Source organism: Condylostylus longicornis, unplaced genomic scaffold (genome assembly GCF_029603195.1).
Source record: "Condylostylus longicornis isolate FDR11 unplaced genomic scaffold, ASM2960319v2 ptg000072l, whole genome shotgun sequence".
Lineage (NCBI taxonomy): Eukaryota > Metazoa > Arthropoda > Insecta > Diptera > Dolichopodidae > Condylostylus > Condylostylus longicornis.
This window is the reverse complement of record NW_026578040.1, coordinates 2,587,924-2,876,281: the sequence shown is the minus strand read 5'-3', so window position 1 is coordinate 2,876,281 and position 288,358 is coordinate 2,587,924. Positions and strand designations below refer to the sequence as shown.

The 288,358-nt window shown below is 26.5% G+C and overlaps 18 protein-coding genes across 31 annotated transcripts in view; 7 read left to right on the top strand and 11 right to left on the bottom strand.

Moving 5' to 3' along the window:
• The window catches only part of LOC129612390 (LIM/homeobox protein Lhx3), an 84,566-nt gene extending 29,618 nt beyond the window's left edge, over window positions 1-54,948 (top strand). For 2 of the 4 annotated variants that reach the window (XM_055525951.1, XM_055525950.1), the window contains 6 exons: window positions 51,826-52,000; window positions 52,406-52,608; window positions 52,689-52,881; window positions 53,007-53,161; window positions 53,301-53,492; window positions 53,638-54,948. In XM_055525951.1, coding sequence (XP_055381926.1) covers window positions 51,826-52,000; window positions 52,406-52,608; window positions 52,689-52,881; window positions 53,007-53,161; window positions 53,301-53,492; window positions 53,638-53,936 — 1,217 coding nt within the window. In that variant the 3' untranslated portion in view covers window positions 53,937-54,948. Of the gene's footprint in view, window positions 1-48,494; window positions 49,715-51,825; window positions 52,001-52,405; window positions 52,609-52,688; window positions 52,882-53,006; window positions 53,162-53,300; window positions 53,493-53,637 lie in introns of those variants that run through there. The other 2 variants (XM_055525953.1, XM_055525952.1) reach the window with 2 other exon arrangements.
• Window positions 54,949-56,730: 1,782 nt separating this feature from the next.
• LOC129612418 (protein phosphatase PHLPP-like protein) lies at window positions 56,731-74,038 on the bottom strand. 2 transcript variants are annotated; one of them, XM_055526000.1, is made up of 5 exons: window positions 72,923-74,038; window positions 64,559-64,860; window positions 59,634-59,985; window positions 59,412-59,565; window positions 56,731-59,344 (listed from the first exon to the last, which is right to left on the bottom strand). In XM_055526000.1, exons 1-5 carry the CDS (start codon window positions 74,030-74,032, stop codon window positions 56,841-56,843), a joined length of 4,422 nt encoding a protein of 1,473 aa, XP_055381975.1. In that variant the 5' UTR covers window positions 74,033-74,038; the 3' UTR covers window positions 56,731-56,840. The 2 variants fall into 2 exon arrangements, with proteins under 2 accessions (XP_055381975.1, XP_055381976.1); XM_055526001.1 differs by lacking the exon at window positions 72,923-74,038 and adding an exon at window positions 66,137-66,521.
• A 6,400-nt stretch (window positions 74,039-80,438) lies between these two features.
• Window positions 80,439-89,351, bottom strand: LOC129612485 (cysteine-rich secretory protein 2-like). Its single transcript, XM_055526101.1, has 7 exons — window positions 89,267-89,351; window positions 83,750-83,837; window positions 83,238-83,374; window positions 81,245-81,390; window positions 81,060-81,178; window positions 80,873-80,951; window positions 80,439-80,814 (listed from the first exon to the last, which is right to left on the bottom strand). Exons 1-7 carry the CDS (start codon window positions 89,270-89,272, stop codon window positions 80,559-80,561), a joined length of 831 nt encoding a protein of 276 aa, XP_055382076.1. The 5' UTR covers window positions 89,273-89,351; the 3' UTR covers window positions 80,439-80,558.
• A 5,968-nt stretch (window positions 89,352-95,319) lies between these two features.
• On the top strand, window positions 95,320-97,777 carry LOC129612479 (dynein axonemal assembly factor 6). Of its 2 annotated transcripts, XM_055526095.1 has the most exons (4): window positions 95,320-95,345; window positions 97,012-97,101; window positions 97,204-97,442; window positions 97,514-97,777. In XM_055526095.1, exons 1-4 carry the CDS (start codon window positions 95,342-95,344, stop codon window positions 97,775-97,777), a joined length of 597 nt encoding a protein of 198 aa, XP_055382070.1. In that variant the 5' UTR covers window positions 95,320-95,341. The 2 variants fall into 2 exon arrangements, with proteins under 2 accessions (XP_055382070.1, XP_055382069.1); XM_055526094.1 differs by lacking the exon at window positions 95,320-95,345 and having other exon boundaries at window positions 96,945-97,101.
• A 4,593-nt stretch (window positions 97,778-102,370) lies between these two features.
• Window positions 102,371-107,529, bottom strand: LOC129612403 (probable serine/threonine-protein kinase DDB_G0267686). The gene is made up of 4 exons (XM_055525970.1): window positions 105,793-107,529; window positions 105,559-105,729; window positions 105,159-105,470; window positions 102,371-104,620 (listed from the first exon to the last, which is right to left on the bottom strand). Exons 1-4 carry the CDS (start codon window positions 106,468-106,470, stop codon window positions 102,899-102,901), a joined length of 2,883 nt encoding a protein of 960 aa, XP_055381945.1. The 5' UTR covers window positions 106,471-107,529; the 3' UTR covers window positions 102,371-102,898.
• Window positions 107,530-114,453: 6,924 nt separating this feature from the next.
• Window positions 114,454-116,296, bottom strand: LOC129612401 (probable 26S proteasome non-ATPase regulatory subunit 3). The gene is made up of 2 exons (XM_055525968.1): window positions 116,044-116,296; window positions 114,454-115,960 (listed from the first exon to the last, which is right to left on the bottom strand). The coding sequence occupies exons 1-2, from the start codon at window positions 116,205-116,207 to the stop codon at window positions 114,643-114,645; spliced, it is 1,482 nt and encodes a 493-aa protein (XP_055381943.1). The 5' UTR covers window positions 116,208-116,296; the 3' UTR covers window positions 114,454-114,642.
• A 15,183-nt stretch (window positions 116,297-131,479) lies between these two features.
• Window positions 131,480-135,261, bottom strand: LOC129612368 (uncharacterized). Its single transcript, XM_055525927.1, has 11 exons — window positions 135,220-135,261; window positions 134,787-135,153; window positions 134,622-134,715; window positions 134,537-134,570; window positions 133,454-133,654; window positions 132,889-133,078; window positions 132,491-132,666; window positions 132,304-132,442; window positions 132,104-132,234; window positions 131,652-132,023; window positions 131,480-131,503 (listed from the first exon to the last, which is right to left on the bottom strand). The coding sequence occupies exons 1-11, from the start codon at window positions 135,259-135,261 to the stop codon at window positions 131,480-131,482; spliced, it is 1,770 nt and encodes a 589-aa protein (XP_055381902.1).
• Window positions 135,262-138,513: 3,252 nt separating this feature from the next.
• Window positions 138,514-144,717, top strand: LOC129612450 (serine/arginine repetitive matrix protein 2-like). Of its 3 annotated transcripts, XM_055526047.1 has the most exons (5): window positions 138,514-138,851; window positions 138,916-141,319; window positions 141,379-141,474; window positions 141,746-142,008; window positions 144,089-144,717. In XM_055526047.1, exons 1-5 carry the CDS (start codon window positions 138,834-138,836, stop codon window positions 144,092-144,094), a joined length of 2,787 nt encoding a protein of 928 aa, XP_055382022.1. In that variant the 5' UTR covers window positions 138,514-138,833; the 3' UTR covers window positions 144,095-144,717. The 3 variants fall into 3 exon arrangements, with proteins under 3 accessions (XP_055382022.1, XP_055382021.1, XP_055382023.1); XM_055526046.1 differs by lacking the exon at window positions 144,089-144,717 and having other exon boundaries at window positions 141,746-143,250; XM_055526048.1 differs by lacking the exon at window positions 144,089-144,717 and having other exon boundaries at window positions 141,687-141,889.
• Window positions 144,718-148,897: 4,180 nt separating this feature from the next.
• Window positions 148,898-152,898, top strand: LOC129612419 (DNA-(apurinic or apyrimidinic site) endonuclease). Its single transcript, XM_055526002.1, has 4 exons — window positions 148,898-149,039; window positions 149,546-150,260; window positions 151,327-151,547; window positions 151,619-152,898. The coding sequence occupies exons 2-4, from the start codon at window positions 149,549-149,551 to the stop codon at window positions 152,273-152,275; spliced, it is 1,590 nt and encodes a 529-aa protein (XP_055381977.1). The 5' UTR covers window positions 148,898-149,039; window positions 149,546-149,548; the 3' UTR covers window positions 152,276-152,898.
• A 1,707-nt stretch (window positions 152,899-154,605) lies between these two features.
• On the bottom strand, window positions 154,606-161,553 carry LOC129612447 (transmembrane protein 53-A). The gene is made up of 7 exons (XM_055526040.1): window positions 160,910-161,553; window positions 160,761-160,842; window positions 159,580-159,745; window positions 159,342-159,428; window positions 159,146-159,262; window positions 158,944-159,087; window positions 154,606-158,814 (listed from the first exon to the last, which is right to left on the bottom strand). Exons 1-7 carry the CDS (start codon window positions 161,199-161,201, stop codon window positions 158,629-158,631), a joined length of 1,074 nt encoding a protein of 357 aa, XP_055382015.1. The 5' UTR covers window positions 161,202-161,553; the 3' UTR covers window positions 154,606-158,628.
• Window positions 161,554-162,970: 1,417 nt separating this feature from the next.
• On the bottom strand, window positions 162,971-166,907 carry LOC129612422 (cullin-2). Of its 2 annotated transcripts, none has more exons than XM_055526008.1 (12): window positions 166,773-166,907; window positions 166,318-166,500; window positions 165,925-166,259; window positions 165,525-165,876; window positions 164,922-165,476; window positions 164,803-164,863; window positions 164,729-164,752; window positions 164,579-164,672; window positions 164,410-164,519; window positions 163,542-163,910; window positions 163,377-163,490; window positions 162,971-163,324 (listed from the first exon to the last, which is right to left on the bottom strand). In XM_055526008.1, exons 2-12 carry the CDS (start codon window positions 166,434-166,436, stop codon window positions 163,193-163,195), a joined length of 2,265 nt encoding a protein of 754 aa, XP_055381983.1. In that variant the 5' UTR covers window positions 166,437-166,500; window positions 166,773-166,907; the 3' UTR covers window positions 162,971-163,192. The 2 variants fall into 2 exon arrangements, with proteins under 2 accessions (XP_055381983.1, XP_055381981.1); XM_055526006.1 differs by having other exon boundaries at window positions 166,318-166,442.
• Window positions 166,908-169,087: 2,180 nt separating this feature from the next.
• LOC129612473 (THAP domain-containing protein 2-like) lies at window positions 169,088-170,342 on the top strand. Of its 2 annotated transcripts, XM_055526081.1 has the most exons (4): window positions 169,088-169,268; window positions 169,352-169,761; window positions 169,882-169,959; window positions 170,027-170,342. In XM_055526081.1, the coding sequence occupies exons 2-4, from the start codon at window positions 169,388-169,390 to the stop codon at window positions 170,250-170,252; spliced, it is 678 nt and encodes a 225-aa protein (XP_055382056.1). In that variant the 5' UTR covers window positions 169,088-169,268; window positions 169,352-169,387; the 3' UTR covers window positions 170,253-170,342. The 2 variants fall into 2 exon arrangements, with proteins under 2 accessions (XP_055382056.1, XP_055382055.1); XM_055526080.1 differs by having other exon boundaries at window positions 169,088-169,761.
• Window positions 170,343-175,115: 4,773 nt separating this feature from the next.
• On the bottom strand, window positions 175,116-205,547 carry LOC129612439 (putative 1-acyl-sn-glycerol-3-phosphate acyltransferase acl-2). Its single transcript, XM_055526028.1, has 4 exons — window positions 204,138-205,547; window positions 176,186-176,365; window positions 175,957-176,090; window positions 175,116-175,814 (listed from the first exon to the last, which is right to left on the bottom strand). Exons 2-4 carry the CDS (start codon window positions 176,359-176,361, stop codon window positions 175,306-175,308), a joined length of 819 nt encoding a protein of 272 aa, XP_055382003.1. The 5' UTR covers window positions 176,362-176,365; window positions 204,138-205,547; the 3' UTR covers window positions 175,116-175,305.
• LOC129612367 (putative 1-acyl-sn-glycerol-3-phosphate acyltransferase acl-1) lies at window positions 195,500-210,548 on the top strand. The gene is made up of 3 exons (XM_055525926.1): window positions 195,500-195,519; window positions 209,849-209,982; window positions 210,049-210,548. The coding sequence occupies exons 1-3, from the start codon at window positions 195,500-195,502 to the stop codon at window positions 210,546-210,548; spliced, it is 654 nt and encodes a 217-aa protein (XP_055381901.1).
• LOC129612469 (putative 1-acyl-sn-glycerol-3-phosphate acyltransferase acl-2) lies at window positions 210,527-212,639 on the bottom strand. 2 transcript variants are annotated; one of them, XM_055526075.1, is made up of 3 exons: window positions 212,250-212,639; window positions 211,156-211,292; window positions 210,527-211,082 (listed from the first exon to the last, which is right to left on the bottom strand). In XM_055526075.1, exons 1-3 carry the CDS (start codon window positions 212,429-212,431, stop codon window positions 210,586-210,588), a joined length of 816 nt encoding a protein of 271 aa, XP_055382050.1. In that variant the 5' UTR covers window positions 212,432-212,639; the 3' UTR covers window positions 210,527-210,585. The 2 variants fall into 2 exon arrangements, with proteins under 2 accessions (XP_055382050.1, XP_055382051.1); XM_055526076.1 differs by lacking the exon at window positions 212,250-212,639 and adding an exon at window positions 211,431-211,791.
• Window positions 212,640-214,864: 2,225 nt separating this feature from the next.
• Window positions 214,865-223,448, top strand: LOC129612409 (1-acyl-sn-glycerol-3-phosphate acyltransferase-like). 4 transcript variants are annotated; one of them, XM_055525990.1, is made up of 5 exons: window positions 214,865-215,154; window positions 216,212-216,522; window positions 221,556-221,733; window positions 221,808-221,941; window positions 222,131-223,448. In XM_055525990.1, exons 3-5 carry the CDS (start codon window positions 221,558-221,560, stop codon window positions 222,655-222,657), a joined length of 837 nt encoding a protein of 278 aa, XP_055381965.1. In that variant the 5' UTR covers window positions 214,865-215,154; window positions 216,212-216,522; window positions 221,556-221,557; the 3' UTR covers window positions 222,658-223,448. The 4 variants fall into 4 exon arrangements, with proteins under 4 accessions (XP_055381965.1, XP_055381963.1, XP_055381962.1 ...); XM_055525988.1 differs by having other exon boundaries at window positions 214,865-215,225; XM_055525987.1 differs by having other exon boundaries at window positions 214,865-215,238.
• LOC129612410 (trypsin-7-like) lies at window positions 217,529-218,350 on the bottom strand. Its single transcript, XM_055525991.1, has one exon. It carries the CDS (start codon window positions 218,342-218,344, stop codon window positions 217,637-217,639), a length of 708 nt encoding a protein of 235 aa, XP_055381966.1. The 5' UTR covers window positions 218,345-218,350; the 3' UTR covers window positions 217,529-217,636.
• Window positions 223,449-224,882: 1,434 nt separating the features above from the next.
• LOC129612366 (uncharacterized) lies at window positions 224,883-282,751 on the bottom strand. Its single transcript, XM_055525925.1, has 6 exons — window positions 282,665-282,751; window positions 229,865-229,906; window positions 226,126-229,224; window positions 225,921-226,058; window positions 225,264-225,471; window positions 224,883-225,190 (listed from the first exon to the last, which is right to left on the bottom strand). The coding sequence occupies exons 1-6, from the start codon at window positions 282,749-282,751 to the stop codon at window positions 224,883-224,885; spliced, it is 3,882 nt and encodes a 1,293-aa protein (XP_055381900.1).
• Between the last annotated feature and the right edge of the window lie 5,607 nt (window positions 282,752-288,358).

Below are 288,358 nucleotides of genomic sequence, written 5' to 3'. Positions count from 1 at the left end.
TTCAAAAATTATTATTAGAACTTGTCCTACATTACATTATGAAAATCGAGTATAGACGAATTATATGCATTGAAAGCACTCATAAAGGACAATATATATGTATGAGAAATTAATATATGTACAAGTATTTCAGGTACAATATTAAAGCAGTTTTTTTTATCTGTTTCATCCATCAAGTTAAGCTAAAAAAAGAAGAAAAAAAATTGAATATGACAGCGAAATTTGTTGAATTTTTTTCATTCTTTTGATTTGATTTTAATACTTCTTATATGTATTTGGCTTTCTGACAATTTTATTGAAAATTTCAGAGTGAGTGAAATTAGTGAAATTACTTGAAATTGCTATTTTTCTATAAGTATTTAACTTTTAATTATTAACGGTTCCAATTTATGAACGGTTTATATTTTTTATGATGAAGAATGAACGGTATATCATTTTTGGTGATAGACATACAAGACAAATTCAAGATTTCAAATTTTGTATAGTCTTGAAACTATAGAAGTTGGTCAGCAGTTTTTTTTAATATTTGTTAAAAAATGAAATGTTCTAATTAACTGTTCTAATTTAAGAAGTCGGTTTAGTTTTGATTATTATAAGAAAACTACTTTGCTATTACTTTATTTTACAGATCCGAGTTCTTTTGATGGTTTGGGCACCCAATTTAGTTCTTAAATATGTGGAGAGAAACTTTGAGTCAGATTATTTTGGGCTTTCCGAATTAGACTAATTAACCTTGTTACTGCTGAATCATTCTTCCCCTTTTATTGGATCTTTCTTGAACTTTTCAATAAACAATTATCTTGTTCGGCATGTACATTCATTAAGTAACTTATTCTGCGAAAGTAACAAGTTAAAAAAAGCGAAATCCAGAAATCTCTACTTCTAACTTTGTTAGTTATTGTTTTCATTCTCTACTTGTCATGGCAGTTTCTGCAGAGATCGTTTGCTCACAGCTCATTTTACTGGCTCGTTTGTCGCTTGGACAAGCTTTAATTAAATTTCTGCAAAAATTAAATGCAAAATTCAAATTTCTTTAAGCTTAATTTCAATTGTTATAACTTTATGTATTTACTTATATTCTGACAAAATTTATTTTTTATTTGATTGGTTTACCTTCATTCCTCCTTTGTTTAAAATTAGCTTTTACCAGTTTTTCTATAAAATAACAGATTTATTATAAAATTTACATTTTATGCATCCTACTGCACTACAATTATGAAAAATTAAAGATTCAAATCATAAATACTACATTTTATATTACTTAACAATTTATAAATGAGATGCAACTTAAGAACAATATGCAATAAATGTTAAAATAAGAAAAGTAAAATTATATTGGAATTTTCGAATGTTACAAATTTCTCTCATATAAGGATTCATTTATAATAAACCTACATTTACTTTATATTTTCTTCCATATATTTTATTTATTCACAAAATCCCCTAAGGATGTACGAGTTTATAGACGTCTAATATGTGGCATAACTTATAAATTAAATAAAATTCGTTGACTAAACATGCGTAACAAGAGTACTAATATTCTACCCTCTTCATAAACAAGCAGTTTTTTTTTTTGCACAATGAATACTTATATATTTTTATATAGTATAGCTTGGTAATATGGTATCAACCCCCTTTTTCAATTTTATTCTAAGGGATGGATTTTACTCAAATGTTTCTATAAGTGAATTTACCAAACATTTTTAATATGATCTATCTTTGCTGTAGCATTTATAGACGGAATAGTTGTTTTGATACTTACATTTCTATAATATTAAACATATGAATCAATTACATAAAAATTTATTCAAGAAAAAAAAAATCAGCAAGTTGTTTTCCTGAATAAAAGATCTTTTTTTTTGAATTTTGTATACTTAACTTGTTTCATGTGTTTTCTCTTTTTGGTTATTTATATTACGTAAATAGACCAGAACAAGAAAAATATTTACATAAAACGAGTATAATAGCATCAAATAAGTGTTTATTAAGCAATTTAAGAGTTGGAAACCAATGAAAATTACAGATTAAGTGCGGATTTCTTTAAATTTAATGTTGAATGCAAAAAATTTTAAGTCAAACCCACGATATATACATATTTTCTCTCTAATTCATAATTGTAATCGGTCGCTTAAATTTCTTAAAGTTGCCATAGAGCCAAATTTCTCTTTCGCATTTTTTGTGTTCTCTTTAATATCTCGATATTAACAATTATTAAAATTCAATTAAATAAAAGAATATTCACTGCATACAAATAGTTAATGACAAATTTCAACTAGACAAATCTTGCGGATAAGTAAACAAGGAAAAATTTAAATGTCATGACAATTAAAATTATTGCAAAAGTAAAGGTGTAATACAAAAATTTGAGCAAAAGCAGTATACTTTTAGAAATGATACAAAAAACTGTGAGCCCGGTAGTTTTGTTAGAACCTAATTAAATATTTTTCATTAATGTACTGCTATGAAAAACCAAATTTAAATTTCAATGTGATTTCCAGCTTGAAAATCAAAAAAATAATTTAAACACTTATAATCTTAATTTAAACAGATTATCAATAGATTTTGATATTTCAAAGGAAAATTAAATAAAATCATTATCCTTTTTAAGGATATGTAAACAAAAACATATAGTAAATAATGAAATTGGAAAAATGGAAAAAATCAAAATTGACTCGTTGCTTTTTTTTTCAAACTCTCAATTATTGTTTGAGTAAATATGAGTATGATTTTTTCAGTTTGCTTTCCAAGGGTTAATCTTAGTAATAATTTTAAGAAAATCTTATTTTATAATTTCGAAATTTCCAAATTTTCAGAATTTTTACAATCACATTTCAAAAATTAAATAATCGAATATTTAATTATTCTGTCTATCTTAAAAATAAAATTTAATGAATTGAAAGTTATATTACTGGATTCTTTGCTGCTCTTCTTTCATCTGGTTTTTTTATTTTCCTTGGTTAGTTCATTTCGATTGCCTTGAGTTGAGGACATAACATTAAAAATTTGCTGTGAGATACACTGTTATCTACTCTTTATATAGAACATTCTCTTTGAATAATTGGCATAGATTCAGTAAAGGTACAATAAATTGAAATAGTATAACGTAACTTGCTGCTTATGGTTCACTAATATTTTTATGAGATTTTTTTCAAATTTTAGGTTTAGTTTTATTCTGAGCTTCATATCAACAAAATACGTTTAAAAATTTTACAAGTTTTTATAAATCTTAACTATTTAATTTTATTACTCCCTTACCTATTAAATTGTCCACATTAGTTAATTTATTATTGAACGGATTTTCGCTGGATTCATAAAGGATTATGTTTGGAAACAAAAAGAGCATTTTTGTTTACAAATAACTCAGTACTAGAGTTAATGCATGTGTGTATGTGGATCCATTTACGCACGTAATTTATTATAGTGTGTATTAAATAAAGTGAAAAATTTAATCATGTACAAAAAGTTAAAAAGGATCTCATATATAAATTGATTTTATTGAAGGTTTTGTCACACTTACTATAATTTTCACATAATGTAGAAAGCATAAATATAAATTTGAATTCGAACCATATGTCGAATATTTTGTGCAAATTTCTAAATGAAATTTTCTAAATTCACTTTTATGTAGTCGTGTCATGACAAATCGCAAATCGGATTAACATTTTTTTTTTATAACTATTTAAAATGTCATGTTTTTGGAAAAGTTATGGTTATTCTTTGTTTTACATATAGGGCACCGTTTAAACGTACTTTAAATCAAAATAACTACATTCAATCAAAATCAACTCAATCTATCATCCTCTCAATCCTTAAGAGGATTATTATTGGTTCTTAACTTAAATGGCGAAAATTTTTGATTTTTTTTCGGTTATCTGATTTGAAGCTCATCACAATACACACATGGTTTTCATGTGTGGAAACTGGAAGTTACAGTCATGTTTTTACCGACTGCAATGTTTATACATAATAGGTAGGTTAAGTGATGGAAACAAATTTTGCATATCGAGATTTCGTTGGGAACGCACTTCTCCATGGTAGGGAAGTATAAATAAACTATTTTTAACAACCTGTCGGTCTGTGTGTGCACAAATTTTATAAGTGGCCTGTTTTACATTTTGGATCATTTTGAAGAAAATGTTCAACAGATCTACTTGAAATTTCATATATAAGCTTCGCTCGACCGTCCGCGAAACCTGCTAACTTTAATTGGAAGAAATCAGGCGTTAGCAACTCGAAGTTTACTACGGGCCAAATATACATTTTTGCGTATATAAAGAGAAATAATCAACCGATTTCATTGAAATTTAATATTTGGATTCGAGTTGTTAAAGCAATGAATCTATAAATTTTTTGGAAAGATCAGTAACAGTTTCACTTAACTAGACAATACATATTACGGTCGGTTACACGCTGATCACATCAAATTTTTTATATATGTAGCACAGTAACAAACAGTAATGTTTTCAAAACTAGGGCTCTGTAAATTCTTTGTTCGAGTCGAACTAACTGTAATTATCTGCTAGCTAGCTAATCTAGCCTTATACTTATTCATACTGTTTTTTTGACTAGCTTAATAACATTAAATTTAAGTGTAACTCAATAAGTGTTATTTAAACCGTATGCTTTATTTATTATTTTTTTTTTTAATTTAAATAAAATTCGAGGGAATAAGGGGAAACACATTTTTTGGGCGAATTTTGGTATTTGCACTAAAAACGAGCTTGAAAGTTTTTTCGGAAAAATTTACAAAATATTCATGAAAATAATTTCTTTTGCATCATTTGTAAAGAAATATTTATGATGAAAGGAAAAATGGCAGCAAAAAAATCAAGAACAAAGTAATTTTCGATGTTAAACCAAATAATAAGCAAATTGAAAGCAACAAGTGTAAATGCGTTATTTTTAAAAATTTACCAAATTTGAAAAATTTGTAAAATTTGAAATTAAAAGAAAAGTAACGCATATTTTTACACTTACTCCTCTTCTTTTTCACTCTTCATGCTTTTTACCAACCACATTGCATACAATAAGGGAGGTTATGTGGTAACATCAAATTTCGGATGTCGAATTTTTGGCGAAACGCACTCTTCTATGGTAGAGAAACGTAAATAAACTACTTTTATAGAGATATCACGAATTGACCATTTTTGGAGGTGTATCTCACAAACTGGACCTTTTTGTGAGTCGATTTTATATTTTATAAAGATAAATAACCAACCGGGCACATATATATATAAACAATTTACCGATTGCTTCAAATTTCTATATTTAAATTCGGTTTGTTAAAACAATAAACCTATAATTTTTTTGGAAAGATCAGAGCCAGACAATATCTTCGGAAATAGTTGATGAAATTTCTTGAAAATTATAAAATTGAAATTGTGGTTAAAATTATAAAATTGAAATTTTCAGGGAATTCGGATGGCACAAAGCGAAACTCTACTAAGTTTAACAAAATTTACATTTTTCTAGGTATATTAAGTAAAACTTCCTTAAAATTGAAAAAAAGTATTTTAAAGGAATTTTCATAATTATCTGCAACACTTTCACTAAACCGGACACTACATACTGCGTTCGGTTATATGCTGATCGCGTCAGATCTTTTTTAAACAAAACTATATCCGTGCACATTTCCAAAAATTTGTTTGATTTTTGGGCAATAAGACAGACTTATTCAAGTCCAAAAAGTCTATTTATAGTTGCAAGAGATCTTAAGAAAATAAATATTTTGTAAGTTTTGCTTACAATTATGCCGTAATTCATCTATGTTACATGGACAATTCCATTACTATACTAATTTAGCATTAAAATTTTTTATTAATTTTGCAAAACATATTATATACAATATTGTATAAGCATAGTACTTAATCATATCTACTCCCGTACTCTTACTTAATCTAATTCTTCCAAAATGAACTTATGTTTCCTTATTTATGAGTAAATACAAAATACAAAAGGTGCTTATACACAACCTACGCCTAAATCTCCTAAAACACAATAATATAGCAAGTATTTTTGAAAATTTTAATAATTCATGAACGTGTGAAAAAGATTAAGAAAACTGAAAAAAAAATTTTATATATTTAATTTTGAATAATTGAAGTGATTTAAGAATATTTCAGTTCAATTCAATGTACTTAAATTTACATTTAAATGCGTGAAACTGGTAAGTTATCATGACGACTAGATCATTTAAAATAAATAAATATTTTAATCCGATCATAAAACTTTGCTACTGGAGTTCAATTTGTTTTTTTTCTGTATTCTGTTTTTGACTTGAAATATTATATGCCTAATATTTTAACTTAATCTAATATTGAAAACGCCTCCACTTCATCATTATTTATTTATTTTTAGACAGATTGTATATGTATAGAAGACATGAAGTTTGTAATCTCTTCTTAAATCTCTATATGTGCTTGGTATTATTATTTATAGAAAATTATTTGAAGTTATTTCAAGCTGCTTATTATTTGCATTAACAACGAAAATCAAGTATGCAAATAAGTAATAACAATAATTTCATTTTTTATTTAATTCCTTAAAAACAAGTTGAGTTTTATAGATCTCTGGAATATTATTGAAATGAGGCAAAATTACTTAAAAGCAAAAGCAATGAAGTGAAATCTCTGATGACGAATAGTTTTGTGTTTTTTTTATCGATCCCGCAAACAAATGAGTTGTTTCCTGTATTAAATGGGTTTCTTTTGATTCATTAACGCGTTATTTTATTTATAAGGGAGTGAATACAGGTATAATTGGAATACTTTGAGCTGACTTGTTTTCAATTCATAAATATGAAAATACATTATAAAAATTCAAAATTAAAAGAAAAAAATAATAATCGGGTTCGGCACACCTTTAATTACAAATTTTTTTTGTTCTCTTGTTCTCTACTGTTTTTTTAGCTTCGCGTAGTTTAAGTATTTGTACTGTATTCAGAGTATTTAGACAATTTTTCAAATAAGGGGTTGCATATTTTTTGTGTTATACTTTTTTAAAAAGAAGATTTAGAATAATAAAAAATCCCAACATATGGCCACATCGCGATTAAGTGATTGATTACTTTTTTGCTTTGTATTTGATTTTTATTTTGTTTCTTTATTTTCTTTATTAACGTGTTGATGGTGCAAATGATAGCAAATTTATTTTTAAATACAAAACAATTAAGTAATTTTAAAAGATTTTATTTGTTCGTCTACAAATCATCTTAAAAAATAAGTTATTTTTGAAATTTCCTAGATTGTAATCATAAAATTGCTAACAAATTTGTTTTCCGAAAATCGAAGAATTTTGAAATTCTATGATTTATTAGGTAATCTTTAGTTTTTAAGCAATAAGAAATAAAAGAGGGCCTTCAAAATTAATTTTGGAAAATGATGAATCAGTAATGTTTGTTTTAGCTTTCTTATCCTCTTCTAAGGAGACTTTTATTGCATAATTGATATTTTCAATTGTTGACCTCTTATACAAATAGGAGTGGGCACACAGAGTAAAATTGCAGTACTCTAAGTAAAATTGAAACCAATATGGGTGTACAATATCACCTTTTTGGGGTTTCGAAGATTTTTTAAGCATCTTTAATAAATTGTTTCTTTTGTTATATAGGCAAAAACTAAAGAATTTTTTTAATATATTGAGTTACTTTATTTATGGGCAACTCGTCACTTTTTTTTTGTCTCACTATCGGCACTTTGATTATTTGCGTTCGGCGATATACAAAATAAAGTGTGCATACTTATATGTTTTGCTATTTACGAGTATACACTTCTCATACTTCGCTTGCTATTAGACATTTGGGAACATCATCTACATGGTCTATTTTTTAAAACCCTTTTTAAAAAAACACACCCAAAATTCAATAAATTGTAATTGGTTTTATGAGCGGTTCTTTAAAACTATGCTCATGAAATACATTTAATGCGATAATCTACGACCGTACTTAAAATATTGTGGAATGCCAGATGCCTTGATTTTCATGCAGAAAAATGACTTGTCGTTTCGCTTTGTTTTCTATGATTTCGTTCCTATTCCTATATCACTATTCATTTTAGATCACATTAAAAAAACTTGTGTGATATTTTAATCACTGATTTTACGGGAATGAGAGGGCTGATGGTCTCGCCAGGGAGGGAGCGACGACTCCTTTCATTGGGCCGGCACCAGCTTTATGGGGCCAAGGACCTGCGTGCTCTGAGCGGCTAGGACAAGCGGACCAGGGTGGACACCCTTTGAAACTAGAGGAACGGAAGTTGGCTATGTTTGATTGTCCAGATTTTAATCTATTAGAGGGTGTTCTCACTGGACACTGCCTCACGATGGTCCATCAAAAAAGGATAGGCAGGGTAGGGAACGTTTGTGCCTGGAGGAGGAGAACGAAGCGATGCCGCACTTATGGCGCGAATGCGACGTGGTTGCTCGTCTGCCACTTAAATACTCAGTGTCTTAAGGGCCTAGGTCTCCGAGGTGGAAAAAAAATTTTTTTATTTGAATGTTAAAATCAGAAATATATTCCTTTTATTTATTTTTGGTCATTTATTTAATTTGTATGCTTAACCTTATTGAAATTTTAGGTTATTTTGTTTTTCTTCTCTTATAATACTTCGCTATGTCCTGATTGTGTTGAATATCTGGCAAGCCTACAATATAGTATTCAAACCATAGATAAAGTAACATTAGAACATTATGTCCGTGCATTATTATTACAATATCCTTGATAAATATTTCGGTCTTATCAACATATAACGATCATTTAGGGTTTTTAATCGTGTAATTTTATATCCGTGGAAACAATATTCAAATTAAAGTGCATATAATTTTTTTTTATGGTAAATAACGGTAATAACTTTTTTTTATATATATGTAACATCTAGACATATAAAACATATTGATTACAAAAAATATTCAATAATTTAAAATAGTCATACATATATTGCTCCGATTTCCCGAAAAAGTAGGAAAATAAATAAGAATGACGAATGAAAACCTTGGGTGAATCGCAAGAGACAGCCTAATTTAATTGCCAAATACGTAAGATTTTTTATATTACCGACAAAAAGACAAGCAACCTTTATTCTTAGTATTATTCTTAGTATTTAAATAAGTTGGTTTCGTTTGATATCTTATTGAAAATTTGATTGACAGTTTTCACATCCTTATACTATTACATCTCTTTTTTGTCGTATCCTTTTTTTCCCAATGAGGCTATCTTTGTACTAAATCTTAGTTAAAATAAGTCAAGCGAATAATTGTATTATAGGGGTAATACACGACCACTAGTTTTAGTTTTTATATTGGAAAAATATTTCAAATTTCCGGAAGATATTATAAAATTTTATGGGATTATTAAGACGTAGCTAGTAAATAAGAATCTTGTTTTCAAAAAATATTAAGAATGTCACGAAAAAATATTAAAATTTTGAAATTAGAAGATTAAAATGACCGCCTTATATTAAAAAAGGAAAATAGAATTTTTCATGAATAAATTTTAAAAATCTGCACAACTCGGTAATATTTTCTATTAAGATTAAGAAGATTGTTGTAAACTTCTTCAGAATCCCTAAATTTTAAAATTATTGAACCGGTAGCGTATTTACTAAGCTTGAGAGAGGAAAAAACTTAAAAAATTGGGAAAAATTTAATCCTTTTAAGGAAAAATAAGAACTCTACCAAAAACCAATGACCAATACTCTCTTGTATGCATTAATTAATACGTGAAAAGATAAAAAATATATTGATCTGACATTACGGAAGACTCATTTTTCATCTAACATCTTTATTACATGATTTGTGTAACGCGGCAAAAATGAAAACCTCATATGTAACGTATGTGTAATAAGTATTTATTCTTTATTTATTATCTAATTCAACAATGAAATAGGTTTTACAATTACTGATCCAAAATTAGGAGCTCTCATATTGATTGTTCTCTAATGATCCTTAATTTTAGCCAGAAGCAGAATTAAACAAATAATATTTAAAATAATTTCCTAGTATAATACTTTGTTCATGTTCAAAACACATAAACATTTTGTATTTAAATTTTCGTTTTTTAATAAAGTTCATCTATAATATTTAGTAAACATTTTGTATATGTGAATGTAATTTAATCGAACGTGACATACTGAATTACTCATCCTTAACACTTCTATACACATGTGTCAGGTATGTGTATATATTTATTACCCTAAAGTAGTATAAGATAACACAATGCGCATAATATTGCATGCATCAGGCGAATTCGCGTGTCAAAAGTTTTCAAGAGTAGCATAAGTTCTACTTGTGTTTTATGATTTTTTTTTTTTGGTAAATTATAACCTTTTTTTTTAAATGGATATTTTGTTTCGGGAAATATCAAAATACACGACAAAAACACGTTTAAAATTTTTACTCGTCATTACTAACTAAAAGACCTTTTAATAAATTGGCTCGCATGCTTTTTATATACAAGAAAAACAATGAAAAATTTCCATTTTATACCTGTGTTCGCAAAAAAACCAAAAAATATAAAAATTTTATTCTATCCTTAAAAAGTCAATTCAAATGATCCCATCTGTTTTGTTTTGTTCTTGTTTTCTTTTTCGCTCTATACCCGTATACTTTTTAGTTCCCTCTTTTTTGTTTATTATTTTTTGAGTTGTGAACTAATTAAGGAAGTCAAGGATACAAAATCATACAACATTGAGTTTAGTAATTCACTAAGTAATTATATGAAACTTAAACCATTTAAGTTGAAATTAATAGCAACGTATAAAAATAAAAAAAGAAGAAAAGAAAAAGGAATCAAGTCAACATGAACAGATCGACCAGTCAACCAACTTCTATACTTAACATTTTAATACAAGACTAAAAAAGTTTTATTTTTTTGAAAGAAAGGTGTGCTATAAGATTTCATTTTATGAATATTACACTTAAGAATTAAGGATAATTTTTGTTGTTTTTTACCTAAATACATTTAAAATGCTTTGCATATTTAATAAGGATATTAAGAATAAATAATAAGCCTTGGCCTTGATTTTATGCGTCTCCCATTAAGGGTACTTAAGTGCGTTCTTCATTTTACTTTCTTCTTGTTTTGATATTTGAGAAATGTAATAAAAAGTTATGTGCTTTTTTAAGGCAACATTATTAAATGTAAGAGGGCGGGGGAGAAAGAAACCCTATTATAGTTGAAATTCTATCAACTCTACCAGCTAAAATTATTCTGTTTCTTTTCTGCTTTTTAATTTGAGTTTTAAACTAAGTGCATAGACAATTTAGTAAGGGTTATTTTTGAGGTTATTCTTATTGACATTTTAAACCGCTGAATGTTAAATGGCAATTTTAAGGTTTTTATATTTAATGAATTATTTTTACACATTAAAAATGAATTTTTTATTTTAAAAAAAAAATTATTTATTCTGAAATTCCAAATTTTTTAAATTCTGTTTTATATAAATAAAAGAAAATAATTTAAATCCAATTGGTATGAAAATTCATACTTTGAAAAGAAGAAGGTTTTATGCATTATGGAAAATAGCGTATTTTAGTGTCAACAAACATTTTAGTTTACACGCTTTCCGGTAAGCAAAAATTAAATTTTGAATAAGTAGTACGGTTCCAAAAATATTTGAGTAGTTTGTAAAACATCTTTTACTCAAAACTTGGCTTTTCTATTGTAGATTTCAACTGTTCTAATAAATTCAGTATTTTCCAAATTAAAGTCTGTATTTAATCAAAATCTGATTGAGCTCCATTACTCATTTAGTCCAATCATTTTAAATAAAAGTAAAAAAAAATTCAATTTAAAAAAGAAATCGAAATTCAACTTTAACGTTCTAAAATCAATTTAGAAAATTTTTGCCAAACAATTAAATTAGCATTTTTTATAATTTAATCTATTCGAACACACAGGTAGATTAAAACTATGCCACATCACATTAGAACTATACCAGCATTATTAATTTATCCACCTGATTGAAACCATGTATACCAGTTTTAACTACGAGTATAAAAATACAAAAGCTAAAATTTTCTTAAAAATTAAATCTTAACTTCAAACTAAACCAACTAATTCTAACTTGCTTTTCCCTTAAATTAAGCTAAATAAATATACTAGCCTAGTTTAGAATACTACAATTTCATAACAGTTTAGAATATTACAATTTCACAACAACATTACACTGAGAAAAATTTTAACTAAATTAGATATTTTTCATACAGAAAATAGACACAAACTATGTTCGAAATCACGACAACCACACTTTGTATCTAATTTTCACATAAATAATTTCACATATTTTATTTTTATTTTCCAAATTAGTTTATTCATACATGTATGTATGTATATCAAAATTGGATTATCTACGAAATTGTTATACACTATATTGATTTTAGTCTTATTTTATCCATATAATTGGAATAATTTTAGCACACTTTACTCTAAGAAGTGTAATGAAATATGTTTATGTTATATGAAGATAAGAGTTATTTCTACTTTGAGTAAAAAAGTTACGAGTTATTAAATATTTTACTTAGAAAGCAGAAATATGATCTTCGAAATAATTTGTGACCACTTTAAATATACATATGTTTTTTTTAGTGTGTGAAATCTCAAAGTTTACGTTTTGACGCTTTATTACACAAACGCTATTTGCGCCATTTGTGTATCACACTTGAACTTCCATTGTAATACACTTTAATTTTTCGAAAACTTTTCCAAAGTTAACAAGTTTACTTAAATTCCAAAGCAAACATAATATTTAAGTTCCTATACAGAACTTAAATTTTCAAAATCTGCAAATGGCCGCGGAATCTCCTAAATTCTATCTCATATACTGCCAAACTTTTCTGCTACGCTTCTGTTACCCTTGAACTGAAAATTATATTAATATTTGCACACCAAACCTCTTTTTATATTATACACTTCATTTATAAAATTCATTTAAAGGGTTTTATGGCTCTACCCAATATTGATCTGATTGCTTTCTATTTATTTAAACAGATTTCGCTTCAACAGAAATCCATAACAGGTTTTGTTATAATAAAAACTAAAAAAAAATTTCAATTACTCTTTAATTTTAAAATTCATCCCCCAAAACATTTTCTTATGTGAATAAGGACATAAAATAAGACATCTAAATTATCAATGGATTTGTTTTTTACATTTTAAATAATTTACATGCTGACAAATTTTCAAGTAAAATGTGTGTACTGAAACATTATCAAAATGTTTATAGTAAAAAATTCGATGGTTTGGTAAGAGTAAAGGAAACTCTCTAAAAAAATTTACCGATTTCTTATATTTTATTATATTAATTGAGTTTTAGATACTGGATGTATTCAGAGCAACACCTTTGAATTTATTTTCGAATAGTAAATTACGATACAATTTACTACTTTTTGAGGAGTGTAAAAATATACCAACCACGTTTTTTGTTAAAGAACTACAAGTATCCTCATAGAATATTTTTAACAGTCACCAAATAGTAGTAAATCAAATTAATGATTTATTTGAAATAAGAAAAGTAAGGAGAACTCAAATGGATTTTTTCTATTAATAAATAGGGTTCAAACACTCTTGCATAAAAAAAAAATGTTACAGGAACCATAAATAGAGCAAACATAATACAAAACGATTTTCCTATAAATTTAAATTATAATAATAATTTTCTTTCTAAATATTCCAGAAAGAATTCAATCCATTAAAATAAACCAGTTTAACTAAAAGAGATGACGACCTTCCAATAAAAATTATATGGACATTTTGTAAATTATTTTTTATGCGTTCCATTTAAAATATTTCTCATTAGGATTAAATTCTTCGCTTTAACTTTATTATATGCACATTCAATTTAACCATATTTAATAGTGTGCCCAAAAATATAATAGTCAACAAAAACCTGATTTAAACGAATCTGCATAAAAAAGAAAAAGAAAAAAAATTCAAGAAATTTTTATTTGAATTTTGTACAGATTTATCCTTCATAGTTTCAATACTCACATATATACAATAACCAAAAAGGATTCTTTCCTCCTTCTCATATGTTATTGTTTTTGGGGTGACAAATTTTTTTTCGAAAAATCATCTATATAGGAAAGAAAACCAAACATAAAAAAAATTAAACCATTGTCACAAAACCCATATAAAATATCCTTAATAGTTTTCCTTTCCATTTTAATTCCTTTTTTTTTCTCTATCTATATATGAAACCGAAGTCCTGTGTGCTCTATGTACTTATATAAGGATGATGAAAACCGATTAAATTGTGAACATATGAAAAAGATGTTATTTATCAACATTATGATGAAGATTATGAGAAGAAGGGAATTTCGTTTTTGCTAAATAGATCAGATTATTTTCACTTTGTTAGCACTAATGTAAGTAATTGAGTGCAAAAATGGTATGGAAACAAGTATATCTAAATAAAACCCATATATATGCATGATAGTTGCGTGTGTGTATGTATTTAAATGTTATATGTCTTAAAAATTATTACCATTAATAGCCAGAACCAATTTGATTTTATGTTTATACTATGTTGGGCTGACAATATTAAAAGATTACAACAAAGTCAGTATGCGAGGATTTTTTCATTTTTTTGTTTTTTTCGGGATCAATTCAAGTCAATTGTTATAATTTAATTTTATTTATTAAAAGAAATTTCAACCAAAGAATTCTTCCTCCCCTGTCTCTGTCTCTCTGCATCTCATTTTGTAATGTATTTAGTAATTATTGATAAAAAAAAAAAACTACCAAATAATTTTTATTAGGGCATTAGTAATTTTTTTAATGTTTAAATGCATCAAGGGATTACTTTTTGAATGAATAATTTTTTCTAAGTAAGGTTAATAAGTTAAGTGTTGTTATGCTAATTATAAAATATTGAATATCATTAATGCACGTACAGTTATTGTTTGGAATATGATCAGAAATGAGAAGTGTGTGGAAATTGCTACAAAAATTAATAACAAAAAATAGTGAGCCAATTAAATTTATTTTTTAAGATTTGGACCTATCTCTACTTCATCGTTTCCTTATTGTATCTTACTCCCGTATGTTATTTCGTAATAAATAACACAACTTTCATGTTAGAAGAATCAGACAAAATTTCAGTCAATTTCTTTTGGAAGGTAAGAAATTTTGTCAGCATGTTTTTTTTAATTTTTACAAGAAATATTGAGAAGAAATAAGAAAATCATATAATTAGAATTCAAATCAATAGATAGAGAATAAGGTTCTTAGTTTCCCAACTATTCAGCATTTTTCATATATTTAAATATCAAGTATGCACTTCTTATACATATTATAAAATTGAAACATTTAAAGAATATTATATTCAGTTTGTCTAACTTGCTTTTTTATAAACAATCAACTCTAAATTTCATTCTTTCTCCCCGAAAAACATTTTTTATGTAAAAAAAGTTTTTAATGTAATCGTCTGGAAGGCTATCATATATAGCCAAATGAGTGTTAAATATGCAAGTTTCTTACAATTTTGAAGGCGGACAAACACATTTTTATCTAGAAACTATAGCCAAAACTTACATAAATAGATTCATCCAACATTTTATTGATTTTCTAGGAAAAATTTTTTTTATCACAAATTCACAAATCCTGAATTACTAAAATATAAATAAAAAAAACTTTTGCGGAAAAATCCAAAAAAAAACTTTTTTTTTTTTAAAGAGTCTTAATTCCAAACGCAACTTTACATCCCCTGAGGGTGTTAAATGTAAAATGCCAGTTAAAAAAACATTTTTTTACAACATTCAAATTTGTGGTTCTTATGTTTTTGTTATTATTTTTTAAAGCATTGTATTCGCGACATATGACATTTCTAAACTTAGCTTTTAGTTTAAAAAAGTAGCAACAATACTCCGTGAATGTGGGTACAAGAATCAACAAAAAAACATGACGGTGAATAGAGAATTGAGAACAATAGACAATAAGTTTATGTGCGGTCTACTATCTAAACATTATTGTTAGAATGGAAAATATTCTTAAAACGACATGAAGCAAAAAAAGTTGAAAAATATGAATGAATAGTAAAACAAAACGATTATAAGAAGAACAAAAAACAAACAAAAAAAAGTTTAAAAATAAAAGTTTTACAATTTCCACGTTTTTTTCTGTTTCTTTTCATTTTCCTACACAAACACAAAAAGGATAATTTTTTTTTACTATAATTTTTTTTTTCTATATAGTTTAGAAAAGTGCCACCAGTTTTTATTTCTAAAAACTGCCACGAGAAGTTGTAAATTGCCATTGTCAATTGAATAAAAATCAGAATAGTGGGTTTATTATTTTATAAAAAAGGAAAAGAAAGAAAAAAAACAATAAAAATATGAAATTAAAAAAACCTACCATTTTTTCTTGAACAAATTACTCTGGAACATGTGGATACACAGGACATAATGAATTGTGGATTTGAAGATTCCCGTTCTTCATAATTACAGGCGCACAAAGGACACATATAAAGGACACCAAAAAAACTATTTTTAATAAACTCAAATGTAGGTTCATAATTATTTGGTTTGCATTTTTTATTCATTTAAATTCTCTTTTTTGTGTTTTTTTCTTTTTTCATTTTTCTGAATTAATTTTAATCAAAATGTGAATCTACAAGTTGTTTAATTAATAAAAGGACCTAAAAAAGAATTTCATAAAATCTATTTGAAAAGAAATGCAAAGAAACAAGACCTTTTGATTTTAATAAATTACTCACTTTTTTATTCACTTAATGAAAAAAAGTGTTGCAATTCAAAATAAAGAAAAATTGTATAGCTTTTTTTAATATAATTTTGTTTAATTCTAAGGCAAGGTTTAGGAAATTTCCTCAAATAATATCTTTTGCTTAGGCTCAATTTAGATGTCTTTTTATTTTTTAGATCAAAGCAATTACACACGTTAACTTTTTTTTAAATAGCAATTTGAATGAAAAAGAAAACAGCATGAAAAATGTTTGATTGTTTAATTCAAGATTCTGTATCGTTTCCATTCCAAATATCCTTGCCTTTACTGCTTATTTTGATGTCTTTAATCAACGTAATTTGTTCGTTATTACCGGCCGCTTTACATACGGAGGTTATGTGAAGGCACCAATTTAGGGTGTCGAGTTCTCATCAGGAAAGTACTTTGCCATGGTGGGGAAGCGTAAATAAAATATTTTTAAAAGTATTTCGGTCTGTCCGTCTGTCTGTGTTTGCACACGTGTATCACAAGTTCGGCTGACCCGATTTTGATGAACTTTTCAGTGAATTGTGTTGCTATCTACCACTTGTTGGTATGTTAACTGAAATCTCACTACGTTCTTTAAAATTGGAAAGAAGTGTTTAAAAAACATTTTCATAATCTTCTGTTACACCTTCGCCAAAATACACATTGCGGTCGGTTATGTACTGAACGCGTCATTGCTTGTCATCAATTTCTTTTCAGATGTATGTCTTACTTATTATTGTTTAGGGTAACCAAACTAAGTTAATTGACATTTGTTGCTGCCATATAGTAATTAGAGAAAAATCTGAAAGGGCTAGAGTAATTAATTAGTTTTCTAATAATATTGTTTCCAGTATTTTATTCTTGAATTTTATTCATGATTTTATATTTGAAGTTGTGCGTTGTCCATAAAATTTAGCGAAATTGGATTATGTAAGTTTCAATACATAATTATATTTAAGAAAGTTATTTCTATGTTTATATAAAAATTAAAAAAAAATGAATAAAATAGATTCTATATAATTGCTACTTCAATATTAAGATCTTACAAAACTTTTGCTTTAAAATTTATTTAGATTGCTAACAACCATATAATGCTTTATAATTTATGAAACAAATAAAAATTAATTCTAAGCTTAATGACATTCTAATTATAAATTTTCCTTGTATTTTTTGATCTTTTTTTGTTCTTCTTTAAAGAGCCAAAATTTAAAGACTGTAACTATATTATTAACCCAAGACCGAGTTACCTGCTCGATATAAAACTGGTGTGCAAAAAAGTAAAAAGCCTTATAATATAGTTGGGTCAGACCAATGCTTTGTAAAGTAGCTCTTTTCTCTTCAACATTATTTAAATTATTTATTTATATATTTATATAACATTGTACAATAAATTGTTATAATATTAAGAACATCATCGGCTGCAAATATTTAAATTAGTTTCATTGATATACCAAGTTATATATAAGACTAATGCATACATTTAGAATGAGTAAAAGAAAAAAAGTGAAAGGATCGCTAACATAAGTTAGTTAGTTAAGATAAATAATTTTGCTCATTGATATAGAAATTTGGAAAAGCTTGCAACTCTCGGAAATATGAGGTGTTGAAACTTGAAATTTTAGAAATTTTGCGATACTATTACTTGGGTGGGGATAGAGGAGGAAACCAATTTTCCTCTAACGAAATGAACTATTCATTAGTGTCTTACAATCGCTAAAATTTTGGACCCCTACAACTTGCAGTCTAGATGGAAAACGATATCAAAAATTAAAAAAAACGTGTTCCATAAAATATGGACCATTTTGTCTTTTTAGCACTTTTCCAAAAGTTTTTTGAAAAAAGTGCTGATTAGTTTTACTCTGTCCGTCCGTCCCGAATCAAGATAGAAAGCTGAAATTTTATATGTACATAAATCTTTACTAAAAATTTATTTCCGTAGAACAAATTTTTTACCTATCTTACCCCCTCTAAAAATTATTTCCCCCCCAAAACTCTAAAAATGGCCTTTTTAACTATTTGTTGCATTGAAACCATAAGCATTTTTCAAATTTTGCAAACGCAGAAAGGCAGTGGCCTGCTTCTCGTGGCATTCTATAGTTAAACTTTGAAAAAAAAAATGGCCGTTCAAATTTACCTTTATTTAAAATCTGTTTTTTCCAAATTTGTGATGTCGTTTTTCTTCTAGAAATTTTAGCAGCTTTTAGATACTAATAAATAGTTTAATTCGTTAGAAGAAAATTTTTTTCCATCTCCACCCCCTCTTAACTTATCGCCTCTTCAAATTTGTAAAATTTGAATTTTTGACGCCTTATATTTCCGAAACCGCAAGCTTTTTCAAATTTATATAAACGCAAAAAGCTAATGGCTAAAAACAAAAAATGTTTTTGGTTTCGTCACAATAAATAATTAAAAAATGACATTTTTTGGACTTTAATGGACAAAGGGGGGAGATAGCAAAAAAAAATTTCTACAGTTTTTTCCAATTTATTTAAAAAATTTTGCTTAAAACTGATAGAAATTACTGAATTTAAATAGAAAGACTGCATAGCCTTGGTAACCAATCATTCTTGCCGTCATTCTAGATTTATGAATGTCCATGAGATCCTCCACTATGTTAAATTCTTATTAGACTTGTAAAGTACTGAAACAATTAATTGCTATATTAAAAGAATTTTACATTTTTACGTCTTTGGGTTATTGCAATTTCATTTATTTTTATTTTAGTTTAAATGTGTTTTCCGTACCCAGTATCTTAAAAACCAAAAAAAAGAAAATTTTCTCCTATACATTAAATGATGGCATCACTAAAATAAGCACTGGAAATTATTATGTATGTATTTATATTTTATAAGTTGAAGTGAAAATTAAACAAAAATTTGTCAGCCGAATAATAGGAAAAAAAAAACAAAAAATTCAATTCACCTAAATAACTAAAAAAATATCATAAAAATTTCAAATGTTTTCAGTTTTTCTCATATTTTTATGAAAGCACAAAAAACCATAACTATAAAAACATTTCAGCAACAAAAGAATATAAAAATGCTTATACAAGTGAAAATAAACCCCGATAGATGGGTCTAAAATCCATTTTTATTTTCACAATAAAGAAAGTAAAAAAAAATAAACAAAAAAGGTTTGGTCAAGTGGAAAATTCTCGTTTTTTTCTCTTTGTTTTTTTATTCTTTTGTTCTGCTTCTTTTTCTTCTTTTTTTGTTATTTTTTGTTTTTGTTCATTTGTTCTCGTTGTTTTTCATTTTCCTCTTGTTTTTTTTTTTTTTGTGTGCTCTGCTAGTAGCAAATTTTTCTTGTTTTATTTTTCTATTTTTCATTTTCTTTGTTCTGAAAATATTGGTGCTTTACTTTTGTGTTTTGAACCGGAAATCCATTGATTACGGTGATATGCGCCTGTGCAATTTTTGGAATTATTTGTATTTTTCTTCCCTCATTTTTGCTTTTTATTTTACTTTTTTTTATCATAGAATTGTTCTCTTTTGTTTCAAATGATATTCTTTTATAAAAACGGAAACAAATAAAGTTGGGTCAAACCAATGGTTTGTATTGTAGCACTTTTCCCTTCAACAAGTGAAAATTCTGTAACAGTCTACGAGTATGTATACCTATCACACTATTAAAATTATTTTCATTCATATACAAAACTATTTCAAGGATTGCATATATTTAGGATGATGCATACATGCAGTCTTTGAAATAAAGCAAAAATTAATATAAAGTGGGGTTAACATAATGCTCGATTTTAAGGATTAATTGTGTGAGTTAAGAAAAATAATTATATTTTTTAATGTTATGGAATTTACCGTTAGCTTTTCGTGTTTATAGAAATTTGAAAACGTTTGCGGTTTCGGAAATATAAGGCGCCAAAAATTCAAATTTTACAAATTTCAAGAGGCGATAACTTGAGAGGGGGTGGAGATGGAAAAAAATTTTCTTCTAACGAAATAAACTATTTGTTAATGTCTATAAGCCACTAAAATTTCAAGCTTCTACAGGCTGGGGTCTAGAAGAAAAATGACATCAAAAATTTGGAAAAAAAGGACTTTAGATAACGGTAAATTTGAACGGCCATTTTGTTTTTCTAAATTTTGACTATAGTATACCGCGCTAGGGGAAGTAAGGCACTGCCTTTCTGCGTTTGCAAAATTTCAAAAATGCTTATGGTTTCATTGCAACAAATAGTTAAAATAGGCCATTTTTAGTGCTTTGGGGGGTATAACTTCTAGAAGGGGGGAGATAGGTAAAAATTTTGTTCTACAAAAATAAGTTTCTAGTAAAAATCTATGTACGTACAAAATTTCAGCTTTCTATCTTCAAGGCTGTAGAAGTTTTGTAAACAGACACACGGACAGACGGACGGACGGACGGACGGACGGACGGACGGACGGTCGGACGGACGGACGGACGGATTTTTTTCAGAATTTTTTTGGAAAAGTGCTAAAAATACGATAATATATTAGAGAAAAATAAGAATAAAACTTTAAATCGAACTTTGTGACGATGAAAATCTCGACATACAAACAAACTATATGTATAAGGTAAAGAAGAAAAAATAAAAGACTGGAGGTGGAGGAGAGAATAGGGATGGAGGGAGGGCAGAGGTTGAGGAACATAGGGTAGAAGAAAAACATATTTTTCAAAAGTTTTTCAGTTTCATAAAAATGGAAACTTTTTTATTATCAAGTTTTTTTTATTTTATTTTGTTCTTATATTTTTTATGGAGAATCCATTAAGCCGTTTTTGGATAAATTTTTTTTTATTCAATTTTTTTTTATTTAATTTTTTTTTATTTTATTTTGTTTTTACAGAAGGTTATTCAGTATTTTTGTTAAGTCGCCTTTTTGTTTTTTCATTGAAAAAGTTTAAATAATAAAAACAAAATGGGGACATGGAACCTTCATTTTTGCAATTTTTTTTCATTCCTTATCTTTCCTTTCAATTCTTTTATTCTATTTCCATATATAAAAAATCATTTGGTCCCTATTTATGTATACAATTCACATGCATGCATATATATGTGTCTGTATTTCTTGTTAGGAATAGAGAGTGTATAACAATTATTGTACTGAACTGAAAATTTATAGTATAAAATTTTTCAATTTTTCAATTTTTTATTTAAGAAAGGATATTTTCTTCTCATTGGAAATTTTAAATACACACACCCTTATACCTAGATACTTATGTAAACACTGACATACATAAGAATATAATCTTCTCTTTAATTATAGAAAACCCAAGGAATCGTAAAAATGAAAATATTCAAATTATATACATACATACATACGGGTGCAAACTATACCTTGCACATTATTATTTTATTTAAATTTGTACAAAATTGGAAAAAAAAAATAAATTATTAATCTACCAAAATTAACCTTATTGGCTTGAACGCAAGATTCCGAGAAGGGTTAAATTCAATACAATTCGAAATTAGGGAAATTAGAAATATTTCTAGACATTTTATGAATTATCGATATTGTTCAATACTAAGAATTATGAATTATATTAATATAAAAAAACTTTTTTATTATCAGTGGTTAATTATCAACTTTATAAATTATTTTAATTTTTTAAACGCATACAAAACCAATTGCGTAATTAATCTCTCCTCATAGCCTTTTAAATTAATAATATAAATCGATCGAAGAGTTTAATTAAATTGATAGAAACGCTATATACGAGTATATACAATTTATTTAAGTCTTTTATAGGTCCCCATTAGGCCTTCATTTAATACGATATTATGTGAATCATGTTGATTTATTATGAATTTTTATTATTAAAATGTTATATGTAGAATATTTTCACTTGAAATATTAGAATTAAATAATTTATTTTCTAAAGTAGAATTAGGTATAAACTTGACAAAAATAAATAACATTTGAAAAATGTAGAAATACATGATTAATCTGTAATGTAGATTTTTAGTTTGAACACAATTTTATATCAACTTTTCTATGCACAAAGAAGTTTAGAACATAACAAAAATTGTGAAATGGCTCTTGTCTATATCAAATGTTGAGTCTTGTCTATGAAATGACAAATTGGACATTTACGAGCCAATTCCAACTCTATTTTATTTTCTAATTTTTTTATATCTTTTATATTTGTCTCTCACTCGTAAAATACGTGATTGGATTACTGTTATATGTGGCAATCTAATTCCAAAATTTCTATACAAATTTCGTTTTCAACAAACAGATTTCTTAATAATTGAATTATTTTTTTACAATTTTAAAATATAATTAGTATAGGCTATTTCACAGTAATTGTTGTATATTAATAACTAACCTTTACCTTAATTACTTCTCAGGCTTATACAATTCGAATATAATAAAATTATTATTTTCTCATCTCCAATACCTTAAATAAATAAATAAACACCATTATAATTAAAATAAGTAAATAACTTTCACCTAAATAAACACAAATTCGGTGACCCAAAAAGAAAAAAAAGATGAAAATTAAATAGAAAAAATCGTCAATTTTCCTCAACATATTCTATTTACTTTAATTTACATATGCATGTTTAATAGAATTAAAAGGACTCTTTCAAAATCACCATCATCTTATCATAAAAAATTCATAAAATTTCAATATTATGACATGCATACATACCCAACAACATAAGCACACATACCCAAATACAACTCATGAGAACTTATTAAATTTTCAATAATCAATAAAGTGTAATTGCGGTATGAGCCAAAAATATCTATATGTATATACAACGAACTGTTCAATTAAAAAAGAAAAAAACACAATAAAAAAATACAAGAAAACGGGAAAATAAGCCAAAATACGTCGACCCTTTTATAAATCGAAATTATAATTTTTGTATATTATTTTCCATTACAATTTTTGACACGAAATTTATTCGCTAGTTCGTCCAGTTGGATGTTGGATTCGAAAAAGTATGCCGGATCAAGTTATTAAAACATGCAAATAAATCTTAATGTGATGAATTCGTACTAAAACATGTTTTAACTGCAATTTATAATTTAAAATTAAACAAGTGACACAAAATAAAATCGTGAAAAAGGTATACCGTGTATGTATCATTTTCTTGCAATATTTGTTAGCGAAATTTCGTGACTCTATTCTAAATAACAATTCTTCCGTGATCTGCCAAATAACAATTCTTTTTAAAAAATGCGTCATAAAGATTATTATTTTTTATTATTTAAAGAAAGCTACATTTTTGAGCTTCAACTTGAACTTAAAACTTAATATTCTGCGGCAATCTCATTGTAAACGCAAATACATTTCACAAATACTTTTCCTTTATATGTTATTAGAACAATTATATATTTACCTTTCCAAAAATATCATTAAAAAACGTATATTTTGGGTACATCACATGTATGTAAAAATGTCACTAATTTCATTGTCAATTTATTATTCTGATTATTTCAGAACTATTTATTTATTTATTTATTTTTTTATGTTTAGCTCAAACATTTCACATAACTTAAAATTAAAGAAAGAATACACAAATACATATTTTTTAGGCAGAACAAATTTTTGACTTAAAAATTAAATTTAAAAATTATCCAAAATAAAACTTATTAGTAATAATATTCCACTTAATATGAATATAGACAATGAAAAGCTAAAACAAGAATTTGTTAAAATAATTAGCAAAGGGTTATACTTAACTATAAGTAAATAGAAGCTTTTTCATCGTGTCTTTCTTCAGTGAAAAGTCAAGTCTGTGTTTGTGTTTGTTGCATAAACGCAGCATTCTGCTGACAGGTTAACATGTTTCCCATAATTGGTGTTATGAAAAGAAACCATGAAAAGATCCGGGGAACGAGACCTAAGGTTGAAATTAATCACAATTTTATTTAAAATGTCGGGGGAGATTAAGTCAGTTTTCATAAGCTGAAAAATGAATAACAAATCTGCGACGTCACGTCTTTTACCCAGTGTGTGTAGGTCAATTAATTTGAGTCTGTGCTCGTAAGGTGGAAGAATGATGGGGTCCTCCCAAGGAAGATATGCTCACTATTTGTCTAATAAATAATTTTTTATCAATTGTACGACCTCAAAATACAATTTTATCATATTTTGAACTTATAGAGGGCTAAAAGAAAATTTCCTGGTCAAAATTCTAATGCAAATAATGGGGAGTCCAATAACTATAGTTGCCTAACCTAAATATATGTGTATATGAATTTTATTGGAAAAATTTTAAAATGATTTTTGTGAACTCCTTCCGTTCAAAACGTATGCGTAACTTATTGCTTAGGACTCCCTTTTAGGGCTATCGTGAATATTTTGTATATTTTGTTTTTGGCTCAAACCACTTTAATTTTCATATAATAAATAGCAAAACTGAAAAATGGGTCTATTTTATTGTCTTTATTGTCAAAAATGTTCGTTTTAACCGAAAAAACTGAACGGTAAAGACTATTTAGAAAAATTATTTTTAAAATGGTAAATTTTATCGGATTGAAAAATGTGGAAAAACTTTTTCGGTTGGGACCTAAATAAGGTTAACCTAAATAGGGTTATCTAAAGTGTAAGCTATCTCCTAATCTTGGTTTTTAAGTAAGAGGCTATAACAAACTTTTGAAATCGAAAATTTATGACAAATTTACATTTTAATAATTTTAAAGTAAAAAAATGCTTCACCTTCATATGAAAATTTTATAACAATTACCCATAAATTTTCAATTTTTTAAATTGCATAACAACAATAATATGAGAATAGCAGTAAAAAAATAACATGTTATTTTAATAGCAATAATCATAATAATCGAAAATTTTTAATGCACATATATATGTACATGTATACATACAAGTGTATGTTCGTATATGCATATGTACATATCTGCATAAATTTAAAGTTATGTGTTATCCTTTTAATGTCCATAAATATTAAAATGTGTTAAAGTCTCCTGCGATGTCCTTCCTCAAGGAGGAGATCTTAATGTATATATTAAAATTCAGTATATGTAAACATGTATAAACATATAATTATATATATATATATATATAATACTCGCACATGTGGCATTTGTACAGAGTTCTTAATATATCATAAACGTTAATGTGATTCAACAGAAATGCTTTTAGACCTCCTCAAAAGTTAATATTGTAAAGTAATTTTTGTTTTGTTTTTTTTTTGGTATTTTGACTGTTTTATTTTTTTTTGGGCGTTTGTTCCTCTTTTAAATTTTTTGTTTTTCTTTTTATTCCCGTTCCCCAGTAACTTAACTTGTTTCATAATAATTTCAATTCTATTAAAATATTTTGTGTGTATGTATATTCGAGTACATTATATTACTTTGCACATTTAACCGTTTTGTCCTTTTATTTTTATGATTTGTTTCTGAACACATTAAAAAAGAGGATATTATATAAATGCTTACATACAGGTCTTTGGTCATATTCAAATATTTATATCATGACATATATGAATTTATTTCATGATATAAATTTATTATGTCATTTATTTATACTTATATCTGCATACGTGTATATTATGATGGTAAGGCAACAACAATAAAACAAACCGCACTTAATATTATGCAATTTTGTTAATGGGTTTATTCATGAATAAATAATAAATGTCATTTTTCTCCAATATGTTCTCTCATACTATACATACTGATATTTAAGAAGGTTATATATGTACATACATGTAGAGAATATTTCTATATATGCGTTCATTTGTATCAAGTATGTATAAGTATGCAGATAAAGTCCACCGATGCTCAAGAGAGGCCCAATTTTTCCTTACCTGTATTTTTATTCTGTTTATTTTTGAAATCATTTTATATAATATATTTTAAAAGTTTTTCTAAAACTTCTTCGAGAATATTTCAAGTAGAGACTATAATAGAGACTCTTATAGAGGGTATTCAAGTAAGGCTATAATGCCTCAAAAAGGAACGTGTCAATGTTACACACTCATTTTTTATGTATGCTCTAGAATTCGTGACTTCCAATGCCATATTTTACGTTTATGTTTCATAATATTAAAATTATTGTTTTTGCCAATAAATTTGAGAATTAATGAATTCTAGTTATCACAAAATTTCATTAACGGTTAAGAATTTTTGTGTAATGTGAACAATTTTATGTTTATTTTAGTGGTCATCAGTGAATAAGCTTAACTTAAAATTATATAATTAAGATCTAAGACGTATTAAAAAAAATAAGTTAAAATTTAAAATCTCTCATGAAGATTTCGGCATATCGAGTTTAATTCATTTGAAATCGCTAAATTCTTGTAAACTTGTGTTGACAAAACTTTTGCTTCAATTAACACTTAAACATGTTATAACAAATTGTTAATGCGAGTAATATTTCATGTAGGTGCTAAAAGGCAAGCAATCTAAAAGCAATGTTACAATTACAAGAAAAAATGGCACTTAGAAAGTTTAAGTACTATGTCCTATATTCCATTATGAATATTTATTTATAGAACTCATATTTATAAATTTTAAATTTAATTAAATTGAACTTTCTATTTAGAATTCCTATACTTAAGTATATTGAAAGCTAAATAAACAAACATGCATTTGATATTCACACAGAACAGTTTGGTATTCGATCTAATATAAATTGTATTTTTTTTTTAAGTGAAATTGTATACCAATTACGATGGAAAATGTAAATTATTGAAAAGGTTTCAGTTATTATCCTTGTTGTTATTTCGTTAATAACTAATATTTTCGATTGCTGCTACTTATCGTAACTACTATGAAATCATTATAATTATTTAAATGGTTTTGTTCACATATATGTAGGTACACAAATTATTAAATTGTTATTATGGTTGTTGTATATGCATATTGTATTTATAGGTTTGTATACATATGTTGTTAAAATCAATAGGGCTAAAGCATATTCATTAATTTATGACTTTTAATATTTAATAAAGATTTTACTGTAATATTTACAATATACTTAATGTGACACTTAAGTATTTTTATCTATACCTACATATATATATATACATAAACGTGTAGATGCGATATGGAGCGGGTAAAAGTAATTATGTTAAGAGGAACTTGCGGTCTTCATATTTCTTTAAAAAATTAAATTTTTAGATAATATTTTTTATATTATGAAATAAGCAAATATTGCATATATGTAAATATGTATGCCAAAAATAATTACTAACCTTAATTGATATATTTACAATAAACATGCAAATCATGCACTTTATAGCAATCAATAAGCACATGCATAATCACATACACTATCATTAATACATGCATATATTAATGATAGTGTATGTGATTATAAAAATAGTTTAATTCGAAGGTTAAAGAAAAAAGCATTTAATTTAAGCCACTAACTATTTCATACCTGTTCAATTACAAATTTCTTATAACAATTAGATAGGAACTACAGAAATCTATCGTTATAAATTTACAACTCTTGCTGACTAAATTTCAAAACCTAATTACTAATCCATCATCTTTATTGCAAGAAAACAAATAAGTAATTAATCTAACATTCTGAATCATTAAAATAATCTAATTGTTCTGGAGAAATGAAAAATTTTTAAAAATTATAGTGATGATGCTGTTTCCAATTATAATTGAATATTTGTACAAGCAGATTTTTTAACTTTTTGGAACATCCTTTTCAATATATGTTATCAATCCTTTTCAATAATTATGTTTAAGACTCACACTAACTAGTTAATTTTAGTATATTCAAACTTGAAAACAAAAAATTTTCTAAAAATCCAAATCCTGTGGATGGCTAATTTACATTTAATGTTATACTTTTAAAATTTAATGACCATATTGTTTCGAAAATAATTGAATTAAAAATCTTTTGATTTTCAAATATTTAGGAACTTTTTTTTTTTATTTTTTACAACGCAATAATCCTGCGGTTTTTATGTATTAATTATTTTTGTTGTTTGTTAATCCAATGTCATGATTATAAAATTACATATGTTAATTCTCAATTTTTACAGCAGAGACGAATCTAGTAATGTACAACTAGTATATTTTAGAAAGGGGAGCATAGATTTGGCCGTGTCAACTCTGTTGCATCCGTACGAATCAACGATCAATCAAGATTTCTGTAATATTGGTACACTGCTTTTTGTTGTTTTATATAGTAAATTTCGACTTGTATTTTCAATATTTGCTTGTTGAAAGCGTAAACTCATGCAACTTCAAATAGGCTCATAAGGTCACAAAGAATTTTGCGATTTTAATGACTTTTATCAAACATAATAGTTCTAATGGTATATATGGTTATATAAAATTTCAATTCAACAGTTTTAATAGTTTTCTAAATAGCCACATCCATCTTGAAACTGTATGGCACGTTCTCAAACCACTGCTTCGATCACATTAAATTTATACAGAGTTCTATTACTACATTAAACTGTTTTTAAAAATTTCGGGATCATAACTTGATTAATTTCATGCCGTTCGGACAGGCCTGACTAAATCACCTCAAAATTTGACGCTGATGAAAAGCATATGCTTTCCTCTATATCTTAAACCGTTATTTCGTAGTATTACAAATGTAATGAAATATGTATAATATTCTTCGAACATACGTTCGGAAGTGTATATTGAATTTAAACGGGAAACATTTCATCCATTACAAAATTAACCAATTTATTTTAAAAGGTTTGAGATAAAAACAATATATTAATCCTGTTATTTAATAATAAATTTAGCACATGTGTAATAACGTACAAAGCCCAGTAAATCCAATTTTTCGAAATTTCTTTAATAGATAAAATTAGAAGGGTTATTCAAAACTTAATCCAGCACTGCCTAATTTACCAATAAATTTTTATAATCATGAATATTTTATTAAAGAATAAAATAAGCTCAACTATATAGTTGGACAAATTCAAATAAAACAAAAAATTTAATTTGTGTTTCCAAGGTTTCGGGAATTTCATTCAATATTTTGAAATATTTCTACATCAATGGTTTATCCTTAAAACCAATAACAACTGTGTTTCTTATTTCGTAAAATAAAAGTAATATTACCAACCACTTTTAATTTGTGTTAAGTCACCCGAATATTCAAATTCAATCATAACATTACGTAGCTATTTTTGTTTAAATGTCAATAAAAACTACTATATTTTATAATATTGCTATGATCTGTGGAACAACTAGCCACCTGTTATGAAAAACTATAAACAATGGAACAAAAACAAAGAACGTTTGTTTTTGAACCCACCTAGGTGGAATATAAATCACAAAAAAAAAACAATCCGTTTTGAGCATTATTATTTTTTTTCTTCCTAGAAATTCCAAAAAATTTTCACCCTCTTCTATAAAATAATCTCTGAAACTTTATTAGATGATTTGCTTATTTCAAAAATTTAATTCAATATTCACATTACCCATATTCCTTGAATTATTTCTTTTATAAATGTTCATCCTTGCAATGAAAATTTTATGGTTATGATATGACTTATGATTTCAACATATGTACATATGCATTTACATGCGAAAGAGAGTATTTACAATGGATGTGTAGAGAATATTTGATGTATAGATGATAGGGAAGTTCAAAAAATAAAATAAAATTTATAAATACACGTATACCTTACCGGTACATTGTTTTATTACAACTCTTCAGTTAAATGTTAGCATATTATACGGTTTAGACCGCTGCATGTCCTGTAAATAAAGAGAGCGCCCTCACTCTTACATTACAATGTGTAGCGTATTGAAGTAAATATGAAAATACACAGAGGGGTTTTGAATGAAAAATTAAAAATAGAAACAGCAAGACAACACAAAATATTTAACAATAGGGCCTCTAACAAAAAAAGTAAACAAAAAAGCATGGATAATAGTAATAATAAAATTAAATAAAAGTGCAAGAAAGCAAAAAATAAAAATAATTATGACAATTATTTACAAACAGAACTTAACTTAATATGAAAAAACAACGTAAAAAGAATAAAAGATGAAACTCGTAAAAATCAAATTATTCGCATTGCTTTTGTTGGCTTTTTGACAGCATTAAGCTTTAATTTTTAACTGCATTAGAATAAAAAAGGTGCAGTGTGTTCAACAAGAACATACTTGCCGGTATTGGAGTACTTGCTCATATTAAATTTGGGAACGAAACAACTCTCTCTCTATCTAAGCCCTTCTGTATTTTGATTTCTTAATAAATGAAAATTTGGTTTGATATTAACAAGTAAGTGTTAGGTGTTTAGTTGAATATGCATTTTTGGTTCAATGTTAATTTAAATTTTCTTGTAAATTTTAGACTCATCCGCTTTTAGGTTTCCTTTTTCAATCGATACAGTCATATAGATTTCTTTGGTTTATAGAGTTGAAAAGCGTCATTTAAAGTTTTACGAATAGTTGAAATCCTTTGGGATTTATCTTTATCGTAATAGTTTTTTCTCCTTCGAAAGTCAAAATCCTTGTCCTTTTCGCAAGTAAATTCGATGTTCCTATGCAACTTATGTCGCATTTTGTCTTTTAGCATCAAATATTTCTCATCCACCATTTTTTCTATAATTAATACATAATCATATTAATCATATTTAAATGATTTTGGTAAATTTATAATGATTTAAGGCCATTGCTCTTCTTCCTTTCTCCATTTTTTTAAAATTTCAAACGATAAGAGCACAAGGTTGTTAAAAGTTTGAAAAGTTTAAGATTGCTGAACTAATCAGTTCCCGATTAATTTTTCTTCAAAAACGAAATTAAATATAATCTTATTAGTTAATCTCTTATTTACCTCGAAACGTATTACTAGTGTACTATACCAAATTCTTGTGACGAATATTTCCTTTGAACAGCATATGATTATAATAACATTAACAGCTACCATGAACGAATAGGACTAAAATCATGTATTAATTTTCTTCAAAATTTTAATGAGGACTTTTCTTCAAAAAGTTTTTAAGTGTTATGCAAGCAAGTACTTTAATTTGTAATATGAACTAGTTGAGTTTGTTATTTAAAGTTATAAAATTTAACAGAACGAAAGAATTCAAAACTAAAAGACTTTAAAATTACTTTACAGTCCAAAGTTGTAATGTAGAATCTGATGAAAATCAATGAAAGGAAAGATGTTAGCAATGCAAACAGAAATAATGTTGTTAAATATTTTCAAAATATTAGGGGTTTTTGTTTATTCATGACATGAATAGATAAAAAATATAGCAAAAATCCTTTGTTTGGATTACAAGTCAAATTCACTTTTTCTTTCAAATTTGTATACACGATTTGATTTTGAAAGATCACTCCGCCAGTCAAAGCAAAATATAAAAGATTGTTACAATTTTTAATTTATCATCTCTCAATCGATCGTATACGAAGATCGTCCAAATTTTTAAATTTTATTGTATTGTAATAGAATATCTTTACCTCAAAGCACCTAATATGATTTGCTTTTTTTCTTCCTCTATAAATTATTAGAATGTCGTTTGCTATGTCGTCATGGTCTTTATGTTTAAATAGAAATAAACGTAGTCATTTTAAATTCAAATATTTAAAAAATATTTAAGTATCGTTTTGGAACTTTCTCGACTTTGTTAAAGTGTTCCCAATTATGACAAAGTTTCATCTGTGTTATTTGAAATATTTAATTTCAATATCATAACGGCTCACATTATGATAAAGAGAGCGTTAAGCCAAACTAAGCGCTTTAAAATTATTAAAGTACTTCAAGCAATGTTCTACTGAACGCGTATTTTTTTAATCGCTTAACTTAAGCAATTTAAAAATATGGAGGCAAAAAAAAGTATGCTCATTATGCCAGGGTTTAAATATGACATTTGAATGTCATATATGTTTATGTAAGACTCTAAAAATATAGTTAACATTTTTAAATTTTGATATGCATATCCTTCATAATCCATTGAAACAAGTAAAAATTCATCGTGTAAGTTTGATCGAAATACATTTGAATCTGATGTTTTAAAATAAACAGGACTACAAAAATATTCTTAAGAAAATTTATACCCGATTACTTAAATTCCCTTTTACATCGAGAACTTAAAAAAATGCTTACAACTCAACTATTATTCATGTAAACTTCTTCATAATTTTAACATTTTAAATACTTTTTAACTATTATTTCACCAATAGTTTTATTTTTAAATTTTTACAATCAGAAAATTTTACATATCATCGTGATAATAATAATGCCACACCACAAGGATCTTTAGTAATATTAATTCTATATACCTATATAGGATTATTTTCTAAAAAATAAAAACGGAAAATAAAAATCCGCGTGATGACACAGTCGTCAATATGAGTCGCTTTTTTCCATACTCCTGCTTAGTACCTTTTATTAAGGGAACCATTCTCTAAACAAAAAAGTATAGAAAAAAAGGCTCTTTGTTTTTCTTTTCTTGTGTTTCTTCAAAAGAATATAAATGTAAAGTCAAAACAGCAAAAACGTAAGGATGAAACAAGTTGTGTTAGCGAGCTCAGTTTTGACTTTCACAATTTTTTAATTTTATGTTCGTTCCTCTAAAAGGAATCAAGGTAAAAAGTGATGAGTGAACATTAAACGAGAAAAAAAAATATTATAGAAGGAAATAAATGAAAAACATTAAAACAAAGGCAAAATATAAAAAATGAAAAGTGCAATTTGAACAAAATGTAGGAATCACATCTGTTTAAAGCACATTAAAAAAATTCACGCTTGAAGATTTTTTGTATTCAAAAAGGTTTTAAGCAAAAGACAACTTCTATACTTGGTAAAATGCCAGAATTTCATTCTGTATTTCTAAAAATTTCTCTAATTTGTATTTAATAGAATTGGCGAAATTTGAAGCTAAAATTATATAAAAGACACGACCTCATTTAAAATTCCTATAAACGACATGCTCATTCAACCTAATTGAAAAGAATCTTATCCTAGTTTGCTATTTGCAGTTGACTAAATTGAAAACAATTAAAACTCGGGGAAAAAAAGCGAGAAAAAGTCATATTATATTTGCAAAGTATCGGAAGCGAATGCTGAACAAATTGAATCTAGACCAACTTTGTGTGAGGCTTTTGAAATAGACCAGGAATATATTTTTTTTAATACACTGTTTAATGTTTTATGTTTTGTTAAATTTTTTTTATTTTTTCCTTTTTTTTACAATTTAACTGTAATGGCTTAGTCTTTCAATCTTTTTTACATGGTTGGAACTTGAACATAAAATTTTTGTTTTGAATCCCCCATTTGTATACATCACTTTTCGCATAGCACTTTTTGCAACAAAAAAAAAAACAAAATATGCAAAAATTGCGGGGGCGATATGGTACGTTCTTTTGTATGACTTTTTAAATAAAATTTAAAAATAAAGTGAACAGAAAACAAAAACGCCATTTTACAAAAAAAAAAGAAAGAAGAACGAAATGAAAAGAAAAAACAAGAGAAAAATCATTTTAAATGAATTTTCAATAGAAGAATTGATGCTTTTCTTCTTTTATGATTTTTTTCTTGTTTTTGTTTTGAATCATTAATGAAAAAGGACGAAAACATTGTTTTGTTTTGTATTTTATTTAATTCAAAGTTTTTTTTTATTATTATTGTTATTTTAAAAATTTTTATTTAATCGTAGGAAAAATTCCATTGTATTTGTTGCATCTGTTATAATTATAGTTTTGTATTTTGCAAGTCCTGATGACGGTGGTTGGATATAGAAAGACTTCGATTTTAAATAATAAGACGATCTGTAATATTTAAGGAAGATTAAAAAAAATGGATGTAATTAAAAGTTTTTTTCCATTTTTTTGTCGAAGAAACTATCAGACAGGAAACATTGGTTTTTCATATTTTTCTTTTTGTCTTTTTTTGGGATGAAAGTACCGTTATCGACAAATTTTAAACGTTTTTTGGGCACGTACAACTGATCGAATGTACAACTGAAAATTAATTTTTATGGAAAAAACTGAATACAATTCGATGGGTTTTTGGAGGAATTGAAGCAGTAAATGGGTTTTGAAAGAAAACAGACGATTATTTGGTGCAAGAAAGGTTAAAACTGCAAAAAGAAATAACCATATTTTTGAGGATGTTATATTTTATATTCAAAATAGTAAAAGGGTAGTGACTAAGTTGAACCAAAAACTGCGCATACTATTGTCGTTTATGCGCACCTACACGAAATCTTTCAAAAAACAGTACCCCGAAAATCACACTCTCATCCGCTTTATTTTGAGCCTATCTGCATAATTTTTGTACAATATTTCTGAATTCAGAATTAATTTATTTACCAATTATGTGAAACAACATTGTTTAGTTAAAAAAAAAGCCATAACTCGTTATAAAAACGCTACCTCACTTTGAGTAACTGCAATTCTTCTTTCGATTCAATAAAATATCAATATTTTGAACATAGTTGTCAAAATTTATGACACTATATATCTCTGAAACTTGTTGCTAGCCTGTGCTTGTTTCTGCTTTCATTTGGCTTAAACAAATTCTAAATCTACATTTTTTAAATTTATTTCAATGAATTTTATATGAAAATTTTTCATCTGCTGCTGCTCATGGTTATTGTGATTACTTGCTTGTCAATAGGATATTTTGCATATACGTTTTCTGATATCGTAAAAATATTTACAAACTTTCAAACAAAAAATTTGGTTAGTATTATGGCAGTTTTATTCTATAGGTGTGACATTGTTCTTGCATTGCACGAAGCATAATATTTTATTAATTTATCTTGTTCAACACAACCTTGAAACATAATATTCAAGCCTTAAAAATGTTAATCTATAATGTTAAAACTTATATATTTATATTGGGTATAAATATATAAAACGTTATTATTTTTATTTTATATGAATTAAAAAATTACAAATATAATAGACAGTTTTCTACTGAACGTTATATAAAAATTTGTATATTAATTTATAAATATGCGTATAACGTGCACAGTATACCTGATTACCTAACCCATTCATTCTGTTTTTTTCATATTTGCTCTATTTATTCTATGAAAAATTTTTTAAACACATGTACTCATTCTGAATCAACCACTCCTTATTCTAGTGTGATAAAAAAATATTCTGAAAACCATGCTACGTATATGAAACATCTAATTTTTACCGACCGCGTTGCATACAATAAGGGAGGCTATATGATAGCACCAAATATTGCAAATCAAGTCTTTAGTTGTAGGAAAACTTGAAACTTCTTTATGGTAGGACAGCGTAAAAAAACTGTTTTGGAAAGCTATCGATCTACCGGCTTATGAATGCACAAATGCATCTCAAGTTCGGCTGAACCTATAATTATGGCATATTATATGTGAGTTTATTTTGGTTATGTCACGGATTGATCAGTTTTTGGCTCAATTTTAAATTTTTTAAAGTGCTGTATTTACAGTTTTTTAGGTGCGTTAACTAAAAATTTACAAATTTCCTTAAAATTTGGAAAATTTGTTTTAAAGGCATTTCCATAATTTTGTGCAACGTTAAATTATACAATACACGCTGTGGCCCGCTATGTGTTGACCACATCAGAGTTTTCTTTATTTTAATTTGAATAGTATAAAAACGTAATCGTTATATGGATGTAACAACATGTACGTAGCATAAAATTCATAAAATGCAAACAAATGAAACGAAAGAAATAAAAATCTCCGATTTCTTTATATTTTGCCAACTAAAAACATAAAAAATCCACAATTATTGGTCTGCATATGTTTTAAATTATCCAATCAATGTTGGGATATTTGGTCGAGTAAATTGGGCAAAATACAATGTCATTTTAGGCCAAACTTCAAACTACCTACTTGAATCTGTAGCTAGTTTGAATCTGTCAAGCAATTCCACCAAAACTTCAGAAGTATACATATATGACCGGGAATTGGATACACGACTGCCGAGTTTCATAAATCTAACTTTAATATTTTTCCAAATATTTAAAATTTTCTTTTCAAGTTGGCAGTTACCCGAACTTGTCAAGTCATTTCAGCAAAACTTCAGAAATATATCTGATCTGAAATTGGGCACACGTTTGTCGAGTTTAATGAATCTACCTTTGTATTTTTCCAAATATCTAAAATTAACTATCGGAATTGTACGGCAGCTACCCAAAATTTGATATTAATACCTCTGCTAGGGTATAAAAAGCGATATTTATTATATTTAACTTACAATCTTATTTTATATATGAAATTAAATTAAAACATTTTTATGCTTAATATTCGAAAAGAGCCATAATAAATTTACAGAATTCGAAATAACGGCGATTGTTGGTTAAAGCAGATGTTATGCATGAAAAATGACAACTTTAGAACTTCTGGATTTCGTAGCACATTTTACTATAATAATGACAACACAGTGATAAAATTTATGGAGTTCTCTTTAATACCTATAGAATCTAGAAAATTCTATGGATCGGATTCTGAGAAAGTTGAATGGGAAAATATTAGAAACTTTGTTACAACTCACATTAATTTAATAAAAATGAAATAAAATTTAAAAAAAAAATTAAATTGCCAAAATTTTAGATTGCTAAATCAGGCTAAATATAACACTCAATCGTAATTATATAGATCATTATCTATAATTACAATAGGGTGATAATTGTGTCCTAGTACTAAAATATTTCCTACACTTCGCAATAAGTTTTACATAAAATGTTTAAAATAAATCTACAATACATTTATATAACATAAATACTTTATTTTTATAACTGGAATTATATGAAGTTCACAAAAAGAAATTCATGACTTTGAAATCCTACAATAGATCCCACTGTATAAAATTAATCTAAAATCTAAGCGTGTTGCTATTTTATAATCCAAAAGAAAAATAATAATTTTCTTATATAGATTTGATTTAATCATTATGATAATATTCAATTACATTTAACACAACAACAATGTGGTATACTTGAAATGCATAAAATTTTGACTAAAAATCACATCAAATTTGTCTGAATGTTATAAGGATAATTTTTGAATAATTTCAAATATTCTTAACTCTATAGGATGATGATGATAATCATTATTACAATTATTATTATATATTAATATAAGGCATAACCAGTGTAATAAACTTCTAGAATTATTATCCTTGCTCAAAAATATTTTATTTTCATTGTGTTATATTCTTGCCTTCATCATTGCCAACATTTTACTTCAACCATGCATTTTGATTTTTTGCTTTCATCCTTTTGGTTCATGTTGTATTTTCTTATAAATTTCAAAAAAAAAAAATATGATTGCACGTGACCACTACTTGTCGAGGGAATTTACCTTATGCCGCAAAGCACCACAAGTGCATTAGTTTAGTATTCTTTTGTGCATAACTGTATATCTGGAGTAGTTGTACATTTTTGTCTTAGATTTTCATAAAGAAGATATAAATTTTTTAAAATTTGAAAGAGCTTAAATAATAATTATATGATGGTTTTTCCTCAAGTACATAAAATGTGATAGAAGTTGTAGAGAAAAACCGGAGAAACGTGTTCAGTTCATAAATTTTTTTGAAATTTTTAAAATGTCATTTATTTCAAAATAGTTTTCAGAATGCATCTTTAATGATGGTCGGATCGGCTTAGATTTTCATTTCAATTCTTAATTTGAAAAAACCATGTACATATAAAAGGATTTTCTGAACTAAAATTATCATTATAATCATTCATTTTACAAGGATGAAAAAATCAACACGTGTTTGGTAATTTAATAAAAATTTTATTTACGACAAATAAAATAATTTTGTATATTTACTCTTAAAATCATGGTGATTTTAAATATGGATAAGGTATAGCTCGCTTATAAAATTAATATTTATAACAAATATATGTATGTATACGAGTATCTAAAAATATCATTTATTTGGTGATAGCATTAAAAATGAGAGAAAATTATTTTGAAATTTTGTCAATAATTTTAAAATTACAGATTTAGTAATGATTTTTAATTACAAACCTCTTCAATTACGAATAGAATTTACTTATACAAATATTATAAATATTTATATTATTATAGAACTTACTTATTTATTGTATTTTATTTACTTTATTTGTATTCTTTAATGGCAGTATTGGAACATTAAATGTTTTTATTAAAAAGCTATTCTGAGCTAAAATAATGTTGAAATTTTATCAGTTATAAAACTTTTCAAATATATGTACATATTCAGGTGAATAAAGCAGTATGAAAGTAGTTTTTAATATTGTGTTTTCAAATATCATCACACTAATTGTTGTGCTAGAGTTTTCTCACAAATAAAATGAAATGATATTGTCGAAATTACCTACCTAAATGATTTCGTAGGTCTAAAAATGTTCAACGTTATATTAGTCGGTCTCTGCCGTTATTTACTTATTTCTAAAAATTTAATACCTCAGTACTGTTTACTAACGGAACTAACTGACGAGAAGTGGATTGCATAATATGAACCTCAACTAAGAACCAAATTAACATTTTTTAATTTACATTAATTGAATACGTCTTTGAAAATTTAAAGAAGTTTTTAAAAGACACTTTCAGGATCTGTCTTTGACCAAATCAAAAAACACATTTGGCGGTATATTATGTCAGATTGTCACCATTCATTTTTGTTGTCTACGAAATGAACAACTCATTTTAATAATTTTATAGATTTTGATATCAAGTATGGTGCCATTGTTTCATTTTATTTTCCAACCACTTTAATTTTATTTTTAAAGGAGTAAAACACAGCATCATTATTCAAGCAACAAGTTTCACTTTATAGTTCTATTTTCCATTCCAGTCTCACTCCTTTCTAAAAACTAATATTAATGAAGAAAAAATGAAACAAAAAAAAATTATCTTCCTTTTTTCATAGTGGCTCACTTAATCCTAGAACAAAGACTTTCTTTTCTGAACTTTTAAGTCTTTAATCCAAATTATTATAAGGTTGTCATTCATTTATAAAACACGTGTATATGTACAAAAATATTTTCCATTCTTATAACAAAGACCATTTATTAAGCTGAATTAAATATTGATTTTCCTCTATACATACATACATACTTACTTATTGTTGTGTATATAATGTATTTATAATATTTCTTTTTGCAATAACCGGTAAATTTTAATCCTTAGTTAATCTTTATTATCATTAAATAGACAAAATTTAGCGATCGTTCTATAATAAATACCTTTTTTTTCTTAATATCCAAAATTCATTAAATAAAATTTCTTACCTATTCACCCACAAACAAACATACAAGCATATATACTTATATGGATTATGTATTTGAATTAAAAATTTATTGTGCAGAAAATGCATGTCTTCCTTTTTTACTGCTATGTAAATGAAATGCGATACTAACAGCTATGTAGTATGTAAGTATAGATAATACCATCAACTGTTTAAAACGGTTAAATGTTATCGTTATTGTCTTTATCAGCTTAAATAGGAATTAAAAATTTAGTGAAATTAATACCGTACGTATATGGAATAAGAAAATTTTAACACCTTGTTCACAATTTCTCTATTGTTCAAATGTTATAATAATATTTTCGTTTAAATACATTGTGTACAATATACTTATACATCCTATGAATATAATCTTTCTAATATGAACAGACCTATCGCGTAAATAATTATATATATGTAAGTATCACCTATATCGATTACTGAAAATAATCTTGAACAAAGACTGCTTGCTGCTTCTTCTAAGCATACCAAAATATTTATAAAGTACATGTGTATATAGTAAAAGAATATATGTAATAGCGCAATAGTTGTAAATAAAAGAAAAGGTAAGAAAATTTTCTTTCAAAGTTTTAGGTTTCCTTTAGGTAATTTTGTTTTGCTTCTTTAACTACACGCATGGTTCGCTAACATCTTTAAAGTCATTTTTGAATTATTCTTTGTTTTCAATTTAAAAATTATTGTTGTTGCAGGTTGATTTCTTAAGCGATGTTGTGGATGGTTTATCCTTTAACTGTACATTTACATAATATGTTTATATTTAATATATAAGGTTAATTAACCTAATTTCGAATTGAGTAACTTACGTAAATAAAAGTTTTTCACTTTGTATCAAACAAAGGAAATCTAAGGAACTATAATTTTGCAATTTTGTATAATGCAAACTAACAATATTTTTATTCGTTAGTACGGATTTATAAATATGTAAATTTCATTTACATATTAATTTTCAATATTAAACATACTTACAAAATTTATTTAGAATTTATGTTTCAGATTTCAAAATTAAGAGAAATACTTTCTTTATAATTTTTAAATCCTAAATATTTTTACTTTTAAAAATCATAAAGAGATAATCGATGCTAAGTATAAAATAGATTTTATTTTCTTTTTGGTCGCAACACTAAATGATGATAAGTAAAAATTGAAAGAGAAAAATTTAAAATACCGCAATTTCTTTTAATGCCCCCCACTGTGTTAAGCATTAAAGTGAAAGATGAAGTTGCAATAAAAAGGTTTCATCCTCTTTTCGTATTGTATTTTTAAATTTTGACATATAAAGATTAAATAATGATGCATCCAAATTACAAATTTTTTTTTGTATAAACCTAATAATCATGTAATTTGGATCAATTTCCAATATGTCGGTTTAAACATTGCTTTTGAAATTCGTTATAATGCAAGATACAAATTAAAATTTTAATGTTTTATAAATTATAAAAATTTAAATTTTAAATTACCGAAACTGCTTCTTTAAGGGATCTAAGATCCAAGATGGATCTAAGATCTATATTGCAAAATGAAATATGAAATCAATTAATTGATTTATTGAATAAAGTAACAGACCCAAATATTAATTAACCGGATATTAACTTCTGCCTTTTGCTTATAGTTCTTAACATTTTGTTGTATAAGAATATTCAATATTGAACGCTAATCCTCGAAAATATATAAAATTATTGTCAAAATATTTGATTACACTGTTGAAAATATGGAAATATTACCAAATCATTTTAATTTTTAATAATTGTCTAACGTCGTAAAGAAATAATTGAAAATTACGGGAAGTCCTTCCAACCTGAATTTGAAATAATTAATTCTTATTCTAATAAGGTTTTTTACTTGTACTACAAACAATGCCAATCTTCTAATTTTATAGATATCTGAAACAACCTAAACGTTTATTAAACATGCTTTTATAGTAATTTCTTTTTATTTCATTTTTTGTCCCACTATACCCAATAAAATATAATGTTATAAAGTATGTACTCGTACATATGTGGCCAAAAAATATAAACATTAGAGATATAAAAAAAAATTGGACACTGAAAAGGTGTCACATTATTGCGGCCTTCTTCAATTCATTATTCTAAGGGCTTTGTATACCTACATAACATATTTTTATTTTCTTATTTTCTATTAATTTAGAATTTATTTTTTTGACACAACAACAATATTTTTCCTTTTCATTTAGCAACAAAATAGTATATAGAACACAATACAAACCTTTTTATATAAAAAAAAATCGTCGTTCTTGCGAGGAAAAACATGGAAGGAAAATGAATAAAACAATAAAAACTTTTAAAAAGAAAAAGATATGGTTCAGGTATAAACTCTTAACGGTAAATTATGTGGGGCAGGATTTAATTTCGAAGATTGTTTTTTTTTTCTTATTTTGGGTTTTTTTTGCTTTTCTGTTTTCTTTGTTTTTTTTTTTCAGATTTTTTGCAAAAACAATAAATTTTATGCATAAGATAAAACGTTGGGGGATGTTTTCATTTTAATGTTTCTTATGAGTGCCCGTAAATTAATTTTTAAAATTAATTCAAAAAACTTATCAAATTTTTATGGCTTTGATTTAATTTTTAAATGTTTTTGAAATTTTTTAGGAATTCTTACGTAAGTGAGCTCTTATTTATCGAAAATGTGATAAAAAATTGCGATATACATAGATAAAAAATCTAATACTAAATCATAAATATTACTAAATCATAAATACTCGAATTAAACAAAATTTATTCAGTTGTAACGAAGGTTACACCATGTTTCTAAAAATATTTTTATATAAATAAATTTTGAAGTTTTATTTTGATGTTTGCAAAAAAAACTGCCAAAAAACGGAAGTTCGCATTCAAAATAAATTTTATTAAAAATATATTCCCTAAAATTTATAGAAAATCAATCGACATAAACCCTCCTAATTGCCATTCAAAAGATACTGAGTTAAATTATGAAAGAAAAATTAATATAAATTTTAATAATGCCTTATATATCTATCAGGCAAAAAATAAATTCCAAATTTTTATTGAGTTTAAATGGAAGGCGTTTCGGAAATTATTTATGTGAAGGAAATTGATTAATATTTTTAGTTCTACTGATTCTACATACTTTCTTAAATTTAAAATTTAAATTTCAAAAAAATCCGATTCAAAATTTCGAAAAATAAATAGGGTAACTAGGGTAAATTCACCAAACTCTAAGCATATTTTCTTTTAATTTACTAAACTTGACTGATAACATCCAAAATCCAAAAAAATATTGGGTATTTTGAATAATCAGTGAGTGCTAACTCAGAATTAATACAAAATATCTTCTGAATTTCATGAATTCTGAATCTTATGAATTTTATTCGCTCTTATGACAAAATATCCAAATGAAATTCATATCGCAATTTAGTTAGCAACAAAATGGATCCAATAGAATTTTGAGCAAGATAAAATATTTTTAATAATTTAACTTAATTTACTCCTATATTATTATATCGCACAATTAAAGATCATCTTAAACGAAATTCTTAAAAATGTTTAAAATACAAAATTTAAAAATTTTTAAAATACATTATAAATATTTTATACGAAAATCCTAAAGACAATTCTCAGAAAAATCTAAAAATTAAAATAATACACAATGCATAAGTTGAGTTGCTGTATAAATATTAAAGCTCACCTGTAAGGGAGATTCTTTTAATACAAATTCATACTTATGTGGGTGTTTTTATGTATATAAATTATATTATGCTATCCTTACATTCTATGTGATTCATGTACTTTGTGTGTACCTACATGTAAGTATTCATGTTCAAGCTTAAACCCTCGTATGTATATAAATACCTACATTACACGTTTTATTTTCTTTCAAATTTTAAATTCAATAAACTAAGTTATAGTCCTTTTTATTTTAAAAGAAATAAAGTTGGGTCAAACCAATGGTTTATAATATAGCACTTTTCCCCTAAACAAGTTAAAATACTGCGTTTAAAAGCAATTTATATAGTTGCTACAGTATCAAAATTACTTTGATTCATACAGGAATACATTTCAAAGATTGCATACATTTAGAATGAGCATTGCAAGCAATCTTTGAAATTAAACAAAGAAAAAGACGTAACATAGTGCTTGAATTTAAGGATTATTTTCGTTAGTTAAGAAAAATAAATATATTTTTTAGCGTATTTTTTAGTATATTCATTTAGCGTGCCAAAATTTCGAATTTTACACAATTCGAGGGATAACTTGAGTGGCGATAATTAGAGCCTATTTATTAGTGTCTAAAAGCTGCCAAAATTTCAGACTGCTACTACCTGCCGTCTACTACGATATCAAAAATTTGGAAGTAACGGATTTTAGATTACGGTAAATTTTAACTTCACATTTTTATTTTAATGGAACATTTTGTCTTTTTAAAGTTTGGGTGTGGTATGTCGTTTATTAAATTTAATTTCTAGTAAAGATCTATGTACATATATGTAATTGTACCAGATTTCTATCTTCAAGGATGTAGAAGTTTTGTAAACATGTTCACGGACGGACGAACATACGGACGGGCTGACCGAGTGAAACTAATAAGCACTTTTTATTAAAAAATGTTTAGAAAAGTACTAGAAAATAATCTCTATGTTTTGGGTAAAGTAGAAGACGTATGTGCGTATACTTATCATTTATAAAAACATTCCACATATATGTATGTATTTACCTTGCATATGTATATAATGTATAAAAATACATATTCTTCTTTTTACAAAAAATAGGATCATTTACTTTTCCCTTAAGTTTCCAAAAATTAAAGTGATAACTAAATACGCAAGCACATAACATACATATATTCACGTGCGTACGTACATATATTCATAATATGTTATTGTATTATACAGTAGATTAAGTATACACAATCAACTTTTATATTTGTTACGTAAATATTACGTTCAAATACGTCGTACGAGTACATATGTATTTAATTAGACATATGTATGCATATTTATAAAAATGTAAGAAAATTTCAGATAAATTGTAAGAATATATATATTCTTATGTAAATATGATGCACGTATCTTTACACTCATAAATATGGAGTACTTAAAAGATTTCAACTTCTTTTTTTTTGGTTTAAGTTGTCATATTTCGAACACTATAAAAACAAAAAAAATTACATTTAAAAAAATGAAAGAACACATTCATATACATACAATATGCAAATTTTAAGGAGCAAGGATAAATCAATATACCACATAAACATTTCACAAGTTATTTTTTATATCCAGCACACGAATATTTATACATCTGTACATACGTATAGATGTATGTAATATATATGTATATTGACATTATTGTTTAAACTGAAACAGTTGTTATACTTTTTATTTTTGTACCACGCCCAAAAAGTATTTTTGCTACCTGTTTTCAAAAAATATATGCATGTATGTGTACGTGTGTAAGAATCAGTAATTTAAAATGAGAGTAAATTTGTTTAGAAAAAAAAATGAGTAGAAATGAATATTGTGAGACTTGAGTTTTGATTGTGGAATAGAGAGATAGTAAAATTTTAAAAAATATATTTAGTGAAGAAGACTTTAGTTATAGAGTAAAAATTAGAAAAAATGGGGGTCTTTTTCATCTGAATATTATGTATATACTTAAGGCAGATGAACAAGTCCATATAAATATGTATGTATACTATGTTACATGACATACCCTTATGAAGCTTAAAAATTTTTTATGGAAAAATTTAAAACTTATAGCGGTATAAAAATATATTTCAGGCTATAATAATATGCATAAAATTTTTATTAAAGAAAGTTTTGAAAGTCCCAAAACTTTTTCCAAATTTGAACTGCGATCGTAATATTTCTGCATTCTTTTATTTTTGAATATTACACAACTTGTAATATTGAATCTTTAATATTGTTTAGTAATATTTTTATATGTAAAAGATAAAATCATAATGGAAACAATCAATGCCAAAATCATTAATGAAAAAAATCATTTGAAAAAGGCTTTCCTCTTTTATCCACTACTGTACATTTGCATACAGTGGAGATCTTACAATATAGCATGAAAATTTTAAAAATACATTTCAACACAGATTTCTGTCAGCTACCGTTTCCCGTATGGTCTGAATAAGCCCAATCCACCTTTCAAAAAGTTTAAACAACATGGTAATTATCAAATATTCACAGATTATAGTTAATTTAATTTGAGAGAAATCAAGGACAGTAACAAATGTATATGTATGTATATGTATAATAACATGTATGTAAATAAATATAAGATAATTTTTGGGGATAATTTTTCAATATTTTTTCAATAATTTTTTAAACTGAACTTAATATAATTTAAATAATATAAAAATTTTGATGTAACACAATATTTTATTAATTATTTGTACACTTATTAATTTTTAACTAATATGTTATAGGTATGTAAATATAAACTAAGCATTTATCTTTACTACTCATACTTATCTTAAATTTTTAAAACATAAAAAAATAGCAAGTGCAAAAAAAGAAAAACTTAGGCCACTCCCAATCAAAATAAATAACACATGCACATTTTTTAAGATATACGATGAGTATAAATAAAAATTGTACTCAAAATTACAAAAATCAAAAAAACACTCAATATTTTTGTACGACATGCAACACAATAATAAATACTAAGAAACACTCATTTTTTATACACTTGATTTTTTTTGAGCGTTTCATATTTCTCAACACTAATGTATAAATATAAAATGGAAAATGACTGCATGTATGCGTTGTGATAAATATAAAAAAAAACAAAACTACAACCTCAAACCACACACCAATCCCAAAAAGTATTTAAATCTTAAACAATGAATTTTCAGTGAAAACAAAAAATTATTTGCAAAAATAAAACGTATGTATGTATGTATATACATAGATATTAATGTATGCGTTGAAATATATATGTGTATGTTCATAAATGCTTATATTCATAAATATATGTATATATATAAATGTGTATTTATAAATCATAGGAAGCGCAAACCACAAAAAAAAACAAAAAAGAAAAAAAATCCTAATCAGGATCACATGCACATCCTACCTTCAACATTTACAATTCTCCATTCTCAACTTTACGTACTTTCCTGAATATTTTCTCCTTTTCTATACTTTACATTTTCCCTTACAATTCAACTCAAAAGATGCTCATAATGAAAAACAAAAAAAAAGAACAAGCAAACAGAAATATAACGAAACAGTATATTCGATATATAACGGTAGTTTGTTGTGTAGTTAGAATCCAGTCGGCGTCGAATAAAGATCGGAAATATCTGTGTCAATTTTTCAATTTTTATTTTTCTCATATTATTCTTTTAATTTTCTACACATTATTTTTTTATAACAATAACAACAACAAAATTGTGTACATATTTTGTACATGTATATGAAGTAAAAAATATTTTAGTTCTAACAAAAAAAAGATATCAATTAATAACACATTAAAAATTAAAAAATAAAAAATTAAATAAAAAATACTCGTAGAAAAGTATACGAAAAATTCTCATTGTCTAATCAAATCATATGAACAGTGAATTGCAATAATTTAGTATTTAAAAAAACAAATACAAAAATACTAAAATAATATTGTAACAAATCATTCTGCAATAAAATCAAAAATAAAGTCTAAACCAGTAAATTACCCTTGGGATTTAATATAAAAACAAAAATAAACGAAACAAAAGAATTATTGGTGTAGGTACTTAAAAATTACAGTTAAAGAAAAAAATTGTGTGCTTGTATTTAAAAAAAAATTTAACGCCTATTGTTATGCAATTTCGAAAGATAAAATATAAACAAAAATTGCATTCATTTAAAAATAAAAACAATAACAATGCATTATTGTATTCATTCTTCATTTAAAAAAGCAAAAATAAAATTTATAATTTGAAAAGGAAAATTTTATGATTTTAAACAAAAGAATTGTTGTACAATTGTGTCCTTCCTAACAAAAAACAGAAAAGAAATAGAATAAACGGAAGGTACTATCGTCATAAAATATTTATGATTATACAATATACATACAAAAAAAATAATAGAATAATATAATAAAAAAAGACATTACACAATCTTCTTCAAATACATAAATAATTGCGCACATACACAAATTGAATGGATAATGTAAAAGAAGACTATATAATGGTACCTTCTACCGTTTACACAAATTGTATATTGCATATTATAACTTAATGCACATAAATTGCACCAAACGAAATACAATAACAAATAAATGCAAGTCAATTTAATTCAACAGTTTCAATATTTTTTGTTTAATTCAACCCAAAAAAAAAGTAATAAAGAATAAAAATTAAAGGAACGAACCATTGTCCTTTTTTGTGATTCAAAAAATTTTTACTATTTTTTATTTTTTTTTTATTTACCATAATTTTCTTTTAAATGTATATTTTCTGTGTACATAATATAAAAGCATACTGTCATCAAACTGTCTGCCATAAGTTTACAATTAAACTTTTATAATAAAAAATTCTTTTTAAGTCTGTGATAACCGGTTGGTTTTCGACTTTATCTTTTAAAATCGTTAACAACAGTATATAAAGTACTTATGTATGTGCTTTCATTATTATTCATTATTTAAATTCTATACACGAGATAATGGACAAGCATTTAAGAACAAAAATAAAAAAAATTTATAAAAAAAAAATGTTTTAAAAATTTTTATGTAATCGTCGTACTTACGTGTGTAAGTATATGTACATATGTGTATATTATATAAAAAAAAGAACAAAAAATGAATATTTTATGATCTACCACACATTTAAATTGAAAAGCGACGGGAACATTTGGAAAATTATAAAAATAAGAAGCAAAAGTTATAAAATCCTTTTAGTTTTTTTTCCTTCTAAAATTTTCTTGTTGTGTACTCTTTCATTTTATTGTGATCGGTAAAAGTAAAATGTCTCAAGTCTAGTCAAATTGATTTTATGCAATAATAACTGTAAAATAAAAATAAAAGCAGAAATAAATAAAAGTAAGAGCCGTAAAAATAATAACGATTTTAAATTTAATATTATGAGTGCATGAATCTACGGAAACTTAAAAGAAATAAGAAATTTAAACGAAATAAAAAATAACTGCGATTGAAAATAAAAGAATTTTTTTCTTCAATATACTCGTAATAACGACGTCGGAAAAATCAACATACGCGAAAATATTATTATGTGAATGAACTTGAAAAAATTTATTTTATTCCCCGTAAAAATAACAATAAATTTTCATTAAACAAAATATCATCGAAGGAACGTACGAGTATATAAAAAGCATCGCGATCAAATTATTTTATATACCTACCTAAAATTTGCAGTTCATTTTAAACTCCCATATGTACGGATGTTTGCTCCAGTTATAAAATGAAATTTTATGAGAAAATTTTTATTATATAAGGAAAATGTAAAAGAATTTGTTATAAAACAAAATACTCAAGTAACTGTTATTTTTTCAATGAGATTTTAGAAAATTTTATGAAATAATTTGTAAATAAAACGATTTGATTTTGATTTCAATCTCTGTTTTACATTCACATGTACATACTATATGGACGTAAATTTTAAACATAACATTATTTTTAATAAAATATGCAGATAGAAAGAAATGGATGCTCGGCCAAAGTACCCAATATAATTTTCAATAATCTTTGAATATTGTATTCAAATCAAATAAAAAATAATTGCTATTTTATAATGGAACTTTTAAAACTAATGATGTATAAAAATGATTTTTTAAATAATAGTGAAAATAATAATAATAATAATAGTCTTTATAATAATAACAACATGAAATTAGAAGAAGATAATCGTGTGCCACCAATTCATCTTGATAATTTACCAGCTTTTTTAATTTGTAAGTATATTGGGACGTTGTTTTATTGAAAATCCATAGTTCTTCTCATATCCTGAGAATCTGGCTATTTGATTACAAAAAAAAAATTGAATTCAAATTATTGCAAAAGTAATAAAGCTAATAATGATAATCGGAATAAATACTTGGCATTTGTAGAATTATCCTAATATGTGGTTTATATGCAAAAAATATTACAAATGTTAAAAATTTAATTAACTTTTACCGACGGCATTAAATTCTGAAATAGCAAGTTAGACTTTAAATAAATTACTCAAACCGAGTAGTTACTAATTTAAGCCTATATACGTTAATAATAAAAATTAACTACAAATTATCAATTTTTTACTGTTTCAAAATTTTATTTTGCTTGCCTTGTTTTTTATGTACTTTTTATATATTTACTTAATATGTAATTTAATTTTATCTAATTTATGATTTTCCTTCAAAATTTTTTAAATGTTTTTTGTTTTATGGCATAATATAATGGTTTTAAAAGTTTTAAAATATCTTTATACATATATGATTTAAATCTTGTGTTGTTATACAAAGATTTATATATAAGTATATTTTAAAACAAAGAATTGAAGTGAATTGAACATCAAAACCCGATGAAGCTAACTTGAAAATTTTTTATTGCAAAAAACATGAGTGCCCAATAAGGCAAAGTTAAGAAAATCATGAAGACAGTATACTTTTTATGGTTCATTAGTTGTAATAATTATAATTTTTTTTTCTGAAAATTTTAACATTATATACTGTTCTAAATTTTCGAACGCTCTAATCAAAAATCGTTTCAAAATCTGATTTGAATTATATTGAACACGATTGTATATGCGAGATTTCGGTATGGTGAATACAAGTAACAAATTTCATTAATCAGTAGTACAAAAATTTGCCCTTCATGATTCCAAAATATCGGGGACCGCATATTCCTTAATTACACAAAATTTTTGAAAATTGGAATCCTTAGTTTGATTTTTATTTTTACCTTCGCGTACGAACTTCATACTTGAACTTTTATTTTCATACTTGTTTATATTCATACTTTAACTTTTTATTTAAAGGCTTATTTTAGGTTATAAAGGGTAAAGCAATCTTTCTAATTTATAAGCAAATACAAAAACCGTGTACAGATTCAAAATAATCTCACACTTTTGCCTTAACCAAAAAAATAGCTCTCTCAAAATTTCTTAAGAAACTTTTTACCTTTTGAAAAATACCACAAGATTACTATTGAGGAATGGAGACATGAGGTACATAAAATAATAATAATACTGAAATTTTTTCAAAATGGAAAATAATAATAGATTACATGCAATTCAATAATTAAAATTTTGCTTGATTCAATAATTAATTTTTTGATTTCGGGTGTACGATTTACTGACCAATCAATTCAAGTTAAAACTAAAATCGATCAATGAAACTAATTTAAATTAAAATTTATTTCATTGGAATTGGAGAATTAATGGTGCTTTACTTAAAGCAACTGTGAAATAAACTTTATTTTTGCAAATTTGAGAAAAAATTTTGAAAGTTTTATAACTTACTGAAAAATTCATAAACTTAAACTGAATATTTTCGATAACTTTATTAGAAACGTAAAAATGTTCGTTTAGAAATTTGGAAAAAAAACTTTAAAACTTTTCAATTTTGTTTTTATTTTATGTTGTCAACTTTAATTTAATTTTTTATTTTTAAACTCACTGACTTTTTTTTCAATATAAATTAATCAAAACCATTACTAAGGAAACTTCAAAAGAAATATCAAAAGAATTATTTTAACATCTTTTAAGCCCCCCAAACACAAATGAAAACCGAATGAAGAAAAATATTTATCAGTTTTTTTTTTCTTTGTAATTTTGGAATCATTAATCTTTTAAATTTTCCAGTACTTCGTCGTTCATTTACTTTCTTTTCGATATTAAATCATTTGTACTATATATACTCGTACTTACTTTATATAAAAACAAGAAAAATAAAATAAGAAAATAAATAACGTAAAATCATTATTTTATATAAGAACGGTCTAACTAAAATCTAATCATAATATTCTTTATTTCTATAACTTCTTGTACACCTTTATATAAGAATTTTCTAATTTTCTATTACAGCAACCATACCAAAATGCGGTGGATGCCATGAAATGATTTTGGATCGTTTTATATTAAAAGTTCTTGAAAGAACATGGCATGCCAAATGCCTTAAATGTAGTGAATGTCATGCTCAATTAAATGATAAATGCTTTGCACGTAATGGTCAACTCTATTGCAAGGACGATTTCTTTAAGTAAGTATAAACTTTAATGGCGTCCAATTAAAGATAATTATATATAAATATATATGTACATAACACTTATGTATTGAAAATACTATTTATGTATATTCATGAAAAAATACATACAAATATCATTGAAGTTTTGTAAGGATATTGTATTTTATGGAATAATTCTGGATTCTGGTTTTTAATGTTCATATACATTTGGAAAATTTTGAATATGTTATTCACTATGCGCAGATTATATTTTAAATACACATACACACAATTCAAATATTGTTCTACATAATTTAATATAAGAACGTTGAATACAATGCCTGAGAAAATAAATATAAGACTTTATACAATATAATCAATAGTTAAGATCACGTTTTGATAATAATGATTAATCTCATTTCACGTTTTCGGGTCATGCAGGCGATATGGCACTAAATGTTCAGCATGTGATTTAGGTATACCCCCAACTCAAGTCGTTAGAAGGGCCCAAGATAATGTGTATCATCTTCAATGCTTTGTATGTGTTATGTGTCAAAGGACACTAAATACTGGAGATGAATTTTATTTAATGGAAGATAGAAAATTAGTATGCAAGCCAGATTATGAACAAGCAAAAGCTAAAGGTATAGTATTTAAAACAATGAAATGATCATAGACGACTAATTATTATTATTTAATTTGGATATGAATTTTCATAAAATAGGACTGTATTTGGATGGTTCTTTGGATGGTGATCAACCAAATAAAAGGCCAAGAACAACGATCACAGCAAAACAACTCGAAACACTTAAGACTGCTTATAACAATAGCCCAAAACCAGCAAGACATGTAAGAGAACAATTATCACAGGATACTGGTTTGGATATGAGAGTAGTACAAGTATGGTTTCAAAATAGGTAAGTTTTTATAAAATTAGTCGCTAATAAATTATAAAACTATTAAAATCTAATACGTTTTTATTATTTATTTATTTATCTCTTAATTCAATAATTTCATAATGAATTTCCCCCTATTGATTTAGACGAGCTAAGGAGAAACGACTGAAAAAGGACGCTGGTCGTACCAGATGGAGTCAATATTTCCGTTCAATGAAAGGTGGCAGTTCACCATCACATCACGACAAATACCTTGATAAAGATGAATTAAAAATAGATTACGATAGTTTTAGTCATAATGGTAAGAAAAACGTTGCATGATTTTATGAAGTCTTAAATATTTAAGTAAATATAAAATTACTACTACGATAATTATTTGTTTTTTAAAACTTATTAAAAAATAATTTCTAATTTAATTATTAAATTTTTCATGTAAATAGATTTAAGTAATGATAGTTATAGTACAGTCAATTTGGGTTTAGAAGATGGAGCTTCACCGCATAGCGTACGTGGTTCATATATGCATGGTAGTAATAGTCCTCCTCCATATCCATCTAGTCATTCACCCCCACCTTTAGGTCAAGGACATTCATTTGGTTCATATCCTGATAATATAGTTTACACACCGTTAGGTGAATATAAAAACATTTTTATTATACTATTTTTAATATTATTTTCATTAGGATTAGTTAATTAGCATAAAAATTTAACAAAACAAATATTAATTTTACCAAATTTCATTACAAATTTTTATTTTTCTCCTTTTTGTTTTTTAAGGTCACTCAGTCAATTCTATGATGCATAGCTCAAATAATGCACATCATCATCATCTTGGAAGTGGTGTATCTGATTCAAATGATTCTAGCCCAGTACATGGTTATCCAGATTTTCCACCAAGTCCAGAGTCATGGCTAGGTGATTCGGGTAGTACAACAGCAACAACAGCAAACAATAATAATAACAATCATAACAATAGTAACAATACTAATAACAATAGTACGAATAATAATAACAATAACAATAGTAATAATAACAACCCAACTCAAAATAATACAACACCAAATGTGCATTACTGATATTCAAAATTGTTAGCATGACATGCAAAACACTATAAAGATGCTATAAATGCATCTTTAAATTTAATAACATCACCATTAACATCTTCAACAACAATAGACAAATCTTCAGCATTAAATGTTCAAAATAATTCATTTTTTAATCAAACAAATAATTTATTATTATTACAACAGGCACATAATTCATTTTTAAAATCCGTAATTGGAAAAAGTTAAAATATTATTTTTAAAAAAAAAAGGCATAACGTTAGGCGGATCATTAATCGAAATGACAATGAATAGAATTTTTTTTTGTACACATTGTTTTTCTTTCAATACCTGAAAGCTTCTTCAGTATATTTTTTTCTGAATTAGTAAAATTGGTTTTTTTTTTGTTCAAGAGGAGTCTTAATTATAAAAAAATAATTTTATAAGTACAAAATTGCTGCTATTACCAGAGAGAATTTACAAAAATGCACATACACTAATCGGAAATTTACATTATTCAATTAAAATTGTATTGCTCAGTCGGCCAAATTAACATAAGATATGCGGTTTGGTAGACATCCAAAGATTCTTCTTGATTTTCTATTATAGTTTCTTTTATTAAACGAATGACGAAAAATAAGACAAAATCTATCAATGAAAAGTGTACAAGAAGCAAACAAAAACTTACCTATATTATTCAAAACATGAGTAATTTAAAATAATTAGATTTTAATTTAGATACACATATGACAGTTCCGAAGCTACTATACAAATTATTCTAAATTCAAATTATAGTTTTATTAATTTTACAATTGACTTAAATACTGAATTTATTTTTAAATTCAAAAGATTTGCAAAATTTGCTGTCTACTTGTGCACTAACATACTTTGATAAATACAAATACATTGAACGAAGCTTTCAATCTGAAAAATCTAATTTTATTTGTAATCCATATTGTAAATCATCCATATTGTAAATATTTTCATGTTTGAAGTATTTGACTTTTATTTTTTCAATATGTAGAAGTGAATTTATTAGTATAGTATTATTATTCCAATTTTTATTGTAAAAAAAAGGAAAAACCAAAAAAACTTTTGAATAATTAACAATTATTATTAAATATATAATTATTAATTGACATTGTAAATATTGTAAAACAATTAGAATAATATATTGAGAATTATAAGGAAAATAATTATATAATTAAATAGAAAATTGAAAAGTAGAACAGGCAAGAAAAAGAAAACAATTATTAATACTAAAATTACCTACTAAATACATAAAGTATAATTATACTTAATATATATATTAATTAACTTTAATTAAATTAAATGAAAAATAAGTATTCGAATTCGATAAAATATAAATGTGTCCATATAATGAAAGAAAAAAATATTAAAAAAAAAAGTAAAAATATTTAAAAAAAAAATATTGCTATTTGTTTGCCTTTTCTTTTTCAAATTATAGTATAAGTACGTGGTTTTGCAAAAAGATGGCCTTTAGAATATTGTCGTTTTTATGTAGAACTGGCAATCTCAGCAAAAAAGAACTTCGTTTCTTCTTATTTATGCGTTCTAGTACATGATTATACTAAAATTTAGTTTATTTTAAGATTTCCGGGGAGCCTACAAAGCATAGCGAAATCGCGAGTTGCCACATGGTGAATTACTTCTTAAACCAAATAAAACCCACTAAATATCAAATTATTTACAAAATATATGTATTGTGCATAGAACCACATTCAAAGTTTTTCTAAATCCTTCTTTCAGGAGTTACTGGCCTGCTTTTCACAAAAATCACAAAGAAAAATGTTGTAAATAGACGAGACCTTTCCAAAAATATGATTACATTTGGCACGCAACATAACCACATTTTTAGACATCAAATTTTATTATAGCAGAATTCGGAATTTTTGTTATTATTAACCGGCATAATTTGTTTATAGGAACTAACTCGTAATTTTTTTAAAGAACTTTCCCAGATTTCATGGTTGATTAGATTAGATCCATACGGACAGACACACGCATATTCATTTTTTTTATGCTTATGCATATAATTTCATGAGAAAAGATCTAAAACTGGTGCTGGTAAAACTATAATTGCTGGTAAACTTGTTAGTTATATCATTTGTAATCCCTTTTTGTGAATGCCTCATTTTCATTGTATTCTTAACGCAGAAAATTTTTTCTGGGTTAATATGTACGTACATACAATATGTATAACTTTCATACAAGTTCTGAAAAAGATTACTAAATTAAGTTGAAAATACAGACTATAATTTAATTATTTTACAACTAAATATATGAGCTTAAAACAAATTTAAAAGCATACATTTTATATTTAAATATAAGAGCAGATTCAATAATTCAAACTACTATTTGCTCAATTTTATTTGCAAAAGTTCACGTATGTGCCCAATTAAAAGATTTTGGAATTTTCACCTTAATTTTTTTTTCTGAACTAAAGAATCTTTATATTTTTTATTTGATGAGTAACTTAAACCTTTATATTTTGTTTTTAGCACCCAGTATTCTCTGTATGTAAAATTTCTCTTATTGTTTAAGTACAACGAAATATAATATAAGCCAGTGGGTGTTTTCCAAGGAGTTTTAAGGAAATCGTAGAATTTAAGGTCTGATATCACTTTAATTTAAAACAGCTAAATAAGAGTTCCGTTATGAAATTTAACAAACTCATTTTGAGCCCATATTCTATTCATATATTGCATATATTGTGTTTGGTTGTTTAATATATATATAGACACTTTCCATTTATGTACGAAAATTTACTATTTAAAATAAGAAGAAGGAATATAACTCATAGTATAAAGATAGAACTTATATTTAAATCAAATTCAGAAAAGCATTATAATTTTCTTAAACGTTACGTATAATAAAATGAAAATTATTTTATTTTATAACGAAATAAAAATAATCTTATAATTCAGTTGTGGCAACACCCCAATATTGACGCATTCTATTTTCATGATCAAGATCTTCTTCAGAGTGCCTTTCATGCATTGCAGCAAAATCGTATTCTAAATTATAAGGCATCAGTCTTTGTAATGACCCAAAATATGCGGCATTTGCACCGGCACCAATTGGTGGTAAACGTCCAGATGTTAAACCTTTAGATGATTTAAAAAATGTTGGTGGTGGAGGTTGAAATGATCTCGCGCTGCCAAAATGTTTTGATAAAAATGAATTACTATTATACTGATATGGAACCGAACCAGTTATCAATTTTGGATCATTATATAAAAGTTGTGGAGAACTAGCTGAAAGAACTTTGTTACTACTTGCTTTAGACAAATTCGATTGACTACCATTATTTAAATTTATTATACTTGAACTTTTATCATAACTTCGATTTTTAGTTAAACCTTTTGATATTGTGTTCAATTCTTTATCAAATAATATATGTGTGTTTTGTTCTAACATATATTCCCAACATTTAAATTGTTCCTCAGATAAGGCTGAATCATTATCATCCATTTCATGTTCTTCTTCAATTCTGGCCCTCACAGCTCTTGCTATTCCATTTTTAATATTTCGATTTGGGTTATTTGTTTTATTTGTTTTTGTTGAAATTGTATCGAACTTTGATTTTGGCATATTTGAAATCAATTCACTTCCTGCTTGGTCGCTTTGACCACTAGGCGATGATCGATCACTTCTACCAGAAAATTGTCTAATAAACTGGACGCTTCCAGGTGAATGACAGCAACTATTGTTAGGTTCACAACAACAACCACATTTGCAAAAATTCGACATTATTCCTGTGGACTTTTTTCGAACAGTTTGCCTTAATTCTCGTATCAAAAAATCTACATCTGTTCCTAAATTATTAAATTTTACAAGAATTAAACTAAGATTTTCTTCAGCACCAAAACTTTGCGCGATATCTTGTATACGCTTTGCAGCTAATATTACATTTTCTTCACATTTAATTTCTTTAATAGCAATTTCAATTTCAACAATTTCCCACAGTTTTTTATTTGCTATTATTAGGTAATCATCTTGATCTCCGAGAGTCACTTCTGATATTTCAGGATCCGGGACTATAACCGGAAAACTAGCACTGCTCCCAATTTTTCTTTTTGAATTTCCTGGCGTTAATTTAACATAACCATTTTTTCGTATTAAGTACGCAGACGCTTCTCCTACACTAGCTATCCTTAACACAAATTTTCGTCCTTGAACAGCGCTACTTACGCAATCGTTATTTGTCTTATCTCTAGATATATGGCATAATGTAGCACATACGCCATATTTTTGTCCATGATGCTTTAGTTCCCGATGAGCTGAAAGCAATGTGTATTTCATATATTCTCCAGCAGTTTCCTTGACTGTTCTTTCTTCTAGAAGAAGTTTTGGAATACATTTAACCAGTAAACTTGGTACCGTATTATTTACTTCCCCATCAAACATTCCAAAAAGTCCTTCAATATTGCAAAAATTTGGTAACCTAAGCTGTGATATGTACAATTTTGATGAATTTCCCGCAGCTTCAGAAAACCCTACCTTCCAAGGTGGTTCATAATCCATATTTTCATTTAACGAATCGGGTGATGTCGGGAGACTTGAACGATTTTTGCCTGATACATCAATTAAACTCATTGGCCTTTGAGATCTACATACTTGCAACTGTTTAGGGTCAACTTGCAACTGAACGTTGCAAGATAAATCTAAAAACTGTAATTTCTTTGGTACTAAAGCTACTAAATTAATTTTGTCCAATTGATTATGAGCCAAATCAAGAACACGAAGCGTCGATGTTTTCGATAAAGCTGGAGTTGTTTGTAAACGATTTGAATGTACTCGCAAAACTTTTAAATGTGTTAGATATGATAAGAAATCTGGTAAATGTTGTAGATTATTACCAGATAAGACAAGTTCTTCTAATTCAGCCCAATTGCGAACACACTCATCGGGTAAAGTTGTAAGTTTATTATACGCGGCATGGAAAATTCTTAAATTTTTGAAACAAACCAACGTATCCCATATACGATCAGTTAAATCATTTTTCGTTGCATACAATCGTTCTAACTGAGCAGCCGTATTGTCGGTAATCGGAAACGAGCTTAATTTATTACTGGAAACATTTAAAAGAACTAAATTTTCGCACGCAAAAAAAAAGTTATCAGATAGTTCAAGAAGTTCATTACACTGAAGAAACAGTTCTTGTAGTTGAAGCTTTCGTCTTGGCATTGCTGGTATTGTTTGAAGATTATTATAACTTAATTGTAACGTATGCAAAGTATTTAATTCACTACAAAATAAATGATCAGGAAGCACTCTTAGTTGATTATTGTTTGCGAACAGTGTTCTTAATTGGTTACATCCATTCAACCATTGCGGTAATTCAACTAAACTGTTAAAACTCACATCAAGATGTCTCAATTTTGATGGAACTGGGACAATTGAGAGTTTTTTCAATTCTAAAAAAAAGAACAAAAAAAAATTTTTATTTTTTAAAACAACATTTCTATTATGAGAAATTCATACCATTATTTCCAGCAATCAATGAAGTTAAATGACTTCCATTTACAATTAACTCGGTTAATTTATTTCGACAACATTGTAAAGATTCCAATTGTCCAAGAGCACATAAATCTAAAATCTCAATTTCATTTTCACTAACATCAAGTTGTGTTAAATTCTACAATTTTTACACAAAAACTTAAACTTGTTTTTACTTACAATATGCAGTTAAAAAAAATAACTTACACCATAATTTCCTAAAATAATGTTGCCTCTTAAATGATTTGCTCTCAAACTAACTTTTGTTAACGGTGGACTTGATTGGGTTCTATTGTCTTGATGAAACTTTTGTTGCTGATTCTGTTGTTGTTGTTGATTGTTCAGATTTTGTTTACTGCTATTACTATCCGTCAATTTATTACAAGGTGGTTTAGGAGCATACATATCAACAAGGCCCATTGTTTTCATTCTAATCATAAATTGTGGTAACCTTCTTAATTGATTTTGCGATGCTTGTAACGATTTTAAATTACGCAAATATCTTAGATTATTTGGAAGTTCAGTAACTACATTTCGATCTATTCTAAGTTCTTGTAGACTGAAATTTAAATCATTACAATTAATTAAAAATCTTTCTAAGGTGTTAATTTTTTAAATGAAAACCTATGAGGGTTTCATTTTATTATTTTATTTGTTCTTTTTATTAATTATAAAACCAATATGTCAAATTATGTCAAATTTAAAAAAAAATTAATTTTAGCACGTAAATTTCATTTGTTCTTGTTTTTTACAACAACTTAAGGAATTTTTAAAAACTTTATTTATTAATTTATTAAAGTCTACATTTTTCCAACTTTTAATCGTATCAAATTTTCTGAAAAAGTTTATATTTTTTACTATTAAAATTTAATTCAATCATAATAAAATAATTTAAATTATATATTTGCATTATTAAATTGAATTTTTTGACAACTATCTAAACGTCATTTCTTTCGCATAACCTCAAATATTTTTGGAGTCGATGACCGATTTCATTTACAATTCAATTATAAAGAAGAGAAAAGTGTTCACTTAATTATCACAATAATTACTATAAGTTTCAATACATTTGCATTCAAAAAATTCTTCAAAAATGGTTATTCCCTCCTCAAAATTTGAATCGTAATTTCCAAAGAATTAAAATTATTGATTAATACTGCAAAATTTAAGTTCATTTTTTTCTTTTAAATTAAGAAATACTCGAACACAATTTGAACAGTACGAAAGCGATCTGTATGGTTAAACCGATATTTCAAAACTAGAAAATCACAACCGAACCAATAAATGGTTGGTGATTTACTTTTTCGTATACTTCTATACTATATAAAAGTGTTTATGGTATTGCTCATAAAGTCCGAATAAATTTTTTCTTTTTAAATTTTTTGTGTTTTTTTTTTTCCTTTTTTTTTTTGATTTTCTAAGTGGAAACATACACATCCGACAGTCAATTTTCCTTTTTTTTTCTTTGGTTTCGTTATCGCTATTTATTTTTTTTTTTTTTTCAAAATGTATTTACAATCTAGTAAACACTTTACAACATAGATGGAGTTACGATGGAAATAAATATTGAATATGCAATACTTTATAGAATAATGTAAGTTTGCATGTATGTAAGTACATGGGTATGTTTGTAGGATGGTAATGGTTGATAAAATTTAAAAAAATGTTAATTTTTTCTTTTAATAAAAATTTTAAAATCTTCTTTTTTTTTATTTTTCTCCTTCTATTTTTGTTTTATAAAAAGAGTTTTTGAAAGAATGTGTAGTGCATTAAAGCTTTAACCACCTGCCATAATTGTTAATGAGTTTGTAAGAAACTTTATTAAGTACAGGATGTTATAAATTATTTTTTACTTAAAAGTTAATTGATTTGAATGGGTTACAAAATTTTTAAAAATTTTAATGGGAATCACTAAATAACGAAACCAACCCATTTGAAATGAACAGTTACAAAAAAATGTTTTTTAAGTTAATTAAATTTATTATTATTTTATAAAAGGATATTTTCATTATTGCCTACAAGGAATATTTAAATTAATATCAATATCAATATTATTAATATATTTTTAATGAATCTTAATGTTTTGGACAATTAAATTGAAAGTTTTTTCTTTTTACAACATATTGAAACAACATATTTTACAACATATTTTAATCCGTGTATTATCTGGTTCTAAGTTTATGAGGAAATATTCCCGGAGATATTAATTTGAAAAATTGAGGAACTGAACCAATATTAGAAAAGTCCTTTCCTAAATATTTATCATGGAATGCTGGGCAGAAAAAACGATTTGTGCGAACTACATCTTGTTTCTGAACTCTCATGTCTGCGCAAATAGGAATCTCATTTATGTAGTCAATTCAATCTAATAATATGCCCAGAAGTGAAGATCTTTTACGAAATTGCACTCAGAACAGTATCGTACAAACAAGTAAATCCAAACCGTTTTTAAGATGAATACTTTATGCAATCTAAACAATTTATTCAAACATTAATTTTTCAATACTTGCATATACTAAAAGTAAAAATATTTATGTCATCAAATAAACACTCTGTACCTATATACACTAAATGAATATTGTATTACACGAATAACGCATTTAAAAGTAAATTTAGAAAATTATTTTTTATTCCCATTTTTTTACTAATAAACATGTTTTTTCATTCCTAAATATATATACAGCTATTATACTTAATATTCGAAAACAAAAATGAAAATATAAAAAGAACTCAAATGAAAAAAGATCTAGATTTAGACGGTATTACGAGTATGGCTTAAACTTCAAGCAATTTTTGTATAATGATCAAAGAAGCGTAAAATTTTCATATAAGTATATTTTTTTACATCATCATCACTACTTATTATAACAACAATCTTCACTATTCTACAACAGATATACTGATAAGTATGTACATATTTAGTATATAGTATATAGTATATACATAACTATTCAATAACACTATACATACTTAATGGAATGGAGATGGATAGTGTTGATTTGAAACACTTTTTAAAAAATAAATTGTATAGCTAAAATTAAATAAAACATCTGGTCAATACAACGGTATAATGTCAAACTATTTGCTAACTCTAAGGTACTTTCAATGTAACCACTTAAATTTTTTCGAAATTGATACATCGAACATCTGAAGCTCTTTTTCTAATACGAAATTTTTTTAAAATCTTAATTTTAGACATTTGCAAGTATAATTGTTTAATTTTTTTGCTAATAAAAAATTTTAAATATAAAATTTTAACATTATTTCAAAACAAATGGTAGTTCGAGAAGCAAACAATAATCTGTTTCTTAAGACACCACAAAAATACCAAAACCGGCTTATAGAAAATCACAAACTCTCTCAAACCGACCGCAAGTAGTATTCTCTAATTTAGAAAAAGTGCTGCACGTGATAATAAAAATGCTCCTTTCTAATTTTAAGGATTCTACTAGTTTTTTAGTTAACATGCTTCCAAAAATGTGAGTTTGGCTTTTATTAGAGGTCAACCTTTTACACCATCCGAATTTCTTAAAAAGTTCGGTATTTAGTTTGCGATAGCAAACAGAACTCAAATAATAAATTTCAAGAAATTACAAAAATTAGTTTTTCAGAAATAGACTAAAAAATCTAAATTCGGACACTAGTTTGGCTTCCGGACCTTGATGTTCCCAAAAAATTTATAAGTTCAATCTTGTAATTTATAAGTCAATGCCGTAAAAAAAGTGATCAATCTTTGATTAATTAACGTTTCCCTATCATAGAAATGTGCGTTTAATTTGAAACTCGGTATGCGAAATTTGGTGCCATTACATAACGCCTTATTATATGTAGAAATTTATCACAGTATGAATTTTTGACATATACTTAGAAAAAACAAAATATTAATTTTTAATCACCTTTTAAATTTTGTTAAATGTTAAAAACGAAAAATTACTTCTACGTGCTATTTATGAAACTTCAATTGGCAAAATGTAATAGTAAGTGTAACAGAATAAGATAAGCTAATTTTATATTTTATTTTGTTATAATTGGGGTGACTTGTTACTCAAGTTATTCTCATTAAAAAACGTAAAAATATTGCGTTGCTTTGTGCGGGTATAGTGTAATAGAAAACAAATAAACACTTTTAGTGTATTGAACTAAAACATTCACAAAATTGAAAAAATTATTGGTAAATTTAGATTTGTGTTAAGCGAATACAAAGCTTTAGAACGTATACTATGTATATGAATAGCTTATACGGCGTGAAAAAAAAATTATCTTGGAAATCGAATATCAGAATATCGTGCATATTTGAATTTTAATATATAGTCTAAATTGTGAAACTTTAGCATTTTTTATCTTGTCATGCATTCATGGCTTATGCATGGGTTTCGTATATGCTTATACCTTATATATATGTACGTATATAAGAACATAAAATTTTGTTTTTAATATTCGAAGTGAATAACTTCTTCTTTGAAAATATTACTGATTCACTAATATGCCTACCTGTGCGTAATAAAATGAACTATGGTATTGTTTTAAAATCTAAGAATTGCTAATAAAAAGTTAAGTTTCTCATTTTTTGTTTCTTTTTGTTTTTCTTTTAATTAATATATAATTAACGTACCGTAACACTTTGGATATGGTAACATTAAAATTGAATATAAGATTCACTTTTGGCATATTACACAAGACAAGGGGTATATATGTATATAGATATGTATGACTCTATATACCAACTGTTATTTAAAAGTACATTTGTATATACATATGTACAAATGTATACCTTATTCTTTATCAATATGTTTATGTATTTATAAATTTCAACTGCAAATTTCCATAGAAATTCATATTGCTATATTTTGTTTTGATTTTTGTTTTTCAATTTCAATATTTATGTAACATGAAAATTGCGTAATTCTTGAAACTATTAGATCATAACAATTGAATTGCATTCAACATAATATAGTAAATCAACAGCAATAATAATTATAACTTCATTAAAAAAAATCACTTCATAGTATTTTGTTATTTATGTAGGTAAAATGTCTGCCTATATAAATAGCATAAATCCGAAATAATCCACATAAATATATGTAACTAAATAAAATTATATATACATATATTAGAAGCGTACACATACTTACTTTATTAACTGTGATATTTCATCAGGTAGTTTATCAATTGAATTATCAGCTAAATCTAAAACTGTCAAACTAGTTATTGACAACAATGATAATGGAAATGATGAGAATCCATTTCCTGGCAAACGTAATATTTGTAATTGAGAAAATTGTGCTAAAGCTTGTAAACCAATCTCCTGTAATTTATTTTGTCCTGCAAGTAATTCTTCGACATCCTCAATTGATTGCAATACAACTTCTGGGATTGTTCTTAAACCAGAATTTCCAATATCAAGTCGTTTAGAATCATTTGTTTCTGATGTAGCCTACAAAAAAGAAACATTAAACTGAAATGTCATATGCATACGTATTTGCGTATATTTATTCAAAGCTAATAAATGTTTACAATTAAAATTACCTTATATAATAAAGTAATTTTTTTATATTATAAAGTAATTTGATAATAGACCAAATTAAAATCATGAAATGAATTTTCATAGTGACACTAAAATACCATACATATATGTACGTTTCCGTACAAAATGACGTAAATGTCAAACTATACACAGTAAACGTCAAGATAAAACATAATACAAAGTAAGGCCAAAGTTAGGTAAGGACCTTTGTAAGGCACGCACACCAAGCAACTTATTTAAAAATAGTTTTTTTCACCAAAAATAAAGATTTTCACAAAGAAGTCGAAGAAACCGTTAAAACGAATATGAAATTCATATTTTTTGACTTTTTTGTACGAAAAAAATTTTGGCCAATGTACATACATATATATAAATTTAGGCGTTTTTACTTAAAGTCTTTTTTTTTTAAATTGAAATTGTTAGCTTGAATCTATAACGACATCAAATATTTTACAGAACAGAAGCGCAGAAAAAAAATGTTCATAAAATTTTTAATAAAATCAAAAAAACTAAAAGAATTTGTTTTAATAACTTATTTATCATTTTTAAGTAAAAAGCAAAAAATCCTCAAGGTCATTCCCATTTTATTCAAAATAAGAAATTTAAGATATTGCCTACAAAAAATCAAAATTTGGTAGATCCTCGAATCAAAGAGGTGAAAGCGAAATTTAATTTAATAATTTACAAGAATTTTGGTAGAGTTTGAAAGATGTGTTTAAAATCTGTTTACTATATTGTGTAAGAGCTTTGTGTTGTTTACCATATTTTCAATCAAAACCAAAGCAAAAAGTAGACCGGATGTCACAAGTGTAGAGTAGTTCCATCCAATACTGAACCCAGATTTATAAGTAATGAGTAGCAGCAAAATATTTCCTCACTCCTTAGAAACTTTTATATTTCCTCAGATGTCTTACTTAGAAGAGCTAAGTGGTTTAAAATTTAATATGAAATTTAGAAATTTTCTTTTTAAAGGGAGGCGAACAGGAAAAGTGAGCGTTTAAGTTTATATTTCAGAGAGAAAAACAAGAAAAAAGGCTGAGAAATAATGATCTGACTATAAATATGTACATTCAAACATATTCATTCAATACAAAGTGAAAAAAAAAATTAGTTTTTAAATTTAAATCACAATTTAATTGGCAATTATTACAAAATTTTTTAGTACTCTACAAAAAAGTACTCTTACATTTTTATTATAATCTGATCGACTATTACAAACATTTTTATAATTGCTTGTATTCCATTCATAATTTTCATCACTTGAATCCTCTTCCAAAGAATCGGCATCAAATGTATCCGAAAATGAAAACGTAACTTTTGTTTTATGACCTACTATCGATGATTTTCCAGAATTATTTAAACTACTTTTGTTATAATTTCTACTACGATTATTCATATTTCGTTTACAATCATTTTTACTGTGATTATTATTATTTTTATTACTATTATTATTACTGTTATGATTACTATTCAACTGGTGTGAATAATTCCAACCATTGGTATGATTCACTGAAACCATTTTCACTTTTTAAAATTTTGATAGAAAACGTTTTCACCAAATTTAATGAAAATATTTTTCAGTTTAAAAAAAATTGTGAAAAACTTCACATTTTTTTGAAGTTCCTTTATAAATTTTTAAAATTAATTCACTTTAGTTAAATTCGTAGTATGCCTTGCATTAGTGATAATTTTCAAAATATAAAATTTGTATTTGCATTTCTTTACTTCACTAGAATGCAATAACCGATGAAGCAAAGCAATAAAAATTATAAATTAGTACCTAACACATTTTTTTTAGAAAATTTAGCCTTAATATTAAAATAAAATTTAAAATAATTTACTAAAAATCCATGTTTGTTGATCAAGAGAATGTCGCAAACTGAGCATAATCTATGCGTAATCATAAATCACAACTTGAAAAATCTTTAAACACTCAAACTTATCATCGTTATTATTTCTCATTTTGTTTTCTTTTTACATAATATAAAGATATTATGTACATTTTTATATATACACCTATGTAAGAGCAAATATGACTACCTACATACATATGTACGTTATGCTTTCCATATCACAAAAATCTCAAAGGCACGCGCGAATATATGGGCAAATGTGACATTTATTAAGAAAATCATCGTAAACAAAAACGTATGTTATTTTAACGGTTTTGTTTTTCTCTTAAACGATTTTTACTATTATAACACAAACAAATTCATTTTTTCTTGTTTGTTTATTTGCTTTTTTAATTTTTTTATTTCTGTTTGATTCCAGAGTCGGATTATTGAAGTGGTTTGTTTGAGCGTCAAAATATCTATTTAAATATTTTTACACCTGCAAAATTTACATTAGTTTTGAGTGAGATGAAATTATAATTCAAGGGCAAAGATTTACTCGTATATTTTAATGTATTTTAAATTCAGGGGCTTATAAATAAACTAGTTGCTTCGCTGTTTAGCAATTATACGCTTTGATAAACATAATTGTATAATTTTCTGTTACAAACTTAAAGGAGACATAAATTATAAAAAAACAGTATGCACATATTTATAAACACATATTCTTGAATGTACATATACACCCGTACATTTGGATACAAAGATTTGTGTGACTAATCTAAAATAGTAGTTTATAATGCAGATGAAATTCATAGAAACATATAGATTTATACTTGAAAAGTAAGTCGTTATAAAAATCGAAACGCATGAAATAAAATTATACATAGCTATTTCAACAAAGATGGAAGACATAAGTTGAAAAACAAAAACAATTAATAAATGTTTCTATTTAAAAACGAGAAAAAAATAGAGTTGATTTTGTCAACTCTGTGCGAATAAATATGCGATAGCTGACTATGAAACAGACTATGACTTTAAGTTGCCGTATTACCATATTAATTTATGCAAAATTTCAGTATTATGTGTTTTCCAAAATACTATTTGTGCCAAAACTACTATTGAAGTTGTATAGCAGCTACCAGAAATTTTAACAAATTTTATCAAGCACATCGGCCCAAATATTATATTCGTTTGTCTGAAATCTCAATACCATAGCTTTTATAGTTTCTGAGATATAGCCAAATAACTTTTGAAGTTGTATGACAGGTACCTGAAGGAGCCGAGCAATTTCAACGACTTTTATCAAGCACATCGGCCCTACTAATATATTCACTTGTGTGAAATTTCAATACCATAGCTTTTATAGTTTCTGAGATATAGCCAAATAACTTTTGAAGTTGTATGGCAGGTACCAGAAGGAGCCAAGCAATTTCAACGATTTTTATCAAGCACATCGGCCCTACTTATATATTTTTTGTGTGAAATTTCAATACCACAGCTTTTACAGTTTCTGAGATATAGCCAAATAAATTTTGAAGTTGTATGGCAGCTACCCGAACCAGTACTCCGATCATGTCCAATTTAAATAGGGTTCTGGCACTTACTACAATAAATCATTTGTGAAAATTTGGTGAAGTTAGCTCAATTAGTTTTTGAGTTATCGCTGGTACGGACGGACAGACAAAGCTAAATCAACTCAGAATTCGCCGCTGATCAAAAACATACACTTGAGTCTATATCTAACACCGTTATTTCTTAGCGTTATTCCCTTCGAACATACTTTCGTACGGGTATAAATATGAAAATGAATACAAAGCACAAATTCTTATGTAAAAAATGGTAAAAATATAGGGTTCTACACAGAAAGAAAAAATCACTTTAGCATATAAACGAAAAATTTTTTTTCAAAGCAAGCGAAGCTATTTTTAAATGAAATTCTTCAACATTTTTCTCTATTGATAACTTTGAAACGGGCTCACTTGCATTCCAAAAATTATTTGTTGTAAGGTACAAAGCATCTTTGTTTTCCATGAATCCCCTTAATAAAATCTTCTTGTTTTGAAGTGATTGGAAATCGATACTTTTTGGTTGAACATAATCAGCTAAGTAAAAATTTCGTCAATTAAATTTTGCATAGTCCATTAATACCTATAAATTTTTAACTCCATAAACTTTCAAATAGTTGAGCTTATATTTTTATACCCTGCACTTCGTGAAGGGTATATTAACTTTGGTATGGAGTTTGTAACTACTTGAAGGAGTCATCTGCGGTATGGACATATATATATATTCTTGCTCAGCGTAAAATTCTGCGTCGATTTAGACATGTCCGTCCGTCCGTCCGTCCGTCCGATCGCACGATAACTCAAAAACGAATAATGCAATCGACACCGAACTTTCACAAGTTGCTTCTTTTGTGCCAAGGACGAACCCTATTGTTATTGGACCAATTCGGACAACGGGTTCGGGTAGCTGCCATACAACTCAAAGAGTTTATTTTAAATATTTCAAAAACTAATAAAGGTACAAATATAAAATTTTGTATACATGTGTCCAATTATATTCTACATATGCTCTAAAAATTTTAATGGAATAGCTGCACCGGTTCGGGTGGCTGCCATACAACTCTAAAAGCAAATTTTTTATATTCGGCAAAATAATAAAGTCAGATTCATGAAACTTGGCAGTCATGTGTCCAATTATAGGTCAGATATATTTCTGAAGTTTTAGTAGAATTGCTTGACAGGTTCGAGTGGCTCCCATACAAGCCCAAAAGCTTATTTTAAATATTTGGAAAAATAATAAAGTCAGATTCATGAAACTTGGCAGTTGTGTGTCCAGTTATAGGTCAGACATATCCGTGAAGTTTCTATAGAATGATTTCACAGGTTTGAGTAATTGCCATACAACAACGAAAGGTGCAGGGTATAATTCAATCGGTTTATACCGACTGAAACGTTTTTACTTGTTCCTAATATAAAAGATTCAATTTCAGTCAATAACTTCCAAGCTTGTTTGATAAAAGACTTTTTTTTTATAAAAATTGGCATGATTGCATCAAAAAACGATAAATTTCTTTCTGTGTAATCTGCACAGATTATAAGACCCTACAGTTGAGAAAATACATATATACACACATGGGTAAAATTATTTTAGATAAAAAATCATTGTAATCTGGGATGGTTGCAAATATTTAGTTTTAAAGGAGATAAGTATTTATTGGAGGACATATTTGTAAGTTGTATTTGTAAGTTGTGTATTCGTAACTTACAATTTTGTATAATTTCACTAATTATTCAAACTATAGGATGAATATAACAAATTGAACCGAATGTTTATAATACTGAACATTATTTTAACTGGTCACGAAGAAATACTGCCTAAAATATATGTAATTAAATTTCGACAAATGGTAAACTAATGTTTTAATGAAAAATTGATCATTATTTTTAAAAACTAATCTTCTTCTTAAAATATTCTCATTAATGTACCAAAATTATATTGAATATAGAATAATTAATTATTACATATTTTCAGGATGACAACAAAAGTCAAAAGAAAGTGTAAAAACAATGGTTGAATCAAACGGTTATTTTGAAGACAAATTATTTAGGTTAAGTCAAGTTAACAAATCGACTTTCGAAATCCAAATTTCGAAGAATTGAAGAAAATATTGAACCGATTTACTTGAAATTTCATATACAAGCTTCGCTCGACCGTCCGCGAAAACTCCTAACTTTTGGAAGAAATCAGGCATCAGGAACTGGACTTTTACTACGGACCAAATATACACTTTTGCGTATATAAAGAGAAATAATCAACCGATTTCATTGAAATTTAATATTTAAATTCTTCGTATTAAAACAATGAACATATAAACTGATCGAAAACTGATCTGCGGGCCGATTTTACATTTTTCACCATATCTACGGAACGAATTGATGGAATTTCTTGAAATTTGATTTTTGAGTTCTGGTTATTACCGAAATTAATTGGCGAGCATTTCAGGGAATTCGGGTAGCACAAAGCGAAACTCTTCTAAGAGCCAAATTTAAATTTTTCTAGATATGTTGACTATAAGCTTACTTAATTAACTTACTTAATATCTTAAAAATTAGAAAGAAAGAAGTATTTAACAAACATTTTTATAATATTCTGCAACACTTTTACTAATCTAGACAATACACATTGCGGCCGGTTATGTGCTGACCACATCAGATTTTATTTTTATGCTAGGGCATTTAAAATTTGAAAAATGGCAAAGTTTCAGAAAATTTGACAAAAATAAGCACATTTTTATAATTACAACTAATAAATATTTTGATGAATTTGACTTGGAAGCACATTTTTTTAACATTGTTGAAGAGGTACTAAAAATGGAATCAAAATTATACTTTGTGCCACAACATTATTGACTGCATTTAAAAAAATTAAGTTATTTTAAGATAAATTATTTTTTGAAAGCAACAATTCATAATATTTCATAAAAAAGCTTAGATCTATTTACTAGATTGTAAAATTTTTATTCAATATTTCAGAAAATTTCTTATACTTTTGATATTTAATAATTTTAAAGCACAAACTGAATCACATCCCTATGTTCATATATTAAAAATCCAAAGCACGGAAGTTATGAATTTAGAAATATGCTAACAACCGTTTGAAGATTTAATTTATTTTCTAAATGTGTGTGTAAGCCTCAATAATATTAAAAGTAAAAATATTATCACAACACTGACTACATTTTAAAAACCCTTATAGTGTATTCATAAAAAAGATTGTGTTGAATTTATTTTTATAATTTCCATTTCTATTATGAATTATCAATAATAATATATAATTTTGCTAATAAACCGTCCATTAACTTTGATGAGTATTCACATACATTCAGAATTTTACCGAATTCAAGCCTTCTAGCTGTAATTTAGTATAGTGTATAAGATCAGCCAAAAAAAAAATTGATTGTAACTAATTAGTTCTAAAATGTAAGAGTTAAAATAATTTTTCTTAATTATATTTAATTAAATTTTGTATCAATTGAAGTAACATTTTTGCAAGCATTGAATTTATTTGCCTGAATATCCTTGAAAAGCGATTATAGCTATGAATTTCAAAACAAAGTATTGAAAACTTTGCAGCCTTTTTTAAGTATATTTGAGTTAATCAGTTTGGTAGCTCTGCCGAAATTATTTGCTGAAGCAACAAAATGAAAAACGAATGTCGATATTGTGTATTGGAAGGTTTCTTGATAATTTAATGATCTGCTATAAGATATTGAAATTTGTATGTATTAAATTCACTTAGATAACAAATGTTAAGCAATCTCCATCAAACAAATTATATCAAAAACACCATATTTGACTTACTTAAAAATTTGAAAATTTTTTTAAGGTTTCAATTTGTTTTAATTTTTGTATTGTAGACTGGACATGAATAGGACATTAATTTATTAAAATAAGAATTCACTACGTTCACAAGTCTATTTTTCCTTAACAATTCAAAAATGGATGTGCACATAATTTTTTGTCATGCCCTACCGGTTCTTTGCACAATTCCCTAAGAATTTAGCTTAATTTTAAAAGTTTCTGTTTTACAAGACCATATAGATAAAAAGATATTCAACTTAGTTATTCAAACACAGCAATAAATTCAATTATAATTCAAACATTAATTTGAAGACTCAACTACTTCTTCATTTTATTGTAAACCGCAAACCGTTTAAGCTCTATTTGTTTTTTTCGTGTAATTTTTATTCACGGTGCACACAAAAAACTAAAAAAAACTCAAGGTTAAAAGTTAATTTTAATATTAAATGTACTTGCATCCATATGTTTTAAAATTAATTTTTTCAGGTTTTGTTTTCATGAATTACTCAATTTAATTTTTAATCCAATTACATGATGCATAAAATTTATTAAAGCTTAACTTATTGTTTGAAGCATGTAACAATGATCTTCTAAGTATTAATTTTCAAGTACAAAATTTAAAAATATAAAACAAATACTTATTTACTTAAGTTATTTATGTAATAGAATCAATTTACAATATTGGTCCTAAAAACCCATTTTCAAAATGCACGATTTTTTGAAATAATCTGAGTAGCATATAATTGAGAAAAAACAGTAAATCTAAATTACCTCAAGTAACCATCCGCTCCATAGATCACGTTCCCATGATTCCTCAAATCCTAAAAATAGTACCTTTTCACGCTCTGAATTTGAGTTAATACTACTGTTACTTATATTGAGAGCACTTGAAATTGAAGAGAGTTTATTATTATAATTGTTACTACTAATATTAACGTTATTTTTATTATTACTGTAATTTTTATTTAAATTTTCTGTTGCGTTACTACTACTACTACTAATACTATTTTGTAAAACGTTTAAGGTTTTTAAGCTTAATTTATGATTATCCTTCATATAAAAATTTGTATTATCAAAACATTTAATTTTTGGTATTATTTTTAATATTAAACGTTCATAATATGGTGATTGCTCAAAGACATCAGCACCTGCCAAATCAAATATTTCTGCATTCATATGATTTGGTTGATTTGGCCACAAAAATAATAAATTTCCAATGATTGCTATACAACGTTTTTTCCATTGTGGAAATACAAATCCTTTAAGTATATCAACAATACCAGATTTTAAAACACCACGGCATACATTAATTTCACTTGGTCCAATAAAAAATCTTAATAAATGTTTTATATCAGGATCAATACTTAAACGATAACGCCGGTTAGAGTCTGTATATCCAATTTTTTTAAAAAATTCCTCTTGAATTTCATATGGTTTATCAGTTTCTAGAAGACGTTGTGAAACTGAACCACCAATTTGCATCCATAAACAAAACTCAACTGGTATATTTAATTCTCTTGCTATCTCTTTTGCGGTTGTCGTTTTTAAATCACAATATATAATACGACTAGGTTCCATTGATGTTAATTCATTCCGATCTGGGCCACAATGAACACGTATCCAACCGTTTAGTTCATTTGCTGTAGGATCAGGTGTTACATTTTCTTCATTATGATTATTTTTTATTTTATATAAAACATCAGAGTTGGCTGTATTGATAGAATCCAGATGAAAATTGCGATTTGAATCTTCCTCATTTCTCTCTAGTATTGGTTTACATTGTTGTTGTCTTCTTGGACTATTACCAACTTTTCTAATATTACCATAATATCGTGTACGATTTGAAAAATCCTGACAGGCTACACCAGCTATAACGCCCATTTTTTAATTCAAATCATACAATTAAACACATCTAACAATCTCTGACTTTTTGTTTAATTCTTAAAAAAATATTTTTTCATAATTCGTGTGAATGAATAAAACACGCGCATTCAATGAAATCGAAAACAGAACTAAAAGCATTTATTTTAAGTCAACATCAACGATGCGCATCACCTGAACTTCTACTATCTATGAAACCCCATGAAAGAAATATACGTTGGTGTGTATACTTCATGCATTTATTTTTTCTGTAATGTTTTGATGTTTTTTATTAATCGTATGTATAGTAATGCTGTACTGACCACCACTTCTTCGCAATACCCTTACAATAATAGTATGTAATGTTGAAATGAAAAGCAAAAAGCAAAAAAATACATAATAATTAATAAAAATATGAGAAGCAAAGCAATTCTGGCTCAGTTTTAAAGCAGTTTTACTTTTAGGGGATCATGAAAAACGAAAATACAATTGTATGGGTATTTTGGAATTAAAATGTGTATTCGTCGTTAAAGATATGCTACGGTTCATATGTAGTTACAATATTATAGTTTTTGAAATTTGAGTATTATATTTAATTGAAGTAAACTTCAGGTACCATGAATTCATGAATCATCACCACATATTTTAACATTAGGTTAACGTGGTTGGAGTTGTAGTTAAAGGTGGAAAATTTCAAATGATGTACGTTAATATACGTTAAGTGACATTGAAAATTTTATCAACCTTTATTAAGTGGGGTAAGACGAATACTTGAAGTATAATATTATCTGCATATTTAAATTTGGATTATATAAAGGGTTATTCTGTGCTATAAGAGAGACTGATTTCTATAAGTTTTTGTATATGCTATTGGGCAACAGAAAAGAATATTAGAAAACAGTTAAGACGTGTTGTGTTGTATTTGGTGCTTTTGCATTTTACTCACCTTTTAAATTCTGCATTGCAAAATTGTGTTTAAAACAAGTAACAACGTTTCAGTCGGTATGAACCGATTGAATTATACCCTGCACCTTTCGTTGTTGTATAGCAATTACTCAAACCTGTGAAACCATTCTATAGAAACTTCACGGATATGTCTAACCTATAACTGGACACACAACTGCCAAGTTTCATGAATCTGACTTTATTATTTTTCCAAATATTTAAAATTAGCTTTTGGAGTTGTATGCCAGATATTCGAACCCGTCAAGCAATTCCACTAAAACTTTGCAAATATATCTGAACTATAATTGGACACACAACTGCCAAGTTTAATGAATCTAACTTTATTATTTTTCCAAATATTTAAAATAAGCTTTTGGACTTGTATGGGAGCTACTCGAACCTGTCAAGCAATTCCACCAATACGTCAGAAATATCTTTGACCTATAATTGGCCACACGACTGCCAGGTTTCATGAATCTGACTTTATTATTTTGGCGAATATAAAAAATTTGCTTTTGGAGTTGTATGGCAGCCACCCGAACCGATGCAGCTATCTCATTAAAATTTTTAGAACATATGTAGAATATAATTGGACGCATGTATACAAAATTTTATATTCGTATCTTTATTAGTTTTTGAAATAATTAAAATAAACTCTTTGAGTTGTATGGCAACTAGCCGAACCCGTTGTCCTAATTGGTCCAATAACAATAGGGTTCGTCCTTGGCACAAAAGAAACAACTTGTGAAAGTTTGGTGTCGATTACATTTTTCGTTTTTGAGTTATCGTGCGATCGGACGGACGGACGGACATGTCTAAATCAAAGCAGAATTTTACGCTGAGCAAGAATATATATATATATCCAAACCGCAGATGACTCCTTCAAGTAGTTACAAACTCCATACGAAAGTTAATATACCCTTCACGACTTCGCAGGGTATAAAAAGGCCCCCAATAACATTTATTTATTCTTTTTACAAATATTTTTTGTTTAATTTTTAATTATTTAATTTAAATTTAATAGGAAAAATAAATTATCTAATTTATTTAATATATAATTTATTTAAACTACGTACTTTTATTTTAATTCATCATATTATCAGCAACAACTCTTTCAATACATTTTAAAAATCACAATACCGCGTGAGAAGATTTACCGATCTATTATATGGGAGTTTGAAAATCCAAAGTTTAGATAGTGTTAAAGACCTTAATACGCTTTTAATCGTTTCTTAATATTGAAATTGATCGTCTTTACTTTTTATTCCCTAATATTTTTTCTCTAGAATAACTCAAAAAGGTAAACATGAAAAATTTAAAAATATTCACTTGTCTGTTATTAAATTTCGTTATACTACACAATTTACCTGCAGATATTTTTTTTATCACAAAAAATTTAATTTAAATAGTTTGGCAATCGTCTTCCCCACATTTTGTTAAAAAATCATCGAACGGTGAAGAGCGCAAAACAAAATAAAAATTACATAAAAATACAATCAAAATATTCCAAAGATAGTCTATAAAATTATATGCATACAGTGATACGTAGTATAAATAACGTTGCATTGCCATGTAGCCCAAATAATCTTCAATTTGTTAAAATTTAAAACAAAATGTAATGTGTGTTAGACAAGAATAACTGTTTTATTCTTGTTAACTGATACATATTATATCATATATGTTTCTTGCTCTGTATGTATAAGGTTGCATATCACTCAAAAAATATTAGCAGGTGTATTTAATCGCTTATTACAAATACATACCTATACAAACTAATTACTCACATTTATTCTTCAAATCTCTAATAGAAACCTCAAATCTCTAATAGAAACCTCAAATCTCTAATAGAAAGGTCAAATTAATAGAGATATGGAAATTCAATATCGTAAAAATCACAAAAACTTTCATATAAAATAGAATTTTACAAAACAGCATTGAATTCAGGAAATACTCCCAGCAAATCCGGAATGGTTTGGACTTGTTGGCAGTATTTCAAGTCAAAGCAGTGTATACATACGTGTTAAGTTACAGTTTATAGATATGTTCTTATACATAAAATTAAGAGTTCGTTTGATGACAGAATTTGAGGTCAATACTTACATCACTTAAAATATCTCAAATTTAATGTTCTAAATCTTACGCCATAAGAACTGTATTGTATAAAAATTAAAAAACATTAAATAGTGAATAAAAATAATTTAATATTTCTTTTGAGTATTACCGGAGTGAAAAGCTTTAACAGCCATTTGAATTTACCTCTTAATTTATTGAAGTACTGAAACTATATGCATAAACTAATTTCTTTATCATTCTCACTAAATTTAATCGAAATTGTATAAATTTTTATTATAGCTCCCTTATAATACAGGTTATATTGAAACATAACACATTTCATAAACAAAGCCAAATTGTTTAGAAAATCTACAATTGAAATGGATGGTCAAAGAGCTGCATGGAAACAGAACATTTACATTTTTCTAATGAACAGTTATAAAAATATTTCTACTTGAATCATTCATTTTTCTTTTCAAGTTATTTTATACTATTTATATTATTTTATAGGTTTTGTAGATATACGCGTGCGTGGACAAGTGAAAACAATTTTAAGTACATTTTTTCCAATTTCGTGAAAAAGTGGTAAAAATGAATTTCTTACAAAATTAGAAAAATACGAAAAAATTTTTATCACAAATAAGAAATGTTTTAAATTCAAATTTAAAACATTTATCTAACTGTAAATTAAGTTATATGTCATTGCACTTTTCCAATATTTATATGCAGAAACGAGACTGTGCCCAAGTGTAAAACGACTTACACATGTACGTAAGTATGTGTATGTAACTGTTATGGAATTTCTGATTTCGGAAAATTTTGTTGTATTTGGTATTAAAGACTTCTAACGGATTATCAAAAGCCAATGTTATTTATTTACTTTTACACAATTATAAAGAAAAAAAACAAAATTTTGTAAACAAATGTTTAAAGTTTATTAAGATTTTACCCAACATCGAAATTATATTATACATTATTATTGTATGTATAATTATAGAATCATTAAATATGTATTTGCATGTATAAATTCATTATTTCTGAAAACCATTCCAATTAACTATCTTGTAGTGAAACTTTTAACGAATAGATTCAAACCATGCAAAAAACATTGCATGGTAACTTGTATAATATGAAAACCGAAAATATCTTGTAATAAAAAATTTTAATTTTTAATATTCTCGTAATTATTAATGAATTTATATCATTGGAACCCAATAAGAGTGGAAATATTTTTCACATAATTGCTATACGTATAAGAATTGAAGGTATATTATACAGGGTGATTCACCAACAAGTAATTTCGCAAAATTTTCTTAAAATCCCTGTAGCTCAGAAACGGTGGCGATTTAACACTATGTTCCGAACAAAATTCTTACTCATTTTCGACCTTCCACCTATTGGCATACAACTCCTAGCTTATTGGTAAATCACCCTGAATATATAAGTATGTATATATACTCTAGTAAAATATTCCATCATCTTTCAATTTTTCTAATTCTTTGTAAATGCAGAATAAATTAATTTTTAATAAGAAAAATTATTCTCCATTTTAGTATTTTAATGGAGGGAATTAATTGAATAGTCACAATTCTTAGTTTTTGATAATCATTGCAGCAAAATACAAAATAATCTATCAATATTCAAACTATGTTTTGGTAGACAAATTTTTTTGCAAATATTTAAATTTAAATTTGTTTGTATTTACATTGTTTGAATAATTTTGCTTTTTTCTTCATTAAGCTTAATCTTAAAAACTAAGATGTACCAACAACATAAATTTCTACTTAAAAAATCAATTGCAGAATATCACACATTGGCGAAACTAAAGTATATTTCTAGTCTATTTTGTTACTACCGCTCTCTTTCCTTTCTCATTCCTGAACAATTTTTTACTTCTGTTTGTTTCACTTTTTTTGTTTTATTTTGGTATTTGTGCATACGGGATGTTTCGCAAAAGGTGGCAAATAATTTCAGGAATGATTCTTTGATCAATTTTCCAAAGATTGTATGAGTGGAGGAAGGGAGTACAACTCGTTTTTAAACTACATACTGTTGCAAAAAAAGGTACCTTACTTTTCCTGTATGTAAATAAGTGCTTAAAAATTCGGAACTATACACATAGAATTGTTCTTTATTTTTGGTCTTGCAGTTAATTTGATTTGAGCCATAGTTTTCGTGATACAACTCTTCAAATTCAGAGTTTTTATTTTTTTTACAAAACTCGAAATTTCTCGAAAATTTTTGTTACTATTTTTTTTTTGGTTTTTTCGATGCGCTACGATGAGATGTAAAAGTTAACCCATATAACATTTTCCTCTATCTCTCATAGTTTTTTTCAGTAAACTGTGTTAAATGTATTTAAAAACATGCGAAAAATTAATTTTCCATACATTTTTCAATTAGCGTTAAATCGAATTAAAATTAAGTTAAAATTAATTATACTAAAAATAAAATCCTGAATTATACTTTTTGTATTTTTCTAAAGGGATTGTATATTTTCTTCCTAAAAATTAAAAAGAAAAAATTCCTTTATTACCCAAGGTTAATACAACTCAAAACCTTAAAAAAATAAATTTATTATAAGTTCATAATATTGTTTAAATGCCTACCTATGATTAAATTTATTTATTATCAAAAATAAAATTACAGTATTTTAGACTTGCTATATATAATAAGTTAATAATATTTCGCATTTCAAAGAAAAAAATATTGAGCTACTTAAATCTCAAATATTTCTTGTACTTCAACTCCCTATTGCACTTTCGAAGTATATATAGTGCACGCAAAAAAGTACAATTATTGTAGAGTATTTACCAGCCGTGGTTCAATATTTCGAAGAATTTTTTTTTAAATTATAAGATCATCACGTTATTATAATATTAACTGAAATTCTAGATTTTCTATAAGGGAAAGAGAAAAATCCAAACCTAAAAAAATGTCAATTTATCGTTTTACAATAAAATTTAGTTAAAATTTATATTTGCTTTTGATTATATAACAATTAATTAGGTTTTTACTCTTATATTTGATATTGTTTTTAATTAGCAAAAGTTCTAAATTTAAAAAAATTGCAAAAGAAACACAACGTTTAATACTTTATAAAAATGAACCAAAAATAATTATCAAAAACATACATAGGTACATATAAATGTGTAAATATTATGTACATATATATTAAGTGTAAATCAAGCGAAACCATATAAAATAAAATTTACACATTAAATAACCTTTAGTTAAATTCTAACATAAAATTTTTTTATTTCTAATTTTGCTTTTAGACTAGGTATACAAATAATTTGTTAAGAAATCTAAAACTTTAATGCTTTTCAAATATTTAAATACTAATCACAAAGAAAATTTCATTTCTTCGGTATATGAAAAAGAAAAGTAATTTTCCACAATTTTTTATAAATAGACAGAGAGACCACTATCTTCAGTTTTTCATATGTAAAATTATACATATGTATATGTATATATATATGCTTGCGGAATACATGTATACATTAAAAATGTTTAATTAAATAAATAATTTCCGAAAATATAATAGTCTCTACATTCCATCATATATTTTGCCTTTGCAGCCACATGTTGCAGCACATTTCTTTCGTCTGTCTAAACCTTCTGCTGTTGCCGTATGGCATAACCAACTACGGAATGTTTTAAATAATTCACCACAATTTGACCATAAATCAACAGTTTGACAGCTATTTGTACATAATTTTCCATTTTTATGGCAGTGATTACGGCATGATGCACATGGTCTACCAATTTTATATGGAAACCAGAATTTATCTAAATAATTTCCACTAAAATGAAAAAACAATATTAAAATACAAATCGAAGCATAAATCCAAATTAACTTACGTTGGGCAATAATTGCAGACATAATTATAAAATGTTCTACCATTCGGTCCATTCTTACATTTTGCTAATCCACATCCAACTATTTAAGAATTAATAATTTCGAATTTATTTATTTTAAAATTATTTTATTTAATATCTAAATTTATTTCAAAAAATGAATCTAACAGATAAAAAAGACAAATATTACCTTTATGACTTGTTGCCCATACCATTTGCGTGTAGTGTCCGATTTCGCCCAAACTGTTATTTGGGCTACCAAATGTAAAATTTTTTCTTTCGATAAACCATGATTTCATAACAAACATCCTTAATTCATAGAAAAATTATTGCATACATATTAAGAAATAAATCATTCATTTTTTATTTTCATACCATGGTACTTTATGTGTAGATACAAATATATTCTGTCCACATGTTCCAAAATTTTTTTGATGCCGTCCTTTTATACTATCATGAATCAAAAATTTACATGCTGTCGCCCATTTTTGTGCCGTTTTGGCTGCTCCATTATGCCATTTCTGATTATAATAATTAAATTTACATAAAACAGAAAAGAATATTCGATTATTTTTTTATTATATAAACTTTTCTCATTCCAAAAATATAAACTCAATATACATTTAATTACTTAATCTACCTAGTAAATATTTAATTAGACGGATTTATGTCTTTTTAATTTAATCATTAAGATTACAAGAATACCTAGAACAAGTAGAAAATACAAATTCAGTTTTACGATCATTCCAAATCAAAATGTAATGCCTAATTTTATGGCAATAATTACTATTTTCGGAAAAATTTTTTTTAGCACTAATAAAGTATTTTGACATGATGTTTTGAATAGCAAGGTGTTCGAATTTACCATAAAATTTTGTCACTTATTAATAACTTGAACAATCAAAAATATCAAAGAATAAAAGTGAAATAATTAAAACAAAAAACGATACGAAATAAAATTTTACACCCACTATTGCTTTGTAAAAGTTTTGATTTGGAAAAAAAATTAATTAAATTTTTACTAATTTTCAATGAAATGAAATTTTCAAAGATTTTCTTTTAAAAATAATTAAAACTACTTTAAATTTAAAAATTATAGTTAAAATGGTTCTTTACTAATGAAATATTGCCTACCGTATTATGACAAAAACATAAATCCCAAATAATATCCAAGGGCGATTTTATTTTTTAGGTAAAATATTAAATCTTATTATTTCAAATCGATAGAGTTCATGCTGTCATTTAATGACTTTTCAGGTTACTCTTGAACTATATAAGTATATACAAAAAATTTGAAATTTTATATTGAACACATATAAAATAAAAAATTAATACTGATTTTTTTTGACACATCTGCGTCTCCTCTAAGGTAAAAAACCGAATTCCCCAAGACACATTAGTGGTGGGCTTGCATCGGTGAAAGGATTTCATTTATAGTCTGTACTATTGACGACACACTAAAATTTTAAATTTTAATTTCTAAAAAACTCTTTATTCGATAATATGCCTGTGTATTTTATACGATATGCATTATATGCAAATTTTCATATAAAATTTTTAATATATAATTTTGCTAAAAGGGCTTTATGAATAACGTCGGTAGTATTTTAATAACTTATTAATAACTTTCAGATTTTAAAATGATCGCTTTAAGGTTTTAGAAGTCACACTTCTTGAAAAAACTCTTTATGTTGTAGTTTATATCTGGAATTTAAAGTTCTTCGGAAGCCGTAATACATACATATTTATTTTTGTTTTTGTTTCCGAATAGGTAAAAGCCGTCAAAATTTCAGTTAACGTCGCATGTAAGAATGCCACATGTTCACAAATTTTTGTTTCCGTTAAGGAATTGATTTGCCAATTTGTCAAATTAAATCAAGCAACGTCTTTGATTATCAACTATATGATCGAACCAATTGCCTTAATAAATTCCTACAATCGGTGAGGATGCATGTTTCTGCCAGCTGAATTTAATATTCTTATAAGTTTTTTATATCCCACACGCCGTTAATATTAAATAAATAAATTTTATTAATATAAAAAATCATATGGATTTGAAATAATCTTGATTATTTTTTAAACGATAATCGATCAATTGAAAATCCATCAAAAAGCAAACAGCGGTAGAAAAAAACACTAAAAAATCAAGGTTAAAAATTCTAAACATGGCTATCTCTTCTGCCAGTACGTCCAATATTATAAATAAATGAAATGGGTGGAATTAATGATTTTTAAATACACAACTTACTATTATAAGTAAATATAATATATAAATAAAAGAATACTTATATATATATAAGTAAACATAATATATAAATAAAAAAAATTATTATTTAAAATATAAAAAAAAATATTAATAAATATTTACCATATTTAACATATTCGATGCGGGTGGTATAACTTTTGTTCGAAAATAGTCATGCAATATAACCAATTTTCGTTGGACATTTTTTAAATCTGGTGACAACATTTGATCTGGTACTTTATCTCCAAATACTCGGGGTCCTGCAAGTAATAAAATACGATATATTATTTGGAAATAAAAATGCCAATATAACAAACAATTCACATAACATTAAAATAAACTTGTGCTAAGCTTTCATATATGAAAACAAAAAATAAAATTAAATAAAAAAAATTTCGGAAGCACTCCTATAATCTTGTAATTTATTATTTTTTATTGTCAAATGAATTTCGTCCAAATTTTGATTTATTATTATTGGATTTGGATAAATCATTGTGGACAAGTTTTTTGATACACATGGTTGAAAACCGTAAAATATTGAGTAGACATTTCTTATTAAGTTAATATTGAAAATATCTAGATTTATAATTTAGTTTATTTAATTTATTTATATATATATATATGTGCATACTTACTACGATCAGTTCGCCAATTTTCTGTTAAATTAATTAAATTAAATAAAATTATGGCAATGCAGAACATTTTTAAGAATCTAGGTGATGGCTGAAAAATTGAAAATATATAAATTGTAAGATTAAAACTGGTATATAATAATATGGAAAAAATTATTTTATCTTCTTTTAACATTAAAATCAAATATTGATAATTGTTTCTTTAAGTAATCTTGAGATAATTAAGTTTTAAAACACTTTGAGTAAAACGTTACATATATGTATATGTACATATTTGAATTTGTAGTTCAATGTCCTATATGGTAAATTGTAAAAATCTATAATAAAATTAAAATTTATTTATACATATAAAAATGACTTTCATTAACTTTTTATAGATAATTTACAATATTTACAACTTTTAAAGTCACATAAAATTAAAACGATATTTTAGCGGAAGCTTATAACTTTTTCATGATTTGCCTTTTTTAAAATTTGAATGGAATGTATTTCAAGTTTAACCATACAGCAACTTTAATTATTTATATATATGTACACAAGTAGTGTGGTTGATTCTGTCAACATATTACCCATTTATATTATGATCATACGATGTGGTATGTATATTATTGGCAACTCTATTTTTATTACGGTTTAAGAAAGAATTAAGAAATTAACAATTAAACTTTTTTTTGTTCAATTGTATAAAAACTTATAGGCTCAATATTTTAAACAAAGTACTTTCCATTCTCGAAATTTGAATAAAAAAACCCAAAGTTTAATAACGTATGTGTAAACGCTCTTGTCCTAAAAATATATTAGGAAATTTATAATAGGTACTTATCGTACATTAGTTTTTGAGTTAGTTCTATAATAAAAATTTTATGCTTCTTATATAAATCCAAATTCCTCTAATTTTTCATCACTTATGATGATCCAAAAATATTTTTAAAATACTTTATTTTTCTTTATGAAATAAAGAAAAGTAATAGGAAAAAAATATTTTAATGAATATTTTATTAATTCCCAGGTAGCAATACTTTAAAATAAAATTCTCTTTTTTCGAGTTAAAAAATCAATGATTCAGTTGGCACATCAACTAAAATAAACCAAAAAAGAAAACATATTTAATATTAAATTTCAAGATTCCATCAGATAACATGTGACCAAAATTTTATTTAAACAGAATGGGGATTGATTTTTTTTCAACTGAATTAAGCAGAAGTTATTGTGGAGATTTTAACTTTACAACAATTTTATCGATAAAAATTCCAATAAACATAATTATGTATTTTGTATATTACACTTTTGACGAAACTGTAAAGTGTTCTGATATCGTTCTTTAGTTTTTAACGACCAACGTTTTTTATACCCTACACTTTAGTGGAATCATATAAGTATGGAGTAGTGGACATAGCACATAAATTTGTAACTATATCGAAGACAATTCCACATCGAAGGAGCTAGCTGCAGTATGAATAGGTATGTATGTATATTTCTGCTCAGCGTAAAATTCCTTTTGGATTAGAAATTTTGGAATAGAGATTAGAGATTTAAAAAGGAAAAAGCAAACACCATGAAACTCTTAAGAATTGTTTCTTGGCTGCCAGGTACAACTCTTATTTTAGTTGAAACAATTCAAAAAACAAGATTGTTTTAAATATTTCAAAAACAAATAAAGTTAGCTGTATGAAATATAACAATAATGTCAAACTTACCACTTAACAGCAATAACTGCTTAAATATGAAATTTTGAAGAAAAAACCTAAATTTTTTAAAAAAATTTAAATATCTCCATAAAGTTCGCTAATTGAAAGGCAGAAAACGCCGAGTGATCTAATTTATAATTTTATTCTTTAAACATCAAATTTATAGACATTTTACTGTATTTAAAAAAAAGTATGTAATACCCGCATCAACATATCAAGTTTTATTAAAGTAATAAAAATTCTTTCAAATTATTTTGAAATTAAAAAAATTTTATACCAATTGGGGACTATCTAATAAATAATAAACATTGCAAGAGTTATTCTTGCTGTTTTTTATTTTCTCGTTACTTATTTGTTATACCGAAAAAAATTGTAAACCAATATACACACATATTTGCTCACATTATTTTTTATACATACAACTACAAATATACAATAAGTGTATAATAATTCGAATACCATTAGTAATTTGAAATATTGTAAATTTATTTCCAAGTTTATAATGCCAAAAAGGCGAACACGTGTTCCATAAATAAAAAAAGTTTTAAAATATAAGCTGAAGCACCCGCTCTATCCTTATGCTCTTAAGAAACTGCTGAAAATTTCTTTTTGCATTGCAAAAACGTTTGTATTACCATGCGGTATCTGCCGGTATTTTTTGTACAAAAATGGATGTGTGCAAAAATATTTTTAATTATATAATCACTTTTAAAAAGTTTGTTTTTGGTAGGTATAGGTTAAAAATAACATTTTAAGGAATCTGCAGTGGGATATACTTATGTAGATATTACACTTATTATAATATATATAACAGATTTTAAAATTATTGGTTTTTGACTGTATACACAATTTACGCCTTGTAGGTTTATGCAGTATTATTACAATGTTATTTTGTATAATAAATTGGTAAGTTAATGTTGAAAGTTGACAAGAATTTCTAAACATAAAATACAAATTATAAATAAATATAAGGTAGAAAATTCTTACGAAAAACTCTTCCGGATCAGATTAATTTTAATATGGGTTTGCCGGATTTGATTTTTTACCAAAAATATTCGAATTAGAATCGTAAAAATTTACTACAGGTTAACCTTTCCGTCCATGTGCTAACGAAACCGTCCATACATATGTATATCCTAAAGCTTGGGGTATCAAACGCCATAAATTACTTCGTTCTTATTAAAAAAAAAATATATTTTATAAAATTTTAATAGAGCTGTTTAACTAAAGCTAATAAAATAATTTAATTTGTTTGTTGCCGGTTTGTCTACTTTCTCATTTTTCATTTTCAACTAATCTGATTTTTATAGCGGACATTCTTTTTTAGAAGAATAATACAATATCATTAAAAAAAACCGAAAAGCTTCCTTGACACCCACAAGAGTAAGTGAAAAAACGCAAATTGCAAAATTTTTATTGCTAAATTTTGTGATGTTTTTTTTTTCTTTTTGACTTTTTTTCGGATGACCATTAACATTAAAATTGTTAGCCGGTCCATATGGCTTATACGATTATTATACAATATTGAAGGTGTGCGATTCAATGGTACATCTTCAAATTGAGTGTTTTCACATACATAAAGTAAGCAAAAATTTTGACAACTTATTTCAATAAAGAACAAAATAAAATCATAAATATTTTTTTTATAATATTGATTTTTTCATATACATACGTATGTAGTTAAAAACAAGGCACTAAATCTGTATATGCATACATATATGTATGTACATACATAATTGACTCATATATGAATACAAAGCATGCAATGTCTTGGGTATTGATTCAATATTTTTCTTTTTTTTTTGTTAAAAGCGTGATATTCTCATTTTATTTATTTAATTTTTTATCGTTTTTTTTTTTGGAATATAATTATCGTAAATTTTCTGGTTAAATTTTTGAATTTTTCGCATATGTTTCATTTTTTATTTGAAATGAATAACAATTATTAACATTTAAAACTTTTAAAAAAATAAAATGTACATATGTATGTTTAACGCATATATAGATATAAAATATTTATACATATATTGTGGATGTAGTACCTATTCCGGATAAGCGCCACATATGAGATCTTAAGGAAATTGTCTTTAAAATTTAATTACTATTAAAATATTTTGTGGATTTAAAAGAAATTTATCCCATTAAAGAAAAATATAATTTTATCACTTCCCAAATTTTCAGAGTTAAATATAAATTTAACTATAAAAATTTTTGAAAGACAGCGTTTTTTGTCATTAACTAAATCGTTAGCCTCAGAAATCTCTGGTTTCGCGAGTAATGAAGTTGTCCGAATTCGTGTGTAATTTTCCAAAATTGAAATACAGTAGAATACTAAATTTTCAATTATTCCGCGTTGAAAATTAATTGACATAAAAGAATTTAAACAAATTGGTAAAATAGAAGAAAGGAACCAAGAAAAATTGATTAGATAAAATAGATGAAATTAACAAATATTTTAAGAAATTATGGAACGCAACTGCCAGAAATACTAAAAAACATGTTTAATACAAAAAGTCAAAAAATGTCGTTTGTCCGAAAAAAAGCACATAAAACCGATGCTACATACATTTACACATAAGAATATATATTTAAGCTAAATTCTGTTCCATATACAATAGTGTGGGAGTATGTATTATGTAAAATTTATATATCTAAAAGTTTCATTAGAAATTCAGCGAGAAGTTTTCATACAGAATTAATCACAAGAATTCTTAAAAGTGTAGTAAACCTGTTAAATTTTGAGAGTTTGCTATAAAGAAGTCATTGTCAGTGTTGTTGATTTAACAATTTGTTAATATAACAATTATGAATAATCGCACTATTCATAAATAGATGGATAATATATAGAATAAAACTTCTTTCACTTATTCCATTATAATTTTGAATTAAGAAAATTTATTGATAAAGCTTTACCAATATATACCTACATATGTATATATGTAGGTATATAAACAATTAATATTTATTTTATTAACAAGCGTTACAGAGAAAATTACAAGCTCAATTACATGCTGCTTAATTGAAAAATTTATAAATCAAAATTATTAATTGCAGTAAACGAAATTTTGACTTATGTTATGAAAAATCTTTGTTTCGCATTCGACAGATCAAATTATATTCGAGATCGTGAAAAGAAATGCAGCTCGAAAATTTCTTTTATTACTGTTAATCACTAAATATGTATTTGTTCAAGCTTTTAAAAATAATACTTAACTTGCTTAACTTAATAACTTTTTTCGAAAGGCGATATTGAATACGCTAAATTACTTTCTATTACAAACTTTTAATTCAACTACAGTTTAGTTTTGAAAAAAAATCTTTTCAATATCTATTCTCAGCCATTTTTTTTTGTAGCAAATGAAGCAAGATTCATCCTTAAAATTTCAAAATATGTATAAGATTTCACTTGTTTTTTTTTTTTTAATGAAAAAAATAAAAACTTTTTATTTTCTAAAAGTTTTTCTAATAAATTCAAATTTTAGTTGGTTCTACTAAATGTGCAATCAATTTAAGAAATAAATAAAACGACAAGTTAAAGTTGAAGAATTTTTAATTTAGAAATATGTATCTCAATTTTTTCAATACCAAAAGAACTTTCGAAAAAATGCATATAATTATAGCAATTGAAATTTAAGCTGATTATGAAATATGTAATTAAAATAATTGTTTAGATAATAATGGTAAAATTTCTATGCCTTAAATAAACAAATAAAATTTCGTTTTGTGTAAACAATTTTTTAATAAATTATTTTTTCAATCAGATTTTCATTTTAAATTATAAAATAATTTTACTTAAATTATAATAGAACATTTAATGAAAACAAAGTCTCACCTTCATATTTGAAGATATTCTTGATAGAAAAAATCTTACAATGTTAATTTTTATAATTCGATGATTAAGTAAATTTCATTAAAAATATTGCTACTGGTACAAATTTTAGTTACACTACAACACAACACGCTACACATATATACATATTTAAATTTACATATAGTAAGAATACTATATTTGTTAAATGTCAACAATAACTAAACAATTAAATTTAATTTGTTTTACTTTTTCAATTCAAATTTTAATTTTCACTATTTAAATAATGATTAAAATCACAGATCCACTTTATTTAATTTTTTAATAATATTTTTTTATTAAAATTTCCAAATTTTATTTTTAATTCAAATGATGTAAACAACATTTTTTGTAAAACATACATCTGAGTGCACCAGAATTAAAAAATATTATTCTTAAATTAAAAAAAAAACATTATTATTTTCTTTTCGGTGTGAATTCATAAAGAAAAAATCACATTTTTTACTTCATTCTCATTTGAATTTCAAAATAAAACTGAAAACAATTAAAAAATTCTCAAGAGAACCAAAAATCTTTCTTAGTTTATTTAAGAAGATTATGAAAACAGATATAAAATTTCGTAAAAAAAAATACAATGGAACACGCATCAGTAATGAATATGCTTTTGTAAATCTGAAATAGCTTTAGTTACCTAGCAATATCGCGTCCAAATAAATTTTCTCTCCACAAAAAAAAAAGAAAAAAAAACACAAAAAATAAATTTTTATAGTAAATTAAACAAGAAAAATTTATAATTTACTCGTTGTTAGATAAACCTGTGCTCTTACTGATATTTACTCTCTCAGCTTCTTTTTATTCCCAATTTCTACAAAAAAAATTATGTCTGAACTGAAAGGATTTTATCAATTTATTTAGTATATATCCATAAATACAATTCTAATAGACAACAGAAATTAACCTTTTAAAAACCCATACAAGTTTTCCTCATAAATAACTATCTACCGAATTTGTATTGGTATAGAAAATATGAAAGGAAAAAAATATTGCATACATTCGGGCGAAGAACAAATATCAATTACGTAAAATTAGGAAGCGAAGCAAAATCCTTCTCAGTTTAAAATAAATAATTATAACTTTTATGGTAAAAATTTAATCATTATTTTTTGATATTTTTGCGATTTTACAGTATCAAAACATTACATGTATTACATTACAGTTTTCTTGTTTTGCGAAATTTAGAAAATTTTACAGTATCAAAAACATAGGAAGCCAAAAATTGAACATTAAATTTTAAGACACAATAACGTGAAAGACAAATGAAAAAAAAAATGATTTTCGGACAAAATACGTCTAACGTATTATTAATTTCTACATACTTTTAAAATTTTAAAATCTTAAATATTTATTATTCATCATTTCGAATTAAAACTTCGAAGTTTAAGAATATTTTTTAAATTTTGGAAGTTGAATTACAAAATTAAAAAAGATCCTCCATTAATTAAAAATTTTAAATTTCACATAAAATTTGCATACGGTTAAAATTGTTTTTAACCGTATTTTAATATTCGCGAACTATAAAATAATATTTATAGAACACTAGAAAAAAATAGAAACCGATAAACATTAACCTAAATATTTATTTATTTCATTTTAATTAACCCTTAATGGTTCAAATATATACGCAAATATATATACGTATAAACTTTCAAAGATTTTAATCTTTTGAAAGTTCTTTCATCGAAGTGCATTATCCTTCGTTAACTAAATATCACAAACTATAAATTAGCTTGTTTTTCATTATTTGGTATAAACTTTTTTGGTAAACCTTTTTTAATTGGATAATTGTATTCATTATGATTTTATCTAAAAATTTATTAAGAAAATGTTAAATAAAGTTTTTACAATAAAATATTATTTTAATAATATCATTTACGAAAAACTTTAATTACAGCATTTCAAAAAACATTTTCAAATTGTAATTTATTGATCTTCTTCCTTTTTATATTACAGTCATACAACTTTTTCACTGCCATACATATGGGTGTGAACTTTCGCGCAGAAGAATATTATATTTATAAGAATTTTTGTGAAAAGTAGTTTCAGTAAAAATTTAACGTAATATGAGATAAGGCTGACTGGTTTAACTTAATAATATGACTGGTTCAAGAAGTACACATATAAAAAAATTTTAATATTTTCTACGTAGCAAACATAATTAAATTTATTCTTTATCTTATTTTGAGTATAGGTAAATCTGTATAAATATAATACATTCATACATATATACATACATATGCTTTAAAACAATATGCTTGCAAGTCTAGAAATGGCATAGTAAGAAAACTTTTTCAATGAAAAGTTCACTAGAAAAAATAATGAATGAAATGAGAAAAAAACGTTTTGTTTGACAATGAGTTTAAGATACTACCAACATACTATACGCGTTTCACCTCCTTAAAAGTCAAGAAACGATAAAAACCTGATTACTTTATTTTTTACGTCTATTAATATTTATATATTTACATATCTTTGTCATATTATTCATACAACATAAATCAAACTTACAGTATAAAGAAACAAATATGAGTGATTTACACATACCTACATATTAAGTCTATAATGTAACACACTGATTAAAAAAGATACACTATAAGACATTTTGAGTCACTTTTAGACAAACATTTAACATGAATGAAATCAAAAAATTTTAGGTTTCATCAAAAAGAATCGCTATAAATTTTAAAGGTTCTAATCTAAATCTAGAACTAATGAAAATAAATACAAATTAAAAATTTTAGCGATAAGTGACTTATGTATAATAAACATATCAAAAGCTCGAAACTCACCTGACTTAGAAAAAATTTTCTTTTTCTATATTACACAATTCTTGGATATATAAATTTTGCATATACGTATATACATAAATGTTTATGGTATATGTATGTATTATGCCTTCACTATACGTACACGGTACACCAGATGAAATCTGCATAAATGATTTTTTACCAAATAAAAAGTCAAAGAAAAACAAAAAATTATCTACTGAGTGAAGCTAATTTTTTTTATATGATAGCATTTTTTAAGAAAAATTTTTAATATCAAATAATTAAAAATATTAATTGAATACGTTCATTATTAAAACGTAATTTATCAATTGGATGTCATAAATTATATTTTATTGTAAGAGTTTTTGCAAAAACGAACGCGAATTTACATTCAGTAAATTAAATTTAGCACTTAAGGCACCCTTACAGCTAGAAGAAGATATAGAACTATTGGCACATCGAATACAATCGGTAACTCGTATGAATATAACAGAAAATGGCATTTACATAAGTAGTACATTATATAAATTATTCGCTTGAAGTAAGAAATAAAGCAAAGAAAGAAAGCTAGAAGAACTTGATAAAAGAGTAGAGCACCACAAGATTGTAAATTGATGCGAAATATGAAAGTTTGTCATATGGAGTTTCCCCTTTTTTTGTCAAATAAAAGAAGTGGAAATTACTCATTTCGGAAAATGGTTAAAGGATCCGGTATAAAAAAGACTTAATGCACCTGGGAAAAATTTGATATTTAAAATACCAGAGTATACACAGCAAATAAATTTTGAAACAATGATAAACAACAATGTAAAATTAAATCAGCTGAAAAAGGAAACAATATGATCTAATACGCCTAAAATTTTTGTGGAACCACCATTAAAAGCTTTAAAAAACTATTACATTTTTCAACTTTTTACCTCCTAATTTAGACATATTTTCCTTCAAACTTGTAATCGAGAAAACTCGCTTAAAAGGAAAATTTGTGCTTGTAACTGAACTCTTTTACCTATGTATAAAACCGTGTAAATACGAAATCGTGAAACTTTCAATGTTCTCCGTAAGCTGCTCCTTAATAAAGTTCCACTACAGAAATGATCCTATGAAATATATTCTTTATGTGATCAATGGTGCAGTTGTTACAGCACTGGTCCTTCAGCCGAAGGATTTCGAGTTGAAACCTTGGGCAGATCACTAGAATAATTATACTTAATAGGTTTGTTAGGTAAAAAGATGAAATTTTTTTTTTTTTAAATAAAACCTTCTGACATAACCAAGAAAAACATACATATATGTTTGGACGGCTTTAAGATAGTAAAAGTTTTTAAAATACGAAATATTTTTTTACAAAACTATTAAATAAACTTCAAACATTGAGAAAATGAAAACGTCATCATTTTCATTTCAAATTTTTCTTCAAAAAGTATTGTACCAGTTTTATTAAGTTTTTAAAAACTTTCTTTTATTAAACAGACCTAATATTCTATATTGCTTACCATAGGATTACCATATCATAAACGTATTTGATAAAAAAAGTGTATAATGTAATTTGGGTGCAACACAAAGTTTTCATGTGAAAAATATGTAAATATTTTTATTCAAACAAATACATATAAGTATTCATTAACCAAATCAAGTTAAAAAAATCTGATGTGATCAGCACATAACCGACCGCAAGCTTTATTGTTAGCTGAAAATGTTACTGAATATTATAAAAATGCGTTTCCAATTTTTAGGGCGTTAGAAAGCTTTAAGTTAACATACCCAGAAAAATGTAAATTATGGCTCTTAGTAGAGTTTCGCTTTCTGCCATTTGAATTCCCTGAAATATGTACCAGTTAGTTTCGGTAACAACCAGAACTCAAATATCAAATTTCAAGAAATTCCATCAAGTAGCTCCATGAATATAATAAAAAATGTAAATTCGGCCCTTGTATTTCGGTTTCCAAGCCCTGATCGCTCCAAAAAATTCATATGTTCAATTAGTTTTAACACTCCAAAGTTAAATAATAAATGTGAAGGAAATTGGTTGATTATTTTTCTTTATATGGACAAAAATGTAGAATTGGCCGTAAAAAAGTCCAGTTCCCAAGGTCTGATATATTCCAAAAGTTGATCGATCCGTGACATAGCCAAAAAAAAAACTCACTTATAAAATTTCATGAAAATCGGTTCAGCAAAACTTGAGATACACGCATACAAAGACAGACAGACCGACAAACCGACAGGTTGCAAAAAATAGTTTATTTACACTTCCCTACCATGGAGAAGGGCGTTCCCACTAAAAACTCGATAAGCAAAATTTGTTTTCTTCACATAACCTACCTTAACGTATACAACGCGGTCGGTAAAAATATATTATAATGAAAATTCACATCTATTCAATTGAAGACAGAAAACTTTCTTAACGAGAAAAATTTTTCATAAATCGAAATGACATGAACACTAGTTCGTTTATTATTATTATTTTAATTTTTCATTATTCCTTTTAATTTTTTTATTATATGCATTCAAGTAATTTTTTTTTTTTTGCTATTCTATTTTCGTATTGTTACGAGTAGTGCTTGTTCCTTTTACTAATATTTTTTTTTTGGAAAAATTGCATAAAAGCCATAGACTTTCAAAGACTCCTCATCACTTTTATATACATCTTAAAATTATTTACATATTGTGGTTTATTTAATTGTATTTAATGGTTGTCATACTTAATCTATTTCTCTTGAAAACTTCAAACGATCAAGTCTGTCACAACAAATACAAGTACAGTTTTTTTTTACAAAGGGCTGAAACAAATGAAAGGGTTTCTTTCTCTTGTCAAAAAAGTGTAAAAAACTGTAGTCTTTAAAAAAGAGTATAAAAAAGTTTTTTTTTTGGAAAAAAGTAAAGTAAACAAAGTGTAAGGTTACGAAAAGTAAAAATTTACACTTAAAGTGTACGAATGACAACCCTAGCACACCAAGGAAAAATAAACAAGAAATATCAATAACCTTCAACACTTAATATAAGGAAAAACTATACGGCAAACTGGTCACCGCCAAGTTAACTCAATAACCTGTAAAACGCATGCATGACTCTAAAAGCAAGTGGAAGTAATCAATGCTCCAAAGTTGAGTAAGAAATAAAAAAAAATAGCTGGTCTGACTGTATTAACATACATACATTCAGCTCACGTTAGTTCAGTTTCTGGACATCGATCACGTTACTTCAATTTCTGGTAGTCGTGTATGTAAAGGGGATAAAAAGTGTTAACAACAGCTACGTGAAAAATACTTTGATTATGTGTATGTATATAAAAAAAAAAGAAAGGAAATTTTAAAGCAATAGTTAACGATTTTTTTAAAGTAATTTTGTAAAGTCATGAGACGACACATAAGGAGCAGTTGCAATCTATTGCAACTTCATCGCATTATAAAAAAATCATATATACTTACATACTTATTTACATAAATACGTACCTAAATATTAAAATAAAACGTAAATTTTTTTAGATTCCTAAATATTTCAAAATATTTGAAAAAATATTTTCAAAATATTTAGGAATTTCAAAAAAAATTTCAAAAAAAAAACAAAAAATCCTAATTTTAACGAGCTTTATCTCAAAAATTATGGCTCAAATCAAATTGATTGTGAGACCGAAAATAAAGAACAATCAATCGCCTCTGAAACAAGCTCTCGACGGTTACCCTATGTCGCATGGTTCCAAAGTTATAATAATTTATTTATATACAGGAAAAATCTGGTACCTGGAAAACGACTATATCTGCCCTTCAAAACAATCTTTTTCTAGAAATTGATCAAGGAATCAGACCGAAATTATTTGCTTTAGGCAAAACACTCTGTATAAATGGTTACATACATACATGCCCATGTAAAAAAAGAGAATATAAGAATAAGCAGCGTTCCCACTTGGATACAATTGTATCCATTTGGATACATTTTTGCTTTAAATTTGAGCTTGGATACAAAGATACTCAAATCTGCTAAAATGCCGAAATTGGCTACATTTTAAAATTTTACTGAAATATGGATACATTTTTTTTCAAACACTAAATAAATATAACAAGACAGTTAAAATGCTGCTAATATTAAATCGCGAAGTTGCTTTATCATCAATAAATGTTATTTGCTGGCTATTCTAAGCAGGTTTCCGAATTTTTTACAAGAAAGTAAAAAAGATACTTTATTAACTGCCTCTTCCTGTATTCAAATTTAGAAAATTCATACAAGAACGTACCAAAAATATTTTAGTGTTAGCTAGATGTAATAGAAAATGCATTGGATGTACATATTTTTTAAAATTTGTCCGTTTTCATGGTCAATCGTCTTTACCGCATAGTTCAACAACTACAGAAGGCATATATACATATTTTTTTTCTGACCTTAACTTTCACATTTAAAATATAATAGAAGTTGTATGTGATTTCTTAAAGAATTTAGTATAAATAACAAAACTCATATTGTGGAATAAAGCAAATTAATATTAATTATGGGTTAATTTGTACAAAATAAGACGACTTATTATAATAATGCTATTTTACGAGGTTGGATACATTTTGGATACATTTTTTTCTCGAAATTGGATATATTTTGTTTTTTCCGAGTGGGAACACTGAGAATAAGTAAAACTCGAAGAAATTTTATGTTACCAAGATAGTGTTGCTACTTTTGTCATTAAATCAATAAAATATAAACAAATTATACATTACCAAATATTCGCATATATTTATCTTAGTCGCAGGGATTAATTTGATTTGGTCGAACCTCTCGTTATTTGAATTTTATAATTTAAATATTCTGTAGCATACATTTTTCTCTTTTGATTTACAACTTTAATATACATTCGTACATACAAAATACATAATAACATTCATAAATCTAATTAAAAAAAATTTTGGTTAAAAATGTCGTTTTTTGAATCAAATGAACCTTATTTTGATGAAATGAAAGCGTTACAGCAATTATTTTACTCAAAAAGCGATTCCTCGGAAGAATCATCAGATGAAAATGAAAGCCACAAAAATAATAAGTACAAAATAGGTAAGTATCTATCTAAAATGTATTTTTCAATAATTAAATAGTTCAAACATAAATACATACATACATACATATATATACATATGCAAATAATTTATTTGAAAGGTCCAGCCGCCTTAACAAACTTATCTGAACAAATTAACATCCCATCAACAAAAAAAACGGACGAGCAGCAAGAAAAACAGAAACTTCCACCAGAATTAGACAGAGAAGAGAAGGATGATGCTGAAAAATGGTTGGAGAACCAGAATAAGGAAGATTTGGAAATTTTGGAATCAAGAAAGCGACCGGAGTATTCAATAATATATAAACAAGTTGTCGGAACGGAAGATATATTTTTGGGAGTATATTAAAATAAATTATGTCGAGTAAATTACATATGTATGTTCACATGCCCATATTTTTATAATTTCAGATAAACAATCGCACACCGGCTTCTATGAGCTGCGAAGATATGGTCATCCAAATAGAAATGCCAGAGGAAAAGATTTCGGTCGATGATATGGATTTAGAAGTAACAGAATCCCGTATCGATTTGAAAACTTCAGTTTATCGTTTAATATTACCCTTAGTACACCCAATAAACCCAGACAAAGGATCAGCACGTTTTGATATAGAAAAAAAATGCTTGATTTTGACGTTGCGCATGAAACGAGAGTTAGATTTTGCAAATTTTTAAATTGTTGCGAACTCTTGTTTAATTATATACATATGCCATAAATATATAATACATTCAAAATATGTACATAAGTGTACTATTAATTAAAAAAAACTAATAAAACAATTACCTAAAAATAAAATCAGATTTATAGAAATTTAAAAATGTAAGAAAAAAACGCAAAACTCATTCTAAAAATTTGCGACGTCTGCAAGTCTCGTTTAAATGAACTTATTTCTTTGTCTACAACGGGAAATTTTGAATAATTTAAAAAATTGTAAATTGTCTTTGCAAACAAAAAAATATTTGAGAGAATTTGGAACTTCTTTTAGACCCCTGTTATGATCGGCGAAGCAAATGAAATATTTATGTATATGAAACATATTTTATGGCTAATGTTAATTTTTGGCATTATGCCTAGCGAATTCGCCTAAATTTTAGGCGAATGAGCTGTCAGATCTGTCCAAACCAAAAATCAACATAATATATATGTATGTATGTATGTACATAAGCGTTTTTTTAATGGATATCGCATTTGACGTGATTTGGTTTGTTCGGAATCATCAATACAAGTTGTACGATTTGGTCAATATCGAAAAAAAATAAAACTTCATTTAAATTTTAATACAATGTATCCTTTTTTTCAAGCACATTGTATTATTTTACATTTGAAAACTTAAAAACCTTGATGCCCTGCATTATTTGGTTCCATTGTTTACTTTAATAAGACAATTTTTAGTTTCAAGTTATTTTAATTTAAAAATTTTATTAGAAGTTAGAACTGAAAAAATATATAAAAAAACATATGTATGTATGTATTGAAAAAAATTTTTATACACTTTGACAAATATTTCAGTGTCAATGAACGTCGCAGAAACAAGATCAAAAAAATTCTGAACATAACATATCGTCAAATTTTTTTGTTGATATTTTAGAAGATGAAACAATGTGTCTTATGCGTCGTAGATGCAATCCCGATTGTTTAATATTAATTTAAGCTTGAAAAAAAACAAGCCAAAAACAACGAAAATTTTAACAAATTAATGAACGACAATTCCGTATTTGCAAAAACAATGTACATGTGTTGTATTAACCTTATTATTTTCGGTAGGTTTTCTAATGTCTTGCGGTAGCAACAATTTTGGATCTGGCGAATGGAAGCATTTGCCAATCATAATTTAAAATATTGTTCGATTCACCTAGCCCATTCGACTCGCCCAGCCATTCGCTTCACCGATTATAATAACGGTATTGTAGTCAAAAATATTTATAATTCTTAGATAATCAAAATCAAAAACACTTTTTAAGAAGGACTTAATTATGAGATTAACAGTAACTATATTTATTACTATCACTTTTCAAACGGTATAATTTTTGCTTCTTTATTTTAAAAACTATTTTTTTTATTTTATAATTTTTTTCATGATTTTTTTTATGATTTTACATTATCCTTTTTAGTTTCTTTTTTTTATTTAAATAACTAGATAATTTCAAACTTTTTGCTTTATGTTAACATTTCTGATAATAAAAAATAAAATTAAAAATTAAATTTAAATCTAAAGTTTTTTTGTTTTTTTTTTTTTAAATTATTTCCAAAAATTATAATGCTAAATTATTTATCGATAATTATTCTTTATAAATATAAATTTACAAGTTTACAAATTTTTATTCTTTTTAATATAATTTAAATTTTTTCATTGTTTTTTTAGTTTTTTTTTATATTACTTTATTTTACACATTCATTACTTACAATTCTAATTTACATATACAGCCAAAAAATAAAATGGTTACATTATATGCATTTTATCTATTGTTATCTAACTTTGTTTATGTGCCTAAAATATTTCTTCATCAATCAATTTTTAAATTTTATTGTTAAGCTTTTTGAATTAAAAACTTAATGTAGCGTACACGTGATACAACAGTGCTTAAAAGTCTATTAGAAGGATTCAAATTTTCAGTCTATCATCTTATTAGCACACTGAACATCTTTAAATAGAATATAACTAGAGCAAATAAACGGCATACTAGTAAAAATAATGTTGGCTTAATTACTACAATGATCAACTAAAAAAATTATTGTAATTTTATATATTTAAGAATTTTGTACAATTTCATTTTGCAAAATATATATATTTATATATATATAGACTATAAATTTCCTGGAATAGTTTTTTGAAAAAAATACTAAAGGAAAGATTAGAGCTTTTTCCAAACAAAAATGTCAAAGTTCAAAATTACATATTTCTTTATTTTTAATAATCATGCAATCGATTAAAAAATTATAACAACCTACAAAAAATTAAAATTAAAAATTTTGTTGAATGAAATCTGCTAACTGATTTAAATGATGTTTGATTGGGTAAATATTTTATAGACAAAGAGTTTCTTAGTAATTTAAATAGTTTAAAATTTAATTTTGATTTAATTCTTTCCAAATGGATTTACCATCAATATACATAGATGAGAAAAGAAATATGTGTAAAAATTTGATATAATGAATTAGAAAATTATTGAAATTTTTATTAAATAATTCAAAAAGCTTATTTTTATATAAATTAAAAGCTTTAACAAATAAGAAAAAAAGGATGACAAACGAAAAAAGTTTAAAGTCCACAACAAAATTACTAATGTATTAATTATAATTTAATTTTTCTTTATTTTAAAAAAATGTCATGATCTTATAGGGAAAGATATATTTTTATAAACTTTTTTATAAACATGTATTTAAATTGCCTAAATTTTGAATATATGGGCATCTACAAACTGCAGATTTAACGTCAATTTGATTTATTCAACAATACAATTCCAATTGCCGAATAAGATAAATTTACATTAGATTTTCATTTTGGTAGACACCCTATAATAGATTCACCCAAAAATCAAAAATGAAATATTGAATTTTGTTATATAATTTCTGAATTGCTACTTAAAAAGATATTTAAAAAAAAAACCTATAAATCTTATAAAAATCAATTTGTTCTATTTGCGTTTACAGGGAAATATAACGCAAAAACACTGAATTGTTTTTTAGAAATTAATAAGCCAAATTTTATAATTTGGTTCTTCTATTACAAGTTTTAGAAATTATACAATATTTAGTTTTATGAAAATGAACCCTTTCTTCTCAGACCACACAACTTTAACCATTTCTCTTTTATGAAACTACCATGCGACTTTTTCCTTTATAAAAAACCAAAGCTTGAATAAATTGTTCAACTTAATTTAAATTAAATTAATATAATTTAAATTTTCTAAAAATATTTACAATGATTTAAAAACGTTTAAACTAGAAAAAAAAGCAAAATTAAAAAAGTAATAATTTAATTATTTTTTTTTTGTTTTACTTAAGAGAATAAATATTTATATAAAAAAAAAAAAAACAAAAAAAAATAATAGTTTTAAGAACTGTTATATGTTATTGGTTATTTTGTTTCATTCTTTCTGTTTTTATATTTTGAGTTTTTTGTTAATTTGATAATTTTTTAATAGTTTTTACTTTTGTAATTTTTTGTAATATTTTTATTCTAATTTTCTAGTTAAGTTTTGTTGTTTTTAAAAAAATGAAATAGATACAATAGATTAGTTTTAATGTGTGGTATTTTATTTACTTATTTATTTTATATTTTTTTCCATCATTTGCAAATTTTATTTGTATAATATATATGAATATAATTTACAGTCTACTATAAAATATTTATTCTTAAAAATGACTTAAAATTATAAATTAATTTCATCTGGTTTTATTATTTATTATTTTTTATTTTTTTAAATTAACAAAAAAAAAACAAAGAAAAAACATGAATATTTAACATTTTAAATTTATATAATTGGATTTAAACTTTAAAATTTAATTTTATATTTTCTTGTTTTTTTTTCAATGATTGTTTAATCATTGCCATTTTTGCTTTTACTCCCACATTATTTTTTCTTTTGTTTTTTTTTTTTTTACATATATATAATTACAATGCGTTATTTATTTAATTAATTAAATTTAATTTAAATATATTATTATTAATTATTATGCTTATGATAGGTTCAAGTAGTAATATATTTTTTTGTTTCACTTTTTATTTTATTTTTAATAAAATTTAAATCAGAGCTTTTGTTCATTTGATGAATTTTTCTTTTTTTTATATAAATTCGCGTTAAAATTTACAATTTAAATGAAGTTGTTGAAATATTTTATAAGATATAAGATAAAATTATCCTTTCTACAAAATGGCACACAATAATTATTTTTTAATTTTCAATAATAAAAGATAAAATAATGCATATAAATGTTAGAGTATTTGGTTGTTATATTTTTGATGTGAAATTACAGAAGATTTCCAGAAGTATTTATGTCAAGCTCAATAATTTGTAAATGGTAGCATAAAATAAAGTTGCGATTTTTTTTAAATAATTGAATTTTGTGAAATATAAAGTGATGTTTTACTCATTACAAGTAGAATAAAGTATTAAATAATCTCTTGCTTTTTTACTTCAAATTAGCTTTACGGAAATTTTAAAATTACATATTTTATCTATTTGTAATAAATGTATATATTTTATATATACAGAATCATTTAGTTAAACGTTAAAATATCTTAAAATTTTAAAACATCACTTGAATTCAACTAAAATACTCCACGTATTCCAGGTGTCTATATAACAAATAAAAAAATTATTTAAAAGTAAGGCAATACTTCACAATATTATTACGATTCAAGTTTACCTCTAACAAATAACGAACATTTTATCTTAGGAATATAATATCAGTTTAAATTTAATCTTTAAAATATCGCGTTTTTTATAAAAAAAATAAGTATTTTTTTGCAATCTGGTTTAATATGCAAGCAATAATTGCAATAAACGCGTCTTGTTCAACTAGCTTTGTTAAAAAAAAAGAAAAAAACGCAAACATTAAATTAATTTAACGTAACAATAAAAAAAAATTGGAAATAAAAATCATAAGGGTATTAATATATGCATATATTATGCATCCATATATATGTATATACAAACACATATATACTTATATGATCAATATACTATATATCAATTCATCTATAAACAATATATATATATATAAATAATTTTGTTACTGTTTTTATAATTTTATATTCCTAAAAATTCCTAAAAAATCTTATTTATAATAAATCACTTATTTGACAGCGACAGTGATGACGATGAAGAAGCTGGCGATGATGTTTCATTTAATATTTCGCTACTATTTTGATTTAACTGACTACTGTTATTACTACTATTATTACTAATATTCGTACTACTATTATTTATTATTGATGTGGTCGTTGACGAAGGATTATTAGTCATTATCGCCGTATTGCTATTACTAGTATTATTACTATTATTACTGCTAATGTTACTGCTATTGCCAGAAACGCCACCAGCAGCAGGCGAAATAGCTGAAGTGGAATAGTCCAATTTATATATAGCTCCACGTGTTACATCTTCTAAACTCGGTTCGTGACATTCACGTCCTGTATGATTTTGTGAACCACAGTTAAAACAAGAAATTATTTGCTTATTCCCTACAGTTAAAGCCGTAAAAGGTAATGCAGTAAGAAGAGCAGCATTGGGTGATTGGTTCGGGTTCATATTGGAACCAATTGAACTGGACTGTGTTTGAGTAATGGTTTGCGTGTGAATTTGTGGTTGTTGCGATTGTTGTTGTTGCTGAGATGTTGATACCACTATTTGTTGTGGCGGTGGCATTCCTGTAGTTACTGTCGATGGCGAAGACCGATGTATTGAAGTTTGACCTGCATTTGGGGGTGGTGGAGCTGGCAAAAACTGAGATAAGGCTGCAGCTGCAACTTGAGGTGGATAGGGATACAATATATGCTCACCATTCGATTGAATTTGAAAACTAGGATGTCTAAATGTTCCTGGAGCTATTCCCGCCGGTCCAATCCCGGGATTGTGTGACAGGATTGGTGGCCTAGCAGGCGTTCCTGCTGCAGCCGCTGCTTGCATAGCTGCTGCCAAATGCTGTGAATGATATGGGGCTGGAAATGTGCCGCCAGAACTAAACTGCTGTTGTGGCGTCGTTATTACTAATGTACTAGTCACTAAATTATTGTTACTTGAACCGCTTACAACTGAACCAATTGAATTTATTAAATTATTACTACTATTATTGTTATTTGAAACAGGCGATTGTATTAAATTTGGATTTGTTGTTAATATTATATCGTTTCCCAGATGAAATTGAGGCTGTGACTGTGGCGGACTTGTAGCATTCGGCGCGTACATTAACTGCTGCTGTGGTTGATTAGAACCACTAATAGACAAAACACTTGTTAACAATTTCTCAGGTCTTCCATTAAGTCTCCTATTCGAATAATTTACAGTAGTTTGGTCATTCAATCTACCACCCCCTGCATTTCCCCCAATTGCTACACCTTGTGGTGCTGATGTATTAAGAGTTGGTGTTTCTGGCGGTGAAATATCGCCTGTTGAACCAGAGCTCCCACTGTCACTTCCCGCACCGCCACCAGTACTAGAACTTTTATGACCACGGCTAGTTAAACTACTGCTAGTACTACTACTCATCACATTATTTTCTATAATTGGATTATGAACATCTACTAAAGTCATATTTTGTAATGCATATGTAATATTTGGATTGACCCCACTGAAATTCGGTGGTAACGACGCTGGTCCACCACCACCACCACCACCACTTGATATAAAAGACTGTAAATGCTGATGTTGAGGAAGCTGTTGTAATTGTTGCTGTTGATTATGATGCTGCATATGTTGCATTGCAGATTTGGATTGACGAGGTATTGTATGATGACCCGGTCTTGTATAACCGTTCCTGTTGAATTGTGAAATTGTTCCGTCTGCACTTATTAACTAAAAAAAAACAATTTAATATAAATAAATAAGATAAAACAGGAGTGGTTATATCAAACTATACATTTTTTTTTGACAAATTTTGAGAAATAACCAAATATTATGTGCATCAAGAAAGGAAGTATAGTATTAGCTATTTTATCATTAAAACATAAAATAAAATCTCATAGCTGAAGAAAATTGAATTAACTTGAAAACTTAATTAAGAAAAAAAAGCAGAAAAACTACTGAAACAGTTACGTGTAGTTGAAAGGGCTTAAAATGTTAATGAAAGCACACAATAATTGCATAATATAAAAATAAATTTAATAAAGCTATATTAAGTCAATACAATACAAATTTCAAAATAAAAAACAAAATATATGTAAACATATTATGTATGTAAAAATATATTAATATTGAAATTAAACATAATCATGCAGTTCAGAAAGCTACTACTAAAAATAAAAAATTGTTTAAATTTCAAACTAAAAAAGCGAAAATGTGCTTTACTTTTCTATTTTATTACTTCCAAACAAGTAGATCTTTTTTTACTCACTTCGTCCATATTTTTCAAACTTTGTGGTAATATTTCACTTCCAATTAAATTTATTAACTGTTGCGACTGCTGCTGTTGTGATTGAACAACTGGTGGTGGAGTAGTTTCAACTGATGGACGGCGGCTATTTCGTAATGTTATTCTTTGCTGCTGCGATTGCTGATTTCTAATTTGTGGCGGTTGTTGTTGATTACCACTTGTTTGCTGCAGTATACCACTAGATGTTGATCGGTTTGGACTAGCTGTTCGACTATTTGAGGGGGATGTTGGTTGACTTAATAATGGGGATGTCGATTGAGGCGGATGTTGGGTCTTTTTTTAAAACAAAAAAAAAAGAAAATTATATTAAAATAGTTCTCAATAAAAATAAGGTAAGCAAATTGTGATATGTATATACTACCTCCAAAGATGGGGGTTGAGGTGGTAAAGGATATGATGGCATATTCGGCCTTATTTGAAATAACGCATTCGGATGTGTTGCGAAATCAGATGGAAGTGCCATATTTGGAATCATATGTGAAATACCATCAACAGTCAACTGATGCTGTATACTGCCATCTGATGGTATTATCTAAATATAAATATTACATTTTTTAATTAAATCTTAATAGATATATAAGAGTGACCGTCGTACCTGATGAATATATCCAGGTGGAAGAAGAGGAATTGAATGAAGCAAATGTTGTTGGGGACCCCCATGTAAATTATGCAACTGACCTCCTAAATGTAATTGTTGATCGCCAAAAGGTTGCTGCTGATGTTGTTGCTGTTGGGGTTGCTGTTGAGGATGATGTTGTGAATGTGACAGATGTGTTGCTCCGCTTATTAATTTATTATCTTGAATTTTCAAAAATATTTCATTACACTTAAATCTCTGTTCAAATGAAAAAACTGGATGATTTGTCGCCATAGAATATACTAATAGAAGTTCATGTAATGTATCTACATCGGATAATTTTTGAAAATCCAATTCTCCCCAGCTATCTAACGTTTTAAATAATTCATTAACGCATGATCTGTTACAGGCTCTAATCAAAGCCAAGTATAACGCCATTTTTCTACGAATTTTTAAATCGGTTGGCTCTCCTGATTGACAACTTGCAATATCCGATGATAACTCTTGCGGATTATTAACCCTCAGTTCTATTCCACGCAATTCCTGAGAATCTCGACGTCCAAGTTCTTCAAGGCAAGTGCCAAGAAACCTTAATTCAAATGGCAAGCACATATTTAATAAAGTGCACATGATGTCGATTCGACGATAACTTTCTAATTCCTTAAACCATGAAACAATGTCCTCCTTGCAAATCATTTTAATGCTGGTGGATTAATTATGGCGTTGGTCGTTGAAAATATTTTGGTTAAATATTTGGCAAAAACATTAAGATATGTTTTCTGCTTTTTTATTTACCACACCTAATTTTCAAAACTTTATTTTTATAAGAAAATGTCTATATTTTTGTTTTCTTCAAACCAAAACTGCTAAGTTGATACAATCTTCACTATACATATAAAGTACTTCTTCTTTATGTGGCTCATAAAACGTCAAGTTTGAATTTAATCTTATAAGATTTGTAATTTTACATACATATATATCTTTTTATGTTTGCATATATTTATATAGAAATTTTTTAGGATTTTCTATTTTTTTTCTACCTATATTTTTAAAGTGCAATTTTAAAGTTTTTACTAATAATAGTTATGCACAGATTCTCTCGCTGTCTTTGTTCTCAAATGGCTGACATTATAAACTTTATAATTTTGATATTCTACAATTCTATTCACGATTTATTTATATTCATATATTTTTAAATTTTTTTTTGATATCCCAAAAGTAAATTATTTTCAGCCTTAAGTACAAATGACATATACAATTATATTTTAAAAATACGAGTAGGTAGAGGGAGCTGGTAATATGAGCTATTGAAAATAGAACACGCTTCAATAAAATTAAAATTTGCAATAATGCAAGACCAAGTTCCTAGCACTAAATATTTAAATTTTTCTATATAATAAAGTTTATTTAAAAATTGTAAATACACTTTAAAACTGTAGCCGTATGAAAAACTTTTAAAGCATTTTTTCACACAATTATTTTTCTTATGATTTCCTTTTGATATTTTGTCTTTTTTTATAGAGGCACTCACAGGGTAGCAAAAATGGTGCTGATTCTCGCCTTTCAAATTTTTTCTCCACAATATAATTGTAATTTTGCGGTATAAGGAAATCATTAAATTTTGTTAACTTTTCCCTTTAAGATTATTTCGTTCACACTTAAACACTTCAATGAATTAAAACTAGCCATTTATTTGCAATTTTTTAAAACTTAATTATGAAATAAAAGAGTAGATAATGATTAAAATTTATATATTTCTTCGTGTCTACGAAAAAAATTTCACATCTTTCAATCAAAATGTGACAAACACATTCACACATTTTTTTACGCACACAAATTTAATCATTCAGAACGTTTAATATATCTCACACGGGATGTGTCAAATGTAAATGTCAATTTTCGCGCCACCTGCCAACATGTTGTACTCTAGCGCCAAATAAAAAAAACCAAGAGGTTTTTGAAGAATTTTTTCACTTTGTTGTTGCACATGATTTAATTTTTCCTTATATTTTATATTTTCACATTTTCTAATTTTCTTCAAAAGTTAGTCCAAAAAAGTAAGTGAATGGAAATATATGTGTAAATTGTAGTATTATTCTTCGAAGAAGTTCCGTTCTTTCGCAATCATGTTTACAAATTAAACATTGATATGTAATGAAAAACCTTCATCTTATATTATTACTTTTTCCATTCTTTTCTCAATTCATAACTAATTTTTTTAAATAAAATCTATATCGCTGAATTACCATTAACATAAAATATACATATAACAAATATCCATATCATGCTGTTAAAACTACTGTTACTAAATCAACAAAATCTAAATATCCGGTTGCTTTCTAAATTTACACACATTGAAAGAAAATTACGTACATATATAAGAAATAATGTCCCAAAACACAAAAACTTCTTCAATAACGGGAATTTTTTTAAATTGACAGTTCTCAAAACAATTTTTGAGCGGCAATTGATTTTGTTAAACTGGGCCCTATTGAACTAAGATCAAAACTTTTGAAAAGTTTCAAAAGTTTCGAAAAATTTCGAACTATTCAAGGAATTCGAAAAGTTTCTATTGTGTCAAAAGTTCTTTATTAAAGAACTATGTATAAAAAGTACTTTTTTAAAAAGTTAAAAAGTAAAAGCGTAGAGTAAAAATAAGGAGCAAACTTCATTTTAAAATAAAAGTAGAAATCATACAAAAACTTGGTTTTTAATAAGCTTATTATATAAGTTAAAAAGTAAAAGCGTAGAGTAAAAATAAGGAGCAAACTTCATTTTAAAATAAAAGTAGAAATCATACAAAAACTTGGTTTTTAATAAGCTTATTATATTTGTCGATCAAATATAATTGGGAATAATAATTCGAAGTAACAACAACAACACTTTACTTCTAAATTGAATGGTTTGACTCCTATTGTGAATAAATTTTTTATTGACGATTAACTATTATTCATTTTCAAAAATTCTTCAATTACGAAAATCGATTCAGAATAGATTTATATCGATTACTATCTTCAAAACAATTTAAAGATTTCTGTCATATTAACATTAATCTTTAACTCAAAGATTGAATCGGATTTCAAATTCAGCGTTTTGAAAACAGAGCGTAACAGACAAAAAAATTTTATAATCTTCTTTCTGTCATTTGTAATAATTTTTTAAATTTGAAATTGCAGAATAGCACATAACCCAGCATTTACACGTACAAGTTACTTGCAAGAAAGTTGCAATACATACAAAAATTTTACTAACACATTGAAATATTTCTACTTGCTTGTTTACTTGCAGTTCAACTTGCAAGAAAATTTTGCTGCCAGTAATTTGAGCAAGTAATTTGACATTTTGAGAAATTCACAAAAAAAAATTTGTTGTTTTGATTTTTTTTTTTTTTTTAATTTAAAATTTATGAATTTTGTTTTGAAAAAATTAAACTTAGCAAACTTATGGTTTCTAAAATTATATATATTGCTAGTTGTTTTCTTCTCAAAGACATTTTCAAAAATTAACTTGCTAAACGCCTACGTCATAATAGCAAGTAATTTGACATTTCGAAAAACTAATTGACAATTAATATTATACAAACTTGCTTGCAAGTAACTTGTATGTGTAAAGGCTGGGTAAGCTCGGCTCAGTAAAATAGAAGTTCGTGGTATTTTTTTGTTGGCAATATTTGGTGTACTGGTATGTATAAGGCCATCGCATTGAAAAATGTTTCCGAACTAATTTAATCAGGTCAACTTTGATATAATTCGTATGTCTTCCTTAATTTATTTTCTATTGAAATTGTTTTTTTTTTTTGTTTAAAAAAAAACTATTGAAGAAGTAGGTCTTTTTCGTTTACTTAATATTTTTTTATTTTCGTATATTATAAGAGAAATGATCAATTAAAGGTATTTAATTGCTTCTTTTTAGGCTCTTCTAACTAAAATCTTAAAAATAATTAGTCGCATAATTATACTTGATTTTTAATAATTAAAAATTTTACTTTTGTAGATTTCTGGGTTTAATTATATTAATTATATACACATATACAAAAATAAAACCAATAGCAGCAAATTATTATTTTTATGCTACGATTTTTTTCAAACATGGAATAATTTTGCTGGATATAAATAAAATTCTAGCAATGCTTTAGAACTTTAGACATGGTACGATTTTCGAACATACTTTTTTTATTCAAACATCCTATTTTGGCAGATTTCAAAGTTTCGACTTGTCGAATATTGGGTATTCAAAATACAAACAAATACCCAATATTCGACAAATAGTTTTTTACCACCATATGCATGTGAGTATTATTGATTTAAATAATTAAAAGAAATATTTATACAATAGTGCTTTGATTAATTCATAATTTGTAATTTTATCAGGTAATTTGTAATTTTGCAAAGAAAACATTGGTTTTTGTTTTGTTTTAAATTAAAATTACTTCGGATAACATAATTTTACCAGGACCGGATTTTGATAAAGTGAAAATATTTTAAACAACCTTTTTTTAGAATGATTAAAAGAAATATATTTCCCTTTATAGAGTGAAGATTTGGTTACCAAAAAATGTATGAAGACATCCCGATGCCGTTGAATTAGTTGAATTTTATTTTACAGTAAGTAAAATAAAATATTAGCGGGAATTATTTAAAAAATATACTTTTTTAGAATGCATTAGTGTGTGAACCTTAATGAATAAGGAAGAACACGGCAACATGCCATCTATGTTCAGTGAGTAATAATCCTCATATTAATTAAAATTTGTTTAAAATTATACTGTTTTAGAGTCATTAAAATATATACATATGTATTTATATTTATTGTTATTAATATTGTTTAGAGTAAATTTGTCAAACACAACTGATAATATAAGAAATTTTTTAACAAATTTATGTTTCTTTTTCGAGGGTAATAAAATATTGTACTATTAAAATACTTATAATTATTTTTTTATCTTGCTTCGACTAAGCCATACAGAAAAATACGTTGGGTAGGAAATTTTTAGGAAAAAAAAATACGATATTTACTACAGCTGCCATAAAAAACATAAATGGGATGTGATTCCTAGTACGTAGCGTCATCGGGTTTAAACCGACAAATGAGCGTCTGATGCAAAATCCACGATATGATGCAAAAATCTTGTTGGGAGATTTCAATGCGAAGATTGGTTGAGAGCGAATATTTAGAAAAACTATCGGTACCCACAGTCTTCACCACACCACCAATGACAATGGGTTTCGCTTGATCGACCTGGCAGCGTATTGCAACATGCACGTATTTCTCACCGAGATATCCACAACGGAACCTGGCTGGCCCCGAACAGTCGCACAATCAATCAGATAGACCATATCCTCGCCGACGTTTGTCACTGCTCAAGTGTTTTGGGTTCAAGTGTGTTCAAGTGTATGCGTATAGAGAAACAAATATCGACTTTGACCACTTCTTAGTTGCAGCTAGACTCAGAGCTCGAATATGCAATGTTAAGAAGCTGCACACGGTGACAACGCAAAAACTCGACATTAGAAATTTGCAATCCACCGGGCTAGCTGGTGCCTTTAGAGAGCGACTTTGCGAAAAAACTAATTCCGCATCCTTTGTTTTTACGTGCGTTGATGAACAGTGGAAACATTTCGCAGACACCATGAGAAAGATGGCCAGTGACACCTTGAGTTATAAGTCACCATTTTCAAAAAAACCCTTGTTATGATGATGAATGTTCGAGGATAACGGCGGAAAAAAATGAGGAATACAGGAGAGCGCTGCAACGGAAAACTAGGGGCGGCACAAGAGGAATATGCACAAGAGGCAAAGAGACGACAAAAAAACAAAGTCATAAGGAAAAAAACGTAAGTTCTCAGCTTGAATATAGAGAAACATGGAAACAGAGCGGAAGTAAGGAGCTTTGATACAAAAACAAAACAGCTGTCAGCTGGATTCAAGCCCTACACATGTGTTCTGCTTGCACATAGTGCAGGAAATTTAATGACCAATACGGAAGGGATATTGCGAAGTGGAAGCAGCATTTTGAGCTGCTGCATAGAGAATACACCGGAAGCGATGCAGCCACAACAAATATTCCTGCTAACAATGCGGAGGTAACTCCACCTAGCCTTGAGGAAGTTAACAACGCCATTCAAAAAGTCAAGAACAATACGGCAGCTGGTTTTGATGGCCTGCCCGCAGAGCTACTCAAAGCTGGAGTTGACAGGCTGGTTAGGACCATGCATCAGATCATATGCCGCATTTGGATGGAGGAAAGAATGCCCGATGAATGAAGTGTTAGCATCATACAGGTAATTCACAAGAAAGGTGATACCATGTCCCGCACATCGTGGAATATCCCTAATAAATAAATATGTGGAATAACCCTAATAAATATTGGATACAAGATTCTATCCAGCATATAGTGCGACCGTCTAAAAGCACTTTGTAACATTGTCATAGAAAACTATCAATGTGGTTTTAGACCGGGAAACTTTACCAACGACCAGATCTTCGCACTTCGTTAAATCCTGGAAGAAACCCACGAATTTCAAATCGATACTCATCACCAATTTATCGATTTTAAACCTGCCTCTGACAGCACACATCGCGCCGCATTATATGAGGCGATGGCAAAATTTGGGTTCCGGAGCAAAGTTATTCTATTATTTCGGATGACGCTAGAAAATACTAGATGTGCGGTGTTAATCGAGAAAAATGCGTCGGAGGTATTTTGGACGCGTTCCGATTTTCATTAGGAGGCCGTATTACTTTTTAAATGTAAAAGTTTAGGTTAGAAAATACATGGGTATATGTATGTTTTGTAGCTGTTGACTATGCAGTAAAGACGATTCAACAATTTAAAAATTTCAAAATTTTAAAAAATACTTATGTACAGCCAATACATTTTCTATTACACCTAGCTTACACCAAAATATTTCTGGTACGTTCGTGTTAAATGTTCTAGATTTGAATACAGGAAGAGATATTCATTTAATAAAGTATCTTACTTGCTTTCTTTTAATAAATTCAGAAATTTGGTAGAAAAGCCAGCAAGTAACAGGTTTTGAAGACAAAACCATTTCGCGATTTAATATTAGTAGCATTTTAAAAATTTTGTAATTTTTATTCAATGTTTGAGAAATGAATGTATCCATATATTCCAATATGTGTCCAAATTCGGCACTTTCGCAGATTTGAGTAAATCTACTAAAATGTATCCAAATTTAGAGCAAAAATATATCCAAATGGATACAATTGTATACAAGTGGGCACGCTGCGCTGCATATAATAGAATCTTTCTACATTAGTACAAATCATGGTTGACGTCAATACATTTGTCAGATATTTTACTGACAGATACATATGTTCTATGTCAATACATAAACAAGGCAAGGTAAAGAATATTATCATATAATTTTAACGTCATTGCTATTTATTTACTATTTAGAAAAAAATTGTTTATATGTAACTTCAAGTTTCCTCAAGTAAAAGCAAATTGTATTTATAAGTTACGGTTTTTAGTAATTTTCTTTTATTATAACTATTTCTCTCTTTGATATTTAAGGATCTTATTCTTCCACGCAATCAAGTTTTAAAATAAAGAAATTTTATTTTACCTTTTAATAGAATGTGGTTGGAATTATTCAGGAGATTTTCTAAAAAATTTTGATGGGCAACGCATATTCTCTTTTTCACAGAAACCTATAAGCTTTCGCTCCAGCTGAATATGGCTGCGGTAATATCTTCTTTCAATTCAGCCTTTTTCCGTTTTGCTGCATTCTTCTTACTTGCCTTTCCAAAAATATTTTATTTAACTGAAATTCAAACAAAAACAATTGAAAATTTCAAAATTTAAAATAACCACTTTCTTTAAATTGCTTTTTAAATTGCTTTTTAATTTCGTCGTAGACTTTTGAGAGGTATTTTTACTACAAACTTAATTTATAATTACTCTGTTAGAAATATTCATAGTAGAATTTTGGTAATTTGGAATTTTAAATATGAAATTCCTAATTTTCTGACTTTCGGAGCTACGAACGAAATTAATAATAGGGCTGATGAAAATAGATATTTCATTCGCATCAGAAGCGCAAAAGTTAAGGCCTGTAATTGATCTAGTGAGAATTATTCTGATTGCGTATCTCGTTTTTTTAACTGTATACAAAAGTTTTTCACCTTGTTTTTGAAAGTGAAACATTCAGTCAATAATTTGAGAAAAAATGCAAAAATCCAAATAAAAAAATTAGTAATTTTATTGGAAAAGTTAAACATCCATTAGAAAATACTGAGAATTCTAATTTGAAAGTAAATAAGTGAGTAAAAAGCGAGATAGACGATCAGGCTGTTAAAAATAAAAGGTTTTGCCTTTTTATTTTATAAAGCATAATAAAATTTTTGTATAACTTTTGGATATTTTTGAAAGATGTACCAAACGAGAAGAATGAACACAAGCTAAAATAATTTTTTATACATATTGTAAAGCTTTTCGAGAATTTCTACAATTTTTCTTCTTTGTGCAAATTCTAGCTTCCATGGTGTGCCTGTGTTTCTAAAATTAATATTTACGATAGCTCGGCAATTTGTTGATACATCTCCAGGTATTTGATTAATTTTTGCTACCTGTCATCAAACATTTTTAAAACCGTATTAAATACACGTAAATCACGTGTAATGACTTATAAAATTCTAGACTTATCTAGAACAAATGTAAGGAGTTATAAAATTCTAGATTTATTGTTTATTGTAGTTTATTTAATGTAAATTTCATAATTTAGAAAATATCTGTCGCTTCAAAATTGCAGTAATACGGCATTAGTACACAATTTAACTTATAAATAGAAATTTTAAAGTCGTATCGGTATAATCCGTATTAAAAACATGATGTGAATTTTAAAATTAGAAACCGTCGTCGTCATCTTCTGCCATTTCTTTTGCCAATTCTAAATCCTGTTGTTCACGTTCGCGTCTCTCTTCAGCGCTCTCCAAATCTTTTCCATATGATTTTGGGGGATATCTCATTGCTTTAACACTTTGATTATGCAAATCTAAGCAAAATGATATGCGCTGATGAAATGCTAATTGCGGTTCTCTAGTGCTATAAATATCTGTGCTTTCTTTACTACGCATAAATCCGTGTTCCGGATCTAGAGTTGCTTCTATTACACCATCTCTGATTGCTTTTGCAACGACGAATTCGGCATCTTCTGCTGAGTCAAGACCTAATTTTTTCGCTATTTCTTGAGGCGATATACGAGAATAAGACAATCCAATTGATCTGATAGCTGTTTTAATAACATTATGCCTTAGGCGAATAATTAAAGTATAAGTGTGATCTTGCTGAAATTTCAATCCGAAGTTTTCAACAACCTGCCCAAACTTCTGCAAGTTCCCTAATCGAACTGCTTGAGTCAATTGAAAATAAGGCAACAAAGATTTCCTTAAAGCTGCTTGCCTAAACACTTGCCTTTCTGGAATATTTCCCAACAAAAGTTCGACAACTATTATGAGTTTTTGAACAGTTTGCCTGAATCCCACAGCAGCATGTTGTGGTGCTTTTCGGAGAGCTTGAACTAAATGTTTATGCGCTACACTGTATTCTAATTTAGCCGCTTTGATTCTTCCTAAATAGTATAAAAATCTTGCCCACTCGTTATTACTTGCAGTATCTGGAAACACAGATTTTTTTACCAGCTTATCTGCTTGGTCATATAGTGAGTAATGTAAATAATTCCTTAATAGACAATTTATGATAACCGCTTGTCCTTCAAAATCATTGCGGAGTGTAGCTGTTCTAAGTCTTGCATGTAAAAATCCACGAATTTTATCTAAACTGTTAGTAAGCTCTGCAACCCTGGACCGATAAAAATAGGATCTTGCCGCTATTAAATCCAGTGTACGTCGATTTTGAGCGACAATTTTCTGCATTAATGATTCAGAACAACTTTGCGCTTTTTCTAATTGATTGTCATCCAACAAACGAACTAAAATCAGCATATGAAAATATACATCAACTTCTGGGATGGCATTTTTAATTGCTGGACGTATTTTGAGCCCTTCTGGGTCTTTAGCTTCACCTGCAATAGGTGGAATAAATACTGAGATTGCATCCCTTTCTGGACCTGTAGGATACAAAATCACTGCCAAATGCTTCAAAACAATCGGATTAATTTTACGCCTTGTATTGGGCAGAGCACGTAAAACTCGCAATATAAATCTAGAAAAAAACTCGTTTAAAATTTGTTTTTCTTAATATTGTTTTTTTAACAGTTGTTTTTTTTTAATTGTTTTTTAACAAACCTAGGTTCTTTACTTGTCACTGCCTTTTCTATTTGACGAGTTTGTTCTCGTATTTCTTGAATAGTTAATACATCTTGATCCTTTTTTGCTTCATTTTCTTCACTTATATTTTCGATATTTTCCATTTCAACATCTTGAATAACTACTTCTGCGGACCCACCCATATTTTTTTATCGTTTTAAGAACGTTTCAATGAATTTCTTTTCTTGAAAAATGTGTGTATTATTAAAAACTGCCGAGTAATTTTGGAGACTTCGATCAATATACATATTTTGACAACCTCATACTTTGATTTTGAAATGTCGATTTCTATTTGACAGTATTAAAACTTTACCATTCACAGTACTTTTCTTGTGTTGTTAGCTTAAGTTTACGAAAGATATAAGTACAAAAAAACGCGAATAGTAAAGCAAAATTTATTAATTTTTCTAATCTTGACTTAATTTTAATTACCTAAAAAAGGAAAGAGTTATTTTGCTTTTTTATGAACATGGATTATTATTTAAATTAAATGGAAATATTTCACATGTACGTAATAAATAAAATTTTTTAATATTCCCATGTTTCTCCTATATTTTATTTAATTATGTATTACCAAAATAAATTTCAGATTGGTTAGTTCGATAAAAGATGTACATATATATATATGTATATATGTATAATAAAAATGTAGTTTGCACTATAGTTGAAACAATAAAAATTATCATTCCTTGAAAAATTAGGTACAATAAATAAGATGCAGAATTTGGATATGAGAGTAAGTGAATGAAAAGAATCTTTAGTATTTTGTTAGGTCAAATTGCTACTACACAGTTAAATTACATAGATTATGTGCAGTTCTTAAACGTTAGATTATGGTACATTTACATGTAACTCACATTATTAGAACTCATAAAGTTAAATAGGTTCTAACAAGTTCTAATAGAATCAAATCACTTATCAGAAAAAAATAAGTCTGTCTGGTGTAAGAAAGCTTGGATAATAAGGCATGTCTTGGATAATACTTTTGACTATGTCGGAAGGTCTTATTTTTGGTAAAAAAAATTTCATCAACAATAATTTTTTTTTCAAAGCTTTTCAATTAAAAATATAACAAAATACCCAAAATGGGCTCACAAATGGTTTTTTCTAATTTTGACACTTTTATAATCCAAAATTTTTAGTTTTTGGTATAACTAAAAAATGTTTGTTTATATTTAATAAATTTGAGAAATTTGAGGTTTATCGCATATAAAGTTTTTAAAAGTTTTTTTAAGTTTTCCGTCTGGCTTATTTCTTTTTAAATGAGAATTTTGTTAAATTACGTTTACATATGTTGTTTATATAGGAAGAGCAATTTGTTTTAGTTCTTAATCTTAAAGAAAATCAGTTTCGCCAAAAATATTTTCCGCCGAAAATGTGTAAAAAAAATCTCCTCCAGAAAAATAAGTTGAGAGAAACGGAAAGTAAAGCACATGTCAACAATTGATTTCAAAAGCTGGCGTGTAAACGATCATTGTCTTCTTAAGTCTCCACGTCATTTATTTTTTGTTTTAATTTAAGTCATGGATCTAATAATACACGGATAGCTAATGCTCATATATTTCTTATTAAAAACTATTACAGTTTACATTTATGTCAAATTGACGTCAAACTTTATGTTTTAGCAATTTTTAGCACTACAATAGGTACTTCTTTTTAATGCAAACGAATTGTTATGATTTAAATTTTCGTTTTTGTAAAAGTAAAACTGATTGTAGATCGAAAATGATTCGAAAAACTTTTATGCTGTAAAGAATAAAAACTAAAGAGCAACATATTTTACACTGGCTTCAGAAATTATTATATTTGCCATGTATTCAGTTAATGTCTTTATATCTAACAAGTCCCAATACTCAATTTTTTATACGAAATATTACGAATTTTTGGCTTCGTTGCTGGTTTTTTCTTTAAATGCCACTGATCGTGTCATATTTTTTATTATTTTTTTCTTCTTTTTAAAGTAAAAAAGAGTTTAATATTTTAAAAAATCTCAGGATATTATACACATTTTTTAAAAAGCTTCCCATTTAAATTCTATTGCACGAAAAAGAAAGAAAGGTAGGAGGAAAGAAAAAATGAAAAAAAATTTCAAATTCATATTTCAGTATGGTTTGAAATGTTAATGAGGAAGGATGTATGATTCTTTATGCACATTTTGTATTTCCCAATAACGCAAGTTGAGTAGTGTCGGCTAACAAAAATGTTATTAAAAGTAATATAGGTTGACACATTTCAACAATTTGAATTATCTCATTTCGGTTATTTATACGTTACTTATAAAATTGTTTCAAATAATTTCAGTTAGTTTTTAAGTTATTAAAAATAAATATGTATGTACCTACTTCCAATAAATTTTTTTTTAAATAATTATTTTAAAACTATTTCAAACATGTTATATTGAGTGCTTCAAAAATTTTGCTGTGCTCTTTTTTCATATTTTATTAGCAGGTAAACGAGAGCAATCTATTTATAAAATGTCCCTGCATGTGTATTAGAATGAATATGTAAAGAATATTACATAAAGAACAAAAATTTTAAAATACCTGCTATTTTACAGTCGGAATTTTTGAGTCATTTGGTAAAATATCATTTATTTCAAAAATAAAAAAATATTCAAATCCGGTCATAAAAATATATGATTGTTTTTTCCAAACGTTTTAAATATTTTTTTTTTCTTACCCAGCATTTACACATACAAGTTACTTGCATGCAAGTTTGTATAATATTAATTATCAATTAGTTTTTCGAAATGTCAAATTACTTGCTATTATGACGTAGGCGTTTAGCAAGTTAATTTTTGAAAATGTCTTTGAGAAGAAAACAACTAGCAATATATATAATTGTTTATAAATTTTAGAAACCATAAGTTTGCTAAGTTTAATTTTTTCAAAACAAAATTCAAAAATTTTAAATTAAAAAAAAAAAAAAATCAAAACAACAAATTTTTTTTGTGAATTTCTCAATATGTCAAATTACTTGCTCAAATTACTGGCAGCAAAATTTTCTTGCAAGTTGAACTGCAAGTAAACAAGCAAGTAGAAATATTTCAATGTGTTAGTAAAATTTTTGTATGTATTGCAACTTTCTTGCAAGTAACTTGTACGTGTAAATGCTGGGTTAGGTAATTGATATAAATGATAGTAAGTTTTTAATATTTTTTCAAATAAAAATAGAGGTAAAATTTTGAAGTTGATATAAAATTTGCATTTGACAAATAATATTTGATTGTATTTTAGATATTATTTTCCAATTCCCTCTTCAAATTTTTTCTGTACTATGTATTCATATCAATATTTAATAATTATCTTTCATTAATTATATTTTCAACTTGACACTACAGTTACTTCCCATATCTTGGGTTAGCTTACCCTATTAGAAAAAAAAGCTGTTCACTTAATAACAATGAAATGCTTTCAGTAACATATAAAACGTTAAAGGCGAAGGATGTGCTTGTTGTTTTTCTATATTTTTATATTTTTTTGATTTTTCAAATATATTTTCTAAATTTTACCTGCTTTATAATAAGTGTGAATTTATTTTAATATTTCTTCTCAAAAAATAGCCACTTCGATTTAAAAAACCCCATATAAAATAAGGTCGTGCTTTCAAGTTTCTCTCTGAGCATTGGGACTTGTTAGATATAAAGACATTAATTCAGTGTTACGATGTTAATTAAGTTTATTTTTAAAAAACAAACTCGAATCAAATTATTTTTAAAAGCATAATTTTAAAAATACACACAAGTGTACAATGTACTTTTTGAAATAAAATTTTAACAAATACATTGTTGATGCTCTAAATAGAAAAAACAAATTATTTTGTGGGTTAATTTTTTTTAAAAAAGGAATTTTATTTTAAAAATAATTAGTACATCTAAAATGAAGCTTAATTACTAAAGAAGTCGCGGTCTATTGGATTTAACAATAATATAATTATTATCAAGCTTCAATGATTATAATTAATGAAATCTGGTCATCCGCCAGACGTTTGAAAAATATGAAACATTAAATAACAATATGAGAACGCTGTTTGTATTATTAGATCTATGAGTTTAGTAAAGTTGCAGCCGCAGACAGGTTAATTAAGTTGAAAACAAAACGAGAGCGATTTTTCGCAACGAAATGTTAATATAGGATACTTAGTATGCGTATAAATTGGGACTGCTTGTAATGAAGCGAAATTATTGACGGCATTAAAACACCCTTTTTTGTTTTTTTTTTTTTGTTTATATTTATTATCTATATGTAGCGCTAAAACTGGTCAAAATGACTAACCATCAGCTTGTTTCTGTAATCCTAGCCTAATTAAATAATACTTGCTGAATCACACAATTGCTTTTCAATTGTCTTTCACAATTGACTGTTTTTATTTTGAGGTCTCGATATAAATCAGCATTTCTAACGTACCATGGTGCTTTAACGATGTTTCTAAGTACATACTTTATTTTGAAATCTCCGGATTATATCTATATGACATTTGCTAGCGCAACCCCAAAGTTGTATTCCATAAAGCCATATTGGTTTTAATATCTGGTTATAAATTAAAAGTTTATTACCTATACTGGGTTTGGAGTAATAACCAATCAGCCATTGTAACTTTGCATATTTAATTTTTAATTCTGTTAATTTACTGTTAATGTGTTTTCTCCATAATAGCTTTTTGTCCAGTATCATACCCAGGTACTTGACTTTTCCTTTATTAGGTGTGATTTTACCGTTTAAATACATATATTGGTAAGTTCTGGCAATTTTGTTTGTTTGTAAAATTTATGTGTATTGACTTTTGTTCATTTATTTTCATTTTCCATTTATCTGTCCATTCTAAGATTTTGTTGTTTGCATATTGTAAATTTTGTGTTGATGTATTTACATTTTCGTCTACTGTTAATAACGCAGTGTCATCTGCAAATGTAGCCACTGTTACTTTATCGAAAGTTGGTAAATCATGAGTGTAAAGTAGGTACAAGAACGGTCCCAGGATACTTCCCTGCGGTACACCTGCCATTATTTCCATTAATTCAGAATATTGATCTTCAATTTTTACCCTAAATAATCTATGCCTTAGATACGATGATATGAAATCGACGTACGATAATGGTAAAATTTTTTTAATTTTGTTGATCAAGCCTGTGTGCAATACTCTGTCGAATGCTTGTGTCATGTCCAGAAAAGTTGCTGTACATATTTTCTTTTCCTCTAACGCATTTTCTATTATATCCGTAATACGATGGATTTGTTCAATTGTTGAATGTTTCTCCCTAAAACCAAATTGATAGTTTGGTATTATGTCTTTATTTTCCACTATATTTTTTAGGTTCCTTAGAAACCATTTCTCAACTAGCTTCGATAGTATTGGTAATAATGAAATAGGTCGGTATGATTTTACTTCGTTTTGTGGCTTTCCTGGCTTTAGTAACATGGTCATTTCAACAACTTCAAATCATCGGCACCTAAAACAGGTGTTAATGAGCTTTGTTAAAAATAATATACCTTTCCTTGCAGCTGGATCAGTATTTCGACGGTAATCAAATCGTGCCCTGGAGCTTTTTTTCTTTTGAAGCTTTTTTCGATTTCATCTTTAACTTGCCTTGGTGAAACTTGCGGAATTTGTGGACTTGTATTTCCTTCACCAGTCGATTGCTCATTTTGTATGTTATTATTTGTTACCATAATCTGACCATTGGTGCAGTGGTTATGGCGCCGGTCCTTTAACCGAAGGGTCTCGGGTTCAAACCCCGGTCAGGTCACTATAAAAATTATATTCAATATTATTATAACTTAATATACAATACTAATAAATATTATACAAGTAATTTTCAAATATTCGTAATATTCCATATTAAAAAAAAAAAACTAAGAAAAATAAACAGTAAATATTAATAACCTCAAATAAATAATATAAATAAAACTACGGCAGATTAGTCACCTACCTAGTTAAACTCTATGACGCTATGAAACTAGTGCATGAGAAATCATGCACTAGCCCTACGCTCCTTCTAGGAGTGAATAAGGAAAAAAAAAATTTGTTACCATATGTTGTTTAAAAACTTTTTCTAAATACTTTGCAAATGTATGTGCTTTTTCTTCATTTGTTCTTGTCCAAGTGTTGTTTGTTGTCTTTATGGGTGAAATGTGTACAATAGGTTTCTTGAGTTTTTTTGTAACCTTCCACAGCGAATAATCAGTGTTTTCATCTGGTGTTAAGTTTTTGATGTAATTTTCCATGTTTTCGTTTTTAAAACTTTGAATTTTTCTTTTCATCTCCTGTGTCTTTCTATTTAATATGTTTTTATCTGCCGGGTCTCTCGTTAATTGCCACCTTTTTCTAGCTTTTCTCTTTTCACTAATTAGTTATTTTATTTCATTCGTTTCTTCTTCTAGTTGTTGTGTAGTGTTTATAGTACATCTTAGTTCAATTGAATTTTCTATATCCATTTTAAAGCTCTCCCAATCCGTCGTTATATTCGTTAACGTTGGTTTAATTGTCTTTGGTATTGCTTTTTCATTCAGGTTTAAGATGACAGCAGAATGATCAGAGCTCAGATCATAACTATCCTCCATACTTATGCAATTTGTAGCTATTTTTTTTGTTATACTCGTAAATATGTCCAATACATCTGGCAAACTATTTGCGTCAGTGGGCCAGTAGGTTGGTTTACCAGTTGAGTGGATATGACAACCTTGGCAATTTGCTGCTGCTTTCAATTCTTTTCCTTTTGATGTAGATAATCTAGATCCCCATGAGACATGTTTGGCGTTCATATCCCCCACCTAATATGAATGTTTCTCCTAGAATTTTAATATACTCATTCTTTTTCAGGTTGAATTTGGCTGGTAGGTATATTGCACCAACAACGAGTTTCCGTTTTTCTGTTTTTATTTCAGTTGATGTTAGTTGACATTCAATATTTTGTATGCTATTCTGTACATTGTAGTTTAGATTATCTTTTATTATTAAAGCACTCCCACCTTTGGATTGATTATTTGGATGTCGACTTAGGTGAGTATTATAATTATTTATTTTCAGGTACATTTGATCCGTCAGGTGAGTTTCCGAAAGTAAACAAATATCTATGTTGTGCGTTATAAGAAATACTTCAAGTTCTTGTATTTTGTTTTTTATACCGTTGGCGTTCCAGGTGGCGATTCTTAATTGCTTTTGATCATTTTCATTTTTCAGTCTTCTTGTACCAGGTAGGTAATTCTCGATGTTATCTAGCCTAAGTGTTAGATTACTGATTAAATTATAAATACTGTTCAGAACTTCATTGAAATCATTTTCTTTTGTGTTTGGATTTTTTTTTACTGCCTGTGCATATGATATCTCTTTTACGACTTTCTGACTTGTGTTACTATTATAGGTATGTATAGTCTCACCTTGTGTGCTTATACCATTTCTTATGTTCTTTTGCATGTTTCTTTTTTTTTGCAATTCTTTTGCAATTATGCATCCTCTATAGTTCGCTGGGTGTGCCTCATTACAGGTATATCTTTGCCTCATTTCGCAGGTATATCTTTTCTTTTAGTACAAACGGTTGTAAGGTGGTTACCTGCACATTTAACGCAGCTTGGTTCCCTGTTGCAATATTTATGAGTGTGTTCATGCCTTTGGCATCTTTTGCATTGTGGTATTTGATTAATGCTCTTTAATGCTTCTATTTTCACCTTCATGTTGCATATGTATTTTATGTTATATATTTTTTCTATGTTTTCAGTGTTTTCAAATGTTAACATAAACAGTGGTAATTTAGTGATATATTCTTTTTCATTTAATTTTCTTTTACTATATTTTGTTTACTACACTCATTATTTTATACTCTCTTTCCAGTAATTCGTTTTTAATATCATCTGGATCACACGATGGATGAAGGTGCCTGACCATTACCCTTATAGGTCAGGTCTGCTTATTTTCGTATCAGTGCCACTCCATCTTAGCAATGTTTTTACTTTTCAGGTCTTTGTTAAGATCAGTGTAGTTTTTTATGTTACTAAATATTACTGGTGGTGGCTTGTGATTTCTTTTTGTCTCTGATTTCTTTTCAATTTCATTTTCATTGTTCTGTGTAGGTGTACTAATATTTGACTCAAATTGGAAACTGCCTTCCGATAGTATACTTGGTGAAAGCAGGCTATATTTGTTCTGATTTTTATCGTTCTCCTTATTTTTGTAATTGAACACTGTGGTTATATTTTTATTTTTCCAATTTGTCGGCGACTGAGTTCTTGCTTCCCCTTTCTTTGTATTTCTTTTGTTTTTTGTTAACAACCAGTCTGTTTCTTTTGGTTTTGTGTCGTTAATTATAATTAGTTCTATTGTTTTTGTGTGCGTTTTTTCTGATTGTAAAGCCAAAACAATATCATGTAATTCTGATATTTTTTTATTTTCCTCGTTTAACTTGTTTTCCAAAGAATTAATTTTTGTTTCATATTCACTACATACTTTGTGTTCTATTTTTTTATAGCTAGCAACTTCTTGCAATTCAGGTAAGTTTCCTTCTGATGATATTTTTTTTCTTTTCAGTGACTGTGCATTGTTATCCAGCATTATGAGTTGCATTACCCTTTGTTGATGTACGTTCAGCGGTGTTTCACTATCTGACTCATTTGTTAATTACGTACTACGAGGTGGTGACCGTCTAGTTTTACTTGACACTGTGAAAGGACTGCATAATTCATTTTTTTGTCCAGTAGCTTTATTCAATACCGTGGCCTGGGATACTACCACCCGTATTGACGAATCTGAATCCTGCAATAGTTGATCTCCCACAGAATCCGTGGGATCGGCCTCTTTCGAGGATGGATTTTTCATCTTAAATGAATTACCATCTGGGGTATTATTCCTTTTAGTTTTTTCCATTGCATTTTTCTAATTTTGGTTTTACGAAGTAACTCCTCTTCTTTTGTATATTTGGCCGTCAGCCTGAAATACTGGCTAAAATGAAGCTTAATTACTAAAGAAGTCGCGGTCTATTGGATTTAACAATAATATAATTATTATCAAGCTTCAATGATTATAATTAATGAAATCTGGTCATCCGGCAGAAAAATATGAAACATTAAATAACAATATGAGAACGTTGTATGTATTATTAGATCTATGAGTTTAGTAAAGCTGCAGCCGCAGACACGTTAATTAAGTTGAAAACAAAACGAGAGCGATTTTTCGCAACGAAATGTTAATATAGGATACTTAGTATGCGTATAAATTGGGACTGCTTGTAATGAAGCGAAATTACCGACGGCATTAAAACAGCCTAAAATCGTTTTTAACCATTACCGTTTTTTTATACATCATATGCTTCCATGTTGTGTAGTATTATAATATGCAAAATACTAAATAAACAGTTGATTTCCCCGGTCCGCCGTTAATCTAAGGTTTAAGAAGTAAGTCGTTGCCGTTGACAACTTTGGTTTCACAAAAAAAAATAGTTGTACGTTCTCAGAGAAGCTGGATTTATGAGAAACCAAGGAATAATTGCAGTCTATGCTTAGTTTTTCACAATCTGCAAATTTTTCGTCTCTACTCGCAATTCTAATTAAAATTTCATTAGTGACAATTCTTATTTCATCCACATACTAGTTAATAAGTTTATTATGGTTAACTGCAATAAAATTTTATAAATTAATACAACTCAAACATTTCGTTCTTCATGTATTTGATCTAAGGAACAGATAACAGCTTATTCCGTCGTGTTCATTGCTCTATATTGATTATTCATACTATTCTATAATTCATATTTATTTAAACGGAATAGTCTTAGTTATGAAATTCCTTATAAGAATGTTTCTTGAATTCAAACTTTACTAGTAGAATTCAGGATTTCGGTCTATTTGTCTTCATTCGATTTTTTCAAATTCACTTTTATACAAAAATATGCACATATTCTGTTAGTAGCATCAGCGACAAGTTCCTTTTCAAAAATTTTGTAATTTTCTGAAGAAAATCAATTTTGAACCTTGAAGTTCCATAATAAAAACAAAATACATATGTATGGACACATTTTTTAATTATACTCCATCACTTCAAAAGAGGCGACTACCAAGATATAGTGTTTATTATAGGTACCATCTTTTACCATTTCTGCTATCGTTTTTTTTACTTCAGTGGCAAGATTTTGTAATTCTTAATTATCTATTTCGGCAGATCATTTTTATGTAGTTTATAAGTTTTGTAAGTATTTGTCATATATTATTATATATTACAGTCTTAAAAGTATGTAATTAATTTAACAACGGTTTGAAATTTTGGACAAATTAATATTTGCAATAGATAAGTAGATATGTTTTGTCTATTTATTCTCGGACATAGTAAGTGGAATTAACTGGCTTCCAGTCAGGAAGCAGGTGTATCGATTGGTGGTGATGAAACCAGTAAGGTAGCAAAACCACCAAAACAATCTACACAAAAAGCTAAAGGAACCAGCCATAGTTCCAAAAGCAGAAAATCAAAAGAACCCGCCTTCGTACTCAAGAAGAGATATTCGAAGGCCATCTTCATTTTAGGCAAGATTGCCCAAAATGAAGCAGAAGGTAAAACTTCTGAAAAAGACGCGGAGGACAAAGTCAAATACCAGAAGGTAATTGACGAGTACAATGCGTATAAGAGCACGAAGCCTCAGGAGACCACAAAAAGAGTAAGGTCTCAAGATGAAGAAAGAAATGCTCAAGAGAGCAAAAGGTCGAAGGTCGTCAAGCCAGGGACAACCAGACCTTCAACATCAAGTGGAAATCATGCACAGGGGAGAACAATGAGCGAGGTGGTCCGTGATCATCTCCAGTTTGTGGTGGTGGACAGAAAGTCTACCAACCTGAAGTTGTCCTCCGAATTATGGTGCAAGGTCGAAGCAAAATTATCGGAGATGGTAGTTGAACATCTCCTAACGACCGATGGCAACGAAGTCCTGAGCTTCGATTCATCTGAGGTAGTCAGGGGCTACAGGGTGATCAAATGCGAGGACCGGCTTTCCGGGGATTTTCTTAGTTCGTGTGTTGCTAAGATTAGCGATACATGGGATGGGTCCAAGATTGAGCTCATCCCAGCTAAGGAAATTCCTAGGAGACCCCGGGCTCGTATTTGGATCCCTAAGATGAATATTGCTAGGGACAAGTTGCTAAAGGTCCTAAAGATTGCCAATCCTGAGGTGCCGATGGATGATTGGCAAATTATCAAGAAGGAGGAACCTCAGAAAAACAGTGAGTCCTTCCTACTTCTCATTAATGAGGAGAGTCTACAGCCGTTGGACAGGAGGGACAACAGACTGCGGTTTGGCATACGGCATGCCAAGCTCAAAATATTTCGAAATGCGGACCCAGAAGGGGACGCCATAGAAGAAGCGAGCCAGCTCCTTGAACAGATGGAGGTGGCTGATAAGAGCAAGAGCGATGAGGGTAATCCAGGTTAATCTCAAGCATTCGAGATTAGCCTCGGATAACCTATTGATCTTCCTAGAAGAGGAAGACATCGACATCGCTCTAATTCAGGAGCCTTGGGTGAACGGTAACAGGATAAAGGGACTGGGCACCCAGAAATACAACCTATTCTACAGGATTGTAGATCCAGCTGAAGGTAAGATCAGAACTTGTGTCTTAACTAAAAAACATATAAAAGCCTTTCTTTGCTCTAATTTCAGTACCGCAGACATGACGGTGGTGAGGATTGAAGGAAACGGCGGGAACCTATTAATGAGCTCAGTCTACATGGCTCATGATAGGCCTGCTCCACCTCCGGAAGTTCAAAACCTAGCAGAGGTTGGCGCAGCCGAAGGAGCAAGTCTGCTTATGGGTTGCGACGCCAATGCCAGACATACCCTCTGGGGCAGCACAGAGATCAACGAACGAGGTGAGTCTTTATTTAATTTTGTCTTAGATAGTAATCTAGAGATAGCAAATAGAGGCAACACCCCTACCTTCACTTTTCCTAGCACAGACAGGTTTGCTGGCTGGGAAGATGTGATAGATATAACACTCAAAACTAACAACTGTATAATCGAGGACTGGAGGGTATCTAGCAAAAGGTCGTATTCTGACCATGCCTGGATAGTCTTCACGGTGGGATTCGAAGTTGGGAATCCCAAACCTTTTAGGAACCCTAAAAGAACAGATTGGGTTAAATTCAGAGCCATCGTGCGGGCCAAGCTCATGGTCATGCCCGATATTAACAACTATATTAAAGAAGTCGAAGAACTTGATGCGCAAATCAGTAGATTTGAGAAAGTCATGGGCGTGGCTTTCAGAGCATCCTGTCCTTTGAAATATTCAAAAAAAAAGTATCCCCCGTGGTGGAACGAAGATTTGAGTAATTTCCGGAAGATTACCAGGGATGTCTTCAATATCTGCTACAAGAATGGGTTCTGGCAACCTTATAAGGAGTGCCTGAGAGAGTATAAAAGGGCTATCCGTTCCGCAAAAAGCCAGGGTTGGAGGGATTTTTGCGGAACTGTAGAATGTACCAGGGATTCTGCCAGATTGAGCAGAGTGCTTTCCAAGGACCATACCGGTCCTTCTTTTCTGAAGGATGAGGGTGGGACATGGACAAAAACATCTATGGAAACTCTCAATTTACTAGTGGACACGCATTTCCCGGGTAATACCGGGTCGGCTCGGGAGGCTATCCAGTTGGATTCCCTTCCGGGGCAGCCTGTGTTGAGTGAAATGGTTGAAGCTATTATAACGGTGGAGAAGGTTAGCTGGGCGATAGACAACTTCTCTCCATACAAAACGGCGGGGATAGGTGAGATATTTCCAGCTATGTTACAGAAGACGAAGGAACTAATAGTTCCGTGGCTTCTAAAAGTTTTTAGAAGTTGTCTTATCCTTGGATACGTGCCCAAGTCGTGGAGACGTGTAAAAGTTGTTTTCATTCCCAAACCGGGAAGAAGGGGCCATGAGGGCGCCAAAGATTTTCGACCAATTAGTTTGACTTCCTTCGTTCTAAAAGCGCTGGAGCGCGTTCTGGAGCTAGGGCTCAGGAACAGAATGAAGGAAGTTCGACTTTCGCCTTCCCAGCATGCATATTGCGGGGGAAGGTCCACAGACACCGCACTACACGAGGTAGTGAGGACTATCGAACAATCTATCCATTATAAGCAATACACGTTGGCGGCCTTTCTAGACGTGGAAGGGGCTTTCAACAATATTGGTTCGTGGGCCATAGAAAATTCTCTGACTCAGTTGGGGTTGGAAGATGCTTTGGTACGCTGGATATTATCCATGCTGCGGACCAGGATCCTGTATTCGGATCTTGGTGATAGTAGTGTCGCAAGGTACATTAGTAGGGGAACGCCCCAAGGTGGGGTGATTTCGCCACTTTTGTGGCTTGTTGTTATGAACGAGGTTCTACTGCAACTTGAAGAAAGGCGAGTGAAGGCAGTGGCATACGCTGACGACCTAGTAATCCTGGTTTCCGGCTTTGACCTTCCAACAATCAGTGGGGTTTTGGAAGGATCTCTAAATGTGGTGAGCTCTTGGGCTAAAAGATGTGGCCTTGGAGTGAACCCAGCCAAGACGGAACTTGTACTTTTTACGACTAAGACAAAAATCCCGAGCTTTGGACTGCCCCGATTGGGTGGTTTGCGGCTCAGTTTGAGTCCGGCAGTTAAGTATTTGGGAGTCATACTCGACTCTAAACTTAACTGGAAGCTTAACGTGCAAGAGAGGGTGAACAGGGCCTGTACGGCACTTTACACCTGCAAAAAGATGGTCGGCAGGAGGTGGGGGCTGAAACCTAGAATGGTTTTATGGTTATACACGGCCATTGTACGACCTATATTAACTTACGGTTCACTCGTGTGGTGGCCGGCGTTGGGGAAAGCTTACAACTGTACCAAGATCGGTAGGGTACAGAGGGCTGCATGCATAAGCATTACGGGGGCATTGAGATCGACGCCCACGGACGCTATGGATGTACTCCTCCATTTGCTTCCACCAGACATCCATATTAAGAATCTGGCCGCGGCAAGCGCCGTTAGACTCAGAGAAGCTGAGTGCTGGCACGAAAGGCCGTATGGCCACGGCAATGTCCTTCAGTCACTACCGGACGGAGTGGTTGCGGATGCTACAGACTATTGCATCCCTAGACTTGAGCTTGACAAGAAGTTTCGGGTTGAGCTTCCGTCTCGCGGGCAGTGGAAAAGAAATCTTCCACTGCAAGGCTTTGATGTTGCTCTCTTCACTGACGGTTCCAAGGATAGGAATGGGGTCGGTGCTGGAGTATTTTCAGGGACTCAGAACATATCGGAGTCATATCGCCTTCCCAACGGATCAAGCGTGTTCCAGGCGGAAGTATTCGCCATATGGAAGGCATGCGAAATCCTGGGAAGGGATTTGGTTGTGGCCCGGGAGGTCGCAATTGTGACGGATAGTCAGGCTGCGATTCTGGCTCTAAATTCGCTAAAGATATTCTCAAAGTTGGTAGGGCTTTGCTACGATGAGCTGACGAGATTGTGCAGTCATCATAGTATCACCTTACTCTGGGTTCCGGGACATAGGAACATACCAGGAAACGAGCGGGCTGACGAGCTGGCCAGATGTGGGTCGGCATTGGACGGCTCCAGGGCCGAGCGAGTTCTTGTCCCTATAAACACCATCAAAACTGATATATACCGCTTCCAAGTGGCATGTGCGGACCGCAGGTGGAGGGGCCTGAGCACATGTGCAACGGCTAGGAAGACGTGGCCGAAATACGACCATAAGAAATCAATGAGCCTCCTGGCGATGCCTCGATCGGACATAGCCAAGTTAGTGGCTGTGTACACGGGGCATTGGCCTGTGGGGGATCATGCAGCTAGGCTGGGAATTCCCTTTAATACGTCATGCCGCAGTTGTCGGGAGATAGACAAAAAAGAGACGCTTTTTCACTATCTCTGCGAGTGTCCGGCTCTTCAAAGGGCCAGGTTGTTGTCATTTGGGGAAACGGACATAATGGAACTGGGGAACATTTCTAATAAAAGTATCGGGGACGTAAATAAGTTCCTTAAAAGAACGGGGTGGCTCTGATCGCTGGCCCTGGACCAACGTACTTTGACAACCGGGTTTCACGAGGCGGTGGTAGCAAAACGGCACGTCGGTGCTAATTGGGGTGTTGGCCAGTCGGGTCGCACCGGCCACTCTAACCAACCAACCAACCAAGTGGAATTAAAAAAAAATGTAAGTGTAATTAAAAAAGATGTAATATGTGTTATGCGCATCTCCTTTTTATTTCATTTAAAAAACTAAACAAAAATTACAAAAATCTACAATATATGTTTTTTAAAAACCAATGTAGACGCCTCTGAGGATAACGAAAGTATTTGCTAGGCACACAACTCCTGTGTCTTTCTGATAAACTTTGATTTAATCATAAAACATTTTTAAATTTCATTCGAAAATTTTTCAAAATTAGTTTTTCATCTGTATTCATTAAATGAATAAAATTTGAATTAAGGTTGAAAATTTCTTTGATCCTAGAAGAGAGAATATATAATTACATATTTTTATAATATACACAACAAGATGATGACAATTTCATTAATTATGCTTGTGTTCAATATATTTTGAATTGTAATAATTATTTTATTTTGCTTACAACATGGTTTTAATTTCTGTTGACACATTTGAAAATTCTAAACGTTGTTCATCAAAAAAATCCAAGCATTTCAAAACATTTCCGAGAGTATTAGAAGAGTTAACATCTTTATTGTTTGATCTACGTTCCAAATTAAATTGTATTTTTTCTAATAACGTAAAAAATACGGCTGCATCGATACTCAAAAATGTGGTTTCGCTTTTAGCTATTGAATCTTTTACAGGAAATTTCTCTTTATATATCTTACGAATATTATCAATAGCCAGAACATACAGCGGTTCAGTGGGACTTAAATCAATGTTAAATAATATATTTACATAAATATTTATAAATTCATCTTTAAGGTTTTCTAATAACACTTCTACTAAATTATATAATTCATTGTTGTAAGAATGTTCCTGAAAGGTATTTTCTTTTAAATTATTTATTGCTTTTTTGAACCATTAATATGTTTGGCATAGTCCTTAAAGATACTTACTGCACCAGTTAGCATTAAAATCTTGCAAATCGATTTTGAATTTGATATTTTGGTTAATCGAGATGTAGAATTATGCATATATATAAAAAATTTTAGCAATAGTTTTGTTTTTAGTTCTTTATCTAAATCTTCTAAATTAAAAAATTATTAATATTCTTTAAATTTATTCGTTTCAAAAAGTATGAAATCAAAGTACATACCCCAAACTGCCTCATTATTGAAAGCGAAAAGAAAAACTGTCTCTGCAGTATGGTTGTAGTAATACGTCAATTGTTGAATGTCCATTTTATCCTTATATTCATATAATATTGGCAAGAACTTTGAAAACACGTAAACTGACTAAAGAAATATAAAATTGTTAGCTTAGAAGGAGAAAATATTTTTTACCTTAAATATAAAATCGACATTTTTCACATCATAAGCTTTTGTTATTAAATATTCGATTAAAGTTACTACAAGTGAATACAATTTGCTTTCCATATTTTCTATTTTGAGATCGCCCACTTCATAACTTTGTTTTAATAAACAAACGCAATCACAATACAGTTTAATGGTGTATGCCCCTAAAAACCGTTGATAATGTAATCAAATAATGAAATTTTTTTGCTGAACATAATTTTTTTTAAATTTTAGTTTTAGCGCGAACGTTATTTTTAATAAATTCATATATCAATAAATAATTTCTTATGTTTTTTAAAAGAAAACTTAAGAATAATTATTATGAACTTGGGATCATAACGCATATGTATGTATATTGCAAAATAATATTTAATTGTTGAAAATACCAATATCGTAATTTTTGCCATTTAAAAATACTGCAGTTAGAATTCCTTCAGCTTTAAATTCACCAAACTGTAGTGCGAGCAAGTCTTCGATCTTTAAATTTTCAACACCAAAAGAGTGAAAAATTGCTTCTCCAATTTCCACATTACTTGCCAAAAACTCTCTAATAATTTTATTAGTTATTTCGCTTGCCTGCAAACAAAAATAATGTACATATTATATACAGTAGAGAACAAAACCGGTGTAATTCAAAAAAAAATTTAATGTCTCATTTTTTGCTTCTCTTCTTTTCTTACAAATCATTTTTCAAATTATTTTAATATTAATCTAATATTTTACAAAATATTACATTAAATTTTTAAAAACTATTTAGTATAAACATAAAAAAAACGATCAAAAACTCTTGAATGTCACATTTAAACAGTTGTTTACATGCTTCAAGTTACTATAAAGAAAGAGAAGCTTAAATTTAAATGATTAAAATTTCATTGTTTCAATACCAATATCTACTGGAAAACTCTTGCTGCGCCATTATACATATTCACAAAAAATTACTGAATTTCTTACCTCTTTTTTAAAAATGTGAATTAGTTTAGAATTTATATCATTTACGAAGGTGACAATTGTTGATTTTGCAATATCAGAAACATAGAATTTATCGATGATGTCGAAAACTTTTTTGATATAAGATTCTCTCTTAAATGTGTCTTCAAAAAATATGTTGTGTGGGCTTAAATCAATAATCTCTTTCAATAAATTATCAAAATTCTAAAAATCAAAATATTTAATCTAATATTTTACGACCTGAAAATCACTATTTACAAAATTATTATTCTCTTCTCGAAATATATAGTATTTTATATCAATTTTTCCGAACATTTCCAATAAGACGTTTACTATATGCAAATTTTTCATATCTTTTTGATTTCTTAGTATTGCTGGAATTAATTTCAATATCAACTGCAATTCCTCATTAGATCTATTTCTGTGTAAGAACTCCACAAGTGACACAGTAAACCAGGAAAAATAGATCAACAAGTCCTTCTTCAATTTTCCAAAATAAGTTAAAAAGGAGTTTAAATCCTTAATAAATACAAAATTATTCCAAAATAGGTTTGCTACATTAAATAAGTTTTTAATATTTTTTTTTGTAGAAGACAATAAAACATAAAAAAATATTTCTTTTTCGCTTAAATTTTCACTTTTCATAAAATCTATAAAATATATTCCTAGTTCTGTTGGCTTATCAAATTTGGTTACTTTTATAAAAAATTCCAACTTCTGTGGTTCTGTCAAATGGAAATCAAATTTTAAAATTTTAAACAATTTAATATAGAGTTTTACAATTTTCGGGCTTTCATTTTGTATAAATAAGTGGAAAATTAAATCAAAATTTTCCAACAACTTTTCTTTAAAACTTTTGATATCACTTTCACTTGCATTAATTGTTTTTGACAAAATTACTATTAAGCAGTTTAAGACTCTTGAACACATTTTGGTTACCTAAAACAAATTAAAAATTACGGTAATAAAATTCAGGGTCTTATTTAAGGATTTTAAAACCTTAAATTTTAGACCCATAATGAAATTTATAAAAAAATCCTGATCACGTTTAAATATTTTCAGACTGAATTCATGAACGTTGCATACCCGATCTAAAGCATAGAATCCAAAATAAGGTGATCTGAAACCATAAAAATAGTTATCTAATCAATTTTATTTATTGCACAATTACAGAAATCCTGTATAAGCCAATGACATGTATTCCCCACAAATATCCAGCCATTTTTCTTCCACTTTACTTACGATGCAAAAATTTTCAAAAATTCCTTTTATAAAAGTTATACCTCCAAATACGCAAAACTTAATTTAAAAAAAAATCTTAATATTATAAACTTACTAAAAAAAGTAGACAAATCAATTAATCCTTTGATGTCAGACTGCTGCATCGCTTTTAAAAATGTCATGATTTTATTAAAAAATTTTTGAAAAGTTTTTGTATAATTCTTTGTGCCCATATATGTTAACATTTCAAGTACAATGTTATCATATTCCTTGGAATTCAGTAAATTTTCCAATTCATGAGGTTTGAGACCATTGAAAATATTTTTAAAATTTAAATTCTCAATTAAATTGATATCATATCTTGTTAATTTGGTCTTATTTCCTGTACTTATATTGATCAAAAAGCTTATAAATACAGATAATGCTTCATGTATATTTTCAGTAGGATTAAGATACTCGTCGATGAATTTTTTTGCAATTACCTGCAATTTTCCAAAAAAATAGGGTAGGTATTCGATTTTTTAAGAACTTTTTTTTATTAAACTTACTTTCTCTGGAATACCCAATTCAATCAAATTATGAATGTCCATTGTTATTTAAAAATTCAGTATATCGTTACACAACAATTTTAATGTAATTTAAATTTTTAGCAGTTTATCCGTTTCTTATTTGACGCATTGACTTTTATTTTTTAGTAAGGTACACGAATTTAATTTGAATGTGTGAAGGACATCGATATAAGTTATTATAATGACATTTACAAGTCATATTTATTTAAATATATGTATGTATGTATGTAGATATTAGTCATAGATATTTGATAACGTTTACAAATTTAATTACGAGATTGAAGATCAAAAAATTGAAAAATAAAGAATTTTAATTAATGTTTAAGCAGATATTCATTATGAAGATTGTATGTGCAAATATGTATGCACAATATATCGACTATGCTTAGGCTTAATACAAAGAAAATATTCTGACTAAAATTGAAAAAATATGGGGTCCCATTTTTAGATTTTCCAAAAATTTATCGCCAAAAGGAATTTTTACCGCTAAAAAAATTTAGCATTTTTGTGATGACATTTCTTTTTAATAACATCATTAGCAATATTGTTATTTTTGAAACTTATTTTTGTGATGAGTAAAGTGTTTTAAAAAAAAATATTAAAAATTTATAAACTAAAATAATTGAGACAAACAAAAAGATTCATTCAACAATCAACATATTTGGAATACAAAAATGAGATATACATAGATATTACATACATATCTCTAGGGTTCTCTATCAGAGCATGATAACTACATTTTTGACATAAAAAGTTATGAGTGCAGTATTACTTAAAATTTTAAGCAATAAAAAACCTAATTTTTCAGTAATTTTAAAAAAAAATCTTTAAAAAATATTATAAATAACCAGTTCCTTCAAAAATTTTCCTGACAAAATTAGATATCAAAAAATTATTCACTTCTCGAGATCATAAAATTTTCTAAGGCATTAGAATATGAATATGTCATGTTATACACTTGGAATGAAAATATATTCTGTTGATGGCGGTAGCGAGCAAAGTATTAGCTGCAGCGGTCATCATTAACGTAGATATCACGTCGCTGGATTCGTGCACTGTCAAATCTAAATTGTTTTTGCGGTTGAGGGCAGCCTTGAGGGCCTTGTGCGGGCTATGTGGGGTGACCTTGTGCTGGGTTTCAGGATATAGTAATGTTAAGGGGAATGAGGTGGCCAGCGAATTGACCAGATGGGGGACGGCGACTGACACTGCGGCGATGGAATTGTCGGCGCTTCCGTCCTAAGGGGAGTTGAAGAACATTATATACGAGTGCCCCGCTCTGATGCGGAGGAGGAACGCTTTTTGGTGGGATACCGGTTCGGCGAATTGGAAGAGCTCTCAGGAGCGTCAGTGAGTGATCATATTAGATATATTATCACAATCAGTGCAATCAATTAAAGCCAGAAAAAAATCATTCAATAAATCATTTAGCGATATTTTTGTGATTTTAAATTTTTGAAGCCAATTTTGTTGAGAACGCTGTGAATAAGGAATGGCGTCATGTAAATAAAAAGGAGCTGTCAAAAAATTGGCTTTTTAGGAATTTTCACAAAAGGTTATTGAGCAAAATAAAAAATGAGCCAGATTTATCAAATTTTTGTTTGTTTTTCTTTTTTTTTCTTGAAGAATATCCTTTAGTATGAATTCCAAAAACTAATACGAGTAATATTATTGAAAACCCATTAAAAAAAATTTTGGTCTTATTTCAAGAATTTGGTGATTGTCTCTCTTTTTAAAGTTTTTTTTATCTCTGAGAAACCTAATAATTACGGTCTAACTAATTGTTTATATATTTTTAATGCCCTAGTTCTACAAAGGTTCAAATTTGGAGAACATACTGGATATACTAAATATTTTGTATGTGTAGCAATTTTCTTGCTTACATAACTTGGTTTGATTAAGTTTTGTGATACGTTTATTTCACATTGTTTTCCAAACTTAAATTTGATGTGTTTTTGTCAGTGCGAATCAAAGTATATCTACTAATAAGTAATTCGACTCGTTCCATTCCGTTAGTTTTCATTTGCATCTTGCTTCCAAATTCTTAAAATATTCCATTTTTTTTTAGAAATAGATGGTAATAAGAGTTGTGTAGGCAAGAAAGAAACAAAATATTGTAAATAAACGAGTGTATCAAAAACATTAAAATAAAATAAAATTAAATTAAGTTAGGTAAAAATTTTGTTATTTTTATTTTGATAATAACAAAATTTATTTTTCATTTTATAAAATATAGGTAAAAAATTCGAATCTATGAAGGCAAAAGAAATTGAAATTTCATGTATGAATGTACACATGCATGTACCTGGTACAGTAGATTCACAGTATCAGGTAGTGACATAGAAGTAAAATAATTTATAAAGAAAAAAAGGTGTATGCATACTGATCACTTTATGAAATATAATCAATGCCGATTCATAGGAAATACATTTTAAATTTATTAAGATTGAAATGAAAATAAAAAATTTAAAAATAATTTATTTATTTTATTTATTAATAATAATTATTAATTACAAATGCTTAACACTAAAAATTTAAAATATTTTCAAAAGTACATATTTACCTCTCCATATCTTAAAGCAATGAATGAAATTTTCGTGTCGGCTTTTTTGCCTCACACACAATATTACATCCCAAACACTTCACCTTAATGTTCACCCATTATTATAAAAAAATTTTTTTTTTCACAACTACTTAAAATTTTTTTTAATATTATACGTCTTTTTAAAATTTATTTTTATTATGTTTCATATAAATTATAATAATTTTTTTTAAACACTTCTTTTCCGCTTCGCTTTTATAATATGAATACACATTTTTTGCCACCTTGTACTGGAATGAATTACAGAAATTATTGTGTCGCTTTTAAAATTCTTAATATTTTTCCCTATACTTTATATAGGAACAAATAATAAAGTGTCGCCTTTCAAAATTATATTATAAAAAAACAGGTTGACATCTATTGCGTACTCTTTCCCTTTCCCAAAAATTCTTATGTGTATAAAAATGAAAATAAGAAGGTATACTGCTTAACTCTTTTAACTAAGGGAATTTTTTTATACAAATATTGGTGAGTGATTGCATTAGTGTGATGTAAACGGAGAGTCGAACTACTTGTTAGTAGATATACTTTGGTGCGAATGCTTGAAACTTCCAGGATTTCTTTCCAACTGGAAACTAGATTAATTGGTCACACTGGTATAATACTCCAAATGTCAAAAATATTAAGTGAAATCTTGAAAATTTTCCACCATTTTAATATTTTATTTGTAAACGCGTTGAATATTTAAAACGATATATAACTTTAAAATACTTTTGCAAAACTTTGATAATTTTTAAAACAATTTCTATTTAATGACTATGTGTGCTGTGAAGTATTAAAGAGAAACATTATAAATCTGATTAAATTTAATTGTGACTTTTCAATCTGCATTAAATATGATTAGAGACCTTTCAAAAATGTCCTTTTAGTTTGATGAGCAATTTATATAATATTGTTAAGATATTTTAAAGATTTTTTCTATGATTCTCAAACATAAAATTTTGGGGAATTGTTTACTTGAAACTAAAATTTTCAATTTAATATCCCAAAAATGAGCGAAGAAAGGCATGTAAGTTTGTATCCCAATTGTGATTGACAAATATTCGTACATGTATAATTTTTTTTATTTTTAGACTAATATGAATTCCGATGATGAAGATGATTTAGAATCTCTACGTTTAGCTGCCTTAAAGTCCATTAATTTAAAGAAAGATTGTTCACCAAGCAAAACACAAGTAAAATTTCACGAGATATCAAACAAGAAAGTTCATATACAAATGGATACAGGCATTTGTGTTGGTCAAGATGTTTATACAAAAATACCACAAATGAGTCAGCAACAAAATCCGTTGTCAATGCAACCTTTTAGAGTTAATCCTGACTTGGATGGTGTACATCAAACACAATATTGTCCACAAAGTCAGCGTTATCCAGCAAACCACATTAGTCACCTTAACGTTTATATTCCTCAAGTGTCACAATATATATCTGCACCACATTCAAGGCCAATTATTCACGCAAATGCTCCAATGGCAAATAATGTGCCAAGACCTCCCGGACCAGTACGGCTTTGGTTACCACCCCAAGAACAAACGCATAATGGAAATGCTTATAGCTCAAATAAAGAAATGGCAACATATACTCCAAAACCAATTATAAAGGATACTCTTACAACCGATGTTCAATTATCTCCGAGAAGTTTAGCATTTGTTGCCCAAAATAATGGTATACTTGCAAGAAGAAAAATCGAAGCAGATCTTTCACCAAAAAAACATTATCGAAGATCAAAAAGCCCTAGCTACAGAAGAATTTCTCGTTCACCGTCTTCTTTATATCGTCAAAGCCCCCCTAGATGGTCATCTATTACTCCACCACCCCATTCAACCCGACAGAGATTTAGTAAATCAAAAAGTAAATCACCATCCAGACGTTCCAGAAGTAAACCGTTTCAGTATAATTACAAGAGGTCGCGGTCAAGGTCTTCTTCAGGATCAGGTCACACCCGTCATGTAAATGAACGTAAACGTAGATCATTCAGCAGGAATTCTGATTATAGACCATTGTCACCAGGCCATCATAATAGGCATTCGAGATCACCTACCAAAGTTGGAAATGTATCCAAACGAAATAAATCCCGAACTCCTTTACAGAGGCGGTATTCACCAATTTCTAATTTATCTCACAGACGTTTAAGCAGGTCAAGATCCCCTAGAAGAAATCATTTTGAGATGAGACGTTCTCGATCCCCGCAAGCTGGAAGGAGAAGAGTTTCTCCCGGGATAAATCTAAATAAACGCAGTCAAAGAAGAATGATTGAGAGAAAAAGTCCAGGGAGAAGTAAAAGAAAATCACCTGTGGGAAAAGACAACAATCGACGAGATTCTCCATTGCAAAGTAATAATTACAACAGAAGAAAACCACGAAAGAGTTTATCCCCTCAACTAAAAAAGCGGTCCCGAACACCGAAATCGCCAATTAATTTGTTAAACAAAAAATTTGTTAGGAAATCAAGAGACCGACAAGTAAATACAACAATTTTAAATAGTCAGACGCATTATGCTAGTACAAATATACGTAAGAGGTCACCAATTGTAAATATTTTAAAGAATAAAACTAATGACGGTTACAATAGTACCAATAATAATAATAATAGTAATAATAATAATAATAAAAGTAATAGCAGTAGTATTAGTCATAGCATCCATAATAGTAACGGTAATTTTAATCTAAGAAATAAAGTAGAACAGGACTTTCAGAAGTCAAAAAGCCCTTCTGATCGAAAAAGAAGATCCAGATCAAAAACAGAGGATAAAATTGGTCGAAGAGACGAATTTAAAAAAGAAAATGAGACTGCATATAATCGAGACTACGAGAAAAAGTCAAATCAAAAATCCACTGAGGAACAATTTAACAAAATGAATACTAGTGCCGTTAAATTCAAAGATGCAGTGGAAAAACAATTACCGCAGTCTAGTAAAGAAATTATGCTGAATAAAACCGAAAAGTCTAAAACTCCGCCACCTTCTGAAGATAATTTTGAATCATTAACACCACCCATTGAAAAAGACATGGACGATGCAAAGCTAATAGAAGAAATTGACGCTATGCTGGGTGACAATAAATCGAATAAATCTAATAACTCCAGTGACGAAGAAGATGATGGTATCGATTTATTTGCTTCAGAAGAAAGTGAATCAGAGAATGAAGGTCGTTTCAAATCTAGTAATAAAACTGAAAGAAATTATAATGTCCAAGCAGTATCTTTTACAAAATTGAAAGAATCATCCGTAACTCCTAGCATTAGAAATCTGCAGGATGTAGTTAGTGATGAAAAATATGAAGAAAACCAGAATAGAAGAGATTATTTTAAAAAGTATAGCAGAAATATCAAAGTTGAAAGTAGAAGACGTGGTGGTGATTATTTTAGTTCAAAAAGACATAGTCGAAGTTCAAGCATTGATAAAAATAAATTCCTTGATAATAATGAAAATACTAGCAAAACTAAATTTAAATCATCTTTTCAAATAAAAAATGAAGGTTATATTTTATTTAATTGAAAAAAAAATTGAAACAGTAATATTGAAACAACATTTTAGGTTCAAGAATTCTGTCTAAGCCATCTCCAAAAAGTAATATTCGATCTACTCCAGAAAGGAATGTTAAAAAACGCTCAAAAGACAATAACAGTTCAGGTAACGCATTTAAAAGAAAAAATTGATTTTTTCAAATTTTTGTTTTTGCTGCTCATAAAATAAAAGACGCAATCGCTTTTTTTTTAAATTAATATCACACAAAGTTTCATATAACATAATATAAATTACATTAATATCACACATTTTGCTACTAATTCATTCAAATCGAATTAATAATAATAGCGATATTAAAAAAAATAGTAACATTTAAGCTTTCAACATTCCGAAATAAATAAAAGAATGAAACGAAAAAAAAAATAATTAAATTTAGAGCTAAAAGACAGAAAACCAACCCTTCAAAATACGAATACTCCACCACATTTATTAGAGCAATTGAGAAATAATAACAGTCAATCTTATGGTAAAAGTGGACAATCACATGGACAACAAAAAAAGGAAAAGGTTATTAGAACATCAAAATTAAAGTCATCTACTAGTAGAAAATCAATTCATTCAAGGCTTGGAGCAATGACAAATACATTTAAATCATCAACCAAATCATCTTGGGATATGACCTCTTCGTACTACGATCAGGTATCAATAAATTTTGATTTATGTTTATCAATCTTTTTTTATTTCAGTTTTTAATTTATATACAAATACTATATACAGATAATTTCAATATATTTTAAAAACTTGAGAGAACAATAAAAATTTTTCCATAATAAATAGACAAAAAAGGGAAAAAAGTCCTAAAATAATAATATTTTTTAAATGTAATTCAATTGATAATATTTTTTTTATTCTAAATTATTTATTTTTAATGATATTGTGTAAAAAAATTGAAAGATATTGAAACATAATTAACAAATTTTTGATTTTTACAAAAACCGTGTACGAGAATTAAATTTTAAGAAAATTTTAATATCTTCAGTAACGAGCAAATTTAACTTAAGTTCTGTTGTCAATTAATTACAAGTAGAAAAATAAAATTACAAGATGTAATCGATAATGTAAAATGTAAAGTAAAGCGTTGAATTCTTTTGCATTTTTGAAATCATTGAAACTTGTCATTGAAATGTCAACAGGATGTTTACGTTTGTAATGTAAACAATAATTCAAAAAAGAAATGTCGAGTAATTAATAGTGTCAATAATGTGGTATTGTTAAATTTTATTGACATTTTTGTAACAAAAAAAATTTCAACTGCTGTTTTTGTTTTTTGAGCAAAAAAAGGGATGTTCGAATCAGAATTAAATTTTTATTAAAGCAATTGCGAATCGGTTATATGAAAAATTCTGAATGAAAGTTATATTATATACAGTCAATCAGTATATGATATTATCGATTACATCTATATATATATACATATGTATATGCGCATTATAACATTATATCACCTCATTTTTTGCTCGAGATAAAAATGTCAATTTCTTTTCGATATAGAATTAAATGGTATAAGTTTTTATAAAGATAATACAAATTCGGTTCTGTGTTCTATCATAAGAGAAAAGCAAAAAAAATTAAACTATTCAATAATACCTTTACTACTTAGTTATTTGTTTAAAACAATATTTACATATAACGTAAAGTAGTATTTAAATTTCAAACGTTGAATTTCGAAATTCCTGTATTAAAGAAAATTTGGGAAGAAATGTTAACATATAAACTTAACAAATTATTTAATGTATTAGAATTTATAATTTATAAAATTACGTAATTTTGTAAAACATAACAACTAAACAATTTTTTTTTTTACTTTGTACATATTGTTGTTATTTCTCTTGTAGAAGAATTTTTAATTCGAAATAATATATATATATATATATATTTTAATCACCAAACCTAATTTTAAATTGTAGCTATGTCAAAGGTATATCTCGCCTTACAGTTTTATTATTATATTTATATTAAATAATGAGTTATTCATTTATTTATTGAACAAAATTAAGTAAAAATATTATAAATGTTAAAATATAACTTTTTATATTTTGTCTTTTTTTTTAATTATTTGCGATATTTTTATGTATATATTTAATATGCATTTGTCAATGTATTTATCTATCTATATATTTTTTTAAAAAGAATAGATAATTTCTAGAAAACATGTTTTTAATACTGTTTTATACTGTTTTTAAAAAAATTAATGCAAATATAAAGATAGAAATTAATTAAGCTACAATACTTACAATTTGTTGTATCGAAAAAATAAAAATATAAAATTCTGTGATTGTTGTTATTCCATTAGAAAAAATGTTTATCAATATATTTAACTGTGATTATTATAAGCTTATATAATTGAAATGTGATATAGTTTTTAAGTCATAGTTATAAGGTAAAATAAACAATCGTTTAAAGATTAGCGAGTTTCCAAAATTGACAACATCGAATCGGTTTAAAAGCAAAAATACATTAACATTAATTTAAAAAGAAAAGCTTCCCAAAAAGAGAAAAGTTAGATTATAAATACTTTATAATATATAAAATGAAAATAAAAGATTTTAAATATTTTCAAAAGCGAATGAAAATTAGAAATAAATTAAAATAGTTTCTAAAAAATTATATGTATAACTTAATTATGTAGCACTAAAACATAGTTTCAATCCAAACAAAATGCCTGTATACAAAATAGAATGGAGTGTAATTACTGACGATATTTAATTGAATTCGATAGGTCTAAAGCAAACAAAAATGAAATTATGCAGCTTGTTCTGTGAGCAACGGCAGAGATTTCAAATTTTATCAACATACAATCAGCGTTTCAGCAAGATATTTCATCAAATAACAACGACTTCATCCAGATCACGGCAACCGTCAACGTGACTGACGACATCATATTATCTCAACACGTTCTCAAAGCAAAACATTTCGGAGTTGGTGGTTTAAAAAATCAAATTTCAATGAACTTATTAATATTAATTATTGTATTTTCAAAATTAATATTTTCAATATTCTTCTAGTTTTTGCTTGTGAAATTTGAAAAATAAAACAAAAATTTACATATTTTCCTCAATCAATAAAAAAATTCTATACTTAATGGTTTCCTCATTTTAAAGAACAAATAAATATTATGTATTATAATTTTCAATTTTTAAAGTAAATGATTTTTGAAAACAACAACTATATTTTACTAAAAAGTTAGATCTTTATTTTCGAATAATTTGTGTTAATTATTCTGTTGCATAAAAAAGTAACATAAATAAAAACAAAAGTTTGAAACGGGTTTAACTCTATATTAAAGTTTCCTTTTTTATTTAAAATAAATTTTTATGTGTTTTCATAATTGTTTTAATTGTTTTTCCCGTATTTTATGAATTTGTATAATCTTAAAGTGTATTGTAAAACTTAAATGAAAAAATATATAAAAAATAAAATATACATAATAAATATTCAAATATATGTTTTAATAATATAAAGAATTTCTTATTATTTTTGCAGAAGTCAACGTCATCAACGAAATATACATAGGCTCCTGTTTCTGCCTTTTTGATATTATATATTCACTTCAACTTAGCACTGTACTGTGCTTTGTTTCGATAATAAAATGCTGCACGTGACGAAATTACGTTACTTTAATACCTTTATTATGATAGGCGAAGCGAATAGCTAGGCGAGTCGGATAGACTAGGCGAATCAAATGACATTTTAAATTATGTTTGGCGTATGCCTTCATTCGCCAGATCCAAAAAGTTGCTACCGCAAGACAACAGAAAACCTACCGAAAATAATAAGGCTAACACCACACAAATGTACATTGTTTTTCTGTTTTTTTAAATATAATTAAATTTTCCTATTTAGCAATGTCGGGGTTGTTGTCTATTTTGTTTTTGGTTCGTTTTTGTCACGCTTAAATTAATATTTAACAATCAATGTTTTTTACAATAATTTGTAGAATTTTATGAACCTACTTTAGAGATATTTTAGATTTTTTCCATTATGTCACTATAAATACTATAATATGCAATAAAAAAGCACTTATGTATTATTTTGATTTTTGGTTTCATTCGCCAAGCTTGTCACACAGACTTTCATTCGACAGATTTAAACGCTTATTCGTCTAAAATTTAGGCGAATTCGCTAATCATAATACCAAAAACTTATATTTGCCAAAAATTTCATTCGCTCATTATGAAAGTTGTCTTTTTTTTGGAGTCCAAAATTTTTTGAGTTGAATCCACTTAAAGAAAATTTTTTTTGTTTTATCATTTATTTTTTTTTTGTATCACACATCCATTGCTTAGAATATCAAGCATTAAGCATATCGCGAACAGGCACAAATAAAAACATCATTTAGTCGCAACTATGCAATTATCAGTTATCAAGCATCATTTACAGGAAAGGGAGGGAAAAAGGGGAATATGTAGGAAAAAAACAGGGAAAAGCAAAAGAACAAGTAAGTTAAAAAAACGAGCACAATTTAATAATAATAATCACAGCAAAAAACCATAACGATTAACAAAAAAGAAACAAAAAATCCAATCATCAGGCAATAGATAATATAGATAATATAGATAAATAAAGACGAAAGAGAAAGACAAGAACAAGAAGAAACGAAAAAAATACTACAAAACTAAATTAGAACAAAGTTTAGATTTAAGATAATAGATTTAAGATAATAGCAGGATCAAATACCAAAGAATTTTGGTAACCATTGCGGAACACCCGACCCGGCACAGTAGACATCAGACAGAGCAGAACGGAAAGAAACCCGATAAAATCTGCAAGACAAATAGGAGTAGACTCACATCAAGCTACGAAGAGAAAGAGTTAATAGTATTCGACTACAAAAAGAGTAGGAGTAATCAACCAAAATACTTTCAAAAAGCTTCGGAATAGCCGACATCTTAACAATAGGCCTATCATTACTGACCGAAGAACGTAAACCTTTCGTATGAACCGGAACAAGGTACGACGCCTTCCAAGCCGAAGAAAAAGCAGAAGACACCCGCGATAGGTTAAATAAAGAAGTAAGAGGACCAACAAGGCTATCAGCGCATCTATACAACACCACAGCAGTCACCACCCAAACTTTCCATGGGCCGCAAAACGCAATCAGGCCCCAGAACATTACTATCAAGAATAAAATTATCAATAGACGCATCGACAATATTCACAAATGCAGCAAAATCCGGAGATAGCCCACCCACAACATCAACTGGGGCAAAAGCAATAGAAAAATGACAGGCAAACAAATTGGAAATGACCAGAAGATCACCAGAAGATCTACCAGAAAATTCCAACGAGGGTTAGATAATTTATTGGGTTAGATAATATATAAATAAAATTATGGATAATATATGTACTATAAATATAATAAATAAAATTATGGATAATATATGTACATACACAAAAGAATTAACTTTTTAATGAAGAGGGTGGAAATAAAACAAATTTAAAAATAAAAATTTGATGGAAGAAAGAAAACTAATCTGGAGAGTGGAATCTGACGATCATGTCAAGCTCATTAATAACTCTCTTTTGAAAATAGCAGTTACATGGTGGTTTTCGTTTTAGATGTAAATCTGTCAAAAAATAGATCCGCGTTCGCTTTTAACTCAGACCACTCAGATTTAAACTTTCTGTTTTTTTATGATTAAAGTATACTCAAATTACACTAAACATGTTCGAAAAACTTTTTAAATTTGGCGGAGCCCGTATATAAATTTGACAGTTCAAATTTAAAATAATCAAATTACAAAGTAGCATCATATTAATCAAAGTCCCAAGATTACAAAATTTTTTCATTTGGCAACCTTCAATTTGATCAAAATTCGTCATAAAACGTTAGTTTTTGAAAATAAATATCGTTCTAAGGCGGTTGATCGGCTTTAAGTTACCTATTCATGTCGATCAAACTTTCTTCGGATTTGAGGGTTCGTGTGAGTGCATTTTTGGATTTTTTTTATTTCACTATACCTTTTTACTTTTTTTAATTGTAAGTGTAGTTTAGAAAGAGAAAAAAAATATAAAAGATTGTTAAAATTTTAAATTTTCATACAAAAAAAATCAGCTAGTCGACGAAAATTCACGAAACATTGTATTTTATGTGCAAGGTTAACGTATAAATAAATTGAAAAAATAATTTGTCGGAAACAGGAAATCAGACTATAGAGGCGTTGTGTAAACACAACCAATTTTTGTAAAAAAAAAGCATTCATGTACTTTGTTTTAAGCAAATACGAGAATTAGTTATAAATTGTTGTTTTTTTTTTTTTAAATTTTGCGAAATATACCTTTATTTCCTAATGGCAACATCTTGTGTAAATTTAAATTTACTATACCCAATAAAATTTTACTACCTCAATTAAGCACGGAAACTCGTAACTAAATTTAACTGCCTAATAATCTTATAAATCAAAATAGTGTTGTCAAATATTAGGGAATTCGTCCTTCCTGGGATTTTATGACATGAAAAAAAATACAAAGTCGTTGGAAATTTCTCTGTGTAATATAGTTTTAGCTGTGAAATTCAATTAAAAAAAAAAATGTAAAATATTGGAATTAATTTTACAATAAAATTGCAATGCAAATTTTGATTATAACAAATACTTTTACAAATATGTTTACTCTACCTAAAATAAAATTTAATATAAAAAAGTTTATAATTAAAAATGTGTCACTTTGTCAATATAAAAACTTAAACTTTACTTCAATGTTTAAATTAATTTTTTGATGCTAAAAATTACAATTGCATATTCTCATTAGTTGCATATTAATACAAGGTTCAAATTGTGTATTGTTGTTTAGGGAATTTTCTTATTTTTACTTAAAAGGAATCGGCAAATCTACCAAATGAAAGAGTAAGAAACCTTAAAAAAAAACGGAAATCTTTGGAAATTTATGAAAAAGAAACTTGGCAATACTACGTGGACTCGGGGTTACCCTTATATAAGAAAATTAATAGGTCAAATTTTTCAAAAAAAAGGCTCAAATTCAAGCAAAAAGAACCAAAATTGATAATATGCTTACTTTGGAAATTAAAAACTTATTCGTGGTCTAATTTGAAATTTAATTCAAACTTTCACCTTTTTATTTGAAATTTTGCGTTAGTCGTTGGTCTGTTGTATCAAGTCTGAACATTTTTTGGGGTAATATAAACTTTAAAGTGAAATCTTTACCAAAACAAATATATATATAAATGTACACAAAAATAAGAATATAATTTGGCGTGATAACTTTTGCATAGTTTTGAGTATTTTACAATTAAAAAACACAATCATATTATATTCCCAATACTAAGATCTTTATATACAATCCATAACTTAATTTTAAGATCTTACTACATTTTCATAAACAAATTTTATTTAAAAAATTTTTGTAAAACAGAAATATTAAAGTTTTCTTGAAAATTTAGAAAATGATCTAAAGAAATTACAAAAAGAAAAATTAGCCACTTTTTGCCCACTGAAGCTAAAGTGGCAACACTGCATGGAATTCTATGATAGATTTCTTTTAAAATTTAAAGTTTAATTTAAATTGTTCTCCGCTGTTCGTCTGTTGGTTCAGTGAACTACATTTGTGTTTTATAGAGTTAAACTTGAAAGAAAAATTTTTGATAAATATACATATTTAAAAAAATTATACTTAAAATTAAATATATTTCAAGATTTCGAAAATAAGAGAGCGTAAGTAATATGAAATCAAATATGTATCGTAATAAATTTTTAAGTAGAATATTTTTGATATGTATACTCGTTCAAAAAATTTGCCGGAAAAATGAAGCTGGCTGGACGCTTATATTTGTTGTTTTGATAACTTTTTGTAACTTGCACGAAAAATTCTGCTATAAATGCTTTAATAAATTGCTTAACACTTAACGCAAAACAAAAATTGCTTTTTTAGAATATATATAAAAAAAAGGTGAAATGTGGAATAAATATTTTTAATAAAAAGCCTCCATTTTGGATTGAATGTATCCTATTAGCCAGTTTTCGATAGGCATTCAATAAAATCGCGATAGATCCTTTTAGTTTTATCTTTATATTGTATTTTATTTGCAAGAAATTGAAGATTTGAAAATGTAAACTGAATAAAATGTTATTTTTATATACATATTTGAAAGGAATAAAATTATGTACATACATATGTTGGAAGTTACTATAAACAAATTTATATTTTGAAAAATTTGTAGAAAATGGCTGGAAAAAGAGGTCGTGGAAAAAAAACAGAATCTATTGCGGTTGAAGCAGCTGATTCTACAAGCATTGATGATCAAGAGGAGCAAAATGGGGGTGAAGCTGTTGAAACAATTAAGTCTGTGGCAGTGGCAAAAAAAGGCGGAAAAGGTAAAAAAGAAATTGTGGAAAAGGTAAAAAGACATAGTAAAGATAAAAAAAGCGAAATCAATGGAGATTTTGAAGAAAAAAAGGAAGAAATTGAAATAAAAAAAAAAGGAAGACCTAAGAAAGAAGCGAATGGAAAGCTAGAAGCGAAAGTTCAAGAAGATCCAATGCCTATTAAAAAAGGAAAGAAGAAAGCACCTGCCGTTGAAGCTACAGATTTGGAACAAGAAGAAGAAATTAATGCAGAAGCAGAGGACAAGGAAAAAACGAAAAAATCAACTGTTTCTCGCAATAAAAAACCAGGAAGAAAGCGGGCTTTGGATACAGCTTTGCCGGATAATGAAATTTTAGATGAATCAGAAACGGAAAAACAAAAACGGGATAAAGGTGAAAATTCCCTAGCAGATAAGACAAAAGAAAAAGATAGCAAATCAGCTAAGGGTGGAAGGGGAAAGAAAAGGATTAATACAGAAGAAATTGCCAATAACGCCCTCGAGGATGAGAGTGCAGAAGAAAAAGTAGTTGAACCTGTCGCGAAAAAGGGAAGAAAACCCAAAGTTACCGGTAAAAAATAAGATAATATTAACAAAACACAAAATTAAAATATTGAGAAAAAAGTCATACTTTTTCTAAAACATTTGTTTATTAGCTCTAATTATAATTAGCTTTGCCTAAATTTATTCATTTAATATCTTCGTATTATTAGTTTAAGATTTTTTTTTGAATATTATCTTCTTTTTGTATTAATACTATTTAGTTTTTTGTATGCTTTAATTAATATTCACAAAAATGTGAAAAAACTTTTTTGTGTTAATTTTTTATACAAATTTCAAAAAAATGTAGACATTGTAGCAAAGAAAAATATGACGCTATTCAAAAAATAAAGGAAATTTTTATTAAAAATAATATGATTTTGGTTTTTGATTGTTTTCGGCTTTGATAATATGTAAAAATTGGCTTATTTCAAGCAATGAGAAAAGTAAGGTGAGATTAATATCATTTTAAAATGTTTTCAATTTTTAGTGTTAGTTTTTTCTTTATGTAGGAGAAAAAATGTTAGTTTTTTCTTTATGTAGAAGAAAACAAATCAAAAACCAATATTAAAATACAAAAAGCTAAATAAGGTATTGATTTCAGTAAATTTTTGACAAAAAATACAATATTTGTCAAAAAAATAAAGAACATTACTTCAATAAATAATGCTGGTGCGTAATCGAGTTTAATGAAAAAGATTTTTAATTTAAAATACCAAATAAATTAGGTTATAGTTTTCGGAAAAGGTCATCTTAAAAGTATGAATATGTATAAATTTTTTGCCTTATTTAATTTAAGTTAAACTTAAAATAGAGAAAGTCTTTGATAGGTTTTTATGTTGGATTATGAAAAAATTGTTGATATAAATTTTAATTAATATTGGTTTTTAGTTCGTCAACTTTTTGATAGAATAATGTAGAACCAGCTCAATTTTAAATGCAATTTACGTTTCAATTTCGTCCTAATTTTTAAAAAAAACTATAAGCAATAATTAACTAACCATAAAGGGAAATAATCATTAATTATGTTACTTTTTCATTATTAAACACAAATATGAAAATCAGTGAAATTATTATTCATTTTTGCTCTGTTTTAGCTAAAACAGAACTGGAAAAAATAACAGAAAATAACGGAGTTGTTGAAAAAAAAGCAAAAGCTAATGACACTGAAACTTTTTACGAAGCAAAAGATTTTGAGCTCAATAAAGAATACACGTTAAAAATTTCAAGCTGGAATGTTGGTGGTCTTAGGAGTTGGATAAAAAAAGGTGGCTTAAAATATGTTGAATTTGAAAATCCAGATATATTTTGTCTTCAAGTAAGAGCGTACTAAAATAGCTTTGCAACTTTATTTATCTGGTTTACACATACTTAATATTTATATTATAGGAAACAAAATGTACTGAAGATATGATTCCTAGTGAAGCAAGAATTGCAGGTTATCATCCATATTGGCATTGTGAACCAGGTGGTTATGCTGGTGTGGCTATTTACTCAAGAAAAATGCCAATTAATGTTGAATATGGCATAGGCGACGAGGAACAAGATTTAGATGGGCGTATTATGACAGCTGAATATGAAAAATTTTTTTTAATTAATGTATATGTTCCAAACGCGGGTCGAAAATTGGTAACGTTACCAAAACGTATGCGTTGGGATAGTCTTTTTCATAATTACATTATCAAGTTGAATAAAAAAAAGCCTGTAATAATATGCGGCGATATGAATGTGTCGCATCAGGAAATTGACTTAGCGAATCCTAAAACAAATAAAAAAAATGCTGGTTTTACTCAAGAGGAACGTGATGGTATGACAAAAATGTTGTCATTAGGATTTGTAGACTCGTTCAGATATTTTTACCCAGATAAAACACAAGCGTATACATTTTGGACATATATGAGGAATGCTAGGTCTAAAAATGTTGGGTGGCGTCTGGATTATTTTATTGTATCGGAGAGAATAATAAATAAAGTTGTCGAAAGTACTATAAGATCGAAAGTAATGGGCAGTGATCATTGTCCAATTACACTATTTCTCAAAAATTAGAAATCGGCTCATATTATACGTACAAAAGTTTGCAAATTTTTTTAATTTTAAAAAATTAAAGATTCTAATTTGGCATTGTGAAAAGGTTATAATTTAAAAAGTTTTAACAAAAAAATCCATTTTTATCAGATTTTATTGCAGTATTGTATAATTGAAAAATATAAATTCATGAAAATTTAGTTTTAAAAACACATAAGCTGAAAAATTTAAATGTGCTAAAAATGTCCAAAAAATATTTTTCTTGAAAAAGATACTTAGAATCTGAAAATAAAATAAAAATATATAACAAGGATTTTTTAAAAAAAGTTAAATAAAATAGTTCAAAACTTTCTACACAAAATAGCTATTGATGGAAATAAAATATAGGTAAAGCAACTTGATTGACGCAATGAATATTTCATACAAAAAATGAATTAAATTTTTCCAATGACAAATTAAATTTTTTATTAATTATAATTGAGTATTATTTTTTCTTTATGGCGGGATTGATTTTAATATTAAGGAAAATTCCTACAAGTACTGCATTCATTAGTAGAAAAACGTAATTGTAGAAATTCCGTATTTGACATATTTTTCTATTAAATAAAGAATTATTTAAAAAAAATTATTGTTTTTGCTTGAAATTATATTTTTTCTATATATGTACATAGATGTTGACAAAAATTTTATTTTTGAAAGTACATTGTGCATTTCTAGTAAACACTGACATAGCAATTTGCTTGCCTAAACGCATTGATTATACACTCACACCTCGCTTAACGGAAGCTCGTTATACGGAATTTCGATTTTACGGAATTGAAAAATTAAAGCAAAGTCTCTTGTCAAGGAAAAAATATTCGATTTACAGAAAATTTTTAAATAGCAAAAAGTAGTGTAAAAAATTACAATTTTTATAAAAAAACCTATTTCTAGGAATTTTTTTGTTTACACATACATGTACATTTGTTAAGTGTTATGTAGATGCATAAAAACCATTGTGGCTATGCATATATGTATATGTAGTCTAAGGTTTTATATGAAACAGAGATCAGAGCAAAATAATGCAAAGAATTTGTGTAAGTAATTGCTTTTTTCCAAGAATTAAAATTTCTTGTTGATTCTTGTTGCCTAATATTGTAATAATAGTAAAATCCTCCCTTATTTTTTTGCAAATTAACAAGAAATATGTGTGCCAATATAAGTTCAGGTAAGAAATTATGTGGTTAAATATAAGTAAATAGATTCGATTTACGGACAACATTTCCGGAAGATATTAGTTTCGTAAAGCGTGGGATGAGTGTAGGTAAATAAGGCATGGCTGTACACTCAAAATCGGCAAATTTGTGTTGTGTTTTACGTATATACACTCATCTCTCGCTTAACGAAAACTCGTTATACGGAATTTCGGTCTTACGGAATTAAAAAATTAAACCAAAGTCTCTTTTCAAGGAAAAAAAATCGATTTACGGAAATTGTTTAAAATGCAAAAAAAAAGTATTCTAAAAAATGAAAATTTTTATAAAACAAAACTTATTTCTAGGAATTTTTTTGTTTATAAGTTTAGCCTAAACTGTTTAGGTAAAAAATTATGTGGTTGTAACGTATTGTAAGAAAAAAGATTCAAATTACGGAACACATTTATTCATATACGGACAATATTTCCCGAACATATTAGTTCCGTGAATTTCGTTCGTAACTGTGAAATTCGGAAAATTAGGAATATATTACAATTACGAATTAATTCTGCTCCGAATGTTGGTAACGGAGTTATCAAAAATTACGTTCGTAGTAAAAAATACCCTCAAAAGTTTACGATAGAAATAATCACTCGTAACAAGCAATTTAAAGAGTAGTCATAGTAAATTTTCAAACTTTGATTTTTTTGTTTGAGTTTGAGTTACTCTAACACAGCTACCATGAAAGGAAATTAATTCATTTTGCCAAAACAATTTTTTTTCCACTTTTCAAAAATTAAAAAAGCTGCAAAACTTTTATAAAAGTATAGTAAATAGAATTCAATTTATATGTATGTAAACAAAAGATTTGTGGTTACATTTTTTGAAATATGATAATTTTCAAAATGCGCTTCTGAATGTTAAAAATGTATATGCATAATTCTATCCCGTTGAAGAATTTTTCATTCAAAAATGAAAGTTTCCTAAGAATTCTTACAAGGCACCCGTAAAAATTTAATTCAAAAGAGTATTGCCAATTTTGTAAGCTTTCTGCCTTATGAAGCTACAATAACATTTTGTTAAGTTTCAGATCCATTATGTATATCCACGAAATTTCACTGTGTAAAAAGAAGAAAAAAAACAACATACAAAAATCATTATCATAGTTATGAAGAATTTAATAAATTTTATTTTAAATACTTAAATACTATATTGTGTAATTTGGTAATATTTATAATAATATATTTCATATAATATTAAATAATCACATATGTATGTATATTAAGTATGAATGCATAAATTCCGAATATTCTACCATTTCGAACTTTTCAGAAGTTGATACATTTTTTGTTATTATCTACATACATATGTACATATGTATTTCGTTTAATGTAAGGTATTATCGAAATCTTGCTTTTTTTTAATTCGCAAGAATTACATTCGCCAACTTGCCATTCTTTATAAACTTTATAAAGTTTATAAATGTTAAATAGTTTGTAACTTTATTTTACAATAGTTTACAAATTGATTTTATTTTAGTATTTTATGTAAAATTTATAATGCATTTCTCTTACGTATGTACATATTTGTTGACTCGGTTTCAACTTTGTATGGGCGGAATGATCTTGCTTGCATTTTAGTGCTTGCAAATAGCATTTTAAGTTTATTTATGTATGTATATTTTAAATTTAATTGCATTATATCAAGGTATCTATCTTATTTACATGACAATAATTCCCAGTTTCTTTTGAAAATAAAAGTTAAATTCTGTTTATAATGTATAGCCTTGCAAAACTGTATAGCTTATTAGTAGGCAGTTTAAAACTTTTAGTACACTTCAACTAATTCCCTGGAATAAGGTAAAATTAAAAACTGATAAAATACATATTATAATATGTGTGTATGCAAGTTGAAAAGCATTTGTTGTACGCTACCATGTGTTATTTATTGCGCTTTATTCTTACAAGAGAGCCATTGGAAAGAAGTAGGACATCGAACCACGTATGGTTCACTCTACACCGTGATGGTGAGACCTGTGCTGATGTACGGTGTTAGGTTCACCAATATGGGACTGGCGAGCGAGGTCCAGAGGATGGCATTAATGTGGATTGGGGGAGAGTTGCGATTAACTCTTACACAGGCCATTGAAATGCTTTGCCATCTTCTTCCAGTTGACATTCTGGGGAAGCAAATTGCAGCAGGATCACATTTGTTCGGCGGCCCTGTGAAGCACGCTGCCATACTGGAAACTGGCGGACATGTGGCGCATTAGGTTGACTATGTCTCTCCTATGCTTTCATTCGTGAGGAATTGTGAAACCATTGCTCCTATCAAAGCAAACCTTGGCGAGCGAAGGCAGTATCTGGGGCGGTTTGCCCACTTTTACACTTTTTAATCTAACTTTTTTTAAATAATTTTAAATGGAAAAAAAAATTAATTTGAAAAAGATACATACATATATTATGTACATATAAGTACTTTTGCTTTTATTTTTGCTAATACCTATATACATATATACATACATACATATTTCGTACGCCTTCCCGTTTTATTTAAAAAAACAGCTTATTTGAAACAAAATATTAAAATTAAATGTTGCTTCAACTGAAACAAAAATATTTTAAATATTTTAATATTTTAAACGTTATAAGGTTTAAAATATTTTTTTTATTTTTGTCAGAATGAGGTAAGAAGGTATAGAGTTTCCATAAGCTGAAAGAACATGATATACATATACATCTACGACGAGTGATGAAACTATAGTTGTTAAGACGCGTACATGATTTTTCTCATAGACGAGAAAAATGTATGTACATACTATATTTTTTTATATTAAATAAAATGAAATATAGGGGGCAACACTTCTGAATATACGAAAGTACGAATTGACAAAGCCCTTGGTATTTTAATATAATATTAGCGCGATAAAGCTTTTTTTATTTGAAATACATACATATATAAGAGTATATATTACTTTCATTCCAATCACTAATATTTGCAATTTAAAATATTAATGCTAGCTAAGCTATACTTAATATAAAAATGCATTTCCGTTTTAAAAGCTAATGCAATGCTTTCAGTTAATTTTGTTTCTTTTCAAAAGAAATGTAAGCCATCGTTTACATGTCAATCAAAGTTTGACAATCATAATTGCGATTTATGAAGAATGATGGGGATTTACCTTTACATCATGGCGATAAATCTTTGTTAATCTTTTTGTATGCACTTTAAATTCTATTAAAAAACTGCCACTCCACTATCAAATGACAAATAACAACAAAAACAAAAAAAAACATTAAAACCGCGGATCACAGCCCATTTTACTCAAAAGCTTACATATATTTATGCCATTTTTGATTTTATTCCTGTCGGAAATTCTTGACGAAAATAGAACCAATTTTTGTTTTTTCTATGATTGATTGATGATGTTTACTTAGCAAATTTCAATCAATCTCAATCATGGTTGCCAATCTTAGACTGACATGTAAACTCTGACTAAGAGGAGACGATATCGGAACTTTGGAAGTATCACAAATTTAGCGATAATTAAAATAATTTTTCAATATGACATATTAAATTATATGTAAATTATAATATGTAACAATAAATTCCAATTTTATATTATGTAATAAAAAATTAAAATAATAAATTTTATAACGTAATTCATTTTTTATTATTATTTTATCTAAATTTGGTCTCCTCTTTCCCTAAATTGAATTTTGAATTCATTGCATAGAAAGTTTCAATATTTTTACACAGTAAAATATAAATTGTTATTTCATATAGTATAAATCTTTTGATATTAATTTTAAAATTAATCTTACTTCTAGTAAAATTATAATCGATCATAATTGTTAGTAAAGGCTAGATTTCATTATTTTGATGTACATACGTACATAAAATAAAATTATATTGCTCTATAATATTCCATTTACTATATGTTTCCATAAAATTTTAGTTAATACATAATCTTTAATTTGAATGAAAAATTTTAGTACTAATTGCTTTTTTATTTAATTCAAATTTTAACTATTTTATTTTATTAAAATTTAATTTTATTTTAACTTACTTTTATTTCAATTTTAATTTTATATGCTGCAGAATATGTTAGATATATGTATTTATAGAAATACGTTACGAACAATAAGTTACATAAGTGTTTAAACCATTAAAGAAGGTACTCTTTTGTCTCTTATGTAGTTATAAATATAGATCTAAATTGCAATAATATTAATACTCAGTGTTCTATATTTTTACAAAATCAAAGTTATGATCGAAAACTTAAAAACGCACGAACATGCTTAGGTTATTTAAAATTAAATAGAAATACTTTTTGTTCTCTTGATTAATAACACAAAACAACTAAATTAATTAGTTCCATGAAATGGATCCATTTTATGGATTTAATTAATTATATGTTTCATCCAATAACTTAAAATACAATTTCTAGAAATTGCAAAACAAATAAGAATTTAATAAAATTCTATTTAAATAGGAAATATAGGGCGTCTAAAATGCAGATCTAACGCCAAACTCACTTATTCAGCAATACTATTTTAATTACGGAATAAGTTAGTTTGAGGTTGGATCTGCATTTTGGTAGACGTTCATAGATTGTTGATTTAGTTATAGATTATAGATTTATTTTTTTTAATATTTATATTTTGCTTTAAAAATTTCAATCAAAATTTCTTTATTACTTTAATTTATATTTAGTTATAACTGTTGTATGATATTAATTTATATTTAATTATAGTTGTTTTGTTATGATATTAAAAGTAACAATCAATTAAAATTATGGATTATTATTATTAATATATTTATTTTTATAAATTTGCCATATTTAATTATGAATAATAAAAGTGTTTAAAATATTCAATTGATTCCATTTTTTAATTAAATACCTAGTACTTTTTTAAATAAACGCGATAAGAGGATTGCGAAAACAAATATTAGGTGAATGCTAGATTAAACAAGAAAAAATGAGCATTGTTATACATTATGTCATTTTAAATGAAATTATATCATGAATTATAATTCTTTTTCAAATAATCACAAATGGTAATTTGTTTAACGTTCTTTGAACTTAATTCAAAATTTTAATTCAATTTACTAAGAATGTATAAATACATATTATGTACTTATTTACTTTTTCAACATCTTATAAATTATTTATTGTTCAATTAAATTATGATCGCTTTAAGCAAATTTATTTGAAATATTTTTATATGAGTTTAAGCAGCTATTTAAAAACGAACAAAGGTATTGCACGTACTGCTGTGGATATTTGATAAAAATTTTGACATGTTCGGCGTCTTCGAAACAAATTTTTGTTACGTCAACTCCACGTTCTTTTTGGCGAAAATCAGCGAAATGTTCAATATCCTACAAGAAAGGAAAAAACTGTTAGTATTTTCAATAGGTCATTATTGCATATATACTAAGTCAGTTTACATATTAATTTAAAATACAATAAAACCATACTAGGTATATTGGTTTAATAATATTTCTTACCGTATATGGTATGATTGGATCCGCTTTTGTGTACAAAAACAATTGAGGAAAATTTGTATACTCAGTTTTCAAATCGGAATAAGGCTTTGTTTGCGGGGCTCCTTCCACTTTTTTAAAAAGGCTTTTAAAGGCAAGATAGGTTTCCTAAAATATTTATTATTATCAACTATATCTTTATAATATGTATGTACTAAAAATTTACTTCAGTTATCCACATTACACTTAAAGTAATAGATATTGCCCATGCTATTATAGACCTTATAATTGGATTTCTTATTTTACCTCCATATATTGTGCACATAGCTCTATATAAGCTCATCTGTAAAATGGATGAATTAAGATTAAATTTTTTCCTTAAATTAATTGATATTGTTATATTTATCAAGGGAGAAATATACAATTCTTCTATCTCCTGGCGCTGAATCAAATATCATTCCTTTAATATTTATGGGTCGGTTGGTTTCCTTCATGGCTACTGATATGTGCTAAATTTAAATTAATCAATTCTTTATTTAATGTTATTTATACAATACAATTAAAATTGGTTATTAAACCCAAGTATTTACATAATGGTTACGAAATTTAAAATGTTATTTCTAAATACATATTATTCTGTTTTTAGTTAAAATGTTATACCTGGTATAAATAAGCACCACCATTTGAAAATACATGAACTATCATGGGATGTTTATCAAAGTTCATATCATAGATTAATTTAACAATTTTTTCACCTATAGGTATCATGGCAGATCGTTTCCAAAACATGCTTTCGACTGGGGCAGTATACCGTATAGTTATAAGACTAAAATATTTAATAAAATTTTTCATTAATTGCAAAATGATACAAATCATTGATTTAGTGTTTGTTTTTGACAAAGATTTCTGAAGCATGGGAATTTAGCAGACGGCTAAAAAATTGTTAACTTTGTTGTTGAATCATCGAGATATTTAAAATCAAAAAATAATAAAAATAATATCTTTTTTCAATAAACAAAATTTCATTTGGGTCTACAGAGCGGTTTTGAGTAATTAAACACTGAATTTTAAATTTAGTGTTTAATTACTCAAAATATGGTCTTTGGCGCTTGTCGGAAACAATCACTAACAGGGGAAATATGTACATATGTGTACATATTACACAAAATGTTATGTATTTTGTATACGAAATTTATAGTACTATGTGCAATAATGTATAAAATGTACTTAAATCAATCATAATAATAATGGCAAAAATCATGGCAAAAAGATTTCAAATTTAATTAAAGTCAGAAATTTAATTAGTAAGTTTAATTGTAAAATATAATTGATGTACTATTACTATTATATTGTACAGTATGTTCGCAATATTATTTAATGACGGTACGTACGTATTTTACAATAGGTATATGTACATACATAATATGTATATAACACATGTGATATTTAAAGTATACATAATTTATATTTTAAATCCAATTGTTATGAACCGAAGTGGTCTTACCGAAATACAACAAAAAATTTTTCGCTATTTTTTAATCGGTTTCTAAAATCTTATTTCGATTTTCCAAAATAAATTGCTTTTTCTATTTATTACGTTTAAAAACTTACTTGATATCCTATTGTTGTTGCCAACAAATATTTTATATTGGATTTCAATTATAAATTATTTATTCATTACATACGTTTATTTTACGCAGAAAGAATAATTGAGAGAATGAAAAAATCAATATCTACAATAATGCACATAATTATGGTGATATCTGGTAAAATATATCAAGTAATATATTTCTTTTGCTTTATTTTAATTGAATGTGATAATTTTAGTTGGAATATCTTACCCGCGATCTTCATATATTTTCGAATACTTCATTAAATATCTGTCTTGACAACCAGCCCACCCTAAAAGAAGTACTACGGGAACTACAAAAAGGCCAGTTAAAAATTTCCAAATAATGATATTAAATTATTGAATATGAAAAAAGTGTACCGTTTGAATCATTGTAAACAAATACTAGATCATCATTCTCATTCCGAAAATTTGGCAAAGGAAACTTTATATAGTATTCTAAAGAATCTTCACTTCCCTCAGAATTCATAACGGGTTTCGAAATTGTATTTTTGGTTGTAGTAGGTCTTCTTGAAGGCGATTGATCATCTCGGTTAGCGCTCGATGGTGATCTGGACAAATTAGATTGTCCCGAATACTGCTTTCTATTGACTAAGCTTTGGTTTTCACTATCAAATTGCAAAGGATTTACTTCATGTGAATTAGTAATCATTTTTTTGTTATTTTTGTATTTTATAGTGTCTCAATTTTCACTCTAAACAAATCAATTTTCAAGTATGCTATATCTTAAAATAATATTACATAAATTTATATATATTAACACTTATAATTTGACCTTGACGGCAAGGTGCAATAAAAAATTTTTTTTTAAGATTATAATCTCATATTCAAAATTAAACTAAGAACACCTTTCTAATAATTAGTGTATGTATATTCAATATTTGCGTTCTCCTCAATTTTTAATTTTTCAAGGATTTTCATATAGAATATATTATTCTAATAGAAATTATAGCTCTGCAATATCCTTTCGTAACCGGTACAAGAGAAAGACTCATAGCAGTTATTTCGTTCTTTTTTTTATGAGACATAAAAAAAGAACGTATGTATGTACATAAAATAATATAACAGGAAAAAAATTATAGTTTTGACAGCCGGTACATATTCTTATATATTTTAGTTAAAAAATAAGGCATGCGCATTAGTGAAATCAAACAAGAGATTTAAAATCAGATGATAGAATTGAACATTAACGGTATTTAACGGAAATACTAGCAATGGCAGCCTTCATTTATTAATGCAATGCAAACCGCTGCTGACTAATTATTAGTGTTACCATACCATATAAAACCTAAATATACATAACTGTACAATTGCAATAATGCGATACTAATACACGATCGCGTTTTAGTTTTAATTACTGGATTAGGTATCTATACAATACTATTATACAATTTCGACGTGATTGTTTTTTATTTTATGTAAGTAGAAAATAAGTTATACATAAAACCATTTTTAGTTTTTTTTTCTCTTACTTGTAACATGCATATGTATATAAACTTAATATGCACATACATTTCAGAAAATTGTGTTCTAAAGAGGGTACTTTCAAATTCTTCACTATTTATAATAAATAATTTCTCTAAAATATACAATACTCATGTACTCAGCTTATTTATGTTTTAAAAATTTGGATTGTCCGTTTTTTACTGCAATCAGTTTCAATTTAGGCAACAGAAGTTTTGTTTATTAAAAAATTTCTCTTGTTTTTTACTTTTGATACTGGGTTTTGGCAAAACTTACTATTTTCCTCATAAATGATGGCTTGCAAAGTTACAATTTCGACAACTTAAAATTATTACTTTTAAAAATTTTTATACGAAACTGTTTTTCTTAAATACCCATGGTTGACACTCGTCTATCTCGCTATTTTACTCGGAAACTGAGAAGAAAGTGAGTAGCTATCATATACTTGTATAATGTGATTTTCGAGTGAGGAGAAATATTCCCATTGCGTGTCTTTTTTTTTAAACTGTTTTTCACTTTGTTTTTGTCGATAATTTGAGAAAAAATGCAAAAATCCAATTAAAGAAATGAGTAATCTTATTGGGAAATTGAAAAATCCATTAGAAAATATTGAGAATTCTGATTTGAAAGGGAATAAAAACTGAGTAAAAAAGCGAGATACATGATCAGGCTGTTAAATTTTAAAATGATAATAAGGTTTTGACACCTTAAGAAGGCATAAGTTATATTTTAGAAAACTAAACATATATATGTACATATACATATATTGAAAAAAATTTTTTGTTAATTAAGGAATGAAAACAAATAAAAATGTGTGGAGTGAAAATTAAAATGTTTCCTAAACCCCCTTTATTCTTAATTTATATTGTTCACTCTTTCGCTTAATAAGAGTGCTATGTTATTTATTTAAAACTTATTAAATTTTTTTTATTAAAACAAGCCAAATTTGATTTCATTTTTAATTTATTAAAAATAAACTTACTAAATTTAGAGCAAGAAATTACAAAATTATTTGCATTTTATCAAACTTTCTTTACTTTCAGTATTAGTATCGTATGCATAATAAATATTTTTATTTTCACATAATTTTTTGTTTATAAAGTTTAATATCTTTTCTGTAATTTTATCAGTTGAGATTTTAGCTATTGTTGCCTGTAAACTATTATATTATATAAAAAATTACGCTACATAGCTGTATTCGTCACCAGAATTTGGTGTTCTTTCAATATACTGCTTATCTATTAACGATTCAATACATTTTTTAATCATTGAGATGCTTGGTGTGAAACTAACTTTAGATTGTGATAATATCTAAAAACAGAAATTTGAAATTTTAATTAATTCATAATTAAATTAATTTTACCTCTTGAATTAAAGCATTGTGACGTAAAATTTTGCGTGATTTCATGATACGAACAATAGCAGCTTGAAGGTATAATTTTCGGTCTTCGTCAACAGCAATCATTGTATGTTCAACCTAGAAGAATTTATAAATAAATAATATGTGGAATATGAAAATAAAAATTACCTCTTGTGGTGTTTCCCTTTGTAAAGCGGCAGTAATTTTAAATTTAGTGCGTTTATTTGAATAATCCAAGTTTAGTTTTATTTGAGTTTCTCCTTCCAAATTTTCTGATTCAGCGATTAACAATTTTGATTCGATTAAAGATTGCATGTGTTTTTGAAACGTATCATTGTTTAATTGTAAAGTTTCTTGAATTTCTTTACATGTTAAAGAATCACATGTTTCAAAAAGCAATAACATTGCCATTTGGTAGGTTTGCATTGTAACAATATATATTTTTTTTAAGTATCCAAGTTTTAATTCACCTTGACATAAGTGATGTAACCAGGTTAATTTTCTTCCACTAAATGATGTATGATAAAAATTTTCAAACTGAAATAATATCGATATTATTTTATTAACATGAAATAACTTAAGAATAAAGAATAAGGCGTTTCTTTACATAGGAAATTCCTTTATATTAAGAAAATAATTTTCAATATTTTATAGCAAATTGACGAAAAGTACTACTAAAACATTTTATGTTATATATTTTTATTTAAATTAATTTTTTTATTAAAAAAAATTTTATATTTTTATTTTAAAATATTTTAAATAATATTTTTTATTAAAACATATTTTTATTTGCAGTTTTTTTTTCCTTTTTTTATTATAATAAGTTACATAGTATACTATATGTTTTTGCAATGTTCTTTTAAAAATAGCTTTGTTATCAAAAATTATGACTCTTAAAGATTATGAATGTCGGAATCTGTAGGTAAAAATCAAAGGCTTCTGCTAAATACTTTTTCACAATTTTATGCTATTTTCTTAATATATATAAGGGAACTTTTGAAAAACTCAATTATTATAGTTTTTTTGAAATTTTTACCATTCTTATAGCTTTTTCAAATTCTTGTGGTACAGCAAAAGATATTACAACCTGAGTGGGACCTAAGGGCCAAGCACCTGCTTGAAGAACTTTAATAGACAGATTTATTCCTGTAAAGTGAATTTATAGCATATTATCTCAATTTTTAATCTAATATTTGTTTAGATACCTAAATCAGTATTTTCATTCTTTAAATAATTGTTAAATTTATTATTCAAATCGACTGATAATGAAATATCTGTAAACATTCGATGAAGTTTGTTCTGAAATATTTTTGGATATAAATTTTTTTTTAATTTTATTAATATTTTTGTCTTACCGTAAATTCATACCCGCATGCTTGCTAAAAAAAACCTTAAATTTATTAATATCACAAAAATGCTGAATTAATACCTTAAGTCGATTAATCATAGCTTCTTCTGCGTCCATGCTTTGTGACTGTTCATGAATTAGTCTAAAAAATAATATAAAATATGTTTTTGCTAATATTAGGTTGTATGTAATTCACTTACCTTTTAGCCAACATTCTACTATAAAATTTTTGGTAAACATCTTTATCTTCAATATATTTAAATATTGTTATACTATTAGTCAATTTTGAATCGATTTCTGTTTCCGTTGTTTTTGATTTTTTCAATAGAGTGTCACAGTATTTTGCTACTAGTTCAGCTGAACGACATGGCTGTTTATCATTTATACGTTTATTAATTACACTAGCACACGCTTTATCTAGAGCACTCAAAAACAGTGAGTCGTTTTCGAATACATCAGCTATCAGTTCCTGGTATTTTTGATGGACTTTGAGCATATTTTCGACAAATTGAATATGTATATTTTCGCCTTTTAATGTGGAAATAGTTTCTATTCCTTCATTTTTAATATGATCCAAAAATGTTTGTGTTAATAAACCTTTTAAACGATCTGGAATTGGTTTCAAAATAATGTACATATTGCGCAAATCCTTGCGTTTCTCTTGTGAAACCATCTCTTTACATTCTGAATATAAGAAATCTAAATGATCATTGATAAATCTCTCTTCACACTCTTTTTGCAATTTAGTGATTGAACTAAAATATATAATTTGTAAGATTGATTACATCAAATATTTTTCAAACCTGGTATGTAGAAATTTATGTGCGCGCTTGTTCTCATCTTCTAAAATGTTGATTACTTCCTCCATGTATTGGGAAACCGTGCAACGTTGGAGTAATTTTGATGCTTCCGTTTTGTAATGTTCTCCACTGGCTTGTAGCATTGGAGTTTCAAATAGTTCTTGATATAATTTCAAATTTCCCTTCTTTTTGTAATTCTGCACTTCAACAAAGCTTTCAATTACTTCATGAATTACTTCCACATTTGTGGATTTATCATGTTTTTCACTCCGGTCTTTTTTTATTCCTTCTAAAATCTGTTTAACTAGTTCTTCACCTAATGATAAAATCATATACACCCGCCAAATATCTAGACCTAAAAATGGATATGTAGCGTAATATTATTGACATATGTTTTCGTTACCTAATTCTTCAATTTCCATTAGTTCTTGCGTGTCGGGTGACAAATTGCCATATACAACATCGGCATCAGATATTTTTTGTTTTTTAATGTGCTGTTGGTTTAAATATAAATATAATTTATTCAAATATCCAATTCCTTTACTATATTGTGACCAAGCATTATAATATCTTTGTAACAAATCTTTTCCGTTTTGGTCAGTCATATCGTTTCCATTAGGTGGTGCAACTTGCGTCGCCAACATATTTTGTACGTGATTTTCAAGAAATTGTTTAGTTTCCATATATAATCTATCAGCTAGCGGATCTGGGTGAGCGACGCACAACGAATATATATCACTGTTCAAAAGATTAATTGAAATAATTGTATGTTTATTAAACAGTTGCATTATTTTACCTGAAACGTATACTCCAAACATCCCTTTGAACGTTTCCCATAGTTATTACAGCTTTCACAGTTTCCTTTAGATCCTGCCACACTTCCTCAAAGTTTACAGCTTTAGGCTTTAATGACATTCTTCCCTTTAAATTAAAAAATTAAACACAGGGTAATCAACTTTATGTCGTGACTGCACTATTCCTGTTATAAAATATTTTTTTATATTAAAGCTTCTTACGTTTTATAAATGTCTATTTTTGGATACACATACTTTTTTTTGTTTTCGTTTATTACTACATGACTTGAATATTTTAAAAAAGCAATCCTTAAATTACATATGAATTTTTTTTTTGATTTTGATAGTAAGCATAAACTTATAAATTTTTTTTCGTGAAAGTAAATCACCAGTTCAAGGATATCATCTCAAACATATATTAATTACTAAGAAAAAATTATTAAGCACTTACACTTACCTTTATTCGCTAAAAAGTTCAACTCTTTTAAAAAAATTTTAAAATTTTTGTTATAAATGTAAATATTTGTTTTGAAAAAATAAAAATAATAATGGAAATCTTTAATTTTTCAGCGTTCCAAACTCCCAAATATAAGATGTCAAAAATGACATTAACACCAATGTTACAGATTGTCATTTAATTTGACAAAAAGATATGCACATATCAATGATGGATTAGAATCACTTACATATGTATTATTGCCTATCACACCTGCATTTCCTAACGAAATGGTATTATATCAAGTTCGCTTTTGCTGTAAATATATATTAGGTACATTTTCAAAACAGTGCTTCAAAATTGCTTTATTTTCTAATCACGTGTAGATTAAGATTGTTGTTGTTTTTTCAGTATATGAATATTTGATAGTCATATTTTGAAGTGCTTTCCTTCTTGAATAAACCATGCTTCAAATCCAAAAGATTTGAGTGCATTACAAATTGCGTTTGTAAGTGAGTTGAAACGTATGTCAACTAGATATGAAAAATTCTTCGTGGAAACAGGTAGTATTGACGTATGTTTTCTTGCACGTTTTAGGTTTAATTTTTTTTTTTCACTTTATCGTCATTTTTAGTTGTATAAAATTATAACTTTTTTATGATTGGCTGTTGAAGCGTCAAATTAATTAATTATTAATAAGGTTACCGAAAATATCTCTGAAATAAAGAGTTGACATGTGTTGTAATTTTTGACATGGTCATTTATTTCATAAAAAATTAGTATATAACTAAGAGCCATTGTTTTATTAAAATAAAACAAAAATTTAATGCAGCTCTAATAATTTGAAGAGTTTATATTAGTTTTCGAAGTTTTTGAAGAATAAGTTTTGTATTGCGAAAGTGTTTTCTTTTCACTAAAAATTATTCAATCTAATAATTTTAAAATACTAATGTATATTAATATTTCAGAATAAAAAATTGAAATTTTAATTGTATGCTATATAGATTGCCTGAGTTTTTGATACATCGATTATTTTGAAATTGTTTTCCGTCTGCAACACGGCTGATTTTTTCTAATGTCAAGGTCTATAATAAATTAAATTCTACAATAAACTCGCAAAACTGTCAATGTCAAAAAGGTTTTCTCGAAAACAGGGTTGATACATTTAGCTTTCAAAAATTGGTTGTCAAAAGTGGTAATTTTTGAAACGAGTGTACTAGTCCAAGAATATTTTTACTTTCCGATAGGATTTTTATACAAAATATAACAATTAAATGTTTGTAATTTACTGTAAGATCATTATTATTTTTTATTTACATAACATATACATTATGAATATACATACATACATTATTATTTTATATGTGGAAATTAGTCGGAGATAATTTAATTTTGGAAACAACTTAAGACTTATTGTTTTAAAAGTAAAAACAGCAAATTTTCGTTCAACATCATTCAACATTAATCAATTGCATACCTTATTATGAAAACAAAAATAAAGTAGTGAACGACAACGGCGAACGATTTCTGTTGTTAATACAAAACAACAGCGGAATGTCTGAAAGATATGGAAATGTCTGAAAGATGAAAAAACCTATATGGAAAAAGATAATGTCAAAAAACTGTAGGCGTTTAACTCGTCGCGGTAATTTCGCTTGATTCTGGGCAGTCCAATTTAAATATTTGAAAGTTATATAAATGAAAGATGATGTCAAAAAACTGTCGGCGTTTAACTCGCGGCGGTAATTTCGCTTGATTCTGTGCAGTCCAATTTAAATATTTGAAAGTTATATGAATTTTAACTTTTCGTTGCTTAAAATCGGTCTTGTTCTGCTTTCGATTTAAACCAGAGAGAAAAAGATTGCACCAGTCAGTCTAAAATATTTAAACTGCTTTCACTGAAATGGTAGAAATTTGTTGAAGGTTCTTAGCCTTACAACTATCGATGGGAATGGTCTGGCAACTATTTATAACTTGACTAGCAGTTAAATAGCATTCCTCATCATGAGGCACCCAAAAAATACTTGGAAAATTGAAATCATTGAATAATTGTAATTCATTAACTGAATGAAGGAATGTAACAATTTATTATGAAAATATTTTTATAAATCAAATGAACAGCAACAATTTTCAAAATTGAAAATTGATTCAGATTCACTTGTTCCATATTGAACTTAGTCTTAACTGAAATTAAAACTGCGTCACCCCTTCTCATGGTATAACGAATACCGGGTATGCTAATTGAAAAAGTTTTGTCGCCTTTTTTTACATACATTACGTCATTTGTTTCCATTTGGTTTGATGTTTCTTTCCTATAAAAGAATATTTTGAAAGTTAAAGTGTGAGAAAAGTGAAATGTAAAGTGAAGTATAAAAGATAAATTAAATTATGTCAAAAAATAAACATAAATTGATTGAAGAAAGAATATTTTTAAACTTTTTCTTTAATTTATATAAATGCATATGCAAATATTATTGCTGCCTTAGTAAAAAGTGAGATACATATACTTACATATATGTAAGTACATACATACATACATACTTTGGGCATATTGCTCAAAAAATTTTTTTGGTATTACAAAAAACAAATTTTTATTAAAGCAAAAAGAAAATATTTAAAATACAATTCTTGAAACAATGCCTCCAATTTGCAAAGTACAATATTGTAAAAGCAAATATAAAAATAGTGAAACAAATAATGTGCAGTTCCATAGGTTTCCAAAAAACCCAGAATTACGAAAAATATGGATAAAGGCATGTTGTAATAAAGAATTGAAATTTGCGGAAAATGCTTCAATATGCGCACTTCATTTTCGTAAAGAAGATTATTCTTTAAAAAGTAATCTTTTAAATGTACCTTTGCATAAAAGAAGGTTGAAAGAAACAGCAATTCCAACATTACATTTACCAAATCAAAAGAAACCTTCAGGACGAGATATCAGATCTATTAGGAGATCAAGAAAGCAAGAAGTAAATGACTTGTTAAAAGCGTCAATATCGAGTGAATCTAGGTACATATAAATTTTTTGTTAAGGCTACGTACTAAGTACTTTGCTTTCAATGCTTGTTAATGAAATTACCACATGTATGAGCATTTTGCGTGTATTTAAATTTTGTTTTTATATTTTTAGCCCTATTCAAGAAATGATTGATTCTGTAGAAGAATTTAATGGTATTTCTGGATCTTGTAATATTGAAATTCAAACAGAGTAAGTTTATTAAAACTGAAACTACATACCAAAAAATAATAATATCTAAAATGCTTAAAAATTTTAGAACAAACTTAGAATGTGCTCTACAAACGCAAGTATCCATTTTGCAAAAACAATGCGAACATTTAAAAAAAGCAAATAAGCAGTTGATGGAAGAAAATAGGAAAATGGCCATAGAAAATGACAACTTAGAAAAATCATTAAAACATATTTTTACTAAGGGGCAAATAGCAAAATTAAAAAAATCTAATAAAAAAATAAATAGGAATATAGAAGATCCACTGCAATAAGTTAAAGTATTATTTTTTTATGGTGTAATTTATTTTAAGAATAAAAGAATTTAATAATCAAAGTTTCAAAATATAAAGTGTAATACACAAAAAAAAAAAAATGCAAAAAATTTGTACAAAAACATAAATTTCTTACAATTTTTTCATTTATTTGAGATATTGTTGAGGTATTTTGGAAACAGATATCGTCACAAAAAGCTTTGTCATTACAATGAGTATATCTAGTTGTCCTTGTACCATGCGATAGCTGTTCCATTCGCAGAATGCCCCGAAAAATCGTATGTGCCTTTTCTATACGCACCATAATTGCTCCCGAATGATTCAAGGGAAATTTAAGGCAGTAAGTATCCTTTGTGGTCACTCACTCAACTTCTCGAAAGTTTTGAAAAACATACCTGTTATATATACATATACCTATGTATATGTTTTAAAACTTGGAGATCACATTGCAATCTATCTTGTCGGATCAAAATTTTAATATTTGCTTTATTTTTCCCATCGACACAATCATTTTTGGTGGTGTAAATAAGATAAAAATAACCTAAAAATCCTATGATCTCTCAGATATGACAACACATTATATATCATCACTCTTCATTACCACTTTTAACTTAAGTCCAAACACAGGTGGGACTAAAGTATTAATAAAACTAGGTGAATCCATTTAGAAGGATTAAGAGAATTTTTCATGGAACTCGTAAATAGAGGCGCTGGTTCGTTTCAGAGGGAAGAATCTTCAATCCATCTAGTAGTAGAAAATACAGTGGAACCTGTAACAATAAACGAAATGAGAACCTCAATGAAAAAGTTGAAAAATGACAAATTTGCAGGGGAATATTCTATTACAGCTGAATTAAATAAATATGGAGAAGTTAGCTTGTTGCGGGAGATTGTTGCTGTTTTGGTTGGGAAGGAAATGTTTCACACTTAGTTAAATTTTTGACAAATTCCATGACATTGGATTTGCATTGCCTGGTCATCAATTTTCAGCAAGCCTGAAAATATGTTGAAAATTGAAAATATATTGTTAAGACAGGGTATACGAAGGAAATTGGTATTCTGAAATTCTAACTGAATTGGTAGCTGATTTTAAACTATATCATCAAAGAAATTGACCCCGTAGGCACCATATTAAATAAATCGGTATGAATTTATGCTTACGCTGACGAAGTTCTAATCTTGGCCAAAAATGTAAGTGATTCAAAACAAATATTTGTGGACAAGGAAAGTTTATGAAGAAACATAGGTCTGAACATTAACCAATTCACCACACAGTAGCAACAATATTACAATAGGTGACTACAGTTTTAAGTCAGTTGAAAATTTCACTTACCTAACTGTAAAATTTGATAAATATAAAGACACAGAAGTCGCAAAAAAAAAAAGAATTATGGCAGCAAACCGTCTACGCAAATATAAAGCGGCACAAATCAAGCCTCTTTTAGAGAAATGTGAAGTTGAAATTTACAAAACTTTAAAAAAGACCCGTACTGAAATTTGGTTGCGAAGCTTGGAATTTAAAAACGAATAAAGCCAATCAACTAGCAATCCTTGAGAGAAAAATTTTAAGAAAAACATACGGGTCAGTACAGGAAAATGATGGAAGATATCGTATAAGATTTAATCGCGAACTTGATCAACTAATCCAGAGCTGTAACATAAGAATAATTGTCAATGCCCAAAGAATAAGATGGCTATCGTATCGTATAAGATTTAATCGCGAACTTGATCAACTAATCCAGAGCTGTAACGTAAGAATAATTGTCAATGCCCAAAGAATAAGATGGCTAAGTCATGCCAGATGAGGCAGTCGTGGAAAAGATCTTCAAAGATAAGCAGAAGAAATCGTGGGCTCCCGAAAAAAAATGGTTAAGCTCCGTGGAGGAAGATTTATTAAAAATGGGAGTGGCTCAATATACTCGCTCGCTCACAACAGATCCGATTGGCATCGTACTGCAGAGGATGCATTGGCCCACCCCGGGCTGCAAAGCAAAGAAACATTCTTTATAAAATTCTTTTAAAAAGGATTTATATACATATGTACATATTATGTTCATATTACGTTATTTTTTTATTGCATTCATAAGTTTACATATGTACATACATACATATGTACATGAGTTTGCTTAATTTATTTTTAATTAAATTTTTCTGAACAGCGTTCTTTGATAGAAGTATCTATAAAGTATTTGATACTATTAGATATCGAATGACTGTTTAAATGTCAGACTTAAATTATCTGATGTAAGTCAGAGTTTCACCTTGAGTAAAAATCTGCTGATTTCTGTTCTTTTTTTTCTAAACGACTTCGTTGGTAAGCGATGTTGCGAAATTAATAATTGTTTGAATAGAGTTTTCTTAAGGTGTTTACTATTAATAGTGTTTAAAAAATTTTTTCTTAACAAACTTTCAAAATGTAAAATAAAATTATATGGTTCAAAGGAGTTTTTCCAAAACCTCTTTCACAAAGTTCTGCTATTAATAATAGTTTTTGATAATTGCTGTAGTTCAATCTTGGTCGAACTAACCCAAAAATAGTAATTTAATGCCGTTCATTTAAGTACCTAGTTTAGTTTAATTTATAAAAAGGAATAACCTCTGTTACATTTGTGATCAGTAATGTGTTATACAAAATTTTTAAAATTTAGTGAATCTAATGAAACCAATTTTCCTTGTTGATATAGTATTATTTTTTCACTGGATTTCAGTTTAATTGAATTCCAATAACTTATCAGAGGCGAATATAAGAAAGCCAGGAGGCACAGCACGCCATTAAGAGATAAAGACTCTTCTCTGAGAAAAAGCCTAGGGGTCTAGCGTTTTTCTCGCTTGTCATTGAATAACAAGAAAAAACATTTCTCGAGCATACGTAGGAGTAATTTGTAAACCAGCTCATTAATAACTAGAGGCCCTCGTGATTGATTCATATGGCATATTCTTGAAATGTTTATATCATGTCTATAAAATCAACCAGAGTAACTGTTTTTTACTTCAGCAGCAGAACCGTATTAGTATGGATTAACATGCCTGAAAGGTATTATGATACACAAACAGAGGTTTTAAACCCTGGAAAGTTTCGCTAATGAATTAGTATACATATCTTCTCTATGATAGTATTATTTGAAAATTATATATTTGAAAACGTAAAGCAAAATTCAAGGCAACTGAAACTAATTATTATACCAAATAATATTTTTAGCTTTAAAAAAATGAGGTTATAAGGACATATACGTAAATAATTAGGCTACATTATGAAATCGGACATGAATATTAATCAATGTGCGCCACATTGCCTATAACATGTATGTATGTATATATTATAGGTACGGTACATTACATGTTAGTACATTATATGTTATAGGTAAATTAACTTTCTGTTATAAGGTTCAAGATAAAGTTAAGTCAAGAGTCATTCTTGATAGAGAAATTAAGGCAATAAGTACTTTAAAAATAAAATTCTTATTGAGTTTTGGATAAAGTTTAGAAATGCGATAAATACATTTTTAATTTAAAATTTTAATTTGATTTAAAATATGAATAGGTTCGAAAGACTTTTTGTAGAAGAAGGCACAGTACAAGCATCTGAACATAGAATAAGACCAAACATAAATTATGAACGTGATTGTAATACGTTAGAAAATTTTCCTTTATCACGTGTTACAATTAAGCATATCATGCTGTAGGCAACATTCATGGTCTACATAAATCAACGTATCTAGAACAACACATAAAGTTGTTGATGAGATATTGAACTCCATGTCTTATGAAACTACATGCTTCCGCTGGTTGAACTCCATCCGACTCAAAAAGCTGAAGTCCAGTAACCACTGCGGTGTTAAAAATAATTTCTAAGATAGCTTCATCTACCTCATCCAACAAAACTGTTTTCGCTCCGCCTGTGTCTTTTTTTTCGAATTATATCTTTTCGCCTATAAATTATTATAAAAATATGTATTATTTTAAGATAACAATGAAAAATTTCAAATATTATTACTAAAGTTAGTCTTTTACAAAGACTAATAAGATGGTCTCGAGCATAGTACCAATCTTTGTCCGGTTTAGCCTTTTCTACTTTACTGGTGGCGTTGTTTTAGAATGATCCAAATAATATGTCCCCAAAATATTTTGCACTTGTATATTCTTTACAAATAAATATAAGACTGATTTTAGGTAAGTACTTACTTTACTTTTTTAATTATTTGCAAAACGGCATTTTTTTTTCCTTTTATTTGAATTTTTTCGTTTTATTTTTTTTTAAGACAAAATTAATTTTAAATTATGATATTTTTATGACAACTGAATTCAATAAGAAGTAAAACTGTAATGATAAGTTGTTATCAAATTATGAAAATTAAGCTACGTTCGGTAAGCTTGCAATTTTTTGGTGCAACACTTATCATTTTTACTTATCAAAAAATGATAAATTGCAAAGTTGCTTAGTGGGTGGAATTTGTAAAATTTCGGTGCAACACTTACAAACCTATCTTATTCACAAAAAACTTATCTTTATAAATTGATAAATGATAAGTATTTGGTGCAATAGGGCCCTGGTACTATCTGTGATATATAAAACTATACTTTGGAAAAGAGGATTACTAGCGTTACTTTTTGGCTTTTATGGATGTGTCTAGAAAGCTCATATTGTCGAAAACCAATACGGAACAGTAATTTGGCAATAAAACGGTTTCATATTACGTTTAATTTGAATGGTACCGACAACCTTGCGCTTGCTTTACGGAATTTACATATTTCATTTGGTTTCGACGCAATAATCAAAAAATTTCACGGCTCTTAAAGCTTTTGATGATCTACAAGTTGAAGCGAAGGGGATACAATAAAATGTTATTCGCTTTTCAATGTACAATTTTAATATATTTTACTTTGCTAAAAAATAACCAATTGATTTATTCTTATAATTTTCATATATATTGTAATAAATACATATTTTTTTATATATGTTATATTATACACATACATAAATATTATAACTCTAACTTCCACTTTTGGAATTACAAATGTAATTAATATAATTTTTTTTATTAATTCTTTGAAACTAATAAGTTTTTTTATTTTTTATAAGTTTTGATTCTTGAGTTAGTCTCGTGTATTCTTGTTGCATTATATTTTGACAATCGTCTACTAAAACATTTATATTATCCTTGTCATATCCTTTTGATTCAATTTCTGGTAAAATATGAATAATAGCATGACCTTTTTTGAATATTTTTTTGGAACTATTTAAAAAGTAATAATGTGAAATTACAACTGGTTGTATAGGGCATTGATTTTGTGTAGCAATATGGAAGGATCCTTTCTTAAATGGTAATAACTTATCTTTATTTGAATTACGAGTACCTTCTGGAAAAAGCAACAATTTGCAGTTTCTTTCATGAATTGCTTTTGATTGCTTATTAAGTGATTTTATGGAGTCACTGCTTTTAGAGCGATTGATAAACAGAGTTCCCCATAGCCATGCTCCAATACCAAAAAATGGGATGTATAGTATTTCACGTTTTGATACAACAGTTGCTCGTCCAATCACAGGCCATAAATATGCTAAAACTAAAAACAAAAACAGAGTTTAAAATATTTATAATTTTTAATAGGTTTGTATATTTGTATGAATAAAAACAATATATTATGTAGTTAATATTAATCTTGCTATATTAATTTGTGTATAATTATTAAGATATTATATACGCACCTATGAGATCTAAGGCGCTTTGATGATTCATTAATACTATACTACCATGTTCTTTACGAACGTTTTCAAGACCGCGAACTTCCATTGTTATACCTATAGCTTGACCAAGCATTCTACAACCCCAAGCAGGAACTCTGATATATACATATGTATGTGTAAATAAAAAATGCATTTTCAAAAAGGAAATTTCAAATATTTAAATGCAAGAGAATATTTCGTTTTTACTTACAATGCATTACGGTAATCCTTTGGTCGAAATATCATAAATGGCAACCATATTAAAACTAATATTCCGGAACCGAAGAAGAAAGCTGTCATTTTCAGCTGATATGGTGCTTTTGATGAAAAACTAAAAACTAAGGCAACAAAACACGCCAATCCAATCATTTCACATAAACAAACCATTGTGCTGTAACGATAGAAAATTAGAAAAAGTTATAAAAGTAACAAGAAAGATTCGACATATTATTAGATAGATACATATTATTAGATAGATATATACATTAGATATTTATAGTTATATGGAAAATATATAATTTTAAAATAACTTAAATCTAATTTCTAAAATATTTTCGATTTTTCGATTTTTTCCTAGTTTTAATTTTTGTATCTTGTACGTATAGAGCAATGAAAGTAAAAAATAACGTTAATTTGTAAATGCATACTAAATATACATAAACATTATCGTATTTTGATTTAAAGATTAATTAATCTTCTTCTTCTGCTGCATATCCACTGCTGGATGTAAGCGTGTACCTTTGATGAGTTAGCGAATGCTGGCAACAATATTAGCGTACTCCTCACGATTTGATGCTATATGAACTAAATTTCCAATTGTTCTTATATTTGTCCAGTTTCTAATATTTCGTAACCAGGACATTTGCTTTCTTCCCACTCCTCGTTTGCCTTCAATTCTTCCTTGGATAATTAATTGCAGAAGTTCGTATTTCTGGCCCCTAATTACATGACCAAAATATGCGGCTTTTTGTTTTTTGATTGTCAGCAGTAGTTCTCTTTGTTTCCTTAGTCTGTTCAATACTTCAAAATTTGAGACTCTTTCTGTCCACGATATTTTTAGCATGCGCCTGTATACCCACATTTCAAATGCTTCAATTTTGTTCATGCTTGATACTTTCAGAGTCCATGTTTCAGCACCGTACATGAGAACTGACCATATGTAGCATCTTATAAAACGCAATCTCAGTTCGATGTTAATACTTCGATTGGTCAATACTTTTTGATAATTCAAAAAGGCGCCCCTCGCTATTTCTATACGACGTTTTATTTCTTTTTCAGAATCCCAGCCTTCGTGTAACATCGATCCGAGATATATGAAGTTGTTTACACGTTCTATGGGTTCATTGTCGATGTAGATGGAAGCGTTCGTATATGGTATGTTGTGTTTAGTTACAATCATGTATTTGGTTTTTTTGTTGTTCATGTTTAAACCAAATTTTTTGCTGTGATGATTTACCTTGTTCATTAGGTGTTGTAAATCTTCGATACTGTCTGCAATTATAGTGGTATCGTCGGCGTATCGAATATTGTTAATAAATGTGCCGTTGACTTTTATTCCTCTATTTTCTTCAGCTATTGATTCTTGAAATATTTTTTCTGAATAGATATTAAATAGCAGTGGTGATAGAATGCATCCTTGGCGAACACCCCTGTGAATGTGAAGATCCGTTGTGGTTATATCTCCATATTTTACTTTTGCAGTTTGTTGCCAATATATATTTCTAATGCACTGTATATCTTTGCCATCTAAACCCATGTTTTCGAGAATCTCTATTAGTTTGTTGTGCTGAACTCTATCGAAAGCCTTTTCATAGTCGATAAACCCTAGAAATACATCTTTTTGTACATCTTTGCAATTCTGGACGAGTACCTGGATCGCAAATAGAGCCTCACGTGTGCCTAATGCTGATTTAAATCCAAATTGGGATCGTCCCATTGCTTCTTCGCATTTCCTGTATAGTCGATTATGGATAATTCTGAGAAAGACCTTCAAAGTATGACTCATAAGACTAATAAGTCTGTGATCTTTACATTTACGAGCATTATTTTTCTTCGGTAGAGCAATAAAAGTAGATTTGAGCCAGTCTTCTGGAAAAATTGCGGTGTTGTAAATGTTGTTGAATATTTTCTCCAATATTTTGATGTTGTTGTCATTAATTAGCTTCAATAGTTCGGCGGGTACTTCATCTGGACCTACAGCTTTATTATTTTTAGATGAGTTGATGGCTTGACGTATTTCATCCTTAGTAATAGGTGGGCCCGAAAGTTGAATTGATGAGTTATTTTCTACGACTTCCGCTCGACTAGCATCAGAAAACAGCTCTTGAATATATTCCTCCCAGGTTTTTCTTCTTTCATCTGGCGTGATCATGATACGTCCCTCATCATTTACTAGTACAGCTACTTGTTTTTTCTTATAGATCCCCGCTGTTTCTTTTAGTTTTTTGTGCATGTTGAACGCATCATTTTGGTGCTGCAATCTTTCTATTTCTCCACATTCTTGCTGTAGCCATGTGATCTTAGCCTGCCTGATTTTGATACGAATAATTCTGTTAATCCTCTTATATTCGCTTGTATTTTTATTTCTGTGCGATCTAGATAATTAATAGATATATAAATTAATTTTTATAAAAGAAACAACAGGACATAACATACCGTAAAGTAAATATTCCAATTAAGTGAAAGTAATTCCATAAGATTATGTAAATCAATAGACAACTTTTCGAATTCCAAGAAGGCTAATGGGCTGTTGGTTAATATTTTAAAAAATAATGAAAATTCTCTTCCAAGAAGAAGCTCATTACCTGTGATGCAAATTCCCCGAAAAATTTGTCAATTAGTTTCGAAATGTAGAAACAAGTACTATACTGCCGTCATAATATAATATACTTTCTTTATTGTATGTAATGTGACGTTGGAAATTATTGTATATAATGCGAGCAGTAAAAAACACAAAGAAAATAAAGATAATTGAATTTTTTATGAATTTCTATAAATAAAAACTTAATCTGCAAGAATTTTTAGAAGAAAACCCTGTTTCAAAGAGTATTCTAATTTTTTAATTTTTCTGAGTTTTTTGAAGTTTTTTCTTATGCACTTTTTTGTGAACAGATGGAAATTATTATTAGTTCGTATTAAGCATTCGGAAGCTTTAACCGGTGTGAAGAAGTTAACGTGTTGAAAGTTTTACACTTTACCTTTCCACACTGTCTACCATATGAAATCCTTTCACTCTTTTAGAATCGCAATAAATTGCTAAATCATTCATGGATCCATAAATGCATGTATCTATATTTTTTCGCACAATTGCAATAAATATTTAAGCGGTAATGTTGCAGTTAAAAAGTTGAACAAACACATAATAAATTTTGATAGGCTTACGTCATTGATATGACTAATAAACTTGAAATTAGAAATGTTTGTTTGCTCATGTTGTTTTGCTTATATAGTTGGCGTAAGCTTTTTTATTCTCACCTTATAAAAATTGGATGGATTACAAATTTTATGTAATTTTATTTTAAATATTTGTATACAAAAACGTTTTGTATACAAATATTTAAAAATATTTAAACGTTTTCATATGGCTAAGTACATTATTTACAATTTATTTAGATAAAGATCGCTAGCTAAATTTAGTATGGAATATGTAATATTTGATTAAATAATTCAATATACAACAGCAACATAATATATGTATGAGTGAATGCACACGTGTTTCCTGTATGGGTGTTCTAGTGATTTTTTTTGAAAATTAATATATATTGGATGTAAAGTATAATTTCGAATTCGAATAAGTTTACGTTGCACTTTTACTATTAAAAAACTATTTTAAGCTTTGCTTAATGCCTTATCCTGTTTAAGTCGAGTTCAAATTTTCGTATGGAAATTTGTATTCTGCAAATTTGTAGTCAAAATTTTTGAGTTCAAATAATTTACGACGTTCAAATATATTACTATAATAAATTTTCATACACGTGAGTAGTTAGCAGATGCTAGAATCATACAAAATCTGGCAAATTATTAAAGTTAATGTATAAGTACATATATATACTTAGAAAATTTTAGAGTTTTATAAAGTCGGAATTATTCGAAATATAAATCTGAATAAAACAGGCTATATATTTTAATCCATTATTTAAATTAAATAAAAAGAAAATAAAATATTTTCATTAATTTTGTTACAAATCTGCATACATATATAATGTACTTATATGTGTATATGCGCAAAAAAGTTACATTCGTTTTTTTTTTACAGTAATAATTAATTATTTTGAAAATTTAAAATCAAATCAAATTTAAAATTACAGGAGTAAGAAATCTAGCAAGAATCTCCACAAAATTTTTCCAAAAGACCAAAAATTTGCCAATTTAAGGTACTTAAATTTTAATAGTTTGTTAAAGAGCTCCAAGTAGAAGAAGCGGTTTGTGAGGATTACTTGAACTTTTTCTTTTGAACAATTGAAAATACTTGACAATCGTTTACTTAATTTATTTAATGAAAATTAAAAATTAAAAAAATGTTAACACAATGATCAAATTTAACAGTTAATTAGGCAAGTATATAAATAACTGTATTTTTTAATGAAAAGGCCTTTACCGTTAACTTTTTGTTTTCATAAAAATTTGACAAAGCATTCATTATTTGAAAAATTTATATTTTGCTAACTTTCAGAAGGGATGACTTGAAAGGTATATAGTGCAAAAACACAAAATATTAAAATTTTAGACTTCTGCAACATTGGAGAACGATGTTGGAAATTTGAAAAAAAGAATGTAAGGTACGGTTAATTTCAGCAGCGGTTCTCTTATTGTAATGTTTAACTATTCAGTTTCGAGATAAAAGAAGTACGTCTCTTTCTTGCGTTTTTGGAATTTGAAGCTTGAACCTAAAAAATGATTTTTTAGGAATTTAGGAGGTTACAACTAAAAGGTTAATAATCATCTTTTTTACAATTTTGTTTAAAAATTGCTACAAAGGAAAAAATCACACCAGTTTTTAGTTAGCTGCAAATTGTAATTGTGAAATTTTAATTTTTCATTTTAGTTTATTATACCCGTACGAACGTATGTTCGAAGGGTATACTAAATTTGCCTTATCGTTTGTAACGCCAAGAAATAATGGTCAGAGATATAGACTCAAGTATATGTTTTTGATCAGCGTCCCAGCGATAACTCAAAAACTAATTGAGCTAAGTTTACCAAATTTTCACAAATGATTTATTGTAGTACGTGCCGGAACCCTATTTAAATTGGACATGATTGGGGTACTGGTTCGGGTAGCTGCCATACAGCTTCAAAATTTATTTGGCTATATTAGAAACTATAAAAGCTATGGTATTCAAATTTCACACAAGCGAATATATTAGTAGGGCCAATGTCATATGGACCAAGCAATTTCAATGATAAATATGGCAACTTAAAGTGATATTCTGTCCCACAGTCAGCTATAGTGTATCTATACGCACATAGCATAACAAATTCGTACGGGTATCACAGAGTTAACTCTATTTTTTCTTGTGTTTTTTATAGTTTTACTTTTTGTAAAGTCTTTTATGTTTTCCGAAAGCCAATAAGAAAATGTTATTTTTAACAACATTTGTACCTATAATTTCAGTTTGTTACTGAGTTATTTATAGTACATTTTATTGAAGTTAGTTGTTTCACTAGAAAAGTTATTTATTTAATCTTTTCCGGACAATAAATTATCCTTTGAATACTAGAGGCCAAAATAATTATTTAAAATTTAAAGTTACTGAATATATAGTACAGACTGTAGAGTTATTTATAAAAATATATTTATGTATATACCCGTGCAGATGTACTTTCGAAGGGTATTATAAATTTTTCGCTCTGTTTGCAACGGTGAGAAATAACAGTGAATACTGAGCAGATTTAGCCATGTTTGTTCTCCTGCCAGTCTGCCCTTTCGTTCATCTGTCCGTTTGTAAGCTTTGAAGTCCTAACCTTAAGAACTGCATTTTCAAAAATACCAGTTATTTTCAAATGTTCGCAAATGGCTTATTATGAAAGCCAGAACAATATTGAGGTTCAATACAGCAGTCATACAATTGTAGTAACGAAATTTCATATGAGTGAGTAAGGCCATTATTTTCGTTAAAAGTAATTGCATTAGTTTTTAAGGCAGCTGCCTTACAACTTCAAAGGTTCTTTCATTATATTTTAGAAATTTTCAAGCAACAATGATTTTAAAAAATCCTCAAGCTCAACTTGAACAAAAGCAATATCTCATTAGCGAAGTCATCATACTAAAAATAATCGGTGGTATGAAACATTATGACAAATTTATTATAACTCTTGGTATAATCTAGTCGTACGGATGTCGGGATGTCATAGAGTTGACATTCTACCTATTTTTTGGAAAGAGAGTCTGCATATTTTCGTTTTATTGGCATTGACTTGATTAAAATAGAGGTATAAAAATAAAACATTAAATAATTTGTTAGTTCTTTAGTGAGCAAATAATGCATACTTGAAAACACGTAAAAAATTTTGCAACATAACTGTAGTATTTATTTATAATGTTAATATATTATTATCTAGGTACATACATACCTACATACACAATTTACATAGATATGTTGTTGTGTGCTGAAACCATTTTTCAGTTTTTTTTATATTATAGCGTGATAAATAACAGCAGCTAAACTACCCTAAACTTTGCAAAGGTTATATTCACTTTAGTATGGAGCTCGTAACTACTCGAAGGAGTCGTCTCTGATATGGACATGTATATGTGTTCATGCTCAGCGTTGATTAAGACATGTCCGTCCGTCCTATAGCAGTATAACTCAAAAACGAATAATGCAATCGACACCAAACTTTCACAAGTTTTTTATTTTGTCCTGACGACTACTTCTATTGTAATTGGACGAATTTGGACAACGGGTTCGAGTAGCTGCCATACAAATTAAGGAGGTTTTTTTAAATATTTCGAAAAGTAAATTTTGTAAAGGTGTGTCCAATTATGTTCTACATATATTCTGAAAATTTCAATGGAACTTCTGCACTGGTTCGTGTAGCTGCCATACAACTCTGAAAGTTAATTTTAAATATTTGGAAAAATAATAAAGGTAGATTCATGAAACTCGGCAAACGTGTGTCCAATTTCAGGTCAGATATATTTCTGAAGGTTTTTTGGGAATGACTTGACATGTTCGGGTAGCTGCTACACCACTCCAAAATAAAATTTTAAATATTTTGAAAAGTATTAAGGCTAGATTCATGAAACTGGGTAGTCGTGTGGCCACTTATACATCAGACATAATATCCGTGAAGTCTCTATTAAGTGGTTTAACAGGTTCAAGTAATTGTCATTTAGCAATCAAAGTTAATTCTAAATATTTCAAAAACAGGGCATTTATATATCGACTGAAACGTTTTTACTTGTTTTTGTAACAAATTGAACAAAAATTTCTGAGATACAATATATATGTATATTTACATAATTATCGGAGTGTCATAGTCATGTGCTAAAATCGTGGAAAAAATGATAGCCATGATACAATATCTACACTATTAATGCATCTTGAAAACGAATATAATCTTTGAATTTATACGTATAGGGATTTACTTACATACATACATACGTATGTATTTTATGTAAGCTCAAAAGATTCATATATACATATGTACTTACAAACTATTATTAAATAAAAACACATAATCAACTCAAGTTTTTGTTTTCATTTTATTTTTCCGTTTAAATATGTGAATCGTACGATATGATTGTGTTCCCTTTTTATTGTGTGCTCATTGAAATCAATTCAATGACTATAATAATGTATACATATTTATATTATATTTGAAATACAAATCACTCACACACAATCGTCTTTAAATATGATGATTAAACGGTTATAAAGAAATTTCACTTTAATTGGGAATAACAACAACAATAAAAAAATTATCAATAGATTCCAAAGTTTAAGTTAATCGCGTTTTGCTCGCAACCGGCAATTTTTTTATTAATTTTGATAATCTTTGTTTGCTGTTCAACTAAATTTATTATTTTTTTTTTCATTTTTATATTTATTTCAATACTCTAACAGAATTAAAATTAGAAAAATTAAAATTAAATTGTAATATGATACATACATGTTATATCGATAAATGTCTGCTTATACGAAAATTGTTGTTATGCTATTGTAATATTTAAAATTAATTTGTCTTGTATAGATAACTATATAGTTCAAACATCAAGTGAGAGACAGAGTCATAAGTTCTAAGTTCGATCGTATAATAAGTTATTACTAACGTACGTACTTTGCACATTAACAATATTGCATTTAGTATAATGATAGGTTTATCTATGATAATGTATAATAAATTAAAGTATTTACAATTAAATTATGTCTTAATGGCAACACATATGTGTGTAAATAAGCTTATGTAATGAATATGTTTTTGCGGTTTGATTAACTAGATTTGTTTTATTTAATAATTGAATAGCAAAACTTTAATAAAATCTAAACCCCATCATTCGTTGTACAACGATCTAAGAAAATAAGTGGGATTTGTTTTTATTATTTATTTACTTCATAACAGTTTTCATAAAAGTTGCAGACCTCGCTAAGATAACAATGACTTATATGACAGAGTTTTTTGACGTTTTATTTTAGTATAAAAGCACCTAAAAGGGATCGAAAAATTTGCTGAAACTTGAACTCACAAGTTTCACAAATTTTTTAAAAAACTATCACGAGGATATACAAATTTTTGTTTTTTGTAGGCATATATTTTATATATGTATAGATGTACCTATAAACAAGAGTACTCATAAACAAGTGGAGTTGGCTATTAAAGAATTTGAACTGGTTATAGAATTTTTGTATTTTACCATTATATGCTGAAAAAAGTTACATTTCGCTTTAAAACATATTGTAAATTGCTAAAAAATCTATTTAACAAAAAAGGAAAATTTTAACTAAAATTATATCACAAGTGATTGCAATTTATACAATTGAATAAAGCAGTTATTTTGATTTTGTTTTAAATATTATTAAAATGTAAAAAATTAAGGAATAAAGAACGGTTTAAAAGTTTTTCCAAAAAATAATTATAATGATTTTATGTTTTGTATTTTTGTATAATGATTTTATATTGTATAGGGCTTGAAATCAACATATTACTTGAATTTGTATTTTATGGACTTTCGGAATACTAGGCATTCGAACTTTGGAAAAGATGTAATATTTCCCTTCTTTCGACCGCATTGTGTTACCAATAGGTAGGTCATATGATGGCAACAAATTCTGCATGCAAAATGTTATGTGTGCACGCGTGCAAATTTTGATGAAATTTTATATGTAAGTTTATTTCGACTATGGCATGGATTGATTAACTTTTGGGATATATCAGGACTCGGAAAATGCACTTTTTAGCGGGCCTGGTTTATATTTTTGATGATTTTGAAGAAAATATTGAATAGATTTACTTGAAATTTCATATATAAGCTTCGATCGATCGTCAGCGAAATCTCCTAGCTTTTGGAAGAAATCAAGCGTCAGCAACTGGACGTTTACTACGGGCCAAATATACATATTTGCGTATATGTATAAGGAGAAATAATCAACTGATTTGATTGAAATTTAATATTTGAATTCTTCGTATTAAAACAATGAACATATAAATTTTTTGGAAAGATCAGGGCTCGGAAATTGATCTGAGGGCCGATTTTACATTTTTTTACCTTATCTACGGAACCGATTGATGGAATTTCTTGAAATTTAATATTTGAGTTCTGGTTGTTATCGAAACTAACTGGCGAGCATTTCAGGGAATTCGGGTAGCACACAGTGAAACTCTACTAAGATCCAAATTTACATTTTTCTAAGTATGTTAACTATAAGCTTACTAATGCACTAAAAATTAAAGAAGTTAAAGGTATATAAACTTGGGCAAGTAGAAATTTCATAAAAATTCTTTAAAATCCCTGTAATTCGGAAACCGTTGAGATTTGACAGCTACTTCTGAATAAAAATTTCACTTATTTTTGATGCTCTAAATTATGGTATATGTTATGTCACTGATTATTGAATCACCCTGTATATATATAAATATATATATAATTATGTATAAATATATTATGTGTATATATGAACATATATTTATACATATATATAAATAAATTTATATATAATTATTTTATTATAAAATTCTCAAATTTAAGGGTTAATTGTGTGTACTTACCGTTAGCTTTTTGCATTTATAGAAATTTGAAAAAGCTTGCAGTTTCGGAAACATAAAATGCCAAAAATTCAAATTTTATAAATCTCGAGAGGCGAGAAATTGAGAGGGGGTAGAAGTGGAAAAAAATGTTTTTTTAGCGAAGTTATATATAAAATTTTAACTTTCTGGCTTCAAGGGTGTTGAAGTTTTGTAAACATGTCGGACGGACATTCATCTCTTTATATCTTATGTTCTATTGTTAATATGTTACAGATAGTAATATGTACACATATATGTAATTATATTTACATATTTGAAAATGTTAAAAAATTGTAGCCTCGGCTGTTAACGAATCGAATGTAGATAATTTATTAACAGACAAATAATGCATACAATCTATTATTTGTATATCGCCGTATATTTTTTACTGAATGATATTTTTTGAGAAAAATTCTGCGAAACTTTTTTGGTTACTTAAAAATGAATAATTATTGGCGTTTTCATGAAAAGAATTATAAATTGATATGTGAATGGTTTACTCTATTTTAACGACCTTTTTTTATTCTTTTTCAAATTGTTACGTCTAAAATTAGCGAAATTTCAAAAAACAAAAAACTAACGGTAAATGTTTTGCCATCAAAAAATTTAAATACTCTTCTAAACTTAACCTAAAATGTACTTATTTACTTTTAGTTTATTAAATTATGTACCGTTTACATTAACATTAATAAATTTCTTTTAATTTTTTACTTCAAGGTAAAAGCAGGCAATTATCGGTTAAGTGTTGCATATGTGATATGATGTTGACATCTTAATGACAACGTTTTAGATAAAAAGGTTTTTTTTTTCTTTAAAAAAAAACTATTTTCACTTCATAAGAAGTTCAAGGAAATTCGCTACTTTACAAACCATTCAAACTAATCCAAATTTATTAATATTTATTTTATAATTTTTTTAAACACTTAAATTAACTTTCTCATATTTGCAATTAGGCTCTTTGGAATAATCAATCCAATATTTTATTACTTCTAAAGGATTTCTCTCTTAAGTAGTATTAAATTACTTAACTACATAAATTTATACATATAAAATTGTATTTCTAAAGAGCAAAATTAATCCAAAATATATATTTTTACAAACACCTATGAGAACGAAAATGAAATTTATGCTATATATTATAGGAACTTCTTACATTTTTTTATATAGTTAAATATAATATACATATATATATATATAGAAGTACAAAAATGGATACAAAAAAATACATAAAAGGATAAATTTGGTCTTATTGGTCTTGTGAGTTGTTTGTCTCACTTATAAAGAAAACAACCGTTCCTAATGGAGTTTTGAAGCCATAATTTTTAGCACTTTTACAAAAAATTTTTGAAAAAAAATGCTTATTAGTTTCATTCTGTCCGTCCGTGTGTCCGTGTGTCTGTTTTTAAAACTTCTACACCTTTTAAGATAGAAACCTGAAATATGTATATAGATCTTGACTAGAAACTAATTTTCGTAGAACATAATTTTTACCTTTCTTCCTCCCTCTAAAAGTTATACCTCCCAAATCCCTAAAAATGCCATTTTTCAACTGTTTACTGTAGTAGAATTTTTCAAATTTTACAAACGCAGAAAAGCAGTGGAATGCTTTTTCTATCACGGTATCCTATAATTAAACTTTAAAAAAACAAAATGACCTTTAAAATTTATCTTTACATAAAATCCGTTTTTTTCAAATTTTTGATGTTGTTTTTCTTCTAGACCCTAGGATGTGGGAGCTCTCTAGTTATTTCAACCCCCTTTCAAGTTATCGCTACTTGAAATTTGTTAAATTTGAAGTTTTGACGCCCTATATTTCCGAAACCGCAAGCTTTTTCAAATTTCTATAAACGCAGAAAGGTAACGGTAAATTCCATGACATTAAAAATATAATTATTTTTCTTAACTCACGCAATTAACCCTTAAAATCGAGCATTATGTTAACCCTTCTTTAAATTAAATTTTGCTTTATTTCAAAAGCTGCATAAACTGTTCATCCTAAATATATGCAATCCTAGAAGTAGTTTCGTATATGAATGAAAATAATTTTAATAGTGTGGTAGGTATACATTGATTGTTTTGCAAAGCAGTATTTTCAGTTGTTGAAGGGAAAAGTAATATTCAAAATACAATTAAATTGATATGAGGGGAATAAATTTAAGTGTTAAGAAAATTATTACATATTTGCATGAAATATAGGTCTTATTTGTTACTTTATTTTGAAAATATGTAAAGGTGTTCACAATTTTATGAGTATTGCTTTGAAAATAATAATTATATTGCCTGCTGTAGATTGAAGTAATGTATAAAATTTTTTAAAAACAGCTTTTACTAAGCAAGTTTTTTTTAAATCAAAGTTATTACAAACATTAAGCAAAAAATTGATTATTATTTCTATATTTTAATTAAAATTATTTTCTCTAATTTATTAGTTAGGCTAATTTTTCTCTAATAAGTATATTAGTGTGGAAAGGGAATTCACTTAAATAGACCTAAAATCGATAAAATGAATTTTATCTAAAATAATTTCATTTTTAAATAAACATTTTACTTTATTTATAAATCTCTTAGTCAAACAATGCAATTTTTAACATTCAAGAGCCAAAGATTAGTAAATAATAAATCACGCTAATTAGTACAATTAGTATGTTAATCAGAAATAACTTTCATTAGATTAGATTTCATAATATGGTCAAATATGATGGCAATTTTTTAAACATAATTACTATAATTTCATTGTTTTTCTATAATATATAAAATTGTTTTAAATTATCGATAAAGTAAGGTTAAAATAAATTTTAAAATAATTTTTTTTATTTACTTAATATGTATGTAAATTATTCATTGTCGAATTATCTCCGGTAGGGTAAAAAGAACTAATAAATGTACGTGCAATTAAAAATATTATTTGACCTCTAGACACAATTTTGAATGTTAAAATAACAAATTTTTTGTTGTGGATCATTTAATTCTACATTAAATGATTCTACAAACTTAAATATATTTTAAGTTAACAAAAAAATTAATGTATATAGTCATTATTTCAAAAAAAATTCAATAGTAAAATATATAGGTACGCATTTACATTGTACATATAAATAATATATGTATGCGTTTAACGTTAAATATTGTTCTATGATTTTAATTAATTTTCCTTCCTCCTTGTCGTAGTTATACATAAATATCATTGATATTTATATATATAAGTATATACATAAACGTATCATGATTATAATAATAAAATTTATTGAATATATAGTAATGCACGAGTAAATGTATGTACGTTATATTCGTGGATTTTCATATTTTGTGTTCAGAATTTTTAATAACCAATATGTAACATTACATTGCATACATATATTACATTGTGCTAATCCAAATACATTAAAATTAACTATTATAATTTTGTATATTTATAAATAACTTACAAATTAAGTAGTTGAATGCGTGTTTTTGGACTGGGGAATGTTTATATTATGAAGAGTATTCTTTAGTTTTTAATGGGTTTTCGAATAAATTAATACATTTGTATGTACATACATATACAATTTTTAATGCGTATTTAAAAATAATAATAAGAAGTTTTTCCATTGTAAATGTTTTCGACATTTATTTGATTTTAGCACATTTCCAACAAAATTGAACTTTTTTTATTAATTTAACTCTGTCCGTTTGGGTGCCCCCGGGCCTATTTATAAAACTTCAATACGCGCTAGGGTTGAAGAGTGAAATTTTATATACCTTTACAAAAAGATCTTATTAAGAAACTCAAGCTTCATAGAAGAAAATTATTACTTATTTCCTTCTTCTGAAAGCTGCCCTAAAAATGCTGCTTTTTGACAATTTATTGCGTCAAAAATATTAGGATTTTTTAAATCCCAATCCCAAAATTATCCAGTCAGGTTTTTTTCAGACTTTTAATATTGTTTTGGACTTAGACAGTAAGCTATAGGAAGTTGGAACTTTGGTAGCTTCTATTCATTAGAAAATAATTTTTTCGTTGAAAAAAAAAACCTTTCAAGTGATTTGCTTTTAAGTCTTTGCTTCTAAAAGCTTCCCGAATCTTTAAGTTTTTTCGAATTTTTAAGAAGCGAAAAATCAACGCTAAATGCCTTACAATCGTAAAATATATATTTTTTTAATCTTAACTGATTAAATTAGCAGTCGAATCCGTTCATGGTATACTCGTATTGCAGTTACATATATGCAGTTGTATAAGTAAGAGTTTAAATATAAAATTAATTTTTCAAGACTTTATTTTTTTAACTTGTTCAAGGCAAAAGTGCTATTTATAAACTGTTTATTCGATTCGAATTTATTGACTGTCGTTAAGGTTTATTCAGTAGCACGTACATAGCTAACTTTTAAATTTTAGTTTAAATCAATTTTTATTATTCGAAAAATTAGGTGTAATTGTTAAAAAATCATTAAACTTTTGCAATCATTGATAAAAAAACTTTGTACGAATATTTTATTAAATTTATATCAATTTTAATAATTCTAAATAAAGATTAATAACCCGAAACTTAAAATTAAATGGAATTTTATATAAATTAAATCAGGTTAATTGATTAAAACATTGTTGTTTTTGATAATTTTTATATGGAAATTTTTTTTATATACAAAGTTGTTATCAAATTAGAATATTATATGACAAGTTAATTTTATGAACTTTGCCTTTAATAAATAATTTTCCTGTTTACAATTTGCTATAATATACTTACATATATGTATATGTTCATAGTGTCAAAATTTGCAAATACAACAATAATCTAATAATAAAATTTTAGAATTTTATAAATCAATTTATTGATTTTTTTTTGTTTGTATAGCAATTTGTTACAGTTGCTACTGTTGTATAGAAATTTTATATAATTGTACATTGTGTGTATGTAATTTCTTATTTTTTTTCATATGTGTTTCGTTTTAAGATATGTGAAATTGATTACTTTCACTTACTTATTCTAAGTTTTTTTTTGTGAAAATCAATTGTCCTTTTAATACCATCAAAATATTATATAATAATGTATTACTTACTCAAATAGCAAAATTGAATGTTTATTTTGCTTGAACTTATTTTTAAACCATTTTATAATTGACAATAAATACTTAAATTGTTTTTGTTATATAAAATAATTAATATTTTTAAAAAATAATTTCTAATTTAGGCTGTATTCTGTATTCTATAATTTTCGACATGTTCTGTATTGTATCTTAAAAAAATTTTACAAGAACATTTGAACAAAAGGAATAACAAAGCCAAGACCAAAATTTTTATATCACAATGTAAGAAAAACCTTTGTTTTTGTTTGACAATACAGTGCCATTTACTCTTTGATTTAAATACTGTTTAAAGGCGGATTCAAAAAATTGTTACGATATGGATTTGCCTCTATGCAGCATATTTAGTCGTTAATTTAAGGACTAAATATTTAAAAGATTAATACGGAAGATTTTAAGCAAAAGCAAACAAATTTATTAACTTCATAGCTCATTTTCGTTTGTTGCTTCAATACTATTACCATAACTTTTTAAATAAAAATTTTGTATAAATATGCCTATGCATATGTGTGTTTATATTAAACTAAATTTTTATAAAGAATTTTTTTATAGACTCTCATGCCAAACTTATATATTATAACTTATTAAAAATGTTATTTATATTGGTTACGTTTTCATCAATGGAATTTTGTTCTTTTACGCTGTATATTTACGTTATTCATTATTAAGATTATAGAATATTAAATAAAAACTAATTTAAAAAGAATTTTTATTCAAATAGATTCGAGTGCGTTTGATGAAAATTTTTATACAATTTTAGATTTGATTTAAAAATTAAAAATTATTTCTGTTTTAATATTCCCGTCGAATTCGGAAGAACTCTGTTATTTTCTGAAAAAAGAAATTATACCTGCATATAATTATATTTTTTCATTTGTAAATATTTTTCAGTTTTTGATTGGAATAACAACATGATAAACTTTTGATCATATGTCATAAATATTGTATAATTATATAATTTAAGCACTAAATACAATTTAAACTGAAGTTGTACTATATAATTAAGGATGAAATCTAATAAATATTTTATTATCGTGTGTAAGTTCCATATGTCTTGAATTCAAGGATACTTAAAAAATTTGAAAATCTTTTGAAAAACTTAAAACAACATACATATTCGAAATTTTAATTTTGTTTTGTAATTAAATATTTTATTTTTAAATAATTTACAATATAATATTCAAAAAAATAGCAAACAACGATGAATGTCGTCCATAAACAGCAATAATTTCAAGTTTATAATAATGAACTCTTAGAGCGGTAATCATATTATGTTTTTTATTTGTTTGAGTTCATGTTTACAAACTTAATAAACACAAACTTACAATAATTGCTTGAGTGAACAAACATTTTCCAAATAATTTGTAGAAAAATTTAATTTAAATTCAAATGACAAAAAATCCTTTTTTTACAAAAAAAATTGCTATTTTGTTCTCTGATAAATAAATTCATATTTAAGTAAATTACTTAACTAAATTCTTTTAGTTATATGTACATAGTATGTAGTTTTCCTAAATTAAAAGTGAAACAGTGGGAGTGAAACAGTTGAGCTTTAACAGTTTTTCATTAATTTATTTATAAAATGTTTACTAAAATATTAAGCAAAGTATGATTTTTATTTTTATTTTTAAAATATAGAAAATATAAATGATATTATGTTGTATATAAATGAAAATTAACCTACATATATGTAAAATAGTGTTATGTGAAACCGCAAAAAAGGAAAAATCTTTCTAAAAATACAAAAACATACACGAAAGTTAAACTTTATATACATATATTATAAGTGTATGCATATGTATATATTTTGTTCTACAAAACTTATTATTGTATTTTATACTACATAATGTAAGTAAACATATTTCATATATAGAAATGAATGAATTAAGAATGATTTAAATCCTTCAGTAGATATTTTTGCCATTTGCTTTTATTTTTAGCACCTTAATCGCATAACTAAGCTACACTTATGTACTAAATTTTTTTTTATAAATAAAAGAACAAATTTGTTTACCCAAAGATTAAAGAGAAAAAAGGTATAAAATAAGAAAACTTCCGTAATAATTTTTTTTTGTAAATGACAGATGTACGGCAAACTGCATTAAAACTGTAAACAAAAACTACCCACTATTATTTCATCTTCGTTTATAACTTTAATATGATATCTCTGTCATTTTTCGATTAAGTTATATACAGGTATTCGTCGCTTAATTTGGAAGTGCACTTATTTATTGAAGTTTTGTTTGAATTTTAGGTTATAAATTTATAAAGTAAGCAATTTACGTAAATATGAGAATTTTAAACTGTTATACATTAAAAGAATGAGATGCACATGTGTGTATAATTGTGTAGGTATTTATGAAAAACATAATATTGATGTGTACTTAATACTCTATGTTTAGGTTAATATGTAAATATTTATTATGTTGGTTAATTTTCATTTTTTCACAAGCATGTATAAATTAAACAATTTCACTTTTAAAAATACAAAAATGAAATAGGTATAGATTGAAGAACAAAACTAAAATGGGTATTTATAAAATATCCAAATTCAAATAATACCTCATGTAAAAATATATATATGTACATATTTGTATGTATATGAACATATTCATAGGAAAGTACATGTATGCATGTGTTTATCCTTTATTATGCTCATTTCAAAAAGTTTTGATTAATTTGTACGATATTGTTTGAGAGGAACAAGTATAATGTAGAAAAAGAATATTAGAATGAATTGAAATTAAAATTCAAGGATTTCGCCTTTTTTTGCTATTTAAGACGAGTAAGTATGATTTCATTTTTTAAGTACAAGAATATAACATATTTGTACGTGCATATTATATTTTTAAGGCATATGAGTAAAAAAAATAAGGTAAGATCTTTAATTTTAAACATCCATTTGTATTTATTTTGTATATTTTTTTAATGATGTATATACTCATGTATATACCCTTAAATGTAAACCAACGTGCATATAAAATCTGCAAAATGTAATTAAAAATTTTTAAACAGGTGTATAATTATCGTATATATTTGCTTTCATTTTAATTAGGTTTTATTTTATGAAGTGCTTTGTTCAGATCGTTTTTCTCGTCAAATAATGTAAAAAAAACCCCGATGTATGACATGTTGTTGCAATAAGATTTGTGATACAACACAATACATATTATATAAACAATATGGTTTCAATATCTTATTGAGTAATCTATTAGTAATTATTGATGTGCTAGTAATTAGGGGTAATTCTCGAAAAGTATGTAGAAGATTACAATAATATTAATCTGTGCGGTATTAAAAAATGTCAAGTATTGAGAATAACGTGTGTGGAAAATGGACTCCAATATCTATCAAGCATTTTTTCTTCTTCTCAACACTGATTATAAACTGTCAGAAGTCGTTATATATGTGAGGTATGACTGCATTACAATGTTAAACATATAATAACGCTAATTCAAGTAATTAAAAAACGACTTATTGTAACATATTGTAATTACAACATATTGTAATGAGAATTTACGATCCGAAAAATTTGAGTTGCAGGATGAAATACTATATTAATATGTATATATATAAATGTGAATTTTCTCCAAAATGATTTTATCGACTGCGTCAATTTAAAACGAAAAATTGAAAATGAGTCCAATTTAAAATGAAATATTGAAAAATTTTTTATTACCTAAAGCGTACTTTTCGTCTACATGCATTTAATTTCATAGCAAAACTAATAGAACAAAATGCTTCATGAAAACGATAAATATGATCTTTACCTTAGATAAGCAATTTTTTATTTGATATGTTAATATTATGCATTTAACGTTTTTTTTTCCTTTTTCACTCCTTGGAGCAGCATAGGGCTAGTGCATGATATCATGTCCTAGTTTCATAGCATCATAGAGTTAGCTAGGTAGGTGACTAGTCTGCCGTAGTTTTATTTATATTAAATATTTAAATGCATTTAACGTAATAGTTAATAAAAATAATATTTGCAATCATGGGAAATATAGGATATTAAACTACGTTATAGATAGACAGTTTATATACATACGTGTATTGGTAGTTTTCAAATATAATATTTTATGTTGATGTGAAAATGGTGTACAATTTTATGTATTGAGAGAAAGCATATGTGAACTTCTCCACCGACACTAAAAAAAATATAGTTTGAGCAAATTTTCAATATGTAAGTATGCTTAGACCTAAATTTTATTTCCATTTAAATACGTGTTAAAATACAGTCATGGTTTGTTGTAATAAAAAGTAAGTCAAACATTAGTTTCTGTAAATTGATCGATAAAAAAATACTTTCTCTCTCAGTATAGAAGTGAAAAATAGTGTTTACATTCACATATATGTACATATACTACTGCATTAATTCCAATTTTTTTAATATAACAGACATACTTCTTCATCTAACAAAAGTGTGCTTAAATACATTGTTATATTCATTATTCATCTTTATATTAAATGTTATCCTAGAAGGGTTCAACGAATTACTTACACTTTTTCTTTCAAGTGGGAATTATCTTTATTTCGGGGAATTACTGTCAACTTTACATTGGAAATTTAAATAGACATATCCCCTACTTAAATAAACATAATATTATGTGTGCATATACATTAACAAAAGTATATATTATTTAAGTATATACTAATACATCCAGTATGTACTCTGGATTGTATAAAAAAAATTAGTTTTCAATTTAACTTATTTTTGTATACATTTGTCTTTAAACTTCTATGTCTGAAAACGTTTCGAATTTCGGTTTTATGTTTTTATTGTGTCGTTAACAAAATTTACTTTATGTAAATTTTTAAATGTTTTACATAATATGTAGTTGCTACAACGTATACGATCTACAAAGAGAAACCCATATATCTAATACGTCAAACAAAAGTTTTTCTGGACAATTTTTGTTGTCTTAGACCAGGATTTTAACTATAATTGAAAATGGTTTCATTCTCGAGATTTTTAAAATTCAAAACATGTTATACTTATTGAAATTGTTATACAATTATTTTCATTATTTTGTTCGTTATATTTATTTAAATTTAACTTGATTATATATTAATTTTAAAACTAATATAATAAAATTTAATATACAAATAGTATTAGCACCTTTCTATTTACATATTTTATTCTTATTATACTTTAAACGTGACGATTAAATGGAAAGTATACATTTGTTTAGCGTTAAACAATACTATGGTTATCAAGGTAATCCATAATTTTGAATTTAATGAAGTTTATTGGAATCAATAGCATTGCTTAGATTTGAAAATTGCTAAAAATATTTTTAAAAAGGTTTGCATAAATAAAATGGTTGCATATAATACTTAACTTTTGACATTATGGCCCTTATTATGATCGGCGAAGCGAATGATATTTTTGGCGAATATAAATTTTTGGTATTATGTTTGTTGAACGCGCCTAAATTTTAGGCGAATGAATATCAAATCTGTTGAATGAAAATTCTGTGTGACAAGTTTGGCGAATGAAAGCAAAAATCAAATTAATACATAAGTGTTTTTTTATTAGATATTATAGCATATATAGTGATATAATGGAAAAATCTCAACTATCTGTAAAGTAAATTCACAAAATTCTACAAATTATTGTAAAAAATATTGATTGTTTAATATTAATTTAAGCGTGAAAAAACGAACACGTAATTGCTAAAGGATAGAAAAATTGTTTTTGCAAAAAAGCAAAAACAATGTACATACATATGTGTGGTTTTAACCTTATTATTTCCGTTAGGTTTTCTGATGTCTTGCAGTAGCAACATTTTGGATCTGGCGAAAGAAAGCATTCGCCGACCATAATTTAAAATATCATTCGATTCGCTTAGTCTATTAGACTCGCCTATCCATTCGCTTCGTCGATCATAATAAGGGTATATGTTTTAAGAACCTGTTTTTTCTCTATTTGAATTGACTTTAAACCAAAATCTTTTCCAAAATGAATACTCACATTTTTTTAGATTTAACATCCCACTATTCCATATTTAGTGTTAAATTTCTTATTTGTATAGCACTTGTTTGAATTTCATTCTAACTCAAATTATATTTAATATGCTCATATAAATTAGATGTACTTTTTGCCCGAAATACTTTTTTTTTGTTTTGTTAAAAAACAATGTACTGTATAAGTTAACAATGAAATGTAAAAACAAAAGAAAATGTAATCCTTGTAGAAAAACGAAATTTCCATCTTTTCTTCTTTACGTAATGCGTGTATGGGTATTGATAAAAGAGAGAAGCTAAATAAGAAATTTAATATTCAATTAGAGAATGAATGTGTATCATGGGCAATCATTTTCGATTTTTTTTTAAATTAAAGATGAACTTAAACAAGAAAAACAACAATTTCAGCAATTTGAAGAAGATTTTTAGGTTTTAATAGACGTCAAAATGAATTTAACTTATTTACTTTTTCATTTTCTGTTGATATTCAACCACTTAATGCAAATTTGTAATTAAAATCGAAATGCTATGCGATTCTATATTAAAGCAAATACTTCGAGAAATCGAAATTATTAAAGTTTGAGTTTGACATGCCTGATTTAGGGATTCGATAATCAGAAATATAGCCACAATATTTTTATTACATACTTATGTATGTACATACACTATAAGATTGATTTAATATAGTTATGTTGAAATCCTGAGAAATATTAATAAAAATCATTTATTTTTTGTTTTGAGTTTTCCAAAGAGCTGATTTCCGTATAAATTTGTTATTTTACATTTAATTGATAAAAAGATTTCTTGTTGAAATATAGGTATTAAAAACTTAGTTAACTATTAGTGTAAATAAACTCAAATATATACATATATAAACTTCTAATATAGTATTTAGCACTTATATTCCACTTATAATTTTATATAACATTACATTCATTATACCCATACGTTCGTACGGGTATAATGAATGTGTATTATTATGACATACGTTCGTACGGGTATAATGAATGTTTTTGATCAGCGTCAAATTCTGTATGTTTATAATGTATGTTTTTGATCAGCGTCAAATTCTGAGTCGATTTAGCTTTGTCTGTCCCACCGTCCGTCCGTCCATCCCAACGATAATTAAAAAACTAATTGAGCTAAGTTCACCAAATTTTCACAAATGATTTATTGTAGTAAGTGCCAGAAATCTATTTAAATTGGACATGATCGGAGTACCGGTTCGGGTAGCTGCGATACAACTTCAAAAGTTATTTGGCCATATCTCAGAAACTATAAAAGCTGTGGTGTTGAAATTTCACATAAGCAAATATATTAGTAGGGCCGATGTGCTTGATAAAATTCGTTATAATTTTTTGGCTCTTTCTGGTAGCTGCCATACAACTTTAATAGTAGTTTGGCACACACAGTATTTTGAAAAACACATAGTGCTGAAATTTTGCATAAATTAATATGGTAATACGGCAACTTAAAGTCATAGTCTATCCCATAGTCAATTATGGCATATTTATTCGTACATAGGATAACAAATTCGTATGGGTATCACAGAGTTGACAAGGTCAACTCAATTTTTTCTCGTTTCGCATAACATGGTTTACATAATTGTCCAATTGTATAATCTTTTAACGGTCTTGTATTTTATGTAATAAAGAAAGTTATTCAAACCGAATTTACATAATTCAATTTATTTATAAATTAATAAGTTTCAACTTTAATTAATTTTCATGATTTTGTAAAAATTACAATATATTTTGTATTTTATCCATTGAAATCTGGGTCAAAAATCATTTATTTAAAAATTTGTTACTTGTTCTACTCGTACTATTAAATTTAGTTCTTTTAATTAACCTTGAGTAATTTGTAGACAAATACGTATAGTAAGTATATAGAACAACATCAAAAATGTTTAACTTTCCAAAAAAAAAGGAAAGAATTTTTTAAATTAGATTTAATAGACTTTTATTAAATAAAAGAGACTAAATATTAAATTAATCATGTACGAAAACTTTGCTTTTTCATACGCTAAGTACAAAGAAAATTTTCGAGGGTAAAAAATAAAAAAATTAAAAATAAAAATGAAGGCTATTAAAATTCGAAAAGCTTCTCACATATTTAACTTGCGAAATAAAAAAGTATGAGTTATGACTTTGTGGAACTACTTCAATAAAAATTAATACATATACGATTAAAGATTTGGGGAGTATTAAGTAGTCGATTTTAAACGAATTACGAGCTCCAGGCATTAGCTTAAACAAAATATGTTGAAGTTATTTTTGCTATAAATAGGAAATTAAATCTGCTCGGCATAATGATAATGTTAAAATTTGTAAAAAAAATTTGGAATATTCAAAACAAGGCGATAATGGGAAATACTATCATTCTATTAGACAGTGAAATTTAATAGAATCTGCATCAAAATTGCACTTGTAAAAATGACTACATAATGAGTACCAATGTTATTTGTAACGTACTTACTGAAACTTACTTCTTTATTTGCAAAGTTAAGAAAAAATGACCTAAATTATAGACATATTATGTTCTTGTTAAGAGAAGGGCTTTGACTTAATTGGCAGAAAATCAGCCTTGTCAGCACTTACACTGATATCTCAAAATTAATTTAAGCAGTGATGAATACCAGCACTGATTCTTGTTTTGGAAGGAATCGAGATAATGGTTCAATTAAATAAATTTAAATTATATAATTAATTAAATAATACATAATGAATTGAATTATTCAATTAATTTAATTGAACCTCAAAAATTTTAATACTATGTCGAAAATTTGGACAAACGCCTTAAGTGATATGATAACCCAGTAAAAGTATTTAACCCGTGTTTGAGTTTATATGGAAGTTACCATATAAACTATATGGTATATAAACCATCGCTTAGACTTTTAGAGCATCAAAAATTAGGCTAATTTTTGCTCAAAGTTATAGGTGCCAAATCTCAATGGTTTCCGGGATGAAGAGATTTTAAAAAGATTTTTGTAAGATTGTGAGAATAAAGAAAACAAAAAAAAATTTTTTAATTCTTGCTATTCGGAAACTACAAGGGGTGAGAAATTCGTCATACCTTGTCTTAAAGAATTTGATCCGCTTCTTCAAAAAAATTTCGCTCGAAAGTCATATTTATCGGAGACTAGATGGTAAGAGAAAGTACAAGCAAATTTTCTTTAAATTCCTATATTTCGAAAACCGTAGAGCTTTGACACCAACTTTTGAACAAAAGTTTTACCGATTTTCGATTTTCTAGACGATGATTGTATAATATTCTATTCATTACCGAATCAGTGTGTAATAGTATGACCGAATATATGTAATCTTAAGTTGTTGGTTTAAATAACATAAACCACCTCTTAAATAAGACTGCTATAATAAGTTAATTTCGCAACGCAACTAATATTATGTAAGAAATTTAAAAATTTAAACATTTTAAGTCGTAATTAATAATACTAAATTATGCCATTTAAATATAAATCTGAATTGTATTATACAAACACTAGCTATGTATAACATATGTGGGTACATTCGATGAAATCTATCAATAGTGAAATATTTCAAAGAAATTCAAAATCATTAAATTACTTTCATAACAGATATTGTGTATTTTATGTAAATACGCATGCAAATGTACATATTTTTTTAGCATATATTGCACATACTTATATGTTTTCAATATATTTTTACATGGAAACACATTTTATGAGCTCCAATCCAATAATTATACCCGTGCGAACGTATGTTCGAAATTTGTCTTATCGTTTTAACGCTAAGAAATAACGTCCTGAGATATAGACTTAAGTGTATGTTTTTGATCAACGTCGAATTCTGAGTCGATTTAGCTTTGTCTGTCCGTCCGTCCGTCCGCCCCAGCGATAACATAAAAACTAATTGAGCTAAGCTCATCAAATTTTCACGTATAATTTATTGTAGTAAGTGCCAGACTCCAATTAAAATTGGACACGATCGGGGTACTGTTTCGGGTATCTGCCATACAACTTCAAAATTTAGTTTACTACATCTCAGAAACTATCCAAACTGTGGTATTGAAATTTCACACAAGCGAATATTTTAGTAAGGCCGATGTGCTTAAGAAAAGTCATTGAAATTGCTTGGCTCCTTCTGGTAGCTGTCATACAATTTCAAAAGTTATTTGGTTATACCTTAGAAAATATAAAAGCCGTGGTATTGAAATTGCGTACAGACCAATACATAAGTGGGGCCAAGGTGTTTGATAAAAGTCGTTGAAATTGCTTGGCTCCTTCTGGTAGCTGTCACACAACTTCAACAGTATTTTGGCCATATCTAAGAAAATATTAAAAACACAATACTGAAATTTTGCATATATTAATATGGTAATATGGCAACTTAAAGTGATAGTCTTTTCTATAGTTAGGTATGACATATTTTTTCGCACATAGAATAACAAATTCGTACGGGTATGACAGAGTTGACACGGTCAACTCTATTTTTTCTCGTTTTTTCTTTAATTTTTCATTATATTTGAAATCTTCTTCTATTTATTATTCCTTAAAACATTTTTTGCCAAATATGTTCAAAAATACCAATTAGAAAAAATTTTTGACTGTTAAAAAGCATTTTTAAAATGCATTCAAAATTTCTTATAACACAAACAATTTAATTTCCAAATTACATACGAGTATTATGTGTTTTCACAAGGTGGTATAAAAAGTCGATGTATTGACGGATCAGAGCAAAACTTTACACTATTTATATTTGTCTATATATACGTAAAAAATATTTTTTTCACTACTACAAATTTGCTCAATTTAAAAAAAATGTTTTTAAAATTTTTTTTTTGGTGTTTATTATTAATGGTTAGTTTGTGAATAAAACTGGAAATGAAACATTTTACGACAATAGTATTGTATAGCAATAATAATTATTTAGTTTTTTAGTATTTTTTGTATAAAATTTTTCTACAACATTTCCAAATAAATTTTCTCAAATATTTCCGAACTATAGAATAAATAAAGTTGGGTCACACCAATGGTTTGTATTGTAGCACTTTTCCCTTCAACAAGTGAAAATTCTGCTTTTAAATACAGTCTATGTATACCTATCAAACTATTAAAATTATTTTCATTCATATACAAAACTATTTCTAGAATTGCATATATTTAGGATGACGCATATATGCAGTGTTTGAAATAAAGCAAAAATTAATATAAAAAGGGGTTAACATAATGCTCGATTTTAAGGGTTAATTGTGTGAGTTAAGAGAAATAATTATATTTTTTAATTTCATGGAATTTACCGTTAGCTTTTTGCGTTTATAAAAATTTGGAAAAGCTTGCGGTTTTGGAAATATAAGGTGTCAAAAATTCAAATTTTACAAATTTCAAGAGGTGATAACTTGAGAGGGGGTGGAGATGGAAAAAAATTTTCTTCTAACGAAATGAACTATTTGTTAATGTCTAAAAGCTCCTAAAATTTCAAGCTTCTACAGGCTGGGGTCTAGAAGAAAAATGACATCAAAAATTTGGCAAAAAAGGACTTTAGATAACGGTAAATTTGAACGGCCATTTTGTTTTTCTAAAGTTTAACTATAGTATAACGCGCTAGGGGAAGCAAGCCACTGCCTTTCTGCGTTTGCAAAATTTCAAAAATGCTTATGGTTTCATTGCAACAAATATTTAAAAAAGGCCATTTTTAGGGTTTTGGGGGGGTATAACTTCTAGAGGGGGGGAGATAGGTAAAAATTTTGTTCTACGGAAATAAGTTTCTAGTAAAGATCTATGTACGTATGAAATTTCAGCTTTCTATCTTAAAGGGTGTAGAAGTTTTGTAAACAAAAAAAGTGTCCAAGGACGGACGGACGGACGGACGGACGGACAGAGTGAAACTAATAAGCACTTTTTTCAAAAATTTTTTTGGAAAAGTGCTAAAAACATATGATTGTCAATAATTATTGCATTTTTACATCGGAATTTTTCATCGGTCGTTCTTTAGTTCATCGTTAAATCACTATTCTTCTTCCTTTTTTTGCACTGATATATCAAACTTTGAAAACCCTAATTATATTTTGAATTTGAATTACCCATTTGAAACAAATTTATTTGCTTGTTTATAATTCTTAGAATTTTTTACTGGAAACTATCATTTCAGCTGATTTCAATCCGCACGTGTAATATGTTATTAAGGGTTTTTACTCATTGATATATTAGTGCAAAAAATTGTTTTCCTTCAGCTTGTGAACAACCGAATGAAATTTTCGATGTATAATAATTGTAAAAAATTAACAAAAATACATATATGTATACATATGTATATGTATGATTTTTATTTTGTAGTTTGGAAATGTTTAAGAATTGCTTTTTTGTTATTCGTAAATTGACATTTAATAAAACGACACTCAACAATAAAATTCTGAAATATTTTTTAAAATAAATTAACATGTTTTTAAATATCATTTTTAAAATTTTGATCTACGAAAAAACATGATGGGCCTTCAGTGATTAATACAATTATTTTGAATAGAAACTTGATAAAGTATTGGAGATTGGAGTACATAAATATATACATATTCCTGTTAATATTGTAATTATCTGTATTTGTTGATCACTTTATCGCTTAGTGTTTGTACTACGAGTATTTCTTTAATATAAAAACATTTTAAAGCAATTTAAGTAAATGTTTTTTTGTTGTATGACGAAATCACGGTACAAAATTTTAATTAGAAATGTCATTTTTATATTGCTGTTATAAGATAACAATATTATAATGACGTTCGTATGTATATCCTTTTTGTCCTTTTAAAACTCATCAAAAAGTATTAATTTTCAATATTCATCAAAATCAAATCAAAAATTCTGTAAAAGTTTTATATACAAGATTTATATAAAAAGCGTATATAAATTAAGTTAAAGTAATTCCGTAACTTACCTATAATTTTTTTGTAGTATTCTATTTTCCTATATGCGTAAACTTGTAAATATTGCTCTTTTTCTATATTAATTAATTTAAATATTATTGTTTCATAAATTTAATAGTTATCCTTGTTTTGTTCTTATATCTTTTATCGTATTAATATTTCTGAACTCATATACAAAAAATGTAAGAAAAGTGCAGTTTATATAAATTTTTTTTCCTAATTAATTAAATATAAAATATTGGTTTTCTTTTCTTATTGAATTTTCAACAAAGCTAATTTCAATATTTCTTTTAAGAATTTTATTAAAATTTCGTTTGATGAATTTATTACTTTTGATTTTGTATGTGCTAAAAAATTGTGGTGGGCGGTTTGAAATAAGTATTCGTTTTTTCCAAAATTGTAGGTATGCACATATGTATGTGCTTTCTATTCTTTTTTTAATAGTTAATATTTATGCGTTAGGTCGATATCTTAGTTAGTATAGGCAGGAATCTAAAAGTTTTTTTGTACAAAAAACAAGTCTATAAATATTTAAACGTCTTTTATATAATACTTTATTGTAAAAAAAAAGAATTTTGATAAAAAAAAAGAGTCTAATGAACTGCTTTAAACGCGGTTTGCACCGATTTTTGTAGATTTTTTAGTTTAGATCAAATTACTTTTTATTTGTTTTTTTTTTTTTTTTAATCAAAACTTTTTGAGCTTGTGTGTATTATATTATATACCTTTTGTACTTTTAAATGAATTATCCTTTATGACAATTTTTTTTTGAAAAAAGCACACACTCTTTAACACTTGACAGTTTTGTTTTTTTATTATTCTTTTTAATATCACTTTTAAAATATAGAAGAATTCTTTCTTTCATTTACTCCCTAATCAATGCAGTTTTTGTGCGAAAAAAATTGTGCTACATGATAAATAAAAGATTTCTGCCTTTTTGTTAAAAATTTTTCAATATTTTATCAATTTTCAATAAAAGAATTTTGTTTTTACGAAAAATTATTTTCATTTATAATATTATTTTAATATGTTAATTTTTTTAATAAACAAACATAGAGGTTACTTAGTTATTGTAATAGAACAGTTTTCTGTTTTGGATTGAGTATTGAGTAGGTAACAAAACAGCAACCCATTTTAATAATAACTTGGTTAATTAAGAACAATTTTGATAATCACTTTATTTTGGAATGATAAAATTTTAATATATTTTCATATTTAAACTTTAATAATAAAATATAAAAAAGAAATAATTATTTTTTTTTACATATGTACATATATTCTGAATGTTTATTTTTTGTAGTGAAAAAATAAAAAAAAAAAATAAAAAACAAAACTTCAAATTATTGAATTTTTCAAAATTTATTTTATACCCGTAACAAATTTCTTTATATTTGAAATTCTCTCAGCTGACTGACCGACTGAGTTTTTCAATAAAAAATTGTACCTTTTTATGTAATTTTTTTTCTTCTATATTTCAATATTTAATTTTAACCCGGTATACAAAATTTTAATAAAAATCAATTCTATTTCGTCTATACACATGCTCCAAATTTATATAAGTATTGCTGTTGAGACAAAACAAATATGTAGTAATAACACTGTTATATTCAGAAAATTTTCATAATTTCTTATGAAAATAAATAATCAAAATCCCTTAATACAAATGCAGAACAGATGGATGACGTACCCAATACGACGAATTGAGGATGAAATATTAAAAAAAAATTTTCGAACTGAATTGAAACCAGTGACCTACCGTACAAAGGTACGAAGGAGTAGATATTGTCGGCAAATTGTTCTTCACATTGCTTTCTATAGTAATTGTCATAATTACCATGAATTGTTTACATGCGGTCAATTCAATTACCATTGAAACATCCAAAATTAAATTTTGGATGTTTAAATTTTGTTGCTTAATAAAATGAAATTTCTCTTAAAAGCACCATAAAATGAGAATCATAAAGAAAACTCAAAAATTTCACAAAAATAAAAAAATATTTCAATCGGCATACTTTGAAAACATAAAACATTAAAATTTCGTTGAATTACTTGGCGGCCTGATAGATATATATGGCATTATATATAGCTTTAAAATCTGGAAAACTTTTGAAAATTTTTTTAAATTTTTGTGTATGTAGTTAAATCAATTTTTGTAGAACTTTTGTAAATTTTTAAATAAAAATTTTGTTCAATATTTTATGATGTCAAAGGAAAAATTAAATAAACTTTTTACCTTAAATAAGAGTTTCATAATGTTTATATGCAAAGTAGTAATCTCTACTACAATTACTATAATAAGTAAAGTTAATTAGATGCACAATCATTTGACTTTTTACCGACCGTATTGTGTAAACAATAGGTAGGTTATGTGATGGCAACAAATTTTGCATATCGAGTTTTCGGTGGGAACGTACTTCTCCATAGTAGGGAAGTGTAAATAAACTATTTTTAGCAACCTGTCGGTCTGTCGTTCTGTCGGTCTGTCGGTCTGACGGTCTGTGTGTGCACGCGTGTATCTCAAGTTCGGCTGAACCGATTTTGATGAAATTTTATATGTAAGTTTGTTTCCACCATGGCACGGATCGATCAACTTTTGGTATATATCAGGCCTCGGGAACTGCACTTTTTAGCGGGCCGATTTTACATTTCTCACCATTTTGAAGAAAGTATTCAACCGATTTACTTGAAATTTCATATATAAGCTTTGCTCGATCATACGCAAAAATTCCTAACTTTTGGAAGAAATCAGGCATCAGCAACTGGGCGTTTACTACGGGCCAAATATACATTGTTGTGTATATAAAGAGAAATAATCAACCGATTTCATTGAAATTTAATACATGAATTCCTCGTATTAAAACAATGAACATGTAAATTTTTTGGAAAGATCAGGCATCGGCAACTAGACGTTTACTACGGGCCAAACATACACTTTTGTGTATATAAAGAGAAATAATCAACCGATTTCATTGAAATTTAATATATGAATTCCGAATATTAAACCAATGAACATATAACTTTTTTGGAAAGATCAGGGCTCGAGAACTGATTTGCGGGCCGATTTTACATTTTTCACCATATCCGCAGAACAAATTTATGGAATTTCTTGAAATTTGATATTTGAGTTCTGGTTGTTACCGAAACTAACTGGCGAGCATTTCAGGGAATTCGGGTAGCACAAAGCAAAACTCTACTAAGAGCCAAATTTACATTTTTCTAAGTATGTTAACTATAAGCTTACTAATGTCCTAAAAATTGGAACGAAGTATTTAACAGACATTTTTATAATATTCTGTAACACTTTCATTTAACTAGACAATACACAATGCGGTCGGTTATGTGCTGACCACATCAGATTTTTTTTTATGTATTATGTACTCGAACTCTGTTATCTACAGCTTTTAGTATAATACTTTTAGTACATATAAGAAAATGTTATACAGTACACAAATGAGAATAATGATTGGATATAGTACATTTTTCATGTATACAAAATCTTATTTTTCTTTACAAATTTAAAAACAAATCATATTTTTGAAGGTTAAATAATAATTCACAAAAATAACAATTTTAAGAAATATTTTTCTTAGAATGCAAATTTTTTTAAGTGATGTGTAATTTTCAATTTTATGTTGCTGCTTTTCCGTTTTTGAAGAATGATTTTGAATGAATTTGTATTCCATTTGCATTATATTTAATATGAGTTATACATACATGTGAATATATTATATGCATTATATATACATAATGTACTTACAATGAATAAATATGAAAAATTTCTAAACCTATATATAGATCTATAAAATGCACATGTACTTTATATAAAATTATAGATGTTTAAATTTATTGTTTTATTTATAAAAATTCTATGCGAATAGTTGTTGCGTATAAAATAAGTTTGTTTTTTTTTTTTTGTTGCATTTGGATTACAGTCAACAAACTATCTAAACATATTTACACTTGAACTTTTGTTTTATTTTCGTTTTCCTGATAATTATATTTATGTGATTTAAATCGTATTTTACCATCATTATATTTATAAAATACATTATGTTGATGTACATATTATGTACATATAATATAATATCAAAATTGTTTACAATTAAATTAAAAGAAAAAAGAATGAGATAACATTTTAAGCTTTAATTTCAGAGAGAGTTTTATTTTATGAAAGACTAACAAACGGCAAACGTAAATATATAATGTAGCTGTAGAAGATACGTATATTTTTGTCTATATATAAATTTATTGTAAAATAAGTAAGAGAATAATAATACTGTTGCGTGGTGTGGTGGTGTGGCATATCGTGAAATATATGGAGAGAAAATATAAAGCTTCTTATCGTTTCCACTTTTATTCTATGACATGCGTTAAGTTTTATCGTTTGTTGTTTATTGTTAATCATTTCAAAAATTCTGTTATACGTTTTAGAGTGACCATATAATATGTTTGTAAAAGAATTATAATATAAGATTTTCAGTTTAAGATTTTAATTAGTAGAAACATATTAAAATAGATTAATATTTAAAATTTTATGATACATAATATAATTGCATTATAAGTGTATAATTTTTCGTTATATAAATTATTTATTTGCAAACAAATTCCGAAAAATGAATTCTTGGTGTTTTTTTAATATTGTATTTGATTTCTTTTCTTTCTCTTTTGGACTCTTTTTGAAACTTGTTTCTCGATATGTTTCTAATCTTTATAGGAAGGAAGTTACCCTTCAGGAATTAACTAATCAATTTGCTGGTTTATTCGAAGGATTAAACTTGATTCGCTATTAGTTTATTTTGTAATAAAAATTATGTTCAAACGATTGATAAATTTGGTGCGTTGAATATTAACCTATTTTTCAATCTCAAAATTTCGATAACATCAGGCTGAAAAATTGCATACTACAAAAGAAGGAGTTGGTTTTATTTTATTATGTCCTAGACCAAATCCGAAAAAAACTATTTTGAGATATATATTAATATATGTATTTTGCATGAAGTTTGTCTGAATCTGCTTTCATCAAAAATTAATATCTGCGTTTCATTTATATCGCAATATACAATGCAGTCCGTTATATGCTGACCACATCAGTAGTTTTTTTGTGTATTGAAATATTGAAGATCTCAAAAAAATCATGTCAAATATCGACAGACTTTCAAGATACCGTTACATATTTTCTTAGAAATGGCCACATGTTGTATTTCATGTTGTTTCATAAGTATTTCATACATGATCTTTTCTATCTTAAAATTCTACTTTATATTTTTAACCTTATAATTTCTGATTTTTTTTATATCATAATCAAAAAATTTCGTATAGTGGTAGTGGAATAACTTAGTTTTAATGAGCAATAAAACCTTTTTTATTTTAAATATTAAAAAAGAAGTTGAGAATTTTAGCAATTTAAGTCATTTTATTAGGGTGATAGGTTAACACAAGTTATGTTTCTGTATCTTTTTGACTCAATTTTCGTGTGCTATATTTTAATGTTGATTTGAATTTTGAGAAGATGACATCTTTTAAAAATAATTTAGTTTATTTTATAATTATTTTAAAAACAATTTTTTGGTTATTGGCACAAATATTTTTATTCATAATTTTTGTTATTCCTGGAATTTGTTATTTTAAGGATAAGAACCAAAAAGAGTTTTTAATGTATTTTTATTTTTTTTAAATTTTTTATTAATCGGAAAATTTTTGAAGAATATATTTATTTTTTAAGGGTTTGTAGTCGCCTATTTTCTCAAGTAAGTACACTATTCGGAATTGATTTTGAAATTCGTGGTATTAAAAATATCCCTAAAGACAAGAGCTGTTTAATAATTGGGCCTCATCAGAGTATCATTGATGCAGCAGGTTTAACCGAAACAAATATTGTCAAAAATGTCTTATATATAATATAATTGTAGTTTTAATTTTTAGGTTTATACAAGGCATTTCCGTTGTTTTGGAAAACTGTAGTTGTAGTTAAAAAGGAATTAAAAGAAATACCGGTTTTGGGTTATTTTCTTTCTTTAATAGAATGTTTTATATTTATCAATCGTCAAGATCGAAATGAAACTATTGAAACTTATCGTAGCGTACTAAATAGTAACAAAGATCAAGTTGTACATTTTGCTGTATTTATCGAAGGTACTAGAAATTTAAAACGAAAATTACTTCCATTCAAAAGAGCACCTTTCAAATTAGCCTTGGAATATAGATTACCTATATTAATGATCGCAAACTCACAGTATGAATGGTACCGAAAGGATAAACCTAAAACAACAATCAATGCTTTAACTAAAATTTTGCCTGCAATGCCAATTGAAAACTTCAATGAAGAGAATATTCATGAATTGATTCAATACTGCCAGGATACATTACAGATGGAATGTGATAAGTTAAATAAAGAAATTGATGAAAGAGATCAGGTCCAGTAAAATTGATTGAATCGTATACTGGTTTTAATAAATAGTTTTATTTAATATTATATTTCTGGTTATTTCTAAATTCTAAATTTATTTGATCGTATTCCTTCTGCAATTTGTTTTGACACATTTCTATTAATTCATTAACATTTTCCTTTTCATAGTCTTTAGTTGAAATTTCTGGAAGTATATTAATAACAGCTTTGCTTTCTCTAAAATCTTTATGTAACCAGTCGTAATGGGTTACAATTATTGGCTGAATCGGACAACTACATTGTATTGCCATATAAAAAGGTCCTTTTTTAAATGGTAATAAAGTTTCTTCACTATTGCATGTTCCTTCCGGGAATACTAATATTTTACAGTTCTTCTCATTTATTGCTTTAGATTCTGTATTGAGTGTATTAATTGATTGGGATCTATTTTTTCGATCGATAAATAAAAAGCCACTCTTCCATAAGCCAATGCCAAAAAATGGGACATATAGAAGTTGTTTTTTTGCCACAGCAGTTATGTTGTCAATTACAGGCCAAATATACGAAATTGCTATAAATGTAAATAACGGTATTTTAATAATAATTAATACTTTTTTTGTGCACAAAAATATAATATCACCTACCTAAAACATCGAAATAACTTTGATGATTCATGATCAAAACATTCCCATGACTTTGCTGTAGGTTTTCACGACCTTTGATTTCCATTGTAATACCAAGAAATATTCTACAAAAATGTACACACAACCAGGATGCCATTCTGTAGAAAAACAAATTTTATATGTTTAAATGAGTGTTTAAATATGCATTTAACTTTGCCAGAAAAATGTATTAGGAGAAACAAAAAGCGAAATATGCAATATTAATTTCAAAAAACTATACCACAAAAAATGCATACTTTTAGGATAAGGCAAATTTTTAGAATTTTTTTGATCGTTAGTTAGATTCTTGTGTTCTTAGTATATTTAATTTGTTTCGCGGTTTAATTTGCAATATTTTCAGTATCCAAATTGTGTGGTTAGTAAATACGAAGATGTAAAAAAGTTAATTTTGCTAAAATTTTTGATATATTTTAAAAATATTGTGTAGTTTTGGTGCAAAACCTGCTACTAGTATCTTATACCGAATGTCCATATTTTTTTTTTTTTTGTTAAATTTTAAATAGCTCTTTGCGTTCTTAAATGAATGCTTCAACAACTCACCGACAAACAGACATAACTAAATCGACTTACAATTTCATTATTATTAAGACACATTAGACTTAAAGTGAAGCAAGGTAAAAAAAATATTGTTCCATATTTAGAAAGTTCAAAAACCATTCTTTGGTTGTTTAATTTTATTAAATATTTAAATGAAATTGAATTTTATTTACTAATATTGTTTGCTATACCTAACATATATTGAAACTGAATTAAGTACATAAAGAAATTTTTAATTTTTAATTCTTAACATTTACTTTATCGAACATATTATACGTACATATTTTAATAACTACATGCACTTATAGGTTTTCTAAAAATTTTCAAGTTCATGATTCATCGACACAAACAAGCAAAAAAGTAAATTTACCTAATTGGGGGAAGAGTCAATATTATAATAAGTTAGATTCTAACAATGTACACATATATTTAAATATATGTGTAATTTATGTATTAAAAATTTTTGGGTACTGCTATTATTCTGCACGCTGTTTTATATATTTATTCATCATACTTACAAACAGTTTTTATTACTCCTTTTTTTACATATAACAAAAGGTAAGCAGCATATTGATATACAAATTAAAGCTAACAAATAAATGAACATTTTAATACAGCGTGGAGCGCTCGGTAATATTTTTGGAGATAAAAAAATGCAAAATGCCAAAATAGAAAACACCCACGGATTAAAAATAGTCATTGCTGCGATAATTTTTTTTTAATTTAATAACTTTTTTAATAAAATCTTATCTATTTTTAGATTAATTTCTTTTATTTTCATAAGAATATATATTGCATTATAAATATTATAATTATAGTTCACTAATAAATTGATAAACTTTAAAATAATAACGATAAAAAAGTAATATTGTATGGACAGAAGAAATGCAAAAATTCGCGAGAACAGATTCGCGGCTGATCGTATACTGAAATTTTTTTGCAAATGCGAAATAAAAAAGAGAGAACAATTTTTAATTACACTTTATGCACATGAGTTTATTATATATGGATATATATAGGCATGTATATTGTTTTAAAATATTTTAGTATATGTATGCTTTTAAATATGTTGTATTTTTATGTATTTAATTAAAAAAGAATTAAGGTAATTTGTAAATAATTGAAGTACGTGTATGTATAAAGATAATGTTTATGTATATGCAATTAGTCTTTTCTCATTTATAAGTTCAATACGTATGTATTTTGTATATTGACTTGTGGATTATGCATTTTGGAGTGTATGGTAATCATACACATGATATGAAAAATTCTAAATAAAGAGAGGATTTAATTAATTTTCAATTTAATTTATGAGATAACAGGGAAAAAATTAAAATTTTATAATCAATTGGCATATTTTATTATCAATAAAAGGCTTCTATCTTCATCTATATAATATGCTAAAAAAGTTTCTCTGCACAGTCAATTGCATTTTAAGTATATGATTGTATATTTAACGGTTATCATACTGTTTACAATGTATGCATCGTTTACCATATCGTTTACAATAAATCTTATAAACTGATCGATTGATTTATGTCACTAATGTATAACGAAATAATAAACAATAACATGATTATTTATATGCTAGATTTCGTGACTTCTAGTTTTAGTTATACCGTATTTAAAAATGAAAGAATATTATGTACCTAACGTATAGAAATATCGCATATGATAACAGAAAGCCGAATAAATTAAAATTTTGAATTGGATTAATTTATAAAATTTGAGCGACATCTATTGTAAATTATAATGAAAGTTGAGTGAAAATCATACTTGTGTTAAAAGATTCACAAAAATATGTTTTGTTTTTCTTCCAAATCTAATTAAGTGAAAGTTTATTTTATTTAGGTAATATAAAAGCATTTAGTTAAGCTTTTGGTTTGTATACATAGTCATGTAACTATGTATATATGGAAAAAAAAAATGTGATATGAGAATCATAAAGTCACGAGGATAATTCTAAAGTGCGCAAGTTCGATTTTCTTTTGATTGTATTTAAATTTTAATGTTTACCACAAAGCATTTAATATTCGTTATAGTTTCCTTCAGACAACATACATACATACATATTATATTACAACGATTTGTCATATATGAATAACTTACATTGGTTACTGTTAATACAAACTTTTAATTCCAGCTGTTCTGCACAATTCATTTTAACCTCAAGTGATCTGGGTTTTTTTTACAAAATCTATTTTTTGCATATTGTTAGAAATTAAAAATATTTAATTGGTTGAGTAAAGATTTATATAAATTTTCTCGTTTATTTATTCAAAATCAAAATTTATAAAGTTTTTTCAACAAAAAGTGATGGACCAAAAAATTTATCAAAATTTATTTCAATGCTAGAATAAAACTTTACATATAGAAATATAATTTACATAGACATTTACAAGAAATCTAACTTCAATAAGAAAGATCATCGATAATAAAATTAAGGCAAGGAGACATTTTCGCATTTTTTAAGACGTTTTATACATGATGTGATGGGATATTATCCAAACAAATTTTAGTTTGTTTGAGGTTACATAATTAAATTACAAACATTATGCGATGGCATTATAGAAAAGTAATATGATTAAGTTAATCACGCTTAATACTGTGAACTAAAAAGTAAAAAGTAATTTTTAGTAATGCTTAGCAGAAATAAACAAAGATTTGAGGGGAAAACAAGCGTTGTAAAATACAGATGTTTGCAGTTCAACGAGTGGTGAGAAATTTTATGTTTAAACATATGAATGTGGCTAAAGCTGTTCTCATAATGGAAAAGAATTTTTTCGATAACGCAGTTCTTAACATCAGAACTGAAAAACCTTGAAATCTTTGTAATACAAAAAGGTCTTATATGTTTGAGAAGTAAATAAGTAAAAATAATTGGACCAATAACTTGTTCAATTTTGTTAACCGATTTTAGTATTTAAAAATGTACTTGATAAAATTCTTGTATGTGTGCGATTAAATTAATTCGAAAAAATGTCTAAATCTTTTTAAAAAAAAGCTTTTATCCTTTATGGCTGTATAGTTGAAATAACCAAATTTCAATAGAAAATATTTACAAAACTTTTAAAAATCTTTCAGTCAATTTAAAACTTCTTTGTCACTTAGAAGCAAAGAAGTTTTTGTCTTTTGTGCTATTGTTTTTGTACAGAAATGCAAAAATATCATTTATTAAAAAAACAAAAAACATTACAATATTTTTTATTTTAATTTTATTTTGTTAAGTAACTGTGTCCATCCAACAAAATAGCGCGATTCGATTATGTTTTAATAAGGACTTTAAATCAAAATTATTAGATATTGTGATTTTTTTCGAAATAACAAATATTCAAAAAGAACAAGAAACTAATAGAGTTAAGATTCGAAGGATTAAATCGATTTTGAAAGTGAATTTTATCAAAAAATCATAGCTATAGTAAAGTAAATTAAAATATATTAGGTTCTTAATTTGGATATTAAAAAAAAAAATTAAAACACCTATTAAAAGGAAGGTGCATATTCAATGTAAATAAAGAATTAAAAGCGCATTGCGCAAAAAAAAATTTTCTGTTGTTAATATTTAAGGATATACAAGTAGAGTAAAAAAAAAACAAATTTGCATACAATATTACAGAAACCTAAGAAAACAAACAAGGTTATGGGAGTATAACAATTAAATAGAGAATTCTCGGGTGTCTTCATTCGACTTAAATTGCTTAATTAAGATACGTCCTTGCGAATTTTTTGAAAATTAATATGACAGTTTAAAATAAAGTCTACCTTAACATCGTTTTTTCTATCGGTCGATAGATGCAGCAATGTACATGCTTTTAATTTCTGCGAAAAGATTTCTTAGAAAGTCATGAATTCAATCAATATATTGAAATATGGCAGTAGGATCATATTAAGTCGATTAAAATTAACATTGAAGAAAATTATTTTTACCGACCTCTCTGTAACCACAGAACTCTCTGTAACCACAGAACGACCTCTCTGCAACCACTATAATTATTATGATAATTAGTATATGTTTTACTAGGTATATTTCTTGTGTGACTTCAAGTTATTCTTTTAAGTTAGTATATAAAAATTAATTTAGAATAATTTTAACAGAATTGTATTAAAAATTAAAATATAATTTTTTGCGTAAAGTAAAACTATTATTATGGTTATTGTATACGTATATAAAATACATATAAATATGTATGTATTCTTTACGTCGTAAACATTTTTTTCTCTTTGCTTTCATTTCATTTTTGCAACAAAATGGGATATGAAAACAAGGATCTACTTAATAGAATCACACTTAAAGGGCTAAGGTCGGCATAAAAGCAGGAAAAGAAAGTTTTTTTTTACATTTTTACTCTTTGCGTATATTCTTATAAACACTATCTAAGTTCACATGAATAACAACATCTAAACATTAACGAATGTACAGTAAATGAAAAAAAATACAATTTTATATTTTATAATTTTTTCTTTCTATTTTCTGTCACAGTCTGTCTCCAAGGACATGTGCGGCATCAGAATTATATAGAGCAAACGAAGAATAATAAATAAACAAAGAACAATAATAACAATGATAATATACAATTAAACTAAAAAGAAAAAAAAATAAAATTAATAAAATACAAAATAATAAAAAATTATATTCTATCAGCAACAATAATAAAAAAAGTTATTAATTTATTTATATAAAATAATAAGCATTAAAAATTCATAAGCAATAAATCGGTTTTACCTATAACCTAAAACGTTTAATACATTCGTGCCAATAGAGAGAGATAATTCGTTTTTAAAATTTTTAAGGTAACTTCAAAAATATTTTGTTAATAATTGCGTGTGTTGAAATATTCTATTATTGATTTATACTTAAGATTAATATGTTGTTAACTCTATTAAAATTCGGAGCAGATTTAAATTCTTATACTCAAATTTCAAATACAAAGAGATAGATTTTTATTGTTTGTTTCATTTCATTTTACTTTTGTTCAATTTTGTGTGGTGTTATGCCATATTATAATTTTTTTATAGAACTTCTGGTCATAATTGTCAAAAAGTCTTTAAAATGTCCGAACTCTTGAAGGTCCCACCATAGTTTTTTGGAGCTCCTGCCTAAAAAAGGTATTTGGCTTTAAATGGATTGTAATATCTTCCCTTTTCCTTATCAACTACATGAATTTTTATTTGAAAGACATTGGGATATCAAGCGAATGTTTGGATTTTATCTGGGTCAACAGATGGTTATCAAGTGATATCCCAGCCAGTTCTATTTCTTTGGATATTTTTTTTTTGAATTTTAATATTTATAAGTTTTCTTTTATAAAGAATTCTGATAAGGACTAACTAATATTAAAGGGGTCTCTGCTCTGCAGTTTGACGCCTCGTAAAATGCGTTGGTCTACTATCCTACAAAGGCGGATCACTTCTTCTTGCCACAGTATTAGTCTGTGTATTCAACGTTACCAGCCTTTGTACTTCCGTACCTATGTACAATATTAGCCTTTTGCAAAAAACAAAAACGCAAGGCTTTTTTTTGAAAAAAAGCAAGAAAATTTGCAATTAGATTTAATTTTTTTACAACGTCAGACAACAAGATTATATTTAAAATTTTCAAAACTTATCTTGATTTTTTTCAGGAGATTTTTCTCATTGTAACAATCTAATCAATAAAAATAAACAGTTTTAATTTTTCACACTGATATTGTTAAGACAAAGAATAGTTAATAAAAGTGGCAAGTACGTCGATAAACTAATAACCTAAAATCAGAAACAAAGTTGGTTAGCTCAGTTAAAATAGTTATAGAACTTAAAAACGTAAACTCTAGTTTATTGGTTAAGGTAAATTCTCGTAATTAATAATTTACAAATAAAAGAAAAAATAAACTTTAAATTAGTAAATTAAAAGCAAAGTTGTAGGGTTTTAAGCTCCTGTAATACGATAAATCCAACTGCGTATCCATGAGTTAGATATTAATGTATAAACCCCAGGAAAAGTGTATCTAGCACAACCTAATCCCCACGAAATAATGCCATATTGAATATTATCGATTATTGCCGGTCCGCCAGCATCACCTTGGCATGCATCTTTTTCTTCAGCATATGCACAAAACATATTATCAGTAACATATTGCTCACCATAAGAACGGCGACATTCTTCTATTGTTACTACTGGAATTTCAATCATTAACAGTTCAGAATTATAATCATTGCCTTCATTAATTTTTCCATATCCATAAACTTTAATTAGTGATGCATTTTTTGGATAATCACCAACTTCTGGTAATTTGATATATTCAACTTCTACAGGTCTACTTAGTTTTATTAATCCAACATCATCAAAATATGATTTAACGTAAGGATCATCATAGATGCGTGTCTCTGAAACGTCAACGAACATACCACCCTTATTTGAATATTTGGAACCAATACGAACTTTTATTTCAGATGCAGGCATATGGTATAAACAGTGAGCTGCCGTTAGCACCCATTCTGCTGATATAACTGTACCACCACAATATTGTATTCCATTCCAATCAAGTGATGCCATAAATGAAAGTTCGGAAAATCCTTCAATTTTATATGAAAAATATAAAATTAAAAATATTGTTTTTAAAATTGTCGCACACATTTTCCGATTTTAAATTATTCCGATAATTTTTATATCTCTATAATGTTAGGTTTTCGATATTAAACTGAATTTGCTGTTTAAAAAAAAAACAGCTTTGTTTGCGTTCTTTTGAAACATTTGTTAGATTAAGTAGGTTTTTTTATTTTATATGTGTGTTTTAGATTTCAATTATAATTATTCATTTAAAGTAAACATTTGGTTCTATGTGTATAATTTATAGACAAGAAATTTTGGAATGAATTGTTAACACTAGTTAATTAATACCTGGATTTAGGCAGATGAGTGAAATATTATGGAAAAAATTAGATTTAAATAAGTCATAAGATTTTGAGTCTAAATTTTGCGATTCACTGAAGTATTAATTGTTGTTATACGGAATTATAAATCAGGGTATTGAATATTTTTTAAGATATTTGAATGTGTTTTTACCATAATTATGTTCAGGTTCAAATTTTTTAAAATAGCTATTAGTTTTGGAAAAAAACAAAAATTACACTGTTTCAGTAATAAAAATTACTTAATTTTTGTTTGCGATTACAATTTAGGAATTTTAAGAATTATAAGCACATATTTATATCAAAATTGCAAAATAATTTCCTTGTTTATTTAAAATAGTTTTTTTTAAAGCCTAATTTTCAACAATTTTAATAACTTTATGTATAGTAATAGACTTAGCAATTTAAAAAGAAATTACAGCTACAATCTTATGGCAATTTGCGATCAAATATTTTAAAATAATTTTAAATGAATTTTATGTTTAATATTGGGCAAAATTTTTAAATTAAAATAATACTGTGTACATACCCTTATAAATACACTTTTATATACATATTATGTGTGCGTGTGTACATAAGTGCATAAATAATTGGTGAGTCTAGTAAATTTAATAATGTTTAAATCATTATTTTCTTAATAATATTGCTATGTATATAGCAGTAATCATTTAGTTATAATGAAAAGCTCTTGAATTAACAGTTACACTGGCATACAGCGTTTAAACTTTTTCCAAACTGAAATAATTTGTCTATTGTTTTACAAAACACAATTTTAACAACTAAATGTTAACTCTCATACAAAATTATTGGACCTCCAATATGCTTTTATTTAAGTTGCGTAAACTTTCAGAAGTTGACAAACTTTCAGCTGACTTAACTATATTATAGCTTTTAGATTAGAACATTACCAATGTCCCATTACACTTTTTAGTGATCACAATGGATTATGGGCGGTTATGTGATCACCATATCCATTTACCGGTTCAATTACTTCCGGTAGCAAACTCAACTCACATATTCAACTTCAACAAGTTCTATCAATTAGATCCGATCACCATTTTTCACCATAAGGAACTAATTGACAGAATTTATTGAAGTTGAATATGTGAGTTGAGTTTGTTACCGGAATTAATTGACAAACTTTTCAGGGAGTTCGGATGACATAAAGTGAAATTCTACTAAGAGCCAAATTCATACTTTTCTAATTATATTAACTCAAAGCTTACAAATGCCCTCAAAATTTGAAAGGAGTATTTAAAAAGCATTTTCATAATTTTTACTAGACTACTAGACAAAGTATCTTGCAGACCAAATAAGATTTTTTTCTTCTGAGATTGTTCACTTTTATGAGAGTGTTCACTTTCTTGTACTTATTTTTCGATTTACTTAAAAAGCAAAAAAATTAGTATTCATCATAAAAAGTATAAAGATTAGTTAAGAAAGCACTAAATAACAAAGTGATAATAGCAGTAGAATTATTATTTTCTGACTGAACAAATGAGATATGTTAATTTCATATATTACATAAATTTAAAATTAATTTAGAAATAGTGTAGGTAAACACTATTTATATTCATAGCAGTATAGTACAAGTACAATATTCATATTTAAAAAACAGAGTAAATATTTTCCTTTTAAAAAAAACCCTCACAATTTGTACATTAATCACATACATAATTAGGAATTCGGATTTCAAATTCATCTGCACTTTACATAAAAATTCAATTTCACAAAATCTATTTGTTTGGATAAATATTGTGATATATAAATACATGCATGAAAAATAAAAAATTAAGTGGTCGACCAAAATCATAGTTTATCAAAAGCCACATTTTACTGTGACATTTTAAGTTTAAATTTCCTATTTACAGTCGATCCTATTTAATATTTACTTTGCATATAGTAGCAGACCTCGGTTATATTCACAATAATTTTAACAAGAAAAGACCCCATCATTCACTTTTAGATGCTTGTACTCGTGTAATAGAAAAATCACCTTACAGAGAAGTTTTTTAAAATCACAAAACTTCGATATACATAAATAAATTTCCTATTTCATTTAAAAACGGCCGCTTAAAATCACATAATTTAAATTTAACGAAACGGGAGAAATAAACTATCGAATATAAACGCATATTCTTTTAGAATATACTCTTTACAATTTTGGTGTCGTGTCGTCAATTACAATTTATTATTGTCTGTTACTGTTTTTCTATACATTGAACGCTTGTATTTCCGCAAAAAAATGTAAAACCAAATAATGCGCTATTCTTTATTTAAGGCCCTGCAATAGCCTTTGTATAAATAAAAAGGTGTTTTTGAAGCTTTTATAATTTTTGGAACAGAAGTTATAAGCAAGAAAAGTATGGTATGATAAAATTTTTTTATTTCTTGGGAAAATGTTTATGGGATTAAAGAAGGGTATTGTGATTTTATTATCGAAATTATTTTGTTTATTTTTGACACAGCAATTCAAACTTACTAAAAATGTCAATATTATCTTAATTTTTTTTTTTCATATACATTGGTTCTCGGATATAAAAAATTCGCAATATACACTTTTTCGTTCTTGTCTAAGAGAAAGAAGTTATTCATATATAGTTCTAATTCGAAACTTTAAAAGACAAAAATTTCATTAAAATCGGGATGTCTGAGAACCCTAATTAGCATAAAGACTGAATTAGATTTCCAATTACCATTTCCAATTACCAGAATTCCAGTACAGTAGTGCGTTAAACCATTTGTTAAAGAAAATGAGGTATAAATTTTTAATATATTGTTATAAAACTAAAACCCTTATTGAAATTAAACATATTATTAAAATTAACTCTCAATTTAGATTAAATCTTAATCTAAATTGAACTTATGTAATCGTGTACTGGTATAAATGTTCATATTATAAAAATAATAAAAATCTACAATTTTTCTATTTTCAGCAATGATAACTTTATCAACTTTAATTACATGGATTATATTTGCAATCATAATTATAATGCTTTTGCCAAAGGCACCAACTCCAATTAAGATGTTTATATTTGTAATAGGGGTGGGTGCAATAGCTATGTTTTTTTTACCTTATCTTATATTTCGTCCTCGAGATTACAGGAACTGTTTGTAAGTATAATAAAAAAAAACAAAATTATATTTTGAATCCAAATATAATTCAATTTTTATATTCTATCATAAAGGGGTCCAACATGGGTTTGCAAACATTTTAGCCGACTTTTAGGAATAACTATGGAAGTACGTGGTTTGGAAAATATTAGAAGAAATCATGGTAGTGTTGTGATAATGAACCATCAAAGCGCCTTAGATCTCACTGGTAAATATTAACTTAATTGCCAAGGGTTTATCATATTTTTAATTTAAAGCAATATCCCTGCGTTAAAATTTTAAAATAAATGATTATAGAGATGAACCAAATGAATATAATTGGTTTGTGTTTATAATAATTTATTTTTTGCATTATTTTGAACTAGCTTCCAGCAATGATTTTTTTTGTATATTTTAGCAATAGCTCACATATGGCCTTTAATAGGAAATATAACAACGATAGCTAAAAAGGAATTACTTTATATACCATTTTTTGGTTTAGGATTATGGTTATCTGGTTTTTTATTTATAGATCGTAAAAATCGTAATCAGTCAATTAATATTATGAATCAAGAATCAAAAGCAATACATGAACGTCAATGTAAAATTTTAATATTTCCGGAGGGAACACGTAATTCAAATGAAATTTTATTACCATTTAAAAAAGGTGCATTTTATATGGCAGTACAAAGTCAATGTCCAATTCAACCGATTGTTGTTACACATTTTACATGGTTATATCAAAAATCATGGCGTATTAATCATGCAATCATTCATATAATGCCAGAAATTTCAACTGAAAATTATTCTAAAGAAAATGTTAACGATTTATTACAATTATGCCAGAAAACTATGCAAGATGAATATGATAAATTAAATTCTGAAATAAAACAAATGAATATGATTGAAAATAATAAATATTTTGATGATGCAAAAAATAAATAAATATTTAAAATATTAAAAAAAAATCAATTTATACAACCAAAAAAGAACAAACAAGCGATATGTACAATAAATTATAGTAATTACAGTAAACTTTATAATATATACAGAAATTAAATAAACTAGGGAAAAATTGTAGAAGCTATGTATAGAAATCAATAGATAGCTAATTTATATATGCATATGTATGTAGATATATGAGCCATATATGTACATGTTTTATTTTTCGAATATAGTTTAAGATACAAGAACAAAAAACAAGTTTATTGTAAATAAATAAAGTCTCAATTAAAATTGATATTTAAGATAAAATAATTTTAAATTAGTGTTTTTTAAATTTAATAGATAAGATGAGAGATTATACTGTGATGGATATTACAAAAGTTATCTATTTTTATAATCCAATTTATTGGCTGAGTACCTTAACTATATTCATTTAAAATTTGAAAATTCTATAAATGCTATTTGTTATATATTATACATGAGTATGCACATTTTGAAAAATGATAAATTTGTATGAATTGCATTTAGTAGCGGATCTACAGCTTTAAATTATTACTTAATAAGTACACCAAATTATTGCTTATCACACCAAATTATCATTTCAAGATAGGCATCATAGTATCAATAATGTTTACTTTTGCCGATTCCGAAATTGCATACAAAATTTATATACTTACTAGTTTGATTTATACCTATTTTTATCTAAATTTGTTGATATTTTTTTGGAATTTTCATGAAATAGAATAAATTAGAAATTTTATCAAAACTTTTATAATTCGGTTGAATTAAAATAAAGGAAATATATTTGTACTTACTTTTTTTTCATAAATTTTTATTTCCAAATATAAATTGTGTATATATTTGTATAACTTATTTAATACATTTTCTTTTTGTCTTATTTTTGTTTTTTTTTTTACAAATTATTTAATATATTTACTAAAAGAATAATTATTCCATTAATTTGAAAATGATTAATAAAGGTTCACTTTTCTTAAACATATATTTTACAAAGAAAATATTTTCTTCAAATGAACTTATTAATATTTTAGTTTTTTTTTCTGTTTTTTTTATATTATAAATTAATACATATACTAAGGGTGTATTATATACGAATATATTAAATTTATATTATATATAAGGTATGCTACTTAAGGAGGTTTAGCCTACAGAATTTCAAGTAAATAAGGCAAAATCAGAAAGGGGATTATTTTTTTTTAACTAACATTCCTTTTTTGATGTTTAGGCTAAGGACCGATAGTTTAAACAATCGTCGAATATACATTTAACTAATTTAAAATAATTTTTTGTTTTAGAAAATTTCTGCTATACAATCTTGTAAGCTTAGCAACCTTCATGGCATCCTTTATGATTATACAACTAAAATTAAGTAACAAACATAAAAAAAAATGATAAAATGAAACAAAATAAAAAATAAATTTAATGCCTAAATTTAAATAAATTATTTTACTTACAAGAGAAGAGTATTATAAAACAAAATAATAATAAAATAAAAAAGAATATTTTAGCGTTTCCTTTACATTATACATATATATAATAATAAACTACTTAATCTGTAAACTAAATTTTTATGTAACAAAAATCTGTTTAATTTAGCTAAAGAATGTTATAGATTTCGAGTAATATCAGTTTTTAATTATAATGGCTAAATTAAAAATTCAATTGTAAAAGAATCTGAAGTTAAATATTATTTCATATTACATAAGAATCTAATAACAAAATTAATAAATTATGAAAAGTTCTTATTTACATAATATTTTTCTTGACATTATATTCACAAAACAAAATGATACCTATTTGATACGGCCAGAATTACATATACTTACATATATAAATAATTTTAAAGCACAAAATAACTGTGTTCGCTGCATTAACAAAATTTTCATTTTGAGAGTTGATATTGATTGAAATTCAAATTAAAAAGAAGTATAGAAGTGTTTGTTCGGATATTCCAAATAAAAAATTGGTAGGTCGGGAAATTCCTTTTAACTTATTTTTTTTAAATTCTAATGAAAACAGCACTTAGTAAACACTATTGAATATTGAAGAAAGTGTTTAAAAATAATAGATTGTTTGGCTTTCAAAAGAATTTACGGCAAGTCTCTATTCACTAGAAATGGGATTTTGATTTTTTTTTTGTTTTAGATATTCTAAAACTTAATTTTTTCCTTACATTATACATTTAATTATTATTCTGTAATTTGTTTTTATAGAATACCATCTAAAACATGAATTACACCATTTGTTGCTGGTATATTTTGTGCTATCATTGAAGCTTCATTTACTTTTATTCGGCCAGCATTTGTTTTCTGTAAAGTTATTGTTTTACCCTCTAAAAGTGAATCTTTAACTTGGTAGAATCTCATGCCAGCTGAGAATAATGTTGTTGGCATTATATGTTTCATGGCAAATGACTCTGCTAAATCTTTTTCAGTTAATAATTTTTGTAGGTCTTCTGTTTCGAGTTCATTGAATGCCTTATCAGTTGGAGCGAATACAGTATAAGTTTTAGTTCCTAAAAAATAATTTGTTTATTTGTAAGATATATGTAGGTAATTGGTTTTCTTTTATTTAAAGTAAACTCTGACCTTTGTTTTGAAGAATTTCTGACATTCCAGATGTGTATAGAATCTTTAAGAAATTTGTAAATCGATTTTCACGATCTGATTGCAATGTTTGTAGTAAATCACCAACTGGTAAGGGAAACATTACCCGATCTACACCATGTGCTATTCCTTGTGGTATTTTTATGTCTTTCTTTTCATTTACAATCATAGCTCCATTGATTGTGGTAATCTATTGAAAATATAAGAGTTTAAGAAATAGTTAATTGTAAATTGGGAAATTGTATTAGTAATAAAAGACTAAAGTACTGCAAAAATGTTAAAATATTTTTATTTGTCCATGCGCCATCTTTCTATCAATAGAAAAAGTATAAGATTTGTATTGTTGATGTTGAAAAACGTCCAACAAACAAATTAACAAAAAAAAAAACTAAAATGAAAGCAGAGCGAAAAGCTTTGGAAAAAAATTATTTGTTTGTAAGTTGTTGCTTTTTTGAAGCACTACGATTTTATCTTTCTTTTGCAACTACATTCGGTTCTCGCTATTCCTGTACATATTTCTATTGTTATTTATTGATTTGCATCATAGTAAATGTTTAGATAACAAATTTTGACTTCATTTGGGATAAAAATTTGTTGTAATTTTTTGAGTTTATTATATTATCAAAAAAATTTGCTTACTAAAACGTCATTCCATTCCTGGTCATGCATTGTGTATTGATTGACCCTTAATTGTGTTCCAGCCAAAGAAACTCCTGTCATTTCATCTTGTAGCGATGATACCTCAAAAGCACCAGGAATAACATGATGCAATAGAAGCTGTCATGGAAAATTTAAAATGAAAAAAATGAATTTAATTATGTTTTATTCCACTACTGAATCTTACCCCGCTTAATAATCTTGGATTTGATTTGAATTTCTCTTCGGCTCTTTCAGGTCCACCAAGTTGAATCAAAAGATTTTTGAACGCTTTATCAGTTGGTACAAAAACTGTATATGGTCCTGTTTCATTTAGAATACTATCAAGACCAGACTGCTTTAGGTATTTAGACATTGCATAAAGTCCGTTTTGTCTTAGAATTTGTACTAAATCTTCTCCAGGATTTGATGTCTGTTGTTCAAATTGTTTTTCAGTTGTCGCCGTTAATTTTTCTGTAACAGGCTTATGAGTTGAACTAGTATATATTTCGTTATGTGTTGTTCGAGATGGAAGTGTTGTTGAACGATATGTTGCAGTATGACCTTGACTTGATCTATTAATCAATGGGACAACTGTAGAATATGGTGAAGCAGTACTGCTGGGGAATGTTACTCTTGGCGTATATGTCGATGTTGGTAACGGAGGTGACGCTGTTGTTGTTGTTGTTGTTGTAGTAGTAGTGGAAGAAATCGTTGATTGTTCTAGAACTTCGTCCTCTGATGGTAAATGCAATCTCTTCACGGTTGGCGGAAGTTTGATTTCACCGCTCTTAATTCTTTCTAATATGCTTTCGACTTCGCTTCCAGTTGTTTTTGTATCTTTTTCGCCATTAGCCTTTACTCCTTGAATTTTGAAGCTGCCGTCAGGTTGTTCTTCTAAATAAACATATGTTGCTTTCTTTTTAGTAGGTGGTGGTTGTGTTGGTTTTGGTTTCGAACTACTACTTGAAAGACCTTGAATCTCATAACCTTCCGGAATCAGTCCACGTTTTGCAAGTTCTTCTAAAGATGGTGGTTCATCTGAATCAGATGTGATAACAGCCGAACTTGCTAAACTGTTAGTGTCATCAGACCCAACGGCTGCCCCTCCGTATAAGTTAGCAAGTTGCGATAAATCAAAACCTCCAGAACTGGGAGAGCTTTGTCTAATAATCTCGACTTTCTTGCCATCTGGAAGAACCAAGTCTTGAGAAACCTTAGGTGCCACTTTGTGTAGATCGGCTGGGAAATTGTATTGAGATTTCTTAGAAGTTGTAACCAATTTTTGTTGAGCTTGTTGCTTCTGTTTTAAATTTTGTTCATTTAGCTCTTGTTGTGTAATAACCGACTGTAATTGGTCCTTTGGTATTAAATTCGGGTTATTAGTACGGATTACTTGAACTCGTTGTCCATTTGGTAAAACTAAATCGGTTTCTTCATAAGTTTTATTAGCCGGTTGACTTTGAGAAGATTCGGCGAGAGCTGCTTTAAGCTGTTTAAGTAATTCGTCACGTCCTAATGGCTTACCAGCTTTAGTTTTTGATAATTTCGATTTGTCAGTTTCAAGTTTCAATTGACTATAAATGTCTTTCCGTTGTGCTTGCAGTAATATTTCATATGGATCTTGGTCAGAAGTTTTAATTTTTTCTGAAGTTGTAGTTGTTGTTGGAGTGGTAGGGTGTTCTTCATTATATTTTTTTACTGCTAAATTAAATAATTCAGATTCAGATGGATGAATTATTGGACGACCTCTTGAGGTGGGTGTTGTTAAATCAAAGAATGATTCTTTAATTGTACTAGTTCCCTTGATTTGTTGCTGTTTTTGAATAAATTCATCATGAAGTTGTTTAACTTTGTTTTGTTGTTTCTCAAATTGTTTTTGGACAAATTGCTCATGTTCTTTTTTAAGTTTCAATTTTAGTTCTTGATCGACAGTAGTTTTTTGGATTGGACTTATAATGGTTTGGAATTGCGAATTACCAGGAGTTTCAGATCCTGAGAATAAGATATTTCCATTTTGCTGAACTAAAACTTTTTCTTGTTTAGGTTGCTGCTGTATAGGATTGCTGTTTTGAGGTTGTAATTGTTGATGATTTTGAAAGTTCGGATTAACTGATAGTTGAGGCGATGATTGGAATTGAGTTGCCGTAGGTTGCTGGAATTGTGCTACACTCAAAAAGTTAGGTAGTTGTTGTTGCTGAAATTGTTGTTGTTGTAGTTCTTGCTGTATCGTATGCAGTTGTTGATGCGTGAACTGTTGATTAGGTATTTGACCATGAAGAATTTGTTGTTGCTGACTTGCGAATTGCTGGTGAGGAATTGGTTGTTGTGGAACTAATTGTTGTGGAAGGGGTGTTCTAAATTGTTGAACATTTTGAACTTGAGGTAAAGTCTGCTGTATTTCTAGCTGAGGAATATTTGAAAATTGTAATTGTGGTTGCGACGATGGCACAAATTGTCCATTCCCAAACTGCTGTGCAGATGTCAAATGTGGGGCGGTTGGAAAAACTGGTTTTTGTTGGAAGGTTTGTTGGGTTTGTGTAAAATATTGTTGAGTTGATGGTTCAATAATTGGCAATTGCTGAGATTTTGGTGGTTGTATTTGTTGCGCGTTGTTTTGAAATTGGGGTGGAGGTTGTAAAGTTGGTGGAGATTGACCTTGGGGAAATACGCCCTGTTGAACTTGCAATGCATGGTGTTGCTGTTGTTGTTGATGTTTTTGCTGTAAATTACTTGCAGGTGCAAGTAAATTTTGTGGATTAAAATGTGAATTTAATACCCTTTCTGGTAAAGCTTGTTGAGGACCGACTTGTTGTATATACTGTTCACGAATTGTTCCTAGTGTTTGCTTTTGCAAAAGTGGCTGCTGAGGTTGTTGTTGAGATTGTTGAGGATCGAATGGACTTTGTGGCACCCTCAATTGGTTCTGTATGGATCTTTGGTGCTGCACATTATGAGGTTGTTGCTGCTGTTGTGATTGAATTGTTTGAATTGTAGATTGAGGTGAGAAGTTCGGTATAAAACTCGTTTGAGTATGGTGTTGTTGTTGCGGAGGATTGGCACCACGAAATTGATTACTATTATCAGGAAATCGAACACCAGCACTATGTTGCCTTTGGTTTGTTTTTTGTTGTATTGAATTGAGAGGAATTTCAACACTGGGTGATTGCTGAATTACATATTGACTTTGTTTTCCTTGAGGAATATTAAATCTGTGTTGATTTCCATGTGATTGTTGTCCTGTTGATATAAATGGTGGTGACTGACCAACTGAAAATTGTCTTCTATGTGGATTAAAGTGGTTTGGCTAAATGAAAAAAAAGAAGTTTAGGAAATTTTATAAGTAAAGCTAAATTTAACGAAAGTATTTTATAAAAAATCAAGAAGTAAAAAATTGACAATTAGATCTTAGCAAATTTAGTTGATTAAAATAAATTAAGGTATATTGATTAACTTTTTTTGGAAAGCTTTAAGTTTTATAGTTTTATGCTTTTACTTTTGTTAATGATGCTTTTAAAATTTTTTATTTAGTAATTCTTACTGGAGCATTGGAGTCTGAGTTAGGTATTAATTGATCTGAAATATTTATATTATGAATAATTGATAAAATTTTAAACAACAGACATTATAACTAATTTCAAGTTAATTATTTAAAATTTATCTAGAGAGTGAGTGAGTAAGAACAAAAATAGTTTATTAGTGCAATTTGACGTATGTAGTAATATTTATTGGTTCTCTTTCGTTAATAAAATTCATTGCATTTTATTTTAGAAAAATGATTTATAAAAATTTTAATGTGTTAAGTTTATTTGGAATAATTTTGATAAAATTAATCAGGTTTATTGCATTAAAAATTTTGCAATCGTATGCTAAACAACGTTAATAAAAGGTTAAAAAATTGGTTTAATTAAAGAACGATGGAGAGTTTTTGTGTTTTGTTATCAAACCTGTTTATGTTCCAGAACTTTTCCAACATATAAAAAATCCACCTAGAATGTATAAATAAAATGATAAAAATGTAATATATAAATGTTATGATTATTTATTTTTTTTATAAAATTTCTAAGTATCTCGGAAGAATAATGAATTTAGCGGGACGAGGTACGTAGTGGAAAAAAAGATAGCTTTGTTCTAAATCCTAACCGTATTATTTATTTATTAATTTTAACGCATTTGAATTCATAACGTGGGTATTGTGCTGGTTTTTTTTTAATCTTAATTTAAAGATTAAATTCAAGAACCAGTTTCGCTTGCTCATTTTCTATTTTAACGTTTTTAAATTATACGCGAATTGATTGATATATATTGTACAAAAATGGATTTATATAATTTACAAATTTTCAAAATTTTAATATATTTTATAATAATGTTAAGCAATTATGTAACAGCTGATCATGTGAATACTATATTAAAAATATTCTTGTTTCCTTATAGTGGAAATATTAGGAAAAAAAGAAGAAGATTTGCGACTAAGTAAATAACACTTATTTTAGTGTTTCAATCTGCAATTACAATTTGTTAACGACGTAAAATAATTGAAAAATTATAATCCCCATAGAGTATTACAATCGTACAAATTATAAGAGTATTACAATCGTTATATTATAGCAATTTAGTTGATGACAAAGATATGATTATAATATTACTCGGATAGTTATTTAAAAGTATCTTATTATTTTTTAAGCAATATAATGTTTGGTTTGTATAGAATGGGACTAAGTGATTAGCAACGTTTAAGTTTTTCTTGGTGGTTTTTGTAATGGATTTGATACTTTTCTTGTGTTGTTGTCTTATCTAAATTGTTTGATTACGAGCTAAAGTTTTGTCATTCTCCTTTTTTTCAATAATTTCATTTTTTTTTTGTGTTTATTTACAAATGATATTGTATAGATTAGATATGCATGAATGTGTATACAGAAATACGTAGTATGTGTAGTGGTATACTAAAATATTGTTAAGTTTGTTATACAACGTTATATATACTAGAGCATTTTCAGCAATCGGTTCGTACATTTTATTTGGTTATTCTACAACCCTTTATTCAATAGCAACTAGAAAATAATTTTTTTTTACTAATTATGTTTCCTACACAAATTTCAGCTGAAACATAATGTCTGTTTGGATCTAAGTCTGCTCTATATTCGGTGAATTCAATTGATTTATTTAGTAAAGTTTTAATAAAAGTGAATATGGGGATGTGTACAAGAGAGAAAATATCAATAATGGATACGGCATAATTTTGGTCACTACTATAGAATATACTTGTTTAAATACATAATCGTAGCTTTATGACTGTTGTGTTAATGTAAGTGAGTATTATAAAACTTCATGTTGGACAATTTTTATGCTTAAAATGTTTGTTAAATGAAAAAAAAATTAATTAAATGAAACTTTTAAAAAATGATAATTAAAAAGTAATTATGTACATAACTATAAGTATTATGTTGCAATTTATTTGGAAATAATTTTTTTTAAGTGCGTGATACATCAATGTATGTAATAAGTAAATATTTTAGGTTTATAAGTTAAAATCAATTAATGTCATGAAGTTTTCGTTTATGCTGGGAATGAATAAAATCTTTTTAATATTTTTTTTTCTAACCTTAAGGTTTTTCAAATATCAGACAATTAGAAAACAAAAAACCATGTAAAAATGTCATCCTAATTACGTATAAACATGAGTCTTTAAAAAAATACTATTATACACTATACGATGCTTAATTAAACCAGCAGTAAACTCAATCAAAAACTAAATGTTATAGTGTTTATATTCGCTTAGGGGAGATCTAAAGCAATTTAAAAAAAAATATGCGAGGGTAAAGATTGAATTAAATTGTTATTAAATAGAAAAAGGTACATTTATTTATGAGAGCGGTTTCGAAGAAATTCGCTGGAGCTCGTGTTGTAGATGAAATAAATGACAGAGCATTGATATTCTTCAAATTTCAACTTGATTGCATGAGGTTTGAAAAAGAAATTTTATTTTTCATCACACTTCTAGTTCTTATGATTCGATTAACTAAGTTTTATTTTGAAGGATTTTTTACTTAAGTTCCCTATTCTAAAAGTTGCAAAAATTTAGGTTAAAAAAATGATTCAAATACGAATGGACAACAAATTAATTACGACTTATGAGCAAATTTTTCCGAAAATTGCTTTATGAATTTCTACATCCAAATTCAGGTATAGTCTTCAAATTGGAAAAGATTACAACTAACAGTTTGCCAAGCTTTTTATACATAATTCCATCTCATTAATGGAGTTATTTAATGATATGGTATTGCACTCAGCTGAAAAGAAACACAAAAGTCTATTAAGCTACTCTTATATTTATGTCTTGCAGTAACTTTTGAATTTTCTGTTGTCTCATTTACCGTGTTTTATGCAGCTTGAAGCCGACTTCAAACGGGTTTCGAGGTCATATTGTAAACGCTATTTGACTTGAAATTTTTAAGCCAAGTCGATCAAATAATTGGTAGGGTAAATAGGTCCGCAATATAAACGAAGTAATTGAATTTTTTTAATATAATTTTAATGTCACAGTTTCTTAAAGAAATATATGCTCCAGCAATTCTTTACGTAAGAAAATAGTCTTTTACTTTGACTACTGCCATCTCTTAGCATTCGTTAAGAAATTTTTTAAAAAATTTTTACAAAGCAATAAATAAAAATTTTTTTCAGTTGAGTACTATGCTTAAAGTAATTTAACAATAATTAACACATTGCAGTTTTTAGTAATAAATTAAATTTACGCAATTTAAAAAATAAAAACAAAATAGTGAGCAAATAACCCTTATTAAAAAATCCTCAATTTTTGCTCTCAATTAATTTAATACTAAACGAAATGACCTAAAATTATTACAAAACTTTTTAATATTTTACGAGTATCATTTATTGCTTTCGATTAGCTCTTTAATATTTATGATAATGTGTGTGTTTTTTTTAAATTTGGTAATCTGCATAAATATTTTTAATTTATGAGAAAAAAAGGTTATTTCATAGTATTATAATATTTATGTGGGTACCTGCAAAAAAACAAAAAGCGAAATGCTCTTTCATCACTTAAAACGAATTAATCCAACAAATTTTAAAGTTTTTTTTTTCTGCAAAAAGGAAAAGAAACCCATAACATTATCTCCAAATTACAAACCAAAATACAATTTTTAAAACAAAAACAGTGAACAACTAATTTTGCGTTGATTAAAACTTTTTGGTTTTTTAAACTCGCTTATATCATTGCTATTTCATTCATTTCCATCAAACTTTGAAAAACTACAAAAAACGTTTTTTTTATTTACCAGTATTATATATATGCATACATTTATGCTCTAAATTAAGCAATGACAGGTTAATTAAAAATTAAGAGCTCACACACCAAACACACCAAATTATATTGCAATTTTTGAACGTATTTTCTTATATAATTTTTTAAAATGTTTAAACGCATTTATTTCCTCCGTAAAGATTGCAAAAAACTATTTTTAGGTCTTCTATGTGTGCAAATTAAAAATATTTGAATAATCAATATTGAAGCATCATTTTTTAAATTTATATTAAACTATAGCTTCTACTGGTATACTTTAGTAAATTATGTAAAAATTTAAGTAATTTTAAGAAGTGCAATATTACCGTTATAGATTATAACAAAAGTACATTGCATCGTTTTCATTAAATCGATTCTGTTATTAATGGACACATTTACTTAGATATTTGAATTATAGTTAGAAAATGGTAAAGTTGAATTTTATTAATTCATTAAAATTATTTTTCATATAAAAAAAATGAAATATTGGTAGCTGCATTATTAGTTGCAAAATTTCATATAAGTAGCGGTAAGATAAAATTTTCTACAGTGCGATAACTTCTAGTAAACATTATATTAAATATTCTTCAAAGCTATTTTAGAATTAATGATGCATTTGGGTTATAATTTTTACTCACATGCATTTTTATGACAACTTCATTTAAACAAAACAGTGTTATGCAGATATGGCGTACAATGTTTATATACTTGCAGTGTGAACTAAAAGTTAACGTACGTACGTGTGTATAAAGTGAAAGCAGGGATAAATATTAAAGTGAAAACAAGGACAAGTAGTTTTTCGCTTGTAAGTACAAGAATCTACAGCAGAAGCTTTGAACTTTATGACAGACAGAAAAAACGAGTTTGTTCGTAGTGGAAAAATTGTTTAATTATTGTTATATCGCTAATTTTTTTAGAATTTTTGGAAAAACCGTACATTACTCAGAACAATAAACCAAATTTACATGTCATTTACCTATATATGTGCGAAAATGAAAACAAAATTCTGTTCGTATATGCTCGCCACTTAAAACTTGTCATCAGATAACCATGAAGCACTGAGAAGTTGAGAACAGCACTTTGGAACAGTTTCGGGTCAGTTTCCATAACTAGTAATATATAAAATTGCTTCTAAACTTTTGCCGTTGATGTTAAAAAGATTTTCTTAAGAAAGTTTTTGTGCCCTGGATTCAGAATTTTATAGAATACTATGATGCATTTTGGATATTTTATATTTTAAAGCACAACACTATGTATTTTAAGTAAATTGGTTTATTTTGAATAATTTTAAGTCCTGGTTCAAAAATTTGTAGTTAGGCCTGTGTTTTAATAATGAGTTTGGCTCTTTTTTTAAAAAATTGTGTAACTAAGATAAATGTATCATAATAAAATTTGCAGTTTTTTCTTTTAATGTATGTAAGAAGACTCTATAAAAATAAGGGATATTATTCTTAAAATATTAAGAGAATATCTAAAAAATTAGGTGATTTTTAATAATAAAACGAAACAAAATTATTGAATTTCATTATTACAATTGATGGATCACATCAAAATTGAAAAGTTAACAATGTAGTGTCAAACAATTCATTAATCAAAATATTGATTCTATATATAGATTATTTATATTTTGCTTATGGCATATATATTAGGAACCAAGACAATTGTCAGTCAACACAACTAATTTTGAAATCATTTCATTGCATAAAATTATTGGTGATTTCCTTCTTTTCCAATTACAAACATTTATAATTCGACACAAAATTTATTGAAAAATCACTTTTTTTAAAAAACAGGCATCATTGTACACATTAATTCATACATGTGTTATTCATTACTAATGTAAGCCGGAACATTCACACGCTTTACACAAAGTACTTGTACAAGTATAGTTGTATAAGAATTCCTTTCACTTTTAGTGGAAGGAAACTTTTTGATTGGTTTTTTGAGCGATGAGCATTTTTTGTTGTTTCTGTTTTTTTTTTACGATTTTTATTTTGTTTCTGTTACAATCGAATTTTTACATCTGATTTAAAATTCTAACATATTTTTATCTTTTATATTTTCTGTATCTTTTTATTGTTTTTTAATCTTAAGTTGTTATACTCAGTAACTGGTTTTCTATTTACACAAAAAATGAGGTCGGTATGACATTTTGTTGGTTAGTTTTTAATATTTTTTTGTTTTCTTTAAATCTAAATTCCAAGTGATTGGTCATTAAATGGTACATACAAGCGTAACTGTGTTATGCAGTTATTTGGTGAAAAATTACCAAAAAAACAAAATTAATTCTGATCAAAGTAAGAGGTTTTCGAAATAGCATTTTTCCAATAAAAATTTTTTTTCTAAAATGCATAATTTTCTATAAAATGTTTTCTCAATGTCACGCTAAATTGTTGCATAACTTTGGGATGCGAACAGAATTAAATGAAACCATGATAAATTAAGGTTAATTTGGTTGTTTAATTTTATTTTTGAATAGAAAATATTGATCGTCACTTGAACATAATAGATCAGTAAGCACCATGTGTCTATTAAATATGAAAGCTTTTATACATGTACAAACGGACAGATGAAGGAAAACTAGTAAGCATATTTTTTTTAAATTTTAATTGAAATCTGCTAAAAACAAGAAAATATTTCACTTTTTCAAGAAAATGAAAAAAATTAAACTAGTTAAAAAACTTAAACAATTTTTTTTTATTTTCAATTATTAAGTGACCGGTGATTGTATAGTACTGGTCGAGTTTCAATGATTCATTTCTCTTTATTGTTTTTTTGTTAAAATATTGTGAGCACCATTTGAATTAAAGTTCTGAAGAATATTAATTAGGTAATTATATGGTTATAGATTTCTTTATGTCGTATATATATATATCCCCGTATGATATTTAAAATTATTGGTTTCTTTCAACTCTATTTCCAAATTGAGTACGTAAATAAATCCTTCTTTGCACGGCAACACTATGTAATATGAAACCCAATTATTTGTCCCAACATAATATCTGGGAATCAGAGTAATTTTTTGCAGTTTGAATAAAATACTCCTATTTAAAAAATAAGTTATAGTGTTATAATTATTTACAATGCCATCTATTTAAACAAATTTACAATATTTTTCTTTTTTGCATTTTGGAATAATTATAGCAATTTTAATTGATTGAAAGTAATAATTTTCTGTCAGAAATTTAATCAACAAAACAACAACGGCATATGAATTTTAAATACATTTTTTTTTTAAATTTTTTTTTGCAATTGATTTTAGTTATAAGCATTTTTTAATTATACATTAAAAATGCATTTGAATGCGTGGATTTATTTATTACGTTTACAGCAAAATAATTTTGTATTAGTAAAAAAATCAGAGCATTTTTACATTATGAAAACCATGTAAGCGTGCATCTATGTATTTACAATGTGCATGTCATGTGTGTGACTATTTTCATCAGTTCTTAAATTATTATTTTGTTTTCGTTTTTCTCGAAATTCACTTTTTTTGATAAACGTTCATTTATTAAAACAAAAAAAAAAATTAAGATATTTTGAAAGTGAACGTCCATGGATTTTTGTTCTCCTTTTTTTTTTTTGCCTCAAATTTTCGAATTTTTTGTGTTGAATTGATGCTGAAGTTTTTGATCTTTTGTTTTTGTTGCAGTTTACAATTCTTTTTATTATTTTTATTTATTTAATTACTCGCATAGTGTGTTTTGTTGATTTATTATAGATATTGCGTAATGAAAGTTAAAATAATTTTAATACCGTAATGTTGAATTTCTTATGAGTAATTTTCTTGTCTATATTATACTTAATTAAGTTTAATTGTTTATAAAGAGATTTTTATGTTGAACAGACACTTACCACCTCTGTAGTAGTTATACTTGTGTATGTATGTAAATAAAATGCTGTAGTGGACGTTTAAAATATTATTTTTACCTTATTACCAAAGCTGAAATAGGTGCATTTGTGAAAAATTTAATATTGGTTTAAACACATGTAAAATGTACAGGTGTCTATATTATGTAAATTTCATGCATATATTGTTGATTCCGAATCTGGTTCAATTATATACAAATTATATATGTATGTATGTATAAAAATGTATACATACGTTATGTATACAATTTTTAATATAACATATTTAGGCTGACGATCCATAGGTTATACTTTTTAGTTTTTGAATATCATCATTTTTCATTTTGATTTAGTTTAATTTTTTAACACACATATACCTACATACTTTAACTTTGAAACAAGGTTAGGTGTTTATAATTTGATTTTTTAAAGAGCCCTCTATAATATACTTATTATGCTTGGCCTTTTAAGTAAATGTTTACATTAAAAAAACGTGATATTTAAAGATGTATGAAACTCTTAAATCTATGTATACTATATTAAAAGAATCTCAAGAAACAATGAGACGTGCTAAAAGATTTCAACAAGTATAGACGTCGCCGCACTTAATATTGATTAAGAAAAAATTTATTATATTTTCATGCATAACGCCTTGTATCCATTAAAAAAATTAAGAAATGTTTAATATAATTTTAATAATGTGGCAGTGTAAGTGGAATTTTGTATTATAAAATGCAAGAGAAATTATAAGCATATTTTTAGTTTTCTTTAAAATACTAGCATAATTTTTTCCACGTTTCTTATATTGATTTATTTACATATTTGATTTACTTTAAAGGCAATAAAATATTAATTTAAGATAGAGGACAAAGCACATATATAGCAGGTATGTATATACATATGTATGTAGCTATACTAAGTAAAAGTTATGAAATAACTTAACTTTGAACCTGAAAATGTTATAATATAAGAAAGAAACTAAAATGTACCGCATATTTTTGTGATGGTGGTGTTGTTTGTATATTGTATTGAATTTACACTTTGTTTTTATTGTTTTGAATTTAAAACTGTGTTTATTGTTTCTAAATTACATTTAAATTTAAACACCCATCCTTCATCAGTATTCAATACGGCGCATATATTATACCACATGATTTACAAAAAAATTGAATTTTTATGCCACTACCTGAGATAAATTACAGATTAATTTAAAAAAAAAAGTTAATGTAAATGACGGTAGTAAGTAGTAGCCATCAATACATTATAAATTTTTTTGGTTTATTTTATGTTCCTTAAGGTTATTGTACAATAATGATGGCATATTCAACACTTTTCGGCATTCAATGAAAATGAAAGTGGTAATTTATGAATGTGGCTATAAAATTTTAAATATTTTTGTTAGCAATAAGAAAATTAGTTGGATTTGTTACTTCTTGACAAAATGAATTTTTGAGGAAATTTAATAATTATTGTATTTATTATTTTGTATTAAAGTTCGTTTTAATACCGTCCAAGGCTAAAGCAGAAAAATATGCACAAATTTTATTTTAATTAAAAAGTTTAGAGGTTAAACTTTTAGAAAATTTAAAAATAATATAATTATCCTGACCGAATAAGTCTAATATATTATAAGCGAATCATTAGGTTGATCTAATATAATTCTTTTAAATTTTCATTTAAAATATTTGTGTAATTCATATTTAAATTACACAATTTTTATAAATTACAATTTACAACAGATCTGTACTATCCAATAATATTGAACGCATTCAATTCGAACGATTTCAATTTTAAATGATTGAATGATTATTATTTTATAATTTTTGTTAAAGGGATGAGGAAGAAACTGATTTAAAATATTAAGATGATTGTTGCATTTTATAATATATAGATTATTTCCCTTCTTCGTACAGCGATATGCACACAGATGCAATCCAAATTGAATAAAATGTTAAGTTCTTGGTGGGTGTTTATTTAACATGTAGTTAAAAAATTAAAAAAAAAAATTCAATGCATTTGGATTTTTATATTTTTAAATTATTTAAAGATGAAAATGAAAAATATACTAAAAATAATATAAAACAGGTAAATTATGGTGCGAAATTTCAACATGAGCATTTCCTATATTGAATATTTAAAAAATGTCATATTACGTAACTGGCAAGTTTAAATAAAATGAAAATCGCATATTATAAAAATTAATTTATTAATTAAATGATGAGCACAGCTATAACTACTCTATAGCTTACCAATTCCAAAAAATGCATAATATTAATAATGGAAAAATGCAATCTTTTTCTTATTTTTATTTTTTTTTAATTTCCTTAATAAAATTTTAACTTTCTCCTTGCAAAAATATTCGTGCAAATATAACAGTATTTCAACGTTCGCATTACTATCATGTTCGATAGATGCAGATAATTTTTAATTTTCCCTCAAAAGGTAATCTAACCATGATGACATTTTATATTTTTGAAAGGGGAAATTTATTTTTCTATTGACAAGTTTTCAAATGATGTTATTCACCACTATCAATTACCACCAATAATGGCTGTTGTAGTCAACAGACTTGATATTTGTATAATTTTGTAATTCTATAAAAAATAATTTGAAATGCAACCATAGTACGGTTTTACTTGAAAGCCAAATTTTCTTAACTTTTTTTGTTTTATTAATTTTTTACTAAATTCGATAATTTTCTTCAATATCACTATAATTATTATTGAAATTTCAAAGGTTTTCAATTTATGATTTTAAATAGCACTTTATTTTCAATTAATTTCGTTATGAAGTTTCTGTTTTGATTCTTTTGTATTTTGTTGAGCATAATGATAAACCATTTTAATGAACTATCTTTTTATATAGCTGTAATATAATTGCGAAATTGAAATTTTATATATGAAGTTCTTCAATAATGGCGAAAAGTGATTCAAAAGTACAAATTGCATGTACTATTTAATGATTTTTAATAATTTTTTAGATTTTTGAAAATTTTGATCGGATTAAATAATTTATTACACTCTTTTGTTTAAAATCTTTCATTAAAACATTACGAGACTTTAAAATTTCCAATTTAAAAAAAAATAAATAATAACCAAAAATTTATGATACATCTGTGGCAATAACGCAAAACTTACTAACTTGAATGTTTATAGAATCTAGATGCAGATTTTAATATTTGAATTCTTCGTTTTCATATCTCGTAAATTACCATTAACATTGGATAATTAGTAAATAATCGATTTCGCGCGTCAGAAAGAATTACCTTTTAAAAACTTGATCAAATTATTCTAAAATTCCTCCTTTTAGTTACAATGTTCTAACCTTCCCAAAATATGCTTTCAATATATAAACTTGTTTTATTTGAAACTGTATTTAAAAAGTTTTGTTCTGCTACCACAGATACATATACAAAAAAAAACTAGAAAGAAAAAACAAAATTCGACTCTGACCTCATGCTTGATCTACAATTAAATTTAAAAATAAAGTACTAGGTATTGAGTATATGTAAGTATTTTTATAATTTTGAACTTCGTAATAACCTTCGTAATTGTAGTCTTAATAAAAAAAACTCATGCTCATAGAATTTTCCTTTATTTATTTCATGATTTTATGCAGAAAATTATAGAAAAACTAAAAATAAATGCAAATTTTGATGCAATAAATGATTAAAAATATTTTCATGCATTTTTCTTTTACAAGCGATCGAAAAATATATACAGACTATAGCATATAGACTGGTGTATGATAGTATTATATATGAAAGAATTAATGCGAAGTATGTATGAATGTTTGACTTCGAACTATATGTATGTGCATGTTTTAATAATTTTTCTAAGCAAATAGAGCATACATATTTTATATTACCTGGTTTTCAATAGTTTCACAAATAATATGTAGGGAAAACGTTGTTAAAATAAATATACAATATTCGTAGTTAGGATGTTAGACCAGGCATAAAATATCATAATTTTGAAATTGTGATAACTTAAAGCTATAAAACAATTCTGTAAAATTGAACAGAAAAAATTTTGCTTGAGGTTAATATATTCATAATTTTTTATTTTGTAATTTTGCGCTTTTCTAGTATTTAAAACAGATTATGCCCTCGAAAAGATCAATTTAAGTATAGAATTTACTTTATTTTAAAAAAAGAAAATATTTTGTCCACATATTCGTATAATTAAAAAAGTATATTAATTATAGAAAAATAGGTCTATGTTGTGATGTTATACAATATTTATATAATTTTGTACTTATATATATATAATGTGTACAACATTTGTATATAACAAACACTTTCTATAATGTGTCGAAATAAATGTGATAATTAAATTAAAAACTGTTTGTGGTGATAAATACGTATTATAGAACGCTCAAGCTCTTACTCTAGATATAAGGTCTTTCTTCCTCAATATACTTAAAAAACAGTATTATGGAAATAAAAATTCTTTTATTTTTAAGACTCTATTTAGAGCCTTAAATTCTGATTTTAATAACACGGAAAATAACTAAATTTCTAGATATCACTGGGATTGAGATTTACAATTTTAGAAAAGTACATCAATGGTTAATTAAGATACGGTTAGATTTTTGAAAAAAAATTTGTATTAGTTATTAAATTTATTGAGAACAGTTACTTTTTCGACACAAGAAAATGCTTTTTGGAATAAAAATGAAATATGACATGCGAAATTTATGCTAAACTAATACCTTTTTTCACTTGAAAATTATAGTTCTATGCATGTTCAAAATTCACTTAATTTTATAAACATTACAAATACAATAAAAAGTATGTTAATTTCGGCGTGATTTATTTTTGAAAAATTTAAGGAATACAAACAAAATAGCTATTACATAAGATTTATAACAGACAACTCATTAAAGTATTTGACAGATCATGTCAGATTGCATTCTGCAATGAATTATTATTAAGCCATACTGTGATCTATATAAATTATGGCATAGATCACAGTAGTTATATATAGTTAGCTTTAAATTTATTAAGTAAATACACATGAAAAAGTGGTTTATAATTGTATTCTACGGCTATTAAAATAATTATATTTTTTAATGATAAGATATTTACTATTAGTTTTTTGCTTTTGAAGAAATTAGACAATATCTAATGGTTAATTTTACTGCTAACTTTTATGCCTTTAGCAAATCGCTAAATTTCTGCACCCGCCGAACGAACTGAGTAAAATTTAAAAACATATATGTATTTTGAGGAAATCAAAATTTTGGAAATATTTATGTTGTAAGCAAATACACTAATATGTGCATGAGATGAAAGAATAAAAAGAAAATCGATTATTTATAATTTTCAATCCCTCTTAAAAAATGAATCATACCATCACATTCAATTAGTTAAAAAATTTAATTATACAGAATGCAATATAAAACCTGACTTTTATGATTTCCTTCAAATCTTTTATCTAAACTTCAAGTTAAATTTAAAAATTTGTTCATGATATGTCAAATTAATTTGAATATTAGAAAAATTAGATGAATTAGATTAAATATCAGCTTGTTTTTGCTTTTCATATTGCATACTCGTATTATGTGTGCGCGTTCTCTATTATTTTCTATACAATTTTTTATATGATTTGTTTTAAGGTATGTATATTATATTGTGTAATTTATTTTAATATATGTTTAGGGTTAGAGTTCCTATCAATTGATAATTTTAAGGATTGGCTATTAGTGCCGAGTCATAAATTATAAAGAAAATTTTTTTTCAATAATTTTTTAAATAAATGTTTTAAATTTCTTCCGCGTTGTTATACTCAATATACATAGAGTGAGTATATGAAAATGCATGTATACCGAAAATCAAAATCAAATACAGCTTTATTTAGAAGTAGAATGATTTTATTAAACAAATGTTCTAATTAAATTTTGTATTTATTATTGAATGGATTAATAAATTCGAAAAATTATTGTTGAAAATTAAATTATGAAATACAAAAATTTATTAGTTTTAATTTAGATTGATGTTATTTTTTTTGTATACTCGTATTCTATATTTAATTTATATATTTGAATAAAAATTATTTTAAACATTTTGTTAAAGAACTCTAAACACGTCCATACACAAAATTCAATATATTACTTTGGAAATGACTTTGACAAATTCCATTTTAATATTACCAAATATATTTAATACTTATAAACTGGAAACAAATTTCAATAAATTAAATAATATTTGCCTCCAAATATAGTTATTCAGATTATCCATACCTAAAATATTGTATATATTACCAATAAAATGACACCAAATTTAAGATATAAAAAAAGTCAAAATTAATAATTCACAATAAAATCTGCCTTAGTATATGCAAGTGTGCATAAGAATTGAAGTAATTTAACTCCAAAAATTAGTAGGTTATACTAATATGTAGTTGTGCAATATGTTTTGTATGAAAATTATACAAAAGACTAATTTGAAATACAAATTTTCTATATTTGGGAATTATACGACGTGTGTAATTGTATGTGTTTTAGTTTTTATTATTTTAAAAAAATTTCAATATTTTTTGCATTTTCCTTTCGTTTTTTAACTAACCAATTTGTTTCACCTCAAGAAAAATTAAAATAAAAACAAAAAAGTTAAAAATACGGAAAACTGTTTATTAATAAAATTTCCTTATACTTATTGAATTTGAATTATGCAATCAATAACAAAAAATCACCCACCTTTCTTATATACATATATTTTTAAAAAAAAAATTTTTTGTAACAAAAAAACTGAATCTCTTATTTCTTCACAATTTATTTAATCACATATTTTTATGCAATGTACGCAATTTTATTTACATATTATTATTATATACGAATAAGAAATGTTATTTAAGAAATTTTACATTGCATCCACAAAAATCATAAATAATTTTCTTACATTCATACATAAAAAAAATCCACCATAGGTCAAATATAATGTAATTATTATCCAATTATTATCCACTTTGAATGTAAATTCATATTATATGCCAGCAGAGATGAATTGCAAAATACGAAGAAAAAATTATTATTAAGTGCACGTAAAATTGAATTGCATGTCTTACAATGAATTTTTTTGTCACTTTACAGTTTCCCACATAATATTTATACAAACATCAATTTGAATATTTTTCACACTAATTTTCAATAAATTGTAATATGGTGGTCACAAAATGATGAAAATATTGCTATTAAATAAATTTATTTAATAGTAATATCAGAAGAATCCATTTGAATAAATGTAAATTGAGTAGATCAATTTGATTAGCAATACGTACTCCATAAATGTTTCGTTATTGGCGCTATGAATTCTCTTTGAATTTATAGGTTCGTCATAAATTTCGGGTATTTCTTGTATTCGTCAAAACGTTTAATTCTGTTTGAAAATTAATTTCTCGTATGTTGTGGCTTTATTTAAAAAGTATAATTGCTTTTTGACATTCTAAAAATGATTTTATAGAACTATAAACTGAGTTTACAAAAACTCGGTTTTTAGCTAAATTCTCTTGTTTACTATTTAGAAATGATCGGGATGAAGGTTTGTAATTTTATTTCAAGCGTCAAATTTCACTTTTCTTCATGTATTTTCAAAAGCATTTCTTCAAAGTGCGAAATATGCTTAGGTTATTTTTGAAACATCAATTTTGCTTATCTTTTTTTATTTTTGGAAATTTAGAAGATGACTAGGGGTAAGCTAAGTAATTTTATTGAAAATTAGTTATTTGTGTCTGAAATCTATTCCATTACTTTAAATGCAATGGTTGGAAACGAAAATTTATTAAATGGAAATTAAAGCCCACCCAATAGTAGTGTTAAAAAATTTTAACGATAAGAAAACAAAAACAACATCAACAATATTCAAGTGAAGTTAATATGAGAACACGGGTTCATTTAAACTTTAAGGTTTTCCTATATGTGTATATATTTTGTCTATAAATATACAGCAAAAGTAAGTTAAAATTGACCAATTTAGCAAGAGTAAACTAAAAGTGAACTTCAATGTCATTAAATCGTTAAATGAAACAGAGCTAATTACTAATTGATTTGTTTTTTTTTCGAATTTTTCACTTTGAAAGAAATTTAGTTTAAAAATCGAAAACAAAAACTTTTTTAAATCATATTCAATCTTCGAATAGTTTCGAAAAATATCAACAGTTCTGTTTAAAATTCCAGAAAAATTTCTCTTTGATTTCACTGTTCATTTTCATTTGCATATAAAATTTCAAAGCAAACGAAATTTTTATGAAAATTAAAAATTCAAATATTTAATATAGAAATTTTTGTCATCAAAATTATTTTCGTAAAAATTCTATGTGTCTTCATTTATGAAGATGCGGATAACGATTTTATGTAATTTGTATCAAACGAAAGTATTTTTTTTTTGTCATCTTATTGACTCTTAAATTATAAAAACTTAATTTATTCATTTATTCACACTTCTTTTTCTAAAAAATCTCTATGTATACAAATAAACATTTAAATATAAGTGAGTAAGAGCATATATTTAAGAAAAGAAAGCTCTTACCAATTTTTTGATGTCTTCTGACCTAATGAGATTCACCTTAATCTACTTAAGCATTCTTTTTGGTGAAATTTTTTTTTCGTTTTAGTTACAAAAGTTTTTGATTTTCTTTTCTTTTCAGTTTTAATTTTTTTCAAATTTAAGGAATAATTTGTTAATAAAATATTGAAACTATTTTGCATACATTTAAAAAATTAAAATTTGATGAATCAAATTTTTAAAATTGAATCATTGTTTTGAATAAAGTTCGAACGGGAAAGGGTCTTAGTCAATTATGGCTATTTAAAAGTTTTAAATAATTTCATCTTTATATGAATCAGTTTAACACACGTACACCAGCTTAATAAAAATCGCAACTACTAACGCATGATGTCGATTCGATTTTTTTAAAAGCTTAAAACAGATAGAATTTTTTTATTTAAATTTGGGAAAAAAATCCTTTAGAACATGATTTAAGTAGTATGGCACAAAAATATATTTCAACTGATGAGTTAAGATTTACGAATGAATTGTGTTTAATTTTGCAGTGTTATACTGTCCGGAGTGATCTAAGTGTATTTCTTTAGTAACATACTCATTTTTCTTCATTTATCAAAGCTGAATGACATATGAAGGACATTACGATTAGATTAACGTCATCTGTTATTACTACATTAAATCGAAAAGAATCATTATAAGAGCGTTTTTTATATTTTTGTTACAAACTCTACTTAAAATTATATAAAGCGTTCGGAATATTACAATAAGGATTTGTTAAATGTTAGAAGTTTATTACGCATTATTTGAATTTTCTTAAAAAACATAACCTTTAAATTAATTTCTACATGACGGATCTTGAGGAATTTTCATCTACCTATACCTTAATAACAATTTGAAGCTCTCGGAATTTTTGTGTGTACACATCATAATTAATTACAATTAAAAAATTAATTCGCTTTTTTAAGTTAAAAGATTTTATTTTTTGCAATATAAAAAAATAAACGATAAAATCTTAAATGAATAAAGGAGTGTTTGTTTATGGTATTTGAATGTTTTATTAACAGCTAGGCTACTTTATCAGTATGAATAAAAAGAGCACATTGACATAAGCATGTACGTATGTGTACAAGTGAAAAGAAAGTTTCGCGGAATTAAAATATTACAAACTAAATAAATAATTTGTATGTAAAATAATTATTTAAAATTAATAATAATATTTATGTAGTAAGCTTTTTAATATTCATAAAAAAGTGAAAATTATTTTGGAGAAAAAAAATTATTTTTGTTATTTTCTTGTTTTTTAATTGAATGATTTTCTAGAAATAATATTATTGTAATTCACTTGTATATGCATGTGTATATATGTAGGTTCATGATTTCGAAACTCACCGTTTACAATACATGTAACATTAAGATTATATACATAGTTGTTAAAAATAAATGTTATTACCGTGATGTTTATGAAAAGTCAAATCGATATGAGGAATGTTGCGTTTCAGTTGCTTTGTAATATTATAAAATATGTACAATAAACCAATACTGCAAATTTAAACGATTCCTTAAAGTTTTTTACAGGTTGCCAGAATTATTGTCATTAATATAATTTACTTAGTAAAAAGTTTCTTAAATCAGAATCAGTTGAAAACTTCTACAACGTTGAAGTGTTATTGAGATAAAATTATGCCAAAATAAATTTCCTGTTAGGAAACTCTTATATGACACAAACAAGCGATGGCAAAGAGTAGAAAATGACGTAATTTGTATAAGTTTTTAACGACCCCAATAATACTATATTAAATTTAATAAGTAAGCATTTAACTATTTTGTAAAATTAAATTTTACATTGTTTAAAAATAAATTAAGAGCAGAAAATTAATATTGAAATAATCCAATTACAAAATACATAATTGATAAAACAGTTATGTAATCTAACTTCGTCGTTTTGAATATAAAATTTTGTTTGTGATTTTATCCATTAAAACCGCTTCACATCGCATAAAAAGAAATTAAACCAAAAAATTTTTTTAATGAATTTTTAAATTTCTATGTAAAAAAAATTAATAAAAAAAAATAAATAATAGTAAATTAAATATTTTTTTTATGTTTAAAATTTTTTCAATAATAATTTTCTATTCTTTTTACCTTAACGAGCTGAAGAAATTATTTATTCCCAAGGACGCCGTTTTCTATTTTCTGTTATAAAATAAAGTAATGTAATCGCTGACAAAGAAATGAAAAATGTTTGTATTTAATTAAAGTCACTTAAAATTAATATGCCTTATGTAAAATATTTATGTAAATATATTTTTGTAATATTTTTCTTAAAATACTCATAATATAGAAATTTTGCGCCATACTTTCATGTCGTCTTTAGTTAAATTTTAATTTTGGAATTTTTAATAATGAAAATTAATGCTGATGGTAAGTGAAAAAAAACAATTGAAAATAATAGAAAAAATTAAATAATGAGAAAGTATGAATAAGTCAGTTAAATCATTATAATACAAAATACTTAAATATTTTAAGACCAATAATTAACAAAACGACGGGACTTCCATTATGTAACATTTAAACCAAATTTAATTTCAAATGCTAATTTTTAAAATTTGAAGAATTTTTTCCTTGTGAAATGGGTTAATCTACTTTTAAATTTATTTTACATGCGTAAATAAATCAGCGCATCGCCGGATGGTAAGTGAAAAGAATAAAATTATATTTGAATCAATTAATAATGAAGTTTAAGGTAATAAAAATGGAAAACAAGTATAGAATTAGAAAATTATGGTGTACAATTGGAACAATAATGACCTTTATAAATATTTTTCTAAAAGAAGCGGTCGTGTATTTTTCTTCGAATAAGACAATTAGTTCAATATTATTATTTTGTCGAAAAAGTAAACCGATCTAATATTATTTAACTTTTACCCATAAAAATTTGAAATTTCTCAAAGAATCCCCTACGTATGTATATAATATTATGTACACAGCTCTACCAAAAGTAAAGATTTATGTATCTTCAAAATGTAGGTTTTTTGGTCATATTTCTTGTGCAAAACTTCGAAATAAGATTTTTAAAATTTTTAAATTGTACATACAAAAATATTTTTAAAATTAAGGTTTTCTAATGCAAGTGAAGATTTTCGTAATTGGAATATTTTATCCTTTTTCCATATTTTAACAAAGTAAGTTCACCCAAAAAAATTTGACCCAAAAGTGCAATTTCATAGTTAAACGCAAAATAACGCTACTCCCATGACATCATTAGTTTTTCTATTGTTTTGTGTGATTTGCTTTGAATTGAAATAGAGATATTTTGGCTTCCTTTTTTATTTGAACTTCAATTGAAGATCTTGAAGGGCTCGTGAATATTTAAACATTTTATTTTAAAAAAATTAAGATATTTGGGCTTATATACATACATATATCTCATTTCATGTACATCAATGTCGGCAATATTCACAATTTCATCAGAGTATTATGATCAATATGTTTTGTAGTATGTGGGAAAGCTTAAAATCAAAAAATTTTAAAAAATTTTGGAAGTTTTTGTGATTACAATACAACATAATTATTATAATTATATAGAAAAATATGTGGGTCATATGAGAATAAAATTCCGCTGTTATGTAACTATTTCTAAAGAAAATAAACATAACTCATATACATGAAGAAAAGAAGTACAACCTATAGACAAAATGAACTTTACCGAATAAAAGATGCTTAATAGTTTAATTTTAACTACTAATATTAAAGTTATAAAACTGTTAAATTTATTACCTACTTAAATGTATTGTTAAACAATATAAAATGTATATTAAGGCCACCCTTTCATACGAAAATATTCAAAACAAATTAAAATATACTTTATTAACTCAAATGTTGGCGGAAAATAAATCCAACATTTATTATTATCAATCGTTAATATAGTGGATAACATTAACAAAAATATTGCATAATAAGCGTGTTTTGAAAAAAATTCTTTTTTTTATATTTTTATTTACTCTATAAGTATATTTTTTTCCATGTTTGTTATTATTTTTTCAAACGTTCGAACTATAAACACACTTATGAATATTTTTGAAAATAGTAGAGTTGTAAAGAAAACATGAAAACAGGAAAAATACAAAAAGTTTAAAGAAAATCTTTATATATGCATAATATATATATATAGTTAAAAATATTACAATATCTTTGCAATAATACCGAACCAATACACGTATGTAATTATATAGTGAATATTAAAATCAAAGTGTGTTTTATTAAAGAAGAGTCAACCAGCTGTTCAAAAGCATCTTCATTATTACCATTGTTTTATCATTTTACCTACACTACAGAATAAATATAGGTTGAAAGAAATGCAATTTTTTTTGCCACCCACATGATTATTTATGTACATACATAAGTATATACTAAATGCAATCGAAACGAAAAAAAAACATAAGGGAAATGAGTCTGTTTATAAATGATTTCATGAACGTAATAAAGACGAAAAGAAAAACACGTAATTAAGACATGGCATACATAAGGTTTTTTGTTTACATAAGTTTGTTGTTAAACTGTTACAATGTTTATAAGTACATATTTCATTTGTTTTGCTAAATTTTTGGTAAATATGTTATCCGCACTATAAAAATCCCACAAATCTTTAAATTTGAAGTTTTGAAATGAGGTATGCACTTTTAAGATATCAAAAATTATATTTCATCTGCTTGATTTTGGATCATCAGAATGATATGCTGTTCACAAGCAATTTATGGTTCAATATTAGTTGGTGGAATGATATCTTCTTATATATAGAATTGTTCATTACTTAATGAGTACAATGTTATATGTCATTGTTTAGTTTGGAGAATTAAAATTGCGTGTAACTTTTGTTCGGAAACGAGTGTCAAATTTCGACGGTTTACGAGATACAAGAATTTTAAACAAATAATATTTTTAGTTCGTCACATGTTTTTACTTAGAAATTTCGTTGTAAAGCAAATCAGCAACATATCATATTATTTCGTATTTTGTGTATTTTCAGAATACCATGTATTTTTTAACTTTGAAAAATTTTAAATTTTTCCCATTTTTTTTTTTTTTTTTCAGCTTTTTACCCTGGAAATTGTTTATAAAATTTTTATTTATAAGAAAAAGCCCTTGCAGCTCAGACTTTTTACTATATTTGATTAAATTTATGTATTCAGAACAATTCAAAGAGTTAGATTCTAAAATATTGTTTTATTCTTCCCAAGCTCTGATTTGATTTGCTTTGACTTGTCATTTCTTCACTTTTTTATAGTACTTAGTATACTTGTAATTAATATTTAATAAAATTTGTTAAATTTTAAAATATTGTTGAATAAATATGACCCTGGAAATATTTTAATTATACCAAATCTGACTTTGTATAATATAAGCAGTTAAAATAATGCTAAATTTAAAAATTAATAAAATATCGAATATGGTATTGATAGATTAATTTTAATTTCAAAGTATATATGTGTATACATATATAATTAAAAGGTTTTCATCACACTTTAATGTAGAATTTTAAATAAATTTAGTTTAAATTTAATTAAACTTAATTAAATTTACTGCAGAACACCTTAATATCGTTGGAATGATTTGCAATAATGTGTGCAAAACATACTAAGAAATAAGACGAAGAATGTAGAAGAATAATAATGTAAATTTACTCTTTGCTATTAATTATTATGCGCTACTGTAATTTGCAAAATATAAATTTAAGCTGAAATATAAGCTAGAGTCATTGAAGCATCATGTAAAATATACTTAAAATTCAAAAGTGTTGGTACAGAGCATTGAAATAATTTTTCATTTTGCGATGCGATGCAAAGACAAAAAGAAAAAAAAATTAAGATAAAATTTGAAAAATTCCGGAAATTATTTAATATTTTTTTTTCTACGCTCGTTTTTGCTAGTAAATCATACTTTTGGAGTTCAAATCTATTTCTCTTCTTGTTTTAAACATGATACAAGAAATACGTGTAAATAAAGTAAGTATAAATGTTAAAAATTAGTTAGAGCCTTGTTCAAGCTTTATTGTATTTTTATAACGAGTACATTTGAGGCGTTAAAAAAACATTTCGCAAATGAGTCACAGCAAAATAATATTATTGTAAGTTTCTATACTTTTTTATATTTATTTTGGTATTTTATCTTATTAGCTATGCCACGCCACACTGCTAACATTTTAGAGAAGATGACATGAATACTAAGATTTTAGATTATTGGGTCAAACTATTAAATTGGCTTCGCTATTATAGTTTGATGGATCTGTTTTTTTTTCTATTGATATTCTCTTTCTATGTTTTACTGTGGAGTCTTGGTTTTTTTCTTAATTTTCTCACGATTATTTCCTTGCTTTTATTTGAAAGAATAAAGTAAAATACACAGAATGTATTGTATTTTTTGTAAAATCAATTTAAAATTTATTTGGCGTTTTCTTTCATTTAAAATAAATTTTGTATTTATTACAAAAATAAAGAGACAAGCGAAGACAAAAACCAATTTTTTAATTTACAATGCGCTATTCTCATTTTTTTAAACAGAAATTTAGTAATGTTTCATATAGGGCGTTATTTTAAGAAAATTGATATCACGGTCATATCAAAAATTTAATGAATGATGAATTGGTACTATTCTTTACTCTATTAAAGTGGTTTGAGCCTAGACTATAAAAGATATTCATATAATAATGTGAAGAGTACCTAATAGAGGAGAAAAAAAGATAATTCACACTTTTTTGAAAAAAAAACGTGGGCGGCAATTGACTTTTTTATTGTTTAATATTTTCAAAATTGCAACGCGATGATTTATTAATTTTTAAATTTATGTTGATTCTATGTTTTTTATGTTTTTTTTTGTATCCAAAATTAGAAAATTAATATTAAATTTTAAATAATAATTATTTTGAAATAAATTATTAGAATTTGTCAGTTCAAGGTTTTTTTTCTTGTTACAAAATTTTCTTTTGAAAATAATTCGTTATACATAGTAGTAAATTACCGTTATAATATAAGACTTGATAACAGTAACTTGAACAAATTATAATTGAAAGCAATGTTGCTAAAATATTTCTAGTTCTTCACCAAAATGATTATCTAATTAAAAAATCATCAATTTTGTAATTTAAAATTAAATATAGGAAATTGTATAAAGGTGGACTGACAATAAGACAAATTTTTTTATACATTTTTTTATATTTCATATTTATAAAATACAATTATGTTTTTGCTACAATTTTTATCACAGTCAGTTATTTCATGTACAATATTCTAATATTTTCTTTACGATTGTTTAAAAAATAATTGTTTCATGGTATTGACTTAATTAAATTGCAGGCAATTGCAAATTGTATGTATCGAGCTTCCTAAAGAAAAGAAGGGTACTTATTATTTTGTTATGCTAAATATTTTGGAAATTCTATTATTGTATAATAACCTTGCCCGTGATTAAAAATGTCAAAATATTTTAAGGGCAAGAAAACATGTTTTGTATTTTTTAAAGAATAATTTTCAATATATATATTATTTAGGACAAAGAGTGAAAACGAATATAATAACGATATAATTGTAATGTAAGTAAAAGCTCGAGTGGTGATCAAAAATCATTTTTTACACTTTATAGATATCAAAATTGTGTTCTTGAATGAGTCACTTTGATTTGCAATTGGTCAAATGGTTTACGATATATATTTATTTATGAATTTCTTAAAAAGTTATTAGAGTCACTTAAAATTCAAAAACTATCATTTGGAATTGCTTACAGAATTGTTAGTCACGGAATTTGTAAATTCAGTAACTAAAAAACATTTTTAACCACCTTATTCATAAAAACTTCTAAGCATCTTCCAACAATATTCACAATAAGCGCAAATGAATTATAATTTATTAGAAATTTTTTTTAAAACGCATCTTCTTTTATTGAAACTAATTTATTTTGTAATTCGGTTCAGTTAATTTTTCAATAATTTTAATATTGTTAATGGAGCAAGTTTTGTAGGATTAAGAACCGTACACTAACAAATATTGAGTTACAGAAGTATTAATATTTTCAATGTCTCGCTGTCTGACTTAATACTCCTTAAATATTGTATATGCGTATATGTTTTAGCCATAATAATTTGTATAACCCAAATTACTATATTAGTTCCTGTCAAATTTTAGCACCATTGTCTAAAATATAATTGAACTTTTTGATTGATTGATTAAAATGTCGACACATAGAAATCGATCTTCATGAAATCAGAAAATTTATTTTATGTACTTAAGATGCCAAAATTTTAAAAGCCAAAAAAATAATACAAGTATTTTCAATTCTATTATGCTTGTTTTGATTGCAAAATCGTGATTTCAAGCTTTAAAGTAATTTATAACATCAAATCGAATTATTCAAGATCAAAATTTTATAATAAAAATACAAGTGTATCAATTATATTTGTTAGTTTAAGATGCTTTCAATATTAAAAAAACGTGTTCAAATAAAATTTATTTGTTTCGCACTATGCACGTACACATTCACATGTATGTTACACATAAACATATATGGACGTATAATAAATTACATTTTAAACGACAAAAACAGGTGAAAATATCACTACATATCGCTTTATGTAAATAAATGTGTACATATGTGTGAATGTATTTGAACATATTTGGTTACATAATTGCCAGCATATTTAATCTACATGAACACATGTAGGTACAAAATAATTGTAATTTTTGATTTCTTTATTCAACTTAACAATAAAATTCTTTTCCGGAAGTGTCAAGTTACAAAAATGATTCGTTCCTAATTTTTTTCCTAATAAAAACCAAAATATCATGTTGGTGGGTTAAAAATATTTTTTGATAAAAAAATCAAATACAAAAAAAAATGAAAATTGTTTTAACAATTTTTTGTAATTATATTTTTTGACAGATTTAGAAATTAATTTTGAAGAAAAGCAAAAATTTGATTTTTGTTTTGAAGAAAGTTTATAACGTGAAATTTGGTGTCACGAGCATATAAAATTGTGACTTTAATCAAAAACAAAAAATTTTAAAATAAGAAGCAACAGCAAAATTTCTTAGAAATTGTTTGAAATTTAAGAGAGAAAAGCAGTTGCCGAGTAATAATTTATTCTCTGCAATATAAATAGGTCTATAACAGCTTCAATTTATATGGTAGCTTTGAATGTCAAATAAGAGCTTGTGTTTAAATATTTATTAGAATTATTCAACAGTTAAATTAGAAAATACATTTAGATCTTATGGCTTTTATTTGTAAGTTTAAATTCTTAGTCGTGAATTATACTGCTTGTGTTTCTTTTGCAGATGATTATATAATATCAAAAATTTCTCTGCGGGCACAGTTGGAAATAGTTTATAAAAAGATTCTATTTGCATGAAAAATCTGTTACACAAGAGTAATAAATAATCTGTACATGTATCTTTTATTTGTTTTTCATTAATTAATAATTACCTGTACAATTACATACATACATATGTACATATCTTAAAATTAAATATAATTTCAAATTTCATATTTAAAATATTATTTGTGGTGCCTAGTTTCAAAAGTCTGTCTTATCCACTTTAAGAAAAAAACAAACTAATTGTATTACTTTTACATAAATACCCCAGTTTGAGAACATTGCTTGATATGGAAATTGTCATTATTGCTGCCAAGCATACTGGAAACATTTGAGGCGTGTCCTTAACATTTATTTGTGGCAAAACTGGTAATACACATTTTTTATTTACAAAACTTTACTTTTCTCCATTCAAGTACGCGCCTAATAATTATTTAATTGGAAAACAGATCCAATGCAAGTTTTGAGTTCGAAAACAGAATTTAAGAATGTTCTGGGATCTTCATCATGTGAAGAATTGGAGCGAACTTTATTATTTCAAATAAAAAAATTTTCCGATTTTTTTTAAAATTTCAAAAAGTTGATAAGGTTGCTTTTGCAACTAAACACGTCATTTAAAATCTCTATTTTTCAATATTTTATCTTTAAGATTTAAATCTTTAAAATTTGCAAATATAATTGCAAACAACAGGTAATAAAAAAAGGAGGTTTACATATTCTCAGTAAAAGTTTAAGTACCAAACAAATAAAAACATACACAAAAAATTCACGTGTTTGATTCTTATAAAAGATCAACTTACGGAGAATAAAACAAAAATGCCCGTAAACCATAAAGTGCCATTTTATTACTTTTATATTCCGTTAATCTAAAATAGTTGTAATAAAATAAAACTGAGAGTCAAAAATTTTTGTTTTACATAAGTAAAATTTCATTATACTTGTTTTTTTTATTTTATTTAAAAGTTACCAACGCGAAAATAAGCATTAAAATTTAAGAGGAATAAAAAATTAAAAGAAAGACAACAAAAATGCTATTTATGGAAACCTGGATTTGAAAAAAAAATTTGCATAAATGTGACGCAAAATGGCCTAGAAAATTATAATGCTATAATACTCTTATATTTATGTACATTTTTAAATGTTGCATGATATGTTTTGCTTATTTACTAATCTATCATATTATACATATTTTGTACATGTATGTATTTAATCATAACATCGCTTATATGTAGACTAAAATTTCTCATAACCTACATAAATTTGTTAATCATTATAATGCGAAGACAAAAAATTGGAAGTTTATTAATTCCATCCTATAACAAAGTATAATGAACCGAACCATACTATCCAGCGTAATATAAAATATAATAAACACTAGTTTTTGAATCATTTAAAACTAAAATTATTATCATCATCATTATCATTTGTATGTATAAATGAATGCAATAAATTTTAAAATTATTTTTGATAAAATATGAGATAACCCTAATAAATAGTAAAAAATTTTGTTAAGCTCAAACGTATGCAATGCCATGTTAAGTATGTAGAAGTATTCATTGGGCATGTGATTAAGTTAGCATTTACACAATGTGTTTCATCATTCAATATTCTAATCTGAAACAGCATACATATTATTCCAGGGCAGCAAATAGATATCGTGAAAAATGCAGGTTATGAGCAACTTTAAAAAAGTTCTTTAAGCTTTGGCGTTATTTTTGAGTTTTAGAAGGAGATTCATTTTTAATGTTTGAGGCCGAGTGTATTTTAGGGGTTACGGGCATTGTAGAAGAATATCTTTGATACTTTTATCAATCTTACATGTAAAATGTATGCTCGTTGAGTCACGACAAAACTTTAAGCGAAAAAACAAAGAAAAATGGAGCTTTTTCAAATATGCGAAAATCTGTTTTTTTCGTGTAATTTTATAATGCAATTTCATTTCTATTTATATAAAAGTAATGTTGAAGTTAAGATACAGATATTAAACGGTTGGTAATGTTTTTTGAAGATGATTTTTTTTCGCATTCACATTACTAGTTTCCTTATTTTATCATACGGAGAGTTTCGGCATCTGTCAACAAATTTTTTGACTCAAAAATCGAATTTTAATTGCTAATATTTTTTATTAAAGGTTTTACTTTCTTTTACATGTATATGATTTTAATATGAAAGCAGTTTCTGGGAATATAAATGGAAAATTAATTCAAATTCTAAAATTATTTTATCAATAGAATAATTTAATAATAAAATAAATAAAATGGTTCAAAATACAATAATGGTAGAGCGGTTCTTTGGAGAAAACTTACAAAAATCAAATATAAAATTTCAAACTAATAAAAGTTCCCCAACAATAATCTTTTCAATGAAAAGTTGATAAATGCTTAAAAAATGGGTCAAAATTTTTTTTATTAACTGTAAATTATAATATTTTTATGAAATTTCCAAAATAAGAAAGAGTGTGAAATAGTGACAACTAATTTGGAAAAAAATAATTTTTTTACAAATTATCTTGTGCTTTTTGAAATTTTCAGATATTTTGCAAATTATGTATATAGGCCTTTGGGCATGCGTGGGTTAATTTTGAATAATTACTGAAATGTGATAAGTAAATTAAAAATTTTAACACTGAGCCTGCTAATATAACGTAAACAATTTAAAAAGTTGATATTAATAGTAATTTTAAAATTTGAAAAAATTGAATTAATTATGAGACTATAATTCGAGTTAACATTTTTGGAAGCACGACATAATACAAAAATGTAAGAGAAACGAATTTAAAAAAAATCTTCCCAAAAAATATGGAAGTGAGATCTAGGATAGTTCTGATCTTAGACAGTGTAAGTTTTTCGAAAAATATATGATTCTTTTTTGGAAAATTTCTAAATTCAGTGAATAGTTCAACGTCCTTCCTCTAAAATGATGAACCAACAAATAATCTTTAGCTTTATTATTAAATAGTTTGATTTAAACTTCAATATGAATCGTTTCTTTTCCTTCAATCGCTTATAAATATTCCAAAACCCTGTTAAATATCAAGTTAGTTACTATCGTATGTAAGTAAAATATTATTTCATAAAAATATTATAAATAATGTAAGATTAAGTTGCTTTTGTAATTCACTGCTTGGAAAAATTGTGAGAAAATCTGCTGTTATCTGTTAATACTTTGTTTCCGCTTTATGTGCATATTATTCATTAATTGTTAATTAAATTATAATAATTACTACTTCAGTTACTTTTATATACTCATATACATAACACAATTTTAAATTACTACCGTGTGCTATGGCATTAATATTCACAATCTTCACGATGACAATTTAGAGGGAATATTAGAAAACATACAAAAAGTACTTATATACTCGTATGTAGCTATCAAAAGTTAGAAAGTGCAAACAAAAAATGAATTTTATTTTTAAATAATCAAAAAGAGTTCCCATATTATTTTTTTTCTTTCTTTGATTTAAATGCAACCTTTATATACACCATGTATATCGCACTCTATAAAATTTTAGTCACGTAAATTATCACTCATATGCGCTTAGAAAGGTAATTTTAAAACTTTTATGTGTACCTTTTCAACTTCATTGGAAAAATATTATAAAAATTCAAAAACAAGAAAAAAAAGAAAAATTCAAATTCTTATTTTTATTTTTATTGAAGTCTCGAACTGTCTTTATACCAACAATAACACTTTTGCCTACGTTGTATAAAACCTAAATTATGGTTTACGTGTATAGGTAATACAAGCAGTTCACTAAATTGAATTAACCAAAATTACAAAGTAAATTTTCACCTGTATATATTTTTCAATGGATTAAAATAAATTAAATATTCTGAAGTGAGTGAACTCTGGAGGATATTTCAGCGTTAAAAACGTATAAATAGTTGCAAGTTTTTAAATGCAAGAACGTTTACAGGGTGGTTAGAAAAAATATTTTCAAGTTCACAGGGAAAATTAAAATAAATACAGAAGGATGAATATTATTTAGTATAAATGTACGAACATTTTCTGCGCAATTTTTTCACTAAGCTTTGATCTGATATATTTTAAAACACTGCCAGGCAACGTTTTTGGTACATAGAAAAATTTCGAAAAATGTGCTTTTTTAGTTTCATTCCATCTATGTGTCCGTTTGCTTATAAAACTTTTCCACCGTTGAAGATAATAAGATGAAAATTTGTACACAAAAAGATCTTAGATGAAGGCGTTATTTCTATAGAATAAAATTTTTTTTTATATCTCCTCTTACCGGTTTTTTCATATCTCCACATATAGGTCTTGAAATTCTTGGAAACACAAGTTTTGAAAAATTACTGTCTAAAATAAAAGCATTTTGCGGATTCTTGAAACGCGAAATTTTAGAGTTGTGTTTTCTATCACAAAAAAGTAAATGTGGAATTGATTTTTCAAATTTATAGCTATTTCAAACCAAGTTTTCGCTAATTTCTAACAGCAAATCTAGTGCGTCTACAATTTCAACAGTTTTTTAAGCCAAATGTATTACATATTTCGCAAATATATTACATATTTTATTTCAAAGAAAATTGTTTTTTGAAATTCCTTGCTATCTCGAACTATTACCCAAAAAATTTCAATTTTCAATTCCCTATTTCATCGACAATGTAAGCTCTATTGTCAAATATAACAAAAATATAACAGTAACAGTTCTCTTATAATATTATGTCTTTACCAATAAGTAATAGAATTCAAGCTTTGTGTTAGCCTTTGTGTTCTAAAGTTATGCAAAATTGTATTATTTAGAATTATTTCAATAGATCGTTTTCATTAGTTGATGCTAGACTGTCAATGGAACTAAAAGTAATAAAAATACGAGTTCTAGACTTAAATTGTTAAATTCCTTACCAAGTCCATGTAAATCATGATATTCAAGGAAGTTTTATTACTCTGGAACTAAGTTTCGTGATATGATTCAATTTAATTTTTTTTCCTTTAAATAATTAAATATTTAGGAAGGTTATTTTTTAGAACCTTTGTAAATAAATTTAACACAATGACCTTCGTGAGTGCGTTTTATTAAGTGTATAAAACTTTCTTTACGTAAATATTAAGTACAATACACACCTGTAATGCGTTTTAGTATAATATAGCTTCATTTTTTAGATATGTACAATGTATGCATTATTGCACATTCATTATATTTAACTTGTATGTTTGTATTGTGTTTAAGTTTCTCAAAATGCGATTGATTTTTTTAAATTTTGCGTGACAAAATGCTGTCACATCAAATATACAGTCATAACAATGATAGTATGTAATTATAATGGTAATAGTAGCATAAATTACATGCTTTATTTTTTATGTATGAAAATTATGTATAGTGAAGAAAAGTTTTCATTAAAATTTAAAAACAAAAAATTACATTTTATTTTTGAAAACTTTGTTTTTATTTATTTATAAAAAAGTGAAATTATAGAAAAAAAGAAATATTGTTACGTATTTAATTGTAATGTTGAATTGTTGACAATATTGTTATTGCTACAATAACAATTAAATTAATTCACGGTTAATATTTTGCAACTTTTTTGTGAATTAAGTAGCAAATTTCAAATTATATGTTATTCATTAATAATTATGAACTAACATAATATTATATAAGATATACAGATACAGAAAATTCACAATAGATATTATTATTGTGATAATAAGTAAATTTATAATAATTTTTATAAAATTAATATTATTAGTTAAATCTTATGGATTTATTAGCCATTATAAGTGGATACATGGATATTATGATATGTGAACTAATGACACCATATTATTGATTTTATACTATAAATTTTGGAGTATACCGAATGCAAAAAGAGTTATTTTTAGTTATTTTTATTTTAATTTTTTGTTTCATAAATGTGGACCAATTCGTATTGTGTGTATGTAATATGTGTGTGTATTTGGAAATATATAATTTTTTAACAATTCATAATCAAAGAAAGATAAAATTGGTTTGAAATTAAAAAGTTATGAAATTTTAACCATAAATTTATAATTTAACAGATCATCGTTCATTTTATGCTGATCAGAGAAAATTTTTCATACTTAAAGACATGCGACATTAAACGTCATGGTCATATTAAAATGAGAAGTTTTTTTTATCTTGTTTTCACTTGATCTCTAAAAGCTTTTAGCTTTTTACCGACCGTATTGTTTATACAATAGGTAGGTTATGTGATGGCAACAAATTTTGCATATCGAGTTTTTAGTGGGAACGCCCTTCTCCATAGTAGGGAAGTGTAAGTAAACTATTTTTAGCAACCTGTCGGTCTGTCGGTCTGTAGGTCTATAGGTCTGTGTGTGCACGCGTGTATCTCAAGTTCTGCTCCGCAAAAATTCCTAACTTTTGGAAGAAATCAGGAATCAGCAACTGGACGTTTACTACGGGCCAGATATACATTTTTGTGTATATAAAGAGAAATAATCAACCGATTTCATTGAAATTTAATATTTAAATTCTTCGTATTAAAACAATGAACATATAAATTTTTTGGAAAGATCAGGGCTCGAAAACTGATCTGCGGGCCGATTTTACATTTTTCTCAATTTCTACGGAACGAATTGATGGAATTTCTTGAAATTTTATATTTGAGTTCTGGTTGTTACCGAAACTAACTGGCGAGCAGTTCAGGGAATTCGGGTAGCACAAAGCGAAACTCTACTAAGAGCCAAATTTACATTTTTCTAGGTATTTTAACTATAAGCTTACTAATGTCCTAAAAATTGGAAAGAAGTGTTTAACAGACATTTTTGTAATATTCTGTAACACTTTCACTTAACTATACAATACACATTGCGGTCGGTTATGTGCTGACCACATCAGATTTTTTAGTAATGGTTTTAGTTAGCTAATTTAAAACTATCGTTATTTTTAATTTGAAAATAACCATTCTTAGTAAGTATATCTTTTTGTGTTTGTACATATACAAATAAAATTAATAATATAGAAATTGCATTTTATTTTAAAAGAAAATCATATAAAAGCGCTAAATAATTCAATTTTACGCTTATTAATTTTTAAAATTAAAAATCAAATATTTTTTTTTTCATTCTTCTGTTTTATTTCTTAATGAATATAACAATAGAAGAATTTAAAATGAGGGGTAAAAAATTATAATAAATGTTATTGTCACTTTTACTACATTTTCATTATGTACATACATTAAAAAATTAATTATTGCCATGAAAATTCAAATTAAAAGATTTAGTCGATCAAATTCATAGTTTGTAATTTATTACATTTCTCTTTAATAACTTAAGTGCAGAATTTGTATTTTTAATTTTGTTTTATAGGTTTAAATAATTGGGATTGAAAAAAATCTCTACTTTTCCAAAATTCTATATTTTACATAAATTCAGAAGAAATTTCAAAATTACAATTTTTGGGAAAATGCTGGTAGCATAAAGATTAAATTTACGGTATGACATTTCGTGTAATACAAATAGGATGATAATTTTCGAAAAGCTATAGAGTTTTTTGATTTATTATCCTATTTATTGACATATACTTTTAAGGACGCAAGTATCATAAATATTTCGAAGAATGTGTTGTGCATTTGCTCTCAAATAGCCAATTTCGAACGCTCTCAAATGTACAATATCAATTTATTAGAAAAAGAAGAACCAACGTACAATAGCCATTAATACATAATTTGATACAAGTGTAATCGTTTGCAACTTTTTCCACTTGCTGTAGGAAACAGTATAATTTTGCTTTCTAATTCGTACATTTCCTTTCAGTATTTCGTTACAAAGTAAACTCAAACTGAAAACAATTATGGAAACAAAAACCAGCAATTCAATACCATTTTTAAATACATAATAGAAAACTTTTTTAAATATCTTAATTGCTATTCAATTAAGTATTGAGAGCGAGAACAAAAGAAAACGGTTACATACTGTGATCTAACGTTAATCTTATTCAAAACAATTTAAAATTAATTTTTTTTTTTATTTTTTTAAATCTTTTGATTCTGTATAATTGTTTTCCAAATCTGAAATCCAAAACAATTACACATCTAAACATAAGTATTCCCAAATCAATATTATTATCTCAACACGAATTACGTATATGTTTAGATGAATGTTGCAGATTAGGTGTATTACGCGGCTTTTTATTTTATGAATAGTTTTTTTTCTTCTTAAATTATTAAAAAATTTCATTGAAATAAAAAGAACAAAAAGATAAGAGAAAAACACAGTATACAAATAGTTAAAATCACCTTTTCACCTGTATCTTTTGATTAAATCTTAATTTTGTAACAGAAGAAAGAATTATAATAATATTTTCAAATATACATTTTTTATCGGCACTTATTAAAGTTTAGTCGTAAAGTCTTTTTACTTTTGCCACTTCTACGCAATGTATTCCATTTTTAAGCCGAGTTTATTTACTCACACACAAGCATATTAAAAAATAAAAATTTTTAATTTGCTTTTATTTAAAATTTTAATAATATTGTGAAAGCATTTCGAATCTTCTAAAGACCCAAATGTATGAATGATCTTTTCGAAGGTGTTCAAATAACAGTAACTAACAATAATAAATTACAATCATTATTAACAGTTTTACTATATAGGCATACATTCAACAATGTAAAAATGAGGGAGTAATTTTTAGTATAGGTATGCGTATTTTTTTTCTTAATTTAAAATTATTTCCGGTTATTAATTAGTAACCAAAAAATAATTATGTACTTAGTTACTTTTCCTTTCATTTCATTGTGCAATTTAACTTTTTCATCCATCAATGACAAAGGGATCAATAAATAAAGAGATCTATAATAAGATTAAAGGGTAATTTTAAATTTAAGACTACATAGCAATACCGTCTTCGTCAGTCGAAATATCATGTTATTATTACGAAATTGGAGCAATGAGAGAATTTTTGACAATTAAATATGTCATTTTTTATTTTTGGGGAACCGTTATTAAAAATCTGCTTTAGTATTCCAGAAATTATGCCTTTTTCTTTTAAGTTACTTGCCAATAACCATAGCCGGATGTAAAAATGTGTCGAATGTTTATAAGCTATAATTTGATGAGATTTACGCCAATATTTTTGTATGAACAATTAAATTCTATGCTTTCAATGTCTTTATATTTATTTTATTTCACTATAAAAGAATCGAAACGAATTTCAAAGAATTTTTATATATAGGTAAGTGACAATCTTAGGAACTCTACTGTATTTCTATATACTGAAACTTGAGTAAAATAATATATGAGGAACTTTCTTTTATCTTCTTGACATCTCTTATAATAAAAAACCAAAAACACAACAAAAACATAAAAAAAAGTGTTACAATGACCGACAAATCCATTAATCAGTTAATATTGAAAAAAACTAATAAAAATAAAAATATCAGAAAGCAACGCGTTTTCAATTTCAAACATTTCTTTTGTCAATTTTTAAAATCGCCAAATTGATTAAGAAAATCAAGAAAACAAGAAGTAAAAATGAAGAAGTTGAAATTCATCTTAAAAATAATTCATTTAACACGCTCAAAGTTACTTTGCAATGCTATATGGAGATTGGCGCTGCCTCTGGCAATCTTTGAAAGTGAAATTTATTATTTCTAATAAATTTTTTTGTAGTAGGTACGGTTTAAAATTTTCATTCATTGGTTTTTTTTTTAATCATTTTCAAGAGAATATTAAGAAAATATCAAGAAAGTTATTTCATACTTTATAATACGAGGTAATTAACATTAAAATGTGGTAGTAATCAGAATTGAAAACAAAAAGCGGTAGGGACTACGTAATTGTTCGATACATGTAGGTACATACGAAAAATTTTTAAAAATTGATAAAGAAAAAAGAGGTTTCTTTATTAAGCGATAATGAATGTAAATTAAAAGAATTTTGTTCATTTTGAAGAATTTGTTTCGTTTTCATAACCTTCAAAAACCGAAACACCTTAAAAAAACAAAAATCAAAAATATTAAAAATATTGAAGAATTTAGTATTAGAGCAACTGCATCAGTTAAAAATGAAAAGTTTTCAATTGTTTTGGACAAATAGTTCATATTGTCAGAAGAAAATTTTTTTTTACCTCCACCTCCTCTCAAGTTATCGCCTCCGAAATTTTGAAATTTGAATGTTTGGAATTTTGGAATGTGGTTTCCGAAACTGCAAGGTTCTATAAATGTGGAAAGCTAACGGTTAACGCCCTGTCATAAAAACATGTAATAATTTTTTTTAACTCACGCAATTAACCCTTAAGTTCAGAATTTTGCTTTATTTCGTAGGTTATATGTATTGCTCTTCTCAAATGTATACAGTCTTTTAAGTATATTCGTATAAGAATGGAGTTAATTTTAATAATGTAGTACACAGATTGTTTTTAAAGCAATATTTCCAGTTGTTGAAGGGAAAAGTCCTACATTACATGCCATTGGTTTGATTTAACTTTATTTATATTTCCTATTGTTTAAATGAAATTTTTTATTTTTTGTTAAAGATTTAACTACCTTATCAATTCAATATTCAAGTTTTATAGGATTGCACTATTTTTCAGTAAAGAAAGTATGCAACGATTGTCAAATATTTATTCTTGCATTTAGGTCAATAGAAGACAGTCATTTAACAATTAGTTTACATATTTGTATGTTATAGCTCATATAAATGTGCACCAGCAACATTATTTCCCGCAATGGTTTCACTTTTTAATTGTACAAAAACAGCGTTAAATTAAAATTTTAAATTCTTTAAATTTATAAAAAGTTTCTATTAAATATAAACAAACAAATACAACTAACAACTAATTAGTGATAATTAATTAAATTTTATATTTTTTTCTTCTCTTAATCTCTCAGATTTCATATAGTGCTCTATTTCATCTCTTATATATTTTTTAAATAAAGTTGAAAAATCAAATGAAAAACAAAATATTTGTTACATAATGTTAAAGATTCATCAAAAACTATTTGCTTCAACAAATTCCAATTATATTATTAATGTACTGTACTTGTATGTAAGTATGTGGTAAATTTACATAAACCACTACTTTTTTGTTTCAATTTTCTTTTCTAGCATACCAAAGTATGGAAAAATTTGCATTTTACATACAAAAGTACATGTAAATGAATAATTTCACATATGATTCATTGAAATATTTTCGCTTGCAATTTCTACTTGATTTTATTTTTAAAAAATTTTAAAATATGCTTTTTGTTTAAAAAGTGAATTCCTTTTCTATAAAGCAGCACCAATGCATGCTTCTTATTTTGTTATTACTTTCATTGGCCGTAATCGACATGCAATAAGAGTGTATTAATTTCAGAAATATTGGTAACACAGATAAATACTTAGCAATATGACAGCATAGCAAATTTTAAGAAAATGCAGCAAAAAAAAACTGAAAAGATGTTCCACATGATGAAATTTTTACTCTAATTATTCAAAAACGAAAAAAAAAACATTCAATACTTATTGGCTACAAATTATTTTGAAATCAAAATCAGAATTAAAAAAAAAACTCTAAATTTTCCTTTTATTTTCTTAGCTTAAATGATAGCGTGAAATTTTTAGGTTGGAAAATTCGTTTAAGTAAAAGAACCAATACACATGTATGTTTTAATTATAGTTGGAGTTTAGTGTTTTAATACAGTGTACATAGATTAATTTAAAAAAAAAATATTTTGAAAGATCGAAAAGTAAAAGTGTTGCTTTTGAATTTTGTTTTTTTTAATTTTATTTTTCATTTAGTCAGTCCCCACGCAATTTGTAATAAGAATTTGAAGAATATGGCGAATTATTGGAGAAATAATGAATTTATAAATTTAACAAAGCGAATTATCTTTAACTGAACTGGAATTTTATGATCCATGTATCTTTCAGGTTTATGTAGTACATTTTTCAATTTCTATTTTTAATTTTTGTGCCTGAACATTTAGATGATTTAAATTACATTGCATATTAACAAGGAAATTAGCGCTGTAAATTGCATATGCAAATGCAGTAGATGAAATTTCGAATTTAACATTTTGAATATTTTATGTCAACGCATATTGTTTTCTTTGTGATCAATTAATTCACTAAACATATTGTAAAACTGAAAATGTTAATTTCATACTATATTTAGGTGAGTTAAATATTGCATTAAGAGCTGTTTGATATTATAGACAATGGTCATTTACCTATAAACAAGATTTTTAAAATTATAATTGAATTACACTCCAAAAACGTACTTATTTCTCTTGTAAAGTACAATGCGCGTCCACAGATTTTTGTATCTTTAAATTTTATCATTAGTATTTTGAGTCGATAGAGTATATTAATAAAAATTTCAAATTTTGTTTCTAACAAGTGTTATTAATTAACGACGATGGCGAAAACGGGAACGCACTCTCCATATATGTATGAACTTCTGTATATGCAAAATGATCGAAAAATTGAGAAATTATGGAAGTATGTACATTCTTTCCTACTATATACAAATATTTTATGTTTAAAATACATGTTTAATTAAATGAACGCCTTATATAATCTAACAAGTATCAGAAAAGGTTTAGATAGCTGACTCATGTCAAAAAGAATATTAGGAGTAAACATTTGATTTGATCATTTTCATATAACATGACACGTTACATACATACATAAGTATATATATACATATATATCACATTTTTTGAACTTTCTAAAGTTGTATTATGGGTTCAAAAAACATAACGTTCGTATGGAGTTGTATATTTAAATTAACGACTCAGCGCTTTATATACATACATATATGTATTGTGTGTACAATATTTTGCGCTACCATGATACCGTATTTTAACAATTTATTATTTAATTCTCCCCAAATGAAATTTATAATGAAGATTCGAGAGTAAAAATCAATAAACAAGTATTTATTCCCATTATTAAAAGAAAGAGAAAAACTAAAATACTTCCTCTAATATCAGCAAATATCTTCAAAAATTGCCAGGAAACTTTTAGGGGAAAACCAGTTTATACTAAAATTTAAATCCCACTTATTCCCTAAAAAAAATTCAATACGAAAAGAAAATTCTCACATAAAAGAAAAAAAAGTGTTACCAAATACAAATAAAAATTTAACACGTTTTTAAACTGCGCTTTTAATTTTTCTTTTTTTTTTAACTCTTTCTGCAGTAATACCCAAATAGTACTTATACCAGTTGCCAAAATGAAACAATTGCATTGTAATGTCATATTACCATTTTGCCTGGTGAATAGCCTTTCTGATTTGGAAGATCACTTTGGATGATTGAACATTAAAACTAAGGAAAAATTAACGAAAAACAAAAATTAAAAGACTAACCAACAAAAAATAAATAAAAATAAATTTCACTTAAAGTAACTGTTCTTCCATATTTTATACCTATATAAAATTAACAGGTAACTAAAAGTACCACAGTTAAAAATATTTTTTATATTATTTTTTCTGATTTATTTTTTTTTATTATTATCACATAATTTTTTCATCTTCTTCTCATTAAAATATAGCGTGATGCTGTGAGCACCTAACATTTATTAAACTTTACTCGCCTTTGGATTAAGTCTATACGAATGTATATAGATGCAACCATGTGTACATGACATGCAATAGGAATACATTCATGCGGTTAATATCTATATTTATAGATAAATACCAGTATTTATTTTTACAACCTTAACGGAAAGGAAAAAAAAATCTCACTTTCTTCGAATAATTTTCAACCATAATAACAAAAGAAATACCTACAAACATATATAATGGCTAATGAATAGTTTACAGTAGATGGGTACATGCATATACATACATACATGCACATGTATAACTTATAATGGAGACGCTTTATTGATCGCGCTCTCACTTCTTTATAAAAGTACAAATTTGTACTGGTTTAAGTTTTTTTTATTTGTTTATTGTTTTTTATTTTTTTTGCTTTTCTGGTATTTTTTTTTTTGGATTTTAGGTGGTGCAGCGCTGCTGTTGCTGTTATTAACTTTTCCTCATCGTTTCATCATCTTTCTGAATGTTATTTGAGTGAACTTTATTTATTATTCTTTTGTTCTGCTTTTTTTTATTATTTTCTTTTACTAATAATGTTCAGGTACATGGATATCCGCGTGCGCTCATAATATGCAATATACTATTATTGATTACTACAAACAGCATTACTTGCAAACAAGTGAAAGAAAATTGACATAAATTGCATATACATATGCATACTTAATTTATAAACATGTATTATGTATTAAAAGTGAAGTAAGTACTCACGAATAAAAGTCATCATTGAAAGAATGAACAGGTTATTGGAAACAATTTATAGACTGACTGTATATACAGTATACTTAATTTGATTTTTTTTTTAGTTGAAAGGCCTGCAATGAACTTTATAACTTTTCTCGATGGAACTTTTTTATAGCACAGTGTTATAAAAGTTTATATACAATTATGTGCATAGGTTTGATCATCAAATTAAAACAACTTTTTGAAAGTTGATTATAACTATATACATATATATATATTTATATATCGAGTAGCTGTAAAGAGTAACAATAATTTTTGGTTACTTAAAGTTTGAAAGACATGCACATTGAACAAATATTACAAGCGTAAGAATTTTACAAAGAATTCTTTCTTATCTTACTTATAACACCAAATTCGAAAGACAAACGTATGGGAAATTTAGTTAACCATGAAATCCATTTCAAAAGAAAATATTTTAAGCGATCAAAACTATTATAGCGTACATTTTCTTTCATATTGGACAATAGGCGCAAGGTTGGCAATAACTAACAATTTTACATTAATTAAAATAAGAAACTTGCGGCAAATTTTCCGATTATAGTGATGAGCGATTCTTAAATTAAGAAACCATGTTTGTGCTCAAATAACCAAAGTTAGTTTTGCATTAGTTCAGTTTACTTTTAATTGAAAGGCGCTGTGCTTAATTATTTTTTGGTGCTTCTACGTATTAATTTAAGTTGTATGTACATATGTATGTACATTATTTTAGGGGAAAATTAAAGATATTTTAAAGACCTTGCATTTGTTATGTCTACTGGGTGACGCAGTGCTGTCGATTGGAAAACAATATATTAATGCAAAATAAATTTTTGTTTTTACAATATCTTCACATTTAGTTCAAATAGATAATTGTTAAATTAAATGATTTTCATTCTCAAACAAAATTTCATACATTTGCGCATAAATGTGTAAAATAAAAATGCTTTCGATTGATTTGACCTACTATTAAGATTTTTCTTTCTCATTCTCCAACCTTCGTCTGATATAATTTTTTTTTCCATTTTTATTATCAGATAAAAAAAAATATTTCTTTTTTTGTTGCATTCTCGTTGTGTATAAACATTCATATGTACGTACAAGTATGTATATGCATATGAAAATATTTCGTGTACAATTTCTTGAATTAAATAGTTTATAGTGTATGTATACAATACGTAAGTATTTATGTACTAATTGTTGTCTCTTTCCGGACTGTACACGTTCTTTAAATGCAGCATTGTTATTTACTGTTATTTCATAAAATGCGTAACGCGAAATTATTGTTGATGACGGTTAATAAAATGCATGATGCAAAAATCAATTTGATAGAATTCTGCAATTATTTTATAAAGCATTAAAAGACCGGTTTTTTGGTTAACTTTTTATTTTGTTCCTCAGTTTTTTCTTTTTGTTTAAACAATCCATAAGAAAGAAGGAAAAATCTGCAAACAAAAAACCGGTAACAAGAATTCAAGTGAAAGCTAAATGCTTTTTACAAAATTGATTGTAGAATTTCTCCTTGTCAAGGACAATGAACAATTTTAAAAGTGATTTTATTGTTTTATAGTTTTGTATGATGTAAATGGAACATGTGTGCATACATATGCACATATATTAAAGTATTCTTAAAATATTAAACACACGTGTAATAATGTACGTATAATTTTGTGGCCACTTGCAATTTTAAAAAGTTTTTCATTCACTTAATGAATTTTTAATAAAATCCAATTAGGTTCGGTTTTTGTTTGAGAAAGATCTTATATTGCCTTTTTGGAATATTATATCTCAAAATTAAAATTATTATATGTGTTTCCGTATAACTGAATGAAATGCATACGAAAATCTATTATACATGTAAGGTTAAACAGTATTACAAATGCAATTAATGGTAATGAAACGAATTCTTTGTTATACTTGGAACAAAATGGCTTGCAACTGAAAAATAATTAAAAGATTATGTTAGGAGGTTTAGTTATTTGGAAGTAGAAATAAATTTATGTATGATTATTGCTTATCTGAATGTTTACATATTCTAAAGTGAACATTTAATTATTTGTATAACATTTTGTTTAACAGTTTTCATACTTCTACACACAAGCTTTTAAATTTATTAGGAAAAAGAAAAGTTTCATTTCGTAATTGGTTCCTAGATATTTATTTACCTCAATAAAACAAGTGGATTAAAATTTGGAAATCCGAATTACAGAAAGCCAATTTAATTTTAAGTCACGTTCTTACTTTTTTCATTATTTCTTTCTTCTTTCGATTAATGTCGAGATGACGATGATGACAAATGATTTTTGTTTTCTAATTTCATTTAGTTTTTACTTGAATTTTCAAAAACCTAGATTAAAATAGGAATTTTTCTAATTCACGAATTTCATTTAATGCAACAATTTAATTCATGTTCGCTGTTCAACAATATTTTCATAAATAGATTAAAGAAATACTAATGAAAAAAAAGAAAATGTGAAGAATTTCCTTTTTTTACAAAAAATTTCACTAAGCTTTTCTTTAGTACACGATTACTAATTTTGAGTTTAATCGTGGTGTAAAAATAATTATTGGAATTAAATTATAAAAAATTAGTTTTGTAACAATTTTAGAAATTTTATCTAATTTTGGAATTCGAAATTGTGAAATGACTCATATTTTAAAAATGCGTTTTCTTTTATTAATGACTCATGTTTTTTTTTTCAAATAAAACTAAAAATTGCAAATCCAATCAGTAAAAAAAATTAAAAAAATTGTTTTTTAAAAGCTCACAAAGTCTTGCCTTCTCTTTTCAAGTAACAAAATTATATTTAGTGACTTCGATTAGCTACTATTAATTGCTAACATTATTGATTAAAATGAAAATAGTAAAAAAATAAAAAAGATTTTCGTAAATTAACATATTAAATTAAAATTCATTTCCATTATTGAAATTTTGCAAATTATTATATTCGCTTAATTTTTTATTTAATTAATTACAATAAAAAGATTAGGTTGATCGTGCATTGTCATATAATTATTTTATGAACGTACAACAAAAAAATTGAGTATTCTCGGTGATAATTATACGATGAAATAAACATGGTTATAATGAACACAGAAAAAAAAGAGTAGAGAATTTACCTAAAACAATAGTATAAATCACCTAATGAAATGTTTGATTTTCAGCCTCCTAAACTATTTAGCTACATTGCCTAATTTAAATTAGCTGAATTTACTTTTTAATAATTAGGAAAATTAACCAAATAAATTAGCTATTATATCTACAATACTAGCTAAAACACCTAAACATTTGTCTGGATTTCAACTAAGCAAATAGTTGGTTCACCTAATCTTTTAGTTGAATTATTTTAAAATCTTTTTGGAATTCAACTAAAGAAATTGGAATTTCACCTAAATAAGTAGCTGAAAAATATTCCCTACAATAGATAATATGCCTAATTATTTAGTTATAAGAATCGAAAATATAACTATTTAATTAGATAATTAAAATAGAGTTTTTACCTATTATATTAGAAAAAGTACCTAAATAAATTCGGCTCTCTTCTAAATTTATTTAGGCTTAATCCTGAAAATAAGAGGATGTTATAAATTAAAAATTAAGTTTTGTTTCATTTAATTTTATTCACAACGAAAGAAAAATGTATTATTTTTAAAACATATATAGGTAATCAAAAAAAAACTTATTGGTTTTCAAATCACTAAAACTAATTACGTCATTAATTTGGTATAAAGTATTGTGGACATATAATTTATTTGTGCAACTTAGTTTTTCAAATTTCAAATTTTTCAGGCTCCAAATGTAGTGATTGACTTTCTGAAAGTTTTTAACACTCCTGCGTTTTGGTATTTTTTAGATAAACTGTAATATTTTTCTAGTAATTTACCTCGTTGACCTTTAGCTCCAACGTAAATTTACTAAAAGTAAAACTATATCAAGAATCCAAGTTACATTAACGTATAAACAATAAAAAAACAACTACTAACCAAATCGAAAGTTTCGCTTATGCTACTACCTTGCTGCAACGTAGACGTACTCTGTGTATTTGAAAACCAATTTCCTACTGTATTAGATGTAGATCAGAATCTTGTATGTATTATTAGATATAATGTATCAGAACCTTGTTTTATTTTTTAAATTTTTTAAAATTAATTTCAATCACTAAAAATTTACTTTACAAAAACAAAACTATGCTTCTTAACTATATCAATATTCACCATGTACTAGCTTCTATTCAAATACTTTAAAAATTAGAATACAAAAAAAACTAGCGGTACTTTGGATTTTCTCTTGATAAAACGAGTGTTTTTATGTGAATTCAGCTTATGTTTTCGATATTTCGACTAATGTTTTAGTTAATTTTTTTTTGGAGCAAAATAAAGTGGCTGAATCACCTAAAGTTATAGTTAAGATATCTAGAAAAGTAGTCATTGAAGAAGAAAAGTAACGGTATTTTGTTTTTTATTTTTTCTGAGCAAAATATTTAATCTTTTGATAAGTCAGCCAATGTTTTCGGTAATTCAACTAATGTTTTAGTCAATTTTTTGCAATAAAATGAAATAGCTGAATCAACTACTGTTGTAGTCAAAATATTTAAAAATGTAGTCATTGATTAGGAATTTATATAAAAACTGTAAATTTATTTTTTGTTTTCTTTTCTAAAATAACCAAATGTTTAGGTGAAATGTCTATTAAAATTAGTTGAATATTTTCAACTACTTATTTTAGATAATACACCTAAAGGATTAGACATATCACCTATTTTTTTTAATATTGCATTCAACTAATTCTAAATAGTTGAACCAGCTAATAATGAATTTTAAAACAGCTAAAGGAGTTGTCAATACTTCTAATTGTTTATAAAAAACACCTAATTTGTGATCAGCTAATTACGATTAGTTGAAAAATCTAATTCATTTTTTTCTGTGAAGTTGCTTTCGTCTTGAGTATTTAAAAAACTCTATAGAATCTAGAGTGTAGTGTATTCCCAGAGTAGGTTTTGGAATTAACATTTTGTATAGAAACTTAGTTTGTAGTGAAAACGAATGTATAAATTTAAATACGAGTACTTTGGATTTGACATTCGTGTATTTTTCATATATAAACATAATTCCATCTACTAGAATGAATGAGTGTAAACACTTCTCTTAAGTACTCCTTTATGTAAGTTTGCATAATTAAGGGTATTATGTACCAAACTATTAATTAGTTGATCATAATTAATAATATTTCATATAGTTATGAAAAACCAAGTTTGTTCGTTTACAAATTCTATTTCGCTTTTTAAAAGTTATATAGGGTAAATCAATTTATATAATCTTATATATTAAGTAACAATTTTGATCGACTATTACGCACGCATTCCCCTAAAAAACTTAAGGGAATTAACTGGAGCTTTATGCAGGCGAAAATGTTTGTAATGTACAACAGATTTTATGATTATTTAACTTTATACTTATAGTTTTTAAACTGGTATTTAAATGGAGGAATTACATATTGTGCATGTGTAAGAATGGACCTAATTTTTAAATTTAAATTTGTGTGCAACAGTATAAGTACATATGGATAAATTTATAAACCCGTACATACACGTATACATTCATTTAAATTTCGATCGATTATACAAATTTATTCACAAAATTTTTAATTTTTATTTATGCTTAAAAGACCTGTAACATACATTCATATTAATTTAATTTTTTTTCTCACAATTAAACGTTTTGATTAATTATTTAAAATATACAAAAGAGTTTTTTTAACACTCATTTTAATATTTGAATAAGTTTTACTCTTTGGATTTGTGCTTCACTATTGTGTTTTATTGCAGTGTTTGTCTCCTTATACTTTGGAAGTTTTTTTTGTTTTTTATTGTCTTTTGATTAAGCAATAATACATAAAACAAAATTTCGGAACACTTGTACATAATCACTTTATTTAAAATTTCTATTATTCATTCATAAAAATCTCAATAAAAATTTCATCTTGATTACAAATTCAAATTATGCTTTTTTCTTCTCTTTCTTTTGTTTTTTTATAATGTGCTTGTTAATTATTTTATGTCATAAATCTTCAAAGTACAAAAAAAAATTTAGATAAATAAATAAAGATGAAGTAAAATAATACCTTCGAGTGATAAAAAAAAAGTTACATAAATAGGGAAAAGATTCCGTAGCATAACAAAACTAAGGCTTTCTGGTGTACAAAAATAAAAGCACACGATCATAATAAAATGTAAACGCACTTAAATTGTAAACAACACAAAAAATATGAAAATAAAAAATAAAACCTTTAACCTTTTATTTTTTCTTATTATGGCTATAATTGATAATAATTATAGATATTTTATCTTTGGTATATATAGGGCCGCATCTTGTACATGTTACTGAGATAAGGATCATTAATTGAGCTGCTATTAACTAATGGACAGTTATTGAAAAATCCTACAAACTAATAAACATATTAATGTTATGTGTTTGGCATACATATAACACATGTTTTTTTTCCGTTTAGGGAACCGAAGCTCTTCTCGCGTCGACCCATAGGATATTTTGGAAACATTTTTATTTAATGGTAATTTATCTAGATTTTTATTCTAAATTATTTTATTTGTAATTGAATGCATTTTCTGCCAAACTGTACAATTTTAAAACTTATTTTACATACTTTTTTACCGACATATCGACGCAGAATACATTATCAGTTCAAAATGAGTTTTGAAGTTTATTTTTTTTCAGATGTTTTTCTTTTCATCCAAGATTTGAACAGAATCAAATTTTTTGGAGCAAAAATTCGTACATACGATGTACATAAATATTATGCAATAGCAACACCAGATTTTATTTTCTTAACTTTAAAGGAAATCTGACGCTAATGTACATAGTGATTAACATATATATACATAGTTTTTTTTTTTATGTTTTTTCAGGTTCAGAAATTTTAGAAAATGTGACAATATCGGAAACAAAAAAAAGCTCTATACTTCAATAATAATAAATAATTATAGGCAATTGTAATGCTAAAACCTTTAGAATATATTATGACAATATAATGGAATTATAAGCATTCTTAATAAATTCATACCCTACTTCACAAAATGAGTTATAAGTAAATGTCTCAGGGATAGAAAAATTATTGTTTCTATTGTGATTGCCGCGTTAATCATTAATTACAAAATTTATTGTAATTAATTACAAAATTTATCTAAAATTATTCATAAATTTTATATTTCTCTAATTAGAAATTGAAAAACAAAATTATAAATAATTGCGCATGTGAAGAATTAGTTCATTAATTTAACTAATGATGTTATAAGTTAAATCTTTTCTTATATAATTAAAATGAACGCAAATATACCAAAATATTTTTTAACATTATTATTTACACTATCGCTTATAAATATTAAAATTGAAAGCAACAATACCAGTTGCACCAATCGACCAACATATTGAAATTTAACGTTTATTGGTAATTGGTAATTTTTAAATATATTATTGTAATTTGAGTGTAAGCAAGACAATTGTTACAATCATATGAGTAAATTAATCAAAATTAAACAACAAGCGGAATGAAGTCAAAAAGAAAAAAAATCAATTTTTCATTATTTAAAAATTAAAATAACAGAAATTATTATTTTTTTTGAATAATCAAAATATTTCGCTGCTTCTTCTGTAATTTTTTTTGAATTTCATTTAAAATGAGAACTCATTAATATTAAAATTACAAATAAATTGAAAAAAGAATAAATTAAATACGTAATTAATTTGGGAACAATAACGGATGAGATTTGCGATCTAGTAGCTGGTAAAGTAAGCTTTTACCTTAAGGGCTCGTCGGTTTTGGTCAAAAAAAAATTTTATCAGAAATTGAAAGTGATTCATAAATTTTGATAAAGTGTTTTTCATTTTCAATTTATCTGATTATATAGATGCATTGTATACGATTATTCAATTCAAGTAGATTGAAAATTATAAAACTGCTATTGAAGTTTTGAACATGTTAAGAAAATTTGGGTTTATATCTTTTTGAAATATATCTTAAGAATAAATAATGAATTTTAGTTTTAAAATTTTGTTTTTGCCAAATGTTTTTCTATTAACCTATGCTACGGCTAAAATTTAAAGGTTATGCAATTTAATAACAAAGAAAACAAAATGTCAAAATCATATGTTCTATATTATACCTAACAAAAAATATTAAAACTTAAAATATTAAATTATCTTTCATTTTTTAAATGCCTTTTAATTCAAAGATTAGAAATTTTTTATCATTTTGATGAATTTTAAACTATGTTTTTTCGATTTCAAATATTATTTCTTCCAAATGTTAAGAATTTATAAAACACGGTATAAAAGTATAACTACAATGTACTTCTGATTCAGAACGCAATACAAAAAAATTATATAATGCAGTCAATACTAAAATGCGGTCAATACCAAAATGCAGAATTATTTGAGTAGTTACTACGCAAAGGAAAGCAGAAACAGCAGCCGAAAAAGTTCGCTGCTTTTTATATACACATCAAACTAATATTACCAAATCTTGTTTTTAAATAATTTAAGGATAAAATAAGAAATTTTGAGGCCATATGATTTCCCGCTGCTATAGTTACTGCAGAAATTTAATTCAAAATATATTTTGTTACAAAGTAGATTTGGTACGATTTTGGTACTGCAGTGAAACTTTCATTATTACATTTTGGGAGTCACGGTATATTTTGTATGAAATTATCGTAACAACTAATATGACAGCGAAATGTAAATATTTTTGATATGAATTCGAATATTCTTTGTAAAATTAATTACAGAAAAAGTACTTATTTGTTAATATTCACTTTTTATAATTTAAAGAAAATTTTGTTTCAATAGCTTTCAAATACCCAAATAAAGAAATTAGATTCACTCGTACCTATATACTGGCGGATGCAATAAAATTTGTACATTTAAATATACGTAGATATAAATTAATGTAGGCTATGACATACATAATTTTTTAAATTAGAAACGATTGTTTAAATATTGTTATTCATTGTTAATCATTTGTTAATCAATTCTGCAGTAGAATCAAATTTGAACAGATCTAAATCATTAAGGTTATAAAAATATAAAATTAAGACGATTTAATTGCAATCAAAATTCATATTATAATTACGTATATTATTATTGGGCTATGTGAAATAAATTTGCCTAAGCAGAAGAAGTCTAATATATAAATTTTACATATTTCTGACATTATATTCAATTCTTTATTCATTTTTTCTATTAGCTTTACCTATCGTCTATGTATATAATTTGTAGTATAACATTAATTTGTGTATGTTAGTCAAGCCACATAAATAATCCTTACAAAAATATTATGAAATTTCAGGTTTTTCATTAAAAACAAAAAAATCATGTTATGTTGTTGTTTGTCTCTATTACAATTTCTTCTAATGTTTTTCTTGTTTTGTGGGTTTTTTATTTATTTTTATAGTTTCCTATAGATTGGTGTGCGCGCATCCTTACCATCTCTTATAATTTTATCATCACTTAATAATCGCGCATCTCTATAGTTTTTTTTTGTTTTTTTATCATCGTCTCTATTAAACATGTTTTTCATATTGCATCTTTTTTATTTTAAAACAAAAAAAAATTAAAAATAGCATTTTTAATGGTTTTAAATATGGTAAAATACATGATTGTGACAATAAATATGGTGGTGGAATTTTAAAATGAAAAAAAAATAATAGCAGTAAAAAATTTTTTGGTTTTAATTTTTGCAATTTTATACACCAAACACAATTTACGTAATTTCATTAACTGCAGAGATGATGATTTTTTAAAGATGAAATTAAAATTTAAAATTTGCAAATATTCGGAAAAAAAAAGAAAAAAATAATGAAAAGTTAAACAAAAACTCAGTCGAAAATTTGTAAGGAAATTCATATTTAATCAGGTAATGTGATTTTTACAATATTGCTCACAGGTAATCATTGGCAGTTATGATTTGTGTAGTTCATGTGATGGAAACTTTTTTCATATTAAGTTGGCTTTTTTCACTTTATTGTTATTGTTGAATTAAGTATTATTGTTAATTTTTATGCAATTACGGATGACTATAAGCAATTCTTTTCATCTATTCTTTGGTTAATTTTTCCTATTGCTCTTGGACTTTTAATATATTTTAATATTAAATTGATGTAAAAAACTTAATATTCGATAATTTTGTCAAATTATCTAGTTAAAATTAAAGAAAATTATACTTGTTGTTACGATTGCGAAAAACAAAAATCTAAAATTGACTGTATTGAAATATTAGGCAAGTTATTGAAGGTTAAATGTTATGGATATAAAATTGACAAAACGTTCGTACAAAATTTAAAAATACTTCGATTATCTGTACATAGAACTGTAGCAAACTTCGAAAAAGATAAATTCTTATAAAATTTAAGAGTCCGAAAAATTTACTTCCTTAAAATTGCATTTGAAATTTCAGCAAAACTGTATTGCTGAGAAGTGTTTAAATTTAGTGTTTCCATCAAGTTTTGAAATCACGGGTATACTTGCAATCAATCCATGTGCTTATAAGTTTGAAAATATTTTTCTATACTTCCGTGCTGCAAGGTAAATGTGTATGTAACTATCTATGTAATTTGTATTGAATTTATTAATATATTTCCAAAATACTTAAAAATTTTAATTTTAATATAATGTTGAAATATTCAGTGTACAAATTAGAAATATAGATTCTTGTCATTTCGGCGCAGTACATAATTTTTTAATACAATTATTGCATTTTGTGATTACCTTAATTTAAATCACTTTAATATTATTAGCTATATAGTGAGAACAATTAATAAAAAATTAAGGGGAGATATGTGAGAGCACCCTTCTTAAATTCAAACTAATATGGAATGTACTCTATTTAATAATTAAAACTAAATTGCTGAATAAACAAATAGATCTTTTCTTCAAAATTTAAGACCATTCTTAAATTTTAATAAGCACGAGCACATACGTATGTGTATTAATTATAAATTTGATATTATATGTTCCTTGTATATATTTTGTGTTTTTTACAAAATTAAAGTTCTTTTTTCTCTAATAGCACTAATTATTTTCAATTTGTTTGTAATTTTCCACTTTAACGAAATATTACACAATATAAAAACATTAATAATATAACGATTTAATCGCAACCATTACAAGATTACAACCATATATTTACTAGCCTTATTGTAATTTATAATATTACCCAACATGTATCTTTTCGTACACCATAATTTTATATTTTTTGATTTTGTGTAAAATTCATTGGTGTGTATTTGAGTTTATTAGTGAGGTAATGAATCAAATAAAATGTCTAATAAAGTGTACCATGTAATTTTCCTCAAAAATCTTCATTTCTTTTTTCATTTATGTTTTTTTAATTTTTTCGGCATTTACTACATAAAAAAATATGCGCCTAATTAAAGAAAAAGTTTAAAAATTAATTTTTATTTTAGGTTTTTTACTTTTTATAAAATTTACTTTTACAATCGCTTAATGAACTTTTTGTTTTTATAATTATTTTAAATTTATAAAAAAAAAAAATTTACAATAAAAAGTTAATAATATTTTGGTAGAGTTTTGGAAACAAAGTTAAAAAAATTTTTCAATTTAAAAAAATTAAATTAATTTATGCTTAATATTAAAACCAAGTTGTATTTTAAATGTAAACTTTCATTTATTTTGATTTATTTCTTATGGATTCTCCACTTTAAATTAAAATTTATAGAATTGTTATGGTGAACGTTAATGTGCATGGGATTCGGGGAAATCAATAATATTTTCCTTTTTTAATAAAAAATATTTTAAAATATACTATAAACTAATGAAACTATCTTTTTATTATGGGAGACTGAGGGTCAACAAATGGGCTAAGTCACTGTAAACTAAAGTCCTTCATAAGTTATAATGCGAAATATTCTGCTTGCAAAATAATCCCATGCCAAGATCTTCTTCTGGCAAAAATTTTTTGAAAGAAATTATAAATTTTGTTGGAAAGATGACGAGGTTTGTGTCTTTTTTGTTTGATAATTTTAAATAAATTTAATCTAATTTTACTCGTCTGCAATTCGTGGGAAAACTTAATAAATTTTTGCATCCTGTGTCTTAAGTTTTTTAATTTACATATAATTTAATAACTAAATTTTATTAACAACTATTAAACTATTCTAAAACATGATGCAGTTTTTTTATTTGAAATTCATTTCTTTTTTTTTATATGAAAATCAAATTAAACAAATTTAAATTCGAAATATATGAGAAAATGTCTAAAATGGTTAATAAATAAAGTTTATCAATATAATTGTGTCCAATTACAACTTTCACTATTGACCACCATCACCCTTTATATGCAATAATGTTTGCTGGTTTTCTTTCAATCAAATAATCTATCCAATATTAAATGTGTTAAAATTTCATCCAATTCGTTTTCGAAGAAACTACTTATATATATATATAGTTTTTTTTTGTTCAAAAGAAAAAGCCATAAATATAAACTCATCTTTTTAGAAAAAATCAACACCGGAAATCGTCAATTTTTCTCACATTTAAATCTCCTTGGAAAATGCGCGTTACAAATGTAATAAAAACGACCATATTTCACGCAATTGTTTTTTTTTTTTTATTATTTGCACATAATATGTATACATACTTGTACATCGTAAATATATGTAATAATTACAATAAATTTCCAATAAAATCAATATTTTATTAATTATCTTCGGTTAATTTTATAATTTTCTTCAATTACTTTCAATTATTATTGCTTGGCTCTTATATTTTCTAAATCTTTAATATTTTTTGCTTATTTCTTTTTTCTAAGCCAATCTTTATAAAAAAAAAAAACGAAAAATATCCATGATCCCATCCATAAGGTACAAACAGTTTCATACAAAAAATAATAGTAATTGAAATATAATTTTACATTGATGACAGTAATTGGCATGAATGTGTGCGCGCTTAAAGGTATTGATGTTATCAATGTATGTAATTTTTTTTCAAATTTAGTTAAATTGGTTAAAAAAATACTTTTATTTTTTTGCTTCTCCAAAATAAACTAAAAAAAAAAAAAGAATAAAATAACAAAAAGTTGGAATAAAAATATTTACACAGTTCATTATACTTTCAAGTTTGTGGGAGAAAGTTCATAACTTTTTCGTCTTCTGTCATGTTTTTTGTATTTTTTTATTGTTTTGTTTTAGTTAATCTTAATTTTATTTTACTGTTTCTTTTTATTGTTGCCTAAACTATTTGGGCACGGAATAAAATATAAAAGGTACCCATCATATGTGCTGATTACCAATTGTTGTTTTTTTGTTTATTTTTTGTTTGTTCTTTTTTTTATAATACAAAAACATTTTCCAAATGGCAAAATTCAATGGTAGTTTTAATTTTTTTGACGAAAAAATTTTAATAAATTAAATATTTAAGAGTAAAGTAATGTGGCAACACTAAGCATACATACCAAATCATTGAATGGTGATAAAAATCCTTGTGATACAGATCCTTTGAAAAGGCACAATGTGCCAATTAGCACCAAAAATAATTTCATATTTTTATTTTTTTTTATGCACAAATTTTTTTTATTTTAATTCTTACTTTAAAAGAATTTAAAATTTGTAGAGGTTTTTATAAAATTGTTGTGTGGCCGCGTATTTTAAATAAAATAAATTTTTAGATGAAAAATTTTGATTTTTCCTTAAAAGAATTGAGCGGAAGGAAAATAATAAATTTTTCGAAAAGAAAAGTGAAAATTTTTTTAATGGTTTTTTTTATTTTTTTAACTTAATTTTTTTTTTTAATGTTTCACTAAAAGTTGTCTTGCTTACTAGTAGTTTTTTGTTCGTTAAAAATTCTTAAAAGTTTTGTGTTAAAGACCGTCTTAGACTCGTTTTGACTAAAAATACAGAATCAAATAAAATAATTGTAATTCCAAAGACGAAAATTTTCAAAATGAAAAAAAAGAACAATGCTAACTACGCAATCAAAACTCAAAAGGCTTGAGCGAGAAACTTCTTTTTTTTTTAAATTTTGAAAAAAATTTTCTTTGCAATTTTTTTTTTTTTTCTGCTTTTTTATTCGTGAATTTTTCCTTATTTTACCGTTATACTTTGTAGATTTTTAATCCGTTAATTTTTCTCGATTATTTTTTTACTTCTTTTTCTTTCCAAATTTTATTTTTAATTTTTTTTTTTCTACCAAACTAACGTTTCGATGTCCAAAGACAAACTGAAACCACAAGCGCTTTGAAATTGAATTTTGTTAATAAGAAAATACCAAAAATAATGTTGAAGCATCTGCAAAATTATTCACGCTTAATATAACTCTGATTGTACAATGGTTTATAACATTGTTGAAAATAAAATTTTCTTTTTTTTCGTTTCTGCATTTTCTTTTGTGGTGAATTAATGCATTTTATTTACTTGTATAATGTTATGTTAAATGGTATACTGGTTGGGATATTTAAGATAAAAATAATGTTATTAAAGACGGAATAAAATTTTCTTCGAAAATCTATAAATTTAAAATTAATAAAATGAAAAAAAAAAGAAAACAAGGGAAAAAAAATTGTGCTGCATTCAAGTTTGAATTGTTTTTATCGTGAAGTGTGGTGAATATTTTTTTAAATTAGCAATGCTTTGGTCAGTTTTTTAACTACACATTCGGATGTGTATGCAAATACGTAAAATAATTTTTATTCTCCTTTGAGCAATTCTTTCGTTAAATTTTTACCTTGAATTTAAAAGGCACAGAATGTGAGACGTTCTTTATATGATTTTAAACTAGAGCTTAAAAGTTGAAATTGAATGAAGCTTGTAGCACAAAGTAATTTCATTTTTTTACAAAATTTTTATACTAATTACCGTAATATTAAAATGTTGTGGTATTTGTTTTTATCATTGACTGAGAACTTCTTGAAATAGAATAGAAAATTAAAGTGGTGTGTGTATTTTTTTTTATTGTTGAAAAGTTTTTATAATTACTGTTAGTGATTTAGAATATTTTTAATTTCTTCAACTTGTTTTTATAATTCTGTCTTTAAATTTAAAGTTTTTCATTAATCAATAATATTTTATTGTATTGTAAATGAGATTGAAGAAAAGAGAAGTTAAATATCAAGTATTTAATAACGATATTATATAATTTTTTATGTAACATAAAAATAAAACAATAAGTTTCCCATGTAACATTTTTACGAGTATGACTGCATTGCGTTTTAAAATAGAAGTAATACTATAATAAGATTAATTAAGATTAAATAATGTATAAGGGCGTCAAATACAATATGAAACATGATTAATTTTAAATAACAACAAATTTTCGATTTTGGTTTAATGAACTCACTTAAATAAAGTTTAACAACATATTGATAAAGCGAAATTACAATGGTGATTTTTTCTTTTAACAAATAAATGTTATTTTTCTCTTAATTAGACTGTTGTATTATTAATTTATTAACATGCATATAATGTCATAAAATGCACATTTATGGATGGTGTTAAGAGATTTTTATACAAATATTAAGCAGTTGCATAATTAAATGATGGGCTTAACAAAAACTCACTTTTACAACATCTTCACTTGTACATATATATACGTGTTTTTAACATTTGCATATGTTGAAATAGCAGTAACTATATCATCAATAGCTTATACTTAATATATGCATGTGAGTGTACTTGGAATATAAAAATATGTAGTCAATAAAAACAAGAAGCAATATTTTCGCGGAAAAATGATTATCACCTCTACAATATTTGCGTTTTGATAAAATATTATTACGATTTGCTTTTTCCATTATATTATCATTTATAACATTGTAAATTTTTTATGCTTTTCATGAATTATATGATTTTGAATTGTGCACAAATGCGTTGAAATGCATAAAAACTTTATACTCAAATAGCAAATGATTTTAGGCTTAATCAATTCATGTTTTAAGTCTCCAATTAAAGTTATGAATAGAATATAAAAAGTTTATGCTTCTTTCCAAATTTTCCAAAAAAACTTAGAAGAAAAACTAATATAATTTGACAGGAAAATCTAAAACTCCAACTTAATTTTAAATAGTAATATTTTCAATTGCAAATCAATTGATTATTTTATTTTCACAATTAAAAAAATTAATTTTTCAAATATTTAGATAGCGATGTGACACTGATAGTTGGAAGGTATTCACTAAAATGACATTTTTTATTTTTAAGTAAATTAAAGTGACACTTTCTTCTTTTTGTTTGTCCGTTCAAATGTTTTATTCTTGATAATCTAAAGGCTGTTGTTTTTCTAAATTGTTCATTTAAATTTTCTCTCTTTAAAATTGATGATGGTGTCTTTTCTTCCTTGCTGTCGTTGACACTCCTTTTATTTAAAAATCTTGGTCCTGCCATCAAAGTTGAAAAAACTCTTATTATATTTTTGTGTTCTGGGTAAAGTTCTTTTATAATTTCTACAATCTGAAAAGGAAGTTTCTTTTTCGATGATATTCGATTCCAAATCATTTTTGCTTCAATTTCTTTCTGTTTAATAAAATGTTTCGTAATTGGTATTCTTTGATTGTTTGAATTCTGGATACACTCTGCAACATGCATTGTAAAAAATTTTTCAAATGCAATTTTAGTAAAATTTGTTTTTAATTTTTCGGAAATCAGATCACTCCTTCTGTTAGAAAAATTTATCATTGTAACTCATACAAAATTTTTGTTTGATTATTATTAATTTTTTTATATAATATTTATTTATACATTTTTTTTGTGTTGGACTTGAAATTTTTTGACAATTTTTTGAAATTATATTTGTAGAAATTTGATTTTTAGTTAAAGTGTCTTTTAGAAATTCAATAATATGCCAAAATTATTCTTCTAATTCATTGACGGATAATATAAATTCTTTCTGATTATTTATACATATTTTCTTGAAATTTTTCAAATCCAAAGTATTGATATTATTTTCTTGGATCATGGAGCTACTGTGTTTTTCATACAGTACTCATACTTTAATGACGTCGAATATTGCTGGGTAGTAAAATTTCAGACGTTAAGTTTTTTTAAATTCCATACGTCAGTGTATTTAATGAAGTCATTTTAACGTCTAACAGAGACGCGACTTCTCGATTGTTTCTGTATATTGAAATAACTTGTGTAATGAACTATTAACTAGTGTTTAATAGTGTCGTATGTATGTACTGGTGTTCATATAATTGTTGAGACTTTAATTTTTTGTGCATTTGCATGTCGAAATTTGGTTTTTACAACGACAAAATTTTATCTCTATTGTCAATTTATCTAATTATTTTTTCATAATAATTGATTCTTGATTTAACAACATATAAACGTCTGGTTTCAAAAATATACTATATTTTGATTTTCATATGTTATAGGGATGGAAAATATGTTGGGATTGAAGTTCAAAATAAATAAATTTGCGTCAAACAAATATGGTTGTAAAAAAGTTTATTGTAAAAATGGGTTGTTTCGGATCGAACCGTTTTCTCCAAAATAATTTTAACTGAATTCAAAGATGCAATAAACTTTTAAATGTTTTCATCTAAATAATGTGTTGCAAAGAAAAATTTAAAAGGACATTAGTTGCCAAACTCATTCTCTGAAAGTACTTCTTGGACTTTGTAAGTTGAATGCATTTATAATATTATTTAAAAAAAAAAAAAAAAAAAACAAAATAATCTCTGGTTGATTATGATTCCCTTTGAGTTAAAAATCCATAAAATATATTTTGCTTCGTCGATTAAAAGTGTATATCCCTCACATTTTAGATTAAATCCTTTCCGCCCTTAGATTTATATTTAGTTTTATATACTTTAGAACATATTTTTTATTCTGACGAGTTGCACAGATTAAAGCCCCAATTTTAACCTTTTAAATCTTTTTCAGAGTCAAAAATTTTTATTCGTATTTATTCGACAATCGAGAATCTTTTGCAACCCAAATATATATTTCATCATTTCTATATAGGCAATAATTGTAAAATTCAGCGCTGATAAGGTTGAAGAATTATTCAATAATATTTTCAAAAGGTTTATTAATTATTGTAAATTATAATTGCATTTCCAATTTGCACAAAACATAATTTTTACATTCCTTAAATTTTTCGCTTAAAAATACAGGTTTATTGCACAAATAACAGTCATAACTTTAATAATGAAGAAATATACAAAAGCATAAAAAATAAAAATAAAATGAAATGCTCAAAAATTCCGAAATTCCAATGAAAAAAAAAGGTAGAAAAAAAAGAAGAAGAAATGAAGATAAAAATTGAGCGTTTTAAAGGTGAAAGTCTTTCTCTGCGCGTATAATGTGATAAGTGATCATTTAATGAACAAATAAACAAAATATTAATAAACCTACCTGTTTTTTCTTCTTCTTTATTTTTGAATGTTTTTCCAACAAATATTATTCTTTTACATACATACATATATACGAGTACAAGTATAGTTCGAAATATTTAGCAAAAATTTCATCCATTTATAATTTTTTTATTGCCACAAACACACAGCATAACATTGTGTATTGTAGTCATTAATGATTGAGACTTATGTTAAGTATAGATTTTAGCAAACTAAAGAAAAAGAAAAATGAAATTAAAGAATTTTTTTTTCGAAAAAACGCAAAAAATTTTTTTCATGAAGCACGAAATCTTAATATTTTCATACAAACCATTATATATATTTATATACCCTATATTAGTGTGTAGTCTTCACCTCAATCCCCATATTTGGATACTGTGAATTTATGTACCTCCCAATAATGAATTAATTTTTTTAATATATGTCGACTTTTTCAATGGTTATGAATAAATTTGTACGTTTCTTTTTCATTCATAAGAAATAGAAAACTCTATGAAATATCATTTTTTCACTGATTTTATTATTATTATTATTAATATATTCAGGTGTTAAATGATAAAAATTGCGGTTGTAAGGTGTGTTGTATTTAATGTAAAAACTGTTAATTCAATTAATAATTAAATTTATTGCATAGATTTGTTTTCGATTGAATTATTTCGCAAATTTAAGTGTCATCTATTTAATCATCCTCAAAAATTTTTCATTTTTTAAATTTTTGAAAAACCATGAGCAGTTCAAATATTATTGCTCATATACTATGATATGTATAATACACAACATACGTACTCTATCGAAGCC

Excerpts from the sequence above, each read along its gene's own strand:
- LOC129612439 (XM_055526028.1), bottom strand. The coding sequence starts at position 176,361 with ATGGTTTGTTTATGTGAAATGATTGGATTGGCGTGTTTTGTTGCCTTA. Across the intron at positions 176,091-176,185 it reads AAGGATTACCGTAATGCATT|AGTTCCTGCTTGGGGTTGTA; the intron begins GTAAGTAAAAAC and ends TGTATATATCAG. Across the intron at positions 175,815-175,956 it reads AAGCGCCTTAGATCTCATAG|TTTTAGCATATTTATGGCCT; the intron begins GTGCGTATATAA and ends TTTTGTTTTTAG.
- LOC129612479 (XM_055526094.1), top strand. The coding sequence starts at position 96,966 with ATGTCGTTTTTTGAATCAAATGAACCTTATTTTGATGAAATGAAAGCG. Across the intron at positions 97,102-97,203 it reads AAATAATAAGTACAAAATAG|GTCCAGCCGCCTTAACAAAC; the intron begins GTAAGTATCTAT and ends TTTATTTGAAAG. Across the intron at positions 97,443-97,513 it reads CGGAAGATATATTTTTGGGA|ATAAACAATCGCACACCGGC; the intron begins GTATATTAAAAT and ends TTATAATTTCAG.
- LOC129612447 (XM_055526040.1), bottom strand. The coding sequence starts at position 161,201 with ATGATTACTAATTCACATGAAGTAAATCCTTTGCAATTTGATAGTGAA. Across the intron at positions 160,843-160,909 it reads TGTTTACAATGATTCAAACG|TTCCCGTAGTACTTCTTTTA; the intron begins GTACACTTTTTT and ends GCCTTTTTGTAG. Across the intron at positions 159,263-159,341 it reads CGCCAGGAGATAGAAGAATT|ATGAGCTTATATAGAGCTAT; the intron begins GTATATTTCTCC and ends TCCATTTTACAG.
- LOC129612368 (XM_055525927.1), bottom strand. The coding sequence starts at position 135,261 with ATGGACATTCATAATTTGATTGAATTGGGTATTCCAGAGAAA. Across the intron at positions 135,154-135,219 it reads AATTGGGTATTCCAGAGAAA|GTAATTGCAAAAAAATTCAT; the intron begins GTAAGTTTAATA and ends GGAAAATTGCAG. Across the intron at positions 132,667-132,888 it reads TGGCAAAAATTACGATATTG|GGGCATACACCATTAAACTG; the intron begins GTATTTTCAACA and ends AACGGTTTTTAG.
- LOC129612485 (XM_055526101.1), bottom strand. Across the intron at positions 81,391-83,237 it reads CATCGAATATGTTAAATATG|AAATGGCATAATGGAGCAGC; the intron begins GTAAATATTTAT and ends TATTATAATCAG. Across the intron at positions 80,815-80,872 it reads GTCTGCAATTATTGCCCAAC|TGGAAATTATTTAGATAAAT; the intron begins GTAAGTTAATTT and ends TTTTCATTTTAG.
- LOC129612450 (XM_055526046.1), top strand. Across the intron at positions 141,320-141,378 it reads TTTTCAAATAAAAAATGAAG|GTTCAAGAATTCTGTCTAAG; the intron begins GTTATATTTTAT and ends ACAACATTTTAG. Across the intron at positions 141,475-141,745 it reads AAAAGACAATAACAGTTCAG|AGCTAAAAGACAGAAAACCA; the intron begins GTAACGCATTTA and ends AATTAAATTTAG.
- LOC129612367 (XM_055525926.1), top strand. The coding sequence starts at position 195,500 with ATGGTTTGTTGTAATAAAAA. Across the intron at positions 195,520-209,848 it reads ATGGTTTGTTGTAATAAAAA|GGTTTGTAGTCGCCTATTTT; the intron begins GTAAGTCAAACA and ends TTATTTTTTAAG. Across the intron at positions 209,983-210,048 it reads GAGTATCATTGATGCAGCAG|GTTTATACAAGGCATTTCCG; the intron begins GTTTAACCGAAA and ends TTTAATTTTTAG.
- LOC129612419 (XM_055526002.1), top strand. The coding sequence starts at position 149,549 with ATGGCTGGAAAAAGAGGTCGTGGAAAAAAAACAGAATCTATTGCGGTT. Across the intron at positions 150,261-151,326 it reads AAGAAAACCCAAAGTTACCG|CTAAAACAGAACTGGAAAAA; the intron begins GTAAAAAATAAG and ends GCTCTGTTTTAG. Across the intron at positions 151,548-151,618 it reads CAGATATATTTTGTCTTCAA|GAAACAAAATGTACTGAAGA; the intron begins GTAAGAGCGTAC and ends TTTATATTATAG.
- LOC129612410 (XM_055525991.1), bottom strand. The coding sequence starts at position 218,344 with ATGTGTGCGACAATTTTAAAAACAATATTTTTAATTTTATATTTTTCA.
- LOC129612473 (XM_055526081.1), top strand. The coding sequence starts at position 169,388 with ATGCCTCCAATTTGCAAAGTACAATATTGTAAAAGCAAATATAAAAAT. Across the intron at positions 169,762-169,881 it reads TCAATATCGAGTGAATCTAG|CCCTATTCAAGAAATGATTG; the intron begins GTACATATAAAT and ends TTATATTTTTAG. Across the intron at positions 169,960-170,026 it reads AATATTGAAATTCAAACAGA|AACAAACTTAGAATGTGCTC; the intron begins GTAAGTTTATTA and ends TAAAAATTTTAG.
- LOC129612409 (XM_055525990.1), top strand. The coding sequence starts at position 221,558 with ATGATAACTTTATCAACTTTAATTACATGGATTATATTTGCAATCATA. Across the intron at positions 221,734-221,807 it reads CGAGATTACAGGAACTGTTT|GGGTCCAACATGGGTTTGCA; the intron begins GTAAGTATAATA and ends TCTATCATAAAG. Across the intron at positions 221,942-222,130 it reads AAGCGCCTTAGATCTCACTG|CAATAGCTCACATATGGCCT; the intron begins GTAAATATTAAC and ends TGTATATTTTAG.
- LOC129612422 (XM_055526008.1), bottom strand. The coding sequence starts at position 166,436 with ATGTCATTAAAGCCTAAAGCTGTAAACTTTGAGGAAGTGTGGCAGGAT. Across the intron at positions 166,260-166,317 it reads GTTTGGAGTATACGTTTCAG|TGATATATATTCGTTGTGCG; the intron begins GTAAAATAATGC and ends TCTTTTGAACAG. Across the intron at positions 163,325-163,376 it reads ACAATGCTTTAATTCAAGAG|ATATTATCACAATCTAAAGT; the intron begins GTAAAATTAATT and ends TTCTGTTTTTAG.
- LOC129612401 (XM_055525968.1), bottom strand. The coding sequence starts at position 116,207 with ATGGGTGGGTCCGCAGAAGTAGTTATTCAAGATGTTGAAATGGAAAAT. Across the intron at positions 115,961-116,043 it reads GTGACAAGTAAAGAACCTAG|ATTTATATTGCGAGTTTTAC; the intron begins GTTTGTTAAAAA and ends GTTTTTTTCTAG.
- LOC129612403 (XM_055525970.1), bottom strand. The coding sequence starts at position 106,470 with ATGATTTGCAAGGAGGACATTGTTTCATGGTTTAAGGAATTAGAAAGT. Across the intron at positions 105,730-105,792 it reads CACCTGGATATATTCATCAG|ATAATACCATCAGATGGCAG; the intron begins GTACGACGGTCA and ends ATTTATATTTAG. Across the intron at positions 105,471-105,558 it reads CTCAACCCCCATCTTTGGAG|ACCCAACATCCGCCTCAATC; the intron begins GTAGTATATACA and ends TTTTAAAAAAAG.
- LOC129612418 (XM_055526000.1), bottom strand. The coding sequence starts at position 74,032 with ATGGGCGTTATAGCTGGTGTAGCCTGTCAGGATTTTTCAAATCGTACA. Across the intron at positions 59,566-59,633 it reads TTATTTTAGGAAATTATGGT|AATTTAACACAACTTGATGT; the intron begins GTAAGTTATTTT and ends TAAAAATTGTAG. Across the intron at positions 59,345-59,411 it reads ATTGATTGCTGGAAATAATG|AATTGAAAAAACTCTCAATT; the intron begins GTATGAATTTCT and ends TCTTTTTTTTAG.
- LOC129612469 (XM_055526075.1), bottom strand. The coding sequence starts at position 212,431 with ATGACTATTTTTAATCCGTGGGTGTTTTCTATTTTGGCATTTTGCATT. Across the intron at positions 211,293-212,249 it reads AGGAGTAATAAAAACTGTTT|AATGGCATCCTGGTTGTGTG; the intron begins GTAAGTATGATG and ends GTTTTTCTACAG. Across the intron at positions 211,083-211,155 it reads AAGTTATTTCGATGTTTTAG|CAATTTCGTATATTTGGCCT; the intron begins GTAGGTGATATT and ends TTACATTTATAG.
- LOC129612366 (XM_055525925.1), bottom strand. The coding sequence starts at position 282,751 with ATGAAATTATTTTTGGTGCTAATTGGCACATTGTGCCTTTTCAAAGGA. Across the intron at positions 226,059-226,125 it reads ATCCAAGATTATTAAGCGGG|CTTCTATTGCATCATGTTAT; the intron begins GTAAGATTCAGT and ends TTTCCATGACAG. Across the intron at positions 225,472-225,920 it reads AGGAATGGAATGACGTTTTA|ATTACCACAATCAATGGAGC; the intron begins GTAAGCAAATTT and ends TATTTTCAATAG.